Genomic DNA, 288,358 nt, shown 5'->3' with positions numbered 1-288,358 from the left:
AGACTACTATATTCAGTGCTTTTTTTCTAAAAATAGGTGCCAGAACTCTCATCTTGTTAATCTTTTATTTATATAACTTTATATATTTATTAAGGGACGCGGTGGCTCAGTGGGTTAGGACGCTGAGCTTGTCGATCAGAAGGTCGGCGCTGACTCCAGCCTCAGGGTGCAGCCGACCGCCACTCCACCCGCAGCCGCCCCAGCAGCACCGCCTGCCCCGCTGTGTAGAGCGGGCCCCATGGCTGCCACACTACCTGCTCTCGCACCGACTCTGGCCTCGGGGGGGAGCCCACTGCCGCCACCCTCCATGCTCCCATCTGCAGCCACCCTGGCAGCACCGCCTGCCCTGCCATTTAGAGTGGGCCCCATGGCTGCCACACTAGCTGCTCCGGTGCTGACTCTGGCCTTGGGGGGCAACCCACCGCCACCCCCCCCACACACCCCCAGCTGCCCCGCCAGCAACGCCGCCCATTCCACACAGCCCCGTGTAGAGCAGGCCCCGTGGCTCCCACAGCACCAGCTGCTCCAACCCCAGGGGACAGCCTACCACCAACACCCCCCACGCCCCTGCCCGCAGCAGTGCCACCACCCCTGCCTCCTGGTCCTCACTTACCTAGTTGAAATGGTGAAAGTTGGGGAGCAGGGAGGGGTGCAAATTTCTTGCCAACTTGCCTTTGCTGCAGACAACTTGCCTTTGTCTTTTGGCATGCTCAGCAGCAATTCCTATTGGCTTTTGAAAGCCAATAGAGGAAGTAGCGCAGCTTATGGAAAAGGGTTTTTTGTGTGCAAAAAAAGGTGCTGTAACGCTGTTCTGAGCATTCTATGAGAAAAAAAGGCCTGACTATATTACTCTAGAGAGGAAATACCTGCCTACTTTCACTGGATAATTAAAATATGGCAGAAGCTATAATTATACAATTGTAGGGTAAATCAAATTGTGGGGAAAATGCAGGAATAATTACTTGAAAAAGTACATACAATTAATCTTTTCTTTATGAATTGATAATTCATAACCCTGATTTTATATTAAGTGAGAAATTATTTAAATTACTTGAAATTAGTTTTAATAGCTAGCCTTTAGTTAACTCTATAGTTCAACAGTGTATATTTGTTGCAAGCCCTTAAATTTAATCAAAAAGTCCATTTCTAAAAAAAAGGGTAAGTGCACATGCACAGAGAAAGAAAGAAAGAGAGAAGCTGGGTTAACCTCTAAAATGTGATTATTTAGGAGCCATGGTGGCACAAGTGGTTAGAATGCCATATTGCAGGCTAATTCTGCCCAAAGCCAAGGGCTTGATCCTGACTGAATCAGCCTTCCATCTTTCTGAGCTTGGTAAAATGATGACCCAGATTGTTGGGGGCAATATGCTGACATTATAAACCACTAATTAAAAGCACTATGGATCAGTATATAAGTCTAGGTTGTGTCATTATTATTTACCGTTATATTATGAGAAAAAGCAACAATTTCTGTTTGGTCTAAGATCCTTTGCCTTAATATTGATCTAGTTTGATCTGGTTCTAAAATAAAAATGGCATCACTGGAAAAGTCATAGTAGCTCAGTTTCTATGAGAAGATTCCAAGATAGATTTGAAATTATCTGCTAAACTAGTAGGCCAGAGAAACGCAGTGTATGTATTATACTTAGATTTCAGTAAGGCATTTGACAAAGTAGACCACAACCTACTAATTGACAAACTGGGAAACCTGGAATAGACAACATCTCCACCAGATGGATCTGTAGCTGGCTGACAAACCACAGAACTACTCAACAGCACTACATACACATGGAGAGAAGTAAGCAGTGGGGTACCACAAGGTTCCGTCTTAGGTCCAGTACTCTTCGACATCTTTATAAATGACTTAGACAAGGAAATCAAATTTGCAGATGACACCATACTGTCAGAAATACCCAACACTCCAGAAGACAAACTCAGGATCCAAAAACATCTGGACAAACTTGAACAATGGGCCCAATCCAACAAAATGAGTTTCAACATGGAGAAAAGCAAAGTCCTACACTTAGGCAGTAAAAACCAAAGGCACAAAAACATATTGGGCAAATCCCAGCTTAAAAACAGGAACTGTGAGAGGGACCTTGGAGTCCTAGTGCAGGGTTTTTCAACCTGTGGTGCGGGTACCACCTGAGGTACATTGGCACCTAGCAGTTGGTACGTGATCATCCTAGAAAAGTGGTAGCAGGGGAGGGGAATGAGCTGAACCAGTGGCAGCACCGCACACAAGCCTGAGTGAGAGATGGCTGGAGCTGCAGGGCTGTCAGGGCTCAGCGGAAGTGCCAGGATCACCTGGAGCTCGGCGCTGATCCTGGCGCTTCTGCTGAGCCCAGAAGCACCAATCAGCTGGAATGTTGCAGCGTCTCCAGGTTCTTGTGATTTACATTCAGATGCTTGGCAACTGATTCATATTTATGACGGTCACAGTGTCCCAGGATCATGTGAAGTGACCAAAACCTGCTTCAGCCACCCAGTAGAAGGGGAGGGAATAAAAACCAAACACCACCCACCCACCCCCTGCTGCCAATCCTCAACAGAAATGGTCACAACAATGAAAATCTTGGACAGGAGGAAGAGTGCCACTGGGCAGGCAGGCAGGTGTCTTGTTCGGCCATGGCTTGGGGGGCACTTTTTCAGTGCCATTGTAACCTTGAACAGTCACTAAGCGAAATGTTGTAAGTCAAGGACTACCTGTACTTCATCACTTTTTTCCTTTTTTTTTGGTCATCAAGTTTTTGACACCTTGCTAGGCGACTGGTGGTACTCGGATGTTGCCATAATCCTAACAATAGTACAATGGGTGAAAAAGTTGAAAAGCCCTTTTCTAGTGGACAATCACCTGACTATGAGCCAGCAGTGTGCAGCAGCAACCAAAAAAGCTAATACAATCCTGGGTTGTATAAACAGAGGTATAGAATCAAGAACATGCAAAGTACTAATACCGCTTTACAAAGCCCTAGTAAGACCACACCTGGAATACTGCAGCCAATTTTGGTCACCTTATTACAAAAAAGATGTTGAGAGTTTGGAAAAAATTCAGAGAAGAGCAACTAGGATGATCAAAGGTCTGGAGGTTAAAACATACAAAGAACAGCTGCGGGACTTGGGTTTAGCTAGTCTAAAGAAAAGAAGAAATAGGGGAGACATGATAGCAGTGTTTCAGTATCTGAGGGGTGCCACAAGGTAGAGGGGGTCAGGTTGTTCAGCAGAAACAATGGTTGGAAACTGATCAAGGAGAGAAGCAACTGGGATCTAAGGAGAAACTTAGATGTGGACAGAGGGAACTATAGACCAATCAACTTGACATCAATATCAGGGAAAAATCTAGGAAAGGTCATCAAGCAGTGAGTTTGTAAGCACTTAGAAAAGAACAATAATTGTAAGATGCCAGCATGGATTTCCTAAAAACAAGTTGTGCCAGAAAAGTCTTATTTCTTTCTTTAACAATGTGACTAAACTAGTGGACCAAGTGAATACTGTGGGTATAATGTAGTATATCCACACAACATAATAAAACATTTGATAAAATAGATCATAGCTTCCTTCTGAAAATTTAAATAATGTGGTATGGATGGTGCCACTTCTAGATGAATTCCTAATTGGCTGAACAATCGTAGCTAAGTTGTGGTCCTCGCTGGGTTATGGAAAGAAGCATGCAATACTTCATAAATATCCTGAGCCCTGTACTCTTCATAAATGACTTAGATTAGGAAATTGCAGGATACTCATAACATTAAAGTTTTGCCATTTAGAGAAGAAAAATTCGATGTACATGCAGTTATAAGATTGTACTTGTGAAGGCTTGGACACTTTTTAGTTAACATTTTTATAAAATTGTTTGAAATTATTCAAATTATTATTATACATCAGTTAAGACAGTTTATGTGAATCTGATTGCAAGCCACTTCCTCACCCCAATATAGTTTTCCAAGTAGCATCATTGGTATTCTTAGTGTTTCATGGCTAAGTAACTACAGAATTTTCAGGTATTTGTCAACATACATCTTGGTGAAGTTGCTTCTAGACAACTAGAAGTAGTTTGACTTTAAATTTAACAGATGCTGATGCTTGTAGATATTGCCTCAAAGTAAAGAACCAAGAAATACCAAGACAAATATTTACTTTTGTAGTCTACTGGCTGGTTCCAGGGCTAAAATTACAAGAATCAGATTTATATTAAAATGGCTAATCATTTTTATTTCACTATGGTATGCACTCAAGTGTTCAATATGTACAATTACTTGCTATCCTTTTTAAAACATAAAAAATCAGGATGTTTATATTACATGTATAGATATTAGAGCTGCACAATGCTTTACATTTAATTCCAAAATGATAATTCAGAATAGCAACTGTGTGAAAGTCTTTACCAGTTTAAAATATGATTTAAAAGATTGCATACAGATGTTATTTCAGTGTTTGCACATGAAATCAGATCCAAAATATTATACGGTCCTAATTGATTGTATGATGTGGCGCGGCGTGGCGTGGTGTGGCGTGGTGTGGCGTAGCGTAGCATAGCATAGTATAGCACGTAAAATCAGAACACATGAGGCCACAGCTAAAGAAGCTCCTTATTGGACCTCCAGAATATCAAGCCTTAGGTCCCTTACAACTGGACTAATAAAGAAAGAAAGGGATAAAACCAGTGATTTGGCACTAGTAAGTTGCTTTAGTGATACTCTATTATTAGACAACATATATATATATATATATATATATATATATATATATACATATATATATATATATATATATATATATATATATATATATATATATATATATATATATATATACACATCTAATATTCATGATCTTACACTGAAATTATATATCCATATGCCTTTTTATTCTGTAGAACAGACATGTCAAACACAAGGCCCGGAGGCCGGATCCAGCCCGCGAAGTGGTTTCATGCGGCCCGCAAAGCCATCCTGGAAACAGTGAGGGAACGGCCCCCACTGCCTTGGCCCTGGCCCAGAGACCCTCCTTCTGCCAGAGACCCTCAGATCTGTCCCACTCCTGCCCAGCCCCCCATAGGCACCCTTGATGCGAATGATGTAGAGCTGTCTACACCCACCCAGTAGGCCATACGCACTCTAGCCACGCCCACCCAGTAGGCCATGCCCACCCTGGCCATGCCCACCCGGCCCCCTGAGGGCAACCGCAATGCTGATGCGGCCCTCAATGAAATTTGAGTTTGACACCCCTGCTGTAGAATATACATGTACCTTTAAAGTCAACAACATAGTCAGTTTTCAATTATTTTATTCTTTTAAATTTAGCCTAGCTTAACATTCCTGTTCACTGATCAACCTTAGTTTTCACTGGGTCAGTGACTTGATTATGTGTACAGTGTATATATTTCTCAGAAATCATCTACCTGAAGCAGGTAAAGATTCCCTCAAAGCTGAACTATACTTCTGAAGACTACATGTAGTTCTGTGGGCAACAATATTTGCCACTGTTTTCTTCAGGATTTGTTTTCAGCTTCCAATCTAAGTTTCAGCCACTGCAATTCCTGGGTTTTTTCATTCAAGTATTAATGGGTGTCTATCTAAATGTAGATATGTAGGATTACTGTACTGCATTTTCTAGACTCCAGCAGTATGTGGATCAAGAACTACCAGAAGTACAGGCAGGATTTCGAAGAGGCAGAGGAACTAGAGATCAAATTACCAACATTCACTGGATCATGGAGAAAGTTAGGGAGTTCTAGAAAAACAACTACTTCTGCTTCATTGACTATGCTAAATCCTTTGATTTTGTGGATCACAACAAATTGTGGCAAGTTTTTAAAGAGATGGGAGTACCAGACGATCTTATTTGTCTCTTAAGAAACCTATATGCAAGTCAAGAAGTGAGAACTGCACACAGAACCACTGATTGGTTCAAAATTGGGAAAGGAGTCCAGCACGGCTGTCGCCCTGCCTATTTAACTTATATGCGGAGCACATCATGAAAAAGGCAGGGCTAGATGAATCAAAAGTTGGAACTGAGATTGCTGGGAGAAATATCAACAACCTAAGATATGCAGATGATACCACTCTAATGGCAGAAAGTGAAGAGGAACTAAAGAGCCTCTTGATGTGGGTAAAGAAGGAGAGTCCACAAGTGGGCTTGAAACTCAACATTAAGAAAACCAAGATCATGGCATCCAGCCCTCTCAATTCCTGGCAAATAGATGGGGAAGAAATGAAGGGAGTGACACATTTTATTTTCCTGGGCTCCAAGATCATCGCAGATGGCAGTGGCGTAGCGTGGGTTGTCAGCACCCGGGGCAATTTGCACCCCCTAACCCGGTGACGTCATGGCACCGCCGAAAAGACGCGCCCCGCAGCGGCGTAGACTTTCCAAGAAGAGTCGCGCGCATGCGGGATGCTTCCGGGTCCCTCTCGAGGGCGGCTGGGCGGGGCTACGACCTGCAAGAGCCGCTGCATTCAAGCTCGCACGTGAGCCCCGCTAAATAAAGCCACGCATGCACACGAAGCTAGGCCAGCCGGCCGGCGGGTCCGTCTTAGCTCGGCCAAGCCTGCCGGGGCGCCTGCGGGGCGCTTGCGGTTGGCCTGAGCCTGGGCGGAGAGTTGGGTGCTTCTATTTATTTTATTCAGTTTATGTGGCCGCCCATCTCACCTGCCGGACTCGTTTTGCTTTGCAAGAAAGAGCAGCTCGAGAGCGGAGCCAAGCCAACTCTGTGCAGCCCTTGGGGCTCCCTGAGCAGCTCAGTGCGAGCGCGCCCCCCCCAGATGTTGCACCCGGTGCGGCCTGCCCCCCCTGCACCCCCCACGCTACGCCACTGGCAGATGGGGACTGCAGTCAAGAAATTAAAAGACGCTTGCTCCTGGGAAGGAAAGCTATGGCAAATCTAGACAGCATACTAAAAAGCAGAGACACCACCCTGCCAACAAGTGCGTATAGTCAAGGCCATGTTTTACCATTTGCAATGTATGGCTGTGAAAGTTGGACCATAAGCACCAAAGAATTGAGGCCTTTGAACTATGGTGCTGGAGAAGACTCCTGTGAGTCCCTTGGACTGCAAGGAGTTCAAACTTGTCAGTCCTAGAGGAAATCAACCCTGACTGCTCTTTAGAAGGCCAGATTCTGAAGTTGAAACTCAAATACTTTGGCCACCTAATGAAAAGGAAGGACTCACTGGAGAAAAGCCTAAAGCTGGGAAGGATTGAGGGCAATAGAAGAAGGGGACGACAGAGAATGAGGTGGCTGGATAGAGTCACTGAAGCAGTAGGCATGAGCTTAAATGGACTCCAGAAGATGGTAGAGGACAGGAAGGCCTAGAGGAACATTGTCCATGGGGTCGCAATGGGTCGGACACGACTTTGCAACTAACAACAAAATGTTTTTTTACAACATAATGGCAAAACAGATTCTGTGCAGTTGTTGAATAGAATAGAGCTGGAAAGAACCTTGGAGGTTTTCTAGTCCAGCCCCTTGCTCAAGCAGGACAACCTGTACCATTTCAGACAACTAGTCTCTTCTTTACTTATTGATTATTGATTAGCCATTGTGCCATATCAAAGTGCAAAGTTCTAGCAACAAATTGTTACTAAAATTTGATAAAGGCAATTTAAAATGGAATTTGATAAAATACAATTTAAAACAGAATTTGATAAAATACAACTTAAAATGGAATTAAAATAAAATACAATTTAAGATATAGATAAAATATGATAACATTGTATTTCGGAGTCGCCCTTGCACTCTACCCCAATCAGTCCCACACAGTGCTTTTTTTGTAAAAGAAAAAGGTGCCGGAACTCACACATGTCATACAACCCACCTTGCCTACCCTACAAGGTTCCATCCAAAAAAGGTGCCAGAACTCTGTTCTGAGCGTTCTATGAGGAAAAAAGCCCTGGTCCCACATATGCAGATCTCAACCTGATCATTTTGTTTAAGTACTGTGCTACATTAAATGTTATTTTCAAGTTCTGGCCGGACATAAGGTAAGTTGTTTTGATATGGGGATCCCAATGGGTCATTCGTTTGGTATATAGACCAAGATACCTGTCTCTCACCCTCTTATACAGGCTACAGTCAAATAGGATGTGAGCCAGGTCCTCTACCTCTGCCGCTCCGCAAATGCAGAGATGCTCATTGTACGGTATAGCATGAAATCTCCCATATCTGACCATTGTGTCAAGCTGTTCAAATATCGCACTCGTAAATATCTCCCTAAGATGGTTTGGGAGTTGTAACTTCAAATAACTGTCTACTTGAAAAGTACGTTTGTATTTACTCAGCCATTTCAAGTTACCCACCTTACTAAGGATAGCTATATCAGTTTGTGCTTCTAAACCCTTAATTCTTTGGGCAACTCTTTTTTTTTTTTAGATTGTTCTCCTGTTATACAATTTGTTAGTTTGGTGATCCAGGAGATTTGTGATTGTAGTTTTATTTGCTCTAGTAGGCATAATTTAAAAGGGACGCGGTGGCTCAGTGGGTTAGGATGCTGAGCTTGTCGATCGGAAGGTCGGCAGTTTGGCGGGTCGAATCCCGAGTGCCGCGTAACAGAGTGAGCGCCTGTTACTCGTCCCAGCTTCTGCCAACCTAGCAGTTCGAAAGCACGTAAAAATGCAAGTAGAAAAATAGGGACCACTACGGTGGGAAGGTAACAGCGTTCCGTGCGCCTTTGGCGTCTAGTCATGCCGGCCACATGACCACGGAGATGTCCTCGGACAAGCGCTGGCTCTTCGGCTTTGAAACGGAGATGAGCACCGGCCCCTAGAGTTGGAAACGACTAGCACGCATGTGCGGGGGAACCTTTACCTTTACCTTTTTAGGCATAATTTGGGGAGTCTATCAGGCTCCATTTCATTAACTTTGCACCAGTAGTTATAAGCTCTAATTTTAGATAATGCATGAATTGTATGAATTCCCAATTCAGCTTTAACTGCTGCAGCAGATGTTCTTGGATCTACACCCAAAATACATCTCAAATGCTGTGACTGTATTTGTTCTAGGACTGTGGTAGAGTAAAGACCCCAAATTTCTGCTCCATACAAGAGCACTGTGGTAACCTTAGCCTTATAAACCTTGATTAATGGGGCTTGGGACCCTGGGTAACTATGGTTCTTTAGTTTGAGCAATAAATTCAAACGGGCTTTTGCTCTAAATGTACTCTGTTGATGATGGCAGGCCCAAGATCTAGTCTTGGAAAAAGTTACGCCCAAATATACAAAGGTATTAACCTGCTCAATTGGTTCACCATCCAATTGCCACTTATGTCTCTGATGGTTTCTTCCAAACACCATTATTTTTTATTTAGATTTGCTAATGATTAGGGAGTTATCCTGGCAATAAGAGCTGAATCTTCTTAATAGCCTACATAATCCTACTTGTGAGTATGATAATAAAATCATATCATCAGCATAAAGCAAGCTGTTACAGTAAGTATTTAGGATCATCGGCATGTGTACCATGGTATCCTTCATTAACCCTGGCAAGTCATTGATGTATAAATTAAATAATAATAAGGTAAAGGTAAAGGTTCCCCCGCACATGCGTGCTAGTCATTTCCGACTCTAGGGGCCGGTGCTCATCTCCGTTTCAAAGCCGAAGAGACAGCGCTTGTCCGAGGACGTCTCCGTGGTCATGTGGCCGGCATGACTAGATGCCAAAGGCGCACGGAACGCTGTTACCTTCCCATCGGAGTGGTCCCTATTTTTCTACTTGCATTTTTACGTGCTTTCGAACTGCTAGGTTGGCAGAAGCTGGGACAAGTAACAGGCGCTCACTCTGTTACGCGGCACTCGGGATTCGACCCGCCAAACTGCTGACCTTCTGATCAACAGGCTCAGCGTCCTAACCCACTGAGCCACCGCGTCCCATTTTAAATAATAATAACCCTTGCCTTATCCCTTTGTGTAAATCCTGTTAGTCAGGGCCCCATTAAACCCATACCGCACCCTCAAACAGGTACTTGTATAAAGGGCTTTAATCAAAACCAGGAGTCTGGGTTCTATTTTAAGAGATGTCAATTTACTCCATAGTACGTCTCTATTTACCATATCAAATGCTGCTGTAAGGTCTATGAAAGCAGCAAACAGGGGTCTCCTCTTATAGGCATATTTGGTAATTAGATGGTTCAAGACAAAGCAGTTATCAATAGTAGATCTGTTTTGTCTAAAACCTGCTTGTTCTTCTGTGAGGATGTTGTTTTCCTCTACCCAGATTTCAATTCTGTTCAAAAGGTACCTAGCATATATTTTTGCTACAATGTCAATCAGGCTGATGGGCCTGTAATTACTAGGATCCTTTTTATTCTCTTTTTTATATATGGGGACAACTATTGCCATCTTCCACCCGTCTGGTATATGGCAGGTGTTATTTATGTGTGTAAAAAGACCTGCTAATACAGGGCCCCACCAGTTGGGAAATTTCTTAAATAATTCTGGTAAAAAATCCTCACCTGGGGCTTTATTGCTCTTTAAGCTTTTAATGATGGACTGTATCTCCTTTTCTGAGATTGGTGGCCAAGGGAGGGGGAGTTCTAGGGTTTACTAAATCACTGTTTAAAAATAATTTCTTTACCGGTTCGGTGGGGGCAAACAAGCACTGATAATAATTCTCCCAGTCCTCAGCAGAGATTGGTATGTCAAACGCAAATCTCCGTTCCTTCAGGATACCTGCTACAGAGTGCCAAAATAATACTGAATTATGACTTCTGGCAGCCAACTCAAGTTCTGACCAGATTGAAATGGCAAAACATTTTTTCTTTAATGTTACAGTTTTTTATATTCCCTTCTTGTGTGCAGCATCTTAGCTTGTATATGGGCAGTAGGATTCCTCTGGGCAAGCTTCATGGCTGCCTTCAATTTCTTTTTCTGTCGCTGGCAATCATGATCAAACCAGCGAGGTCTACCCACTTGGGCTCTTTTTGTAGTAGGTTTAACTGTTAGGTGTTTCTTCAGTATGTTACAAAGATTGGAGAATGCATTGAAGGCTGACATCCAGTCAGTAGTAGATGACTGTATTGTTCTAGCCCACTTAGTAGCATTCTCTGTTTTAAGGCATTCTAATATTGCCTTAGTATCAACTTTGGCCCAAATTAACCTTTTATTTTGGGTCACCTCTACCTTTTTGGTGAGCCATCTGTCAGCCATGTTATATGGTCTTAAATCTGAGCGGCCTCGCAATGTCACACTTACAGGCTGATGGTCGCTATTGTCGCTAAGGTGTACTGTGACCTCTGAGAAGAGGTCAGCCTTATCTCTAGACACACAAAAGAGATCCAGTACACTACTTGAATTGGCTGAGTTATTTGGATTTATATACCGCCCATTTCCTGAAGGACTCAGGGCAGTTTACAGGGCAATTAAAACAATACAATATACAAAGTTAAAATAGAATTAAATTAAATAGCCCCGAAAATTAAAAACTAAAAACCCAAACCCTCAGTCCAGGCTGGCAAGCTCAAATAGCCAGGTTTTTAGGTCCCGGCAAAACAAGTGAAGGTCGGGGGCCATCCAGAGTTCCACAGGAGAGCTGATTCCAAAGGGCAGGCACGCCCACCGAGAATGGGAGAAGAAAAAAAAAGGTTTGAATTAAATAATGCTAATTAATTGGACTTACTGCCTTTCTATTTTTGGCCCAAAATTCCTAAACTCACAGAAATGGACTATTCTACCTATTTGATTAAAAAAGTGGACAAAAAAGAAAAAAATAAATAAATAAAAAGACTAAAAATTGATAAAATGTACTCTGTCTGAAAAGGATTTTAAGTACTCTGGGGACATCTAGTGCCCAAGCCTGATACAGCAAGTGAATATTGTTGGCAAACAAACTTGTTTATTATACCTTGGAACTGATCTTAGCATTAAGATAAAAACCTGAAACAGCTGGAGATGAATTTAGCCTAGACCTGTGGAGGTGGACACTTTCTGACTTTTGTTTGAAAATTAGCCTCCACTAGGGACTATGTATAATTACTACAAAATGGAGACTGATCATCCACAAACCTCACTTGATTATAAGCTTATACTCGAAACAATCTGCAAAGTCACTGAGATGTCTATCTCCAGACTCAAAAGTTTAGGTGCCAACTCTAATTCACAAACTGAAACCCAGACTCCAACCAAATAATTCACAATTCAGGATATAACAAAATTGGAAGAAACCACTATTGAGACAGAGGAATATAAGCAACAACAAGGTACTGAAAAATTTAATATCCAAAAATTGGCTCCACTCAAAGAACCTACAATCGTAAACGTAAAAGGAACTATTACTAAGACAGACAACCCTACAGACCAACAACAAACTATGGAAAAAACTTAATACTCAACTTTTGACCTTTTCTAAAGGCTTACAATTCCAGAAATATACTACGCACAAGATAGCAATGTCAACATAGAGGACGCTGAAGACCAACAAAGACAGCCTGTGGAAACCCCGGACAGTCAACTACTAACTATAAAATTGGATAAGACTTTCTACTCAAAACAGATGAACCTAGATGGAAGAAGAATCCAGACCAAATTGCAGACAGAGATATTAGAGCAAATAAAGAGAGTGGAATCAACAGGGCAACAATATAATGGCCATAAATGGTTTAACTTTTGTGCATTATTGATGGTTGGATTGCTTCCTCTGGTGGAAATAATATGCATGAGAGTGAAGGAAGACCTATTTGGCAATCTAAAGGCTTTGGTCTGGAAACCTGATTGGCAAAAAAAAAGAAAGCTAGATTTAAAAAATGTGCCTAGAGAATCATTATAGGCCATTTTGTTAGTAATCTGTGACCTATTAGGATCTGAAATAGAAAATGTTTACAAGATAGAATTAGAATGTGGTTAAGTAGGATTTAGGATTAGGATTTAGGATTTATTAAATTTATATGCTGCCCTTCTCCCTAAGGACTCAGGGCGGCTCACAACAATAAAAATTAAGAGACATAAAATACAAAAAATTTAAAAAAATAAACAATGAATATAAGAAATACGGGACAATTTACACAATAAAAATCAAATTAAAAACCATGGTCAGTCCAGGCCCGCTTGTTGGAACAACGATGTCTTCAGGTCACGGCGAAAGGATCAAAGGTCAGGGGCCGTCCGCAGCTCCAGTGGCAGTTCATTGCAGAGGGTCAGCGCGCCCACAGAGAAGGCTCTCCCCCTGGGGGTCACCAGCCGGCATTGCCTGGCCGACAGCACCCTGAGGAGGCCAACTCTATGGGAGCGAACCGGGCGATGGGAGGTTGACATTGGCAGCAGGTGGTCTCGCAAGTACCCCAGGCCTAAGCCATGTAGGGCTTTAAAGATAATTACCAGCACCTTGAATCGCACCCGGAGGGCAACCAGAAGCCAATGCAGCTCGTGCAGGAGAGGTGTAACATGGGAGTATCGAGATACTCACATAAGCACCCATGCGGCCGCATTTTGCACCAGCTGAAGCCTCCGGGTGCACTTCAAGGGCAGCGCCATGTAGAGAGCATTGCAGTAATACAGGCGAGAAGTGACAAGGGCATGGGTGACCGTGCATAGGGCATCTCGGTCCAAAAAGGGGCACAACTGGCACACCAGGCGAACCTGTGCAAAGGCCCCCCTGGTCACAGCGGTTAGATGATCTTCCAGGTTAAGCCGTGAATCCAGGAGGACACCCAAGTTGTGGGCCCTTTCTGAGGGGGGCAAGAGCTCTCCCCCCATCAAAAGAGATGGAACATGTTGGACAATGCGAGATGCCGGTATGCACAGCCACCTGGTCTTGGAGGGGTTCAGCCTGAGCCTGTTCCTTCCCATACCCAGACCTGCATTGCCTCCAGATTTTTATATATAAATTTTATTGGTTTTTATAAGGGTGGGGAGGAAAATGGAGGGACAGGGTGTGGGGTCGCAATAGCGGGAAAGTTGGGAGAAGGTTTGGGGTTTCCCCCAATAACATTCAATATTTAGCAAATATCATATTGTCTGGGTAGAATATAGCAATAGAAGTAGTAAGAATAATGATTGATAACAATAATAGATATAGCAAATTATAATAAACAATGTTAAGTTTTCAATCTATGATATTTTTCTTAGTGACATAAGGTCAAAGATAAGTGTCACATTCCTTTCTCTCTAATTCGTTTATCTAGCCATTGATAAAATTTATTCTAAGTTCTATAATAGACTAAATGCTCTTTTTCTTTAATCTCTAAAGTTAATCTATCCATTTCTGCACAATCTAATATTTTCTTAATTAGCATTTCTTCAGTTGGAAAATTCTCATTTTTCCAATATTGGGCATACATAATTCTCGCTGTTTTTACTACATGTAATATTAAATACCCAGTCTCTTTATCATAATTGGGATCTATCATTCCTAACAGGAACAATTTTGGTTTAAATTCTATTTGTTTTTTAATCATCTTCTCCAACCATAAGTGTATCTTAAACCAAAACCTTTTAGCTTTAGAACATGTCCACCAGAGGGGATAATAGGTACCTGGTCTTTGGCTGCACTTCCAACAAACATTTGGAGTATTTTTAAACATTTTCGCTAGTCTAATTTTTTTCTTTAATTGACCATACTATTCTTAGAAACTTGTTAAATACGTTGCATTGAATGTTAAGGGAAATAGAGAAGGATGCTATAACAATGTAACCCGAACTATGTATTGAAAACTCTGTTATTCAATTGATGATTACCCAGGCACCATGATGCTTTCTAAATATATAATCTTTAAATTGGAAAACCAATAAAAACTTGTTTTTTTAAGAAAAAAAGAAGCGCCAATCAGCTGGAAAACAGTGCTGATACTGGCGTTTCCACTGAGTCCAGAAGAAGTGCCAATCAGCTGGAGCCTGGCATTGATCTTGGCACTTCTGCTGAGCCCTGACAGCCCTGCAGCTCCAGCTGTCTCTCGCTTAGGCTTGTGCGGTGCTGCCACTGGTTCAGCTCATTCCCCTCCCCCACTATTTCTCTAGGATCATTGCATACCACCTGCCAGGTGCCAATGTACCACAGGTGGTACGTGTACCACCAGTTGAAAAGCCCTGTTCTATACTGTGACTGAGCTGAGAGATGTTTAAAGATGAATGTTAATAAGCTCTTTGAATATGCCTTTTTATTTTGCCACTTGAAAAAATATTTGTCATCTGTCTGGGACAACTTGTTAATTTAATGTTTATTGTGTCATCTGCCTAAGATTTCTCTCCAAGCCAATCAGAGAAACAACTTCATGGGTTATTTTAGATTCTTCTATTAACAATGGATGTACAAGAATTAAATGAACCAGCAGCAACTGTAGGATAGAAACATGAAAAACCAGTGACATAATGGATAGATCCTAATTATAAAATATCATTTTATGGTTATGTTAGTAACATTATCTATAACTGATCACAAAGTTGCTTTCTTAAAAATTATTTGAATTAAAATTACTAACATAGTAATTGGCTGTACATAATTTGGTTTGTTCTTGACCTCTGTTTATTATAATAGTCTGAATGATAAGAGTTCACTTTCCCACAGGGATCAGGGATTGGTTAAGTGGGAATATCCCTTTGATATTGTGCTTGGTTGCCATTTTACATTTTAGCTTTGCATTTATATGTTGGTTTGTTTTTGTTGTCATTATATAATTATTATTGTAGGCCAGTCAGGTATGAATTAAATCATATCCCTGTTCAATATACAGTAGAGGTGACAAATAGATTTAAGGAATTAGATCTGATAGACAGAGTACCTGAAGAACTATGGACAGAGGTTCGCAACATTGTACAACAGGTAGCAACCAAAACCATCCCAAAGAAAAAGAAATGCAAGAAAGCAAAATGGCTGTCTGAGGAAGCTTTGCAAATAGCTGAGGAAAGGAGGGAAGCGAAAGGCAAGGGAGAAAAAGAAAGATACGCCCAATTAAATGCAGAATTCCAAAGAATAGCTAGAAGAGATAAGAATGCCTTCTTAAATGAACAATGCAAAGAAATAGAAGAAAACAATAGAATAGGGAGGACCAGAGATCTTTTCAAGAAAATTGGAGAGATGAAAGGAACGTTTCAAGCAAAAATGGGCATGATAAAGGACCAAAATGGCAGAGACCTAACAGAGGCAGAAGAGATTAAGGTGGCAAAATTACACAGAAGAACTATACAAGAATGAGCTTAACGTCCCTGATAATCACAATGAGGTGGTCACTGACCTCGAGCCAGACATCCTAGAATGTGAAATTAAGTGGGCCTTAGAAAAGCTGAGCAACAACAAAGCTAGTGGAGGTGACAGTATTCCAGCTGAGCTATTCAAAATCTTAAAAGACGATGCAGTAAAAGTGCTACACTCAATTTGCCAGCAAATTTGGAAAACTCAACAGTGGCCACAGGATTGGAAAAGATCAGTTTACATTCCAATTCCAAAGAAAGGCAGTGCCAAAGAATGTTCAAACTATCGCACCATTGCACTCATTTCTCATGCTAGTAAAGTTATGCTTAAAATTCTACAAGCTAGACTCCAGCAGTATGTGGATCGAGAACTACCAGAAGTACAGGCAGGATTTTGAAGAGGCAGAGGAACTACAGATCAAATCGCTAACATACGCTGGATCATGGAGAAAGCTAGAGAGTTCCAGAAAAACATCTACTTCTGCTTCATTGACTATGCTAAAGCCTTTGTGTGGATCATAACAAACTGTGGCAAGTCCTTAAAGAGATGGGCATACCAGACCATCTTATTTGTCTCTTGAGAAACCTATATGCGGGCCAAGAAGCAACAGTGAGAACTGGACACGGAACCACTGATTGGTTCAAAATTGGGAAAGGAGTCCGGCAAGGCTGTATACTGTCGCCTTGCCTATTTAACTTATATGCAGAGCACATCATGAGAAAGGCAGGGCTAGATGAATCAAAAGTTGGAATTAAGATTGCCGGAAGAAACATCAACAACCTAAGATATGCAGATGATACCACTCTAATGGCAGAAAGTGAACAGGAACTAAAGAGCCTCTTGTTGCGAGTGAAGAAGGAGAGTGCAAAACTTGGGTTGAAACTAAACATTAAGAAAACCAAGATCATGGCATCCGGCCCTCTCAATTCCTGGCAAATAGATGAGGAAGAAATGGAGGTAGTGACAGATTTTATTTTCCTGGGCTCCAAGATCACTGCAGATGGGGACTGTAGCCAAGAAATTAAAAGACGCTTGCTCCTCGGGAGGAAAGCCATGGCAAATCTAGACAGCACACTAAAAAGCAGAGACATCACCCTGTCAACAAAAGTGCGTATAGTCAAGGCTATGGTCTTCCCAGTTGCAATGTATGGCAGTGAAAGCTGGACCATAAGAAAGGCTGAGCGCCAAAGAATTGAGGCCTTTGAACTATGATGGTGGACAAGACTCCTGCAAGTTCCTTGGACTGTAAGGCAATCAAACCGGTCAGTCCTAGAGGAGATCAACCCTGACTGCTCTTTAGAAGGCCAGACACTGAAGTTGAAACTCAAATACTTTGGCCATCTAATGAGAAGGAAGCACTCACTGGAGAAGAGCCTAATGCTGGGAAAGGTTGAGGGCAACAGAAGAAGGGGACAACAGAGAATGAGGTGGCTGGATGGAGTCACTGAAGCAGTAGGTGTGAGCTTAAATGGACTCCAGAAGATGGTAGAGGACAGAAAGGCCTGGAGGAACATTGTCCATAGGGTCGCGATTGGTCGGACACGACTTCGCAACTAACAACAATGTTATACACCAGACTTATATTGTTTTGAGTTTGCAACTTTATAAACTTCAAAATTATCTGGATCTCTTTCAGTCAGTTTCAGGCCAGGATACAATACAGAGACAGCCTTGACCATCCTGCTAATGACCTTTGGCAGAGGCAGCATGGGAATGGTGTATCTATCCTAGCACCCCTTGATCTCTCACTGGCTTTTGATAGTGTTGACCACATTACCCATTCAATCTTAGTGTAATTATTCTCCATTTGGGATAACAATATTTAGAGATCTGTAGAATCTAGCCCCACTTGGTTCTGAGATCTCAGGTTGTCCATCTCTGAAATGGAGAGATAGATTACCCAATAAAGTTATATCACAGATACATCACAGATGTTATCAAGATAACCATCAAAGATTTGGTGTTTAACTATTAATTTATGTGAACACTGTATGAGCATTGTTCTATTTGATTCAGTAGGTAATTAGCAGTAATGCAATTTACAGTGAAAAAATAAATATCTGAAGTGGGATTTGTTAACAATTTTAACTTGTTCCTTATTTAAGAAAACAAACTTAGATTATTACTATTCTACCACTATAGTCAATACCATATAGATTGTACCACAAATACTGGTAAAATAATGTAAAACAGTATAGATAACTAAAGCCCACAAAACACAATAGTATTAGTCAAAAGTATTAGTCAAAGGTTGTGGGCTTTAGTTATCTACAATGTGTTTGGTCAGTATGGATAATTGATTTTGGATTATTTTTGTTCATTATTGATAAGTTATTGATTTGAATGGTACATAAATATGGCTAAAGACGTATGTTCTTACTGGTTCTTGTATTCACATCAAAGCAGTCATTTCCCCTAAATGCATTGAAAAGTATTCCTACGTATAATATTTTAATTAATATGAGGACATTTCTTCTGAACTCAATGGTAGCTGTGGGACCAGTTTTCTTTTCTTATTAGCAGATGCTACTACAATCAAGAGGAATTACTTTAAAAGTATAACATATGCAGTATGAACATTTTTAAGAATACTTGCATTTCAGATAAGTATGACAGGAAACAAATGTATTTTGTTCAGATGTAGAACTGTAAATTATTCTATAAATATATAAAACATTGGACAAAAATTACCAAACAGAAAAACCAATATGCTTGTTGCCTGCATAATCATAAGAGTAATATGAAAATGTATATGTGAACTATAACCAACACTATTAATGCCTGTCAATATATATGCCAATAAATATCTAGGTTTAAAAACATGAAGTATTTCTGCCTTCTAATCCAAATATTTCTGCAAGAGTTTTGGGTAATCTGATTTTTTAGAAAGTGTATTTATCTGTCCCATGTAGCCTTTTGTTGATATGCAAATAATACAGATATGCAAATAATAGATAAATCTAGGTTAAAGATTCATGTTGAGATGTGTCTGCAGTTTAAAAAAATCTTTTTAAATGTATTTTCACAAACTAAAAAATTTTTTTAATGTATTTTCACAAACTATAAAGTTGGATCAGGTTCCCTTCTCCCTGAACTAGTATATTATTACATTTTCTTTAAAATATATATACTTTTACTTTTCTGACAGGATTTACAAGCCTTTTCACCCTTCATCTTGTTTTGCTGTAACATATTCTAATAGATGTGGAATGTCACAAATACCTCAAAGAAATAGTCAAGTTGCATCTTCACAATAAGAACTCCTATGTATTCAGACAATTCTCTTTAAATCATGTTTTGATGTTTCCTTTAAAATGTCACCTCTAAGTTTAAGATTGCAGCACAGAGATTCAGGTTCAAATCATGGAAACCCACTAAGGAGCTTCAGTCCCTCTCAGCCAATCCAACTTCACAGCTTTGTTGTTGCAGGAGAGAATGATCATAAACAAACAATATTTATGCTTCTACAAATAAGCAGAAGAGAAATCCTGCCTTTCTTTTTCTAGCTATTCCAGTCTGTGATACTATTTCAGAGCAAAAATGAGCAATTGAGAAAAGAAGACAGGAAATGTCAAGATCATGTTTTGCATGCCAGTTTGTTGCATAGAACAAAATTTTTTATTTTTATTATTTTATTTTAATCCCATTTATATCCCGCCCTTCTCCGAAGACTCAGGGCGGCTTACAATTTAAGCACAAACCAATGTGCTTAGCAATAGCCTTCATTCTATGTATATGCCTGCTTATTAGGGCTTTCGCCCCCCCCAAAGCGGCATTATTACAAAGTCAGCTTATTGCCCCCAACAATCTGGGTCCTCATTTTACCTACCTCGGAAGGATGGAAGGCTGAGTCAACCTTGAGCCTGGTGGGATGCAAACCTGCACTAATTGCAGGCAGCTGGTGTTACTTAAGGAGGCATTAGCCCACTGCTCCACCAAGCCTCCTTAATAAATAATAATAAGCAAATATGCATAATCTGGTGGCAAGGCTGTGATGATGTGCCCTTGAAATAAAATCTTCTAATATGGAAAGAGACAGGCTTTATAGAGGGAAATGAGGGGGAAGGGGTTAGGAAGCCCCCTTTTTTGAAATAACACTAGATTATCTATCTCTGACCAATTTTCACAGCCCAAACCGGCTGGAGCTGATTATTATTCCAGGCACAGGTTCTTGCTGCTGCTGTAGCACCCACTGCAAAAATCTACCTGGCACCACCACCACCCTTGACGACTTTGAACGGCAAAGTTGACCTGCCGTCCTTCTATCCTCCCCCAGAAGATGCCCTGCCCGACCAGATTCTGCCTTACCCTAGTAGGTTACTTTTCAGACACACCCTTCCTCCGAGTGACATGCATTCCCTAAAAAGCTTGAGACACCATTATTCACCCTGGCTCACCCACCACCTCCGCTGGCCTTGGGCAGGGTTTCCACCTGCTGACTAAAGCGGCTCCTCAGACCTCCATTTATGCAGCGAATAACAAAAAAAGTATATATCCTACCTACGAGGTAGCAACTGCTGACAGAGGGATGCGCACAGCTGTGCTGTCAGCTGAAGACTTCCTGCCTCAACCGCAAGCACCTGGGAGTGTCCTGCCTGCACGCTTGTCCAGCCCGCCTTCTCCAGCCCAGAGCGTCCTCCCTACTGCCTTGACAGTTGCCGGAGGGGCTGTGGGCGGACCGAGCTGATCGGGGAAACAGGCCGAGGCTGGGAACTGAGGCAGTGCCGGTACCGATTGGACGAGGATGATGTCACTCTTGGACCCGGCAATCGGAGCGGCGGTGTTGGGTCAGAGTGGGACTTTGCGGGCTAAGAAACCGCTGCAACCTGCTTGGCAGTTGCAAAAAGCTATGGATGGGGGAGTCAGTGGGAAGTGGTGGGATTAAACCAGCCGGCACAACGGTGGATGCAGCCCCTTAGATCCCCTAGAGAGATCGCGTCGATGGCAAAGAGAGTCGCCCTACTCCATCACCACCCGCCCATCCCTTCTCTATTCGCGGTGACACATTATTGCAGATGCAAAAGCGACGCAGCAACTCCACCCGCCGCCTCAATGCTGGGGGAGGCAGCGGTTCGCACATGCTCAGTCGCACAGTGAAGCCCTAGCGAAGCATCTGCCTTGCACCGGCCATCGATCTAAGTGTTGTTCCTAAGGAATTAAGGCGTGTAGAAATTTAGGTCACCGCGCAGCGAGGAAAGGATAGCGACGGCAATAAATAATCGAGTCAGCTGCTGGCTCTCAGCGGACTAGTCGGGCAGGGGAGTCAGAAAAACAATGCCTTGAAGGGTTGCGCGTCGAATGTCAGGAATAGAAAAATAAAGGAGCAGTGGGAGACAAAAACTATAAAGAGTGAGAATTAAATATTCGACCTTGTATATTATTGTGCCATTACTTTAAAAGTGTTGAAAGAAAAATCTTCAGGTCCAGTCTAAACCAGGAATAAGAAAAAGGAGACTGCTTTAGGAAAGACGGTCGTATATTGAGTTGCCAGAAACTTCAGTGATACAGCATGTGTTTCTGAATTGGCTGACAAAATGGAGCTGGGAGTGGTGGGTTTTCATACCTTCTTGGGCTTTTGTGTTTGGAGTTGTTCCTGCTCCTGTGGCATGAACGTTGACCCAGGCCTGAGTATGCTCTTCTGGTACTGCATGGTGGTGGGTTAATCCTATTATGTCTTGAAGGTCATGTCCTGTTTCTTGGGTTGTGGCTGATGACTATGTTCTGTGTTGGATTTTTGGGTGAGGGGTGTTGTGTTGTGTTGTGGGTTTTGGAGAGTAGGAAGGACGCCAGGCCGATGAGTACAGCATAACAACTCTTTATTAGGTGGAAGTGACTGTACTGGGAAATAGGGGTTACCTGCACTCTTTATATACCTGGCCCAATTGGACTGAACCTCTGTTTCCCGTCGAAACAGATTCCCGCCAAAACAGTTATAGTTCAACGCATCCTGGTGGCGACTGTTATACAAATGCTTTAGGTGTTCCTTTAAACCTAATACATAACACCCTTTCCCCCTTTAAGGATTAAACACTCTATCCTCATGCAACAGATGTATATTCTCCTTCCCCATCCCATGCAATGGTTTGGAGGATTGACCCCTCCCTCAGGTTTATGACAGCCCCCTATTTTCCCAGAAATTACATTGACAACAGACGCGCCCAATAAGGACCTTGACATCCTGCTTCCCCTTATTTGCGCACATAGTCAGCGAGGTACGCGGGTGGCTTATGAGTCTGGGATGAACGTCTTAGGGGTTCTTCCCCCTTGTGGACTAACACTTTACTCAACATCCCCTGGAAGTCCAAGTTCACCTGAACTGGAGAGTCAGTAGGTAAGTTCTGGCTGACCGTTTCTGGTTGACCCCCCCCCCAGAGTCAGACCCTGTGGCAGGGTTAGCGCAGTGGTCCTGGGAGGGTTGTTGTCCTGGTTGATCAGGGTTCTTTTGGTGCAGTTCTGTGTCAACGTGGTCCTCCTCAGACTCAGTTGTTTGTTGGTGGTGCTGGTAGGGAGGATGTGAGCTAGCTTGTGTGCCAGCTTGAAAACTCAATGAGGGGTAATATTCCCTGTGGTTGCTTGGTGACTGTTCTGGAATTCTTTTCCTTACTTGGTCTATGTGCCGTCTGACCTGACGACCCCCTTCCACCCCTACTATGTAAGATAAGGGCCCGGTTTTGTCAACCACCACCCCCGGAATCCACAAGTGTCCTGGACCGTAGTTCCTGGCCCAAACCAAGCCACCAGGGTGTAGTTTTGGGGTTTGGGGTTGCACAGCCTCAGAAGCCACTCTGTCAGGGTGAAGTCTGTCCAATTTGGTGATGGGGCATCTGCCCCAACGGAGCTCTTCAGGACTCTTTCCTGTGGCTGTACATGGTGTGGAGTGTTGAGACAATAGGAAGTCTGCCAACCTGTGGTGCCAGTCACCGACGATGATGCGCCTGAGTGCGTCCTTGGTTGTTCTCACCATCCTTTCTGCTTGCCCATTAGTTGACGGGTGGAAGGGCACGGATGTGGCGTGTCTAATCAAGTTTGCTCTCATGAAGGCCTGAAATTCAGCAGCGGTAAATTGAGCCCCATTATCTGATACCAAAACGTCAGGCAGACCATGTGTGGCAAAAAGTCTCCTGAGCACTTGGATTGTTCTGGCCGTGGTCATATTTGGGACTGGCACTACCTCCAACCATTTTGAGTGGCTATCTACTACTATTAGGAAAAGCTGTCCTTTGAATGGACCAGCGTAGTCTATGTGGACCCTGGACCAGGGTGTATGTGTTGCTTCCCATTTGTGGACAGGAGCTTGGGGTATCTCAGATCTGGACCCTTGACAAATGTAGCATCCGTGTACCTGCTCTTCCACTGCCTTATCTAAACCTGGCCACCAAAGTTAGCTCCTTGTTAAAGCCTTCATGTGAACTATGCCAGGGTGCCCTTCATGTAAAGACTGCAGAACTATACCTCTCAGTATTATAATGGCATAATGATCCTACTACCCCACAACAGGCATCCTTTATGGGCAGACAATTCATGTCTCCTTAAAAAATAAGCCTGGAATTCGTGGCCTGGACTTCTATCCTGCCACCCTGTGAATACCCAAGACTGAACTTTGCTCAGGATTTTATCTGAGGCTGTCTCAGCTGCTATGTCCCTTGCATGTAGAGGGCATTCAGGTAGCTCTTGGAATGCTAGTATCTGTGCAGCAGGCACTGGATCTGGTTCTATGTTTGCTAGGGGTAGCCTACTTAACCCATCTGCATGGCCCATTTCTTTCCCTGGCTTATGAATCAGTTTAAAATTGTAAGCTGATAAGAATATGAACCACCTGAGCATCCTTGGGGGGTTTGTTTGTCAGTGGTGAATAAGTCTAATAGAGGCTTATGGTTGGTAAACACTGTGAATTCCCTACCGTACAAATAGTCGTGGAATTTTTTGACCCCAGCCACTATTGCCAGGGCTTCCTTGTCTATCAGTGCATAGTTCCTCTCTGCCCCTGACAAGGTTCTAGAGTAATATGCAATGGGCACCTGTTTACCATTTTCCTCCAGATGGCTTAGCACTGCTCCCACTCCATAGAGTGAAGCATCGCAAGCAATGCAGATACGCTTCATTTCAATGTAATGGGTGACTGTGGATTTGTTAGACAGTAGGGCCTTTAGGTCCTGGAAGCTTTTTTCATGGACATTGGTCCAATTCCATGCAGCTTTTTTTATCAAGAAGCCTATGCAATGGTTCAGCTATTGCTGCTTTGTGGGGTAGGAAAGAGTGGTAAAAGTTTAATAATCCCAGAAAGGCTTGCAGTTCAGCCTTGTTTTTGGGAGTGGGGGCCATCTTAATTGCCTTCACTTTGGATTCTGTGGGGTGAATCCCACTGGCATCGATTCTGAACCCCAAAAATTCTGTGGATGCAACCCCTATGCTGCATTTGTCTCTTTTTAGCTTGAGACCTGCAGAACGAAACCTATTTAAGACTACCCTAAGTCTGTCTGCCAGGACTTCCTCTGTGTCCCCTGCAATGAGGACATCTTCGAAATAAGGGCATACCCCTTGGATGCTCTTAAGTGTCCGTTCCATTACCTCCTGAAAAATCCCTGGTGCCACACTTACACCAAATTGCAGGCAGTTAACTTTGAAGGCTCCCCTATGAGTTACAATAGTTTGCGCTTCTGCTGTCTCCATGATAACTGGCAGCTGCTGATACGCCTGCGCGAGGTCTAGTTTAGCAAAGATGGCGCCACCTTGGAGGGAAGCAAGAACGTGGCTGACCGTGGGGACCGTGTAAGCGTGCTGATTAAAGCCCTTATTTAGGGTGCACTTATAATCCGTGCAGATGCGGATTTCCCCATTAGCTTTGAGGGGGGTGACTATTGGGGTCTCCCACTCCCCCCCTTCTACCGGCTGCAGGAGCCCCTGTTCAACTAATTTGTCTAGCTCTCTTTCGATTTTATGTTTGAGTGCAAAGGGGATTCTCCTGGGTTTAATTCTAATGGGTAAAACACTGGGGTTTAATTTAAATGAAATGGGGGGCCCTGTGTACCTTCCCAGCTTATTATTGAATACGTCTGCAAACTCTTTGCAGACAGACTCAATGTTGTTTCCCTGCGTTCTATGGATGCCTGCTATTACAATCCCCAATGCCTCAAACTAATCCAACCTGACTAAGCTAGTTCTACGGCCTTCGACTACGATGATATCCAAGTGCCCCTGAAACCTCTTGAACCGTACGGAAAGGGTGGCCTCCCCCTTAATCTTTACTTGGGCATTTTGGAAATCAGTTAAAATAATACTGGAGGGCCTCAATTTGACCCACTGCTTAGTCCAGCTGCAAACAAGTTTAAAAGTCTCGTAAGAAATAATCGAGACTGCAGAGCTGGAGTCTAGCTCCATTTTACAAGGAATGCCTTGTAAATGGACTTCCAGTTTTAATTTAGGTTTAAGTGGCTGGTGGGCCCCGGTTCGGCAGATGGCCCTCCGGCTTTCGAAAAACCCCATGCTGGTTGGGCTCTGGGCCCCGGTACCTTTCCACGAAGAGTTCTCTGGCTGTTGCTTGTGTAGGCCCTCTCGGAAATGGGTACGGCAGACCACCGTGATGTGGTCCAATTTCCCACAGGCCCGACACGTGGCCAACCGGAACTTGCAGTTCACCTGTGCGTGGTTGCCGCCACAGCCTCCACAATTCGGGAAGGGAACTGTCTTCTGGTTCTCCCTGCTTTCGTGTCGTCGATCTCATTGCTCAGGTTTTCTCCGAATTTGGTCGATGTCGGTTTCCTCTTCTTCTTCTGTATTCTTGTTGTACGTAGCGCCTTCATAGTGTATAGATCCCTCTGGGTTGCTGGGCAGGGGAGTCTGTACCGCTTGCACCGCGCCTCCGGCTGCCTCGTCGGCCAAGATCTCATCTTGAGCGTCTTGGAGAGTTATATCAGGCCTTGCGAAAAGCCGTTGTTGCAGTCGCTTGTCTCTTAGGCCACACACAAGCCTGTCTCATAGTCTCTCATCCAAGTTGGAAAACTTGCAGAGGCGGGCGGCCTGTCGCAAGGCTGCGATGAACTCAGACGCAGATTTGCCCAGCTGTTGTACCCTCTGGTCAAAACAGAACCACCAGGCCAACTTGGACATTTGGGGCTTGAAATGCCCGTTCAGCTTTTGAGTGAGGTCTTTGAATGAGCCAGTTTCGATCGGCGTTGGTGCAAATAGACTTTCGGCCAAATCGAATATGGCAGGCCCACTTATGCAAAGCAAGGTCGCTGCTTTTAGACCATCCTCAGTGATTTGGTTCACCCGGAGATAGTTCTCAACTTGCCCCAGGTGTGATGGCCACCGTTCGGGATGGCGGATGTCAAATTCTCAGGGCTGGCCGACTCATGCCATCTTCTTCTTCTTGCTCTTGGATCCAGCTGATATGATTCTGAGTATGTGGCCGCTAGCGTGGTGACTAGCTGTCCGTAGGGGGGGAGATGCCTCTTTCCTCCAGCGCGCGAAGCCGTCCCCTCGTGAATTCAACTCTTTAAGGTAGAGCAGAATCCCACCTTCGTCGCCACTGTTGTGTTGTGGGTTCTGGAGAGTAGGAAGGACGCCAGGCCAATGAGTACAGCATAACAGCTCTTTATTAGGTGGAAGTGACTGTACTGGGGAATAGGGGTTACCTGCACTCTTCATATACCTGGCCAGGTATGCCGCCACCCAATCGGATTGAACCTCTGTTTCCCACCGAAACTGATTCCCACCAAAACAGTTACAGTTCAACGCCTCCTGGTGGTGACTGTTATACAAGTGCTTTAGGTGTTCCTTTAAACCAGACATGTCAAACACAAGGCCCGGGGGCCGGATCCGGCCCGCGAAGTGGTTTCATGTGGCCCGTGAAGCCATCCTGGAAACAGTGAGGGAACGGCCCCCACTGCCTTGGCCCTGGCCCAGAGACCCTCCTTCTGCCAGAGACCCTCAGATCTGTCCCACTCCTGTCCGTGCCCCCATAGGCACCCTTGATGCGAACGATGTAGAGCTGGCCACGCCTACCCAGTGGGCCATACGCACTCTAGCCACACCCACCCAGTAGGCCACGCCCACCCTGGCCTTACCCACCCGGCCCCCTTAGGGCAACCACAATGCTGATGCGGCCCTCAATGAAATTGAGTTTGACACCCCTGCTTTAAACCTAATACATAACAAGGGGGTTGTTGGTTCTAATCCTATCACTGCTGTTGTTGGCTATCAAATCTTGCTCCAAAGGATTTCGAAAGATCCTGTCTTGAACGGGCTTCTTCAGGTAATATTTGCTCATGAATGGGGCCTCAGTCTTTCCAAATGGGATTATTTATTTATTTATTTATTTATTTTATTGCATTTATATACCGCCCTTTTCCTGAGGACTCAGGGCGGTTTACAGGGAGTTAAAAATCAACCGTACAAAAGTTAAAAACCAATTTAAAAAATATTAAATCAACCCTGTACTATTAAAAACCCCAATTAAAATGAATTTCTCCTCAGCCTGGGCCCGAGAGCTCAAAGAGCCAGGTCTTCAGGCCCCGGCGGAATGATCGGAGGTTGGGGGCAGTCCTCAGCTCCACCGGCAGCTGGTTCCAGAGGGCAGGCGCTCCCACTGAGAAGGCCCTATCCCTGGGTGTCACCCGCCGGCAATCTCTTACCGGCGGGACCCTGAGCAGACCCTCCCTGTGGGAGCGCACTGGGCGAAGGGCGTTTGATGCCGGCAGCAGGTGTTCCCTCAAATACCCCGGACCCAGGCCATGTAGGGCTTTATAGGTGATAACCAGCACCTTGAATTTCACCCGGAGGGCAACCGGAAGCCAATGCAGCTCGCGGAGTAGAAGTGTTACATGGGAGTATCGGGAGACCCCCATTACAACTCGCGCGGCCGCATTCTGCACCAGTTGAAGCCTCCGAGTGGTCTTCAAGGGCAGCCCCATGTAGAGAGCGTTACAGTAGTCCAAACGGGAGGTCACAAGCGCATGAGTAACTGTGAGTAGGGTGTCTCGGTCCAGATAGGGACGCAACTGGCGCACCCGGCGAACCTGTGCAAAAGCCCCCCTGGTCACGGCTCCTATGTGATCTTCAAAATTGAGCCGTGAATCCAGGAGGACGCCCAAGTTGCGAGCCCTATCAACGGGGGGTAACACCTCACCCCCCATCATTAGAGGTGGAATAACTTGGTTAACCCGAGATGCCGATATGCACAGCCACTCAGTCTTGGCGGGATTGAGACGAAGCCTGTTTCTCCCCATCCAGACCTGAACCGCCTCCAGGCACTGGGACATCACGGAGAGGGCATCACTGGGTTGGTTCGGGGTGGAAAGAAAAAGTTGGGTATCATCAGCGTACTGGTGATACCCCACCCCGAAGCCACGAATGATCTCGCCCAGCGGCTTCATATAGATGTTGAACAGGAGAGGCGAGAGAACCGACCCCTGAGGGACTCCACAAATGAGAGGCCTCGGGGCGGATCTCTGCCCTCCCGTCAACACCGACTGCGAGCGGCCCTGGAGGTAGGAGGAGAACCACCGTAGAACAGTGCCTCCCACTCCCAACCCCCTGAGACGCCGCAGTAGGATACCATGGTCGATGGTATCGAAAGCCGCTGAGAGATCTAATAGGACCAGGACAGAGGAACAACCCCTGTCCCTTGCCCTCCAGAGATCATTCACCAGCGCGACCAATGCCGTCTCTGTGCTGTGTCCGGGCCTGAAACCCGATTGGTATGGGTCCAGATAATCAGTTTCCTCCAGGAACAGAGGGAGCTGATGCGCCACCACACTCTCAACAACCTTCGCCAAAAAGCGAAGGTTGTAGACTGGACGATAGTTGTTTAAAGCAGCTGGGTCCAAAGCAGGCTTCTTGAGAAGGGGTCTCACCACCGCCTCCTTCAAGGCGGCAGGGAAGACACCCTCCTTCAAAGAAGCAGTTATTACTGCATGGAACCAGCCTCGTGTTCCCTCCCGAGCAGCATAAGCTAGCCAGGAGGGGCACGGATCCAACAAACAGGTGGTGGTGCTCAGTCTCCCCATGATCCTGTCCACATCATCAGGGGAAACAGGGTCGAACTCAGTCCAGATAACATGCTCAAGACCGCCTGATTCCTCCACATCAGACTCTGCCCAGTCAGAGTCCAGGCCGGTCCGGATCCGAGCGATTTTGTCCGCCAGATGATGACTAAACTCCTCGACTCGTCCCTGCAAGGGATCCTCTCTCACCTCCTGGTTAAGGAGGGAGCGAGTCACCCTAAACAGGGCGGCCGGGCAATTATCTGCGGACGCGATAAGGGCGGCAAAGTAGTTAGACTTCGCCGTCCTTATCGCCGCAAGATAAGACCTTATAAAGGTTCTTAACTGCAATCGGTCGGATTCGGATCGGCTGGACCTCCAACCGCTCTCTAGACCTCGTCTCCGACGCTTCATCTCCCGGAGCTCCACAGAGAACCATGGGGCCCAACGGGATCTGCGCCGGGTCAGAGGTCGCATGGGTACAACGCAGTCAAGTGCCCTGGTGGCAGCCGTTTCCCAGGCCTCCACCAGAGCATCGACTGGGCTGTGGGTAAGGGTGGTAGGTATAGGCCCAAGCGCCCTCTGGAACCGATCTGGGTCCATTAGGCGCCTGGGGCGGAACCACCTGGTCGGTTCCGCTGCCCAGCGGCGGGGGGTGGCATGACGGAAAACCAGCCTCAGGAGGTGGTGATCTGACCATGACAGAGGGGTGATGGACGGGGAACCCCCTCCCAAATCATCCAACCACTGTCCAGACAGGAACACCAGGTCGAGAGTATGATCCCCCACATGAGTCGGGCCCTCAATAACCTGGGTCAGGCCCATGGCTGTCATGGAGGCCATGAACTCCCGAGCTAACTCCGACGACCCTCCCAGTGACGGCAGTTTGAAGTCACCCAGGACTATAAGCCTGGGGAACTCCACCGCCAACCCTGAGAGGGTGTCGAGCAGCTCAGGCAGGGCTGTTGCCACACAGCTGGGCGCCAGGTATGTAAGCAACAAGCCCAACTGAACCCGAGGACCACATCTCAAGAGAAGGGATTCACTCCCGGCCATCTGGACAATGGTGGCCTCCCGGGGACACAAAGTCTCCCGAATAACCACTGCCACCCCACCACCCCTGCCCTGAGCCCGTGGCTGGTGCAGCACCCGGAAACCTGGCGGGCATAACTCGGTGAGAGGCACCCCTCCCTCCGAACCCAACCAAATTATCAAATCTGCCTTCATATAAAAATGATCTACTTAGTTTGGAGCTATTAAAAAAACTGGGCCTGCTTTTCTGCCTTTAAGATCTTTTGGAGAAATATAATATTCAGCCTTTTTAATATTTCCCAAAATATTTTCTTCTCTGGAGGGAGTGACTGACTTCCCACAAAAGAAAATCCACTGTCTGCATCAATTTTTCCCTACTATTACTTGCAATCTAGGTTTAAATATTTTGAGGCAAATTTCAACCGTATTTTAGTCTTATGGGTTATCTATCTCCCTTGTGTAGAAAGGAAGCAAATAAATTATGACAATTTCTTTTTAATAAAGAATAAAAAGACACAAAATTAAATGTATGCTACAATAAAACATAGTTGATATTTCAATGTAGTACTTCTTTAGTTTGTCTTTCTCTTCTACACTGTATAATTGTGCACCATCCTTGACTACAGTAGTGTATGTAGGTAGCATACAAAAAGCCAAAAATCGGTTTACATTCAGTACCTTCTTGTGTTTCAAGGTGACTGAGTGGAGTTTACTTGGAGTTTACCACATTACTTTCATGTGGTATTTTGCTTATTAAATAAAAATAGTAAACTAATTTTATTATAATTTTCTGAAACTTTGACTGCATGAGAGATACGTGAACGTCTGTGAGTCAATTTGTCCTGCTGGATTCAAACCAAAATATCATTAAAATATTTTATAATACATTTGCATGAATAAGATAAGGATCTAGCAAAAAGTTTTATATTGTTTGGAGATTATTGTAGCAAAATCCCTCAGACATTGTCACATAATCCACCCAGATAGATATTACCAGTTTACAGCATTTCATATACAGGTGAAACTCGAAAAATTAGAATATCGTGCAAAAGTTCATTTATTTCAGTAATGTAACTTAAAAGGGGAAACTAATATATGAGATAGATTCATTACATGCAAAGCAAGATAGTTCAAGCCGTGATTTGTCATAATTGGGATGATTATGGCGTACAGCTCATGAAAACCCCAAATCCACAATCTCAGAAAATTAGAATATTACATGCAATCAATAAAATGAGTGTACATAGAACAATATCGGACCTCTGAAAAGTATAAGCATGCATATGTACTCAGTACTTGGTTTGGGCCCCTTTTGCAGCAATTACTGCCTCAATGCGGCGTGGCATGGAAGCTATCAGCCTGTGGCACTGCTGAGGTATTATGGAAGACCAGGATGCTTCAATAGCGGCCTTCAGCTCTTCTGCATTGTTCGGTCTCATGTCTCTCATCTTTCTCTTGGCAAAGCCCCATAGATTCTCTATGGGGTTCAGGTCAGGTGAGTTTGCTGGCCAATCAAGCACAGTAATCCCACGGTCATTGAACCAGGTTTTGGTGCTTTTGGCAGTGTGGGCAGGTGCCAAGTCCTGCTGGAAAATGAAGTCAGAATCCCCATAAAGCTTGCCTGCGGAAGGAAGCATGAAGTACTCCAAAATCTCCTGGTAGACGGCTGTGTTGACCCTGGACTTAATGAAGCACAGTGGACCAACACCAGCAGATGACATGGCTCCCCAAATCAACACAGACTGTGGAAACTTCACACTGGACTTCAAGCATCTTGCAGTGTGTGCCTGTCCATTCTTCCTCCAGACTCTGGGTCCTTGGTTTCCAAATGAGATGCAAAAGTTGCTCTCATCAGAAAAGAGGACTTTGGACCACTGAGCAACAGACCAGGTCTGTTTTTCTTTAGCCCAGGTAAGACGCTTCTGACATTGTTTGTTGTTCAGGAGTGGCTCTGAGAAGAGGAATATGACATTTGAAGCCCATGTCCAGGATCCGTCTGTGTGTGGTGGCTCTTGATGCACTGACTGCAGCCTCAGTCCACTCCTTGTGAAAGTCCCCAACACTTTTGAATGGCCTTTTCCTGACAATCCTCTCCAGGCTGCGGTCATCCCTGCTGCTTGTGCACCTTTTTCTTCCACACTTTTCCCTTCCACATAACTTTCTATTAATGTGCTTTGATACAGCACTTTGGGAACATCCAAATTCTTTTGCAATTACCTTTTGAGGCTTTCCCTCCTTATGGAGGGTGTCAATGATGGTTTTCTGCACAACTGTCAGGTCAGCAGTCTTCCCCATGATTGTGATTCCTACTGAACCAGACTGAGAGACCATTTAAAGGCTCAGGAACCCTTTGCAGGTGTTATGGCTTAATTAGCTGATTAGAGTGGGACACTTTGAGCCTAGAATATTGCACCTTTTCACAATATTCTAATTTTCTGAGATTGTGGATTTGGGGTTTTCATGAGGTGTACGCCATAATCATCACAATTATGACAAATCATGTCTTGAACTATCTTGCTTTGCATGAAATGAGTCTATCTCATATATTAGTTTCCCCTTTTAAGTTGCATTACTGAAATAAATGAACTTTTGCACGATATACTAATTTTTCGAGTTTCACCTGTACTTCACAAATTTTCACAAACTTCACCTCACCCCCAATCTCATTGTTGAGCAACTCTTATGTTATTTTATTAATTATTATTTCCCATAAATTAACTTGTATTTTGTTGGACCATTGATGGTGTTGTGCACAAATTCAAAAATAAATTAAATCCACTAATTTGGTTGCAAACAAAATGAAATTTATTGCTAACAAAGAAAGCAGTGGTTTGCAAAGCGCGGTGGATCCGAGTCAAGACTCACACAGGAAGTTCCCAAGCAACGGACCACACGCGAGCCACGTTGAGCAGTCATTTTTATTCAACCTATCGCGACGCCCCATTTCCCTTCCCCTTTGGTCCCATTGGATAGGCCCGCAGAGGTCACAATCTATGAGAAACGCCTAACCAGAATACATTATCTCTGTCTTTGTCTGCTCAGGTTTCCTCAACAACTGTCATACTACCAATTGTTGTTGTTCTGGTAAAAATTCACAGTTTATTCTTTGGTTTTGGTGCGCTCATCCTGTTTATTTTTTAAAACATCCTTTTCCCTTGAGTTGTTTCCCTCAAATTCCCTCCCTTTCTTTTTATACCTTTTTAAAAATAAAAGAAACTTTGGGAGGTTGTTTCGTATTTCCTGTTCCCTTTCACATTCCACCATATTGGTCCCTTCAATCAGTTTTAAAATTTCTACTTTCTTAAAATTTAGGTTTTCATAGCCTAAAGTGTGATTCTTTGAGGATTTATCCAATTTTACTATTAGCACAGTTTCCTTTTTACCTGTTTGTGTGGATTCAGTAAGCAATTTCATACTCTCAATTGTACTTTCAATAATCATTCTGGTGATTGGAATTAGGGTAATAACATTAATCCTAGAAATCCTACTGTTAACATAAATAAAGCTTGTTTCCAATTCCTAAACATTCCTCCCAGGAATCCCTGGTCATCAAGTATTCCAATCCAGGTTTGGACTGGCACATGGGCTATTTTCCGCATTCTATACATAGAATGAAGGCTACTGCTAAGTTTGTAAGCCGCCCTGAGTCTTCAGAGAAGGGCGGGATATAAATGGAATTAAAATAAATAAATAAATAAATAAAATAAATCTCCTCAGTGGCCTTCCCTTCATTGTCTACTTACAGACAGCAGTTGGTTAAGTTAAATTTTCCACAAACCCCTCCTCCTTCTGCCAATAAATAATCCAATGCTAACCTATTTTGATAAATTTCAGTCCTCATCTAGGTATTTTGTTTAGCCAACTTATTCAGTGCTGTTGCTGTTTACATTAGTAACAATTTTCCAGAACCACTTGTAACCAAATAATGTGATTCAGCATATAAATTGGAGTCCTATATCCCTATGATCCATCCTTAGCCCAAGTAGCAGGTCCATACACCTGTATTATAAGCTCAGGTGGCCATTCATTATCCTTCCAATCCCCAATTTTCAATGATCACTTTTTCCTAGCTCCCTTATCCTCATATACTGCTATTCCAAGTTTTTCCCCTTGAGGAATGGGAAGTAGGAAAAAACTAGGTTTTATATTCCCCAATACACATGAACCACACCAATTGTTAGGTATGCTGGTATATGCAAATTTTCCACAGATCCAATAAAATCCTTGCAGAGTTGGCCATTCTTGAGATGCATTGTTCCATAACCCCTGTAAAACTATGTCATTAAAAGGATTTTGGTCAATACTATGCATAGTTCCCCAATACTTGAATTCCCATATCTGGCCTTTGCATACCATGGTTCCTACTTCTTCCTGGTTTTTGGAGCAATTTCTCTGGAAGCAGAAGTGACCAACAATGGATGTAGTTAAGGACCACTTTTTACTTTTCTTTGCTAATTTAGTAGCCCAAGTAGACGTAATGTTAACATCTTGGATGTCAATTTCTTTAGTTTCCCAAGGCCATTGTTCCCTCGTATTTATTCCACCACATACATAGCAATTCTTTACTCCCAGTGTAGTGGCTATTCTTTCCGAATGTGTGGACTATACTGAAGGCATATTTGGAGTCAGTATAAATGCTCCCTTTCTTATCTTTTAACAATTTTAGTGCCTTATTCAAAGCATAAAATTCATGAATTTGAGCGGACCAATTCTTAGGGAGTTTCCTGCTTGCAATAATTCTTTGGCATGTCCATTTATTATTGTATATCCATTTTTCTTTTCACCCATTTCCACTCTAGAAGAACCATCTATAAACAACGCTTCTCCTTCTATTAAGGGGAGCTCTTCCAGGTCAGGTCAGATTTTTGTTTGTAATTGTATCACTTCTGTGCAGTAATGTTCCAATCCTCCCATATCCATTCGATTTATTTATTTATTATTTTTAATCCCATTTATATCCCGCCCTTCTCCAAAGACTCAGGGCGGCTTACAATTTAAGCACAAACCAATGTGCTTAGCAATAGCCTTCATTCTATGTATATGCCTGCTTAGTAGGGCTTTCGCCCCCCCCCAAGCGGCATTATTACAAAGTCAGCTTATTGCCCCCAACAATCTGGGTCCTCATTTTACCTACCTCGGAAGGATGGAAGGCTGAGTCAACCTTGAGCCTGGTGGGATGCGAACCTGCACTAATTGCAGGCAGCTGGTGTTACTTAAGGAGGCATTAGCCCACTGCTCCACCAAGGCTCCTTTGGCTAAAAATTGGATGGGGTTTAAGTTATGGTGTGTGGTTAAAACCAAATCATCCTTTTTCATTAATATTCCTTCATATTTCAAAATGCGAGAATCCGTTAACCACTGACTGGCTTTTTGTTGTAGTATAGTTCATACTTGGTGTGGAGTACTGACCACTAATGCTCCTCCAAAAGTCAATTTCCGACTTTCCTGCACCAACAGGGCAGTGGCTGCTATGGCCTGTATGCAACTAGGCCATCCTCTAACTACTGGATCCATTATTTTTGAAAGGAAAGCTACGAGTTTCCTTTGTCCAGCACAATCTTGAGTCAATACTCCTTTGGCCACCCTGTCTTCTGTGTTCACAAATAGGTGAAATGGTTTATCCAAATTGGGAAGCCTCAAAATAGGTGCTTGCACTAAAGCCTGCTTGAGGTCTTCAATACTTTTCTTCCCTTCCTCATCCCATTGTATCTCCCATGGTTCATCATCAATTAATCTGATATACAAGGGTTTAGTTAAATTGGCATACTTATTTATCCATAATCGGCAATAGCCCACTAATCCCCAAAATTTTCTCAATTCGTTCTTATCTTTAGGTAGCTGCTGTTTAGCTATTCCTTCTATTCGTTCCACTGTTATTTTTCTGCTTCCTTCACTAATTAAATGTCCTAAATACTTTACTTCCTTTTCTACATATTGCAATTTCTTCTTAGATACTCTTAGTCCTTGTTCTAAGTTTATCTTTGGCCAGTGTTACTTCCTGTTGCTTCTCTCCAGACAACAGTAAATCATCCACATATTGAATCAAATAGATCCCTCTCGGGATTTCAAATTTTTCAAGCACTTGTTCCAATATTTGTCCGAATAAATTGGAAAATTCAGTAAATCCTTGAGGTAACACTGTCCATTGATATTGTTGTTTTCTGCCAGTAAATGGGTTTTCTCATTCAAAGGCAAAAAGGGGCCTTGACTCTTTATCCAGAGGACATGCCCCCAAAGCATCTTTTAGATCTATCACACTGAACCACTTATGTTTAGGTGGAATATGTCCCATTAATCTATATGGATTAGGGACAACTGGATGCTTAATCCTTACAATTCTATTCAAAAGCCTAAGATCTTGTACCATTCTGAAGGTTCCATCTGGTTTTCTTACTGGCAGAATGGGAGTGTTAAAGGGAGACATTGTTGGCTCTAAAAGTCTGTCTTCAATCAATTGGTCAATGACGGGTTGCAATCCTTTCCTCCCTTCCATTGAAATGGAGTATTGTTTTTGTTGCACTAGTTCTCCTGGTGTTTTAAGTTCTATTTTCAAAGGGGGAACTCTTAAGTCCTCCTCTGTTTCCTTCTCTTACCCATACTTTGGGTTGTATTCTCTTTCCATCCTCCTCTGTTAACACATTAATTTTAATCTCTTGTCCAAATGTTATGCTTAAGCCGAGAGCATTTAAGGCATCTCTTCCTAACAAATTCACACCTGACTCTGGTATATATAACACTTCTATTTCATTTTTAAAAGATATTTTATTAGTGTTTTTTCCCTTACATACATATGTTAGTTTTTCAACCAGCGTGTAGTCTGGGTTCAAAAGCGCTAATACATAGTCAAGTCCTAATCTTTGGTTCTTTCCTCTAGCCATTTGTAGAATGACTCCCAGGTTTGGTAGTATTCTGTTTCTTCTTTATCTTTCAATCTCATAGTTAATCTGTCCATCTCTGCACATTCTAATATTTTTAATTACTTCTTCCTCTGGTGGTATTCCTTCATTTTTCCAGTATTGCACGAAGGTTATTCTTGCTGTTGTTGTAATGTGTAGAACCAAATATAAACTTTGTTTATTAATCTTTTCTGGTATTATACCTAATAGAAAAAGTTCAGGATTAAATTCTATATGTTCTCCCAACATTTTTTCTAACCAAGCATGTATTTTTTTCCAATAAATCTTGGCTTTACCACATGTCCACCAGATATGATAATATGTGCCTGAATTATGTTTACATTTCCAACATCTACCTGACATATTTTTAAACATTTTTGCTAACCTTGCTGGTGGCAAGTGCCATCTATAAAACATTTTGTATAGATTTTCTTTATACAAAGTTGACATTGTCAATTTATAATTTCTCTCCCATACTTTTTGCCATTTTTCTAGTTCTATATTATAAACAAAGTTTTTCACCCACCTTGTCATTGTTTCTTTAGTTTGTTCACTTTCCATCTCCAAAATTAACAAAAATTATACATTTTCTTAATTAGTTTCTCATCAGAGGTTAACAATATCAAATACAGTTTGTTCTTTATAAAACCCATACAGTTTCACATCTTTTTCATATCTATTTTGCATTTGTAGCTGTGCTCACCATGACAGGTTCATACCCTGATTTTCCAGTTCTTGTCTCGATTTTAATGTCCCATCAGTATTTAGAATATCTCTATATGTCCAATTTTTTTAAAAAGTCTACCAAGTTTGGATGTGAGAAAGCTTCCATCGTTGATAGCCACCGTGGAATTTTTACATATATTTTAGTTTTATTTTTCCCCATACTGTTATCAAAGCATTTCTAATATAGTGATTTTGGAAATACTTATGAATTTTATTTTTCCCATACCACAAAAAAGCATGCCACCCCAATTGTAAATCGTGTCCCTCCAAATATAACACTCTTTTATTCTTTCACCCATGTTAATACAGATGCTTGATAGTACAAAGCCCACTCAGGTAGCCCAAAACCTCCATTTTCCTTAGCATCTTGCAATGTTTTCATCTTTATTCTAGCTTTCTTTCCTTGCCAAACAAACTTCAAAATTAATGAATTTAAATCTTGGAAGAATTTTTTCTCAAGTTTTATTGGAATTGTTTGAAATAAAAATAAAATCTTTGGCAATATATTCATTTTAACTGTAGCAATTCTTCCTAGTGTTGACGGTTGCAAGTTTTTCCACTTTTCCAAGTGTAATTTTATTTGTTTCAATAGCCTTATATAGTTGTTTTCTTTTATTGTTGAGCATTTGGCTGATAGGTATATACCCAAATATTTAACCTTTTTCACTATCTGTACCTCTATTGATTCTAATAATCTTTTTTTTGCTTATCTGTAAGATTCTTTACTATTATTTTAGTTTTTTCTTTATTTTTAATCCTGCTATTTCTCCATACTGTTCTATCTTTCCCCACAATTTAAGTATCATGTCCAGAGGTTCTTCCAAAATAAATACTAAATCATCAGCAAATGCTTGTAATTTATATGTTTCACCCTTTATCCCCAACCCTTTAATTTCTGTATCTTGTCTAATATTTCTATTTAAAACTTCCAAGGCGAAGATGAATAACAGAGGGGATAATGGGCATCTTTGCCTTGTGCCTCTTCTTATTTCAAAGCTCTCAGTGCAATCTCCATTCACAATCACTTTGGCTGTCTGTTTGTTATATATTGTTTTTATCATATTTATAAAATTCTGTCCAAAGTCCATTATTTGTAGTTGGTGAATCATAAATTCCTGCGAGAGATTATCAAATGTCTTTTGGGCATCTAAGAATATTAGTGTCATTTGTTTCCCTGGGTGTAGCTCATAATATTCTAATACGTCTATTATCACTCTTAGATTGTTTTTAATTTGTCTCTGGTAAAAAGCCATTTTGATATGAGTGTATAAATTTGACTAAGTATTTTTTCAGTCTCTCAGCCATTATTGAAGTAAAAATTTTATAATCCACATTGAGCAGTGAAATCGGTCTATAGTTCTTAATCTGAGTCAAATCGGAATCTTCTTTTGGTATTAGAGTAAGATTTGCTTCCATCCATGTAGATGGAAGTTTAGCTTCTAATAAAAGTCCATTGCAAACATCTTTCAGTGGTTCACTTAGTAGTGAACTTGGAGGTTCTTATATAGCTCCACCGGAAGCCCATCTGGACCTGGTGTTTTTCCATTTTTTTGTCTTTTTATGGCCTTTAATATTTCCATCATTGTAACCCTTTCATCTAACATAATTTTAAATGTCTCTGAGATCTTTGGAAGATTATTTTCTTCCAGATATTTTACAGTTTTCTCTCTTGAAGTTTCCTCCTTATCGTACAATTCCTTATAGTATTCTTTGATTATCTTTTTATTTCTTCACCTGAGTCCTTCGGGAGAAGGGCGGTATAAAAATTTAATTAAATAAATAAATAAATAAATAAATAAATATTATAAATGACCTTTCCCATCTAGTAAGTTATGTATCATTTTTTTCTTTCTGTTTTTTAAGTTTATAAACTAACCATCTTCCCGGTTTATTGGCATTTTCAAAAAAGTTCTGTTTTGCTCTCTTTATCTGTTCTGCCACTTTTTCTGAGTCCAACAGATTTAGTGTCAGGACCCACCCCAATCCACATCTTAGGAAAGAAAGAACTCTTGAACCAGAAATTGTCCAAAAGGAGTTTTTACTAAAACATGTTGGAGATGGAAATACTAGACAGGATCTGAAATTGTGTTATAGTCTGGTACTTTTTAAAGAGTCCCCGGTCTAACCCCCCCCCTTCAAGTCAACTGGTTTGTCCCGGATCAATTAAAATTCAGGTGTCAAATCCTTCCAGGGGAAAGAGGGAACTCTCATGTCTTTACAACAATTACTCCCTTCCTTTAGAGATTTAAATCGGAGATACAAACCAGATCTCTTCTCCCCCTTCCTTTGTTGTTTTAGTTCAAAGGTTCCCCCCTGGTCTTTGAAGACAGCCTCCTGGCAGTCTGAATAAACATCCTTGCGCCTATAACATCTTCTCTTCTCCTCCTTGGAAAAATGTCAGAATCCAGTGGGGTTGTAAGATTTTTAGAACATACATATAGGATTTTATGAATGGGATATAAATGGATTCTGACATTTAGTTTATGTTTTATTATGTTCGTTTCTCTTTTCAAAGTCTTTTTGGTGGATTTTTTTGCAGTTCTAATTCTAACTTTTCAAATTTTTCTTTTAATAATACATATTGCTATTTTCTCTGTTTATTTTTCCTTGCGATATATGTTATAGCTATGCCTCTAAAGTACGCTTTAGCTGTATCCCATACATTTTGTACTGTTGTATCTTCTTTTTTATTTTCTTTGAAGAAAAATTTAATTTCTTTTTTTGCTAACTCTATGAATTCTTTTTCTTTTAATATGGATTGATTTAAAGTCCATCTTGGTCTTTTTTGTATTCTTTTCCAGGTCACTTTCAGAGGGTTATGATCTGCCCATGTGCCTATTTCTATCTCAATATCCTGTATGTTCAATTCTCATGTCAGTAGTCATCCAGATCATATCAATCCTTAACCAAGATTTTTGGCTATTTGAATAAAAGGTGTATTGCAATTTCTGTGGATTAATCTCCCTCCAGATGTCTTGAATTCCAATTTCTTATGTAACCTTCTTCTTCCAATTTTTCCTGTTTTATTACTTTTATAATCAATTTTTCCATCTATTATTGATTGAAATCTCCTAGTAAGCAGATATTTGGGTACTCCATTTCTATTATTTTTCTAGGTAGGTTTTTATAAATTTTTTCTTGATTGTTGTTTGGTGCGTAAATTGCCACTAACAATGTTTGCTTTTGGTGCAGATATATTTCTACCGTTAAGATTCTTCCTTCTTTATCTGAATATACCAATTTAGAATCTATTGTCTCTTTAATATATACACTGACCCCTCTTTTTTTCTGATGCGCTGATGCATAGTAAAGTTTCCAAATTTTTGGATATTCCAATAATTTATGATGTTGATCTTTTATATGTGTTTATTGTAGACAAATTATATCTATATTCAATTTCTGTAACTTCCTAAAAACCTTATTTCTTTTGATTAGGGAATTTAGTCCATTTATATTTACTGAAAAGATTCCATTTTCTTTCTCCATTTCCATTTCCATTATTTATATTTAGGTCTAGTGGATCTAGTAGTCCTCTGTTCTCTGGCAAGTCCTTCATCTAAAATTGCTCTATTCCTTACTTCAAAATATTCTGTTTTCCAGACTGAATCCAATCGATATCTTGTATTGTTCCAGTTTATTAAAATGCCTTCCAGCATCAGCCATCTAAAATTTATACTATTGGCAATCAGCTTTGTAGTTAGGAAATGATAATGTCTTCGAGTATCTCTTACTCTCTTGGGTATCTGCTTTAAAACCACAGTTTCTTTATTTTTATATTGTATTGGCTCATCTCTAACTTTCCGTAGTACTTCATCTCTTGTTGTCTTCTTTATAAACTGTACATGTACTTCTCTTGGCAGTTTATTTCTTCTTGCATAGCTTGAGTTCATGCAGAATATTTCATCAACCTCTGATTGAATTTCTCCTCTATCTGCCTTTAAAGCCTCCTCCAAGATGTCAATAATCACCTCTGCTATATTTTCTTCTCTATCCTCAGGAATATTTTGAAATCTTAAATAGTGTTCTGCTTTTTCCATCTCTAAGATCGTAATTGCATTCTCTAATTTTTCATTTTCTTGTAATAACATTTCTATCTTTTTATCATTGTCCTCTGACTTTTCTTCAACTTTCTGTACTCTGTTGATTTTTAATTTTCATTTGATTTTGAGCTTCAAATTTTCCCTTTATATCCAGGATTTCTTCACTTTTCTCTTCACTTTTCTCTTTTCTCAAGTTTACTTTGTGTCTCTTGTGGGGGGTTTTTGTGCCTCTTCATGATTTCTCTGCATCATCTCTTGATTACTTTGCATCATCTCTTGATTTCTTTGCATCATCTCTTGAAGCAGTTTTAATGAAGTCTGTGTTTTGCTTTGAGCAATGCTTATTTTTTTCACATTGCAACATTGCTTCAATAGATCCCTGTGTTGTTGGACTAGATTGTTCTACTGACGGTGCAGAAGAGGGTTTTTTTCATAAGTCTGGTAATGTTTGATGAACTCATTTTACAGCTTACAGTCTAAGGCCAAAACAGTGTCTGTTTAAGTTTAGCTAAAATCAACAAAAGTAACTTTTAAAAGTCTTTTCCCTTGCAATCTCACAACAGGTCACTTTTGTTATTTGCAGCTGTCTCCTCCAAGGTCACTGTTGTAAAAGCATTTTTTCCATTTCTCACTATTTATTAGTACTGTTGTTTCTTCTTTCACCACTAGATGTCCTCCTCAGCTTATTTATCAATGTCCAATATTCTTAACGAAGAACACTTCCCCTTCTTTATAATTACTTGCCGCTTTTAGTCTTTCTGGGGGTCTTTACTTTTCAGCCCTTTTCCATTTATAATCCTCAAGGAGAAGGAAAGAAAATTCTGGCTCACCCAGCCTCGGCACACAGCTGAGAGTCAGCTGTTTTGCAGTGCTTCTCTTCCTGCTGGAGGCTCACCCAGCAGCCTTTCCTCCACTTTTTCAGAGGGGACTGCAGTCAGCTCCGATTGGTCACCACCTGATCTGAGCTCCTGAAGTGTCCCTCCTTCTTCGTTGCCCCTCCAGGGCAACTTTCTGACCCTTTAAGGGTCGCTAGGCGAAGAGAAACCAGACTGGAAAGCCGAGGCGCCGGCTTTTCCCAGTCGTCCCATCGGCTGCCAAACAAGAAGTCCCAACCTTTCTATTTCAATTCCCCACTCCTTATCTTTTGCTTCATTTGTAATGATTTTAATTTCCATAATTGAAAGCCTTCCCCTTTTACCCCTGACACTCTGATTGTTTGTTCACTTAGTTGCATTTGAGGGTTTAAGGTAGACACAGAGGTGTGCGCTGCTCCAGTATCAACTAAAAACACTATCTCTTCTCTATCAGGTCCCACTTCTAAATTTATCAAGGGCACATCGTGGGACCTTAAAGTAAATTGCCCCTGACACCCCTAAAATTGACTTTCATCTTCCTCCATTAATTTACACACTTGCTGATCCTTCTGCACTTGTGGACAATCTTTCTTAAAGTGTCCTTTCTGTCCACTCTCAAAACATGCTCGTTTTCTGAATCCCGTTCCAAAACTTCCTCTACCTCTTCCATTTAGATATCGATACTGTCCTCCTCTGTTTCCATTTCTTCCTCTCCCCCTGCCATATGGGACTCGAGGTGAGGGGTCCATCTGAGATCTTTCAGGTTGCTTCTTTAAGAGTTCATTTACTGTTGCAACCATCATTCTTCCTTTTTGTTTAGCAATTTCATTATCTCTCTGCACATATATTTTCTGCGCTTCTTTCAGTAAATAATCAATTGACCTCCCTGTCCAGTTATCCAATTTCTGTAACTTCTTTCGGATGTCTGGCCAAGATTTAGTAACAAATTGCACCCTAACTAGTGGCACATTTGCAGCTTCATCCGGATCCATTCTGGACCACTTCCGCAGGCCATCTTTAAGTCTTTGTAAAAAGGCAGCAGGGGATTCCTCTTTTTCTTGCTCTATTTGTAGTGCCTTTGATATATTCTGTGCCTTTGGCACAGCTTCCCTCATTCCCCGTATAATCTAGTTCTTAGATCTTCCATATTCTGTCTATCTACTGAATTACTATTATTCCAATTTGGTCTTATTAATGGAAATTTAGCTTCGCCATTTGGTGGTGGGTTATTCGCTCCCTGGGGATGTTTCCTGTCCCATATCTTCATTGCTGCCATACAAATGAGTTGTCTTTCTTCAGCAGAGAACAAGGTATTCAAAATGGCCATAATTTCATCCCACATGTAAATATTTGGCCCTAATAAATTCTCTAGCTGTTCTGCTGTTCCTAAGGGATCTTCTATCAGGTTTTCAGGTTCCGTCTTAAAGGCCCATACCTCAGACGCCTGAAGGGGTTTCTGTACAAAACTAATTATGGGCACCCCCTGAGCATCAATTCCATTGGGTACCTCCCTTAAGGGGAACAAAGTTGGGTCCTCCATTTCTTTGTCTTTAGCAAAGGGCAAATTTTCAATATCTTTTTTAAACTATTCTAATTCCTTTCTAAGATTTTTATACTTCTTAATTCTTCTTTTTAGTAATTGGAGGAGTTTCGGGTCTGGTCTCTGCCAAAGCGGGTGGACCTTGTGGGATGTTTTGAACTTCTGGAACAAGTCCAGGGTTATATAGAGGGGGGAAATATCGGTGTTGCCTATCTTCTTTGTCCTCTTCTTCTTCCTCTTGGTTCAAACAAACTGTGATATACACCAGATCTGCTGGTTCTACCTACTTATCAGGGGTCCAAATTAAGGCATAATGCAGTTCATTGTCTAAGGACTTGCATGATTTTTGTTTAACATATTCATACAAGTGTTGGCATGCAACATACACGGCCATTCTATTCTCTTGTCTTCCAAATAAATAAAACAACACAAATTTACCATATCTTCCTTGGTCAAATTCAACTTAACAATGATCTTATTATAGGGGGTTTTTCCCCAATTGGCCAGCAGGATTCCTAATGGACTTCCCGGATCAATGTTCAGTTTGGGGTTCTTTCTTATTTTCTTTACACATTTCTTCTTTTTTTCCTCCTGAATTACCCATACTGGTTTACCGTACTGTTCTCTTATCCTAACCACAATTCACTTCACCAAGCCGCTTTTTCTTTTTCTTTTTCCCCACCAATCTCCTCACAGAGGTATGGAAATCAGTCTGCACTCATTTCGCCTTGCAACCCTATGGTTCTTCAAGCACTCCTCTCACAGATCTCAGATTCACACAGTCCTACCCAGTCCTCCACCCAACTGCCTAGGCAGTTATTTCCTTTGGTTTACCCCAGATAACTCACCTAGGTTCGTGCACAAAGTTGCCCAGTCACTGAGGTCAGTAATTTGTCACTGATCCCTCCTTTCATCATTTTCTTAGCAACCTCTATCTCGCAAAGGTGGAATTGCTTGAAGACGCGTTGGAGCTGGAAAAAAGGTGCCATGTGGGGGTGGGGGGAGTGACAGGAGCAGGGCGCTCCATGCAAGGGGTGGAGTGGGGCCTGATGCTTCCCTTCCCCTGCCAGACATCTGCTGAAGCTGTGCACAACAGGGGTGCACTCGCGCACAGGAAGGCACATAGGGCTGCTGCCTCACTTTCCGTGCCGTGCTGAGACTGGGTGCATAGCCTCCTCACTGCTTCTTCCCCCGCAGACATCAGGAGTGTCCACCTCACCTACCGCTCATCCCGGAGCACATGCCGCCATCTCACGCTTTCCAGCCCATCACCAGCCAGCCAGGCACGCCGAGGTTGGGCCTCGGCAGATGGAAGCCTGAGGGGAGTGAGAGCCATGGCTGCCCGACTCGTCCACCTGAGGACTCATGTGGGAAGAGGCGTGCCCAGCTCGGTAAGCCACAGTCCATCCGCAGAAGGAGCAGAAGGACAGAGGAGGAGGGCTGGCCGGGAATGGGCGCAGAGCTGCCCATGGGAAGCTGCCCCAGCCTGGAGGGGGGGGAGAGGCCAAGGGAGCCCAAAGTGAGGCTGGCTGGCGATGGGCTGGAAAGCGCAGGACGGCGGCAGCTGCCCCGGGATGAGTGGTAGGTGGGGTGGGCACTCCCAATGTCCATGGGGGAAGAAGCCATGAGGGGGCTCCACACCCAGTCCCAGCATGCACGGAAAGCGAGGCAGCAGCCCTATGTGCGTCCCTGTGCGCGAGTGCACACACCCCCCCCGTGCCAGGCAAGTGTTTAGTAGCTATTCAAAGTTATGATGGCACTTAAAAAATGATTTATGACTGGTCTTCATACCTACCATTGTTGCAATGCCCAAATGGTTTTGTGATCAAAATTCAGGCCCATGTATTTATGATATTGGCAGTATCCTGGAATTATCCATTTGTGACTTTCCCAGCTGGCTTCTGACAAATGACAAGGAAAGTCAATGGGGGAAGTCAGATTCATTTAATGACTGTATGATTCACTTAATTTTGGTTATAAGATGAAGATTATCTGCACATTACTGGGTTGCATTGAATAATGTAAATATATTAGTCATATTTGTGTACTGGCCAAAATATGCCCAAACTCATTGTATGATCAATATTTGTAGGTCCATTTGGCAATGTTTACCTATCTTTTTCTTATTCTTATTTTTCATTTCTTGAGCTTTTCTTTTATACTGCACAATGTTGCTTATCCCAAAACGGAAATGTAATGGATATTTATGAAGTAGTTATGTATGTATGCACACATTTTATATGAGGGGTCGTTGGTGCTCTCTGAGCTTGCTTGTTTTCTTGCAGACATTTCATTACCCTAACTATTTTTTTATTTATTTATTTATAACATGTTTCATCATGTTAGTAAGTTTGCTCTGTTTATATTCTGGTGTCTTGCCTGTCTGTATGGGTGGGGGCAGTCTAAGATATTCTTTGGTTGGGCTGTTTACTACGGTAATGACTCTATGGCAGTTTCTTGATTGGGATATTGCTTACTAGATTGTTGGAATTAATCTATGCTGATCTGAGTGCTGATTACTGGTGGAGAAGTGCTGGAGTCTTTTTTCTCTTTTGCGCTGGTTGATTGTGTCTTTTGCATAATCTATAGATGTTGTTAATGTCTATGTGCCTATTGATGGCTGATTTGTCAGAGTGCCAGGCTTCTACAAATTCCCTGGCATTTTTGGATTTGGCCTGGTCTAGGATTATCACATTTTCCCAATTGAAATTATGGTTAAATTGTCTATATGTTGTGAAATTAATGAATTTTATCATGCCTTTCACATTCTTTATCTCTGACATATTTTAGATTGTTGAAAACATGCAGAATTTGAAGAACTCAGAAAATGACCCTGAGCTAATTAATAAACTTATACAATAAAACAGTAATTTTAAGAAATTAGCAAACTATCTTCTATAGACATTCTATAGTATTTGAAGTTAAATTGGTCTCTTAGAGTGATAAGCTGTTGCAGATGGGAAAATCTAAGTAATCACCCTGTCCTTTGAGATATGTCCCCTGTGATTAGACATAAGAGGAGTTTTTATTTTAATGGCCAATTACTTCTGTAGCCTTGTGCACATTAATATCCATATTGATATGAAAATGCTATTGTGGAGCACTTTTACAGCTTCTTGGCTCTAAATGTATGGAGAGAAGTGGGTATGAATGTTTATATATTGTACAATGAAATATCAATTATGCAAACACATGACTTGGGGAGAGAAAGTGGAAAATAGTGAATAAACATTTTTAGTAAAGGACTGTATCCCAGAAATAAAACAAAACAATACTTCTCTCTTCACTAGATTTAGATGAAAACTTCCAGGTAATTTTTTTCTGCAAAAATATATATCTGATGTGAATGGTGCAGGTTTACAGAAAGATTATTACTCTGTATATATTTTTCTCCTTTTTATGAGAGAGAGAGAAAAAGACATGCTCATTATTGTATCTTCATGCCTCTCTTATCATAATAATAGTTCATTGCCATGAGTAAAGATGGCTGGCAGAATAATTTACAGGACAGGTTTTATTTTTATTTTTTTGCCATCATCTGTGATATTGACTTTCTTTGCCCCACATACCTTGCACACATACTTATCCCAGCATCTTTTTCTCCCCCAAAATACGAAAGACTGTTAAATCTCCAGAAGACAAGTACATACAATGCAGTGCCTTCATGCAGGATATAATGATCTGCCATTTGCTGTGAATGTATCAACATTGTACACAAACACCATGTTGTTTCTGTTTCTGCAGAAATAATTGTAATGCTATATATAGATGATTATGGACATGCCATATCATACATATTTTAAGATGTACTTACTTGACAGCTAAGGGAAAAGGGAAAGATGCATTCTATGGGGACTAGGCTCTGTTTGTATGATAGACATGAATCGAGATGTCCAGGCTCAGCAGAAGACTGGAAGCAAATTTATATATCCTACAGGAAATGCATTCACAAACTTAAAATAGAAATGGAAAGTCATCCTCTCCTACAATAAAACAGAGACAGGAACTAGGAACAGCTTTATTTCTATAACACATCACTGCAAGAGAAAATTGATCCAGTCTTCTGTTCTTGCCTTGACCATGTTTTAAATATAGGCTGGTGATTGTTGTTATTGTTGTTGTTGTTGAACAATTAGCCATTCACATTACCTGAGACACATCCAAAGCAATCAGCCATCTGGAAGCTGAACTAACTGCAAACAAAATATTTGTTTTCAGTACTAGCCCATGGTGGCAAAATGAGTGTGACATATTGGTGGTAAATTATCCATTCAATTGTCATTTAAAAGATGTACTGTTTTCCAAAAACTGTGGATGCGCATTTTGAGCCTATATGGACTGCTTTCTTAACTGCTTTGCAGATTATTCCATGTATATCTGATTGCCATGTACATTATTTGTTATTAGTTTGGATGGATTTTGAATGTTCTTTGTTAGTGATCATTTTGTTTTTTAAAAATGCATACATTCTGATACACACAGACTGAGAGATAGAGTACAATATGCATACATACTTAAAATATGTCAGTTTTTTCCCCCCTTCCATTGGAGCTTTTGGTGCTTTAAGATGAAATACTGAAACTAGTAAAAAAGATAATCTTTACTTGCAGGAGTCACAATAATTTTGTATTTTTTATAGATTGTTATAATAAGCTGTCACCAGTCAGGTTGAAAAGCCAGTTTGGTGTTGTGTTTAATACATCAGGCTAGAAAGCTGGCACCAAATCCTCTGGATTTAGCCTTCGCTCTGCTCCCCATCCCTGTGCAAGATGAGGGAGGGGCTGTTGGGGGTGCCAAAATGCCAAAGATCCCCTTGCTGAGTCTTCCTCATACGCGAGCAGAACAGCCCTATGGTCCAGATGAACAACCTGGCCCATTGGTCCTGAAACCATTTCACCAAGTTCCACATTCCTTTCATGACCAGTGATCTGGTTGTGAAAGGCAAAGTTTTACATTTAGGCAGGAAAAATCAAAGGTATAAGTACAGATTAGACGAGACTTGGTGTCAGAATCCATTTATATTTCATTTCTAACTGTTTCTTCTGAGCTAAAACCAAATCTCATGTTCCCCTGGATTCTGTCATATTCCCAAGGAGGAGAGGGGATAGGCATGCGGGCTTTATTGCTTTCACTTCCTCCATTAAATGCAACCTTTTGGTTATTCGCCTTTGGGTCTGCTATCTATAACAATGTAACAAATTGCTTTCTATACTATGCATCTCTCTGAACTTTTTCTCCCTTACCGGGCAACTAGGAAAAGGGGTGGGGGAAGAGACACAAACCTCCGGGATCTGGTTTATTTCTCCAAAGGAGATGAGAAGAGCTGTGGAAAGATCATGCTGCAAATACAACTGGATTGATGTTATTTTTCCTTTCCCATGATGGACTTACCACCTGGAGAGTGGCCAGTCTGGAACTACCTGGATGAACTGTGGAGTAGGGTTTGCTTGGGGACACTTTGAAAATATCGATCTGCAAGGGAATCCCTCAGATCCTGTCTATTATGCCTGCTATCTCTTATTCTTAGTAAACGTTCCTGCTTGGAAGAAACTGTCTCCAAGAGTTCTGCTTTCTTAAGATGTGAGTTGAAGTAAGTCCTGACACCTGGCTTATAAACAGTAACTGTGAGAGAGACTTTTGAGTCCTAGTGGACGATCACTTTCAGACACTCAAGTGCAATTCTGGACTGATGGATCTTCTTTTGTGAGGAGTGGAAAATGGTTCACAGGGTTCACTGTTGTCACTGAGGAAGGCCCTCTCTACGTGCAGCAGTTGCCTTCAAACTGCCCAGTATTAGCATAATCTAGCACAGGTTTGTCTTCTATCAAAGTACAGGCCCAGGCTGCCCTACACCTGTCTCAGAAACACCACCACTCGCTGTTCCTGGAGAGTGGGTTCTGGTGAAAGAACTGTCACTTATAAGTACTAGTCCTAAGTGGTCCCAGCCCCATCAAGTTCTTCTGAGCACCCTAACTGCAGTGAAAGTGGAAGAAATCAAGGCATAGGTCCACGGATCTAGAATCAAGAAGTTCCATCACCCCCTCTCCTGTGGCAAGCACAGTAGCTGGACGGCCTAAAAGTGAAACTTTGAAGAATACCTGCCTCGCCTATTGAACTGTTTCTATCTGAGTTGGAGAATGCTTCAACGAACTGGACTATCCTGGAGGTCGCATTTGTGGTATCTGGATTATGTATTGCCACATTTTCATTCTGTTGCTGCTGTTTCCCTCATACCTTCTTTGGAAGGAGGGATGATTCAGACCATGGGTCCAACACTTGCCTTAATATGTTTGACCCTCAGGATGTTCCAAAACAGGTTCGCAGAATCAAGGGTGTAAACAATGTATCACAGTCACCAAGTATAAGGGACAGACCTGTTCCACTTGCAAAATGGGAGATAGGGTCACTTGTTATGATCCTATCAATATAGTAAAGCCCTACCAATAACTTCAAAATCTCGGCATATGGATGGACACACAGATAACACCTCTTGGAAAACAATGACACAAGACTTCTGGGTAGTGCCAGAGTCTGCTTTGATGCATGTAAAGTTATTGACTATAATCAAACTAAGTGGACTAAGTGTGGAGCGCTGGGATGGAGACAGGCCTATTTGTTTAATGCCAAATATGTCTGTACATCCTACCTTGGCTACAGTCTTACACTGTGTCTGACCTGGAGCATTGTAAAGTGGTATACAGGGGTAACCCAATCTGGCACAATTCCCAGCATGACACTGAATCTGCAACCCAGTGTGCTTCGAGATAACTAGACCAGTGGACTTCTCAGCATCATTTGGATTAGCTATTGATGGAACCAGAGAAGGCCCCTGGGCGCAAATATGGGTTGATACCATCATACCACTGTCCCAGAAACACTTTCAAGTTTTTCACTCTTTCTATGATGAATTGGAAACCACAATTGAGATTCCCTTGGTGACAAAGAATCTTTTTATCAATCTGGCTGAAAGAATTGCTTCATCTCTAAATGTAGCTAATTGTTATGTCTGTGGGGGGACTAAAATGGATGAACAATGGCCTTGGGAAGCACATGAAATAAATCTTACTGTCCTGGCCGGTCAAAATCTCACTTGGAAAGCCATAATAGACCCATTATGTGGACCCTGACTATGTCCATAGTGGGAAACCTTTGTTTTAAAAGAAAAGGTTTTGTTAAAGCCCTGGGGAGCTTAGGTGTGAACACCTCTTGCAGGCAAACACCTCGGCATCCTTTTGGTGGAGTACCACTAACTTGGCCCAACCCCAAAAACCCCTGGCAAACATTCCCCAACTGTCTATTTTATGGAATAATCTGACAGATGCCACTCTCACCTGGACTGCCCCAGGCAGGCTGCTCCCACAGAGAAGGCCCTCCCCCTGGGGGTCGCCAGCCGACATTGCCTAGCTGACGGTACCTTGAGGAGGCCTTCTCTGTGTGAGCGTACTGGGCGATGGGAATTTGTTCCCGGCAGCAGATGGTCCAGCAAGTATCCCGGGCCTAAGCCATGTAGGGCTTTAAAGGTAAGTACCAGCACCTTAAATGTCACCCAGAGGGCAACCGGTAGCCAATGCAGCTCACGCAGGAGGGGTGTAATATGGGAGTATCGGGGTGCTCCCATCACTACCCGTGCAGCTGCTTTCTGCATTCTGCATTATTTCTAATATAGCTGCATTCTGCAGCTAGAAATAATCACAAATGAGACAGCCTTGGCTTTAAATTTGCTTGCTAAAACCAATACCCAGTTATGTACAGGAGTGTATAAAACTGCCTGGCTTTGTCTCTGGAAAGGACCACTAGGAGAATAAAACCTAAATATAAGTAAAGAAGATAGAGAAAGAAAGTGGAATTCTCTGAATGAATATAAACGGATCAAACTCCCCATCAAAAAGGAAAAAAATCTTCACATGATTACGGAAATTAAAAATGGATATAATTTATCTCCAAGAAACACATATAAAAAACAACATCATAAACTTTTGGAATGCCCAAAAATTGGGAAACTTTATTTTACATCAGCACATCAAAACAAAAGAAGAGTAGCTTTATATATAAAAGAGACATTAGAATCCAAACAGGTTGTCAGAATCCATTTATATTTCATTTCTAACTATCTCCTCTGATCTAAAACCAAATCCCACCTTTCTCTGGATTCTGCCATACCCGCAATGGGGAGAGGGGATATGAATGTGGATTTTATTGCTTTCACTTCCTGTATTAACCACAATGTTTACCTTTTGTTTATTCACCTTTGTGTCTGCTATCCATTACAATGTAACAAATTGCCTCCTATACTATGCATCTCTCTGAATTTCTTCTCCTGTTCTGAACCAGCCAACTACCGGCCTTGTAATAAGGCAAACCCCTGTTCAAGCAGTAGAGACTGGAGAGCGTCTGAGGTTGCAAAGCGTCTGCCAAGTTTAATTCACAAGCAAAACAACAGAACAAGAAACACAGGAACTTGAATCCTCAAGCGGAAGGGTTGCTTTCAGCAACCAGCCCCTCCCCAAACACACTTTTTATTTAGAGTTCAGGGCGTGGTCTCCCTGTGCCTCCTCCCGAGGAGTCCCACAGCCTTTCTTTGTTTGTTCCTGCTCGACTGCCTCCTGCGTCGGGCGTCCTTGAACAGGGCCAGCTGTGGGTCATCATCCTCCGCACTATCGGGCTCACGCAGCTGAGAAGAGGGCCCCGGCTGAGGGCTCTGCGAAGCCTCCAAGCCATCATCAGCCGGTTCGTCTTCCACACCCTCTTCCTCCCCCTCATCTGAGTCATCCGATACATCTGAACCGGCTGCCGGACCCACCGGCTGGCCCTGAGTCATAACATCTCCCTTACCGGGCAGCTAGGAAAAGGGGAGGGGGGAAGAGATACAAACCTCCAGGATCTGGTTTATTTCTCCAAAGGAGGTGTGAAGAGCTGTGGAATGATCGTGCTGCAAACGGAACCAGATTGATGTTATCTTCCCTTTCCCATGATGGACTTAACACTTGGGGTTTGGCTGATCTGAACTGCCCGGATGAACTGTGGGGTGGGGTTTGCTTAGGGACACTTTAAAATATCGATCTGTAAGGGAATCCCTCAGATCCTGTCTTATGCCTGCTATCTTCTATTCTTAATAAAACTTCCTGCTTGGAAGAAACTGTTCCCCAGAGTCCTGCTTTCTTAAGATGTGGCCTTGAAGTAGGTCCTGACACTAGACAGGATCTGCATTAATAGTCAACCTGGAAGGAAGAAGCTTACCAGGGGACTTTGCAAGAAATACAATGTCTGACAATGAGGCAGGGAAGGAAGAAAACCCCGTGGAAAGGGAGCCTTCCCCCGACTGAGATCCCGCCAACTGTCGGATCCAAAACGTCATACTCCTCAGGAGAAGAAGTGATGGAGATGCATAACCACAAACCTCAGTGGTCGATGGGCGTTGGAAAAAAGTGAGTGGGAAAAGATATCAAGAAAGGTGACCCTAAGACGGGGCAGCCACCAACCCAAATGGAAGCAAGAGGTGGAGAAATCCCTGCATGTTAGCGGAGAGGAAGGAAGTTGTGCATCACACTCAGACTGGATCCTAGAGCAAGCTATTGACCTGATGAAAAGAACTCTCAGCTCTCTAGGGGAGGAGAAACCTGAGCCCCGTGGCCACACCAGCACCTGGAGCGCAGCTGGAGAGACACTGGGGGGGAATCAGAACCTGTCATCCCGGGTACGTCCGCTGAACCCACAGCTACCACTTCAGCAGCCCCAACTCCCTGCCAACCTGCAGATGGCAGTCAATATGGGAGACAATACCGCCAGTGGCAAAGGCACTGATCCATTCAAAGATTCCCACCGCTGGATGTGAAATTCAAGGGAAGAGCCGCCACACTTGGGGTTTTTCCTACACCAGGTCCTCAGCTACATGGAAGAATATGGATGGGACATTCCCTGCGGCAAAGCCTGCATCTGTATTGTGCAATCCACCCTGGATGGAACTGGCCGCAGACTGGGTGGTGAACCTGCATAATTCCAATGTCCCAGAGATCAACGACTTCAACCGTTTCATGTCCTCTCTGAGAAGGCAATTTGAGGACCCACTGGCTGATCGCAAAGCCCATGAGAGAATCAAAATGGTGAGGCAGGGCAGATGCCCGGTAGCCAAATATACACAAGAATTCTGGGCCCTTGCCAACAATTTTTATTGTTGTGAGCTGCCCTGAGTCCTTAGGGAGAAGGGCAGCATATAAATTTAATCAAATCAAATCAAATCAAAGCTGAACTGGCCGGAAGACATCCTCCTTAGCCATTTCAAAGATGGCCTAAACTACAACCTGTATGATGCTTTATTTATTTATTTATTTATTGATGGGATTTATATCCCGCCCTATCTCCCGAAGGACTCAGGGCGGCTAACAACAAAACATATAATAAGTACATAAATCAAGATAAAATGAAATTGAGAACATCAGTGCAATAAAAAATTAGAGAATTTAAAAAATGAATTAAAAATACTAAATATAAATTAATTAAAATGCCTGTCAGTCTAGGTCAGCCTGGTGGAACAGGTGTGTTTTGAGGCCGTGGCGAAAGGATTGGAGGTTTTGGGCCATCCGAAGCTCGGGGGGAGCTGATTCCATAGGGTTGGCGCTCCCACAGAGAAGGCCCTCCCCCTGGGGGTCGCCAGCCGACATTGCCTAGCTGACGGTACCCTGAGGAGGTCTTCTCTGTGTGAGTGTACTGGACGATGGGAATTTGTTCCCGGCAGCAGATGGTCCTGCAAATATCCCAGACCTAAGTACCAGCACCTTAAATCTCACCCGGAGGGCAACTGGTAGCCAATGCAGCTCACGCAGGAGGGGTGTAATATGGGAGTATCGGGGAGCTCCCAACACAACCCGTGCAGCTGCATTCTGCACCAGCTGAAGCCTCCGGGTGGTCTTCAAGGGCAGCCCCATGTAGAGAGCATTACAGTAATCAATACGGGAGGTAACGAGTGCGTGGGTGACTGTACGTAGGGCATCTCGGTCCAAAAAGGGGCGCAATTGGTATATAAGATGAATCTGTGCAAATGCCCCCCTAGCCACGGCTCCAATGTGATCTTCAAAACTGAGTCGTGAATCTAGGAGGACGCCCAGATTGCGTGCTCTATCAATGGGAGGTAACATCTCTCCTCCTATAGTCAGAGATGGAACCTCTTGGACTAAACGAGATGACGGTATGTACAGCCACTCAGTCTTAGCTGGGTTGAGTCGAAGCCTGTTTTCTCCCATCCAAATCTGTACCGCTTCCAGACAACGGGACATCACATCAAGGGCATCACTGGGTTGGTTCGGGGTGGAGATGAATAGCTGGGTATCATCAGCATATTGATGATATTTCACCCCGAAGCTACGGATGATCTCTCCCAGCGGCTTCATATAGATGTTGAACAGGAGGGGCGAGAGCACCGAACCCTGAGGCACTCCACAATTAAGAGGCCTAGGGCTTGACCTCTGCCCTCCTGCCAACACCATCTGCGAACGGTCCGAGAGGTAGGAGGAGAACCACCGCAGAACGGTGCCTCCCACTCCCAGCCCCTCAAGACGACGCAGTAAGATACCATGGTCGATGGTATCAAAAGCCGCTGATAGATCTAATAGGACCAGGACAGAGGAATAACCTCTATCTCGGGCCCGCCAGAGATCATTCACCAGCGCGACCAATGCTGTCTCCGTGCTGTGCCCTGGTCTGAAACCCGATTGGTACGGATTTAGATATTCAGCTTCCTCCAGGTTCAAAGGGAGCTGTCGTGCCACCACGCTCTCAACGACCTTCGCAGGACGGAAGTTGTTTAAAACAGCTGGGTCCAGTGCTGGTTTCTTGAGGAGGGGCCTTACCACCGCCTCTTTCAAGGCAGCAGGGAAGTACCCTTCACTCAGTGAGGCATTGATAACTGCTAGGAGCCAGCCTCGTGTAACCTCCCGAGATGCATAGACTAGCCAGGAGGGACACGGGTCCAACAAACATGTGGCGGCACTTAGTTTCCCCATGATCTTGTCCACTTCATCCGGAGTCACAGGATCGAACTCTTCCCAAATGTACTCGGCCAACTTCATCGTTTTCCTCTCGTTAGATACTGCCCAGTCAGAGTCCAGACCAGCCCGAATCTGAGCAATTTTGTCCACCAGATATTTACTAAATTCCTCAGCTCGTCTATGTAGGGGGTCCTCTCCCGTCTCTTGACTTAAAAGGGAGCAGACCACTCTAAATAGGGCGGCCGGGCGATTATCTGCGGACGCAATGAGGGTGGTGAAGTAGGCGCGCTTTGCCACCCTCATTGCCACAAGATAGGATCTAGAAAAGGATCTTAACTGTGTTCGGTCAGACTCAGACTGACTGGGTCTCCAAATGCTCTCTAGGCCCCTTCTCTGGCGCTTCATCTCCTGCAGGTCCTTGGAGAACCAAGGCCGCAAAGGGACAACGCGGTCGAGCGCCTCCGAAGCAGCCTGTTGCCAGGCATTAACTAAGGACTCGACCGGGTTGTGGGAGAGGGAGGTGGGAATCGGTCCAAGCGCCATCTGGAATTTATCTGGGTCCATCAGGCGCCTGGGGCGGAACCACCTGGTCGGTTCCGTCTCCTGACATCGGGGGGTGACGTGATGGAGGCCCAACCGCAGGAGGTAGTGGTCTGTCCATGAAAGGGGTTGTGATGTTGGAGTAACCCCACCCAGTTCATTTAGCCACTGCCCAGAGACAAAAATAAGATCCGGCATGTTTCTTCCCTCGTGAGTTGGGTCCTGAGTAATTTGAGTCAGGTCCATGGCCGTCATGGAGGCCATGAACTCTCGGGCCACTTCTGATGCACTGCCCAGGGAAGGTAGATTAAAGTCTCCCAGTACCATAAGTTTTGGAAATTCGACCGCCAATCCTGAGATGGCGTCAGGTAGCTTGGGTAGAACCGTTGCTGTGCAGCTTGGAGAGAGGTATACCAGAAGTAGGCCCAACTGACCACCAGGACCCCATCTTAAGAGGAGGGATTCACATCCGTCTATCTGAGGGGCAGTGGCCTCCCGTGGATGGAGGGTCTCTCTGATAACGACCGCCACGCCACCTCCCCTACCCTGAGCTCGAGGTTGATGTAGCACACGGAAACCTGGAGGGGATAAATCAGTCAGAGGGACCCCTCCCTCTGGGCCCAGCCAGGTTTCCGTGATGCATGCCAGGTCTGTGTCTTCCTCCTCGATCAAGTCATGGATGAGGGGAGCTTTATTCACAACAGACCTGGCATTAAAATAGATCAGCCTGAGCTCAGGAGTCAGTCCTCCCTCTTCCCCAGGGCAGCAGGCGAGAGCCAGAGGGTCAGAGCGCGCCACAGCAAGAAGATAGCGTGGGCGTGATCTCAGAATACTATATGGCCCTCTGCTCCTCCATCTGCTGCCATTCCCAATTACTGTGGGGATCGGTATCCCTGTCCCATCCCCCTGGTTTACAAGACTCTCTTCGGCCCTCATATTGCCGCGACCATTGGCCAACCTAGGCTGAGACAGGTCCGGTAGGATCTTCCCCTCATTCTGCTGGGCCTGACCCTCCCCCCTCCCTAACCCTTCAAAAAAATTTAAAAGAAAACCCAAGAGCCTCTTCTTGGCGCCATGCCACCTCTCGGGGTCCCAGGACCCGTCATTAAGGAACCGGCGGCATAGGTCTGATGGCCATCTCTGAGAGAGGAGGGAAGCTCTCAGGGCAAGTAGCTCACTTCTGGTGTAAGCCATTAGAGGTGGAAATAGGAGTAAAGGACGAGCTGGTTGGAACAACTGCATATCAAGACCACAGAGCTGAAGTAGTGGCTCCTGAGAACATGGTCACCCTCTCACAGTGATCAGGATCTCAGGGTGCCACCATCCAGCCCTGGGTAGGTCGCAGGAGGAGAGAGAGTCCGGTGAATGCTAGCATAGTCTGTTGGTGGATAATTTCGTAGCTCCGGAGATGAGCGGTGGTAGTTCATCTATCTCCATGCCTAAGATGTCATCGCGACCGAGGGGCTGTAGTCAGTCTCCGGTGGAAAAATGAAGGAGGGATTATATGGATTTAAAGTATGATCCCGAGAGGATAACTGCTATCTCGGGGGCCTTTCGGCACATCCCACCTCCAAATAAAGCTTCAGGTGGTCCCTGGTGAATTCCGCCCTCCAGACCAGATACAGGAGGGTTTTAAATGGCGCTCTAGCCTACAGACGGCCATCATCCCACAGACCTCCGTGGGGGGGGGAGCTCGATGATCTTATAGATGGGCAGATGGGGGGCAGCAGCCACCAATTCTGGAGCCTCGCCGTCCGGGCTACCTTTCTAGGCAGCCCCAGGTCGTTACAACTCCTCCGCAGGTGGCTGCAGGACCGGACCGTTTGTCTGTCGAAGGGAGATCGATCAGGTCGTTGAAGGTCCGTTGCAGGCTTCCACATGCCGCACATCCAAGCAGGCCGCTTAACAGCTGATTTGGAGGCCACCGCAAGATCCCACCGGCAGCTGCTGGCTAGTATATGCTCTCTGCCGGTCTGAACGAGCCAGAAAAGGCTGCAAACTGCGCGTTGCAGCCCGCCCATCATCGGCCGCTTTACAGGCTGCCGCGGGGTGCCGCCGGTTACTCGCATCCAAGCAGGCCGCTTAACAGCTGATTCGGAGGCCGCCGCAAGATCCCATCGGCAGCTGCCGGCTACTATGTGCTCTCTGCCGGTCTGAGCGAGCCAGAAAAGGCTGCAAACTGCATGTTGCAGCCCGACCATCATCGGCCGCTTTACAGGCTGCCGTGGGGTGCCGCCGGTTGCTGTCGGCCGTTGTAATTCGACCATCAGCCTGATCGAGCCGTTCCGCTTGGCCCCTTCGAGTCCGGGAGCCTTGCCTCTTTGCCGCAGAAGAAGCAGAGATCTCTGCTTCTTCTCCTTGCGGCAGAAGAAGCAGAGATCGATCTACTGAAGAGGCACCGCCGAGGAAAACCATGGGGCCGCTTGCTTCCTGAGCTGATGTGCGAGCCAGCAAAACCACCGGCCATGGCCAAGAAGTCAACAGGCTGTTTCAAATGTGGGAGAGAGGGGCATTGCACCATAGAATGCTGCTCAAAAGCCCCTCAGTGCAAACCAGATCCATCACCAGCCAGGAAATCAGGAAAGTTCTCAGCCAAACCAAAAGAACCCGCCATGAGGGCGATAGAGGCTGTGGAGTCCCCAACCCCTGCCAAACAAGGGGAGGGAACTCCGGCCTACATAGCAGGGGTGGTGGGCACCTCAGATGACAGCTCGGAGGATGAACCCCTGGTAAGTGGATCCATTCCACCCATCCTCAAGATAATAACTATATTAGCTCCTTCCATGCCCGAAGCTGTCAAAGTGAAGGCCTTAAGAGACTCTGGCTGCACCCTCATTAGCCCGATGTTAGTGGGGAACTTGGGCATTCTGGTGAGGAGACTAAAACAACCATTCTCATTTGGCCAGTTAGATGGGTCCATAGCAGGGGGGGGTGCAAGTTACCCTAGCCACTTTATCAGTCCACCTGTCCCTGGGGAACCATGAGGAAGATATAACGTTTGTAGTGGCCCCAGGCATTGAATGCCCAATGATCCTAGGGCTGGAATGGTTAAAGAAATGGAACCCCTGAGTAAATTGGAGGACAGCAGAGCTCAATTTCCCAGAGTGGGATTGTGCAAACTGAAAACCCCAAAGGCCCCAACCAACCCTAGGAGCAGAGAAAGCATCAGTGGGAGAAGAGAAGGGGTTACCAGAAATACCAGAAGAATACTGGGAGCTTGCTGAAGTCTTCAGCAAGGAACAGGCAGATGAGCTCCCTTCTCACTGACCCATGGATTGTGCTATAGAAATCAAACCCAGGGCAAAACTCCTGAAGCCCAGACTCCATGAGCACTAAAGAGAAGGAGGAGATGAAAAGATTCATAAATAAAAACTTAGAAAGGGGATTTATTGATCCTGCCAAACCCAAAGTGGCCACCCCGGTCTTCTTTAGGGAGAAGAAGAATGGCATTTTGCATGTGTGCATGGATTACCGCACCCTGAATGTAATTAGTGAAAGTAACCTGTATCTCCTACCCCTCATGAAGGACATGTTATCCCACCTATTGAAAGAAAGGATTTTTACTAAACTAGACCTAAGAGAAGCATACCACCATGTTAGGATCAAGGAAGGGGACAAATGAAAGACTGCATTTCATTGTCCAACGGGGATGCTACCAATTCAAAGTTTTGCCGTTCAGACTACAAGGGCCCCCCCACAGTATTTATGCAATTAATCAATAAAGTGCTAAGGGATCACCTATTTAAGGGGGTCTTGGTTTATTTAGATGAAATCCTTATCTTCACCTTCCAAAGAGGAGCATGTCAACCTAGTCAGAGCGATCTTAAAAACACTGCGGGCTGCCCACCTATATGCCAAGTTATCGAAATGCGAATTCCACCAGGAAAGAATAGACTACCTGGGGTATCGCATACACCACAGGACATCGAAATGGACCCCGAGAAAGTCAGGGCAGTACTAGAATGGGCACCACCTTGCACAAGGAGGCAGTTGCAAAGTTTCCTGAGTTTCGCAAACTTTTACCACCAATTCATCCTCTCATTTGCCCAAATAGCCCTCTCCCTCACGAACTTACTAAAAATGAAGGGAGAATCCTCAGTGCAACCTAGCCAGTCACTAAAATGGACAATGGAATGCCAAGCAACATTTGTGAGGTTAAACAGACTTTTTTCTGCCGAACCAGTACTGAGGCATCCAGACATAGATAAACCTTTCTTAATACAGGCACATGCAAGTGATGTAGCAGTGGGGGCTGTACTATTACAAGAAAACAACAAAGGTGTATTGCAACCGTGCACATACACATCCAAGAAACTCACCAAAATGGAACAGCGCTGGGCCGTGTGGGAAAAAGAGGCATACAGGGTGCACTGGTCATTACTTACGTGGTGCCATTTCCTTGAAGGAAATAAAATACCTTTTCAGGTACGGACGGACCATAAAAACCTGGAAGCCTTAAAAACATCCAAGCCTGCTGATCCCAACATTTTCATCAATTCCGTTTTATGCTCAAGCACTTGCCGGGGGGGCAGAGAATTTCCTGGCAGATGCACTGTCCCACATGCCCCAGTATAACAGCACGCGAGCCACTGATTCTAAACCACTCATGCCTGAAACACAACTGGCAGTGCCAGTAACCACCAGAGCCCAAGCTAAATTAAAGCCAGAGCTGGGTAGCCAAACCAGAATTGAATTCTGGAAAACTTTGGAAACAGATGACTGGTTCCAAAAGAATAGACACATGTGCACCATCAAGGACAGACTGTCATGGGTGGGAGAGAAGTTATATATGCCAACTACCCAGAGGGTCATTGTCATGCAACTATGCCATGATACAAAATCAGCAGGGCATTTTGGATTTGTAAAAATATTACATCTGATTAAAAGGCAATTTTGGTAGCCGTCCATGAAAAAGGACATAGAAAGTTACGTGGCCAGCTGCCCAACATGTGAAATGGCTAAGAGGTTGCAAGGGAAGTTGCCTGGACTGTTACAACCAGTGGCGAACCCCTCAGACCCCTGGAAAGAAATATCCATGGATTATATAGTGGAATTACCGGAAAGCAACGGAAACACTGTCAACTGGGGAGTTACGGATTTGTTTTCCAAACAAGTGCACTTTATCCCTTTTGATTCCCACCACAAAAACCTTAGTGAAACTATTTGTACAGCACATCTACAGACTTCATGGGGCACCCCAATGCATCATATCAGATAGGGGAGTGCATATTTACGTCAAAATTTTGGAAGGAATTTTTATCCCTCTTAGGAACCACTCAGGGACTGTCATCTAGTCATCATCCTCAACGTAACGGCCATGTTCTGTTCCAGCCTATGACCGGCCCTGTTTGTGTGTCAGGGACAACCCCTTTTTCCTTTTTACAGTCAATAGGCTGGAAAAACCCAACCAAAGTTATTTACAATTCAAACAAAAAAGCAACAGAATATTTCCTTCAATAAATGAATCAAAATATCAAACAAGAGTCAACAAACAAGAGTTAAACAGAAGTATCAAGAACAGACCAGGATTTCCTTAGAATGTCTCCAAATGGTTGCCTTCAGCAACCAGCCCCGCCCACACCTTCCCCTTTTATTATCAGTCCCAAGGCATGGCTTCTCACTGCCTTCTCCTCCTCTCACTGAATTGCCTCATTGATTTTCTCTGCTCTGTTGGATTGCCTTCTGCTTCTAGCATCTCTGAACAGATTCAGCTGTGACTCCTCTAAGTCCTACACCTCATACTTACACAGCTGAGCCTCATGAGGAACATGACTGGAGGGGCCAGGCTGAGAGTCCTGCAGTGCATCAGAGCCTCCCTCTAACACCAAAGGCTCTCCAAACCCCTCCTCCTCCTCCTCCTCCTCCTCAGATTCATCGGACTCAGCTGCTGGGAGCACAGGCTGACACTGAATCACAACAGGCCAATCAGAATGTTCTACAGTAAGTGAATACTTGAGCAATACCTAAGATGCTTTATTAATTTCCAGCAGACAAATTGGACAGACCTACTCCCCTTTGCAGTAGTTGCTTACAATAACACAGTCCACTCAAGCACAGGCTACATTCCCTTTCAAATAGCCACCAGTCAAAATTTCAATCCTATGCCAGTACTAATCTCAAATGAACTGGAAATCCCATCACTGAAAGAATGGATTGCACAATTACAAAACACCTGGACAATCATTAGGAAAGCCTTAGATGAAGCTAGGCAAGCATATAAAGCACAAGCAGACAAAAAGAGAGTCGAACCCACACCATTCAGTGTAGGAGAAATGGTATATTTATCTAAAAAATACCTAAAATCCCTACAGCCCTGTAAAAAACTTGGACCAAAATATATAGGACCTTTTCCAATTAAAAGAATCATAAACCCAGTAACAGTAGATTTAGAACTACCCAAAAATCTTAGGCAAATGCACCCAATTTTTTCAATGCAGTTTGCTGAAAAGAGAACAACAGTCACCCTTACAGCCAAAACTCCCCACCACCACCTCCAATCATGGTTGAAGGAGAACAACACTTTGAGATAAAAGAAATTCTAGATTCTAGGAAGTATCATGGAGCAACTCAATACCTAGTAGCATGGAAACACCTTCCCTCCTCAAAAAATGAGTGGGTCCATAAACGTCACGTCAGAGCACCGAAACTAATAAAGAAGTTTCATACAGAATATCCCAACAAGCCAAACTAACCTCTTTTTTTTCTTTCCTTTACAAGTGGATCTCTCCTATTTTTAAGGGGGGCAGGATGTCAGAATCCATTTATATTTCATTTCTAACTATCTCCTCTGATCTAAAACCAAATCCTACCTTTCCCTGGATTCTGCCATATCTCCAAGGGGGAGAGGGGATATGCATGCGGATTTTATTGCCTTCACTTCCTCTATTAACCACAATATGTTAATGTTTATTCGCCTTCGTGTCTGCTATCTATTACAATGTAACAAATTGCCTCCTATACTATGCATCTCTCTGAACTTCTTCTCCCTTACTGGGCAACTAGGAAAACGGGGCTGGGGGGGAAGAGATACAAACCTCCAGGATCTGGTTTATTTCTCCAAAATGAGATGTGAAGAGCTGTGGAATGATTGTGCTGCAAACGGAACTAGTTTGGTGTTATTTTCCCTTTCCCATGATAGACGAACTGTGGGGTGGGGTTTGCTTAGGGACATTGATCTGCAAGGGAATCCCTCAAATCCTGTCTTATGCCTGCTATCTCCTATTCTTAATAAAAGTTCCTGTTTGGAGGAAACTGTTCCCAAGAGTTCTGTTTTCTTAAGATGTGGCCTTGAATTACAAATATATCCACAAAAGAAAGCTATGAAAAGACAAATTAAGATAATAAAACACAAACTAAACCTAGCAGAGTCAGAGGAATTGGCTCAACAAATTAAAAGGACAAAACAAAACTTTTTTCGAAAATGCAAATAAGTCAGGAAGATAGTTGGTTTATAAACTGAAAAAAGAAAGAGAGAAGAAATTGATAAATAAATTGCAAGATAAGGGCAGTTTACAATTTCAAAATGACGCAATAAAAATAGTTAAAGAATTTTATGAAAAATTATATGATACAGATGAAATTTCTCAGAAAATAATAATACAATATCTGGAAAATGCTAATTTACCAAAAATTCCAGAGAACTTAAAAAATATACTAAATGATGGAAGCTATAAAAAAACAAACAATAAAACCCCAGGACCGGATGGGCTACCTTCAGAGGTCTACAAATATTTACAAGATACACTATGTCAAGTTTCCGATGGATGAGCTCTTCAAAGGACTCTGAGGCATTGTTTACCTTAAAAGTCTTTTATTAGAGCCCTATAACATCGGCAAAGCTTGCTACGGAAGCTGGAATCTGAATTCCCCTCTCCTTAGCACAATATATTAAACACAATTCTCCTCCTTTCATTACTGTCATTAACCACATTCTCCAATTAGTTTGAAGGGTCAGTTTTCCCTTCTGTTAGACAACCCGCCAAATTCTTATCTTCTCTTATTTCAAAACAGCCTTGAAAGACATTCTTCCTCCTCCCCCCCCAGCAACAACTGATTCTAGCTCTAAAGTAAAACACAAGTTTTAAATATGAAATAGCTGCTTCTTCATCTTTTGTCAAAGCAAGAACATTCAATGTTAGCAGCATTGACATCCGGCCCCCCTTACAAAAAGGATAGATCCTGTAATGTAAACAAAAAATTGGTCAGCCTTCACATCGCTAGATTTCACCCAAATGGCTTCAGACAATGGGTATCCCTTCCATTATACTAGGTACTGCAATTTTCCCTTAAAAATTCTAGAGTCAAGAATACGTTTCACTTCATAATGGGTCTAACCCGCCACTACGAGGGGCCCAGGTCCCTTCTTAGGGGGAGGTCTTAAAGTGGAGGCCCAAAAAGATTTCAGTAAGCTACAATGGAAAACCAGGTGAATTTTCCCCCAAAGTCTGGGGAGTTTCAATTCTACTCTGAACCAGGTTGATGATTCTCACAATGGGGAAAGGCCCCAAGAATTTCAGTCCTAATTTCTTGTTGGGTAGTTTAAGGCATAAGTATTTGGTTGACAAATAAACCTTTTCCCCAATTTGGAATGTCCTTTGGGGAACTCTCTTTTTATCAGCCTGCTTTTTGTAGGTCTCAAAAGTCTTTTTTAAGGCCATCTTTGTGTTTTTCCAAACTTCTTCCCAACCCCACACTCATTGATCAAGTGTCTGGGAAGCGAAGGGCAACTGAGGGTATTCCGGTTGAATTCTTTCCCTGTGGCTACCCGGAAAGGAGTGTAGCCAGTGCTGCTGTGTACTGAATTATTGTAAGCCACTTCTGTGAAAGGGAGGAGGTCGGTCCAGATTGTTTGTTGGTAAGAAACGTAGCATCTAAGATATTGTTCCACCATTTTGCTGGCAAATTCTGCGGCCCCATTAGTAGCCAGGTGAAAAGCTGTTGATAGGCCTTGAGATGATCCAATTAATTTAAGAAAATTCCTCCAAAATTTTGCTGTGAACTGCACCCCTCTGTCTGAAATTATTCACTTAGGGGCGCCATGTAGCCAGTAGATATGTTTTAGGAACAACTTAGTCAGGCATTGGGCCAATGGGAGTCCTTTGCAGGCAATAAAAGGAGCCTGCTTTGAAAACAGGCCTATCACAGTCCAGATGACAGTATTTCCTCAGGTAGGTCTACTATGAAATCCATAGCTATTTCTTCCCATGGTTGAGAAGGGTCTGCCACCGTTTGCAGTAACCCAGGGGTTTTCCCTGGGATTCTTTTTATGGTGGCACATACAGTACAGCTCCTGACATAGTTTTGTATGTCTAGTTTTAGTCCCGGCCACCAAAATTGCTGGTGAATGAGATGTAGAGATTTTAGATATCCAAAGTGTCCAGCCTGTTTGACATCATGGCTGTTTTTGAGAGCGTTAAGACGGAGAGCTTCAGGCAAGTACAATTTCCCCCCCTCGTAAGCCAGACCATCTCTGCATGTTAGGGATGTCTGATTGTCTTTGAACCATTGATTGGTGAGGAGTTCTTGTTTTATTTTCTTTACCCCGGGGTCATCAGGATTAGGGGTTCTGTGAGGCATGAGTTGGGCAGCAGTTTGTGCACTGGATATAATTGCCTTGTTAACTTCTTTGCGTTCACTTTTGTATTGGTGCAATCTCGATAGTGCATCAGCTAAGATGTTTTTTCTTCCTGGTATGTACTTTAGAGTAAAATTAAAATGGTTAAAATACTGTGCCCATCGCACTTGCTCTGGGGACAATTTGCAGGCAGTTTTTAGTGCCTTTAAATTTTTGTGATCTGTCCATACTTCAAAAGGCACCTTGGTCCCTTCTAAATAGTGTCACGAGTTTAATAGCCCCCACCTAACTGTGAAGGCCTCCTTCTCCCAGACTGTCCATCTTCTCTTGGTTTCAGTGAATTTCTTAGAGGTGTAGGCACAAGGTTGCAGGACCCCACTTTTATTCTTTTGCAGTAATACAGCTCCAACTGCCAAGTTGCTGGCGTCAGCTTGAATTACGAAGGGCTTCCCTGGGCAGGGGTGCTTTAGAATCGGTTCAGCAGGAAATAGTCTTTTTAAATTCTCAAAAGCTGTCTGACAACTCATAGTCCATGCTACTGGTTGGCCATGTCGTGGTTTTTCCCCTCCCTTACCTGTTTTGAGTAGTTGTGTAAGGGATAGAGCAATCTTGGCAAAAGAGGGAATAAATTGACGGTAGAAGTTGGCAAACTTTAGGAACCTCTGGAGATGTTTGCAAGTCTTTGGGGGCTGCCATTCAATTATAGCTTTCACTTTGGCTGGGTCCGTTTCAATGCCCTCATTGGAAATTCTAAAGCCAAGATAATCTAATTGGGTTTGGTGAAATTCACATTTCGACAATTTGACATAAAGTTTGGCATTCAATAGTTTCTTTAACACTTCTGTCACCAGTCTTATGTGGTCAGTCATATTCATACTGTATATCAGGATATCATCAAGATACACCAGAACCCCCTTGTATAAATTATCATGTAGGACCTCATTAATCAACTGCATAAATACAGCTGGGGCCCCCTGCAGTCCAAATGGCATGACTTTGAACTGGTAGCTTCCCAAGGGGCAGTTGAAGGCTGTTTTCCACTCATCCCCCTCCTTTATTCTCACCCGGTAATATGCTTCTTTCAGGTCCAATTTAGTGAAGACACTCCCCTTTGCCAGGTGGGTTAATAAGTCTTTCAGGAGGGGGAGAGGGTATTTATTTTCCACACTCACAGCATTAAGACCCTTATAGTCCGTGCAGAGATGAAGAGACCCATCTTTTTTTTTCTTTGAACAACACAGGGGCTCCCAAGGTAGACTTGGCCCATTCGATGAATCCCCTCACTAGGTTTGTATCCACATATTGCTGCATCTCCTCCATTTTAAGGGGGGACATAGCGTACATTCTTGGTTTGGCCCCAGGGAACAGTTCAATGGAACAATCATTGGGCTTGCGAGGGGGCATTCTTTCTTACTAAATGCCTCCACCACTGGGGATAAGTGGCTCACCTGGTGGCCGTAAGGCAGCCAAGTGCACTCACTCATTGGGTGGGCTAAAATCCCCTGTCTGTTGAATCAATGGGGGATGGGGCCCTATGGGTAGTCTCACAGTTCTCATTCCTTTTTCCCACCAGATAAATGACTTCCATTTGTCTAGCCAGGCTAGTCCTAGGATCACAGTCTCAGTCATTTTTGGAGCCAACAGGAAGTGAATAAAGTCCCAGTGCTCACCTATTTCTAGGCATAGGGGCTCCGTTAATTGTGTGACTAAAGTCCCTCAGCTTGCTCAAACCTCACAGTGTCATGGTTCCTATTAATGAGACAGTTCAAACAACATTCAGGCATTGTTTTTCTAAAAGTCTATAATAATGAGAATGAAGCATCGGCACTCATGGATGGATGCCAGAATCTGAATTCTCCTCCCCTAAATGCATCATTATCATGCACAATTCCCTCCCTTAATTACATGTCATTAATCACATTCTCCAATTAGCCCAAAACGCAAGATTCATGGTCTTATCTAATTTATACATCGGGTTAGCATACTCTTCCCTGCAACTTCTTTATATTCAGAGCAAGCAGTTTAAAGAAAAAGGCTGCCTCTTATATTGTCACAGCAAAAATACCCAATGTTTGCAGCATTGACATCCAGCCCCCCTTACAAGAAGGATAGATCCTGTAATGTAAACAAAAGCATATGTCAGGGATTATCTCTTGGTTTGTTGGGGTTTCTTTCATGAAACTTTTTGATGAGTCGGTCAACCTTCACATCGCTAGATTTCACCCAAATAGCTTCAGACAGCGAGTATCCCTTCCATTGTACTAGGTACTGCAATTTCCCTTTAAAGATTCTAGAGTCAAGAATGCTTTTCACTTCATAGTGTCTCTGACCCACTACTACGAGGGGCCCGAGTGCCTTCTTAGGGGGAGGTCTTAAGGTGGAGCCCCGAAAAGATTTCAATAGGCTGCAATGGAAGACAGGGTGAACTTTCCCTAGAAGCCTAGGGAGTTTTAATTCTATTGTGATGGGGTTGATGATCTTTACAATGGGGAAAGGCTCCAAGAATTTCGGTCTTAATTTCTTGCTGGGTACCTTGAGGTGTCAGTATTTAGTTGACAGGTAAACCTTTTCCCCAACTTGGAATGTTCTTTGGGGAGCCCTCTTTTTTATCAGCCTGTTTTTTATAAGTCTTGGAAGTCTTTTTTAATGCCGTTTTCATGTTTCTCCAAACTTCTTCCCACCCCCTCACCCATTGATCAAGTATCTGGGAAGCGAAGGGCACGTGAGGGTAGTCAGGCACTGGGCTGAACTCTTTTAACTGTGGCTCCTCTGAAAGGCATGTAACTGGTGCTGCTGTGAACAGAATTATTGTAAGCCACCTCAGCGAAAGGGAGGAGGTCAGTCCAGTTTGTCTGTTGGTAGGAAACATAGCATCTGAGGTATTGCTCCACCATTTTGTTAGTGGATTCTGCACATTGGTAGCTGGATGAAAAGCAGATGATAAGCCTTGAGATGATCCAATTAATTTAAGGAAATTCCTCCAAACTTTTGCTGTGAACTGCACTCCTCTATCTGAAATTATTCACTTAGGGGCACCATGCAGTCGGTAGATATATTTCAGGAACAGTTTAGTCAGTCATGCAGATGGCAGTCCTTTGCAGGCGATCAAATGAGCCTGCTTCGAAAACAGATCTATCACAGTCCAGATGACAGTATTTCCTCTACTTTCGGGTGGGTCTACAATAAGGTCCATGGCTATTTCTTCCCATGGTTGAGAAGGGTCTGCCACCAGTTGCAGTAGCCCAGGGGTTTTTCCTGGAATTCTTTTCATGGTGGCACATATGGTACAACTCCTGACATAGTTTTCTACATCTTGTTTTAGCCCCGGCCACCAAAATTGCTGGCGGATGAGGTGTAGAGTTTTTAAATATCCGAAGTGTCCAGCCTGTTTTACATCATGGCTGTTTTTGAGAGCATTGAGATGAAGGGCTTCAGGTAGATACAGTTTCCCCCCCCCCTTGTATGTATGCCAAACCATCCCTGTAAAGGAAAATAAATAAAGGTTATTCTTTTATAAATTGTATCAAATGTTACACCAAGATGTGAGGCTATCTGTTTCCTGCCCAGGCAAAATGATTCACAAATAATAATCAACAAAGTCTTTTTGAAATGTTAAAAAGCTTCAAAGAAGATAGGAACATCCCAAGGTGAAAATCACAAGTAAACAAGATAAGATAGTGACAGATGTAAGAAAGTTGTTAGAATAAGTCTTTTTGAAATGTTAAAAGCTTCAAAAGAAGATCTTTTAGAGATGTAAAATGACTTCAAAGACTGACTTAAGTTTCTTAGGGGTGGTATGTATTGTGAAAAAAAAGTATAAAATGCCTGGTTTGAAACTTGCTCAGGGCGCTGTTTGAATCCAATCCAATTTGGGAAGGGTCTAAGAGGCCGCTTTATTATTTTCAATTTTCTTTTCAATAAATCTTTGTTTTTGTTAACCAGACTTGTCTTCGAGTTGTGAATTTTAAAACTCACAATCTTGGCAAACAAACATGGGGTTTGAAAGAGCCTCTAGGGGGGAGCTGTTCTCAGTAAAGTCCAGGGGCGTGCCTGTTGATTTCAACTGCCTGGAGTTATTTAAGATCTAGCTTCCCATTGCAGGCTCCAACCCAGACTAAATTAACAACTCTGGTCTACAAAATCAAAGAATAGAAAAAAGGAAGAGAGTCAACAGCTGAGAACCAGGACCAGGTAACCCAGTGCACTGGCCCAGGTAAGAAACTTTTGCCCCGAAGGAGGGAAACATGCAATTGTACCTGGGTGGTCAGGAGACCGATTGTGGGAAGTTTCTACGATAACGGCTGTATGTGTGTTGGACTGTGTTCTGGGAACACTGGTGAGTCCAGAGTAAGTGCAGACCTGAAAGGTTGTGTTTCCTTAACTCCTGTGAGAGGGAAGGCCAGCCTGAAGGGAAGCGAACTGGTGTTGGAAATTTTGAGTGGCCATTAAATTGAGAACCTCAGGGAACCATAATCAGGGAAACTCTCAGAAAAGATGGGCAATTGTTGTAGTTGTTGTTGTAAACCTAAAGAAAAGAAAATTCAAAGAACTGAAAGCAAGTTTTTCTTCTGACTTTTTCTTTTAATCTGGCTCTTTGGACTATTCAATTCCCTTTGTCAGAGTAGCAGAGGAGGCTGCTACTTTCTCCCTCCCGCTTTACACCTGCAAAAGACCCCAGGTTCAATATTCCTTTTAGTCTTTCCCCACTGTCTTTTGAAGTTGGTGGGATAAATTGGAAGTAACCATAAATGTTTCCCCTTTTAATTAAAAGGGGAGGCCTGTTTTGGCCTCAAACTCCAAATTGATATGTGTGTTTTGTTTTGTTATATGTATATGGACATTTGGAACATTAAGCTTGGAATGGTGAGAAAAATAGGAGATGGTTAAAGGGCCCTATAGAAACCATGTTTGGTTGGAATCATCTCATGATTTTTCTCACTTCTTGCAGGACAAGCCATATGTCTAAATAAATGTTGTTTTACTAGTATCTGTGTATATATGTCTGTCTGTGTTGTTCTGTGTTATTTCTAAGACTTGAAAGAGGGTCAAAATCTTCTCTGATAACACCAAACAAAAAGGCCTTGTTTGTCTGGAGAAAGTATGAAATGAAATTTTTGTATGTGAAATTGTTTATGCAAGCAGTCAGAATGGAAGTGAATGAGTTAATTTGCTGATATGTAAATGTGTGTGTTAGCCCTCAAACACTACCCATCCCCACCCCATCCCAGGCTGTGAAAGGAACAGTAAATTGTAGATTTTATTGTTGTAAAAAGTAAATGGAAAAGCAATAGTAAGTGTTTGCATGAGAAGAGTTTCATGGAGGATGTGTGAGAGAATTTATGGAAAATGCATGTGAATGAGAGTAAACTATATTTTTTGTGTGGTGAGATTTTGTAAAATTTCTTTTACTTTTTTTCCTCCTGTCTCTTTCTCCCCCCCCCCCAGTGTTACTTTAAAGGTGTGAGAGAGAGAGACAGAAGGGGAGGGGCTGGTCATTTTAAAAAATTTTTCTGCTTAGAATTCTGGTCTGAGGAAGTGGGGTGGATGTGAAATTTAATGCCCACTCTTGCAGTTTCAGCTTGCAATATTTTTTTGGGAAAGAGGATACAGTAATTGTTGGATAATTTTTTTGGAAATCTTTGAGTTTTAGTTAGACCTATATATATATATATCATCACCCAAAAGAAATTATTCTGATCTTTTTGTGGAGTTATTTATTTATTTATTTATTTATTTATTTATTTATTTATTTATTTATTTATTATGTTTTTGTGTCTTGTGTGCAGGACACATTGATGGAAGGTGATATATGGGAGAATTGGGGGAATTGTGGTTCTGTCCTTGTTTGGAACAGGGAAGGAGTTGAGAAGATTTTTAGGATTGTGAATGGCTATGTTGTTTTGACTAACGATTTGTATGCAAAAGTGTTAGGAAAAGAGGCAGCCAGTGGCATTTTTGAAGTCTTGGTGTTAAGTGTGGGTAATTTTTAATCAGAAAACTGAAAGGAGGTATCCACTTGCTCATAGCAAAGTAGTTGGGAACACAAAAAGTAAAAGACAAAGAAATACATAATGAAGGTGTGATCGTAGATAGGAAGAAAAAATGTGAGTGGAAGCTGGAAGAATTTCCCTCCCTTAGCACTAAACGGTGGATTTTATGCCTTACTGAAAACTCTGAGGTTGTTAATAAGGGAAAAAGGAAAAATATACACTGACTCCAAATATGCTTATGGGGTCTTCAGTTCTTTTGGAGAAGAGAAATGTAGAGGATTGATTAATAGCTAAGGCATGGGTTGGCAACCCACGGCTCTGGAGCCGCATGCGGCTTTTTCAGCCGTCTCCTGTGGCTCCCAGTCCTCCGCCATGTGCAGTCTGAAAAAAAATAAAAGTTCAACCAATCAATTCAAATTTCTCACAAAAAAATCTTGCGAATTGATTGATTGAATTTCTTTGGTTTGTGGGACTGCCCACAAACCTCTTCTTCGGACTGCACGTGGTGGCAGCAGAAGAAGAGATGGAGGACTGCTGGAAAAAAGGTGTGTGGGTTGGTCAGATGGGGTGTCGGGGGGATGCGGAGGCTGACTGAATGCGCGCGTGAGGCAGAGGTGCTGCTCAGGGGCGGAGGGGAGGCTGGGCAGATTTCTCCCACTTGCCAGGCAAGTGGAGCCTGAACAAACACACACGCAAGGCAGAGGTGCTGCTTGGGGCTGGAGGGGAGGCCGAGAAGATTTGTCCCACTTGCCAGGCAATCGGAGGCTGAACAAATGTGAACACGAGGCAGAGGTGCTGCTCGGGGCCACAGGGGAGGCTGGGCAGATTTCCTCTGCTTGCCAGGCAAGCGGAAGCTGAGCAAATGCGCGCGCAAGGTAGAGGCGCTGCTCGGGGCCTGAGGGGAGGCTGGGCAAATTTCCCCAGCTTGCCAGGCAAGTGGAAGCTGAGCAAATGTGCGCGCGAGGTAGAGGTGCTACTCAGGGACGGAGGGGAGGCCGGGCAGATTTCCTCCACCTTGCCAGGCAAGTGGAGGCTGAAGAAACGCACACGTGAGGCAGAGGTGCTGCTCAGGGCTGGAGGGGAGGCAGGGCAGATTTCTCCCACTTGCCAGGCAAGCGGAGCCTGAACAAATGTGCACGCGAGGCAGAGGTGCTACTCAGGGACGGAGGGGAGGCCGGGCAGATTTCCTCCACCTTGCCAGGCAAGTGGAGGCTGAAGAAACGCACACGTGAGGCAGAGGTGCTGCTCAGGGCTGGAGGGGAGGCAGGGCAGATTTCTCCCACTTGCCAGGCAAGCGGAGCCTGAACAAATGTGCACGCGAGGCAGAGGTGCTACTCAGGGACGGAGGGGAGGCCGGGCAGATTTCCTCCACCTTGCCAGGCAAGTGGAGGCTGAAGAAACGCACACGTGAGGCAGAGGTGCTGCTCAGGGCTGGAGGGGAGGCAGGGCAGATTTCTCCCACTTGCCAGGCAAGCGGAGCCTGAACAAATGTGCACGCGAGGCAGAGGTGCTACTCAGGGACGGAGGGGAGGCCGGGCAGGTTTCCTCCACCTTGCCAGGCAAGCGGAAGCTGAAGAAATGCGCGTGTGAGGCAGAGGTACTGCTCAGGGCCGGAGGGGAGGCCGGGCAGATTTCTCGCATTTGCCAGGCAAGCGGAGCCTGAACAAATGCATGCGCAAGGCAGAAGTGCTGCTCGAGGTCGGAGAGGAGGCCAAGCAGATATCCTCTGCTTGCCAGGCATGTGGGGAGGCCGGGCAGATTGCCCCCACCCTGCCAGGCAAGCAGAGCCACGGCGTTATTCAGCAGGCACAAGCAGCCCTGATCCCAGCACAGCCCCTCCCCACACTTGTCCTCCTCCCCTGGGAATTTCAGCCAGGGATTTTCCCCACACACACACATATACACACACACACTTTCCCTGGCTTGCCCTGTATCTGGGGTTTCCTTCCTCGCGAGTAGACCCGCAAGATTTCCTGCTTGCAAAAGGGTGATCACTTCTGCCTCTCTTGCAAGCACTGCGATTGGGCAAGGAATGGAACCCCCCTGCCTTCTCCTTTTTTTCTGCAAAGGGGGGGAGGAGGAAGGAGGAGGCAGAGAAGCAGCAGGCGAGATTGCAGCCCAGCCCAGAGAAGGGGGTTGGAGAATGCATCTTTCTCCCTCCACCCCCAGAGGGAGAATCCCCCTTGCCTGCCCGTGCAAAGCTGCCAGCCATGCAACACACCTAGTCGCAGCGAGTCAAGCGGCAACCGTTTTTCTTTCTCTTTATTTTTTTCTTCCTTCCTTCCCATATTCTTCCTGCCTTCTTCCTTTCTTCTCTTCCTTCCTTCCCTCCCTCCTTTTCTCTCTCTCTCTCTCTCTTTCTAAGCAAACAATCTGGGCTCTGACTGGCTGCTCTGCACTTCCTCCTCCTCCTCCTCCTCCCCCACCAAGTAAACTGCATGCAAAAATCCCACAAAACCACCCCAATCCCGCAGCAAGCTGAGATAGGCAAGCCCGAGCAGCAGCCTCAGATTTGCCACAGCAAATCTTCCCATTGGCCTCCTGCTCCACTCCCTCAAATCAGTCTTTTCTGAGGGGAGGAGAAGCCAGCATGGCGGAGCCATCCATACCAGAGCTGGACGGGGGCAGGGCTGGTGCAATGAAGCCCTGTTCTGCGCATGCAGGCGCGCATTTTGCGGCTTCCATTTTTTTGTGTGTGAGGGAACTTGTTCCAAGTGGCTCTTTCACTGAATCAGGTTGCCGACCCCTGAGCTAAGGGAAACAATTGGCTCATGTAAAAGATCAAACTTTTATTCTAAGTTGTATGTTAGAAACAAGATTCAAGATGTAGATATAGATATTTACGAGAAGTTAATATCCCTGTTCTTACACAAGAGCAAAGGGATGAATCAATTGATAAATGATGAAGAAATTATTTTAGCAATTAAGCAATTAAAGGTGGGGAAAGCACCAGGAACAGATGGTTTGACTGCCGTCTATTATAAAGATTTACAGTCAGAAATGGTGGAACCTTTAAGAGAATTGTTTAGGACAATTCAACTGGGAGGAGAAGTGCCCCCATCGTGGAAAACAGCCTTTATATTGCTGATTCCGAAGGAAGATCAAGATACTACCCAAGCCAAAAACTATAGGCCAATATCGCTTTTAAACACTGATTACAAGATATTTGCAAAAGTTTTAGCAAATAGATTAATGAAGGTAATGCAGCAAATGATTCATAGTGACCAAACTGGATTTATAAGTGGTAGACAAATGAAGAACAATGTGAGACATATTGTAGACTTATTGGAATTTTTGGATAGAAATAACCAGGTTCCTGCAGCACTGATTTTTTTGGATGCTGAAAAAGCCTTTGATCAATTGGACTGACAATTTTTATTTAAGGTATTGGAGAAAATGGAGTTTGGGGAAAAAGTTTTACAATCTATTAGAGTAATATATCAGAAGCAAACAGCTCAAATAGTAGTTAATGGTAGTTTGACAGAAACATGTAATATTGAAAAGGGTACAAGACAGGGGTGTCCGTTGTCACCTTTGCTGTTTGTTTTAACATTGGAAATATTGACTAAAATACGAGATTCAAATAAAATTAAGGGAATTAAAATAAGAGATCAAGATTATAGATTGAGAGTGTTTGCGGATGACCTGGTTATTACAGTAAGTCAACCGACTTACTCAGTTGTAGAATTGATGGAGATAATGTCATATGGAAAAGTTTCTGGATTTAAGATAAACAGGCAAAAAACTAAAATATTGTCTAAAAATATGACTACAGAACAAAAGGTTGTTTTAGAAGAGTTAACGGGATTTGAAATAGTTAAAAAGATTAAATATTTGGGGGTATATCTTGCGGCTTCAAATGTAAAATTATACAAAAATAATTATGAATTGTTATGGTTAAAAATACAAAAAGAGTTAGATGGTTGGGAAAAACTACAGTTATCCTTATTGGGAAGAATTGCAGCAGTAAAAATGAATGTTTTGCCAAAATATTTATTTTTGTTTCAAATGATACCTATACTTAAAAAGGATTCAAATTTGGAGGAATGGCAAAAAGGTATTAATAAATTTGTTTGGGCAGGGAAAAAACCACGAGTTAAATTTAAGATAATGCAAGACATACGTGAAAGAGGTGGTCTTAAAATGCCTAATCTTAAATTATATTATGAGGCTGCTGCTTTATCATCAATTAGTGATTGTTTTAATTTAACACAAGGGAGATTATTAAATCTCGAGGGTTATGATTTGTTATTTGGTTGGCATGCATATTTATTGTATGATAAGAAGGTGGATAATGTTTTTAAGATACATATATTAAGGTATGCTCTGTTGCGAGTATGGAAAAAATATCGACATAAGTTAAATTATAAAATACCAATTTGGGCAATACCTAAACATGCAATAGAAAATATAAATGTTGGATTTAAACATGATGTGATTACATACAAAGAAATTTTAAGGATAGAAAGGAATGTATGGCAATTAAAGCCATATAATATTTTAAAAGAAGAAAAGATTGTACAAACTTGGTTTCAGTATGGGCAGTTGCAAGCAAGATGGAAAGAAGATCAGAAAGTTGGTATTTCAATAACTGATGGAAATTTGGTAAAACAAATGAGAGATCAAGGTCAAGCACATATAAGAATGATATATAATGCACTGATAGAAATTGACTCAGAAACGGAACTGGTCAAAGATTGTATGATAAAGTGGGCCCAGAACTTTCAGGAGGTTATAACAATGGATACTTGGGAAAAGATTTGGGTTAGAAACGTAAAATTTACACAGGCTCAAAATTTAAGAGAGAATTTTTATAAAATGTTTTATAGGTGGCATTTAGACCCTAAAAAACTAGCAAGTATGTATCCGAACTTCCAGCCTAAATGTTGGAGGTGTGGTTGTGAGGATGCAATGTATTATCATATATGGTGGACTTGTAAAAAAGTCAAAGCTTTTTGGATTAAAATTTGGTGGAACATGCAGAAGATATTTAAGAAAAAGATAAGGTTTTCTTTTATTTTAGCTTAACTTTGTAAAGTTTATACCCTGTATTCAGTTCTGGGAAGTCAGGGGGGAGGGGAGGGTAAGGGGGAGGGGAGGGGGAGGGAGTTTTTCTTTTTAAAAAATGTACTGTAAAACGTTTGAATTAAAAAAAAAGAAAAGCCAACGAAAGACCTTGAGTTGACTGAATCAGTTTAACAAACTCTCTCCAGAACTTTGCAGTAAACTGGACCCCCCTGTCAGAAATAATCCACTTTGGGGCTCCATGGAGCTGATATATGTGTTTCAAAAACATCTTGATTAGCTTCTGAGAAGTGGGAAGTCCTGTGCAACTGATGAAATATGCTTGTTTGGAAAATAGATCAATTACAGTCCATATTACAGTGTTTCCCTTGCTCTCAGACAACTCTACTATAACGTCCATGTCTATCTCTTCCCAAAGCTCCGCCACTTGTTGCAGCAATGCTGGGGGCTTCCCAGGATGTCTTTTCTTTGCAGTGCAGGTAACACAGCTCCTTACATAACTCTCAACATCTCTTTTCATCCCTGGCCACCAAAATGGCCTCCACACTAAATGCAACATTTTCAGGAACCCAAAATGACCTGCCTGCTTTGCACCATGACTCCGCTGAAGGGCTTGAAGTCTAAGGCCATCTGGGAGGTATAACTCAGAGCCTTTCCAGGCTAGTTCTCCCCTAAGGGTTCTAATAGATTTGTTGTCTTTGAAGTTCTTTCAGTAAGCGATGGTCAGGACCAGCAGGTGATCCTTGTGTTGTGATCTTGTTATTTGAGAAGCAGACTGTAGCAGGGGAATAATAGAGTTGATTACTTTCTCCCGGTGACTTTTAAACTAGGGCATTCTAGACAAGGTGCCAGCCAAAAAATTCTTACCCCCTGGGAAATACTTTAATGTGAAGTTAAAATGGCTGAAATATTGAGCCCACCAAACCTGTTTTGACGATAATTTGGGGGGTGGGGTGTTTCAGAGCTTCCAAATTTTTATGATCAGTCCATACTTCAAAAGGTATCTTCCCCCCCCTTTCCAAAAAATGATGCTAGGTTAGTAATGCCCATTGTACTGCAGAAGCCTCCTTCTCCCAAATGGCCCACTTCCTCTCCTTGTTGGTTAGCTTCTGGGAAGTGTAAGCGCAGGGTTGTAATTCCCTGCAGTATTTTTTTTTGTAAGAGACCAGCCATGTCACTTGCATCAGCTTGAATGATGAATTGCTTTTCAGGATCAGGGTGCTTGGGAACAGTTTCAGTTACAAAGTCTTTTTAGTTGTTGAATGCCGCTTGTCATTCTAGGGACCATGGCAATGGCTGACAAGGTCAGGGTTTCTCCCCCCACTCCCTGTTTTCAATAAGTTGGTTATTGGCATGGCTATCTTTGCGAAGAGAGGATAAATTGGTGGTAAAAGTTAGCAAACTCCAGAAAGCTTTTTGTTGTTTATGGTTGTGAGCGGGTTGCCATTCCAATACAGCTTTCACATTTGCAGGATCCATTTCTATCCCCTCATTTGAAATTCGGTACTCTAGACATTGCAAACTGCTTTACATACACAGTATATGTATCAAAGTTGCAAATATATTGTGATCTCAAATATTAGATGCACACTAATGCCGTACAATTTCTGTATTTCTAAATAAGGCATTAATCATTCTTGTGATAAAGCAGAAGCATCACACAGTAATAAATCTTAGCACATGACCCTAAAAACTGCAACAGGTACAGTAAATTTTTATTGTCCCAAATTTATAGGTATTTAATAGATGCTACCCAATGTGTAGTATATAGATTTAATAAAAGGGACGCGGTGGCTCAGTGGGTTAGGACGCTGAGCTTGTCGATCGGAAGGTCGGCAGTTTGGCGGGTCGAATCCCGAGTGCCGCGTAACAGAGTGAGCGCCTGTTACTCGTCCCAGCTTCTGCCAACCTAGCAGTTCGAAAGCACGTAAAAATGCAAGTAGAAAAATAGGGACCACTACGGTGGGAAGGTAACAGCGTTCCGTGCGCCTTTGGCGTCTAGTCATGCCGGCCACATGACCACGGAGATGTCCTCGGACAAGCGCTGGCTCTTCGGCTTTGAAACGGAGATTAGCACCGGCCCCTAGAGTCGGAAACGACTAGCACGCATGTGCGGGGGAAACTTTACCTTTACTTTAATAGATGCTTTAAAATACGAAGCACCTTATTTATTAGAGTACTTCTTACACAATACAACCAAAACATTTTTATTTATAACACCTAGTAGCATACAGCATCTACACTAAGTGTATGTACAAATTCAACAAAATATCTACATATAAAAGCTTACTTAAAATTAAACTTGATGCAAGTTATGAAAAACCAATTTATTGGCAAATGAAACTGAGCATTCCTTCAACCATAGGTTGTTATATAACATTTTATATTTGGAGGTAAACTTTTTCAATAATAATCTGTGTGTGTGTTTATGAAAGGGAATTTGCAATTAATAGATGGGGCCATTTAAATAAAATTAAACTTAGCATTTATTAAATAAGTTAACTGTTCTGTAGCATTCTATACCCTGTTTCATACTCTGCTAAAAGCTATATTCTGGTTTTCTGACTGAGAGATAAATGTGCTACTGTAAGGATGCTGTATTACCATATGATTTTGAGAATAGCTGTACCTATATTAGCAAAATATACAAATGCAGCATTTTTGTATAAATCACATAAGATTATGAAAATGCAAGTTGCATTTTATAGTTCATATTCATAAATAAAAACATCTCAATGAGTTTTAATACAAATACAAACTATTCCTAATCAAGCCAACATATCTGGGTATTTGAAAGTGATTGAATTAATTTGGCAATTAATCACACACTGTTAAGCCAACTGAGTTGGACAAAATACATTGGGAATATTCCTGCTAGTACTCTTTCTGCATTTGTTTGGTGTTTGCTTAAATGTTACCATATTTACCATGTTCAGAAAACTTCCTGGTAGATAATGCCAGCTATAGTACATAATGTAATGCACATTATTTGAAGGTACTGAATATATTTTGCCATGTCTATTTTTGGACTTTTTATAATTTTAATATTTTACATTCATAAGCGTACAATTTCAAAATTAATTAAAAGAAAACATAAAACCCAATGTGTAGTATATTTAAAAAAAAATAGAACACTGTGGTGCAGTAATACTTCGTAATTTAAAACCCTATAAAATAAGAGAAGCAAAAAGCAGGTATAATGACATTAAACTAGACATTGTCACTAATTTCACAACAATGTCCACAAAGACAGTGAAATTCTATATAATACTACTATAACACTCTGACAATGGGAATAGACTTGAGGGATTTAATTGAAGACTGTTTAACAAATTATAAAAAATCATTTTCACTGGCATAATTGATTTTTTAGAGATATATGCAAGACTTTGCATGCATTATATTGCATTTGCAGTATTAACTGATGTTCCTCATCTTAACATCTTTATAAACAAATGCTGTGTGAAATGCTTCAATTCTGATTTAGATTTACTTTTGTTATAAATTCTAACAATTTCATCTATATGAAATTATAAAAAATCACTTCTATGTTTAGAATATTTGTCTCTTTTCTTATCTGTAATTTGGGGAACAAATGTATGATGTACATGTTGATATGGAACACTTCTTTAATTAGACAAATGAATTCATTGCATTAACTGGGGAAGGAGCTTCAGAACTTTCGTTTCCTTCTGCAGGTTCTTTCTCTTTTTTACCACTATATTGTCCGATAAAGGAGCCATCCTCATTGAACTGGCCATTGACTCCTTCTCCATAATCAACTAAACTATCATCACTGTCTTCCTTTTTCACAGTCCTGTCTGAGGGTGACCTGCTTCCTTTTTTCAGAGGCTTGTGATCATCCACATCACTGAAAAAAATTAAGGAGCCATCTTTTAGAAACAAATACAGCAAACATACTTTCTATAGTTAACTAAGAAATAGATGATGCATCCTGATTTTGGCAACATTTAGTTATTACATGATAAACACAAATTAATAGAGTGCAATTGGCATGAATATACGGTACAATCATGGTTTAAACACAAGAAGCTTCCAGTAGCAGAAACCATTTTTCCCACCATACATGGGTTTCAGCTCCAAATTTTGAACCAGAATAAAAAAATGCAAGCATTAGATATGGCCTTACAGTCTTCAAATATAAAAGTTATGGTGTGCATTGAAATTAGTTTGTTAAATTTCTTAATTTTAAATTTCTACGTATGAATCAGAAATGAATTTGATTATATGAAAACATTGACTCCTTCATTAGGAAAATATAATGAATAGTATGTTCTGTTTGAAGTAATCTGTTATGTTACACATACCAGGTTTGAAATATTTAACCTTACCTTTTAAGAGACCTATATATTTCATTAAAAGGAGACAGAAGAAACAAATAAAAATAGCCTAAAAAGAAAAGCAGACTCTATATCCTGATAGTGATCAGTATTTAATTGAACCATTTAAATATTTCTACAGAATGAATAAATATTTTTATAAACAGCTGTTGCCACGTATAGATAAAGCACAGATGTTATCTAATGTCCCTGGGAAAAGTGCACAATTATATAAAATATATATTTTGCTGCTCTGCTGAAATGATAACAAATGCAAATACATAAACATTGCAGCTATGCAAAAATTGTTAACAATGTGTCATTCAGGCACACCTTACTCTAAAAAAAGTAATGCAAAAGAAATATGCTTGCTAACCTCTTTCTCTACTCAACTTGCCATAGAAACAGGAGCTTGGGAGGAAGGACCCAAGAAGAACCAAGATCACAAAAGCAGGTGTCTGACAGAGAAATGGACCGTTCTTATAACAAACCAAAGAAATGTGATTGGGCAACGTGAATGTCATAGTTCTGATAAATGAGACAATTCAAACAAATTGCAGGCATCTAAAAAGTCTTAGTAATGAAACGAAACATCGGCACTCATGGAGCGATGCCAGAATCTGAAACCTCCTCCCCCCAAACCCATCATAACACATACACAATCCCCACCCTTATTTACATGTCATAAATCACATTATCCAATTAGTTTTACATATGAGGTTTCACTTCCCATTCTGTACGCGGGCTTTTCTAATCTTCTCAAAATAGTCGTTAGAAAATTCCCTCCCTTCAAGATTCAAAGTAAAGCAGTTTAAACAAAAGGCTGTCTCTTATATTGTCAGTGCAAAAACATGTCAATGTCTGCAGCATTGACATCGAACACTTGGTGGGTGGGGGTTATGGAAAGCTGTTGTTAACTAATCAGATTTTCGCACAGGAAACTTAGAGTTGATTTTGCTTCTTCAGTAGAGATGTATATTCAATAAAGTTTACCTCAAAGTCATCGAGTTTCCTCAATGTTGAATTCGCTAGTTGGACGATTAACAGCTGCTTTGGTTACATTATTTTAACAAAGGTACAATTGTACACTACCTTAACAATGTAGGATTCTTTTATATAGAAATGGATTTCTTGCTATTTTATATACTGAGGTAGATATATTGGTGAATTTATTTTACAGTACGTCATGGATTTTTTTTCTATTTATGGTACTATAGAGGCACAGACTTCAACACTATTTGGTAATAAATCAATTCTAAGTGTATCAATTAATCCTTGTGAATATTTGAGTGGTTTTACCAAAATTTGATACCTTTATTTTCTTTCTATTTCTGTAAAAAAAATGCATGGGACTATCTTTTTTTTACCTGGTAGCATTCCTTGGTTGAAATATTTAGGGTTAATATATATAAAACACTTTTATAATAATCACGGTCAACCCAAGTAAGTATGAGTAGTATTCATTAATCTTTCTTTACTGTACATGCACATAATATTACAACTTTAACCCACTGTATCTATACTGGCAAATATAGTTCTCTGATACAATTCAGGTTCTTATTGTATTTAATTTTTTTCCCCTTTACCTCTGGATTCTTACAATCCTCCCCAACAGCATCTTTAAGTGATATGAAATTGATGACAGGTGTGTCACACAATTATATACAATGATTGTTACAAAAATGTAAGACTTGGCACTTATGTGATACTATCTTTGTGGATCTGTTATTTCCTCCCACTTAAATCTTCCATTAGGTTGATTATTTCTGATTTTTAGATCTTCTCTTTTCTAACTTCCAAAAGCACTTATTCTACATTTTCTAAAGCTTAAATTCATCTTTAGGACACTAGATTCAAAGACCACAAAGGAATCAGGAATAATAATATAATGTATTCACATTTTCCATCTCTTTTCCAGTTTAAATCATTCAAAAGGGTAACCAATCTTAACTCCCTGCTAATTCCTGGAAAAAGGAACCTTCATCTAGAATCTCCAAAATGTCAATCTCTCTCTCTTCTCCACAAGCTTGACTAAAGATGGAATATTGGAAAATAGCTGATATATATTTAAATCAGCCAAGTCCAGGTGTTAGTCCTTAAGCAAAGAATTCATCATTGTTTAAATGTAGTCAGAAATTCTTCCAGCAAAATAGGAGTGATGAACAGAATCCTTTGAGGTTCTAATAAGCCAATTTGGGAAAGGATCTTACAGACAAGTAATGATACCAATACAATGAAGAAACATATGTATTCTCTCAGGGCACAAATAACAAAACTGATTTAAATCAAAGTTAGTAGGAGATACAATGGACATGTAAGTTTACCGTTACCCAGTTTTGGCTTCAATCCTAGCAAACCTCTAAAAACTTGTATGAACAAATAACCCTGCAAACTGTTCATAGAAATAATGTGTAGCATTATTAATTCAGATTGTATTTTAGGTGTTATTAGAGAGTATAGGATTTTTTTATTTCAAAGACATTTGTTTTATAAATTTTTCTTCTATTCTTATTTCTTTTAGGCTTGTTTTACAAGTTAGCCATATTTATAATCTAAACAATAAAAAAACATGTACATGTTTAGTTGCATTGTTTCTGTGATTTCCTATAAGCTAATAATGATGCAGATTCTAACATCTATATAATCAAAAAACACACACAAAAACAAAACTGCAGATTTACACACATGTGCACCTGCACATAGGTGTGGACAGTAGTATGGGTTTACAGTTAACAGCACATGCAAAAATATCTTAGAAAAACAGGATTTCTAGTTTTTTGCACACTCTTTAAAAAACTAAATTAACATTGCAGAGGACTATAATACCGTATTTTCCAGCGTATAAGATGACTGGGCGTATAAGACGACCCCCTACATTTCCTGTTAAATTATAGGGTTTGGGCTATACTCGCACACCAAATAAAAATTAAAAAACATCAGATTTGATTTTAATATGGTAATTTTAATTCAAATGCTTATGACATGCAGGTGCTTAGTAGGAAAACTGTCACTTATAAACATAAGGCTGTTTGTCATCAAACATGTAAACATAAAACAGTGCAAGTGGATTAAACTATAATAATAATAATAATAATAATAATAATAATAATAATAATAATAATAATAATAATAATAAGAAGAAGAAGAAGAAGAAGAAGAAGAAGAAGAAGAAGAAGAAGAAGAAGAAGAAGAAGAAGAAGAAGAAGAAGAAGAAGAAGAAGAAGAAGAAGAAGAAGTTGGAGGGGACCTTGGAGGTCATCTAGTCCAACCCCCTGCTAAGGCAGGAAACCCTATACCATTTCAGACAAATGGCTGTCCAGTCTCTTCTTAAAAACTTCCAGTGTTGGAGCATTCACCACTTCTGGAGGCAGGTTGTTCCACTGGTTAATTGTTCTAACTGTCAGGAAGTTTCTCCTTAGTTCTAGGTTGCTTCTCTCCTTGACTAGTTTCCATCCATTGCTTCTTGTCCTGCTTTCAGGTGCTTTGGAGAATAGCTTGGCTCCCTCTGCTTTGTGGCAGCCCCTGAGATATTGGATCCCTGCTATCATGTCACCCCTCACCCTTCTCTTCGTTAAGCTACACATACCCAATTCCAGCAACCGTTCCCTATTTTCCTAATTCACTTTTTCACTTTTCCTAATCACTCTAAAGCTTTCCCTGCGCAGAGCCTTAAGTAACACCAGCTGCCTGCAATTAGTGCAGGTTCGCATCCCACCAGGCTCAAGGTTGACTCAGCTTTCCATCCTTCCGAGGTAGGTAAAATGAGGACCCAGATTGTTGGGGGCAATAAGCTGACTTTGTAATAATGCTGCTTGGGGGGGGGGTGAAAGCCCTAATAAACAGGCATATACACAGAATGAAGGCTATTGCTAAGCACATTGATTTGTGCTTTAAATTGTAAGCCACCCTGAGTCTTTGGAGAAGGGCAGGATATAAATGGGATTTTTTTAAAAAAAAGACCAAATGGGAGATCCGCTCCAGGTTTTCCAGCCAGCCTGCCCAGTTCCTGAGTCAAATGTGTCCTTAGAGCTAAGCAGCTGCTCTGGCTGCTGCCTTCCCCACCTGCCTTTCAAGTTGGGATATACTACAGCTGCTCTTCAACTTTAGAAGGAAAGACGCCCAGACCCCAGCCTGTAAAAAATCACAGACTGCAGCTTCTTCTCCAATTGGTCCCACTTTCCCTGCACAGATTAAATGGGAGATCCGCTCCAGGTTTTCCAGCCAGCCCTGTCCCTAAATTTTCAGCACCCGGCGTATAAGACGACCCCTGACTTTTGAGAAGATTTTCATGGGTTAAAAAGTAGTCTTATATGCCGGAAACTACGGTAAATGTTTAGGAAGATTACCCAGAGAAACCTCTCCAGCAGAAAGGGACACATTTAAGTGCTGTGATTGTAAAGATTTGTTAAGCTTTGATAAATTTACTATCCATTGACACTGAGAAACAGGGACTAGGAAAGAAAAGGGGCAAAACAGTACTTCAGTTAAAAAAAGCTATAGAATAGAATAGAATAGAATAGAATAGAATAGAATAGAATAGAATAGAATAGAATAGAATAGAATAGAATAGAATAGAATAGAATAGAATAGAATAGAGATCTTGGAGGTCTTCTAGTTCAGCCCCCCTTACCCCGCTAAAGCAGGAGAACCCATACCATCTCAGACAAGTGACTGTCCAGTTTCTTCTTAAAAACCTCCAATGGTGGAGCACCCACGATTTCTGAAGCCAAGCTATTCCTTTTATAGTTTCTATAATTATAGTTTCTATAATTCTATAATTTCAATAATTCCAAGTGAATGAAGAAAAAATGCAGCTATCTTAAAGAGACTCACCAGGATTAAAGAAGAATCTATGTACCACAAACTCAAGAAAAAATATCTGGGTTCTTATTTATTTATTTTATTTATTTTATTTTATTGGATTTATATACTGCCCTTTCCCAAAGGACTCAGGGCGGTTTACAGGGTATTTGAAACAAAAATCAATACAAAAGTTAAAAACAATTAAAAAGATTAAATCAAATCCCTAAAAAATAAAAACCCCAATTAAAATTCTCAGGGGGGGATTGTTAAAGATAAAATGTACTGTAAAACTTTTCAATAAAAAAAAATTCTCAGCCTAGGCCGGAAAGCTCAAAGAGCCAGGTCTTCAGGTCCCGGCGAAATGAACGAAGGTCGGGGGCAGTCCTAAGCTGCGCGGGCAGCTGGTTCCAGAGGGCAGGTGCACCCACAGAGAAGACCCTCCCCCTGGGTGTTATCCGCCAGCAATCTTTTACCGCCGGCACCCTGAGAAGACCCTCCCTGTGGGAGCGCACTGGACGAAGGGAACTTGATGCTGGCAGCAGGCGTTCCCTCAGATATCCCGGACCCAGGCCATTTAGGGCTTTATTTGTCATCACCAGCACCTTTAATCTCACCCGGAGGGCAATCGGAAGCCAATGCAGCTCGCGGAGTAGAGGTGTTACATGGGAGTATCGGGAAACCCCCATCACAACTTGCGCGGCCGCATTCTGCACCAGCTGAAGCCTTTGAGTGGTCCTCAAGGGCAGCCCCATGTAGAGAGCATTGCAGTAGTCTAAACGGGAGGTCATGAGCGCATGAGTGACTGTGCGTAGGGCATCTTGGTCCAGGTAGGGTCGCAACTGGCACACCAGGCGAACCTGGGCAAAAGCCCCCCTCGTCACGGCTCCTATATGGTCTTCAAAATTGAGCCGTGAATCGAGGAGGATGCCCAAGTTGCGAGCCCTATCAACGCGGGGTAACACCTCATCCCCCATCATTAAAGGTGGAATAGTCTGGTTAACCCAAGATGCCGATATGCACAGCCACTCAGTCTTGGCAGGATTGAGACGAAACCTGTTTCTCCCCATCCAGACCTGGACTGCCTCCAGGCAATGGGACATCACAGCGAGGGCATTGCTGGGTTGGTTCGGGGTGGAGAAAAAGAGTTGGGTATCATCAGCGTACTGATGATACCCCACCCCGAAACCACAAATGATCTCACCCAGCGGCTTCATATAGATGTTGAACAGGAGGGGCGAGAGAACCGACCCCTGAGGGACTCCACAAACGAGAGGCCTCGGGGTGGATCTCTGCCCTCCCGTCAACACCGACTGCGAGCAGCCCAGGAGATAGGAGGAGAACCACCGTAAAACAGTGCCTCCCACTCCCAACCCCCTGAGACACCGCAGTAGGATACCATGGTCGATGGTATCAAAAGCCGCTGAGAGATCTAATAGGACTAGGACAGAGGAAAAACCCTGTCCCGAGCCCGCCAGAGATCATTCACCAGTGCGACCAATGCCGTCTCCGTGCTGTGTCCGAGCCTGAAACCCGATTGGTACGGGTCCAGATAATCAGTTTCCTCCAGGAACAGAGGAAGCTGATGCGTCACCACACTCTCAACAACCTTCGCCAAAAAGCGAAGGTTGGAGACTGGATGATAGTTATTTAAAACAGCTGGGTCCAGGACAGGCTTTTTGAGGAGGGGTCTCACCACCGCCTCCTTCAAGGTGGTGGGGAAGACACCCTCCTTCAAAGAAGCAGTTATTACTGCCTGGAACCAACCTCGTGTCTCCTTCCGGGCAGCATAAACCAGCCAGGAAGGGCACGGGTCCAACAAACAGGTGGTGGAGCTCAGCCTCCCCATGATCCTGTCCACATCATCAGGGGAAACAGGATCGAACTCAGTCCAGATAACATGTTCAAGACCGTCCGATTCCTCCATGTCAGACTCCGCCCAGTCAGAGTCTAAGCCGGCCCGGATCTGAGCGATTTTGTCCGTCAGATGATGACTAAACTCCTCGGCCCATCCCTGTAAGGGATCCTCCCTCACCTCCTGGTGAAGAAGGGAGCGAGTCACCCTAAACAGGGCGGCCGGGCAATTATCTGCGGACACGATGAGGGCAGCGAAGTAATTAGCCTTCGCCGTCCTCATCGCCGCAAGATAAGACCTTATAAAGGCTCTTAGCTGCAATCGGTCAGATTCGGATCGGCTGGACCTCCAACCGCTCTCTAGACCCCGTCTCCGACGCTTCATCTCCCGGAGCTCCGCAGAAAACCATGGAGCCCAGCGGGATCTGTGCCGGGTCAGGGGTTGCAAGGCTACAACACAGTTGAGTGCCTTGGCGGCCGCCCTTTCCCAAGCATCCACCAAGGCATCGACTGGGCTGTGAGTGAGGGCGATGGGTATAGAACCAAGCGCCATCTGGAACCGTTCCGGGTCCATAAGGCGCCTGGGGTGGAACCACCTAGTCGGTTATGGCTGGTCCTTGAGTAGGAGACACTCAAGTAAGTAACCTCCCATTATTACAGTACAGCAAAGCCCAAATCTCTTGCTTATCTGTAGAAGACTGGTGAGAGTACAGGGAAGATGGGCTCAGGGGAAGGAGTACAGATAGTCCCCAAGGTACGAACCTAATAGAGCCTGCCCATTAGGCTCATAATCATCAAATGAATCAGACTCAATATCACAATATTTTAAAATCACTCATTAATTGAATAAAATGGGTCATTAAATGAACGAAGATTTGACTTATTATTTCCTCCAATTGCTGCCTGAACTGAGAGACTTTTTCCGCAGCTGCTGCAGGCTGTTTCCAACTGCATATCAGCTGTTTAAGATTTCAGGAACTACAGTATTGTAAATTGCCTCCCAAGCAGGCAGAGCAGGCTTTTTTTTAGAAAAAAAGAACAATTTGTTGTTAGACAGCTCAAGCTTCTTCAGAGTGGGGGTGGAGAACTCTCCAAATTGCAGTTGCCACTAAGTAAGTAGCTTTAGCTTTAAGCGTCTCCAGGCATGCATGCAAAGGGAGATGGGGGTGGAGTTTACAGAACTGTCAGCTTGCAACAGTAACTGAGATGGACGGGACCTTGAGGTCATCTAGTCTAACCCAATGCTCTCACAAGAGAGTATAGTATTGAACTGTATTTCTGATAAATGCCTATCCAGTCTCTTCCTAAAAGCCTCCACTGAGGGAACACCCACAACTTCTGGAGGCAATTTAAATTTAAAACCTTTTAAAAAAAACACTGCCCCTGATCAGCACAAGACTATCCAGGCAAAATCCAAAATGGGGTGGGGGGTGGGGAATTTCCTTCCAGTAAGGGGTCAGCAGAATCTCTGATGGGTCTGAAAGGAGTAGATTATTAATCAGAAATTTCTAATGAATCTAATGAATCTAAAGGTTGATAGAAGAAGCCACCTGAAAGTCATAAACTCTGACAAGTAAATTTCATACAAATAAGAAAAGCAGAAGTTGCTAGCTAACCTAAACTGCAAGCAGAGGAAATACAGAAATAACTATAGGAGCCGAGCTTTGTAACAGAAAATTAGATGGTGATAGATAGGATTTGCACAAAGGGGCTTCCTGGAACATGGGAGGGACAGTGGTTTTAGGCAGTCCGGATAGTTTATTGGATGATTAGGGAAGGGGCATTGAGTGTGATAGGGGAGGGGGGAATCTGCACTGGGGGTAGGATATAAAAAGGTGTCAAACAGCTCTTTAAGGTGTGGCTGAACTCCTGTGTGTATTTCAGTTCACCAAGTCTTTGCAAATGCTTCTTTTTAAATAAAAGTTTGTTACTGGAATTCCAACTGAGTTTGTTTTGGGATCTTGAGCCACATTCCAAACAATTTGGGAGCTCGTCCGGGATATCCAAACGATCCCCGGATCCCCAGGACTGGCCACCCCCAAGGGGACAGGTGTCACATCGATTTTGACAGTCTCCTGAAAGGTGACTGCCGCCGGCCCGGCACCTGTGAAGAACCGGACACTAAATAGTGGATTCCAGGAACAAAAGTAAGTCAGGTCAATTTTTTTGGGATGCCCCAAGGGTCCTAAGAGACTGGCAAGACATACACACCCTACAAGGTGTGAATGTCCCGAGGGTATGAAGGACTGGCAAGGCAAGGAGGTGGGTCAAGTACCAATTGCCAGGAAACTGCACAGACCCAGTTAAGAAAATCAGGGCATTTTCACAGTTACCTGAGGGGCTGTGTGGTAAGCTGGTGTGAATCTGAGACCTGTGAGAGTGTGATTGAGATGCCCCAAGGGCCATAAGGGCTGCCACGACAAAGTGAGAGCGGACTTCTGATATGAGTTTCCATACCTTCATGAGGAGATTGGCTGGAAAAGGAGGAAGTGTCTTGGTGAAGCGAATAGTGGTCTCACTAGGTTGGAGAGAACGAGACAGTAACCACTGATGGATAATAGACCTTCCAAGAAGCCACAGAAGGATCAAAGAGGGGACTCCCTAGGTCATGGAAAAGGAGATAATGTTTTCATCCCTCCTCACAGTCCCCTGGGAAAGTTCCTGGCTGGATGGAATCCTCCTCCTTATAGTAGAATGGTGAAAGATTTAGATAAAGACCTGATGATTCAATATTGTTATTTTATTTGAGGACAGAAACAAATAGATGAGGGAACTCAGTGGCCACAATTAGGTAGTTTTAATTATTTTATTTGCCAATCCTTGTATGAATATGTATTTGCTAAAAAGGAAAAGGGGATAAGGTGTCCCCTGGAAAGTCCCCTAGGGCAAGGTTGGCAGGATAAACTATATACTTGAGATAAAAGTAAAAGTATTATAATAAAGTATTGCTGTTTTAAATGCTAGCAATGGGATGGATTCATCTGGAAAATACACCTAGGATAAGAATAAAGATACCATGACTCAATATTGTTGTTTTGAGTGGCCAAGAATACAATAGAAGGAAATTTACTATCTGTACCAGGTTTCGCCACAAGATGTCAACAATAACATTTAACATGCAATGTAAAAGATTTTGTTTTTTTTCTTTTTCCAAACTAGTATAGAACTTTTGTAGAATTAGTCCACATTTTTTCTTTAATTCACAGTTTAAAGAGAGAATAGGATAGTGAGCCCCCAGCAACAAATAGAAGCTTTTTAATAAAAACAGCTGAAATTGTTTAAATTCTTTGCTGCATTAATTGGATTCCTTTAGTAACTTTGAGGCTTTAAGCTTTGTTCCAAAAGTAGATATTCGCCATTTTCTAAGATGTTTAAGGGAATAGGAAAGGTAAAAGCTCACCCAGGTCCTCCAGATTGCTTCATAGTGCTAGGTAGTATTTTTGGCTTTCGGTAGGGAGTGGCTTAGTGATCGGCCATCTTTATGGCCGGTCTCTTCTTCTTCAGGCCAAAGGAGATGATCCCGGATTCCAGCAGAGGGCTGCTGCCCTTCCGCGATCGTAGGGAAGTCCTCCTCTTGGTAGTCGCCCCTCCAGGGCGATTTTTGACCCTTTTCAGGGTCCTCCGAACAAGAAAGAAAAGGACAGCAGGAGACAGACTGTCCCTGCACGTCCGGAAGCGCTGTGCGCGCGAACCGGAAGCCTGACTAAACAAAATTTTAATGTACAGATAATACCACCAGAAATTATTTTAGCCTTTTTAATAAATGTTGTTATTGATGTTAAGCTCACCATGGAAAACATCATATATTGTTATGTATATACTAGGTTAATTATTTAAAGACTGAAGTGCAACATAACTAGATTCTAAATAATCTATTTTTCAAAACACACAACAGTCCAAACAGTAAAAGTAAAGTCCGAATTAAGAATATTTCATTCTTAATAATTGTTTAATTTAAAGTGGTTTAGTTGTAAGAGATGGTTATAGATTCAAAATAGTTTTCAAGAGTGTACAAAAGATACTATTTTTTCTAGCATCAGATAAATTAGACATATTACATTGAGAAAAATGTTTCTCATTTCTTTCCTGTTACCTTTATTGATTTCATTGCAGAGATGTTAACATAGGAAATAGATTATTTTGTTATCTAATTTTACCTTCCAAAAGACAGAAGCACATGAAAAATATGAGGTTCTTTCCTGTTGACTTTTTTGAATTAGCTGTTTTAGATTCTAAAAGTTTAGTTCCTAAAGAAGTAACCTTGTAAATAATTTTAATGTCCTCCTCTAGTGCAGGGTAGGCAATCTTGGCTCTTTTATGACTCAAGGACGTCAACTCCCAGAATTCCTGAGCCAGCATGGCTCAGCTTGGAAACCTCTCTCTTTCCCCTAAGCGTGGCTGGCTCAGGATTTCTGGGAGTTGAAGTCCACGAGTCATAAAAAACAGCCAAGATTGCCTACTCCTAAAGCCAATAGAGGGAGCTTTTTTTTTTTTTAAAAAAAAAAAGGTGCCGGAATGCCGTTCTGAGCGTTCTATAAGAAAAAAATCCCTGGATGTAAACCCTTTTATAACTGGGGTAACTATAGCTTAGGCTTGCTTGCCAGCTTGCAACTATAAACTGCAACCCATATATGCAAAGTGTATTGTTGAATTGTCTATGAATTTCTGAAAGGATAAAGAAAAGAGAGGGTGGATTGAAAGGAGTAGATTATTAATCAGAAATTTCTAATGAATCTAATAAATCTAAAGGTTGATAGAAGAAGCTGGTGATAGATAGGATGTGCACAAAGGGGCTTTCTGGAACATGGGAGGGACAGTGGTTTTAGGCGGTCCAGATATTTATTGGATGGTTAGGGAAGGGGCGTTGAGTGTGATAGGGAATCTGCTTTGGGGGTGGGATATAAAAATGTGTCAAACAGCTCTTTAAGGTGTGGCTGAACTCCTGTGTGTGTTTCAGTTCACCAAGCCTTTGCAAATGCTTCTTTTTAAATAAAACTTTGATGCTGGAATTCCAATTGAGTTTGTTTGTTTTGGGATCTTGAGCCATGTTCCAAACAGGTCTGTGCTAGTACCATAGAGCACTATAGAATAACAAAAAAGAATATTTTAAAATTCTAACTCTACTGTACAATAGTATAGTCTTCAAGCAGCATGTCAAGCCCTGCCGGCTTGCCATGTGTCTGGGCTCTGCCATCCTCGTCCTGGCTCCAAACGCCGTTCCCCACACCAGCACGGAGGACCGATTCCCCCCCACCGTCGCCACCGGCCAAGTGCGGCGTTCGACTCACTGAGGCTGCAGCAGCTCGCCGCCGGTCAGATGATGCCTGTGCCTGCGTCAGATGGCTGTGCGGCGCCTGAGCGGCTGGCACCAGGGCCACTGGCCGCGCCTACACCCAACTGGCGGGAGCGGCGCCAGGCACCTGCCGACCAGCTGACAGACATGCCTGCGCAGGTCGGCTGCACAGCGCCTGAGCGGCCGGTCCCAGAGCCGCCGGCTACGTCTACACCCAACTGGCGGGGGCGGCGCCGGGCGCCTGCCGACCATCTGATGGGCGCACCTGTGCAGGTCGGCTGCGCAGCGCCTGAGCGGCCAGTCCCAGAACCGCCGGCTGCGCCTGCGCCCGATCCCCGGGAATGGCGCCAGACGCCCACCGACCGGCCGATGGACACGCCTGCGCCGGACGGGGGTGTGACTTGTGAGCAGCCGGAACCGGTGCAAGGACGATAGGCAGCCAGATGGACTGGACTGCCGCAGACAGCTGCCGGATGGTTGGTGGCCATGCCTGCACCGCCTCTTTCTCTGGCCGGGCCTTCGGGCGGACCAGTGGGGGGGCCGTTTCGGGTGGTGGGGCAGGCCAGGCCAGTGGAGGAGGGGGAATGTGACTACAGTGACGGGACGGCTGAGGTGGCATAGGGAGGGGGCAGGACGGGGCTTACCTGGTGGACGGCCCTGCGGGCTCCAACAATGTGCGTGGTGGGTGGCCGGCGTGCAAGGTGATGGGTGGGGTCTTTATGGAGTGGCGGGCGGATGCCGGTTTGTTTTGGAGGGGTGGGGTTGGGGCGTGTCTTCATGATAAAAGAGCATTGGAGCAGGATGCTGCCAACGCTGACTTTATTGCGGTTTGCTTTGTGTTGGGAGAATAAAGTCACTCGTTCCTTGCCGTGTTTGTGTTTCATCGTTGAGGACGTCTGTGACACAGCAGATCTTCCACGCAGCTCCAGAAAAACAAAAACAAATGGTTGGTGCCAGCTGCAAAAATCACTGGATCTTGTTTGGCCATGTGACCAGGCACAAAAAACAAAACAAAACAAAAAATACCCCACTTCCGGCTTCTTGTAGGCCTGAACATGTCCAGGCAAGTCACAGAGTTAAAATGGCCATGGCAGCAGCCGAGACTGAATCCAACTCACATAGCTACAGAGACCTGTTTTTGATCACAATTTTGAATTTCTAATGTAAGTACTCTTTCTGAATAACCTCGTTTTCGTGAAATCTCGCTAAATAAATGCTTGTATCTGGGCGATTACCTATATATTCTCTTCTATAAAAGATTAGTGCTACACAGAAAAACATTCCTGCATTCCTTTCTGTGGAATTCTTGTAAGTGAATGTTTTACCACATTTTCAAGAGTTACATTGTCTTCATAATTAGTATAAATAGGGCAGTGAAATACCCTGACATCTTTGCAACTATCATTAACGCAATAAAAGAAATTTTAGCTGGACTTTTTGTCTTTTAATACTTGGTGCAACAACATTTTGATCTCATCATCAGAAATCTGTATTGTCACCATTTTTTCCTGTAGCATAGCATCAGGTTAATATAAAAAGAGGATCCCATGCACAAGGAACCCTTCTTTTTATATTGTGTTGTGTACAGATAGTCCTCAACTTACAACAGTTTGTTTAGTGACATTTCAAAGTTACAATGGCACTGAAAAAAATGACTTATGACCATTTTTCAGTTATGACCTTTGCAGCATCCCCATCATCATGTGATCAAAATTCAGATGCTTGGCAACTGGTTCATATTTATGATCGTTGCTGTCTCCCAAGGTCATGTGATCATCTTTTGTGACCTTCTGACAAGCAGTCAATGGGGAAGCCAGATTCATTTAACAGGGTTACTAAGTTATCAACTGCAGTAATTCACTTAACAACGGTGGCAAGAAAGGTTGTAAAATGGAGCAAAACTCACATAACAAATGTCTCACTTAACAACAGAAATTTTGGACTCAATTGTGGTTGTAAATCGAGGACTACCTGTATCTCCTGATCCCCAATAATGAAAAAATCACTGGTACTGCTTCAGCTTCTAGAAGATCAAGTTAAGATTAAGTCCATGTTAACTGGAAACCACCCCTTCATGGATTACTGCCTTGTCGTGGCGAAGGGGCTTGCATAACTCAATGGAGCTATGAGCTATACTGTGCAGGGCCACCCAAGACGGACAGGTCATAGCAGAGAGTTCTGACAAAACGTGATCCACTGGAGAAGGAAATGGCAACCCACTCCAGTATCTTTGCCATGAAAACTGCATGGACAGTACCAAAAGGAAAAAAGATATGATGCTGGAAGAAGATGGTAGAGGACAGGAAGGCCTGGAGGAATGTTGTCCATAGGGTCACGATGGGTCGGACATGACGTTGCAACTAACAACAACAACAACAACAACAACTGGAAAGCAAGTCCCAGTAAATTTGGAACAGTATTCTGACTAAGAACAAGACTAAATACAGTTAATACATACTTTAAAATACTTGGAATGAGTCTACTGAGCAAAATGGAACTTACTCAATTACCTATACCTAGTTAATTTAATATTTAAATTTACTAATTTATTTTATAATTGTTTTGTGAAAAAATTCTGAAATACTATGGAGTTTTAAAAATGGCACAGGCAAAAAGCAAAAGCTAAAACACATAACCAAATAAAAAATACTATTAAAATGCCTTATGAGAGAAGTGCATCCATTTTGCTTGAGTGATTAAATAATTTTTTCTACAAACTATTCCAAAGGAAAGATTAAATTAGTGCATTCAAAGTGCCACTTTGAAGGGTTAAAAGCTGTATCCTTAAAAGAACTGTATGTTAGAGCATTTAGCATTTAAAGAGTTAAACATTGTCTCTTTAAGAGATGGCCTCTGGGAAATGTAGCCTATTTGTTGGTCAGTCCTATATCATATCTAGTCAGTGGGAGGGACTTCAAAGTTTATTACAGGATATCCTGGCTACATGCCAGGATCAAGCATCGTGCACGTATCGATTGGGATCTGTAACCATGCTTAGCTGAGATGGGGAATTATTCCTTTTTACCTGTGAGAATGGACAGATATGAATATGACCAGATGTGTCTACTGCAAACGTAAGTCTCTGCTTAGAATTCCTGGACAATAAGTATTTGTTAAAAACCGTTTCGTGGAGTTTATGCTATCTGGATTGGGGCTATAACGCATCTCAGTCTATGTTTCCAGAATAAAATATTTTTTATCATTTATAGTAACACTTTATAACATTGGAGTTTTTGTTACATTTTGCTACATTTATTCTTGATTTATTCATTTTGGAGGCTTTTCTTAAACATAAATAATCTAGAAAATTAAAATGCCTGTTAAATATCCTTATTTCTTCTATAGTTAATGCATTCTGAAAGTTTTGAAACTAAGACCAATACTAAATAAACCCTTTAAAACATAGTGTACAGTATTTTAAATCCTTCTTTCCCTGCCACATGATTAAGAAGACATCAAAATAACAAGTAAAATATATATTTGAGCACATATATTGGTTTTTCTTGTAAGATGAGAAAATTATAATGTGAAATTCAATCAAGTATTTGCTCTTTGCTTTGCTTTGTTTTGATTAAACTAACATTATTGTTAAACAATTATCTCATATAGGAAATATGATATATTATGTCCCCTAGTTAAATTATTCTTATGTTTTCTTCATTTTTCAAACTTGAAAGTAATAGATGAGATATTTTATAGATAGTCCTCAACTTAAAATTGCAACTGGAACCAGATTTCTGGTCATAAATCATTACAATCCTAAATCAAGGATTGCCTTTATAGTGAATAGGAGGTTATGGAAAACATAAGTAAACTAAAACTAAAATAGTTTTAGTAACTAATGGATAATTTGCCCAGCGGTTTCATGTAGATGTTGAATAGGATTGGGGATAGAATCAAGCTCTGAGGCACTCTATACTATATAAGAGGAGGCTTGAGCCTGCTAGCAACACTGATTGGAGCTGGTAGGAAGATCCACCTTATTTTAAGTCCTCCAAGATCATCCACAAATGCAACCATTTGGTATGTGTCAAACTCATTAAGTAGATCAGACAAGGAATCAACTGCACAAGAAAGCTAAAGTTAATTGTGAGGGGCTGAATCTACCCATTTCATATTCACATGAATTAGGGAAATGTCTGAACCTCTTCTGCAGATTTTCTGCTTGTTGTACACTCAAGCTATGCTTTTCTGCTTGTCACCTACCTCCATCCTCTTTATTCTCTAGATTATTATAACCAGCCTGAAAAGAGTCTGGATCATTTGCTTTTTCCTAGTTACCCAAGAAGCTGTGCAGTATCACTTCTCAACAACTGTCCCCCAAAAGGAAAGATTGGAAACTGGATTAAAATTGTCCAGTACTATTGAACAAGGATGACTTCTTGAGGAGTGGATGGATCATAACTTTCTTCAAACAGGTGGAACTACCCTATCTTTCAAAGAAACTTTCTCCACTGTTTGAACCCAATTATTTTCCAACTTATGCTACTCCATGCTACTGTTACAAATAGCAGCATATATGCATTTATTTTATAATTTCACCATATTAAAAAGGAAATGTTTACTAATAGAATTTTTTTAAAAAAGCAAAACAACCTTGAAATCTCATGTTAAAATTGAAGATGAGAATTCCTTCCTTGATACTGTGAGCCACTGGTTGCAGTATTCACATATTGCGCTAAGCCATAATATTATTTTCCTGTTTGTGGCAGAATGTTATTGTGAACCTAGCCAATGATGATTTATTCAGCAAACTAGTGTTAAACAAATCAAGCTGGGTAAATATCTAGCGTGAAATCTTGGGCTACAATGGATCAAAATACATCATGTCATCAAATTCTACAACCCCTCCCCCCAAAAAAACTAGTAAATGCTATTTAGTTATTGAACTTGAAAAATAATACTTAAAAGTATCACCATGTGTTATATCTTAAGATTGCAATTTACAATTGGAAGGTACGTATCAGAGACAAACAATGTATGTTTGTGATCCAATATGGGGAAAGGGATATGATCAAGAAAAACAAATACTGAAACAGAGTATTTTGACATGGCATAGCAGCGAGATGTGGTAGTAAGGCAACATAGGTCTTGGCAGCTTACTTTTACTGCTGAGCCAGCTGACTATAGGTAGTCCATCTTTACCTTCCATTCATTCAGTAACCATTTTAAATTACACTAATCTGAAAAAATGGCCTTATGACCTGTGAACAAAGTTATAGCTGTTGTAGTACCTCCGTGGTCATGCAATCAAAAATTGGGTTCTTGGCAGCCTGCCTGCATTTATAACCTCAGGGGCATTGCAGCTCCCCAACCCTGCCCCAACTACACTTTTGGCTGCCTTGCAGTGGCAGCAGAACTAGACTGGACTGTCTCAGGGTGTTCAGCAATCCCAGTCAGCCAACTGCCACCGACCCAAGGCTCTACTTACAGTAGTGGCCAAAATTGTGGAAACCTTTTAGGAAAAGTGTGCAGTAGAAATGCCACCTTTGGTTAAGTTTCCATCAATTTTTCTTCTATTTTTTTATAACTGTAGCCTTGTTCACTTAATAATACTATTTTGCATCGCTTTCTGGACAACCAGTCAACTCTTTGCATCATTATTTTACAGTAGTGGCCAAAATTGTGGAAACCTTTTGGGAAAAGTGTATTTTTGAGGTTTGATGGCTAATAACACCAATTTTGGGGGGGAGTAGTATCATAAAATTATATATCAATGGAAAGATAATTTAATCAAGAATGTAATTCAACAAAGTTTGTTCAATTATCTGTACTGTATTCTATGAAAACTTATATAGCCAAATAACCAGAAAAAGGAAGCACAACTTGTTTAGGTTGATATTAAGTAGCTTTCCTTAATCTGATTGTAGCCAATGAGCATGAGTGTTATAGAGCCCATCAGGTGTCATCTTGTTTTGGCAATGAGCCAATTAGATCACAGTAGGATTCAGTTATTGATGTCATGTATTGAAGCTGAGAGGAGGACATTTGTCAGTGTGTTATGTGATCGCTATCAAGTTGGTTGGGGTTTTTTGTGTTCTTTCATTTAGTGAGCTTGTAAAACGTAATAAAATTAAATTAATGGTGCAAAGAGTTGACTGGTTGCCCAGAAAGTGATGTAAAATAGTGTTATTAAGTGAACAAGGCCAATTAGAAGAAAAATTGGTGGAAACTTAACCAAATGTGGCATTTCTACTGCACACTTTTCCCAAAAAGTTTCCACAGTTTTGGCCACTATTGTAATTTTATAACGTTTTACAACCTCAAAAATACACTTTTCCCAAAAGGTTTCCACAATTTTGGCCACTACTGTAAGACCTGCTTCCACTGACAAATGCTGCTTCAAGCCCAATACCATCCATAAACCCTTAATTTCCCCTACCACCCTGCACTCCATAGAATATGCTGGGGCCCAATTACCTTTGCTGGTTTGCTCTAGTTGCTGACAGTCATGTCCAGCTTGTATGAGGCAGCTACTAGCTCAGACGTTGCACCAGTACAGTTACTGTACTATAATTCCATATAGCTGCTATGAAAAACAACAAATGTTGTCCAACACAAATGCAATCTATCCATAACCCTAAGGTTTTTTTTCTTCTTTCTTTCCCGTTATTGTGGTTTTCATGTATTATGGGGAAATTGATATATTTTTATGTATTAAAGCTGGTCTATGATTGTAATGAAGTTTATATTACTAATCTCAGACTATCAATCAACCTATTTCTCCTCTGACCATTTAAAAAAGAGATGGAATTACAATTTTAGTAGTCTAAGGATGTCTGTCTTCCCCATTAGACCATTTAGACATTACTTTGGCAAAAACAAGGTCTGCTTCAATAAATATTGCATTTTTATTGCATGGGAAATGATTCTTAAGTAATGGGAAAAAGTTCAAAATACTGGAACTCTTGGGAAAAATTGTAAGAAAATAAAGAGGTTTTTTCCAGTCAAATTTAATTTTCCAATTTAATCTACAGTTCTGGGATTTCCTAGTGATAGGTCATCCAAATACTAAGAGGACTGACATTGCTTTAAGGAATCAGCCAGGGTCAGCCAGATGCTTAGTGTTTACAACTAATCAATATACAATATATACTATCAAATAATTATTAATTTAAAGCTGAAAAAATACACTGAATTATAAATAAAAGATAAACATTTCAATTGCATTGCAGGAAATGCAATACCAACATAATATAACTGTTTAATAATTCTGACCCCTTCATGGATTACTGCTTTGTCGTGGCGAAGGGGCCTGCGTAATTCAATGAAGCGATGAGCTATGCCGTGCAGGGCCACCCAAGACGGAAAGGTCATAGCAAGAGAGTTCTGACAAAACATGATCCACTGGAGAAGGAAATGGCAACCCACTCCAGTATCTTTGCCATGAAAACCCTATGGACAGTACCAAAAGGCAAAATGATATGACGCTGGAAGATGAGCCCCTCAGGTCGGAAGGCATCCAATATGCTACTGGGGAAGAGCAGAGGGCTAGTACTAGTAGCGCCAGAAAGAATAAAGCAACTGGGCCAAAGCCAAAGGGACGCTCAGCTGTGGATGTGTCTGGTGGTGAAAGGAAAGTCTGATGCTGTAAAGATTTTTTCTCCATAGGAACCTGGAATGTAAGATCCATGAATCAAGGAAAGCTGGACGTGATCAAACAAGAGATGACAAGACTGAACATCGACATCTTAGGAATCAGCGAACTAAAATGGACAGGAATAGGTGAATTTAATTCAGATGACCATCAGGTATACTACTGCGGGCAAGAATCCCTCAGAAGAAATGGAGTAGCCTTCATAGTCAATAAAAGAGCAGGAAAAGCAATACTGGGATACAATCCCCAAAATGACAGAATGATCTCAGTTCGAATCCAAGGCAAACCATTCAATATCACAGTAGTCCAAGTCTATGCCCCAACCACCAATGCTGAAGAGGATGAAATTGACCGGTTCTATGAAGCCCTACAGCACCTTAAAGAACTAACACCAAAAAATGATGTCCTGATCATCATGGGGGATTGGAATGCTAAAGTAGGAAGCCAAAAGATAACCGGAATAACAGGCAAGTTTGGCCTTGGGGTACAAAATGAAGCAGGGCACAGGCTGATAGAATTTTGTCAAGAGAATACGATGGTCATAGCAAACACTCTTTTCCAACAACCCAAGAGACGGCTCTACACATGGACATCACCAGACGGTCAACACAGAAATCAGATTGATTATATGCTCTGCAGCCAAAGATGGAGAAGCTCTATACAGTCAGTAAAAACAAGACCAGGAGCTGACTATGGCTCAGACCATGAGCTTCTCATTGCAAAGTTTAGGCTTAAACTGAAGAAAGTAGGGAAAAGCACTAGGCCACTCAGGTATGAATTAAATCATATCCCTGTTGAATATACAGTAGAGGTGACAAATAGATTTAAGGAATTAGACCTGATAGACAGAGTGCCTGAAGAACTATGGATGGAGGTTCGCAACATTGTACAACAGGTAGCAACCAAAACCATCCCAAAGAAAAAGAAATGCAAGAAAGCAAAATGGCTGTCTGAAGAAGCTTTGCAAATAGCTGAGGACAGGAGGGAAGCGAAAGGCAAGGGAGAAAAAGAAAGATACGCCCAATTGAATGTAGAATTCCAGAGAATAGCTAGAAGAGATAAGAATGCCTTCTTAAATGAACAGTGCAAAGAAATAGAAGAAAACAATAGAATAGGGAGGGCCAGAGATCTCTTCAAGAAAATTGGAGAGATGAAGGGAACGTTTAATGCAAAAATGGGCATGATAAAGGACCAAAATGGCAGGGACCTAACAGAGGCAGAAGAGATTAAGAAGAGGTGGCAAAATTACACAGAAGAACTATACAAGAATGAGCTTAACGTCCCTGATAATCACAATGAGGTGGTCACTGACCTCGAGCCAGACATCCTAGAATGTGAAGTTAAGTGGGCCTTAGAAAAGCTGAGCAACAACAAAGCTAGTGGAGGTGACAGTATTCCAGCTGAGCTATTCAAAATCTTAAAAGACGATGCAGTAAAAGTGCTACACTCAATTTGCCAGCAAATTTGGAAAACTCAACAGTGGCCACAGGATTGGAAAAGATCAGTTTACATTCCAATTCCAAAGAAAAGCAGTGCCAAAGAATGTTCAAACTATCGCACCATTGCACTCATTTATCATGCTAGTAAAGTTATGCTTAAAATTCTACAAGCTAGACTCCAGCAGTACAGTATGTGGATCGAGAACTACCAGAAGTACAGGCAGGATTTCAAAGAGGCAGAGGAACTAGAGATCAAATTGCCAACATACGCTGGATCATGGAGAAAGCTAGAGAGTTCCAGAAAAACATCTACTTCTGCTTCATTGACTATGCTAAAGCCTTTTATTGTGTGGCAAGTTCTTAAAGAGATGGGTGTACCAGACCATCTTATTTGTCTCTTGAGAAACCTATATGTGGGCCAAGAAGCAACAGTGAGAACTGGACATGGAACCACTGATTGGTTCAAAATTGGGAAACGAGTCCGGCAAGGCTGTATACTGTCGCCCTGCCTATTTAACTTATATGCAGAGCACATCATGAGAAAGGCAGGGCTAGATGAATCAAAAGTTGGAATTAAGATTGCCGGAAGAAATATCAACAACCTAAGATATGCAGATGATACCACTCTAATGGCAGAAAGTGAAGAGGAACTAAAGAGCCTCTTGTTGCGGGTGAAGAAGGAGAGTGCAAAACTTGGGTTGAAACTTAACATTAAAAAAACCAAGACCATGGCATCCAGCCCCCTCAATTCCTGGCAAATAGATGGGGAAGAAATGGAGGTAGTGACAGATTTTATTTTCCTGGGCTCCAAGATCACTGCAGATGGGGACTGTAGCCAAGAAATTAAAAGACACTTGCTCCTAGGGAGGAAAGCCATGGCAAATCTAGACAGCAGAGATATCACCCTGTCAACAGAAGTGCGTATAGTCAAGGCTATGGTCTTCCCAGTTGCAATGTATGGCAGTGAAAGTTGGACCATAAAAAAGGCTGAGCGCCAAAGAATTGAGGCCTTTGAACTGTGGTGCTGGAGAAGACTCCTGCGAGTCCCTTGGACTGCAAGGCGATCAAACCGGTCAGTCCTAGAGGAGATCAACCCTGACTGCTCTTTAGAAGGCCAGATCCTAAAGCTAAAACTCAAATACTTTGGCCACCTAATGAGAAGGAAGGACTCACTGGAGAAGAGCCTAATGCTGGGAAAGATTGAGGGCAAGAGAAGAAGGGGACGACAGAGAATGAGGTGGCTGGATGGAGTCACTGAAGCAGTAGGTGTGAGCTTAAATGGACTCCAGAAGATGGTAGAGGACAGGAAGGCCTGGAGGAACGTTGTCCATAGGGTCGCGATGTGTCGGACATGACTTTGCAGCTAACAACAACAAAATAATTCTGATTTAACTAAACTTGCTATTTTGAAAAGATCAAATGTTCTGCAAATTAAATTATATATTATTAATACTATAAGAAGCTTCCGTCAATGAATTTATGGGGAAGGCATGTATTTATATATTTTTTGTTTTTGATAGAATAGATTTGAAGACAGACAACACATTTAATCTAGACTGATGATTTTCATATATGTTGAGTTGCATGCATGATATAATGTTAACTTTTATTACTTTCAAACAAAATACATACTTATTCCAAGGCAAATATCAAGTATTTTTTTACTACAAACTATAAATTTAGTTCAGGACATTTAGATAACATTTATATATTTTTCTTTATAAATAGAAGAGATGCATGTATCAATTTCTGCCCGAAGTCACATTGAAAGCACATTTACCAAATATAATGAAGTAAAATGCTGAATCCAAATTTGTTTAAGTACTGGATTTTTAATATAATAATTTGGATCTGGATTTTATGATTATAATGTATATGCTCAAGATTTTTCAGTCATTTTCTGGTCTTTTATGGAGGGCTAAGGCCAGGATGAACATAATATATTTCTGCATAAACACATGAATAATTGCAGCAAGAATGATATAAAGATATGGTAAAAAATAAAGTGACCAGCTAAAAGTTAGCAAATGCAAAACTCTACTACTTCTATTCATTTGAATAAATTTGTATATTAATAGTAATACTCAAGTGTATTCCTATTATCTATGCTTTGTCATAATACCACTGCTATGCAAGCTGAATTATTTGCTAAAATTAAATAAATTATTAAATGTCTGATAATTTAACATATTGATTTATATATTTTGTATCTGGATTGAAAAGTCATTTAGTAAAACAGTCAGCATCTAAAATGTTCATATGGCATCATATCTGAAGATGGTGGATGATAAACTCTTAAGTTAAATGATTTGAATAGAAAGTCTTAAGAGTATTATCTTCAAATCCAAGATAGTATGATTAATAAGAAAAATAGTAATACCTGTATTCACCAAGAGTTCCATCATCTTCTTTCATAGGTTGTATTTCTGGATCGCCATGTGCATCTTCTTTTTCTTTCACTAAAATATGCAAAATTGGACCTTTAAAGATGCCATACATATATGTTAACAAACACTTAACACATATCTCCTTTGCTTCTCAGCTAACAAAGCGAGAAAGAGCCAGTGGCCTAAAGGTTAGAATAATTGCCTAATGTGCAATCGGCCCAGGTTCGAATCTCAGAAGGGTATGGCTGACTGATGAGAACAAATAAGTTTGAAATGATCATATCTGTCTCCCTTTAATTCTTTGTTAGCAATCACTGCATTGCTTAGTAATGAAATTACAACAGTTCAAGACTGTTGTTAAATCATAGTCCATGTGACTATGATTTCGGACTACCTACTGTCTTCTCCATTGCTTTTCTCAGAATCTCACACACTTAACTGTGATGGCCAGAACTCCAAGAAACTGTCCTAAGTCCCCCCCCCACTAACATTGAATAGTTGCTAAATGAATGGTTGTAACCTGAAGACTACCAGTAGTAAAGTCAAGCATACTTATTCCTTATATTTTGAATCTTAGCAGCAGTAGTAGAAATATTAAATTTAAATAAAAATGAACATTTTCTTTTTAAAAAATTAAATCAGAAGATCCAAAACTTACCTGGGTATTTTCCACCTTTATTTCTCTTTATGAAACAAATAATGAGCAAAATCAAGATGAGAAGAGCAACTGCACACATAAGACCAATGAACCATCCTTGAGTAGCAATGTCAACTTGCCGACTTGCCTTTGCTAAGAATGAAAAAGAGGCATTTATTCGTACCAGTTCTGCATTCTTATGAATTAATTTACATCACAATTATAAACAATATATTTTGGTCTTTTAAAAACATTTGATAATTTGGTAGTATTGTTGAATTGTAGATATTTGCATTTAAAATACTAAATGTGTAAAAATAAGTATCCTCTCCCCTTATACTTGCCCTATTTTTCTAATAAAAACATTTGTGGCAGTGGTTTGAGAATTGTCCTTTGACCCATAGTTGAATGTACAAATAATTTACCCTGGAAATTTTCTCAAACATTTTAAAGGAGCTTTCTTCATGCACTAAATAAGGAAATGTATGTAGTCAGTTTCCTTTCTGCTCAGAAATCTATGGTTTAGAGGCAATTTAATTCATTTAATAGAACCAGTTGCACTAAATTTACTTTCATGTAAAAGAGTACAATAGAATTTCTAATATAGTTATAATATTTATGAATTGTTCATATTTATGCATTTGGAAAAGGGATATCATATTTTTATAGAATACAAAGAGAACAAAATGTTTTTTTGAGAAAAAATGGTTTGTCTTTTAAAACGCTAACTTTAAATAGCATAATATGAACAAGGAATGTTTAATAGGTTAGAGCTATTTGAGCTTTTCCAAACATGCAGTTAAAAATACAATGTCAGGAATTAAAGGAAGACATATACATTTTACATTCAAATGCAGTATGTAATGCCATGCCAACTATGGAAAACAATACATGCTTAACATATACTGTACTAATATATAAGCTACAATAACAACTTACACAGCTTCCAGTTTTTTATTTCTGTATATTCTGATAAAGACGTATAGAGTTCTATAAGCCACTACTATTTAAATTGCATAACTATGTGTAATTGCACTACATATATAGACTGCTTCAAATCCATAGAGTATTCTCTCTGAAAAATACAAAAGCTGCTAATACAGGCGAGTCATATGAATTTATTCTACTGTACTTAAATCAAATCATTGCTAAAGTAAATGTTAAACAGAAATACTTTCAGAAGCCATAGAATGGCTTTTTCCTGTTAAGAGTTAAGGAAATAGCTGTTTGTTTAGATTCAGAATCAGAGTTGAATGTTGGTGAAAAGATTCTACTACCGAAGAGAGGTAGGACTGATTCCTATTGATTCTTTCCTATTAGTCAACCTCCTCTGCAACAGTTTATCTTCCTCTGGTATAATAATATGGTTTGACTAGAGAGGGAATGGCCCATAAAACACTCCTGTCACTTCCACTTTCCAATAATAAAACTTTGGGGGGAAAACCCTCAAATTTATGCAAATTTCAGAGAAAGAATGTGTTTGAGGAAGACGGGAAGATTCTTGAACTTCTATTTTATTGTCATGAAATACATCTACAAAATTCAAATGAAGATTTAAAAAAATGAGTGGGTTTAGCTAGATATCAGTCAGTTCCAATCAACAAGGAAAATGTGATATCCAAATTATTGTAATTTAAAGGAGCTTGGATTTTATATAATTTGATACATACAGAACTGACAGAATCTAAGGCTTTTGTATAGCTGAGATACTATTGAATCCTTCCAAGGCTTAGATTTTTGATGGGTTTAGGGAAAAATAAGTTTTTTAAAAATGTGCCAAGCCTATTCAAATATTTAGAGGAATACTGCCATGATAATTCCAATGTTGGCTTATTGATCCTTGTCACCCAGCCACTCTTTCAAATTTCCTCTCTATTTTCCATCCTGTAAGTTGGACATCTGTAACAGTGTTAACAGAGTACAAAGAGTTTGGGGAGCTGTACTGTCATGCAGAAAAAAATACCCAACCATATTAAATAGTATTTCAAGAATAAAAATGCTGTGAGGTAAAGAGGGTTCAGAAATTTTTATCTACAATGACATGTTTCAGCTTATAGAGTTATCTATAAGTTATAAGCCTTGGATCTAACCCATTACTTGAAATAATATTTAGATGTTGAATGCAAGGGTTTTTCTCATGCCAGGGTTTTTTTTTTTTGCAAACAGAAGAAACATTAATTGCAGAACAGCATGTCAGGACCCACCCCAAACCACGTCTTAGGAAGACAAAAACTCTTGGAGTCAGTTCTAGTCCAAAAGGAATCTTTACTAGGACATGCTCGGTTGTGGGAATACAAGACAGGACTTAGTATTGTTTTACAAATTGAAATTTTATAAAGGGTACCTGGTTCAACCCCCCTTCCCTCAACCCCATTTGGTCAGCCCCCATCCTTCTACTTCGTGTCATCCCTTTCGTGGGGGGAAAAAAGGAACTTTGAATCTTTATGGTTATTGCCTGCTTCCTCTCCAGAATTAAAAGAAAACACAAGCCAGATACCTTCTTCTCTAACCCTCCCTTTTGATCCCCCCAGTTCAAAAGGTTTCCTTGGTCTTTGAAATAACCTAAGGCAGGCTGAATCCATATATGCTCCTCCTTCCTCGGGAGATGGCAGAAGCCATATGGGGGGAGATAATGTTTTAAACATACATTTATGAATGTGATATAAATGGATTCTGACACAGCATCTTGCATTTCTCTTCACATATCAAACAACCAACATACATTGCTACGAGCACATGAAGCTACTGATCTAAAACATCATTTAAGTTAGGGGTGTTGGACCATTCCTGATACCGTAGTTTCCGGCATATAAGACTACTTTTTAACCCATGAAAATCTTCTCAAAAGTCAGGGGTCATCTTATACGCCGGGTGCTGAAAATTTAGGGACAGGGCTGGCTGGAAAACCTGGAGCGGATCTCCCATTTAGTCTGCGCAGGGAAAGCGGGACCAATTGGAGAAGAAGCTGAAGTCTGTGATTTTTTACAGGCTGGGGTCTGGGCGTCTTTTCTTCTAAAGTTGAAGACCAGCTGTAGTATATCCCAACTTGAAAGGCAGGTGGGGAAGCCAGCAGCCAGAGCAGTGGCTTAGCTCTAAGGACACATTTGACTCAGGAACTGGGCGGGCTGGCTGAAAAACCTGGAGCGGATCTCCCATTTGGTCTTTTTTTTTAAAATCCCATTTATATCCTGCCCTTCTCCGAAGACTCAGGGTGGCTTACAATTTAAAGCACAAATCAATGTGCTTAGCAATAGCCTTCATTCTGTGTATATGCCTGTTTATTAGGGCTTTCACCCCCCCCCCAAGCAGCATTATTACAAAGTCAGCTTATTGCCCCCAACAATCTGGGTCCTCATTTTACCAACCTCGGAAGGATGGAAAGCTGAGTCAACCTTGAGCCTGGTGGGATGCGAACCTGCACTAATTGCAGGCAGCTTGTGTTACTTAAGGCTCTGCGCAGGGAAAGCTTTAGAGTGAATTAGGAAAAGTGAAAAAGTGAATTAGGAAAATAGGGAATGGTTGCTGGAATCAGGGGCTGCCACAAAGAAGAGGGAGTCAAGCTATTCTCCAAAGCACCTGAAAGCAGGACAAGAAGTAACGGATGGAAACTAATGAAGGAGAGAAGCAACCTAGAACTAAGGAGAACCTTCCTGACAGTTAGAACAATTAACCAGTGGAACAACCTGCCTCCAGAAGTGGTGAATGCTCCAACACTGGAAGTTTTTAAGAAGAGACTGGACAGCCATTTGTCTGAAATGGTATAGGGTTTCCTGCCTTAGCAGGGGGTTGGACTAGATGACCTCCAAGGTCCCCTCCAACTACTACTTCTTCTTCTTCTTCTTCTTCTTCTTCTTCTTCTTCTTCTTCTTCTTCTTCTTCTTCTTCTTCTTCTTCTTCTTCTTCTTCCTTCTTCTTCTTTTTATTATATTATTATTATTACTACTACTACTACTATTATTATTATTATTATTATTATTATTATTATTATTATTATTATTATTATTATTATTATTATTATTATTATTATTTAATCCACTTGCACTGTTTTATGTTTACATGTTTGATGACAAACAGCCTTATGTTTATAAGTGACAGTTTTCCTACTAAGCACCTGCATGTCATAAGCATTTGAATTAAAATTACCATATTAAAATCAAATCTGATGTTTTTTAATTTTTATTTGGTGTGCGTTGGAAGAGGGGTAGTCTTATATGGCGAGTATAGCCCAAACCCTATAATTTAACAGGAAATGTAGGGGGTCGTCTTATACGCCCAGTCGTCTTATACGCCGGAAAATATGGTAATTTATTTTACAAAATTAAATTTAGAGATATAATTCCATTTATAAAAACCAGTGTCCACGCAGTATAATGCTATGAAATAGTGAGTGAATGAAAATATTTCAACACTATGGACTACAATACATTTCTTTTTTTTTTTTAATAATTTTTTATTAAACTTATTATTTAAAAACATTGGATACAGTACCAGCGGGCTGACAAACCTTTTTGTCTACAATGTTCAAATATATATATATACATGTATATATGTACATCAAATAAGCACTTAGATACACTTAAGTTACAAATCATTAAGATAACAAAATATTTAAGACAATAAGCTAGTCTGTAAACCCTATTAAAGACCTTTCTTTTTTATCCCACCAAAGATACAATTTGTTCCAAATTCTATAATATTCTGATTGTTCTTTATTTTTTAGTTCCAAAGTTAGTTTGTCCATTTCTGCCCAATCCCAAATTTTCCTAATAACTTCTTTCTCACCTGGGATCTCATTCTTTTTCCATTTTTGCGCAAATGACATTCTGGCTGCTGTGATAATATGGATCGTTAAATATAGCACATCTTTAGGGTATTTCTCTTTCGTAATACCCAACAAGAAAAATTCTGGGCTAAACTCAATATCTTGTTTCAATATTTCTTTCAGCCAGGTCCAAATCATTCTCCAAAATTTTTGTGTTTTACTGCAAGACCACCACGTATGGAAATATGTACCTATCTCTTCAGAACACTTCCAACACTTTGGAGATACTGTTATAAACATTTTTGCTAGACGGGCTGGGGGAAGATGCCATCGATAAAACATTTTAAATAAATTTTCTTTGTACGAAGAGGCCAGTGTTATCCTTTTATTTCTGTCCCAAATTATTTGCCAAGTGCCTAGATCAATGTTATGTCCTAAATTGTTAGCCCAGATCAACATGGGATCCTTCACTTGCTCTTCAAACAGTTTATATCCCAAAAGCAATTTATATAAATTCCTTATTTGTTTAGAGTCTGGTCCCAGTAATATTTTGTCCAATGCTGTTTCTGAGGTATATATCCCCCATTCATTTTTATCCTTCCTATATCTCGATTGGATTTGTAAATAAGCCCACCAATCGAGTTTTATACCTTGTAGTTCTAGTTCATTCCTAGTTTTCAATTCCCCCTCCTCATTCAGAATATCCTTGTATGAAATTATGTTACCCAAATCAAATAGATTTGGGTAAACGATCGCTTCAAGGGTGGATAGCCAGACCGGTACTTTAGTGTAGTTATGAGATCTGATTTTTTTCCAGGTATTAAATAACGCATGCCTAATCTGATGTCTTTGAAAATGTGAGAAAAGACCTTGTTTCTCCGTCCATAGGAAAGCATGCCAGCCATATTGCAAATCGTGACCCTCTAAAGTTAGTAGTCTTCTATTTCTCAAGAGTACCCATTCTCTAATCCAACTCAGAGCCGCTGCATGGTAATATAATTCCCAGTCTGGCAATCCAAAACCCCCATTTTCCTTCGTGTCCTGTAGATATTTCAATTTAATTCTTGGTTTTTTTCCCTGCCAGACGAAATTTAATGATAATTTATTCAAATTTCGAAAAAATTTAGAATCGAGTTGTATTGGGATATTCTGAAATAGGAACAGGATTTTAGGCAGAATATTCATTTTAATGACAGCAATTCTTCCCAATAATGAGAGGTTTAGATTTCCCCATCTTTCCAGATCCCCTTTTATTTGATTCACTACGTTATCATAATTATCTTTTTTGAGTGAGGTGCATCTAGCCGTAATGTTAATCCCTAGATATTTTATTTTCTTAACTATTTCTATACCCATAATTCCTGCCAAATTTTCTTTTTGTTTATTGGTCATATTTTTAACAACCATCTTGGTCTTATTTCTATTTATTCGCAGTCCAGCGACCTCACCATATTTAGATAGTTCTTCCAATAAATTTGGTCCCGTCTGACATGGATCCTCCATAATAAAGACCAGATCGTCCGCGAAAGCTTGAAGTTTAAAGGTTTCCTTTTTAATGGTTAATCCTTTTATCTTTGGGTCATTTCTTATAGTTCTCGTTAATACTTCAAGTGATAATATAAACAGCAGTGGTGATAAGGGGCAGCCTTGCCGTGTTCCCTTTTGAATTTGAAACTTCCTGGATGCTTCCCCATTAATAATTATTTTTGCTTCCTGGTTGTCATAAATTGCCCTAATTACATTTATAAATTTTTCACCCATGTTCATGAAGCTAAGTTGTTGGTGCAAGAAAGACCATTTAACATTATCAAATGCCTTTTGGGCGTCTAAAAAAAGTAATGCCATCTGTTGACCACTATGTAATTCATAGTACTCCAACGTATCTAATATTATTCTAATATTGTGCTTAGTGTGTCTCTTAGTGAGAAAACCATTCTGATCTGCGTGTATGAAATCGTTCAGAAATCGTTTCAATCGCTCCGCTATAATTGAAGTAAATATCTTATAGTCCGAATTAAGAAGTGATATGGGTCTATAATTTTGGATTAATGTATGGTCCGTATTATCTTTCGGGATAAGGGTTATGTTTGCCTCCGACCAAGATTTAGGCGTTCTTGCGCCTTCTAATACTGCATTAAATACCTCCACTAGGGGTTGCGCTAAGATATTTTGTAATTCTTTATAGATTTCTGATGGGAGACCGTCAGGGCCCGATGCTTTATTGTTCTTTTGTGCATTGATAGCTTTTATCACCTCAGATAGCCGAATTTCCTCGTTTAGCATATTTCTAGTATCTTCTGTGACTTTGGGTAGTTTGGCTTTTTGAAAATATTCCTCCATTTTCTCCACACTTGCCTGGCTATCTTCTTTGTATAGACGCTCATAGAATTCCTGGGCTATGATTTTTTTTTTCTTCCTGGTGGAATATTCTCCCTTCCTCATCTCGTAATTCACGAATCCAGTTTTTCCCCTTTTGTTTTCCCAATTTATATGCGAGCCAACGGACCGGTTTATTTGCATTTTCAAAGAAATTTTGTTTCGTGTTTCTCAGTTGTTGTGCTAATTTCTCTTTATCTAAAATGTTAAGCTTGTGTTTAATCAAATCCATAGATTGCTTAATATTCTCTTTTTGTGGGTCTTGTTGGAGTATAACTTCTAAGCTCTTATATTCCCCTTCTAATCTTTCCCGTTGTTGTCTTTTCCCCTTATTTTTGTATACCATGTATGCCCTCGCTACCCCTCTCATCATTGCCTTGGCCGTATCCCAATTGTTTTGTACTGAGGTGTCTATTTAATTTAATTTTAATTTAATAATATTTATATACCGCCCTTCTCCCTGAGGACTCAGGGCGGTTTACAGGGCAGAATAAAATACTGAATACAAACGTTAAAAAAAGATTAAATAATTGCCCATGTTAAAACAGTTGACATAGAATTCTAAAACACCAAGTTAAAAATTAAGACAATAGAAAACCCCACCAATCCCCATCAGGCTAGGCCGGCTTGTACAAACAGAAACGTCTTGAGATCGCGACGAAAGGAGCGAAGATCGGGCGCCATCCGGAGCTCTACCGGTAGCTGATTCCACAGCTCCGGAGCGCCCACAGAGAAGGATCTCCCCCTGGGGGCCACCAATCGACATTCTCTGATCGGTGGCACCCTGAGGAGGCCCTCTCTGTGGGAACGCACAGGACGCAGGGAGCTTGATGCCGGCAGCAGATGTTCCCTAAGGTACTCCGGCCCCATGCCATGGAGGGCTTTGAACACCGTTACCAGTACCTTGAATCTCACCCGGAAGACAACTGGCAACCAATGCAGCTCACGGAGCAGCGGTGTAACGTGGGAGTATCGGGAGACTCCCAATACAACTCTCGCGGCTGCATTCTGTACCAGTTGGAGCTTCCGGGTGGTCCTCAAGGGCAGCCCCATGTAGAGAGCGTTGCAGTAGTCCAGACGAGAGGACACGAGCGCATGAGTGACCGTGCACAAATCATCCCGGCTAAGATAGGGCCGCAACTGGCGCACCAGGCGAACCTGGGCGAAGGCCCCCCTAGTCACAGCTCCTACATGGTCTTCCAAGGTGAGCCGTGAATCTAGGAGGACTCCCAAGTTGCGAGCCCTATCTATGGCTTTATTTTCCTTAAAGAAAAAACTTAGTTCTCTCTCCATCTTAGATTTGAATTCGTCCTCTTTTAAGATTGCTCTTTGTAGCGTCCATCTAGGTATTTTTTTGGAGCCTTTCCAGTTAAGTTTAATAGGATTGTGGTCTGCCCAAGTACCTGTCGCTATATGCACCTCGTCTATTTCAGAACTAATTTCTTCCGTCATCCATACCATGTCTATTCTAGACCATGAGTTATGTCGATTGGAGTAATGTGTATATTGTCTAGCCTTACGATTTCTTTCCCTCCAGACATCTTGAATATTTAGATCGTTAGCCAAGTTGAGAAAAGATCTCGGTAGAATTCTTCTCTTCTTTTTCCTGAGCGTCTTACCCATATAATCCAAATTTATATCTAGGATAGCATTAAAGTCTCCTATTAAACAGATCTCCTCATAATCAATGCTACATATCTTATTGTGAAGTGTTTTAAAGAATTGTTCTTGATTATGGTTTGGGGCATATATCTCTACCATCATGACCTTCCTGTGGTTTATTACAACCTCGACTATCAGTATTCTACCCTCTTTATCGTTATAGATTTGTTTTGCTGTCAATTTTGGGTTTACATATAATGCCACTCCTCTCTTTTTCTTGTGTTGGTCTAAGGAAACGAATAGATTCCCTATTTTTGGTTGTACTAACAAATATTTTTGTTGTTCCTTTATATGGACTTCTTGTATTGCCATGATATCCAATTGTTGATGAATGAGCCTATTAAAAAATTTCCGCCTTTTCACTGGCGAGTTTAGTCCATTAATATTCACAGACATAATACTACACTCCCCTCCCTTCATCTCACTTGTTTCTAGTTTTTGTGGATCTTGTGATTCGGGGCTCTCTCTCTTCCTTATCTCTGGTCCCATGTTTCTCTGTTGGCTCTCCAGGTTTATTCCTTCTATCCTCTGTTGCTAAGACCTTCCCATCCATTGTCCCTCGTATCGTATCTCTTTCTCTTACCTCCCTTCCATCTTGATCTTCTAAATCCACTTCCTCTTGGTTATGGAAGTGGAGTTTGTAAAAATCTTCTGCCTTCTCTATCGTGTCCAGTCTATGCCTTCTGTCCTGCCACGTAACTAGGATACCCTCTGGGGTTAGCCATCTAAAGTTTACATTTTCCCTGATTAATTTAGATGTTAAGAATTGATAGCCACGTCTCAGGTCCCTCATCCTTTTAGGAATCTGTTTAAGAATGGTGATTGGTTGGCCCCGAAATTCTAATGGTTCCTCTCTAGATCTATGCAGAAGCTCATCCCGAATTGATTTCTTAACTAGCCTTACATGTACTTCTTTTGGGAGGTTGTGCCTTCTCGCATAATTAGTTTGGACCCTGTATGTTTCATCAATTTCCGCCAGCATTTCCTCCTTCCCTACACCGAGTGCCTTTGCCATCAATTCTGCCATCATGACCAACAAATCTTCCCCTCTTTTTTCTTGGACATTTTGGAAGCGTAGATAGTGAGCAGCCTTTTCTGCTTCCAGAAAAATAACTGTTGTTTCTAACTCCTTATTGGCCTGAAGAAGTGTTTCATTTAGATCATCTACTCTCTTTTCCTCTTTTTCCATTCTAGCTTCCATATCTTGAAGTCTTTGTTCATTTTTGACCAATTGTTGTTGAATCCCTTCGAATTTGTCATCTATCGCTTGAATTTTCCCCTTTAATTCACCAGTGTCATTTCTTATTTGGCCTATTTCTCTCTTCATCTCCTCATGGTTTTTGGCCATTACCTCGTGTAGGTTTTGCAACAGGGCATGTAGATCTTTAAAAGAATTTGAGTTAGATCTTTCCCTTTGTAGCATATCCTCTATAGACTTCTGATTGGAGGGACTTGAGGCCATCCCTTGTCCCTGTGTTGCCACCTTTTTGCCAGCGCTAGGCTTAGTTGCTCCCGAAATACTTGTCATGGTTCCCCGGTTGTAACACACGTTTTATCAATATATAGTACCCTGGGTCTTATATAAACCTCTTAATTCTATGACAAAAGGTATGTAAAACAGTTACCACCAGATACTTATTACCAACTAAGCAATTTATATAATAGAATTCTATAGTATATATGACTGAATAAATTCAAAGTCACGTTCTTTTTTCCCCCCCCCCCCCGTTTCCGGCGCAGAAGTTGACACCTTTTCCGTCTTCTTCTACTGTCAAAGACCAGTAGGTGTCCCACTAAATAAACCTCCAATTACTAAATTGCTAAATCAAATGGCCGCCCGTGACAAGTAGAGTACAATTTCAAAAGTTTCAAAAGTTCAGAAGTTCAAAATTTACCAGGAAAGCCCAGGATAAACCAAGCTGGTCACTTTTCACGTCCGACAATCCAGAGTTCAGTCTCTAACAGTCATATAGTCACTATAGTCCTCGAATTTCTTTTCCTTGCTGTTTTTGCCAAACGCCTCCCTCGAGACTTCTATCGCCGCTTATTCCCTCTCCGTGAGGCTCGCACTTCAAACCAGTACCTCTTTCTTAAGCGCTTCCTATTAGATATTCGGATATACTCTCCGTCAGCTCCGCTCCACTGTTGTCCCGCTGCTTACGTGCTAGCTCCGTCCCTCTGTCAGATCTTCATGTCGGCCATTACTGGCCTCCTTCTCCCCGGTTCGCTCGCATCAGACTTCTCTGGATTTCCAACACGAACCGCCGCTCATGAAGGTTCTCCGGGCTGCCTGCGACTTCGGATGCCCCTACAGGACCTCCTGAAGCTCCGAAAAGCCCCCGCGAACACTGGGTGAGAGGTTGTGCGTGGAGAGAACTCCGTTCACACAGCCGCCCGCTCTGACAGCTGGCTCCGCCCCCCCTCCGCCCAGTATAATGCTATGAAATAGTGAGTGAATGAAAATATTTCAACACTATGGACTACAATACATTTCTGTTAATTACATGTTTTTCAGCAGAGGTGGGCAACTTGCCAGATGATGAAGCTCTTAATTCAGTTTTCTATCAATTGTCCTAACCTGCAATTTAGGGACAGAGCAAAAGCCAGACAGAAAGAGGAAAGAGTCAAGTATCAAACAGAATAAAATTGAATGGGTGGATAATCTGACACCCTTTTGCCACTGGTTCCATCCATGGCTTGTGACTATTAACATACAGTCCTGCAGATTACTGCAGGACATACGATAAAAAAATATTGCTCCCTAATGCTTTTTGAGAGTATGTGACACTGAACAAATGCCATTCAAATATTTCTCATATGTTCTATATGAGTGTCTAAATATTATGTTGCAACATACAGTATGTAAAAAACTGACATACAATGACACAATAAAGACTTTGAACAAAATATTCAATACTATATACACTATTTACATTCAATGAACATTACATTTTGTAGAGGTTTTGGATACCCCACCATTAGAAAAAACTGCTAGTAGTGTTTAACTTATTCAAACTTGACTATTTTCAAACATTGCTGTATTTCATCATGAAGAAAAAGCATACTATATAGAAAAAAATATTAGAAAGCATCGTTGAAAAAGGAGACATGAGAACTATGTCTTTTCTCAAAATGAATGGCATGGATACCCATTGTGTGAACAAAAACGAGTTGATGTAGTTTTGAGTTACAAATTTTAAAGAGGCAAAAAAAGACATTAAAATATGTGAAGAAAATATGATACTATTTTGAAATGCCAGCACTTAATATATCACAATTCTGAATGGAAAGCAGAATTGCACATTGTGCCTCACCTGGACCTGTCTCAAACACAGTCTCTGAGCTCCTAAAACCAGAAAGACCCTCAGCACCAACTCGGACTTTATATGATGTTCCTGGTGTTAATCCTTTTAAGAGAAAGAAGCTCCGAGAACCATTAACATTTTCTTTTTTCAATTCTTCTTTGCCTATAAATTTTTTTAGGAACACAGCATTTGTATTCATTCATTCATGGTGAGATATCTTGGCACTATCACATAGTTCAGATACTGATCTTTAAAATATTTTTTCTTAAGACAGAGCATTGAGAGAACTACTGTATGTTCTAAATATTTTATTCTTCATGCTATTCTGCTCAAAATTGCACGAAGAAGCAATTGGATGGGATAATAATTTTAAAGCATCTTTTGTGTATTATAATAGATAACATTTTCTATTTATTTTGTTATACTTTACATCAATTATGCTTACCAAGAATGGAATCACAATTAAAAGGACAGATTCTCAATCAACTTTTATAAACTATAGGTTTGTCTAAGTTCTTCCTTTTCTTTATTAACCACAAAAATAAGCTTGCATCTTATTTGGAACTGCTAAAAAGCTGAAGTTTTATGCAAAGGTGTACCCACTAGGAACCATTTCCTCACATGGAAACTGGCAGATAAATAGTGATGCAGCAATTATATATAACTTCCTCAGAATATCACAAGTGAAGGAATACCAAACTACAGATACTCACAAGTATTTCAGCATGCCTTAGTTAAATGTAGTTTAAAATATACACTGCTTGTACACAGAATGTATTCCACAGTGAGCAGTTTTGCATGTTGCTAACCAAACCATACTAGGAAAATTCTATTCATACAGGTGAAACTCGAAAAATTAGAATATCGTGCAAAAGTTCATTTATTTCAGTAATGCAACTTAAAAGGGGAAACTAATATATGAGATAGACTCATTTCATGCAAAGCAAGATAGTTCAAGACGTGATTTGTCATAATTGTGATGATTATGGCGTACACCTCATGAAAACCCCAAATCCACAATCTCAGAAAATTAGAATATTGTGAAAAGGTGCAATATTCTAGGCTCAAAGTGTCCCACTCTAATCAGCTAATTAAGCCATAACACCTGCAAAGGGTTCCTGAGCCTTTAAATGGTCTCTCAGTCTGGTTCAGTAGGAATCACAATCATGGGGAAGACTGCTGACCTGACAGTTGTGCAGAAAACCATCATTGACACCCTCCATAAGGAGGGAAAGCCTCAAAAGGTAATTGCAAAAGAATTTGGATGTTCCCAAAGTGCTGTATCAAAGCACATTAATAGAAAGTTATGTGGAAGGGAAAAGTGTGGAAGAAAAAGGTGCACAAGCAGCAGGGATGACCGCAGCCTGGAGAGGATTGTCAGGAAAAGGCCATTCAAAAGTGTTGGGGACTTTCACAAGGAGTGGACTGAGGCTGCAGTCAGTGCATCAAGAGCCACCACACACAGACGGATCCTGGACATGGGCTTCAAATGTCATATTCCTCTTCTCAGAGCCACTCCTGAACAACAAACAATGTCAGAAGCGTCTTACCTGGGCTAAAGAAAAACAGACCTGGTCTGTTGCTCAGTGGTCCAAAGTCCTCAACTTTTGCATCTCATTTGGAAACCAAGGACCCAGAGTCTGGAGGAAGAATGGACAGGCACACACTGCAAGATGCTTGAAGTCCAGTGTGAAGTTTCCACAGTCTGTGTTGATTTGGGGAGCCATGTCATCTGCTGGTGTTGGTCCACTGTGCTTCATTAAGTCCAGGGTCAACACAGCTGTCTACCAGGAGATTTTGGAGTACTTCATGCTTCCTTCCGCAGACAAGCTTTATGGGGATTCTGACTTCATTTTCCAGCAGGACTTGGCACCTGCCCGCACTGCCAAAAGCACCAAAACCTGGTTCAATGACCGTGGGATTACTGTGCTTGATTGGCCAGCAAACTCACCTGACCTGAACCCCATAGAGAATCTATGGGGCATTGCCAAGAGAAAGATGAGAAACATGAGACCGAACAATGCTGAAGGCCGCTATTGAAGCATCCTGGTCTTCCATAATACCTCAGCAGTGCCACAGGTTGATAGCTTCCATGCCACGCCGCATTGAGGCAGTAATTGCTGCAAAAGGGGCCCAAACCAAGTACTGAGTACATATGCATGCTTATACTTTTCAGAGGTCCGATATTGTTCTATGTACACTCCTTGTTTTATTGATTGCATGTAATATTCTAATTTTCTGAGATTGTGGATTTGGGGTTTTCATGAGCTGTACGCCATAATCATCACAATTATGACAAATCACGGCTTGAACTATCTTGCTTTGCATGTAATGAGTCTATCTCATATATTAGTTTCCCCTTTTAAGTTACATTACTGAAATAAATGAACTTTTGCACAATATTCTAATTTTTCGAGTTTCACCTGTATGTTCCACGTATATTTATTTGAATCAAAAATACTAGTTTAAAAGGAGCAAACATTCCTTTCACAATCCAAAAGCTATGTATGTCATTCATGGGGCAAATAATCTGCTAATTTCCGAAGAGAAAGAAAGTCTGTTTTGTTGTTTCTTTACCATTAAAATGTCTTGTAGGGACACAGGGAAGCTGTGTCAAACAAGACTATTAAAATTTTAGTAAGTGCTTTTGGCAGAAATCCTAAGATAATACAAAAAGCCAATTTTCTATGTACTGAGCTAAACACAAGTTACTTCCACAAAATCTGACCCCTTAAATCTGTGCCCTAAAAACCAGAAATAATTTTAGAAAAGCAAATCAATACTGGATCCTTTTCTATTATTATAATACATTTAAAAGAATTCAATGAAATGTCTTCTTACTGCCTGCCACACCATATTCAACATAAATGTTCTCATGAACTGGACCCTCATATTCCCAACTGATATTGGCATATGTTTCAGCAGCTGCTATTGTAACGTTTTTTATCCTTGGATACACTGGCTGCACTGAATATACAAGAAAAAAAGAGCAAATTATTAAAGGCTGCATGTATTCAATGCTGTCTAACTTCATTTATCTGAGTTTCACAAAATAGAATGGGTAAAACAATTTATTGTGAATTCTTATGTTTAGAAATTCTGCTTAAACGTAATTAATACTTTTTATCTTATTTCAATTACCAAACATGGTTCTCTTGCAAACAGCATCAAGGAGACAAACTTTCTTTCAGCTCTAAAATGAGCTTATAGATCAGGGGTTCCCAACCAGGGGTGCGAGATGATATTTCAAGAGATGTGAAAACTTGGGTTTTCAAAATTATAGTATAAATGCATAATTTGTTGCCATTATTTCAAACTTTTGTAAGGGGTATAAGACTATATCAGAAGCATTCTAGGGGTGTGGGGTAAAGGTGTTATAGATGGAAGCCTCCAACATAATTTGAAATTATGTGTATGTATATTTGTGTGTGTGCATGCACATGTGCATATTTTATGAACATGTATGTGTACTTACTGGCTGACTCTGGAGTTATATGTGTACTTACGGGCTGACAATGGAATATTCAATGTCCAAAATTTACTTTTTTCCAGTGGACTAGGATGGACTAGCCTGTACAAAAGCTATGCAACCTTACAAATAATCAAATAATTTGACTGCCTGACATCATTGTGAAACTGATTGTGGTGCAAGGTTTGCCACCAACCATGTTGTGAAGTATGCAGATGATACAACAGTAGGAGGTAGAGGGTTTGGTGAACTAGTGTAATAAAAACACCCTTGTTTTAAATGTAGGAAAAACTAAAGAGATCATTATCAATTTCAAAAAAGGCAGGCACAGCCACATACCTATGTGTATTAATGATTCACCTCTGGAGGTGGTTAACAGCATCATGTTCCTGGGTGTGCAGCTTACAAGTAGGCTAGCTTGGTCACTCAACTGTGAGTCACTGCTGAAGCAGACATAGCAGTATTTGCATTTTTTGCATCACATGAGAAAAGTATAGCTTCCTTCCCCTGTCCTTACCACTTTCTATAGAGGGACAATCGAGAGCATCCTGTCATATTGCATTACTGTCTAGTTTGGAAGCATTATTGCTTCCGTCAGGAAGGCAGTGCATAGAGTGGTGAGGATGGCAGAAAAGATAATCGGTAGTTCACTTTCTTCTATCCAGGACATAGCATATAACCATTGCTCAAGCAGGATCCACAATATTGTCTGAGACACTGTCACTGTGTAAGAAATTTTATGAATTGGAATAGCCATAGCAACAAACCAGCCAATGAGAACTGTTTTTGATTAAGACACAGTATTGGCAGGGTAAGGCATGTGATCCAGCCTAGGTCTGGGCATGTTTTAGTCTTCTCTCTGTGTTGTTCCTTTTCTGATCTCCAAGTTAAGAGTTGTTGATGTTCCCCAGAGCTGAATGAAACTGTATGTATCATGTTTATATATATTTATAAAGTTTTTCTAAACTATGTCTCCTGCTCATTTTGAATGTGTGCTTATTTTTTGGACTTATTTTTGCGCTGGGTGAGCTGTAAACTCTAACAGACACTACTCATCCTCTTCATGACCTGTTTTCCTTGTTATCTTCTGGGAAGAGGCTTCGTGGTATCTGAAGCACAACATCTAGATTCAGTCACATAATATCAACCTTGTGAACTCTCAAGTTTCCTCTTTCCACTATGTATTGAATAGAATAGAGCTGGAAGGGACCTTGGAGGTCTTCTAGTCCAGTCCCCTGCTCAAGCAGGAGGACCTATACCATCTCAGACAGGTGATTGTCCAGCCTCTTTTTAAAAACTTCCAGCGATGGAGCACCCACGATTTCTGGAGGTAAGTTGTTCCACTGGTTGATTGTCCTCACTGTCAGGAAATTTCTTCTTAATTCCAGGTTGTTTCTCTCTTTGATCAACTTCCACACATTGTTTCTCATCCTTTCCTCTGGTTCTCTGGTGAACAACCTGACCCCCTCTTCTTTGTGGCAGCCCCTCAGATACTGGAACACTGCTATCTCCCCTACTTCTTTTCTTTAGACTAGCCAAACCCAAGTCCTCCAGCTATTCTTCATACATTTTGGTCTCCAGGCCTTTGATCATCTTAATTGCTCTTCTCTGAATTTTTTCCAGACTCTCAACATCTTTTTTGTGATATGATGACCAAAATTGGCTGCAGTATTCGAGGTATGGTCTTACTAGGGCTTTATAAAGTAGTACTAGTACTTCACGTGATCTTAATTCTATGCCTCTGTTTATACAACCCAGGATTGTATTAGCTTTTTTGGTTGCTGCTGCACACTGCTGGCTCATAGCTAAGTAATCATCCACCAGGACTCCACGTTCCCTCTCACAGTTACTGCCTCCAAGCCAGGTCTCACCCAATCTGTATTTGTTCCTTTGGTTTTTTCTGTCTAAGAGTAAGACTTTGCTTTTCTCCACATTGAAACTCATTTTGTTGCATAGGGCCCATTGTTCGAGTTTGTCAAGTTCTTTTTGGATCCTGAGTTTGTCTTCTGAGGTGTTGGCTACTCCTTCCAGTGTGGTGTCATTTGTGAATTTGATGAGTTCCCCTTCAATTCCATCATCTAAGTCATTTATGAAGATATTGAAGAGTACTGGGCCTAAGATGGAACCTTGTGGTACCCCACAAATGGACAGTGATATATAAAGGGAGGCTGATATGGCCATTTCACACTCATTTGTTCTCATCAGTCAGCCATACCCTTCATATATATATATATATATATATATATGTAGGTCTAGAGTCTCGGGTTTCTTCCCGCGTTCCTTTCATCTTCAGAAAGTTGTGGCGACGTTTCGACAAAATCCCATCCGTCATCATCAGGCCGGAGTATTCCTCCTGCTGCTTTCAGGAGCAATGCGTGGTCTGTCTGTTCCTTTCCTTCTAACTGCCGGTGGGGCTGTGTTCCGACTGGGTGGAGGCGTGGCTGCTTTCTGATTGGGTGGGGGTGTCTTCCGACTGGGTGGAGGCGTGGTTTTCTTCTGATTGAGTGGAGGCGTGGCTGTCTTCTGATTGGGTGGATGTGTGGTTGTCTTCCGATTGGTTGGAGGCGTGGCTGTCTTCTGATTGGGTGGGGTGTGTTCTGAATGGGTGGGGTTTTTTGTTGTGTCGTAATATCCTGAGTGTTGTGATTTGGTGTCTTGAGGAGTGGGCTGTGTAGTGGCCTCCAGAGCTTTGGCTTGGCTCCGAGTTCGAGGACCCGCCATGCATCTCTGGTATGGGTCAGTCAGGTTCGTGTGTGCGTTCTTCTGCTTGGGTGATAGCACTTTTGCTTGACTTGTTCTATCTTCTGTGTGGGAGAGTTTTTGTTCTGGGTGTGGATGAGTCTTGCTGGGGCTGGTGGCATTTGGGGTTGTTTGTTGGTTTTTTAAATCCTTATTTGCTGAAATTTGTTTGTCTATCAATGCTGGTTTCCAAATGGCATGTAGGCGGGAGGTGTCGTCTCGCTTGTTCATACTGTCTGGGTGTTTTTCTATTTCAATGGCTTCTCTGATTATTCTGCTATTGAGATGTTCTATTTTGGCGATTGTTTTTGTACCTTCAAAATTGATGTTGTGTCCCGTAGTGTTTATGTGTTGTACTAGTGAAGATGTGCGATCTTTCTTCTGTACTGAGTTCTTATGTTCTTCTACACGTACCTCTATTCTTCTGTTAGTCTGTCCGATGTATGTTGCTGGACAGGAGGCGCATGGGATTTGGTATATGCCCTGGTTTTCCAGTTCTATTTTGTCTTTGGGATTTCTCAGGATGGTTGATATCTTTCTGTCAGTGTTAAATGCGGTTTTGATGTTATGTTTGCGTAGTACTTTACTGATTTTGTCGGTTGTTCCTTTTATGTAGGGCAAGATGGCTCGTCCGTTGTTCTGTTCTTCTTCTTGGATGTTTTTCTGTTTCGGAGTCCGCTGCTGAATTATATTGGTGATTTTGTTTTTTTGGAAATTGTTTGCTGTCAATATGTCTGTCAGGGTGTGTAGTTCTGTTTGTATATGTGTTTCATCTGCAAGGCGTCTGGTTCTTGTTATTAGTGTTTTGGCTACTGAATTTATTTGTGCTGGGTGATGATGTGATTGCGCATTGAGGTAACGGTTGGTGTGTGTTTTCTTTCGGTAGACTGTGTGTCCTAGGGTTCCGTTTTGTTTTTTGTATATAAGTACATCCAGGAAAGGTAACTGGTTGTTTGTTTCAATCTCCATGGTGAATTTTATTTTGGGATGTAGGCTATTCAGGTGTGTTAGGAAGTTTTCTAGCTCCTTTCTTCCGTGGGGCCAGATCACGAAGGTGTCATCCACATATCTGAGCCACAGTTTTGGTTTGTTTGTAGTCTTTTCTAGAGCGTTAGTTTCAAATTCTTCCATGAAAAGGTTGGCGATAACTGGTGATAGAGGGGATCCCATTGGTGCGCCTTCTATTTGTTTGTATCTCTGGCCTCTGTGTATGAAGTATGTGTTTGATAAGCAGTGTTCTGCTAGTTCTATAATATGGTTAGGTGGTTGGTATTTGCTTCTTATTGTTGATAGAGCTTCTTGGACTGGCACCTGGGTGAATAGTGATACCACATCGAAGCTGACTAGCAAGTCTTTTTGGTCTATCTGTAGATTTTTCACTAATTCTATAAAGTGGTATGAGTTTTGGACATATGAAGCTGCCATTTCTGCTAGAGGTTGTAATTGTTTTGCTAGGTATTTAGCTAAGTTTTGTAGTGGTGAGCCTATAGAACTTACTATGGGTCTTAGTGGGATTCCATCTTTGTGTATTTTGGGGAGGCCATATAGTTTTGGGCATCTGGATGACTTCTCCCTAGGAATGATTGTTTGTTGGATTTCTTGGCTTATAGAAGTGCTATCACCCAAGCAGAAGAACGCACACACGAACCTGACTGACCCATACCAGAGATGCATGGCGGGTCCTCGAACTCGGAGCCAAGCCAAAGCTCTGGAGGCCACTACACAGCCCACTCCTCAAGACACCAAATCACAACACTCAGGATATTACGACACAACAAAAAACCCCACCCATTCAGAACACACCCCACCCAATCAGAAGACAGCCACGCCTCCAACCAATCGGAAGACAACCACACATCCACCCAATCAGAAGACAGACACGCCTCCACTCAATCAGAAGAAAACCACGCCTCCACCCAGTCGGAAGACACCCCCACCCAATCAGAAAGCAGCCACGCCTCCACCCAGTCGGAACACAGCCCCACCGGCAGTTAGAAGGAAAGGAACAGACAGACCACGCATTGCTCCTGAAAGCAGCAGGAGGAATACTCCGGCCTGATGATGACGGATGGGATTTCGTCGAAACGTCGCCACAACTTTCTGAAGATGAAAGGAACGCGGGAAGAAACCCGAGACTCTAGACCTACACATACAGACACCCGCGAGAATCTACGAAAACAAATATCATACCTCTACGGGGAGGACATCTACCAACTAACCAGGACTTACGAAAAGTTAGAAGTACGAAGAGCAAGAATACTAAGTGACATACCTTTCCTATGCCAATGTCGAGACCTAAATATAAGACCAAATTGTTTCAAATTGAAATTCCACATCAATACCACTTCAACCAAACGCATTCTAAGAAGAACAGAAATGGCATTACTAAGAAATGAACTCCACAATAAAAGATTTCAATTAGACCAAACAAACAAGGACCTACTAACATTACATCTCAAACTCAGCAACATTATTCACCCAATACTATGGGACAAAGTGAAACAACTGGCGGTTTGGAGAGCAGAAACAGAGACCATCTATAAAAACAACAGACATTCAAAGAAACTCAAACAATTAGAGAACTACAACAACCAAACAACCACACCACAACAACATCTAAAACAAGTAGTGCATAACATCTCCCACAGAAGACTAACAACAGCAGAAACAAACGTCCTAGCAAAAGGTTTCAACTTCGCTGTTGCACCAAAGAAAATTCCCACAGAAACCATCATATGTGGAGTGGAAACCAGCTTAACTAAACTCAATACAGACGAAGCAGACCAAGTCAGACATGAAGTCACCCACATCCTATGCACAAGCAAACCACCCAAAAGCAACCTAACAAAAGAAGAACAAGCAGCATTGCAAAACCTAAGAAAAGACAACAGCATAATCATACTACCAGCAGATAAAGGCAATGCTACAGTGGTAATGGACACATCAGACTATGAAGAGAAACTGTCCAACTTACTCAAAGAAACTACATACAAACCTATATATACAGATCCCACAACCTATCTAGAAAAGACCACCAAGAAAAAGATAAAATCAACTTCTATAAGCCAAGAAATCCAACAAACAATCATTCCTAGGGAGAAGTCATCCAGATGCCCAAAACTATATGGCCTCCCCAAAATACACAAAGATGGAATCCCACTAAGACCCATAGTAAGTTCTATAGGCTCACCACTACAAAACTTAGCTAAATACCTAGCAAAACAATTACAACCTCTAGCAGAAATGGCAGCTTCATATGTCCAAAACTCATACCACTTTATAGAATTAGTGAAAAATCTACAGATAGACCAAAAAGACTTGCTAGTCAGCTTCGATGTGGTATCACTATTCACCCAGGTGCCAGTCCAAGAAGCTCTATCAACAATAAGAAGCAAATACCAACCACCTAACCATATTATAGAACTAGCAGAACACTGCTTATCAAACACATACTTCATACACAGAGGCCAGAGATACAAACAAATAGAAGGCGCACCAATGGGATCCCCTCTATCACCAGTTATCGCCAACCTTTTCATGGAAGAATTTGAAACTAACGCTCTAGAAAAGACTACAAACAAACCAAAACTGTGGCTCAGATATGTGGATGACACCTTCGTGATCTGGCCCCACGGAAGAAAGGAGCTAGAAAACTTCCTAACACACCTGAATAGCCTACATCCCAAAATAAAATTCACCATGGAGATTGAAACAAACAACCAGTTACCTTTCCTGGATGTACTTATATACAAAAAACAAAACGGAACCCTAGGACACACAGTCTACCGAAAGAAAACACACACCAACCGTTACCTCAATGCGCAATCACATCATCACCCAGCACAAATAAATTCAGTAGCCAAAACACTAATAACAAGAACCAGACGCCTTGCAGATGAAACACATATACAAACAGAACTACACACCCTGACAGACATATTGACAGCAAACAATTTCCAAAAAAACAAAATCACCAATATAATTCAGCAGCGGACTCCGAAACAGAAAAACATCCAAGAAGAAGAACAGAACAACGGACGAGCCATCTTGCCCTACATAAAAGGAACAACCGACAAAATCAGTAAAGTACTACGCAAACATAACATCAAAACCGCATTTAACACTGACAGAAAGATATCAACCATCCTGAGAAATCCCAAAGACAAAATAGAACTGGAAAACCAGGGCATATACCAAATCCCATGCGCCTCCTGTCCAGCAACATACATCGGACAGACTAACAGAAGAATAGAGGTACGTGTAGAAGAACATAAGAACTCAGTACAGAAGAAAGATCGCACATCTTCACTAGTACAACACATAAACACTACGGGACACAACATCAATTTTGAAGGTACAAAAACAATCGCCAAAATAGAACATCTCAATAGCAGAATAATCAGAGAAGCCATTGAAATAGAAAAACACCCAGACAGTATGAACAAGCGAGACGACACCTCCCGCCTACATGCCATTTGGAAACCAGCATTGATAGACAAACAAATTTCAGCAAATAAGGATTTAAAAAACCAACAAACAACCCCAAATGCCACCAGCCCCAGCAAGACTCATCCACACCCAGAACAAAAACTCTCCCACACAGAAGATAGAACAAGTCAAGCAAAAGTGCTATCACCCAAGCAGAAGAACGCACACACGAACCTGACTGACCCATACCAGAGATGCATGGCGGGTCCTCGAACTCGGAGCCAAGCCAAAGCTCTGGAGGCCACTACACAGCCCACTCCTCAAGACACCAAATCACAACACTCAGGATATTACGACACAACAAAAAACCCCACCCATTCAGAACACACCCCACCCAATCAGAAGACAGCCACGCCTCCAACCAATCGGAAGACAACCACACATCCACCCAATCAGAAGACAGCCACGCCTCCACTCAATCAGAAGAAAACCACGCCTCCACCCAGTCGGAAGACACCCCCACCCAATCAGAAAGCAGCCACGCCTCCACCCAGTCGGAACACAGCCCCACCGGCAGTTAGAAGGAAAGGAACAGACAGACCACGCATTGCTCCTGAAAGCAGCAGGAGGAATACTCCGGCCTGATGATGACGGATGGGATTTTGTCGAAACGTCGCCACAACTTTCTGAAGATGAAAGGAACGCGGGAAGAAACCCGAGACTCTAGACCTACACATACAGACACCCGCGAGAATCTACGAAAACATATATATATATATATATATATATATATATATATATATATATATATATATATATATATATATATATATATATATATATAATGATTGTCACAGTTGCGACTACTGCCTGTGGATGGCCTGAGTTTGGGCTGATACAGGCAAAAAGATTTGGCCCGTATCTGGGCCAGCAAGGTGTTCAGAACACTCAAGATATATCTCCCCTGCCTCTTTCCTCCCCGATGCAGCTGACAAAGTGAGAAAGAGCCTGTGGCCTACAGGCTAAAACAACTGCCTGATGAGGCTGTTAGGCTGAAACAGCTTGTCACGAACAGGCCACACCAACATTCCACAATTTGACTGTTATAACTGTTATAACTGCTATATAAGTGTATATACTGACTCCCTTATCATTCAGCCCTTGCTCTGATGATGTCAACAGCTTGTTGACGAAAGCTCAGCAATAAAGAAGAATTTTCTCTTATATCATTTTTATTTTTACTGACTTCAAATGTCTACACCTGGGATTCCAGTTTTTAAATTTATTATATATGTATATGTATATGCATATGTATATGTGTTTTCTGAGGTTTTCGCGGGTGTTTGTATGTGGATCTTTGGTCATTCGGGTTTTTTCCCACGTAGAATTGAAGGTGTAAGAGCAACGTTTTGACAAAATCTCATCCGTCATCCTCAGGCTGGTGGCTTCAGCTTCCTTCTTCTGGGAGAAGCATGTGGTAGTAACTGTTTGTTCCTGTTTTTTAAACTGCCAGAGGGGGTGTGTTCTGTGGGTGGAGGTGTGCTCTAATTGGGTGGGAGGTTAGCTGTTTTCTGATTGGGTGGGGGTATGTTTTGAATGGGGGCTGTGTTCTGATTGGGTGGGGGTGTGTTTTGAGTGGATGGGCTGGTCTCAGCTGCCAGCCTTAGACCTGAACTGGTGAGTTGTGCTGCTTTTGTTCGGCTCCGTGTTTGTGGTGGTGCCATGTTTTTATAGTGGGTGTCAGTTTGCTTATTGTGTGGTTTGGAGGGGTTTAAAGTGGCTGATGTTGCAGCTGTGGTTAGGTTTCTGTTTTGTGGTTGTGTGTCGTTATCGTTGTGGGTTCGGATTTGCTTTTTGAATGGTTGTGTGGTGGTGATGTCATGTGATGTTATCATGAGTTTGGGTCTGGTATCATTCTTGGTGGTTGGGACTCGTCTGTCAATCAAGGCGGGTTTCCAAATGGCTGGTAGGCGAGAGGTATCATCTCGTTTGTTCATGCTGTGGGGGCGTTTTTCTATCTCGATGGCTTCTCTGATTATTCTGTTGTTAAAATGTTCAATTTTGGCTATAGTTCTGGTTTTTTTAAAATCAATTTCATGTCCCGTGGCTTTAAAGTGTTGGAACAGGGATGAAGTTTGTTCTCCCTTTCTGAGTGAGTTCCTGTGCTCTTCAATGCGTGCACTTATTCTTCTGTTGGTCTGTCCGATGTATGTGGTGGGGCAGGTGGTGCATGGGATTTCGGATACTCCTTGGTTTTCTAACCCAATTATGTCTTTGGGGTTTCTTAGGATGGTGGATATTTTTCTGTCTGTGTAGAATGCTGTTTTGATGTTGTGTTTTTGGAGGATCTTGCTGATTCTGTCTGTGGTCCCTTTTAAGTATGGGAGGAGGGCTTTGCCATTTTCTTGTTCTCTGTCTTGGGTTTTTGTGGGTGTCTCTCTTCGGATTAAATTGGTAATCATGTTTCTTTGGAATCCATTGGCTGTTAGTACATTAGTGAGAGTGTGTAGTTCGCTTTTTAGGTGTTGTTCGTCGGCTAGATGTTTTGTTCTGGAGATGAGTGTCTTGGCTACGGAGTTGATCTGTGCTGGGTTGTGGTGTGAGAGTGCGTTCAGATAGCGGTTTGTGTGTGTTTTTTTATGGTAGATAGTGTGTCCTAGGGAGCCGTTGGATTTCTTGTAGACTAAGACATCAAGGAAGGGAAGTTGATTGTTAGCTTCTGTTTCCATGGTGAATTGTATTTTGGGGGGTAGGCTATTGAGGTGTGTGAGGAAGTCATCCAGTTTTTCTTTGCCGTGTGGCCAGATTACGAAGGTGTCATCTACGTATCTGAGCCAGAGTTTGGGTTTGTGGTTGGATTTTTCTAGAGCGAGGGTTTCAAAGTGTTCCATGTAGAGGTTTGCGATGACAGGTGAAAGGGGTGATCCCATGGGTGCTCCTTCCATTTGTTTGTATCTTTGTCCATTGTAGATGAAGTATGTGTTTGATAGGCAGTGGTTGGTCAGATCTAGGATGTGTTTTGGGGTTTTTTATTTATTTAGGATAGCTGTCAAGGCTTCTTTGATTGGCACTTGGGTGAAGAGGGATATGACATCGAAGCTCACAAGTAGGTCACAGGGCTGTAAGTTTAGTTTACTTATGATCTCTATGAATTGGAATGAGTTTTGTACGTGTGAGGTGATGGAATTTGCGTAAGGCTGTAGTTGTTTGGCAAGAAATGTACATATGTACATTTATATATGTATGTATGTATGTATGTATGTATGTATATGTATATGTGTGTGTGTGTATGTGTATGTGTGTGTGTATATATATATATATTCGTAGATTTTCACGGGTATAGGTATGTAGGTCTTGGCGTATTCGGGTCTTTTCCCATGTAAGATTGAGTGTATCTTGGCGACGTTTCGATGAGGTCCCACTCATCATCTTCAGGCTGGTGTCTTTGGCTTCATGCTTGTGCGAGCAAAGCGTGATCGGAGCTGCCGTCTCTCTATAAATATTGGTGGGGTTGTGTGTGGTGCTGGCTTTGTTGCTGTAAGAGGGTTGGTTGGCTGTGTTGTTACATCCTGATTGGATGATGAGTTATTGTTTGCAGCTTAGTCGGTTGTTTTGTAACATCCTGTGTGGCTGAGGTGTTGGCTGTGTGCCCATTAGTCTTTTGTGTTGTAACACATCCTGAGCTCTAGTGTAGTGATATCCTGAGTTCTGTGCTGCAACATCCTGGGTGGTTGGCTGTGTTGTGACATCCCGAGCTTTCATATTGTAACCTCCTGAGTTCTGTGATGTAATGTCCTGAGCAGAAGACTGTGGTATAACATCCCAGGCTCTGGTTTGGCTCCGAGTTTGCGGTCTGGCTTTGTGTTCATGGCGTGTGTCAGTTTGTTTTGTGTGGGGGTTGGGAGGGGGTGCAGCAGCTGGAGATGCCGCCGTGGTTTGGCTTCTGGATGGTGGTTGCATTTTGTTTATGGGGTGGGTTTGGGTTTGAGTCTGGTGAGGATGATTGGTGGTGGCGTCCTGTGTTGTTGTGGGTCCGGTGTCAGTTTTTGTGGCTGGGACTCGTTTGTTGACTAGGGCTAGTTTCCAGATGTCTGGTAGGCGGGAGGTATCGTCACGTTTATTCATGTTGTGGGGGTGTTTCCCTATTTTGATGGCTTCCATAATTATTCTCTTATTGTAGTGTTCAGTTTTGGAGATTAATTTCGTTCTTTCAAAGTCAATTTCATGTCCTGTTGCTTTAAGGTGCTGGAAAAGGGAGGAAGTTTTTTCTTCTTTTCTGACAGAACACAAGAACGCAGTCAGAAAAGAAGAAAAAACTTCCTCCCTTCAGACACACAGGATGTTACAAAACAGCCAACTAAGCTGCAAACAATAACGCTATCATCCAATCAGGATGTAACAACACAGCCAACCAACCCTCTTACAGCAACAAAGCCAGCACCACAGACAATCCCACCAATATTTATAGAGAGACGGCAGCTCCGATCACGCTTTGCTCGCACAAGCACAAAGCCAAAGACACCAGCCTGAAGATGACGAGTGGGACCACGTTGAAACGTCGCCAAGACACTCTCAATCTTACATGGGAAAAGACCCGAATACGCCAAGATCTACGTACCTGTACCCATGAAAATCTACGAAAACAAATAGATAGATAGATAGATAGATAGATAGATAGATAGATAGATAGATAGATAGATAGATAGATGATAGATAGATAGATAGATGCATACATACATACATGCATACATACATACACATACATATTGTCTATATGTGTGTTATGTATATGTATGGGTGTAGGTATATATATGTATGTATATAGCATGTGTATATGTGTGGGGTAGATATATACTTTCTTCTGAAAGCAGGCAACAGAATTTCATTTTTTCCAGTGTGCTCACAGCAAAAAAAATGACAATAAAGGCTGTCTTAATCTTAAATTATGGAGATAAATTTTCAAACAATATTAATTATCTCATAAATATGGATATGAGCCTTGTTGGATTAAGTGACATATAAATTGTAGAGAACAAAAAAGTAGAATCCCATATTATAGTCTTATTCCATGCAGGAGCTACTGCTGTAGACACTGAAAACCGCAATATGAAGAACATTCTTATATCATTCTTATGAGAAATATAGGAAGGAAGGAAGGAAGGAAGGAAGGAAGGAAGGAAGGAAGGAAGGAAGGAAGGAAGGAAGGAAGGAAGGAAGGAAGGAAGGAAGGAAGGAAGGCATATTAACCAAGCAAAAGCTTAACTGCTTTAATAAGAGGACCATATTTGGTAGCTAATAAAAGTTAATTATTTAAGATCTGTACCATTCTGAACTGCTGGAGAATTAGTGACTGCAAGATTATCTGACATAGTGTATATGATATAAATAACCAAATTATTACCAAATATGACTAACACCTTGAATAAATCCGTAAGTATGCTTAGTGAGATACTGCCAGATAATTAAGCATAGATTGAACTGCATGTTTATTTATTCTAATATCCAATCAGATGTTTCTAAAACAATATTTCAAAATGGAAATTCTACATGTAATGAAAAAATGTAAAAACGTGCTTTTTTCTACTTTCATGCAATTTTCTACATTTCAATATTTCCTTTTAGAATGGTTCATTCCAGTTGTTTCTATGGAATGTTATTTTGATAAAATAAATAATAATACCCTTATAAAATGTTGAAGGTGCAGTATGCATGACAGATGAGATTTCAAAAGGGTTTTCTGAATATCCTTCATCCAACAAAGCAGCAAAAAAGAAAACAAAAGAGGGAAAATATTGATATGGTAAATATGTTTTAAACAACACTTTGCCATCTACTTTCTGCCCTTTAAGTAAACAGAACACATAAATACATAAATTTCCATAAAGTATGACAACAGAATAATAAATAACAAAATGAAAACAAGAATTCATTTTATAAACTTGTTAAAGACAACCTCTAGTTGGCTTCTAGCACTCCAAAGACTACTGCATGGAATCTTCTGCTTCTCCTAGACAAAGACTTCATAAGCGAATCCCTTAAAGACTTACTAGAAAAAGAATTTGAAGTATCTTAGGTATAAGTGATTACCAAATAACAATACAACAGTTGACTTACAACAATTTGTTTAGTGACTGTTCAAAGTTACAATGGCACTGAAAAAAGGGACTTGTTATCGTTTTTCACTTATGAAAGTTGCAGCATCTCCATAATCATGTGATCAAAATTCAGATGCTTGGCAACTGACTCATATTTATGATGGTTGCAGTGTCCTGGGATCATGTGAAGTGACCAAAACCTGCTGCAACCACCCAGCAGACGGGGGAAATAAAAACCAAACACTCCCCTGCTGCCAATCCTCAACAGAAATTCTCACAACAATGAAAACCTCGGACAGGAGGAAGAGCACCGCCGGGCGGGCAGGCAGGTGTCTTGCTCGGCTGTGGCTTGGGGGGAACTTTTTTCCATGCCATTGTAACTTCGAACAGTCGCTAAGAGAACTGTTGTAAGTCGAGGCATGCAAAATCAGCCAGATTCATTTAACAACTAATTTAATAACTGCAGGGATTCACTCAAAAACTGTGACAAGAAAGGTGGTAAAATGGGAAAAAAGTCACTTAGCAATGGAAGTTTGGGGCTCAATTGTAGACATACGTTGAGGACTACCTATGACGCTGGAAGATGAGCCCCTCAGGTCGGAAGGCGTCCAATATGCTACTGGGGAAGAGCAGAGGGCTAGTACTAGTAGCGCCAGAAAGAATGAAGCGACTGGGCCAAAGCCGAAAGGACGCTCAGCTGTGGATATGTCTGGTGGTGAAAGGAAAGTCCGATGCTGTAAAGATTCTTTCTCCATAGGAACCTGGAATGTAAGATCCATGAATCAAGGAAAGCTGGATGTGGTCAAACAAGAGATGACAAGACTAAACATTGACATCTTAGGTATCAGCGAACTAAAATGGACAGGAATGGGTGAATTTAATTCAGACGACCATCAGGTATACTACTGCGGGCAAGAATCCCTCAGAAGAAATGGAGTAGCCTTCATAGTCAATAAAAAAGTAGGAAAAGCAATACTGGGATACAACCCTCAAAATGACAGAATGATCTCAGTTCGAATCCAAGGCAAACCATTCAATATCACAGTAGTCCAAGTCTATGCCCCAACCACCAGTGCTGAAGAGGATGAAATTGACCGGTTCTATGAAGCCCTACAGCACCTTATAGAACTAACACCCAAAAATGATGTCCTTATCATCATGGGAGATTGGAATGCTAAAGTAGGAAGCCAAAAGATAACTGGAATAACAGGCAAGTTTGGCCTTGGAGTACAAAATGAAGCAGGGCACAGGCTGATAGAATTTTGTCAAGAGAATACGATGGTCATAGCAAACACTCTTTTCCAACAACCCAAGAGACGGCTTTACACATGGACATCACCAGACGGTCAACACAGAAATCAGATTGACTATATGCTCTGCAGCCAAAGATGGAGAAGCTCTATACAGTCAGTAAAAACAAGACCAGGAGCTGACTGTGGCTCAGACCATGAGCTTCTTGTTGCAAAGTTTAGGCTTAAATTAAAGAAAGTAGGGAAAAGCGCTAGGCCAGTCAGGTATGAATTAAATCATATCCCTGTTGAATATACAGTAGAGGTGACAAATAGATTTAAGGAATTAGATCTGATAGACAGAGTGCCTGAAGAATTATGGACAGAGGTTCGCAACATTGTACAACAGGTAGCAACCAAAACCATCCCAAAGAAAAAGAAATGCAAGAAAGCAAAATGGCTGTCTGAGGAAGCTTTGCAAATAGCTGAGGAAAGGAGGGAAGCGAAAGGCAAGGGAGAAAAAGAAAGATACGCCCAATTAAATGCAGAATTCCAAAGAATAGCTAGAAGAGATAAGAATGCCTTCTTAAATGAACAATGCAAAGAAATAGAAAAAAACAATAGAATAGGGAGGACCAGAGATCTTTTCAAGAAAATTGGAGAGATGAAGGGAACGTTTCATGCAAAAATGGGCATGATAAAGGACCAAAATGGCAGGGACCTAACAGAGGCAGAAGAGATTAAGAAGAGGTGGCAAAATTACACAGAAGAACTATACAAGAATGAGCTTAATGTCCCTGATAATCACAATGAGGTGGTCACTGAGCTCGAGCCAGACATCCTAGAATGTGAAGTGAAGTGGGCCTTAGAAAAGCTGAGCAACAACAAAGCTAGTGGAGGTGACAGTATTCCAGCTGAGCTATTCAAAATCTTAAAAGACGATGCAGTAAAAGTGCTTCACTCAATTTGCCAGCAAATTTGGAAAACTCAACAGTGGCCACAGGATTGGAAAAGATCAGTTTACATTCCAATTCCAAAGAAAGGCAGTGCCAAAGAATGTTCAAACTATCGCACCATTGCACTCATTTCTCATGCTAGTAAAGTTATGCTTAAAATTCTACAAGCTAGACTCCAGCAGTATGTGGATCGAGAACTACCAGAAGTACAGGCAGGATTTCGAAGAGGCAGAGGAACTAGAGATCAAATTGCTAACATACGCTGGATCATGGAGAAAGCTAGAGAGTTCCAGAAAAACATCTACTTCTGCTTCATTGACTATGCTAAAGCCTTTGATTGTGTGGATCATAACAAACTCTGGCAAGTCCTTAAAGAGATGGGCATACCAGACCATCTTATTTGTCTCTTGAGAAACCTATATGCAGGCCAAGAAGCAACAGTGAGAACTGGACACGGAACCACTGATTGGTTCAAAATTGGGAAAGGAGTCCGGCAAGGCTGTATACTGTCGCCTTGCCTATTTAACTTATATGCAGAGCACATCATGAGAAAGGCAGGGCTAGATGAATCAAAAGTTGGAATTAAGATTGCCGGAAGAAACATCAACAACCTAAGATATGCAGATGATACCACTCTAATGGCAGAAAGTGAAGAGGAACTAAAGAGCCTCTTGTTGCGAGTGAAGAAGGAGAGTGCAAAACTTGGGTTGAAACTAAACATTAAGAAAACCAAGATCATGGCATCTGGCCCTCTCAATTCCTGGCAAATAGATGGGGAAGAAATGGAGGTAGTGACAGATTTTATTTTCCTGGGCTCCAAGATCACTGCAGATGGGGACTGTAGCCAAGAAATAAAAAGACGCTTGCTCCTGGGGAGGAAAGCCATGGCAAATCTAGACAGCACACTAAAAAGCAGAGACATCACCCTGTCAACAAAAGTGCGTATAGTCAAGGCTATGGTCTTCCCAGTTGCAATGTATGGCAGTGAAAGCTGGACCATAAGAAAGGCTGAACGCCAAAGAATTGAAGCCTTTGAACTATGGTGCTGGAGAAGACTCCTGCGAGTCCCTTGGACTGCAAGGCGATCAAACCGGTCAGTCCTAGAGGAGATCAACCCTGACTGCTCTTTAGAAGGCCAGATCCTGAAGCTAAAACTCAAATACTTTGGCCATCTAATGAGAAGGAAGGACTCACTGGAGAAGAGCCTAATGCTGGGAAAGATTGAGGGCAATAGAAGAAGGGGACGACAGAGAATGAGGTGGCTGGATGGAGTCACTGAAGCAGTAGGCGTGAGCTTAAATGGACTCCAGAAGATGGTAGAGGACAGGAAGGCCTGGAGGAACATTGTCCATAGGGTCGCGATGGGTCGGACACGACTTCGCAACTAACAACAACAACAACTGAGACAGCTGAGGATGGCCCTATAAAAGCAAATACTTAGAATGTGAAAATGTATTTAGAAAGCATAATAACTTTCTCCCCAACTGTACCTATGTGACTGGGAAAATGTTGAAAATGTTCTCTTTTGTTCCTGAAAGCATAACTTTGAAATATAACTTAGGTTTAAGTTAAAATTGCTTTTTCAGTGATGAAATACAAAATATCTACAATGATAAAATTAAATTCTACTGAAAATGCTGTAAAAGTGGATGCATATAATTTAACTAATTCAATTCAACCATCTTGAATTGTTGATAAAAATTGGGAATAAAAAAACCTTAAAAAAAAGATTTTATTGGCGTGCCAGCTGCCCTGTTGTTAGGATCACGTTCTTACTTTCAATTATTAAACTATAATTCCAATGAAATAATTAATTCCAATGAAATAATTAATACTGGATAAAAAGGTAAAATGATATTGATATGGTTTAGAAAACATTTTCTTGCTACAAGGTAGCAGCATATTGCTTGACTGCTCCATAGAAATTTAGCATCCAGTTTTAAACTCTAAAGTGGAACAAGTCAGGTATATAGGAATATATGAGCAATGAAGCTAGAAAAATACCTTGGAAACCACTGAAAATAATAGAAATATACAAAGCAATTGGAACATTTTTATTGTTTCCTTTCTAGCAAACATTTTATTTATACACATATAAAATGAAATAATATTCAGCAAGGCATTACCATACTTTTTATTGGTACTTACATCTTAGTGAAATATTTTAACAAATAAACTTCAGTATATATCACATTCATTAATGAAACAGTAAGAAAAATTATATTAAATTACTGAGCAGCTTAGTTCTCTTTGGAACAGTAATGTGTTCTACAAGTAACAATCCTAAATCATTGTTTTATTGGTACAGTACGCCGAGGAGGTCAATAATAGACACAAGGATATGTGGTCCACTGATAAAGAGTGCTGCTGAAATAAAACTTCAAGCACCAGTGTTCAACAATATGAATTACAGGTCAACAACCCTGGAAGGCCATATATTTACTATCCTTTCCTTACATAAATAAGAAAACACTGCTTGTAGCAACTGCCCTCCTTGGTTAATCTGCAAGTTCCATAATCTTAGAAGCAGTGGGCTAATGCCTCCTTAAGTAACACCAGCTGCCTGCAATTAGCGCAGGTTCGCGTCCCACCAGGCTCAAGGTTGACTCAGCCTTCCATCCTTCCGAGGTAGGTAAAATGAGGACCCAGATTGTTGGGGGCAATAAGCTGACTTTGTAATAATGCCGCTTGGGGGGGGGGAAAGCCCTAATAAGCAGGCATATACATAGAATGAAGGCTATTGCTAAGCACATTGATTTGTGCTTAGATTGTAAGCCGCCCTGAGTCTTTGGAGAAGGGCGGGATATAAATGGGATTAAATTAAAAAATTTTAAAAAAATCCCAGCCTATCCAAGCAGTGTAACTAGAACAAAGGGAAACAAAACATTTATTCCAGTAAACTGAGATTGTTTTATAATAATAATAAGTTGGAAGAGACCTTGGAGGTCATCTAGTTCAACCCCTTGATCAGGCAGGAAACCCTATACCATTTCAGGCAAATGGCTGTCCAGTCTCTTCTTAAAAACTTCCAGTGTTGAAGCATTCACCACTTCTGGAGGCAGGTTGTTTCACTGGTTAATTGTTCTAACTGTCAGGAAATTTCTCCTTAGTTCTAGGTTGCTTCTCTCCTTGACTAGTTTCCATCCATTGCTTCTTGTCCTGCTCTCAGGTGCTCTGGAGAACAGCCTGGCTCCCTCTTCTTTGTGGCAGCCCCTGAGATATTGGAACACTGCTATCATGTCACCCCTCACCCTTCTCTTTGTTAAACTACACATACCCAATTCCAGCAACCGTTCCCTATATGTTTTAGCCTCCAGTCCCCCAATCATCTTTGTTGCTCTTCTCTGTACCCTTTCTAGAGTCTCGACATCTTTTTTACATCGTGGTGACCAAAATTGGATGCAGTATTCCAGGTGTGGCCTTACCAAGGCATTGTAAAGTGGTATTAGTACTTCACGTGATCTTGATTCTATCCCTCTGTTAATGCAGCATCAAGTTGTTTGCTGATTTGTTGTTTGATTATCTTTTCCAGAATCTTCCCAGGTATTGAGATCAGGCTGATAGGTCTGTAGTTTCCTGGAACTATTATTTTTTCCCCTTTTTTGAAGTTGGGAACTACATCAGCTCTCTTCCAGTCCTCTGGTAGTTCCCCAGTGCTCCAGGATCTTTGAAAAATGTAGTTCAGTGGTTCTGAGATCACATCTGCCAGTTCCTTGAGAACTTTGGGGTGTAATTCATCTGGTCGTGGTGATTTGAACTCATCTAGGCTGGACAGGTGCTCACTTACCATTTTCTTGCCTATCTTAACTTGCGTTTCTATTCTGGTTTTTATGGCACTGGTTTTGGTAGGTTGGACTGGTTTTTCCCTTTGTGTAAAGACAGATGCAAAAAACGAGTTCTGCTTTCTCCCTGTTGCTTGTCACCTTCTTGCCACTTTCCCCCACTATTGGACCAATAATTTCCTTAACCTTTTGCTTGTTTTTTATATGTTGAAAGAAGCTTTTTTTGTTATTTTTGACTTTGATCACAAGCCTTAGTTCATTATGAGCCTTAGCTTCCCTTGCTTCATCTTTGCAGGCACGGGCTATTTGCTGATATTCTGCCTTAGTTATGTGCCCCTCTTTCCACTTCTTATACTTGTCCTTTTTATCTTTCAATTTATCAGAGAGTTCTTTATGCAGCCATGCTGGTTTCTTTTGAGAGCTCTTAGTTTTCTTCTTTGTTGGTATTGCGCTAGACTGGCCCTTTATTATGTCACTTTTCAAAATTTCCCAAGCTTCTTGAATTGTTTTCCCCTTTAGGATTCTCATCCATGGAATTCTTCCCAAGGTCTCTCTAAGTTTATTGAAATTAGCTCTTTTAAAGTCCAAGACTCTAGTTTGACTGTGTTCTATTGCTTGTGCTTCCAGAATGTTGAATTCCAATATTGCATGATCACTTCCCCCCAAGGTTCCTGTGGCTTCGACACCTTCTATCATTTCATCTCTGTTAGTGAGAATTAAATCCAATATGGCTAATCCCCTAGTTCCCTTCTCTACTTTTTGGGAGAGAAAGTTGTCTGCTAGGTTTGTCAGGAATCTGTTTGATCTTCCACTTGGTGCAGAGTTTGTCTCCCAGTTGATATCAGGGTAATTAAAGTTCCCCATTACTATTGTGATGTGCTTCCTACATACCTTAGTTAGCTGACTAGCAAAAAGTTCATCTATTTCCTCTGCTTGGTTGGGCGGCCTATAGTATACACCTATGGCAATGTCATTTTTACCCCTTTTATATTGACCCAATGCATTCATGTTTACAGTTTTCATCACTGTTGTGCTCTATTTCTGTAGAGATAAAGTTATTTCTTATATAGAGAGCAACTCCACCTCCTCTTTTGTTTAGTCTGTTTCTTTTAAATAATTTAAATCCCTCTAGCTGTGTGTTCCATTTGTGGGTTTCGTCCCACCATGTTTCCGTAATGGCAACAATATCATATCCGCCCTCATTTACCTGAATTTCTAGTTCACCCTGCTTACTGTTCATACTCTGCGCATTTCGTGTATAGACATTTGAGTCCTTTATGACTGACCCTGTGTTTACTTGCTAGATAACTTGTGTGGTGCCTGAGTGCCCCTTAGATTGCCGGGGACAGTGATGTTCTGTATCAATTAACTCACCGTCCCCGTTGTTTAGTTTAATTTGTCCAGAAAAGCTGTGAATTTATTGCCAAGTAACTCAGTCCCTTTCTTGGATGGATGCAGACCATCTCTTTTGTACATTTTTTCATTGGACCAGCTACAGACATCGTGACTAATATAACCAAAGCCTTCTCCTTTACTCCACTCCTTTGGCCACATATTAAATTGTGCTATACACTGGCCTTTTCCATTTTGCTCCTTATACACTGGTAAGACCTCTGAAAAAGTGAGCCTACAGCCTATTCAGCATACTCAAAAGATAGGTGATATTACATATAGTGAGGGAAAAACTATTTGATCCCCTGCTGATTTTGTACATTTGCCCACTGATAAAGAAATGATCAGTCTATAATTTTAATGGTGGGTTTATTTTAACAGTGAGAGACAGAATAGCAACAAAAAATCCAGGAAAACGCATTTCAAAAAAGTTATAAATTGATTTGCATTTTAATGAGTGAAATAAGTATTTGACTCTTTGCAAAACATGACTTAGTAATTGGTGGCAAAATCCTTGTTAGCAATCACAGAGGTCAGACGTTTCTTGTAGTTGGCCACCAGGTTTGCACACATCTCAGGAGGGATTTTGTCCCATTCCTCTTTGCAGATCCTCTCCAAGTCATTAACATTTCAAGACTGATGTTTGGCAGCTCGAACATTCAGCTCCCTCCACAGTTTTTCTATGGGATTAAGGTCTGGAGACTGGCTAGGCCACTCCAGGACCTTAATGTACTTCTTGAGCCACTCCTTTGTTCCCTTGGCCATGTGTTTTGGGTCATTGCCATGCTAGAATACCCATCCATGATCCATTTTCAATGCCCTGGCTGAGGGAAGGAGGTTCTCATCCAAGATTTGATGGTACATCATCCCTTTGAAGTGGTGAATTTATCCTGTCCCCTTAGCAGAAAAACACCCCAAAAGCATGTTTCCACCTCCATGTTTGATGATGGGGATGGTGTTCTTGGGGTCATAGGCAGCATTCCTCCTCCTCCAAACACGGCAAGTTGAGTTGATGCCAAAGAGCTTGATTTTGGTCTCATCTGACCACAACACTTTTGCCCAATTCTCCTCAGAATCCTTCAGATGTTCATTGGAAAACTTCAGACAGGCACTGCAGGATTTCAGTCCTTCACAGTGTAGTGTGTTACCAATTGTTTTCTTGGTGGCTATGGTCCCAGCTGCCTTGAGATCATTGACAAGATCCTGCCGTGTAGTTCTGGGCTGATTCCTCACCATTCTCATGATCATTGAAACTCCACAAGGAGAGATATTGTATGGAGCCCCAGACTGAGGGAGATTGACAATTATTTTGTGTTTCTTCCATTTGTGAATAATTACACCAACTGTTGTTGTCTTCTCAATAAGCTGCTTGTAGCCCATTCCAGCCTTGTGTAGGTCTACAATCTTGTCCCTGGCATCCTTTGACAGCTCTTTGGTCTTGGCTATGGTACAGAGTTTGGAATCTGATTAATTGCTTCTGTGGACAGGTGTCTTTTATACAGGTAACAAGCTGAGATTACCTGCATAAAAGACACCTGAGAGCCAGAAATCTTACTGATTGATAGTGGATTAAATATTTATTTCACTCATTAAAATTCAAATCAGTTTATAACTTTTTTGAAATGTGTTTTTTTGGATTTTTTTTATTCTGTCCCTCACTGTTAAAATAAACCTACCATTAAAATTATAGACTGATCATTTCTTTGTCAGTGGGCAAATGTACAAAATCAGCAGGGGATCAAATATTTTTCCCCTCACTGTATCCTACACAATGTGAATACTACCTTTATAGCTAGTAGTGGTAGCAGGGTGACTATAAATAACTTAATACAAATGTACTTTTCAAGTGGACAGTTATTTGAAGTTACAACTCCCAAAACATCTTAGGGAGATATTTACGAGAGCGAGATTCGAACAGCTTGATACAATGGTCAGATATGGGAGATTTCATGCTATACCGTACAATGAGCGTCTCTGCATTTGCGGAGCGGCAGAGGTAGAGGACCTGGATGCTATTTGACTGTTGTCTGTATAAGAGGGTGAGAGACAGGTATCTTGGTCTATATACCAAACGAATGACCCATTGGGATCCCCATATCAAAATAACTTATCTTATGTCCGGTCAGAATTTGAAAATAACATTTAACATAGCACAGTTACGTTCCAGCAACAAACCGTCACCAAAACTTGATAAAAGCAATCCAAAATGGAATTAAAATAAAATACAATTTAAGATGAATAGTAATAAAATACAAATTTAAGATATAGATAAAATATGATAACATTATATTTCGGAGTCGCCCTTGCAATCTACCCCAATCAGTCCCACATATGCAGATCTTAACCGGATCATTTTGTATAAGAGGGTGAGAGACAGGTATCTTGGTCTATATACCAAACGAATGACCCATTGGGATCCCCATATCAAAATAACTTATCTTATGTCCGGTCAGAATTTGAAAATAACATTTAACGTAGCACAGTATTTTAATTCCATTTTAAATTGTATTTTATCAAATTCCATTTTGGATTGCTTTTATCAAGTTTTGGTGACGGTTTGTTGCTGGAACTTTGCACTTTGATATGGCCCAAGGGCTAATCAATAAAGTTGTTGTTGATTAAAAAAAATAACTTAAAATGTAAATGCATTTGCACTTTCAGTGTTTATGTAGCAATCAACAGCACAATTTGGTTTTATCAAGCTTATCAATTGAATTATTTTGGTAGATTTAACATTAGCATTAACTCCTCCCGTGCTATGTAGCATATCAGCCATTGCTGATCTCAAGGATGAGGAGGAGAGTTAGGGATTGGGCTAGCAAACCATCCTTGTAAAAATTATAACCACTACAGAAACATATATATCTCCATGATATATAATGGAGAAAAAGAATGAGGCAGCATATACTGCTCTAGTTGTTTGAACTAGTAAGTAAAAAACTTAGTTAAGGCAATAGATAGATCCTTCATAAATACTATTTCTTAGGACATTATTTATGGAACTCTACTATTTCCTCTTATCACCAACTCTTTTTTAAATATAGAATAAGAAATTAAACAACACATTGATTTACAATAGTTAGTTTAGAAAAAAAAGTATACATAGATTTATTTTAAACTACTAGTCTTTAACAGATTTATTTTTTTTCAACAAAGCATTTCTTAAGCACTGAGCATTCAGTCTTACAATTTATGGATATATAATTAGTGGAAATCAGGGCTTTTTTTCTCATAGAACGCTCAGAACGGAGTTCCGGCACCTTTTTTGGATGGAACCTTGTAGGGTAGGCAAGGCAGGTTGTATGACATGTGTGAGTTCCGGCACCTTTTTCTTTTACAAAAAAAGCACTGGTGGAAATGTTCTCTCAAACTGCAGGTAATGGGACTTCCATGAACAGAACATAAGTAAGATTTTACTGTACATAATAATAATAATATCCTAGCAAACAATGTGCAAACACTATGCCAGGTTAAGAAATATTACACTCAACTATCTATTTAATTTGGTCTTAATAGAATATCAAAGCCTCTTTTTTGCATTTGCTAATGTGATTAGGTTTTTAATCATGTATTTTCTGTTGCAAATGTGATATCAAAAATATTTTATTGAGGTCTTTTCATGGAATGCTTATCTGCTATTGTTCAGGATTTTAAAGACTGATTTTGGTTTTAATACCTATTGTGTGGTACATGATGAGTGAATATCTCAACTAATGTATTTGTATAGTTTATTTAATTTAAAATTCTTAAATTTATTAATAATTTATTCATTTAATCAATTTATTCATCCATTGGTTGTATACAATTGGCAGTTACATTACTAGGGTTTAACAAAATTCAGACAGATACCTCATGTTTATTGCCATGAGCTCTAAAGCACCATTCAGCCCTGGAATCAACAGTGCTACAGAATCCTAGAATACGTCATAATAAGTTGTTTGCTCTAGGCATTCAGAAATAGAAAACCACTTTCACCTAACATATATTTGTATGTATGTATCTATGTATGTATGTACGTATGTATGTATGTACGTACGTACGTACGTAGGTATGTATGTATGTATGTATTTATTTATTTATTTATTTATTTATTTATTTATTTATTTATTTAATTGGATTTGTATACCGCCCTATTCCCGTAGGACTCAGGGCGGTTTACAGGGCAGTTAAAACCAAGAATACAAAAAATTAAAAACAATTAAAACAATTAAATTAAATTCAAGCCCCAAGAGTAAATCTAAAACCCAGTTAAATTAACAACCCCACAGTCTGGACCAAACAGATCGAAGAGCCAAGTTTTCAGGTCCCGGCGAAATGAGCCAAGGTCGGGGGCAGTCCTAAGTTCTGTGGGTAGTTGGTTCCATAGGGCAGGCGCACCCACAGAGAACGCCCTTCCCCTGGGAATAACCCACCGGCATTCATTAACCAGCGGTACCCTGAGAAGGCCCTCCCTGTGGGTGCGCACAGGACGATGGGAAGATGATGCCGGCAGCAGGTGTTCCCTTAGATAGTCCGGACCCAAGCCATTTAGGGCTTTATAGGTCATTACCAGCACCTTGAATCTCACCCGGAGGGCAACCGGAAGCCAATGTAGCTCATGGAGAAGAGGTGTTACACGGGAGTATCGGGAAGCTCCCATCAAAACTCGCGCGGCTGAATTCTGCACCAGTTGAAGCCTTTGGGTGGTCCTCAAGGGCATTGCAGTAGTCTAACCGGGAGGTCACGAGCGCATGAGTGACTGTACGTAGAGCATCTTGGCACACCAGGCACACCAGGCGAATCTGGGCAAAAGCCCCCCTGGTCACGGCTCCTATATGATCTTCCAAACTGAGCCGTGAATCCAGGAGGACTCCCAAGTTGCGAGCCCTATCAACGGGGGGTAATACCTCATCCCCTATTGTTAATGATGGAGAAGGCTGGTCAGCCCGAGATGCCGGTATGAACAGCCACTCAGTCTTGTCAGGATTGAGACGAAGCCTGTTTCTCCCCATCCAAACCCGGACTGCATCCAGGCAACAGGACATCACGGTGAGGGCATCACTGGGTTGGGTCGGGGTGGAAAGAAAAAGTTGGGTATCATCAGCATACTGGTGATACCCCACCCTGAAACCACGAATGAGCTCACCCAGCGGCTTCATGTAGATGTTGAACAGGAGGGGAGAGGGAGGGGAGAGAGGACCAACCCCTGAGGGACAAACGAGAGATCTCGGGGTGGACCTCTGTCCTCCCGTCAACACCGACTGCGAGCGGCCCAGGAGGTAGGAGGAGAACCACCGTAAAACGGTGCCTCCCACTCCCAGCCCCCTGAGACGCCGCAGTAGGATACCATGGTCGATGGTATCAAAAGCTGCTGAAAGGTCTAATAGGACTAGGACAGAGGAACAACCCCTGTCCCGAGCCTGCCAGAGATCATTCACCAGTGCGACCAATGCCGTCTCTGTGCTATGCCCAGGTCTGAAACCCGATTGGTATGGGTCGAGATAATCAGTTTCCTCCAGGAACAGAGGAAGCTGATGCGCTACCACACTCTCAACAACCTTCGCCAAAAAGCGAAGGTTGGAGACAGGACGATAGTTATTCAAAATTGCCGAGTCCAGGGTGGGCTTCTTGAGGAGGGGCCTCACCACTGCCTCTTTCAAGGCAGAAGGGAAAACACCCTTGCTCAAAGAAGCAGTTATTACTGCCTGGAACCAGCCTCGTGTCTTCTCCCGGGCTGCATAAACCAGCCAGGAGGGGCACGGGTCCAATAAACCGGTGGTAGAGCTCAGCCTCCTCATGATCCTGTCCACCTCATCGGGGGTCATAGGATCGAACTCAGTCCAGATAACACTTTCAAGACCACTCGAATCCTCCCTGTCAGATTCTGTCCAGTCAGAGTCCAAGCCGGCCCGAATCTGAGCAATTTTATCCGCAAGATGACGACTGAACTCCTCGGCCTGTCCCTGCAAGGGATCCTCCCTCTCCTCCCGATGAAGGAGGGAGCGAGTAACCCGAAACAGGGCGGTTGGGCAATTATCTGCGGACGCGATGAGGGTAGCTAAGTAATTAGACTTCGCCGTCCTCATTGCAGCGAGATAAGACCTTGTAAAGGCTCTTAGTTGCAATTGGTCAGGCTCAGATTGGCTGGAACTCCAACAGCACTCTAGACTCCGTCTCTGATGTTTCATCTCCCGGAGCTCCGAAGAAAACCCTGGAGCCCACCGGGATCTGCGTCGGGTTAGGGGTCGCAAGGGGACAACACGGTCGAGCGCCTTAGTGGCAGCCCTTTCCCAGGCATCCACTAAGGCATCAGCCGAGCTGTCAGTGAGGGAGATAGGAACAGACCCAAGCGCCATCTGGAACCGATCAGGGTCCATTAGGCGCCTGGGGTGGAACCACCTGGTCGGTTCCGCAGCCCAGCAGCAGGGGGTGACATAGCGGAAGACCAGCCGTAGGAGATAATGATCAGACCATGACAGGGGGACAATAGTTGGTAAACCCCCTCCCAGATCATCCAACCATTGTCTAGATAAGAAAACCAGGTCGAGAGTGTGACCCCTCCCGTGAATCGGACCCTGAATTACTTGAGTCAGGTCCATGGCCGTCATGGAGGCCATGAACTCCCAAGCTAACTCTGACGATACTCCCAGAGAAGGCAGGTTGAAATCACCCAGAACAATGAGTCTGGGAAACTCCACCGTCAACCCTGAGAGGGTGTCGAGCAGCTCGGGCAGGGCTGTTGCCACACAGCTGGGCACCAGGTATGTTAGCAACAGGCCCAACTGAGCCCGAGGGCCACATATCAAGAGGAGGGACTCACTCCCGCCTATCTGTACAACGGTGGTCTCCCTCGGACATAAGGTCTCCCGAATAACCACCGCTACCCCACCGCCCCTGCCCTCAGCCCGCAGCTGGTGTAGTACACAGAAACCCGGAGGGCACAACTCAATCAGAGGGACACCGCCCTCTGGGCCCAACCAGGTCTCTGTGATGCATGCCAGATCCGCGTGTTCCTCCTCGATCAGATCACGGACGAGGGGAGCCTTGTTTGCAATGGATCTGGCATTAAAATACACAAGCCTGAGCCCAGGGTCCTGATCCCCATCAATCCCGGATAAAAGGGGGCCAACCGGAGGGTCAGAGCACGCCACCGCTCGAAGACAGTATTCTTTATATGGTAGGTCTAAGACAGGGGTCAACAACCTGACACAGTGAAAGAGCCACTCGGAACTAGTTCCCTCACAAAAGGAAAAACTGGGAGCCGCAAAAAAATGTGTGCACATGCGCATACATGAGCGCATGCGCAGAACAGGGTTTGACTGAAGAGTGGAGCCAAGGCGAGATATGCACCTACCCTGCATATTTGAATTGATTGGTTGAACTTTTTTAGTCCCACTTTTTTTTGGGGGGGGGACTGCACATGGCAGAGGACTGGGAGCCACAGGAGACGGCTGAAAGAGCCGCATGTGGCTCCGGAGCCGCGGGTTGCAAAACTGTGGTCTAAGATGATTAGAACATTTTCATATAAGTTTCCTATTTCTAAAATCAAATAGTATTTTTGAAAGCTGAATAAAAATACTAAAATATAATTTAACATAGTAACCCCAAACATATGCTACTATATTAATATCTGTGGGTTTTTTAGGTTAAACAGCTTTTCTAAATATAAAAATTAGGATATACTAATACTTTAAAGGTAGAAAAAGATCTGCAAAAATGTACAGATTATCCCCCAATATATATAGTTACATTCTTAGAAAATCTATGCAGTTACTTCAATTTGATCTTGAAGTCTTCCCTAAGGCATGGAAGCCAGCTGGGTGATCTTGGACAAGTCATTTTCTCAGTCCACCTCACCCCATCCCATGCCACCCTACTGAGATTTTATGGGAAAATCAGGAAGCAGGAACATTCTGTATACTAACTTGAGTTACACAAGTAAAGATGAGATTTATACGAATAAGTATTTTAAACTGATACTCCTTACACATATCCATCTTACCTCCATTCATAATTATTACTGCTTCTTCTGTTATTTGACTTCCGGATCCAACTGACGTTTGTGCATAAAAGTAGAACTTGTATCGAGTGCTGTAATTCAGGTTGCTTAAAATCAAGGTGGTCTCATTTGCAGGAATATTGATCTCTTCCAAGTGACCTAAGTCATGAGTACTATTAACTGTTACATAGAATACAAAATATAATTAATTTGGAAACCTCTTTTGTATTTAACTACTGAAGCCAAGCATTTACACAACATGCTGAATCCTGCTATTGACATGCTGAATTAGCATTATTCAGGTAGTATAAACTGTTTGAATGAATGTGTGATAAAGGCAGAATAATCCTGCTTCTAAAGTAGAACAAATTTTGTTTGTGAAGTAGATCTGTAGCTTCCTGCATGTATAGATTTCAAAGGCCTACAAAGTTGTAATTTTGAAAGTAATGTGTACAACTTACATGTTCGCTTAATTAGTTTCATAACATTTAGTTAAGAAGATGCCATTACATCTTAAGATACACAATGCAGGTCAGCAGCACCAAATATTAATGCTCACTAAGCAAACTTTGTGCTGTTTGCATCTTCTGCAACTTTTGTCCCCAAGGCATAATGCATACTTTTCTCTGAAGCAGAGAAAGGTCATTATATAGTTTTTATAAAAATTTCCATAAAAATTCCATAAAACTGTTCACTTCTAATTCTTAAAAATGGATTCCTATAGAAAAGTATTAACCAATCAATATAAAAATAGTCTTAATTATTTAGTAAAGATATACTTTGTGGATTCATTTTTTGTTAAAGTTTTACTTACTTGGTTGAAACTTTAATGTGTATCCCACTAGAACACCATTTGGATGAGAAGGTGGGCCCCATTCCAAAGTAAGAGAGTCCAGATTTTGATTAGTAATCTTCAAAAAAGAGGGTGCACTGGGAACTTTAAAACACAAACACACAAACACCACACACACACACATGCCCCACAATATAAAGTTAATTTGAATAAAGCTCAAATATTACATAAAATATTTTAAATGTTCCTTTAAAATTATCATCACATTTTATTTAATACAATACCAAGATCACATGTGGATTTTCTAAAATTTGGATGCAGTTTCTAGAACTCTTTGGAAAGTTACTCATCAGTGCTGAAATGTTACTGAATTCTACAGGTATGTGGTTATGCTGTCAAAATCAACTAATAATGCTTTATTCTCCTTATATGACTAACTTTACTGTTAATTTCTCTTCATATTTACTATTGATTTCTTTCTTTATATTTCCATTCCCAGATATTACATGTGAGACATGAATATACTCTTTGTCTAATACGCCTTAGAGCTATTCATATGCTACTGCAATACAACTTTAATAATGTAGCCCTTGCCTATAAAAACTTACATCACTTTCCTATAGATTAATTTTATCCATCTTTGCTCATGTTTCATTGTCTTCCAAATAAATATGTTAAAAAACAAAAACAAATTTATTAGTTTTAATAATCATTTAATAATAATGAAAATGGCCATGTAATACTTTACTCATAATGTGAAACATAAATAGCTGAGTTATTCAATTACATACCTCCTTCTGGAGTCTTAAATATTTCATCTGGGCTTGGTGGTCCTTCTCCTTTCCCATTAAACACTCTGACATTCAGTTTATAAGAACTAAAAGGCTCTAATCCCGGTACCATTCCATACGTTTTATTTCCACTGAAAGTCAACATCCTTTTTTCCACATGCCGCTTAATTTTTCCAGATAAATGTTTGACTTTCCAATAGTAAATCTAAATATATATGCATGGATATCTTAAAGTTTAATTTATGCTGTTCTGAGATTGCATTATATTATACAGCCCAAATGTATTTTGAGACAAGCAATTTAGCGTGCTACATCTACAATAATATTTTTAAAAATTAAGCATTTAAAATAATTTAGTTAAAGGAAATCCCTAGCCATCACTATCCAGTTGAGTGACCTTAAATTAACAGTGCAAAGCTATATAAAATCCTTAACATATTTAATATATTAGTATATTAGACTACTGTAGTATTTGAAGCAGATAAACCTCCTTCAAATCTGTACTCAGATATCAGCTGACTCTGATTAGATAGTTCTTAGCACAGTCTATTTCATAAGGTTGTGAATAATACATTAGAGAGAGAATATTATAGGACTCCTTAGGAAATAGCTAGTATAAATTAAATACATAAACATGATATAAGTTTTACCGATTTTGTATGCACATTCAACAAAGTCTAAATACTGGTATAACATAATATAGAATTTATGTTACATATGTTACAAGGAATGCTTAAGTGTAATAATAACAGTGGTTAGACTAAAAACTGTTTCTGACAAACATCAACTAATAGCCATCCTCATAAATTGTAAGCCGCCCTGAGTCTTCGGAGAAGGGCAGGATATAAATGGGATTAAAATAAATAAAAATAAAATAGACCGAGAAACACAAAATAGCAAAAGCAGTTACTCTGGTCTAGCATCTCAACAATTAAAATAAACAAATAAGGAAACCTCACACTCAAATACATCTGCAGATATTTTTATACTAAATGTTGTTTAAGAAATGTCTATGGTTAACTTACTTTGTATCCCTGAAGATGACCCCGGACAGACTTTAATGGAACTGGTTCCCACTGCACCTTCGCTAATGTACTGTTTACAATTTGTACCTGTAAATTGCCTGGAGCAATCATTGGCACTGACAAGGGACAAATGCAACAAATCCAAGATTAGAACCACTTGCATGTGTTTATAAGGTACTTTGGATTTCCTAAATGTAGAAAATTAATTCTGAATTCTATATTTGTACCAATATTATTACTACTCAGAAAAGTCAGCTAAAGCAAAAATTATAATAAAAACAGAATCAAAGAAAGAAACTTACAGTCTTCTCCAGAATGTCCAATTATTATTAAAGGGTCAGGTGCAGGTCCTAAGTCATTTAATGCTTGTACTTTTATCTCATATGGAACAAAGGTTGGTGTATCAGCTACAATATATTTCGATACATTTGCAACTGTAACAGATGTCCATTCATCTTCACCATCATTCTGTTGCCAACTGACTTTGTACTGAAGACCTGGACCATTGGACTGAAAATCCGTTAAAGGCTAAAATAAAAAATAACAAAGGTATTATTTTTAATTAGTCATAAGAGAATGAAGATAATATAAAGTTAATAGTTTTGTTCCAACGATTGCTAGAAAGTGGTGATTTAATCAGAAATTGCTTTCATATTCATGCATGGCATATAGTTTAAGAAATATTACTAATTTAACAACTCTTTACCTTGCTCTTCAGTTTAAAATAAATCTCAAGTGGTGCTCACAGGGGGCAACAGTAGGCAAAAAGTCCTCTGGCTTCAGTCTAAAAAAACATGCTATTAAAAGAAATGGCACTGGAAAGGACTATAAAGAGGGGAGGAGAAATGACAAAATAAAAAATCATTTCCTTCTATAATCTTGTACTTCATGGGTGGCCTAATGAAAATAAAAGAACCCTAACAGAACAATCTATTTCTGATATAATTGCATTGCGGAATGACAAGAAATCATAAACTGAAGAGCTATGGACTGCATATATTGCTCAAATATATACATATAAGTTGTAATTTACTCATGGGTGCTAACAATAAAGTTGGTCCTTTGTTTTAGCATTATCACTAGAAATTAGTATTTCAAGTCCTATATATGGTCCTAAATATATACTACATTGCTTTATAGCATATTATACAGCAGTGTCATCATATAATTCTGATGACAGTGTCATCAGATAATTAGTGCAGGTTCGCATCCCACCAGGCTCAAGGTTGACTCAGCCTTCCATCCTTCCGAGGTAGGTAAAATGAGGACCCAGATTGTTGGGGGCAATTAAGCTGACTTTGTAATAATGCCGCTTGGGGTGTGTGTGAAAGCCCTAATAAAGCAGGCATATACATAGAATGAAGGCTACTGCTAAGCTTGTAAGCCGCCCTGAGTCTTCGGAGAAGGGCGGGATATAAATGGAATTAAAATAAAAAATAAAAATAAAAAAAATAATTCAAGTACCACAATTTGAGTGATATTAATGGCATTTCAGTGGGATTTTTTATACAACAGCAAGTCAATCTTTAAAAATGTGTTGCTGTTTTTGTAAACTTTTTGCCATGCATTTGGGAAAAGTAAATACTAGTCATACTGCCTTCAGTATTTTATGTTTTCAAGAAGCTTACCTTCCAAGTGATCACCAAATTATTAGGTTCTGTTCCAATCCCTTGAACGTTAATAGGGTTGTCATCTGGCTCTAAAAATTTAAATTTTTTTATTTAAGTAAAATTTAGACTACAGTAGTTGAATGTTATTTATATATTAAGCAGATACAGGTGTTTATTTACTTGCAGGTTTTGTAAAGTACTTTTCAGAAGCTTCACTTGGCTGGCTCCTTCCAATTTCATTGACAGCTATTACACGAAATGAATAATTCACATATGGTGATAACTTTAACCTTACAGTTGTGAACACATTAGGGACTTCCATTTGGTAATTCCATATTCCTGGTTCATGCAAAGCATCTTCATATTCAATAATAAACCCTGTAAATAAAGTTAAAGTAAATTTTCCTTTATAAATCCTTATATTCTTCTCATTTGACTAGCCAAATACACATTTTTTGAGAAGAGAGTGTATTATTATACCAAGAGTGTTGTATATGCTTGAAAATGGAAGATTCTGAAGGTCAAATTTTACTTGAAAGCAATCAAACTTTGCAGGATTGGACCTTGACATGAATTATAATACAAATATGGCACAATATTTCTGAACAACATTAAGTGAAAAACTGGATCAAAGAAGTAACATCTCTTGTGTTTTGATACAGAAAAATAGAGGATACTGCTACTGAATAGATTTATATTAGTAAGTAGTAAAAATAAATAGGTTATTTACATTGCTATTTTGCACTGCAACTCAGTGCTTATGCAGAGGCACTTTTCAGAAGCCTATTTTAACAGTTATTTAAATGAAAACGATAAAACAAATGCTGTTTATTGCAAACAACAGAATGCTAAATGACATTCCAAATAAAAGAACAATCATACTTGTAATGGGGCTATTATTTTCATTGCCCGGTATCCAAGTGAGTTGAGCACTTCTTTCTAAATGATCCGTTAATTCCAAATCATAAGGTGGATCAGGATGATCTGAAAAGGGAAGTAAACAACTGTTACATTCTAGGAAAAATTCTGAACAAGCTTGTTTACAATATGATTGTGTGATCACTAGTATACATCTGCAATGAAAATGGTACAACTGACTTTGCTGGGAAACAATGCAGAACAAAGGCAGATTACATAAGTTCTAATAACAACATTTGTTTTGCATTACACAGTAACAATAAATGAAAACTTTTTTGTCATGGTTCACCAGCAGTTTATGAAATGTGGTAATGATTATAGCACTACTTTATGTAAAACAAACATTTATTTATACAAAAAGAAAATAAAAATACATTCAATAACTAAAAAAAACTGTTTCAGAATTACATCGTTATCAGACCAGATCCTCTATATTGGCATTTAATCTTATCTAGGCTCACATAGACTTGATGTTTTTAACTTACTGAGAAAAAGGTTTCTTTTTTTCTACCTCTTTCACAGTCAGAAATTGATTTTTGCTTAAAGTACGAAGGAGCCAGGGAAGTCCAATACAACACAAACATGATGTTTTCTCACAGAAGAAATAGGTTGAAGGCTGCATCAATGCTGCCAATGTGAGTCTGTGAGTCTTTAAGATCCAACAGAAAAGGGGAAATATGATTTACATTCTTTACTCTAACTGATTCTGATAATGACAACCTATCGTAGAATTCGTGGCCAGGAAAGGTAATAAGAGTTTTTAAAGTCATGCATTCCTTGTTAGATTTTTAAATATGTATAATATATATATGAATATAAATATGTACAAGGTAACAAACAAAATTGAAAAGAAAGATAGCAAACAAAATTGAAAATAAAATAAATGATAGATGTTCCAGTTACCAAAAATGTTATTTAAGTATAAAAGTGGTTGAATAAGAATGTCTTAGAAATTTAGAAGAAAGATGCTACCTTTCAAACACAGGAAACTAAAGATTCATTAATTAAATAATGCTTTAAATAGATTCCTTAAATTTAAATTCAGCCCCTGGTGTCTTTATAAAAATATCTACTCTAATAGTTACGGAGAATATATCAGCAACCCACTAGGTAAAAAATTGTTTTCTCATCATATCCCACAATCAAACTGACATATGGCACCTATAACAAAAATTACCTCAAACTCATTCTAAATTGGTAAGATCTTGCTCAAAAAGTATGTGTCCATGATTAAAATGCTTAATAAATTAATAATAATAATAGACCCTTGGTGGAGCAGTGGGCTAATGCCTCCTTAAGTAATACCAGCTGCCTGCAATTAGTGCAGGTTCGCATCCCACCAGGCTCAAGGTTGACTCAGCCTTCCATCCTTCCGAGGTAGGTAAAATGAGGACCCAGATTGTTGAGGGCAATTAAGCTGACTTTGTAATAATGCCGCTGGGGTGTGTGTGAAAGCCCTAATAAAGAGGCATATACATAGAATGAAGGCTACGGCTAAGCTTGTAAGCCGCCCTGAGTCTTCGGAGAAGGGCGGGATATAAATGGAATTAAAATAGAAAAATAAAATAAAATAAAATAATAAAATATTTGTTTCTTAATTAGGGGGAAATAGTTGCAACAAACAATATATTAAATAAATCTTAAATAATAAAGACGGCAATGAGGAGTCCAGGTTTGGCATAACTTAGAACATTTAATATAGCGCCATATGTAGACTTAATTTTGGCCAGCAATAAACTACTAACAGCCCATAAAAAGGTCTATATATATGATGAAGACTATGTCACTGAGAAATTAGAAAGTATTTTTAAAAATATTAAATTATGCTTAACAAATGATAAAAAGCAGTTGAATGTTTTAATAACTCATTCAGGCAATTATTTGAGAAATTTATACTAAAGACAAGTTTGATTTAATTATAATAATGAAACAGTTTAGCATTTCAGTCATAAATAAAAATAGTAACACAATTCTCATCAGATTTAACAATCAAAAATAATCAAAAATAAAAAGAGAAAGTTTCAATTTGAAAGAAGCAGAAAGTTTAGGAAGGTTTGGTATATAATGCAAGCAAGACTTATTAGTTTACCGTAAACAATAGGTGGAACTGTTGGAGGAGCTGGAAAAAAGGATATTAATATAAACTATAAAACTTGTGTTAGTGGTCAGAATAAAGCAACAGTGATCATATTTATTACTAACATGCTATTGTAATAAAATGTAATTATTTTATTTACAAAAATGTAAGTGCCTAATATGCATTGAATGAAAACAACAAAAGCCTCTTTTATCTGAGTCTGAACAGCCCTACAGACAATTGACAAAACTATAGATTCATCATATTGAAAGGGATCATTTAGGCCATGCAAGCCAATTGCTTGCACAATGCAGGAACTTTAAACATTCCAGACAGAAATTTGTCTAACATCCATCTAAACACTTGCAAAGAAGAAGAACCCACATCTTTGGGTCCCAGCATTGAAATTTCACTGTTAAGAGGTTTTATTCTGCCATTAGCATTACTGAAATTAGCTTTTTCTTACTATGTAAATTGAAATTTGTTCCAAAATAAGCGAGAACAAGTGTTTTTGTGTGTCACATAGCTGAGAAGTGCCACTTACTTACTGTCAACTTCTGAAACGAACCTGGCAGAAGCCATCTTTTTCATTCTAAGTTGCCACATACATGGGGAAAGAGGGGGGAAGTAGTATTGCCATTTGTAAGCTAGACAAAACACCAAGCAGTCCCATGGGAACCGAGGTCATTCCCACAAGTGCTGGAAGGAGACAATTTGAGAAGCTCACCAATTACTTTTTTTGGGCAGTGTGATTTATAACATCGTAGAGGGGAGGGAAGTGTTACTTTTATTTATTTTTGAATCTCTATGGAAATTTCAGGCTTGGTTTCACTTTTGACCATGCCAATATTATGTATCCAATAAACACGTGCTTTGAAGAAACTTCAAGCCTTGGAGTTCTGCTTTATATGGTCTCATTAGTTGGAACCTTAACACTTACCCTATCAGTTTTTCTCAAAACCAAAGATTCCAGTTTAGCCAATTTCTCTTTACAGGATAACCTCTAATAATTTTCATTGCCTGCTTTAATCCTTTTTCTATTTCTCTGACTCCTGCTTGGTATGCTGACCAGAACTCAAGAAATTACTTTAAATGGTGTAACTAAAATAAAATAAAATAAAGTAACTATTTTCTATAATTTGGAAATTAGGTTTTTGTTAATGATCCCTAATGCTGCATCTGTCTATATGTATATGTGAATATTTGCAGCCAAGATTTACTGATGACTTATATTGTTTACATTTGATTACTACATCAATATCATCATAAAACCATGAATTCCCCATCCTCTGCACATACATCTGATTTGTCTTACTTAAGTGAATAACCTTTTTCACTTCACTGCTAAATTTCATTCTGTAATTTTCAGCTTATTTCTCTAACCTCTGAAGACTTTTTAAAATTATTTCCACCCACCAGATTGCCTATCTCACTTAGTTTTATATCACTTGCAATTTGATAAGCATTGCCTTAACTTCAACTAGTTATTAATGAAAATATTGGCACATTTGGCAAATTCTGAATATTTTAATCTCCTTCAAGGTCATCCAACAACTAACAAAATATTGAACCATAACACGGATTTCTTTAGAGCATACTGTTTCTCTCATTTTAATAATAGCATGTGCACCTCCAAGCTTTCTTGAAATCTATCAGATAAGGCAATTAGGTCTTTGTGTGTTACTTCCCTGCTTATGAAAAACCATACTTTTCCATAAAACCTCAAGCTGCTATATAGGAGATCATTCTATAAAAATGCTTTCTAATTGGATATGGAGTCCTAAAGCAAAACTAATTTTAATGATGTCTACCTTACTAAATATAAATTCCAAGGAATTAAGATATTTTAAAATATTTTTCAATCAGATACAGGTTATCTCAAGGAAGCTAATTTATGAAATCACATTATAAACAAAGATACATGATAATGATAATTAGTTTGGTTGAATTTATTCTTACTTTTAGAATAGTCCAAAACTGTAATATCAGAATAGCTTAAAATCAGTTAACATTTTCATAAAAATATAACAGGTTTGCTTTTGCTTTAATTCTACATTAAGAGAAGTCTTACCCACAACAGTGAGTACAGCATTTGCAGAAACACTATCCAGTGTAGTATTAGCTAGGCAAGTATATTCTCCACCATCCTTATCAGTGACATTCATAATTGTCAAGTTGTATTTACCTACAATAAACCTGTAATTACAACACATTTAATTATTTCATTATTGCAAGCAGTTCTAAATATATAATTCATTAATTGCAGTAAATCACAATAGCATCTTAACGTAGATGTACTTGTAACTTGACAGCAGTTCAAGAAGGAATCCAAAGAAGAAACCAAATTAGATGACTAGAATCCGTTACAAAAAAGGAAAGAAGATATAGTGAAATTATGGGATCAGTTAGAACAATAGCAGAATAACCAATGTAGATACTTTTAATTTATTACAATGATTTGTTGGCCATTTAAGAACTTTCTGATCAGTTGTGATGAATTTCTCTTAGTATTAGAAGTTTAAATATTGCAAAATAAATTCACCAGATGTATATGTTGAAATATGCATTCCACAGACATTGCTCAAACCAAAACACTAAGAAATGATATGCATTATGGAAAAATAACAGAGGAATCTGCTGGGGTTGTGTGTCAAAGCAAGGAAATTAAAAGAGCAGTGTTACAATACAAGCTCCACCCCTTTTGTATGCGTGTCATCATATCACGCATATGTATGAAATAAGTGAAATTTGCATCCTAGTGGCATGATGCTGCTTTTATCATCTTCGTGAAAGCATCAGAACCTGTTATTGTTTTAGTAACATTAGTTTCATGTAATGTGTTAATCATTACACCATTCTGGTTTTCTTTTCTCTTTGCCGTTGAAATATAATCCCAGGAAAATATACTTGGTGAATATATCAAAATTAGCAGTATGATGAACTTCCGGGTGGCAAGGCTCCGTCGATGGCGGCCGTCCCGGCCGTCAGCCCCGTTGTTTTCTGTTGGAGCCGCTAAAACAGCGACAATCAGCTGTTTTGCGGCTCGGAAACCCTCTCCTTGGGAGAAGAGGGGAGGTGAGTGTTTAGGTAGGGGTAGAGCTCCCCTAGACCACCAGAGTTCAAATTCTGGGGCTTGAAGAGTGAGAGCCCCTCCGAAGCCTGAATTAGCTCCGGACTCGGGGACTCCTCTGCTCCAAGGTTTTGGAGCAGAGCAGGATGCTGCAACCATCCCTGCAATCAACAATTAACTTTGGATTACCTGGATGCAGGCAGAGCTGTGCAGGAGAATATTGAAACAGCAAGTATTTGAACTTTAACTCTGTTTACTTTGAAAGAAAAAGTTGTAAGTGGTGTGGAAAGTGAAAGTGCGCAACAGAAATTAACTGGGCGTTAAGATGGCTTCTAAACCAACTAAAGTTCCTAGAAGTGCTGGTGCCTCACCAGTTCAGCATTCTTCACTACAGGTTTTGATGCCTCCTCCTGTGGTACCTGCACCCACATTAACAATAAAAGATTTACAAGATGCTTTAAAAATACAATCCCAGCAAATAGCTGAGCTTATTGAGGAGAAGAATACTGAAATAAGAGCAGACATTTTAGCTGCATTTCAAGGGCTTGCAGTCTGTATTGAGCGTCTGGATGATCGCATGGAAGAGCTCAATCAAAATAATTTGAGATTAGATGCTAAAATTTTGGAAGCTGAAAATGTGATGGAAAAGATTGATGGCGATGTAGTCATGTTACAATATAGAGATATGGAGTTTGCTGTGAGGATTAGAGGAATGAAAGAAGACCCTAAAAAAAATCTGAAAGAGTTATTGGCACAAGCTCTCGAACCGGTTTTGGAGCGTCAAGCAGAAGATATTATGGGGGATATAGATAAAATATTTCGTGTTAATTCTTGGATTGCCAGACAAAGAAAACTACCTAGAGATGTGGTGGTTTACTTTACAAAGAGATCAATTAGAAATGTGATTATCCAAGCCTTTTACAACAATAGATTTAAAGTTGCTGAGCAAGAAGTTTTAATTCTGAAAGAGATTCCTCCAAGAATTCTAAGGAGAAGAAAAGAATTTGCTTTTTTGGCAGATGAATTAAAGAAATGGCAACTTCAGTTAAGATGGGAGATTCCAGTAGGCTTGGTGGTGACTTATGCTGGCACGAGATATCTTAATACAGTTTTGAAGGCACAAGATTTTTATTCTAACATATTGAAGGCAGGTTCTCCACCATCTTCAGAATTTAAAGGAAGGAAGGATGAAGGAGAACGTCAGCCTTGAGTGGAGAGTATACAAGGAGCTGAAGGAATTACTTTGCAGAAGGATAAAGAATCTCAGCAAATTTCAGAAGTGGAGCACTCCCAGATGCCATCAGAAGAGGTTAGAGAACAAAGAATGACATGGGCTGCAATTAGACGAATGAGACAAGAACAAGAACAACAGAAAGCTACAATCATATCTCAAGAACCTACTTACAGTGAAGCAGTGGGAGGAGCAAAACCGAAGAGAGTGCAGGTGGTTTTGCAAGAGGCGCTCCGAAAGCTTCAGGTCACAAAAGATGGCGACAAAGTTTCTAACCTGGAATGTTAATGGATTAAATTCCCCGCACAAGAGAAAGAAAGTATTTCAGTATTTGAAACAATTTAGAAATGATGTTATTTGTTTACAGGAAACGCACATTCGAGCAGCTGATCAAAAATATTTGATAAACTTTAGATTGGGTACACAGTTTAGTGCGTCTGCTCCAGATAAGAAAAATGGAGTAGTTATTTACGTTAAGAAGAATTTAACAACTAATTTAATTGAAACAGATAAACAAGGAAGATATGTTATAATTGAATTGTTAATAGAAGGCAAGAAAATACTTTTGGTTGGATTATATGCTCCTAATCAACAGCAAGGAGAATTTTATAAACTTTTACACAGCAAGATAATTCAATGGGATTATAAATCATGTATTTTGATGGGAGATTGGAATGGTGTCCTGGATGCACAAAAGGACAAAAAAGGTCTTTTCAGAAGTATACCAAATCATGCTAGATTGCCTAAATCTTTTTTTGAGATGAAAGATGACCTGGAATTGAGAGATGTTTGGAGAGAAAGAAATTTGCAAGAAAAAGATTTTACCTTTTTTCCGATAGGCATCAATCTTTTTCCAGGATTGATTTTGTATTAATTACTAATGATCTTTTTTCTAGGATTAAGAAGATTAAGATATGTCCAAGAACTCTATCAGATCATAGTCCAGTATGGTTGGAACTGGAAAAAGAGAGTGGAGACAGGCGGTCTTGGAGATTGAATGAAAATTTGTTTAGATATTAAGAAAATGTGGAAGAATGTAAAAAACAGATCAAAGAATTTTTTAATATAAATATGCATAAGGGTACTTCTATTGAAATAGTTTGGGATGCAAGCAAAGCTTATATGAGAGGAGTGTTAATATATTTGAATAATAAACATAGGCGTAAACTGGAATATAAGCAAAAAGAATTAGAGGAGGAAATTAAGAGGAAAGAGAAGGCTTTAATTTTGAATCCATCTGATGGGAAGATTAAAGAGGTAATTACTTTATTAAGAGGTCAGTTTGATATGTTGATGGCAGATCAAGTGGCAACCAATTTACGGTATGTTAAACATAATACCTTTTGTAATGCTAATAAGCCGGGTAAGGTGGTTAGCTTACTTGCTAAGGAAGAAACAAAGGTCACGTAATATAGATAGAATAGATTACAAGGGTAAAGAGGTGTTTCAGCAGAATCTTATTAAAAAGGCTTTTGTTGAATTTTATTCTAAGTTATACGTTAGGGATATAGGATTAGGATATAGATATAGATAGATATTTACAAGAAGTTAATATCCCTGTTCTTACACAAGAGCAAAGGGAAGGGATGAATCAACTGATAAATGATGAAGAAATTATTTAAGCAATTAAACAATTAAAGGTGGGGAAAGCACCAGGAACAGATGGCTTGACTGCCATTTACTATAAAGATTTACAGTTAGAAATGGTGGAAACTTTAAGAACCTTTAATTTAGAGCAATTCAATCTGGAGGAGAAGTGCCTCCATCATGGAAAACAGCCTTTATATTGCTGATTCCGAAGGAAGATCAAGATCATACCCAAACCAAAAATTATAGGCCAATATCGCTTTTAAATACTGATTATAAGATATTTGCAAAGATTTTAGCAAATAGATTAATGAAGGTAATGCAGCAAATGATTCATAGTGACCAAACAGGATTTATAAGTGGTAGACAAATGAAGAATAATGTGAGACATATTGTACATTTATTGGAATTTTTGGAAAGAAATAACCAGGTTTCTGCAGTGCTGATTTTTTTGGATGCTGAAAAAGCTTTTGATCAATTGGACTGGCAATTTTTATTTAATGTACTGGAGAAAATGGAGTTTGGCGATAATTTTTTACAACTCATTAGGGCAATATATCAGAAGCAAACAGCTCAAATAATAGTCAATGGTAGTTTGACAGAAACATGTAATATTGAAAAGGGTACAAGACAGGGGTGTCCGTTGTCACCTTTGTTGTTTGTTTTAACATTGGAAATATTATTGATTAAGATATGAGACTCAAATAAAATTAACGGAATTAAAATAAGAGATCAAGATTATAGATTGAGAGCGTTTGCAGATGACTTGGTTATTACATTAAGTCAACTGACTTACTCAGTTGTAGAATTGATGGAGATAATAATGTTATATGGAAAAGTTTCTGGATTTAAGATAAATACGCAAAAAACTAAAATATTGTCTAAAAATATGACCATAGAACAAAAGGTTGTTTTAGAAGTGCTAACGGGATTTGAAATAGTTAAAAAGATTAAATATTTGGGGGTATATCTTTCAGCTTCAAATGTAAAATTATACAAAAATAATTATGAATTGTTATGGTTAAGAATACAAAAAGAGTTAGATAGTTGGGAAAAAATTACAATTATCCTTATTGGGAAGAATTGCAGCAGTAAAAATGAATGTTTTGCCAAAATTTTTATTTTTGTTTCAAATGATACCTATACTTTAAAAAGATTCAAATTTGGAGGAATGGCAGAAAGCTATTAATAAATTTGTTTGGGCAGGGAAAAGACCAAGAGTTAAATTTAAGATAATGCAAGACGTACATGAAAGAGGTGGTCTTAAAATGCCCAATTTTAAATTATATTATGAGGCTGCTGCTTTATCATCAATTAGTGATTGGTTTAACACAAGGGAGATTATTGAATATTGAGGGTTATGATTTGTTATTTGGTTGGCATGCATATTTATTGTATGATAAGAAGGTGGAAAATGTTTTTAAGACACATATATTAAAGTATGCTCTGTTGTGAGTTTGGAAAAAATATCGACATAAGTTAAATTATAAAATACCAATTTGGGCAATGCCTAAACATGCAATAGAAAATATAAATGTGGGATTTAAACATGATGTGATTACATACAAAGACATTCTTAGGATAGAAAGGAATGTATGGCAATTAAAGCCATATAATATTTTAAAAGAAGGAAAGATAGTACAAACTTGGTTCCAGTATGGGCAGTTACAAGCAAGATGGAAAGAAGATCAGAAAGTTGGTATTTCGATAACTGATGGAAATTTGGTAAAACAAATTAGAGATCAAGGTCAAGCACATATAAGAAGGATATATAATGCACTGATAGAAATTGACTCAGAAATGGAACTTGTTAAAGATTGTATGATAAAGTGGGCCCAGAACTTTCAGGAGGTTATAACAATGGATACTTGGGAAAAGATATGGGTCAGAAATGTAAAATTTACACAGGCTCAAAATTTAAGAGAGAATTTTTATAAAATGTTTTATAGATGGCATTTAGATCCTAAAAAATTAGCAAGTATGTATCCGAACTGCCAGCCCAAATGTTGGAGGTGTGGTTGTGAGGATGCAACGTATTATCATATATGGTGGACTTGTAAAAAAGTTAAAGCTTTTTGGATTAAAGTTTGGTGGAATATCCAAAAGATATTTAAGAAAAAGATAAGGTTTTCTCCACAGTTGTTTTTGTTGGGTATTATTACAGATTTTACTATCATAGATACTAAATTGATGTTCAATTTAAGTTTTTTTCCAGTTATTTCTGTTGGGTATTATTACAGATTGTACTGTCATAGATACTAAATTGATGTTGAATTTAATTACGGCAGCAAGACTTTTAGTAGTGCAATATTGGAAGAAGGAGGAACTGCCTACTATAGAAGAGTGGACTTTGAAAGTTTCAAACCTGGCGGAAATGGCAAAGATTTCAGCATATCTGAAAGAACAATCGCAACAGAGATATATTGTGGAATGGAGAAGATGGATCGAATATATTCAGAATAAATATGGGACTAAAAAGTTTCATCTAGCATTTGAATAAGTATTAGTTTTACATGATGTATTATCAGTTATTCATTATTGGTTAGTAATTTAGTTATGTTTAAGGGGAGTTAACGCGCGATAGAATTTAATATGTTTTTTTAGTTAGGTAGCATATTTTAGCTTAAGTTTGTAAAGTTAATACCCTGTATTCAGCTCTGGGAAGTCGAGGGGGAGGGTTACGGAGGGCAAGGGGGAGGGGAGGGGGAGGGAGGGAGTTTATGTTATTAAAAAAATATATTTTAAAACTTTTCAATAAAAAAAAGATGCAGTATGATGTTACACAGAGGGTTTACCTATATTGAATCTTATTATAGCATACATGCCTGGTAGAGAGAAATCATAATTTGTGCATTGCAAAAAGCACTATCTTTAAAAAATAGTAATACTTTATCTGCAACAGGATATATTATTAAATTATATCTGGAGTATTAAATCCCTTTGTTTATGTTTTATTAACTTGCAAAGAATGGGGCTAGGGTTAGGAATACGTACCGTCCATCGTCAGGCAATTCATCATTTTCCTTCAACCATATAACTGTAGGTATTAATGTTGCATCATATTTAATTACACATTCAAAGAAAACTTGTTCCATCCTTTGTACAACTTTGTATTCAGGCTGCTTAATAATCATTGTGGGTTCTGAAACATAAAATAATTACTAAGATACTTAACAGTTACAAACTGTCAAACAGATTAGGAGGCCTTTATTTCAGAGCCATGGTTTCTTACCCTTGATTTCTAATTGAACACTATTCTGTGCTTTTCCTAGTTTATTTCTTGCTATGCAGGTATATGTGCCACTGCTGTCCTTCTGGGCTTTCAGAATTTCCAAGGTGCCATTATTGTGGAAAACGTACTGGTTGCCCTGGAGAATGCTACCTTTCACTCCTTGAAACCTATTTATTGGAAAGAGAGTATCCTATGCATTATTTGGAGGCAACATGCATCCCTAAACCCCAATAGAGATGTAACAATATTGGATAACCTATAGAAAGATGATTATATACATACTTAGTAGAAAAAAACAAAAGAACCAACTCACCCAAAATGTAAAATAAATGATTGGATTTAACATGCCTATTTTTTTAATATAATGTCCTCAATAAAGTTTGGGACTATAGCATGTCACATAAAGCTAACATTTTCATTCCTTTGACTTCATGCTCTGAAATTACTGTTGATCCCTGGGTGATTCTGTTGATGAGAGCACTTAGCAGGGGGAATTGCTTACCCCTATGATCCCAAACCTAACTGATTCCCCTCCTACAGGCAGTTATTTAAAAGAAAAGATAACGATTATTTATAGTCATGGATGTAATTAGTCATCAGATGTTTGCTAAGTAGTGTAAGACAAATTAATTATGTATAAAATTGGAAATTAAATGAATTAATCAAGGTTTCGTTCACATGAAATGGAAGACAAACAATTAAAGTATGCAAAAAGTACGTCTATTTAACTTTAAGATTTCCCACAATATACATTAGTTTAATGTGCATTAAGAATGAATGACTTTTCCCCCATTGTGAATGACTTACCATTCAGCTTCAGGCATAGGTGAACCAAAAAAAGCACAATCTAGCAATGCAGGCTTATTTTCAATGACTTGATAAAGTTTATTGTATGAAGTAAGGATTCTTGGTGGTTCAGCTGAAAATAAAAATATCTTTTTTAAATAGTGTAACTATTTTGAATGCATTTGTGTAGGAAAGTTTATAAATCTAGACATATACCTTACATTTATATAAGTTTTTATGTCTAGCATTGATGATGTTACCTACTTTGGGTAATGAAATTCCCCAATAATATGTAACAATAATGTTGCCATTATCATACCCTAAGTGAATTAAGTAGAACCCTCTGCTGTTACAGATATGTAACTTTGGAAAAAAATGTATTTTGTTCCAGTAAATGCAATATTTGAGATCTCAGTAATAAATTTATTATGATTTTTTATTTCCCAAGACAGTTCTCTGCCTTATATCTTATGTAATAAGACTAGTAACCTTGTAAGAACAAAATATTTAGGGGTTGTCTTTAAGTCAGACATTCTTAACCTGGGGACCATCTGTAATCCAGTTTGGCATAGCAGTTAGAGTAGCAGGCTTAAAATCAGAAGAATTTAAGTTCTTGTCCCACTTTAGGCTCAAATCCAGTTGGATGGCTTTGGGCCATATACTCTCAATTGTAGGAAGAAGGCAAGGGCAAACCACTTCCAAAAATGTTGCCAAGACAACTGCAGGGACTTGTGCAAGCAGTCACCAAGATCAATACTGATTTGAAGGCATACATATCTTAAAAAGTTGAGTAACCCAACTAATTTGGTTATGCAAGTTACGTAGCACTTAGCCAAATGATCCCCCAAATAAAGATGAATAGGATTGTATGTAAGAGCAATGGCTCAAGTGGTTAAATGATGCTTAGCTTCTCAGCTGGAAAGCTGAGAGCCTGTATTCGAGACCCAAGCACCATATAATGGGATGAGCTCCCATTACTTTTCCCAGCTTCTGCCCACCTAGCAGTTCAAAATCATGTGAGTAAATAAATAGGTACCACTTCAGTGGCAAGGTTAACATTGTTTTGTGCACTTTGGCATATAGACATGCTGGCCACATGAACACAGAAATGTCTGTGGACAACTCTGGCTCCCTCGACTGAAAAGCAGGAGGTGAGTACCATCCCCTAGAGTCGGATCCAACCAGACAGGGGAAACCTTTACCTTTATAGGATCTAGCCTACTAATTCCCCAAATAAAGATGAATAGGATTGTATGTAAGACTTTATTGGGGATGACATTTGATGTTAAGATATCAAATATTACATTCATTATACACTTTTTTATTCATTAACTATATTGGTTTATGTATTTTAAATATAATTAAATTTATATTAATATAATAATATAATTTAGGTGCTAGAAAGGCCCAATAAATATTAAAAGTTACCAATGAGTCAATATTGTAGTATGTACTGTCTACTGAGTAATAAAACACCATTATTATTGGATTTTTAATTTTTAAAAAAGCACCTAAAATATTACCTAAAATATTCACAAATGCATTTGCTAATAGATATCCATATTGATTAGAGGCATTACACTGGTACACAGCACTTGATCTTTCTTGCACATTAGTGAAAATAATTGTATCACCATCAATTTTTCTGCTGGGATCTTCAGGAGCAACTGTTAAAACACACAGAATAGATTAAATTATTCAATGCTGAAAAATTGTTCTTCAATTGTAAGAAAATAATTTGAAGAAAGATCAGAAATACTGTAAGAAATATAACAGTGCCATATATATAATTTATAATATAAGTTTGAACATTCGCATCACATATTTTATGACATTGCACTTCTATTACTTTATCATATATTATTATTTTTATATATTATTTTGCGAACATCATAGTTTTCTTCAGATGATTATTTATTAACTCTGGAAATACACACACACACACACACGTATTCCTTCACTCTGTTATGCACCAACCTTATTCTAACTCAGAATTACATTGTTTAATATTAGTAGTCCAAATCAGGTTATGATAATTAGATTTCAAGCCAGTGGATCATTTGTATCAGAAGAATATTCCTGCAAGCTAGCTTTAGATTTCATATATAGGCTCAGTATTTCTTAATATTATTTGACACGCACTTACATTGGGAGATGGAAATTAGACTAGAATTTTCTTCATGCAAAATATACACTACTCAGTTGTGGTTTCTCTTCTATTCTTTGATAGATCAAGGGTAGGCAGTTGTGTCACTAAATATTTCTATAATTCCCAGCAGGAGGGTCAGTAGTGAAAAAAGCTGGGAGCTATAGCAGATGTTTATAGGCTTACTTCTGGGTTATATGCAAATAGAATGGGATATTTTCCCCTCAAAAGATTAAAATACAGCAAATGCTCCTAATATAATCAGGAAGGCAATTTCATACTCTTCTTCCCAATTTATCTTTGTTACTCTCAATTCTGCTTCCCATCTTGCTTGGAACATCTTCAGACTGCTTAGAATTCTTTTTAGAGTGTACAATCAAGCATAAAAATAAGTGTAAAATTAATTGTACAAATAAATGTACAAAGCTATATACCAATTGAGCATCCCAGTGGATAAAAAGCATGAATCATCATTTTTAAAAATACAGTATTAAAAATCTTCTTAAAGTGCTTCTCCATTATATGAGTTTAGCAATGTAGGACTTTCTTATCTGTTTCCTCTAATTAATTGCTTCACATGCTATGCTGGCTCTCTCTTTGTGAGGTATAATTTCAAATGTTCTCTTCAAGAGTCCCTGAATCAATGTGCATAGCAAATTAATGGGAAAGAAAAAATAAACTTCAGAAAGTGTTGAATAGTACCCTGGTTTAAAAACATCAAGGAACTACTATTTCACACTGAAGCACTTGATATAAATGGTTTTATATTCCTTTCTTCAACTTCTTAACTAATGATCTGACTATTTTGCAGATTCAAAAGCTCTTATTTTATAAGACAAAATATCATTCATTTCTTCTTAAATAAATAAACAGTGAATTCATAATTTTCAATTTTAGACTTAATCAAGTTATTCTCTCTCTTTCTATGTAATCTTTAAAGAATAATGTACATTTTTCTACTTAAATTAAACTATACCATGGAAGCTCTACAAATGTGGGAAATGTTTTGCTGATTCTTAACAAAACTTTGACTACTTGTTCAAAATCTTATATTGACAAAACCACTATTATCAAGTAAGAATTTCACATAAAAGTGAAAACAGCCCATACTTTCAACTGGAATTCCATTTGCTAACCAGCTTATGCTGGGTTTAGGATTGCCATTAGTTCTACAAATCAAGGAACCATCTTCTCCAGGAGATAATACAAGGTTTGTAGGTTCTTTTATCCAATAAGGGGCAGCTGAGTTTAAAAGAAAGAAGCAAAAACATTCAGCAACTAGTTTTTGCAGTGGTAGCAAAAATTAGGTTACATAGATTAATATAATTAATGTCAAAACTCCAAATGTATACAGAACAAAAATGCATTTATTAAAATAAATTAAAATAAATTGTTTTGTAAAAAAAGTTTTAGCAACATTTTTTTCAAACTAATGTTATTAAAGGCAAAAACATTCATTAGCTACAGCTCACTTCATTCAATCATCTTCATCTGCTTGGTTGTGATTCTAAAAAGATGCATAAATCATCTTTTTATACTAAGAGCTATTTAAATTCAATAGTATATAAAATGTGTGGTAGAGACACATTTTTTTCCAATCCCTAAAAATCTTCTTATATCAGAGGCATAGTGAGTTGGGGAGCAAGAGCAGCTTGTGGCAGTGGATTGGCAGGCAGCCAAAAGGGCAGAGATGTGAGGCAGATGGGTGGAATTTAAGAGGAAGCAGACTTTACTTTACTAGACTCAAGACTGGAAGGGCCAAGCCACAAATGGCTTGGATTGGGGTGAATCCTTGCCTAACAACCAGAGGCATTACCATCATATTTTTTAAAAGATTTTTTAAAAACTTGTCTTTAATATTTTTATAAATAATTCAAGATGTTAGACATACCTAATAATCCTTCCTCCTCCTATTTTCTTCACAACAACCAAGTGACTTTCCCCTGAGAGAGAATAACTAGCTCAAAGACAGACAGACAGTTTATGTGCCTAAGGCGCAACTAGAACTCACCACCTCCTGATTTCTAGCCTGGCACTATAATAATGAGACCAAACCGCCTCTTTTTTTGTTATTAGATCCTATGTTATTCAGTTTGTCTAGCAAATTTCTGATCCTGCTCTTGAAGAATTACTGATAATCGTATTTAAGATATACCCAGAAATGCCAAATATGAGCAATTTTTAGGCCAGAAACAACATGCAATTGTGATGCTTCTATCATCCCTGGTGCTCTCTCCCTGCTGCACTGACATGTTGCAGTTTATTACAACTTTTACAAATCTTTTTATTTTCCTTTAACATTTCTTTCCTGTCACTGGTTCTATTATTTATTACTTCACCCACTATAATATCATGGAATTAAAATATAGACTTAGATGAAAGAAAAGTTTAACTGCAACCCTCAGAAACTGAAAAATTGATTACCAGAGTCCATCAGATTTAAATATATCCTCAGATTATGTTTTACATATTTGAAGGTCCTCCTTCTTCTCGTGTTTATTATGAATTATCAAGAAGAATTTTAAGACACTAAGAAAATTAAAAGTTGCTATAAAGTCCCAATTAATCATATGCAACTTGGCCACTTTTATTTTTATTAAAGGATGTATTGCTGATCTGGCATGAATGTGAATTCAGAAATGTTGTTTACAGAATATACATGTAAACTTTTAAATGCTAAACAAGACAACAGTAATTTTACCTTTGACATTGACTGTAATAACATGATAAGCAGAACCCAAACGATTTGTGGCCATACATTTGTATTTTCCTGAATCAGCTTGAGAAACATCTATAATTTTGAGGGTTTTATGAAAATTTTCAAAGAAAGTCCTGTTGACAGGAAGGTCACCACCCTCTTTGCTCCAGCGGATAAATGGCGTAGGTCTAACAGAAGAAAATATCATTAAGAACAATTGAGATTACAATGTTTAAATAAAGTACATTTTGGAGTTGTTTTAATAATTAAATTAATTTAATAATGGTTTTAAATCCAAACATAATCATTTATTCTAAGCTTTGTAAATAAATAATAAATACTTATTATACAGTATTTAAATTTTATTGGGTCTATTGACTGTACTATATGTTATCTTTTTTATTGAAAAGTTTTAGAATACATTTTAAAAACATAAACTCACTCCCTCCCCCTCCCCCCCACTATATGTTATCTTAATTGGACAGGGCTGAAAGGCAGTACTGTATTGCCACTTGCTATAATTTGGTCAACTATAATAAATGTAATAGTATGTAATAGTATGTGGGAAAGACCTTGGGAGGCTAAGCAAGGGGAATGATCAGATAAAAAACAGCATAGCCCACAGCTGTATAGTTGGTATCTACAGTTGTGTAATGGTATTATTACTCTTAATTTCCTTGATTAAATGACAACTCACAATCCTTCTGCAATACATTCCAGCATAAGAGTATTTCCTCTTAGTTCGATTTTGCTACTTGCATTTCCAGCAGGAGTTAGAAGAGATGGCTGTCTTTCTGAATAAAATCTGACTAAAAGAAAAAGACAAAAAATTATATATCATTTAAATGGAATCAAAATCTACACTAAACCTAATGCTTTGTACCCAACGTAATGCATGCATGAACATGCATTCAGTAGTTATATAAAAAGAGTTTTGCCTAGGTTTCTATGACTTGTTGGATTACCTAATCATTTTGGCAAGAGATAATTTTGACAGAGATAAGGGTTTTGCTTTGTATATCAAAACTGTGATCAAATTTGCAGTTTAAAAAATGACAGAAAATGCTTTTCCTATCATTTTTTTAAACTGCAAAATTTGATCACAGATTGCAAAAGCAACTTTTTCTTGGAGAACTTATTATCTAAGTCTAGTATATAAATTCTTAGAATAAATAAAACACAACAATGAAAATACTAGGCATTGAGTTATAATGATGGGTAAAACCTCCATGGAAAATCTTTGATTTTGAACTATATATTAATTGTAATTGTTATATAATTTAATTTAATTATCTTCCATGTATAATCAAACTCTTGCTCTCATTAATGGGATTCTGAATAGTTATAAGCAAAGAGGACATAGAGAAGGTCCTTAATCCAGCTTTAGTTTGTGGGGTAGAATATAGTCTGGATTCCAAGAAAGGAGAGGCTGCATTCCATAAGCAAAGAGGCATGAAATATTTGGTTGGGAGGAAGACATTAAGAAGGAGGTTCCTCCCTAGCAGTTCCCAGAGTATAACCATATTGAAGCAAATAGTTTCTTAGTTTGACATGATTTCTGCCTATATGTGAGGAACAATAAAGGAAACTACTCAGAAATAACTCCATGTGTATTTCTTAGTACCTAAGAGTCTTGGCAGTTCCATAACTTCTCTTAAGAAAACGCTAGAACTGTAATTTGATATAATTTTATTCTTTAGGGATTTCTAATATCTGCTCATACTAACTTGGGAATTACTTTAAATAATGGACTAAAGGTGTATCCAAGGAGAAAGATGTTATAAAAAATAGTATGTTCCAGAAATCCAGAGAGAGCAGGTTGCCCTGCCCTATTTTATGCGTATAAGCTTTATGCATTCAAACAAAATAAGTTACCTACTGTTTTAAGGGGAAAGGAAAATTATCAAGCACTGTATCTCACACTTACACAAAAGTTGCAAATCAGCCAGTACAAAAATATTCTAATTTAAATGCTCTTTTATGAAACAGTAGAAAACAAATAGTATTCTATGTCTGTTTGTATTCCTTAAATAGTCATGGGCAATGGCAACTGAAAAGGAAAAAAAATGTACTTGAAGGTAGGTAAAGTGGAGTAAAGGGAACCTATGATATCAGGAATACTCTAATATATATCTATATATCTGCATCTATACTATGGTCTAAGTCAGGGGTATATTATTATATTATATTACACTACATTACATTACATTACATTATATATTATATTATATTACATTACATTACAAACATAGCTTAGTGAGTATATTAAACAGCTGGTAATATAATAGACATATTACAAGCTGGGTTTTTTTGTATTAATTGCTTTTATTTTTAAAATAAGTGGATATTTATAGAAAGAATAATCATAATCATAATGAGAACCATAACCTTCTACCTTCATAAAGGACTGGAATAAATAAATAAAATGTCACATTAGAACATGAATAATTTTAAACATGTAGCATATATTCATCTTAATACAAATTATTAAGTAGTTAACAATATATTAAGGTATTAAACAGAACAATAGTTTTTCCTTGCTTTTTAACAAATTAATTATTTAGAAAAAGTGAGAATTATTGTGTAGTTCCAGGAATAATGAATCATCAGAAAATTTAAAAAAATGAAAAGATTGTTAGATTGATTCTTGGGTCAAAATGAAACATGTTCTTCATGCAAATATTCTGCTGTTATTTCCTAATTATCTAAATTTAATAATATTATGTAAATTATTTAACATATCTCCAGGTCTAATGAGATCTGTATTAATGTAGTATGAGCAGAAAGATTAAACAGCCATGAATTAATGTTAGTTAACTAAATTCTATATGAATGGAATAATGTTCATCTCTAAAACTCACCACCATAAAAATCAGAGTCACTCATATTAGCAGTTAATGTTTCATTCAATGAATCCACTGAAATAAATAGAATATCATGAAGAATGCAGCCAACAAAATTAAATGTGGGACTCAGAAATTAATCCTATTATCACTACATTAATGCTTTTAACCTCAAGCACAAAGGAATCTGGAACACAATCAGTGACCCTTCTTAGTGTCCAACATACATAGATATATTTTGATTTCTCATGTTCAAGATAGTCCTCTTCTGGCCAAGGAATATGTTTGATTCCTCCCGAGTAAGTTCCCCTATACTAGAAATTCCCAAATATTGAGGAAAACCCACCCATCTCATTCAAGAAAGTTTCTCAAAGTGGTAAGGGTTGCAATTGGCACAAATACGAAACAAAATTATTTAATCTTTCCAGGCTACAGAAGCTAGAAGTTGCCCTTTCTGACCTACAGTTTGCTTTCTTGATGTGATTATCACATGAAACTTCACTTGCAAGTAGTATCTGAATGGATATCATTCCTAAAACCTTACCAAACTATATTCAAATGAAACTTGAAATTTTGCTAAGCAGTTACTTAATCTTACTGATGTCAAAAGAATTAAAGTACTAAAACTATTTGAGAATAGCAGCATATACTGTTAAAAGTAGTCCTCGAGTTACGAATGTAATGGAGCCTGCCCATTCCACTTGCAACTCGAAAATTCATGGAATCTCATACTTGAACAAGATCACTCCCTGCTCATTAAGAAGCATGCATATCGTTAAGTGAACATGAGGTATCTCGGGTGGGGAAGGCCATGGAGGGCCTCCCCGACCCACTTACATACTTCATGCTTCCCCCTCCCTTTTCCAGGCAGAAGTGGCCTGGAAAAGGCCTCTGATGCCTGGATTGGGCCTCCGGAACGCCGCCAAAGCACTCCCCGGCTTCAGATCCAGGTGGCAGCAGCCTGGAAAAGGCCTTCGGTGCCCGGATCGAGCCTCTGGAGGCACACAGAAGTGTCCCCCAGCTTCGGTTCCATTCTCTGTTGCAGAGAACAGAGGCCTAAAGTAGCACGAGATCATACAAGATCAGTAGAGTGAGATCTTGCACCACTGATCTCGTGTGATTTTGCTTTACTTTAGGCCTCCATTCTCTGCGAACACACCGAAGGCCTGGAGCAGCCAAGAAAGCAAAGGACCTTGACCTTCACAGGGTGAGTATTGAAGGCCTGGTGCCTAGGGAGACCCGGGGCGAGGGTGGGGATGGAGGGAATAACCAGGGTGAATGTTGCAATGCTACTGGGGTCACTCGTAAGGGTGAATGATTGCCATGGTGTGGCAACATTCATAATTTTGGGATTTGCTTATAAGCACTAGGGGGCGCTTATCGCGTAACTTCGAACGTTCGCTAAGGGAACACTCACAACTCGAAGATTACCTGTATGGTGTTGTAATAAAGATATACTGCAAATTATTTTGACACCTCTCTAAATATTTCATTGCAATATGTTCTAAGAAGACATAATTTTGCAAGAAAATGTTTTCTACTACTCCAATATAAATTATGTTTTGGCTAAATATAATGTCTACAAAGAAATTTAGAAATTCATACCTACCTGGTTCAACTTTTAATGAAATAGGTTGCTTCTGTTGAATAGTTTGAGTGTGGTTAAATCTTGCATAACATATATAATCTTCACGGCTATCTTCTTGTATTATATTAGAAAAATAAAGATCTCCATTTAGGCTTTGTGAAACTCTATTATTTTGAGGCAGCTTTTGAAAAGCTATAAAAATAAGAAATGAAACAACTGTAGTGCCAGCTCACAGTATAGAATTATTTTAAGCATATATGTAAATTATCAACATTTTCTTCTGGCAAGCCACTTCTGTTTAACAGCCACAAGGAATCCAGTTCAACTTGAAGGGATTTTTATTTTTAAGAGAAGTTTTGCTTAATTGATATATTCTACATGGCAGTTTCAGAACTATGTTCCAGTTCATACTATGGTTTGTATAACTCATTCCATGCATGGGACACATACTTTATTAGTTTCAGGATATTTATTATATATTCAAAATTAAAAATATAATTACTATACCTAAAGTAGGACAGAATGTTAAAAGGAAGCAATACATTCTAATAAATAAAGAATATTAATTACAATAATATGACTACATTAGGCCATGTTCAACAACAGAAATTATAAAAAAGATATATAATTGTAGATAACCTATGAAAGCATTCTCCACTAATCATATTACAATCACTATTAACAATTAGACAAAAATAAAGATATGAAATGTATTTAAAATAGTATAAGCAAACATTTCTTAGAAATCTATTGTCTAAGCACCATTGCTAAGAAAAGAACCACTAAGATTTTAGTAATTGGACAGTCCAGTTTTACATATTTAAATAATCACTTGGAATTATAGCATAAACCATAGTCTGAAACAGTTCAAATGTATTAGGCATTTCTTGTCACACAAAAAGGAAAATACAAGATTGCTTTCTAATGTAACTCTACATATTAAAAATTGATAAACTCAAAATTAGCCTATTGATTTATTAAACATTTACAACCCTCTCCTTCAAACAGTCAATCAATTTGTAGCATCCAGTTTAATTCTATCCTTGTCTTGAATAAAGGCTCAGTGAGTGAATGTGAGGAACATTTGTAGTAATAATTCAGAATTTCTGTTGAAATACTGCAGCCAACACGTGCTAGGCTGCATTAACAGAGGGATAAAATCAAGAACATGTGAAGTGTTACCGTATTTTCCGGCGTATAAGATGACTTTTTAACCCATGAAAATCTTCTCAAAAGTTGGGGGGTCGTCAATCAAGTGCACCCGTTCTTGCAAAGCAATTTCAAGGCTCCTTACTCCAGTCCCCCCTCCAACGTGACTCTCCCTTCCCACCCCCAAGAGCCTCTAAGCCCCGTCCCCTCCCCCTTGCAAATGCCAGACCCCGGGAGTGGCAGGAAGCCCCTCCCCCTTGCCCAAGCATAAGCAGAGTGCGCCCTGCTACCCGCTATCTCTCCCAGCAGTCTGGACAGTGGTACTTGGCCTGGCGCCGCTCTCGCCCGCAGACCACGCAGCGGCCCTCGCCAGCCGGCCTCGGCATGGCCGCCCCAAGCCCGGCTCTCTTCTGGGCCCACCTGGCCGACCACCTCCTGGGCGGGGCTTGGCTCCACACGCGGCAGCTGCTCCGTCTGCAAATGCGGTCTCAAAGCCGGATTGTGCTCAGCCGTGCAGGCTGCCGAAAGGTGGTTGCGGTGGTAGTTGCGGCTTCTGGCGTGCCGTTTGCAGAGTCTGGCCTGGAAGAGCGCGTCGTGTGAACGCAGCTCTTGCGTTTATTCCAAAGGGTGGGTGGAAGGAAAAGCCCCTTTGGGCTTCAAAAGGGAGGCTTTGCACCATCTGCATCAGACGGGGCTGAATCGGGCTTGTGTCGGACACTTGGCAACTGGCATGTAAGTATTTTCCAGCGTATAAGACGAAAAATCTTGAAAATCGTCTCAAAAGTCGGGGGTCGTCTTATACGCCCAGTCGTCTTATACACCAGAAAATACGGTATTATCATTTTACAATGCCTTGGTAAGGCCACACTTGGAATACTACATCCAGTTTTGGTCACCATGATGTAAAAAGATGTTGAGACTTTAGAAAGAGTACAGAGAACAACAAAGATGATTAGGGGACTGGAAGCTAAAACATATAAGGAACGGTTGCTGGAATTGGATATGTCTAGTTTAATGAAGAGAAGGATGAGGGGCGACATGATAGCAGTGTTCCAATATCTCAGCAATGAATGGAAACTAACCAAAGAGAGAAGCAACCTAGAACTAAGGAGAAACCTCCTGACAGAACAATTAATCAGTGAAACAACCTGCCTCCAGAAGTTGTGAATGCTCTAACACTGGAAGTTTTTAAGAAGAGACTGGACAGCCATTTGTCTGAAATGGTATAGGGTTTCCTGTCTGAGCAGGGGGTTTGACTAGATGATCTCCAAGGTCCCTTCCATCATCATCACCATCATCATCATCATCATCATCATCATCATCATCATCATCATTATTATTATTATTATTATTATTATTATTATTATTATTATTATTATTATTATTATTATTATTATTTTCTGCTTATTATACTGGGAAATAGAGATAAAAATACCACATCATAATCATTATGCCAAATTTAAATTTTCACTATGACAGGAGCTGTCTCCTAAAAAAGTATTACAAATTTAACATAGACTTGTTAATTATATTAGTTAGAAAAACAATATGGAATATATTAAGATAGGAGACAGAAATCTGGGAAAATCACAATTACATCCATCACGAAAACAGTGGCTTTGTTTCCAGAATTAACCTTGTTAGTTACAAACAGAAACATTGTAACATTTCATTATGATATCAAAATGATATGTATTATTATCACACAAATGGTGCACATATATGATACCATGACATTTGAGGCCAAGTACATAATAGGGACGCGGTGGCTCAGTGGGTTAGGACGCTGAGCTTGTCGATCGGAAGGTCGGCAGTTTGGCGGGTCGAATCCCGAGTGCCGCGTAACAGAGTGAGCGCCTGTTACTCGTCCCAGCTTCTGCCAACCTAGCAGTTCGAAAGCACGTAAAAATGCAAGTAGAAAAATAGGGACCACTCCGGTGGGAAGGTAACAGCGTTCCGTGCGCCTTTGGCGTCTAGTCATGCCGGCCACATGACCACGGAGATGTCCTCGGACAAGCGCTGGCTCTTCGGCTTTGAAACGGAGATGAGCACCGGCCCCTAGAGTCGGAAACGACTAGCACGCATGTGCGGGGGAACCTTTACCTTTACCTTTACCTTTACATAAGTGATATATTAACATGAAATTATTGCATAAATGTCAGTATTTGTCTCCTCCATCTGAGAAATTGACCATTTAGGAAAGTTTAGAATTACCGTAAAATAATGCCTCCCAATCCCAGCCTTGACAGTACAATACGTAGACAGATGGATACCATGGTCAAAACATTACACTTAAATGTAGGACCAGGTGAGGGTTCTCACCACACCACTGTCCTGTCTCAGATCATCCATCATGACTGACATTTTTTCTGACCTATGGCCAGGCCTGAATCCTTGCTGAAAAGAATGCATATAATCTGCTTTATCCAGGATACTTTCCAACTGAAAGAACTGCAGTCTTGTCTGCCCTTCTTGGCAAAGGAAGATTGTATGGTAATTGTGGATGGCAATTTTGTATGACAGTCAAGGCCAGATAGCACATCTTTAATATAAAGTGCATCTGTCCATCCTTCAAGACAGGTGGCATTAGAACCTCTTCCAATAAAGGGTTTACAACCAGATCCAGCCGATATAACCTTACCCTCCACTTCCAAAAAAGCCACATTAGGGAGAACTCGTTTACCAATGGTAACAATTGTGCTTCCCAGCACCATATTCACTTCCTTAGAATACATTAGATTAAATGAATCCCAAATAATATTGCAAGATTTTATAGATCATCAGATTCTAACTACACAGAATTGAGATTTCAGTGAATTTCAGTGCTCAAAACAGTTAAAGCACTTATTCTCATCTGCTAACAAGAGGTGGATCAATCTAAAACAAGGTCATTGGGCAGTAATAGATGAAGCAATAAGGATACAGAAGTAGAAATATTTCTTGCCATATTTATGCCATAGTTCTGATTTATTTATAAGTATATAGCTGTATAGGTAGTCCTTGATTTATGACCATAACTAAGCCCAGAATTTCCTTTGCTAAGCAAGGTGGTTGTTAAGCGAATCACACTTGATTTTATGACTTTTTTACCATGGTTGTTAAGCAAACCAGTAAAGTTGTTAAATGAATCATGCAGTTGTTAATCTTGTTTCTCCCACTGACTATGCTTGTCAAAAGCTGACTAGGAAGGTTGCAGATAATGATCACATGTCCTTGGGACACTGCAACCATCATAAATATCTGCTGATTGCCAAGCATTCAAATTATTGATCAATGACCGTGGAGATGCTGCAACAGTAATAAGTAGGAAGGCCAGTTTTAAGTCACTTTTTCCAGTGCTGTTATAACTTTGAATGATTGCTAAATGAATTGTTGTCAGTTGGGGACTACTTGTATTATGTCAGATTCAGTTCTGATTTTGTTCCGCTGATGCTCTAAGCCAGGCATGTCAAATTCACGATGTCACATGACATCGCACGATGTATCTGATTTTTTCCCCATTGCCGGCAATGGGGAGGGTGCGGTTTTGTCGTGATGCATCCAGCCTGTGGGCCAGCAGTTTGACATGCCTGCTCTAAGCATACTTGACCCACCTAGTAACAGTGAGCAGAGAGAGCCTGCTTGGAAGCAATCCTATCTAGTGCTTTGGTCACCTTCCAAAGGTAAACCTAAGAATCCATTCAGAAATATATTGTGTAGTTAACATCAACCTAATTTATTCTCCTACCTGTGGAGATTAAAGGTGGCAACTAAGCTCTGAGAGTGATCTGACCACAGCTAAGGACTAACAAAAAAGGCCCAGAACAGGAATTCCTTGACTTACAACAGGTTGCTTAATGACCATTCAAAGTTACAATTCTCTGCTGAGGTTTTCATGGCTGCCCTCCATGGTCACATGACCCCATTTCAGGCACAGAACAACCAGTCTACAATTAGCGGTGTTTGCGGTGTCCCATGGACAGGTGACCATAATTTATAATGCTTTTTGCTCAAAACCTATATTGACTTCCTGTTTTTGGCAAAAAGATCCCATAGTGATCAATGGGTTGTCTTAACAAATGTGGATTCACTTAATGACCATGGTGATTTGCTTAATGACTACCACAAAAAAGTTGTAATATTGGGTCAGTCACAAAATGACCTGCTTTTATGACCAACATGATTAATGACTGTAATGAGCAGGCTTCATTATGGTAGTAAGTCAAGAACTACCTATATTTTCAGATTATCAAACAACTGCTCCAAGTTGGAAATTAAATCTAACACACAACATGTTAGGCAAAAGATTACCTGGTACAAAACTCTGGTTGGAATGAAAGCCATAACTTTCTAATTAGTTGAACCACAACGTTCTGTAGCAATCTAAATTTTGTCAAAATGATGAAACTTGAATGATTTCATGATAAAAGTGTTGCCACATACATATTTGTGTGCAACAGTATAGCACGTATAAAAAAGGCTAGAGTTTGCACTGCACAGCACTTTTGTTGCTTTTCCTATTGCACGACTTGAACTCATCCCCACAGCATGTATATATGTTTGTATTTAAAATATTTCTATGCTACTAAAATAAAAAAGACTCTTGGAGGCTTACATAGAACATTTATAGACTATATCATCCACTGTAAAGGATAAAACTGCAAAACAATAGAAGAATAAGGACCATACAATATAAATTTCAAATAAAAAAAATTATCAATGACAATATTCATGTCAGGGGAAAACAACTTGCTACCTTTTCTGGACATTCTGTTAAGCACAGACCACAATGGCAAACTAGAAAAGCAAGTCTACAGAAAAATCACCCATACTTATCAGCTGGTCCACTACCAAAGCAACAACCCAACCTTCCACAAGAGATACTGCATAAGGACTTTATTTAAACAAGCCCAAACATACTGCAGCAACATGAAACAGCAGAAAAAGGAAAGATATTAAACATATTCCAACAAAATGCAAATTTATCAAAAAGTCACTGACCACTCAGCCCAATACAACACAATCAAGACAAACCCTAAAACGAATTACACTGCCATACATCATGAATATCTCAGAAACCACTAACCGACTTTTACAACCACATGGAATCAGCATAGCACACAAGCAAATTAAAGCCCTTCAAAACATCATAAGCAGACCAAAAGATCCAACAATCCAAGAAGAAAAAACAGGAGTTATCTACAACATACAATGTAAGGACTGCAACAACCACTATGTAGGACAAACAGGCAGAAGACTGGCAGAACACATCCATGAACATCAACTAGCAGTCAGAAGACATGATGATAATTCTTTAATTTCACAACATATAGACAGATTTAACCACAGTTTCAATTGGGAAATTGTGACCATCCTAGACCAAGCCAAGTCCAAAAACACCAGGGAATTTCTAGAAGCTGGCACTCTGACAAATCAGCCATCAATAGACACATAGATATTAACAACATCTATAGACTATGCAAAAGGGACTATCACCCAACCCAAAAAAGAACAAAAAGACCCAAGCATCTTTCCACCAGCAATCAATATCCATATCAGCATAGATTAACTCCAAGGTTAACATCAGACCAACAATCAAGTAAACAATACCCTAATCAAGAAGCTGCCCAAAAGCCAACAGTAAACAGCCCAACTAAAGACCAGTCCACCAATAACGCAAGCCACCAGAATATAAACTGACATCAATCAGCTCTCCTTACTAGCACTGATGGTGCTCCCTAGTTTGGATAATGAAATGTCTGCAAGAAAACAAGCAAGCACAGAGAACATCAAGGACCCCTCATTTGTATGACTGGTACAGCTGACCACTTTTTAGTATTTAGTTTCGGTACTCCTGTGTATCATTTTAGTTGCCTTATCATAAATCCTGTCACCATATTTATTTCAGCTTATTTCTCCCCCCAAATTCTAAATACTTTTACAAGTAACAATCTTTTTTAGCACTTAACTATATTTACATCGGTGGATTTCATTCTGGTTTTTTTTTCATGCAAACCCTCTCATGCTTTTATATTTCCCGATCAATAAGTAAAAAAGTAAAAAGAAGCAATAACAACAACAAAAAAAAACAGCTTGTTTCTCCCTCCAAATTCTAGATGTTCTTACAAATAACAATCATTTCAACATTCAACTATATTTACATTAGTGAATTTAATTCTGTTTTTTCCATACAGACCCTCATATGCTTTTATATTTCTAAATAAAGAAAAAAAAGAAAAAAAAGAAAAACAGTAGAAAGGAGGCAAAGAAACAAAAAAGAAGAGAAGAGAGAGAGAGAGAGAAAAGACAATACTAGACTACAAAAAATAACATATGAAAATATCTATTTCTCCTAATTTAGTATATATTTATTCCCTCAATTTCTCATTCTTTTTAACCTTAGCTAAGAATATATTTAATCTATTTAAACTTTAAGCATTCCCTTCAATAGTTCTAATCATCTAGTCCACAGGTCTGCAACCCGCGGCTCCGGAGCCGCATGTGGCTCTTTCAGCTGTCTCCTGCGGCTCCCAGTCCTCTGCCATGTGCAGTCCAAAAAAAAAAAAGCGGGACTAAAAAAGTTCAACCAATAAATTCAAATATGCAGGGTAGGTGCATATCTTGCCTTGGCTCCACTCTTCAGTCAAACTCTATTCTGCGCATGCGCGCATGTACGCGCATGTGCACACATTTTTTGCGGCTCCCAGTTTTTCCTTTTGTGAGGGAACCGGTTCTGAGTGGCTCTTTCACTGTTTCAGGTTGCTGACCCCTGATCTAGTCCTTTAAACTCATTCAAAACACATTTTTTATATTTTACTTTTGTTTAAATCATTTCAACTTAGAAGAACAAAACAAAAAAAGAAAAGAAAAAAACAAAAACAAAACACAATTATATTAAGAGGAAGAAAGAAAAAAAAATCCCTCTAAAAGTAGTATATTTCAAAATTTTCCCATTTCTTAGCCACATTCAAACAAATGTCTCTTTTTGAAATATTCTTTCTGGTATATTCCGTTTCTTTCCTGGAATTTCATTTTAATCTTTTTTCTCTGGTCAATATCTTTCTTAATCAATATATTTTGCTGCATCATTTGTTTCCATAAAAGGAATTTTTTCTCATTCTTTTCATTATCTTCAAAGTTGTTTAGACATATTAAAATATTTCCCATTTGAATTAAATCATAATTTTTTTATTTTATATAATTCAATTTTCAAGTCTCTATGTCAGAGTTATATTTAATCATTTCTGCTATATTTTCCTGAGAAAGTTCTTGAACTAAATTAAGTTGAAAATAAGTTGATTCATGCTCTCAAAGTTCTTCTGCAATTTCTTGTAGTTTAAGTTCATTGTCCTTTGGAAATTTTTCAGCTTGTCATATGTTTCCTTTTGTAAAATGAGCGTTTTATAAGGTTCCTTCTTTAGATTTCTCTCTTCCAAATTTTGTTCAATCATCTCTACTGTATTTTCCTGAGAAATTTCTTGGAGTAAAATTAAGTTGGAAATAAGTTGATTCATATTCTCAAAGTTATTCTGAATTTCTATGTAGTTTAAAGTCATTGTCCTTTGGAATTGATGTCTTTCATCACATGTTTCTTTTTGTAAAGTATTCATTGCTTCAGCTGTGTTATTGTTTAAACAGGTGCATTTAAAAGCTTAAGAGATCAAAGGGAAAGAAAAAAGGAAAAAAATCCTCATCCACCAGCAGGTGTCAGCATTTGCTCATTTATCATGTCTTTCTAGTTGTTTTCTTTCTCTAAAGGGTAGATTCCACCGCCCATTTGAAGGGGAAGGAACGGAGTCCCCCTCCCCCTTTCCTTCTTCGGAGATCTGTTATTTTGGGGATTTTCTTCTTCAGGAAAGTAGGTAGGATAGAGAAAATCAATATTCTTACCCAGATTCAAACATGCTGTTTTCTATTCGCTTGATTTAATCGCTTATGGCTTCTGTTGTTTCAGCTATGACTGGACAGGGCATTGGCCAGCCTTTTCTTCCGTTGGTTTCTGGGAGGCTTCTTCTGGACTATTTGGAGAGACCACCATCTCTCCTAAGTCCCTGGGATTTCCTTCCTTCAGTCCACCACTTCAGGGTGGATTCTGGCCCCTTAGGGTCCCCAACAAAAAGAAATTTCAGCCGGAGGATCAAATTCTCCAACTGCTCCACTGAAAACAGGAACCGGAAACCTCTCTAGCTTTCTTCTTTTGCCAACCAGGATTCCATACCAATGCTTCATTCTTGTATATGTTACTTGGATTGACGGAGACCATCTAATTGCCAATTTTCTGAAAGATCTGGCCCATTTATAATCATTAGGTTGTCGCCCTGATAACCCAGATCCCTGTGTTTGTTCTGGTATAGTTGTCTTCAATACGATCTGGTCTTCTTCTTTCTCAGATTTGTTCTGGTTTGTATAGAAAGTCATTTCCAGTTTTTAAAGTTATTGTTTCATCATCTGGATTTTCAGTAAACTGTACTTGTTGATCTGTAAAGCCCTCTGTCTTGGTATTCACTTCTTCCACTCCTGTTGTTTTTTGAATTAGTAATTCTTTAGCTGCAATCAAGGTTTTGCTTGGTGGCTCTAGGCTGGCACCTTTGTCTTTCAGGTTAGCTTTGAGTATCTGAGTGTTTGCAAGAATACTTTCAAGTAAGGATTTTAACATAGCCAAGGTTTTTTGCTGATCCTCCTCAATTTCTAACATAGTTATAAACGATCTTTCTAGTGAAGGCTATTTATTAAACAAAAGTCAGTAAATGTTCACCTCCACCATTCCTAGAAACCAATTTCACTGCTCAGCTGCTCTCTCAGAGTTAAATCTCTCATAGATAATACCAAGGTCAGGTCTGGGCTGTGAGCAAGTCTCTTTGTCAGATGCAATAAACTGCTGTACCAAGCTTCACCACAAGATGTCCCCGATAGCATTTAGAGTGTTTTTCAGATCCTGGGCTAGGTTCTTATCCGATTTAGGTTCTTTTTTGTGAATAAAATAAAATTGCAGGTTCCAGTAAGAACAGGAACTTTTTGGGTCCCCAAATTCAAAAAATAAAAATAAAAATCCAATTTTATTAAGTTGATCTTTCCAATGCTTTGTTCCCCCTGGGTGATCAGACGCCACCATTTTAGAGGGTGGGAAAAAATCCCTTCCCTCTCTCCTCACAAGGGGAAAGATTTTCAAGAAGCTTTTAACAGGAAAAGTACTTAGGGTACAGAGAAGGTAAGATCTCACCCAATTCCTCCACATTGCTTTCAAGGTGCTTGTTAGTAAATTTGTCTTGGCTGTCAGCAGCTTGGTGATGGGCCATGTTAGTGGCCGATCTTTTCCCCATCAGTTTGAAGAGCTACCCCGGATCAAACAGGAGTGCTGCTGCACTTCTGCGATCACTCGGGGGTCCTCTTCATGCTCGTCACTCCTACAGGGTGACTTCTGACCCTCTTCAGGGTCCCCCGGCAGGAGAAAACCCCAACAGTGGAGTGATCGCCCCACACGTCCACCAATGCCGCAATTGCTAACCGGAAGCCTCCATCCTGGCCACTTTTTACAGAGGCACGATTGAAAGCATTTTAACAAACTGCATCACTGTCTGGTTTGGTGGCAGCAGTGCCTCAAATAGAAAGTCCATACAGAGAGAGGTAAGGACAGCCTTGAAGATCATAGGAAGCTCACTCCCTGGTATTCAGGATGCTGCTTATAAGCACTATATGCTTAGAATTCAAAGCATTGTTAGAGAGAGACCCCACACACCCACTTTATAGTCTGTTTCTGTTGCTCCTCTCTGATACGAGGTTTTGAAGTATTTCTAGCAGGACTACCCAATTGTGTAATAGTTTTGTTTCCTATGCCATCCGTCTGGTAAACTCTCACCATGCACATATATACATAACCTGAACTAGACTGTTGTTTCTCTGTCATATAAAATATGTGGGTATATGCATATTAATTTATTAATTTATTTTTGTCATGTATGCCGATTAGTATACATTCAAAATGACAATAGTTATTATTCTATTCTATTCTAATCCATGGGTCATCAGAAAAACTAAAAATGTAATTTTAATTTTATAGTTGCAAATAGGTTTCAAACGTAACTTACAATTGTCCATCCAAAATATTATAGGTGGTGGTAACCCTGCTGGTGGCCTGCAGGGAAGAATTGCAAATTGACCTTCAGTAATTCTTACTGGAACTATCTTTTCTTTAGTCCACAAAGGAGATCCTACATGGAACACAAAATACCATCATTTAATCTTAGAACGAAAAGAAATAACCAGGAAAGGAAAATACTGTTATATAGCATAAATGTCAGACAAAATTAAAAATGTTTTTAATTTTTAAATACAAGTTAACAAACAGAACGGTGTTCTTTCTTAGGTAGGAATTTGATTTTGCTGAGTGATATAACCTGTTACATAAAAGCAAGCATTTCAAACATAAAGGGAAAACTATTTGCAAGAACTGAAGAGAAATAAAAGTTTCATTAATATTAAACTTACGGGATGCTCTTATAACAATATTATTGGAAATTGCTGCTCCAAGCACATTCCTTGCTGTACACTGATAAACGCCTTCATATAATTCTGCTTTTCCTCCACTTTCTTCATTAATAATATTTATTAAAAGAGTCCCTGAGTGAGGCTTCATTCTTATTCGTGGATCTTTTTCTATATCAAAGTGAGTTCCATTACGTGTCCATGAAAAGCTATCAATAAAATAAAAACACTGAAAAAATCTTTATTAAAAAACCACTTGTTTTAAGAGAATGTAGAAGTTATAACAGTACAAAGCCAATATAAATAACAATAATAGTAGTATTTGCATAGCCAATTAATTGTCAGAAGCAAAGATAACAATTTTCTTAAAACACTTATCTCCAGGGCTTTTTTTGTCATAGAACGCTCAGAACGGAGTTCCGGCACCTTTTTTGGATGGAACCTTATAGGGTAGGCAAGGTGGGTTGTATGACATTTGTGAGTTCCGGCACCTTTTTCTTTTACAAAAAAAGCACTGCTTATCTCTAATCCTTTTTAATTTTCTTTTCATTTTCTCAGATAACAAAAAAGTCGATTATGGGCCACGCACAGACTTCCATATCTTGAAGGCTTATAAACTGGTTCACAATTATTTATATATCTGATTAAAGAGTAAAAATTCTTAAGAAATTTGTTATATCATTATTATTACAATAGTTTGCCTCTTCAGAAACTCTGTAATTCTTCTACTAAGATATCAATCCTTTTTTCTGGAATTCACATATTCTTTTCAGAATTATTTTGTATTCTCCTCTGACATTTGTAATTTATCTACTCTAATTAGGAAGTTCCCCTTCATGGATTACTGCCTTGTCGTGGCGAAGGGGCTTGTGTAATTCAATGAAGCTATGAGCTATGCCGTGCAGGGCCACCCAAGACGGAAAGGTCATAGCAGAGACTTCTGACAAAACGTGATCCACTGGAGAAGGAAATGGCAACCCACTCCAGTATCTTTGCCATGAAAACCCTATGGACAGTACCAAAAGGCAAAACGATATGACGCTGGAAGATGAGCCCCTCAGGTCGGAAGGCGTCCAATATGCTACTGGGGAAGAGCAGAGGGCTAGTACTAGTAGCGCCAGAAAGAATGAAGCGACTGGGCCAAAGCCGAAAGGACGCTCAGCTGTGGATATGTCTGGTGGTGAAAGGAAAGTCCGATGCTGTAAAGATTTTTTCTCCATAGGAACCTGGAATGTAAGATCCATGAATCAAGGCAAGCTGGACGTGGTCAAACAAGAGATGACAAGACTGAACATCGACATCTTAGGTATCAGCGAACTAAAATGGACAGGAATGGGTGAATTTAATTCAGATGACCATCAGGTATACTACTGCGGGCAAGAATCCCTCAGAAGAAATGGAGTAGCCTTCATAGTCAATAAAAGAGTAGGAAAAGCAATACTGGGATACAATCCTCAAAATGACAGAATGATCTCAGTTCGAATCCAAGGCAAACCATTCAATATCACAGTAGTCCAAGTCTATGCCCCAACCACTGGTGCTGAAGAGGATGAAATTGACCGGTTCTATGAAGCCCTACAGCACCTTATAGAACTAACACCAAAAAATGATGTCCTTATCATCATGGGGGATTGGAATGCTAAAGTAGGAAGCCAAAAGATAACCAGAATAACAGGCAAGTTTGGCCTTGGAGTACAAAATGAAGCAGGGCACAGGCTGATAGAATTTTGTCAAGAGAATACGATGGTCATAGCAAACACTCTTTTCCAACAACCCAAGAGACGGCTCTATACATGGACATCACCAGACGGTCAACATAGAAATCAGATTGACTATATGCTCTGCAGCCAAAGATGGAGAAGCTCTATACAGTCAGTAAAAACAAGACCAGGAGCTGACTGTGGCTCAGACCATGAGCTTCTTGTTGCAAAGTTTAGGCTTAAACTGAAGAAAGTAGGGAAAAGCACCAGGCCAGTCAGGTATGAATTAAATCATATCCCCGTTGAATATACAGTAGAGGTGACAAATAGATTTAAGGAATTAGATCTGATAGACAGAGTGCCTGAAGAACTATGGACAGAGGTTCGCAACATTGTACAAGAGGTAGCAACCAAAACCATCCCAAAGAAAAAGAAATGCAAGAAAGCAAAATGGCTGTCTGAGGAAGCTTTGCAAATAGCTGAGGAAAGGAGGGAAGCAAAAGGCAAGGGAGAAAAAGAAAGATATGCCCAATTGAATGCAGAATTCCAGAGAATAGCTAGAAGAGATAAGAATGCCTTCTTAAATGAACAGTGCAAAGAAATAGAAGAAAACAATAGAATAGGGAGGACCAGAGATCTTTTCAAGAAAATTGGAGAGATGAAGGGAACGTTCAATGCAAAAATGGGCATGATAAAGGACCAAAATGGCAGGGACCTAACAGAGGCAGAAGAGATTAAGAAGAGGTGGCAAAATTACACAGAAGAACTATACAAGAATGAGCTTAACGTCCCTGATAATCACAATGAGGTGGTCACTGACCTCGAGCCAGACATCCTAGAATGTGAAGTGAAGTGGGCCTTAGAAAAGCTGAGCAACAACAAAGCTAGTGGAGGTGACAGTATTCCAGCTGAGCTATTCAAAATCTTAAAAGACGATGCAGTAAAAGTGCTACACTCAATTTGCCAGCAAATTTGGAAAACTCAACAGTGGCCACAGGATTGGAAAAGATCAGTTTACATTCCAATTCCAAAGAAAGGCAGTGCCAAAGAATGTTCAAACTATCGCACCATTGCACTCATTTCTCATGCTAGTAAAGTTATGCTTAAAATCCTACAAGCTAGACTCCAGCAGTATGTGGATCGAGAACTACCAGAAGTACAGGCAGGATTTCGAAGAGGCAGAGGAACTAGAGATCAAATAGCCAACATACGCTGGATCATGGAGAAAGCTAGAGAGTTCCAGAAAAACATCTACTTCTGCTTCATTGACTATGCTAAAGCCTTTGATTGTGTGGATCATAACAAACTGTGGCAAGTTCTTAAAGAGATGGGAGTACCAGAACATCTTATTTGTCTCTTGAGAAACCTATATGCGGGCCAAGAAGCAACAGTGAGAACTGGACACGGAACCACTGATTGGTTCCAAATTGGGAAAGGAGTCCGGCAAGGCTGTATACTGTCGCCTTGCCTATTTAACTTATATGCAGAGCACATCATGAGAAAGGCAGGGCTAGATGAATCAAAAGTTGGAATTAAGATTGCTGGAAGAAATATCAACAACCTAAGATATGCAGATGATACCACTCTAATGGCAGAAAGTGAAGAGGAACTGAAGAGTCTCTTGTTGCGAGTGAAGAAGGAGAGTGCAAAAGTTGGGTTGAAACTAAACATTAAGAAAACCAAGATCATGGCATCCGGCCCTCTCAATTCCTGGCAAATAGATGGGGAAGAAATGGAAGTAGTGACAGATTTTATTTTCCTGGGCTCCAAGATCACTGCAGATGGGGACTGTAGTCAAGAAATTAAAAGACGCTTGCTCCTCGGGAGGAAAGCCATGGCAAATCTAGACAGCACACTAAAAAGCAGAGACATCACCCTGTCAACAAAAGTGCGTATAGTCAAGGCTATGGTCTTCCCAGTTGCAATGTATGGCAGTGAAAGTTGGACCATAAGAAAGGCTGAGCGCAAAAGAATTGAGGCCTTTGAACTCTGGTGCTGGAGAAGACTCCTGCGAGTCCCTTGGACTGCAAGGCGATCAAACCGGTCAGTCCTAGAGGAGATCAACCCTGACTGCTCTTTAGAAGGCCAGATCCTGAAGCTAAAACTCAAATACTTTGGCCACCTAATGAGGAGGAAGGACTCACTGGAGAAGAGCCTAATGCTGGGAAAGATTGAGGGCAATAGAAGAAGGGGACGACAGAGAATGAGGTGGCTGGATGGAGTCACTGAAGCAGTAGGCGTGAGCTTAAATGGACTCCAGAAGTTGGCAGAGGACAGGAAAGCCTGGAGGAACATTGTCCATAGGGTCGCGATGGGTCGGACACGACTTCGCAACTAACAACAACAAAAAATTAGGAAGTTATACTTTCTTAACTCCTTTGTTTTTAAAGTAAGCAGAATCACCCCTTATGGCCTGCTATTTATAAATTGTGAAAAGGAAAACCTTTGATTTTTTTTTTAGCATACTATATTTTTAGCAAAGTAAAATTAAAAATAATGAACATGCTGTGTAATTTTTTTACATATAAGACAGTATATGGTATGACCTGATTAACTGCTTTCTCCATATACAGCAGCCAAATTGTTAAGATGCACTTGGGAGGATGCTTATTTGCTCTAAATTATAACACAACTTAAGAAAGCATGTTCTCAATGCTTATATCCCAACTATGATTGAACAAATTTTAGATAAGTTAACAACACATTCAATCAGAGCAGGGTGATGTGTATAGTGGTACCACAAAATTTGATCAAGCTTAGTCCAACATACTGAATCCAATGACAGGTTCAATCATCCCCTCCCCTTCTGAATATGGAATATAAGAATTCAGCACAGATACAATATTCTATTAATGTATATAGTTAGACCACAAATACTTTGGCCACTTAGATCGTGGTATAAATCAGGAGCCTCTCAGCAATGGTTCTGGTTATGAAGGTTAATTATTTAACATTTGTGGCCTAGGCAAAGCAAAATGTAGGAAATACTTTTAAAGGAAATAATGTCAAAATGAAATAATTTCAGAGGCAAACTTCTGACATAACCATTTTAAAAACATCAGTTAAGTATTTATATGATTAATTTTGATCTGGAATCAAATTTATCTTTGTATCTGTAAATCATTGGGTCACCTTCATAAGACTTACTGTAGATATTAAGGCTGCAGTTATGGAATTGAAAGGAAACCTGATTATCCAAACCTGCTTTTTCCAGGCATACATAAGATTGCATTATAAAAAGATAATAAACTTATGTATACAAGATAATCAATCCAGTAATCACTTAAGGATAATGTTTTCCTTTGGCTGTATGCTATATTATAAAAAGCAATAAATGCATATAAATCTAGGACTTACGTAGGAGATGGTTTTCCTTTTGCTTCACACTGTATTACAATATTCTCTCTTGGGTCAATAATATAATCTTTTGGAGACTGCTGTGTTATTGTTGGAGGCTGGGACACTTTTTAGAGAAAGTGATCAAAGAGAAAATGGAAAAATACATTTTTATTCACTGGTTTTAAATTCCTCTTTCCCTTCAAGAGCTCAACAGAATACTTCCCTCCCCAGCTATCTTCACAAGAACAACCCTGTGATGTGAGTTGGCTGAGAGAAAATGACTTGGTCAAAGTTACCTAGGGAGCTAAAGATGGACTTGAAGCTGAATCCCCTCAATCCTAATCCTACAAATTAATCATCTCTCTAAAGTGGCTGAATAATAGTAAAGTTAATTGCAAAAATTTAATGTATTGAAATCATACTTAAACCCACAAGGGAATAAGCTCTTCTCAAAAGAACATTATCATTACAAGACTGTAGAACTGCATTCTAATTTACGTAAAACAATTTTTTCTACATACAAAATTTTAGGCAATTCAGCTAAGCTACCAATTTATACAAGGCACCATTCCAGCACACACAGTATTATAAACCATTGTTCTTATAAACAAAAACCACTACTTATTTCCCTTGTCAGGCAATAACTAATGCCTTTTGTATATTCTAAAATATCTATCCAGTAACTGAATTAACTATCCAGTAAGTCATGAAAAGAACTTTATTACACCCAGGGGCTTTGGCCTGATTGTTTTGTTACAGAGAACATCTGTGTATACAAAAAAACCCTGTCTACTTCTAGAAAATTCACTGAATTTTTCATCAGTGTTCCTAACACAAAGGGAATTCAGAGCATTATCGGATGCCAGGCTAGCATCTTTCCATGTTGACATTCCGGGTAAGGAATTTGACTCAATTTGTTATTAACTATCCAGTAAATATGAGTCTGGCAATCAATTCATGAGAATGAAAAGAACTGTAGTTTTATATAACAGCAAGTTTTTACATAGTCATATGTGAAATGAATTAATAATAACTAAACATATTAATATAGGGACGCGGTGGCTCAGTGGGTTAGGACGCTGAACTTGTCGATCAGAAGGTTGGCAATTTGGCGGGTCAAATCCTGAGTGCCGTGTAACAGAGTGAGTGCCTGTTACTCATCCCAGCTTCTGCCAACCTAGCAGTTTGAAAGCACGTAAAAATGCAAGTAGAAAAATAGGGACCACTATGGTGGGAAGGTAACAGCGTTCCGTGTGCCTTTGGCATCTAGTCATGCTGGCCAGATGACCACGGAGACGTCCTCGGACAAGTGCTGGCTCTTCGGCTTTGAAACAGAGATGAGCACCAGCCCCTAGAGTTGGAAACGACTAGCACGCATGTGCAGGGGAACCTTTTAAACATATTAATATAGAAAAGCTCTGATGTGAGATTGTAATTGTGAGATGAAAACTGACTTGCTTAAAGTGATTGTGCTTAGAATGCAAGGCTAATCTCTTTAAAGCACAGAAGAGTTCATTTCTGTTCCCATTGTCTCAATTCCAAATTCCAGTGATTCAGACAACTAGGACAGGATCTATGTCTAAATAGTGATGGTCAACTGGAAGGGCTAAATAGTTAAAAGAGTAAGTGCATGTTCACATAGCATGTTAGGGCACATTTTGCACTAATTCCTGTGAGAAAAGTATTTACTCTTTTTCTATGGATATTCTCAATCATCCAGGTCATGGCCCCAAAGGTGCTTTTTCAAAAAGTCTTGCACAAGATGACATAACAAATCTGATATTTAATGACAATTTCTATTACTATCTAAGTGACCTTTAGAGAAGGTAGTCAGTCAGTATTTTTTAATCCCTACAATTTCAGCTTGGGGAAAGAAGGATTGGAATCAATCTCAGATGGCACAGAAAGGCTACTGCACCCACCCACCCCAGTGCCTTTCTATGCCAATTTTACTCTATCCTCTATCTGCAGGGAGTAGAAACAGCAGTAGGTATGGCTGATGAGGCCCATTTTATAACCCAATTTCAGGGGTTGGAAGTAAATTAGTCAATGATTGCAAATGTCATATTTATGTAATATATCTAGCAAAAAGACGACAGTATCAACTGGAGTGGGCTACTAACATATGGATAATATCTTGCTCTCCTCAAGGAAAAGAACCAGATATTTCAAGCAAACAAACTCTTAAGCCTTTTCTTTTTCTGCAGAAACGGTATTTCTTCAGAGTATTTATCATATGATGTAGGCATCTTATTGCTTAAATACAGCTACGCGGTATGGGCTTTGGTATGCTGGTAAGATTCATATGTATGTCATATGCTTAATAAAAAAAACTTTAATGTGTTATATTTTAAGAAATACGTCTCTTTCTTATTTTATTTGTAATACGTCTATGGAGATTCTCAATTATTCAGGTCATGGTTGTCCCTAGGTTCTTTTCCAAAAGGCAACTGGTTTTTTCTTTGAAAATATTTTGCTTCTCACTCAGAATTGAAAATGTTTCTTGGATGAGAAGTGAAACATTTTCCAACAAAAAGAATAAGAAAATCCAGTTCATTTGTAATAAGTTATTTTACTTTAGGAAAGGAGGAAGGAAAAAAGTATTCTATTTTCTTTGGTTTAACACTTCAAAACAGATAATAATAGGCTTCTGGTTTGCAATCACGGCATCGGTGGACATACGGGGCCATCGCTCTCTCCGCTGTCCGGTTTTCTCCTGCTGGGGGACCCTGAAAAGGGTCGGAAGTCACCCTGGAGGGGCGACGAGCATGAAGAGTACCCCCAACTGATCACGGAAGGATGGCAGCCCTTCTGTTTGATCCGGGGCAGCTCTTCAAACTGACAGGGAAAAGATCGGCCATTAACATGGCCCATCACTAAGCCACTACCAGCCAAGGCCAAAATTACTACCAAGCACATCGAAGACACCACGGAGGAATTGGGTGAGATCCTACCTTCTTTGTATCACAAGTATTTTCCTGTAAAAGCTTCTTGAAACTCCTCCCCCCCCCCAAAATAGCGGCGTCTGACTACCTTGGGGAAATAAAGCCTTGAAAAGAACAACTAAATAATTGGATTTGCATTTTCTTCATATTTGGGGTCCCAAAAAGTTCCTACTTCTACCTGTTACCTTATCTACTTGTAAAAAAAGTTGAAAAAGAATTTAAATTGGATAAAAGCCTAGCTTGGATTTTGAAAAAGACTTTAAATGCTATTGGGGACATCTTGTGGCAAAGCTTAGCAAGTAAATACTTTTGGCTAAGAGACCTGCTTACAGCCCAGACCTGTCCTTGGTATTATCTAAAAGAGATAAAAAGCTGAAACAGCTGGGCGGTGGAGGTGAACACTTACTGACTCTTATTTAAAAAATAGCCTCCACTAAAGGACTATCTGTAACCATCCTAGAAATGGAGGTGTACCACCAACAAATTTCGGCTAATTATAAACTTATACTTGAAAAAATTCTTGAAGCTACAGAGATAATTAAATCCAGCTTAAATCTACAAAATGAAACCGTGACTCCAACTAAAGAACTTACAATTCAAAAAACAACAGAAGCGGAAGAAATTAATATCAAGACAGAGGATTTTAAAGAACAAGTACAATGTATTGAGAATTTTGACAGCCAAACCCTGACTGCAATTAAAGAACTTACATCCTAAAAAGCAATAGAAGCAGAAGAAAGTAATAGCAAGACGGAGGGTGTTAAAGATCAACAAGTAGAGCATATTGAAATCTAGACAACCAAACAACAACCACAACATTGGACATGACTTTCCAAATTGCAGTCAATTCTCTAAATCCTTTTTAAATAATGAACACTAAATGCATTCAATCCAACTTGCTTTTAAAAATGTTTTTGTTATTACCAGTAGTTTTAAAGACTATATAAGTTCCTAAATGGATAGGTACATATATTTAAAATATTAAAAATATTAAAAATAAATACTTAAACAGTATTTAAATTCATGCCAAAATTGTTCTTGAGTATAGTTTCTCCAAGCTATCATCTGTACAGAATATTAAAAATAGCAAACACAATAAAATGGTTTCAGCACTTAAAAATTGTATTAAGTCACACACAGATTTTTTTGTGCAGAACTTACATTTTTCAAGAAGTTTTGCTTTTTTCCATGTATCAGATTCAGCAAGTGAATTGTAAACATGAATTAAAGAAAATTATTTGTTAGTAAGATAGAAGTAATGAAATCTCAGAAAGAAAAGATACAGAGAAGAAATAGGCATCTATACTATAGAGCTTTTCTGACAACAGATACTAGTCACTTTATTAGCAAAGAATCAGCATAATTTCTCACATAGACTATTTGGAACCCTTGTTTAATGTTGCATTGTCAATTATGAATATTATTTGTAACTTATGTGGGATAATTAGCATTGATACATAATAATAATAATAATAATAATAATAATAATAATAATAATAATAATAATAATAATAATAATAATAATAATAATAATAATAATAATAATTTAATTTTTATACCGCCCTTCTCCCGAAGGACTCAGGGCGGTGTACAGGGCAATACAATAAAATACAATATATAAAAATTAAAAGAAATATTAAATACAGTAGCCCAATTAAATAAATTAATACAAAATGTTAAAATACCCCTAAACCCATCAGACCAGGCCGGCTTGTTCAAATAAATATGTTTTTAGGTCACGTCGGAAGGAGCGAAGGTCGGGAGCCATCCGGAGCTCCACCGGTAAACGGTTCCAAAGGTCTGGCGCGCCCACAGAGAACGCCCTCCCCCTGGGGGCCACCAGTCGACACTCTTTGACCGACGGCACCCTAAGGAGGTCCTCTCTGTGGGAGCGCACTGGACGAAGGGATGTTGATGCCGGCAGCAGATGCTCCCGTAAGTAACCCGGACCCATGCCATTTAGGGCTTTATAGGTCGTAACCAGCACCTTGAATCATACCCGGAGGACAACCGGAAGCCAATGCAGCTCACGGAGTAGAGGTGTTACATGGGAGTATCGGGAAGCCACCACCACCACTCACGTGGCTGCATTCTGCACCAGCTGGAGCCTCTGAGTAGTCCTCAAGGGCAGCCCCATGTAGAGAGCATTGCAGTAGTCCAAACGGGAGGTCACGAGTGCATGAGTGACTGTGCACAAGGCATCCCGGTCTAGATAGGGCCGCAACTGACGCACCAGGCGAACCTGAGCGAAGGCCTCCCTAGTCACAGCTCCTATATGATCATCCAAGGAGAGCTGTGAATCTAGGAGGACACCCAAGTTACGAGCCCTATCTATGGGGGGTGATATCTCACCCCCCATAATTAGTGATGGAATATTCTGAATTTCCCGAGACGCCGGCGCACACAGCCACTCAGTCTTGTCAGGGTTGAGTCGAAGCCTGTTCTTCCCCATCCAGACCCGGACCGCCTCCAGGCAACGGGACATCACAGAGAGGGTATCACTGGGGTGGTTTGGGGTAGAGATAAAAAGCTGGGTATCATCAGCATATTGATGATACCCAACCCCAAAACCACGAATGATCTCACCCAGCGGCTTCATATAGATGTTGAACAGGAGAGGCGAGAGGACCGACCCCTGAGGAACTCCACAAACAAGAGGCCTCGAGGCCAACCTCTGCCCTCTTGCCAACACCGACTGCAAACGTCCCAGGAGGTAGGAGGAGAACCACCGTAAAACGGTGCCTCCCACTCCCAACCCCCGAAGACCCCCAGTAAGATACCATGGTCGATGGTATCAAAAGCCGCTGAGAGGTCTAATAAGACTAGGACAGAGGAACAACCCCTGTCCCGAGCCCGCCAGAGATCATTCACCAGCGCGACCAATGCTGTCTCCATGCTGTACCCGGGCCTGAAGCCAAATGCCTTGGATGTTATGGAAATAGAATTAATGGATGGCATAGCCTGTCCACTGCAAACAAAAATCAATCAATATATAGAATTAAATGAAAGAATATGTAACAGAGATGGAATGCCATTTCATTACCATCTATTTGAATACAAAAATCCGACATTAATATTTGAGTGAGAACCATTAGTTCAAGTTACAATGGAAATTATAACTCTGTCTTTATGACATGGGCTTGAAAAACAAATTAGCCATTCTTGCCAAGGTGATAAAAATATAAACTTCAGCAGAGTATACATACCACTGTCTTCTGATAGCCTTTGTAATAAAACAGTGGATTCTAAATACTCTAAACAGTGAGTTATAAGTACTTTAGATAATTATGTGAACTGCATGTAAAACCAGAGTAGATTTTAATGGTTCTAGATGTCTGTTCTTCCTCTGGTTGGTGTATATTATTGTTTATTTTTAGAATATAGCCTTTTTAAAATCTCAGTAATTACTGCCTGTCAGGTCCCCAAATCCTTATTATTTTCCCTGCATATATGCTCTTGTTTTGGGGCCTGCCATTCTGCTGGGAGGAGGGGGGAATTTGCTTTTGCTAGGGATAACTTTCTCTTTCTACTTTTCCTCTCCCACCTCTATCCACTTGAGAAAGGAATGTGTCTTCCTTATCAGGGAGATGGTTGCAGAGAAACGAAACTGGAGAAGATCTTGAGATGCACGCCAACTGTGCCAATTACCCACACATTGTGCCACCTGTGGATTGGCTGGATTTCAAAAGGACACTATGACTCTGGTGGGGGGAGAAATATTGCTGGTTTAACTATACCATTTTAGTGAGATTTTCTTGCCTTGACTTCCTATTGTCACTAACCCCTAATAAAAGTTTCCTTTTGAGACAATGCCTGTTTCAAGAGTTCTGCTTTCTTGGGTGGTTAGCTGAGGTGGGTCCTTACACTGCCTTTCAAATATTTTCAATTGTACTCTGTTAAATATACTTTTCATTGCTAAGTCACTAATTAGGTTATGAGAGCTAAGATAATCAGAATACTAATTGTTGATTTTGGATATATTCTACATGCTGAAATGGCAATTAATGGAACATTGAGGTGAAAAGGAAAAACAAAATTTTATAATGAACAAGAACTTCCTGCAACTAAGGGGAGTAAAAAAGTGTCTTTGAATAGATACACACATATTCTTTGCAATGCTATATTGTTTATAGATTTGTTCTAAGTTATCAAGATATTTGTTTATAACAATCTGTTCAATCAATCTTTCCTTAGATTGTGAACTGTTAGTACTTACAATCAAGAGGTACATCCAATGCAGTAATGATTTGGCATAAAAAAAGAACCAAATGTATTCTTTTTCCAGAGATGCTGTGAATATCCATTCTTATTCAAAGATGGACCATGAAATTCACTCTAGAGTTACAAGCTCAACTTTCTGTTCTTTAAGATTTCTGGAATAAAGTTGTGCAATCTAGAAAAGAAGCAATGCCACACAGAAAAAGAGAAGTGAATGCTGTAATTATCTTGAGTTACAAATTAGTATGATTCTATATTATGGCTGTTTCATCAGTCATAAAAATCAACAAACATCAGAATATGGAATATAACATGTAAAATAATATGTAAAACATAGAGACTCTAAATACAATTCTAATACTGTATTTTACCTTTTATATAAAAGAGGTTTCAAACTGATTCTAAGCAGAAATTCTGATGGCAAATCAGAAATATATGAAGTCATTCTTTGATAACAATATAGCAAAACAGCAAGGAACCTTGTCAAAATTAATTTAATTTTCCTTCTTAGGTAGCTGGTGCTGTGTAGCTCAGAAAAAGAATACACATTCCTATATCTGAGACAGAACACTACATGAGGGATGGCTATGGTTCAGGGCAGCGGTGGGATTCATCCAGTTCACACCAGTTCAGGAGAACCGGTAGCTAAATTTACCTGAATTCGGAGAACTGGCTGGCTTCTGGAACTCCAGTCTAGGCCTCAGAGGCCTCCTAGGCCTAGAACAGCCCATTGGAAGTGCATGATGCCACTTCTGGAAATCTGTTCTCTGCATTGGAGGCCCAGGCCTACATCACATAGTAGAACCGGTTGTTCAGGTATTTGAATCCCACCACTGGTTCAGGGAATTGGTTCCCAGCTCCTTCCTCTTGTTGAGTGAATTTGAATCTCTTATAGGTTTTACTCTTACTAAGTGTCATTATTTCAGGCATCAACATTATCATATTCTGTTTCATTTATTCAGAGGACCAGTTTATAAATAATTTGGGTATAATATTTTGTCATTACATTAAAATCCTTAAAAATTATTTCTCTTCAAAAATCATATAAACTATAATGTATACTTCCTGTGATTTATGAACACATTATATTCTTCTTACTATTAATGTTCCTACATTAAGCAAACTATGGTGGCCCCATTAATATCCTAGCCCTAGCCCTGTAGAACAGGGTTTTTCAACCTTTTCACCCATTGTACCACTTTTAGGATATGGCAACATCCAAGTACCACTAGTCGCCTAGCAAGGTGTCAAAAACCTGATGACCAAAAAAAGGAAAAAAGTGATGAAGTACAGGTAGTCCTTGACTTACAACAGTTCGCTTAGTGACTGTTCGAAGTTACAATGGCACTGAAAAAGTGCCCCCCAAGCCACAGACGAGCAAGACGCCTGGCCACGCTCTTCCTCCTGTCCGAGGTTTTCATTGTTGTGAGCATTTCTGTTGAGGATTGGCAGTGGAGATGGGGTGGTGTTTGGTTTTCATTTCCCCCCCACTGGGTGGTTGCCTCAGGTTTTGGACACTTCACATGACCCTGGGATACTGTGACTGTCATAAATAAGAATCAGTAGCCAAGCATCTGAATGTAAATCACAAGACCCTGGAGATGCTGCAACATTCCAGCTGATTGGCGCTTCTTCAGGGCTCAACAGAAGCACCAGGATCAGCGCTGAGCTCCAGCTGGAGCCTGGCGCTGATCCTGGCACTTCCGCTGAGCCCTGACAGCCCTGAAGCGCCGATCCTGGCGCTTCCGCTGAGCCCTGACAGCGCTGCAGCTCCAGCCATGTCTTGCTCAGGCTTGTACGGTGCTGCGACCGGTTCAGCTCATTCCCCTCTCCACTACCACTTTTCTAGCATGGTTGCGTATCACCTGCCAGGTGCAAATGTACCACAGGTGGTACCTGTACCACTGGTTGAAAAGCCCTGCTGTAGAATATCTGGGTCTTCACTCCTTTCCTGCTTTTCCAGAAAATTGTTACATTCATATAGAGTATTTAAAATTGCAGGGGGAAAGAAAAAGATATATTACCATAAGTGGACAGAAAGCAGGATCTACATCAAGTAGATCCTGCTTTTTTTTTTGCCCAAGATGGCGGCGACCATGGGCGACATTCGCTGAGCTCTGCGGTGAGCCGACACAATGGGGGACCGGGAGGCTCACGAAAGCCCAGCCGAGGGACATATTCGGAGGGGGGGTGTAGGAACAACAGGCTAGCACCGTTTCGCGGTGTGGAGCCTTTCCCCCCCCAGAGAAGTAGCAGCGGCAGCGGCAGCGGCCGGGCAGCTTGTAACCTGCCCCCGATCAGCTGGTGCTCTGGATCAGCTGTCGGGCGCTGTGCTGGCTTGAATCGATCGCTTGCTTCCACTTACCTCGGGCGCTGGGGAGCTTCGTTAGACTGAAATGACTTCAGCAGCCTAGGATCCTGCTGCGGACCCCTGGATGGACTATCTGGCACCTGAACTCAATTGGAGGGCGGCATTTGCAGCCGCGTGGATCTCTCTACTCCTGTTACTCCTGGCCTTTTTGCTTATAAAATGGCCGCGGATTCCCGTTTCGGCGTGGAGGCTATGGGGGAGACTTTTCTGCCTCCTTCTTCTTTTCATAGGACGATGGAGATTTGGCTGCTTGAATCTGAGCACTTGACATTTATGACTGAGTTCCCTGCTGCCCTAGGAATGGATTTAGCATGTTTGGATGGCCTCTGCTTGCTACTTTCCAAGATGGATTGGAGGCTGGAACAGGATTTGGGACATTTTTTCTCCTGTTCCCGTGACCTCCCTATGATGTTCCGGAAGGAGTCTGTGACAGGCCGTGGTGAGAGGGCGGCCCTTGACTGGCTATCAATCCCCTGCTGGTGTGAGAGACTAGCAGGGGGGATTTTTGCTCCCCCACCAATGCTGCCCTTATCCATCCCAGGCTGGATCTCATGGCTAGGTGAGAGGACAGTCATGGGCTCTTGTCTGGACCGGCTCAGGTGAGAGCAGAGCCGGATTGGCGGATTGCTGGATGAAGACATGTTCCAGACTTAATGTTTTTACATCTTAACTAACATCTTATCATCTTAATAACATCTGACCCCATTTGTGAACAATGGCTCATACGGACAGTTCTATCTCATGGCTCGAGTACAATACTCTAGATCAGACTTGTACGCCCTCAGGGGGGGGTTTCCCTCCTGGATACGACCAGCCTCCCTTTCTAACATTTCCCTTGATGACGGGCCCAATTGTTGGGACCCCGAGAGGTGGCTGGGCTTAACTAGGGGCCTCTGGTGGAGACACATTAAGAGGCCCCTGATATATTTTTAGCTAGGTATTTTAAAGGGTTAGGGATGGGGAGGGACAGTAGGGTGGGGAGGGATTTTTTAATTGGTACCCAGTCTGGGCCTATGAAGGGTCCCGGCGAGATAGGGTTGGGGGCGGAGACTGCTGGTTCTGTGTGTGCTGGGGTGGGGCTGCAAATCCCCACGACGATGGGGAATGGTGGCAGGTGCTTGCACGGAGGGCCATATCAACATCTGGGATCGCACCCCCGCTGTCTTCGAGCGGTGGCGTGCTCCGACCCTCCGGTTAGCACCCTCTTGCCCGGGGGTGAGGGTGATCTGGTCCCTGAGCTTAGGCTGGTTTATTTTAATGCCAGATCCGTTGTTAATAAGGCTCCCCTCGTTCGTGACTTGATCGAGGAGGAATGCGCGGATCTGGCGTGCATTACGGAAACTTGGGTGGGCTCCGAGGGAGGGGTCCCTCTGACTGAATTATGTCCCCCAGGTTTCCGTGTGCTACACCGGCCACGGACTCAGGGCAGGGGTGGAGGGGTGGCGGTGGTTATCAGGGAGACTTTATGTCCGCGGAAGACCACCATTGTCCAGACTGGCGGGAGTGAGACCCTCCTCCTGAGATGTGGCCCTCAGGTTCAGATGGGCTTGTTGCTCACATACCTGGTGCCCAGCTGTGTAGCAACAGCCCTGCCCGAGCTGCTCGACACTCTCTCAGGGTTGGCGGTGGAGTTCCCCAGGCTTATGGTACTGGGTGACTTCAACCTGCCTTCACTGGGAGGGTCGTCTGAGTTGGCTCGGGAGTTCATGGCTTCCATGACAGCCATGGGCCTGACCCAAGTAATTCAGGGCCTGACTCATGCGGGTGTTCCTGTCCGGACAGTGGTTGGATAATCTAGGAGGGGGTTTACCGGTCATTGTTCCCCTGTCATGGTCTGACCATTATCTCCTGCGGCTGGTCTTCCCTTATGCTACCCCCCACTGCTGGGTGGCGGAACCGACCAGGTGGTTCCGCCCCAGGTGCCTAATGGACCCGGAACGGTTCCAGATGGCGCTTGGGTCTATACCCATCGCCCTCACCCACAGCCCAGTTGAAGCCTTGGTTGATGCCTTGGATAAGGCAGCCGCTGAGGCACTCGACTGTGTTGTACCCTTGCGACCCCTGACCCGGCGCAGATCCCGTTGGGCGCCATGGTTTTCTGTGGAGCTCCGGGAGATGAAGCATTGGAGACGGGGTCTAGAGAGCGGTTGGAGATCCACCCGATCCGAATCTGACCGATTGCAGTTAAGAACCTTTATAAGGTCTTATCTTGCGGCGATGAGGACAGCGAAGGCTAATTACTTCGCTGCCCTTATCGCGTCCGCAGATAATCGCCCGGCCGCCCTGTTTAGGGTGACTCGCTCCCTTATTATCCAGGAGGTGAGGGAGGATCCCTTGCAGGGGCGGGCTGAGGAGTTTAGCCATCATCTGATGGACAAAATCGCTCAGATCCGGGCCGGTTTGGACTCTGACTGGGCAGAGTCTGACGTGGAGGAATCGGACGGTCTTGAGCATGTTATCTGGACTGAGTCCGATCCTGTTTCCCCTGATGATGTGGACAGGATGATGAGGAGGCTGAGCTCCACCACCTGTTTGTTGGACCCGTGCCCCTCCTGGCTGGTTTATGTGGCTCGGGAGGAGACACGAGGCTGGTTCCAGGCAGTAATAACTGCTTCCTTGAAGGAGGGTGTCTTCCCCGCCTCCCTGAAGGAGGCGGTGGTGAGACCCCTCCTCAAGAAGCCTGCCCTGGACCCAGCTGTTTTAAATAACTATCGTCCGGTCTCCAACCTCCGCTTTCTGGAGAAGGTTGTTGAGAGTGTGGTGGCCCATCAGCTTCCTCTGTTCCTGGATGAAACTGATTATCTGGACCCATACCAATCGGGTTTCAGGCCTGGGCACAGCACGGAGACGGCATTGGTCGCGCTGGTGAATGATCTCTGGCAGGCTCGGGACAGGGGTTGTTCCTCTGTCCTAGTCCTATTAGATCTCTCAGCGGCTTTCGATACCATCGACCATGGTATCCTACTGCGGTGTCTCAGGGGGTTGGGAGTGGGAGGCACTGTTTTGTGGTGGTTCTCCTCCTATCTCCTGGGCCGCTCGCAGTCGGTGTTGATGGGAGGGCAGAGGTCCGCCCCGAGGCCTCTTGTTTGTGGAGTTCCTCAGGGGTCGGTTCTCTCACCCCTCCTGTTCAACATCTATATGAAGCCGCTGGGCGAGATCATTCGTGGTTTTGGGGTGGGGTATCATCAGTACGCTGATGATACCCAACTTTTTTTCTCCACCCCAAACCAACCCAGCGATGCCCTCGCCGTGATGTTCCGTTGCCTGGAAGCGGTCCGGGTCTGGATGGGGAGAAACAGGCTTCGTCTCAATCCTGCCAAGACTGAGTGGCTGTGCATACCAGCATCTCGGGTCAACCAGACTATTCCATCTCTAACGATGGGGGGTGAGGTGTTACCCCCCGTTGATAGGGCTCGCAACTTGGGCGTCCTCCTGGATTCGCAGCTCATTTTTGAAGACCATATAGGAGCCGTGACCAGGGGGGCTTTTGCCTAGGTTCGCCTGGTGCGCCAGTTGCGACCCTACCTGGACCGAGATGCCCTACGCACAGTCACTCATGCGCTCGTGACCTCCCGTTTAGACTACTGCAACGCTCTCTACATGGGGCTTCCCTTGAGGACCACCCGGAGGCTTCAGCTGGTGGAGAATGCGTCTCCTGATACTCCCATGTAACACCTCTACTCCGCGAGCTGCATTGGCTTCCAGTTGCCCTTCGGGTGAGATTCAAGGTGCTGGTGATGACCTATAAAGCCCTAAATGGTGAGGGTCCGGGATATTTGAGGGAACACCTGCTACCAGCATCAAGTTCCCTTCGTCCAGTGCGCTCCCACAGGGAGGGTCTCCTCAGGGTTCCGGCGGTTAAAGACTGCCGGCGGGTAACACCCAGGGGTAGGGCCTTCTCAGTGGGTGCTCCTGCCCTGTGGAACCAGCTGCCTGCGGAGCTTAGGACTGCCCCCAACCTCCGTTCATTCCGCCGGGACCTGAAGACCTGGCTCTTCGAGCTCTCTGGCCCAGGCTGAGAATTTTTTAATTTTAATTTTAACTGGGTTTTAATTTTCTCATGGTTCTATTTAATCTTTTTAAATTTGTTTTAACGTTTGTATTGACTCTCTTTTAAATGCCCTGTAAACCGCCCTGAGTGCTTCGGGAAAGGGCGGTATATAAATCTAAATAAATAAATAAAATAAAATAAATAAATAAGTATATTGAAACAGATCCTTTATCTGCCAGGCAACATTTCAATCCAATACATATTTGATTTTTTCTTCTTCTCAATTGTATCAGATACTGCGGGGAGAAATCTGCCTCCTTTGTAGGGTTGAGAGAAAGTGACTGACTCAAGGTCACCCAGCTAGCTTCATGCCCCAGGGAGGGCTAGAACTTAATGTCTTCTGATTTCTAGCTTGATGCTTTAACCACTACACAAAACTGGCTATTTGAAAATATATGGTACCACTAATATTTCTGAACAGCCACATATTGTCTCAGTAAGATCTGTTTTCAGTTTTGGATACATAAAATATTTATGCAAGTTGAATCTAGAACAAGAATTTGATAGGAAGTCAGTGTATTTAATTCAGAAAGCTGAATTCAGTAAAGGCTTCTTCTAATAGACAATTATAAAATCCCCATTGTAAATGCACCTAGAGAAGATTAATATTTTTAAAAATCTACAGAATTTCAGGCAGATTTGAAAGTAGAAGAAAAGTAGAAGTTAAATTGTAAAAAAATAAGTTCAAAAATAGGGAAAGAAGACAGATTTATGAAGTAGTTATCCGGAAAGGGGAAGCATGAATATCAATGGGATCCTTAGATCAGAGACTTTCTGAGGCAGGATTAGTGATTTGATGTTGTTCAGATGTCACTGAATGCTGACTGGAGACATGAGGATTATCATATAAGAGGCTGGTAGTGCAGCCTCACCTGCAAGAGATAGAACAGCTATGAAGAGCAAAAGAAATCTGAAGTACAGGTAGTCCTCAACTTACATTTCTCTTAGACACCATTTGAATTTACAAAGGCACTGAAAACAGTAAATTATGACCATTTTTCACACTTATAACCATTGCAGCATCCCCATGGTCTCGTGATTTACATTTGGATGTTTGACAACTGACTCACATTTATGATGGTTGAGTGTCCCGGCGTCATGTGATCATTTTTTGCATCCTTCTGACAAGCAGTCAATGGGGAAACTAGATTCACTTAACAACTGTGTTACTAATTTAACAATTGCAATGATTTGCTTAACAAATGTGGCAAGAAAAGTCATAAATTGGGGAAAAACTCTTAACAAATTTCCCACTTAACAACATAAAATTTAGGGCTGAATTGTGGTTGTAAGTTGAGAAATATTGTACTGGAGCTGACATTGCCCCTTCCATTCTAAGCCATTCTGCTATAAGAATAACTTGTTTTATTTTCAGTTTTTATTTACTGAATAAAAATATATATAATTATACATTATTTTTCTGTAAAGGCCACTAAACAACATACACAACAATATGCAAAACAATGGCATACAATATGCATAACTTGTGCAATTGACAAATATACAAAGCACCAACTAATTTATACAATTTTATTTATTGATTGGTCTATTATATTTCTATGTTGCTGCAGTGAAAGACACCATTCATGGCAGCACATCAAAAAAGTAATCCTATACAGTTTTTCAGTAACACCAAAGAGCTAATTGAACATGACTTTCAATTAGCTCTTTGGTGTTACTGAAAAACTGTATAGGATTACTTTTTTGTATACGCATCTAGGAAAGAAGTAATTTCATTTAATGTCAGGATTACATAGAGAGACCATTCAGTATTATATTGCATGTTCCAGGATTTACAGAGACTATTTAGAATGTTCTCTCTCTGAAAACTCTTCATTCTGGTTTCTCTGTGGGAATGTTACAGACAAATAGTTTTGTTTAATTTCTTTTTCCTTCCTGGTTATAAAACAACATAAATTTTACACTTTGTTACATATTAATTAGTTATTGCCATTTTCCAGACAATTGAATTTATGATACTTACCTAAGTTAAAAATAGTTTAAGATATACCACATCTTGCATTTCCAAGATAAAATGTGAATAAGAAAAAAATGAAATACCTTGAAATCTTATGTCGTATTAACATACTTAATTCTTAATTCCTTTTAATGGAATGGGTCTTTTCATACATTTTAATTTATTAAGCATTTATGTACTTTGTCTTTAAATGTACATTTATTTTAAATAGTTGTTTTGATAGAAGATAGATTTGAGTCCATATGCAATACTATGTATTCTAATGAATGTTCTAACAGAAAACTTCATGTTAGCATTACATAATACTGTGCTGAAATACAAAATATTTAAGTTGAATAGCAAATAATTCATCCCAAAATTATGAAAACTACACAAATGGCCATCATTTTGGAAACAAGCCAATATCATTATTTGAGTACTTATTCTTTTGTTACCTTGGCACTGACATTACACTATCCATTATTTCAGCAGGCTTTAGAAAATCCTGCTAGTCAACATTCTCATAGAACACTGAAGCTCTTCAATGTTATTAGACCACATACAAAACAAAATACTGAGCTAGTAAAAAGTAGGGTTATTAATGTCAGATGATATCATCAAGTCAAGTAGACATATGAATTTGCTGTTTTAGTCATTCTTTAATGGTACACATATTCTGGTAAATGTAAATAGCTTGTTAGCTAAAGTGTGTGCGTGCGCACACATGCACACGCACACACATACTAATTATATTTATCAGAATATGTGTCATATATATATGTATATATGTGTGTGTGTGTGTATACATACATACATACATACACACACACACATACACACACATTCCATTATAGCAGTGATGTAATGTCTGGAGATTCTGTTAAAGCCCAAGTGTGTTTGTGTGGAGAGAGAGGACATGGATGTCTCAAAGATGCTTTTTCAAGAGGCAACTGGACTTTTCTTGTTTTTCTTTGAAGACGTTTCACTTCTCATCCAAGAAGCTTCTTCAGTTCTAACTGGATGGTGGGGAATGGAAGGATTTATATTCCTTGCAGACAGCTGGTCATTTGCATTCTTTTAGAGAGTAATTGAGGCCACCTGGAGATTTATCTGTGTCATCAAGGTCACTCGAGTGGTACAAATGGGACTTTCTTTTTTGCAAATGTTGAGAGGATTGTGTTGTAGACCAGGCATGTCAAACTTGTGATGTCACATGATGTCACGCAATGTATCGTAACTTTTTCCCCATTGCCGGCAATGGGGTGGGCATGGTTTCAGCGTGATGCATCTGGCCCACAGGCCGGCAGTTTGACATGACTGTTGTAGACTGAAGATAGATGATCTTGTACTCTTCCCCCTCTGTTGAGAGAGGGCTGTTCAGTTTTGACATAGATGGCCTCTTTGACCCCTCTTTCAAACCAACAGTCCTCTCTGTCCAAAATATGAACTTTGCTGTCTTCAAAAGAATGGCCTTTGTCTTTTAAATGCAGATGGACTGCTGAATCTTGTTCTGATGGGTTTGTTCTATGTTGTTCCATGCGTTTATGAAGTGGTTGTTTTGTTCCCCAATGTTCAGATCTGCACATCTCACTGCATTGTAGTGCATATACCAACTTGCTTAATTTATGTCTGGGTGTTTTATCCTTGGAGTGGACAAGCTTCTGCCTTAGTGTATTGAAGACAGCAAAGTTCACATTTTGGACAGAGAGGACTGCTAGTTTAAAAGAGGGGTCAAAGAGGCCATCAATGTCCAAATTGAACAGCCCCCTCTCAATGGAACAATTCAACCAGAGTTCAGTTCTTTATTTGCTTACACATACCAGACAGAGTATTGCCAGATTAAACTCTTACTACTTCTAATCTATAGATATACCCTGGGAAATTCTAGGGAGCGGCTATCTTTACTTTCTTTCTCTGTCTTCTATCCAGTTCTGGCTGTGCTGCCTCATTTCCCTCCCCTTTCTGAAATGTATTTCTTTCCTGGGAAACTACTGTTCCATTATCCAGCTCCCCCCCATGGGCATTATCTCTCACAACCAATAACCAATTTGCAGAATGCCTTGATACTAACTACTGCAACATTGTAGCACAATTTGCCCCAACCTGCAGGAGCACAACAAATTATAGTTCAGCCAATGCTTTTGCATTCCCATGAAAACTTGCTGTAGAAGTTTGGAGAGGGTCAGGATCAATTCCAGACATTCACTGTTTCAACTAGTAGCACAAGTATTGTTCTCATCAGTTGTTGTTGTTGTTGTTGTTGTTAGCTGCGAAGTCGTGTCCGACCCATCGCGACCCTATGGACAACATTCCTCCAGGCCTTCCTGTCCTCTACCATCTTCTGGAGTCCATTTAAGCTCACGCCTACTGCTTCAGTGACTCCATCCAGCCACCTCATTCTCTGTCGTCCCCTTCTTCTATTGCCCTCGATCTTTCCCAGCATTAGGCTCTTCTCCAGTGAGTCCTTCCTTCTCATTAGGTGGCCAAAGTACTTGAGTTTTAGCTTCAGGATCTGGCCTTCTAAAGAGCAGTCAGGATTGATCTCCTCTAGGACTGACCGGTTTGATCGCCTTGCGGTCCAAGGGACTCGCAGGAGTCTTCTCCAGCACCACAGTTCAAAGGCCTCAATTCTTTGGCGCTCAGCCTTTCTTATGGTCCAACTTTCACTGCCATACGTTGCAACTGGGAAGACCATAGCCTTGACTATACGCACTTTTGTTGACAGGGTGATGTCTCTGCTTTTTAGTGTGCTGTCTAGATTTGCCATGGCTTTCCTCCCCTAGAATGTGAAGTGAAGTGGGGACTGCATTTCCTACATGAAAGAGATGGGCTGCACCTCACAAAAACAGGGAAAAATGTACTCAGAAAAACACTGCCACAACTCATTAGAAGGGCTTTAAACTAAAATTGAGGTGTAAGGGTGACCAATCATTAGAATCTCTAGAATACAAAACCAATCATAAATCCTGCTTCCATCGGCCCCAATTTCAGTTCCTCCTTTTCTCTGTCTTTGTTGGGAAGGGAAGGGCCTGGATTTTGCTTTTTTGCTTTTTTCTTCCCTCTGCCTCAAGTAAGAGTGACTTTTGGGGCTTTCTCCTCCCACCGACCCAGAGTGACCATCTGGCTTGATCTTCTTTACCAGAAGGTCTGGCCTCTTCCAGGTCCCTGGAGAGGCTTTCATCAGCTTTTAGGCAAAAGAGATCTTCGGACCATTTCTCTGCCTGGAACTCTTCCATGTAGAAATAGTTTACAACTCCCCTGGTAGGGCAGCAGCTTTTCTGGGTTGAATACTATCCAGATATGTATGGAATACCAAGATTTGGCTGACGTTTTTAATGAGCAGAGGGCAAATTAACTCCTCCCCTCACCGGCCCACAGACTGTGCAATTGAAATCATCCCAGGGGCGAAATTGCCAAAATCTAAAATGTACTTGTTGACTCCTAGGAAGTTGAACGAACTGGAAAAATTATCAAAAAGAACTTACAACGGGGGTTTACCAAGCCAGCTAGACCCTGGGTAGCAGCCCCTGTGTTATTCAGAGAGAAGAAAGATGGCTCTTTTTGGGGCTTCCGGTGGCGACGCGATGCCGAAGACAGCCGTTTTCGGGCTGCCCGCTCCGCAGCTGTGTTTTTCCATCGTAAACAGCGCCGATCAGCTGTTTAGATGGATTTGAAGCCCCCTCCTCGGGAGAAGAGGAGGGGGTGAGGCCCCAGGTAGGGGTTGAGCTCTCCGGGGCCGTCTGAGCTGAGAGTTTGGGCGGCTGAAGGATTGAGCCCCCCCGAAGCCTGGGTTGCTCCGAGCTGCGCAGCGCCCCTGCTCCGGGATTTATGGAGCAGAGCCAGGCGTTAGCAACCACCCCTGCCAAAAGGAAATACTTTTGATTATCAAGATGCAGGCAGAGCGGTACAGGAGGTCAAGGTGATGTGGACTCTTATCTTTACTCTCTAGCTCAATGGATTTTATAGCTTTAAAGTGAAAGTGTGCAATAAGTGAAAGTGGGGGAAGATGGCGGCTAAAACTTCTAAAGCTCTTCGGAGTGCGGGGTCTTCCCTGGTGCAACAGACCTCATTGCAAGCTTTGCTTCCTCCTGCACCTCCTCCGGCATTGACGCTTAAGGATTTACAAGACGCTCTTGGAAAGCATTCACAATTGATGTCTGACATGATGGATGAAAAGCTGAAAAGGTTGGAGGAGAAACTGGAGAAGAAGATGGAAGAGAAGTTTAGAGCAATGAGGGTGGACATGTTGTCTATGATTGAATCTGTAGCTGAATGTGTGCAACAGCTGGATGAAAAAGTGAAGGATCTCAGTCAAAAGAACTCTATATTAGAAGCAAAGGTATTAGAAAATGAAAATATAAGGGATAAAATGGACGGAGAATTGAGCCTTGCTCAGTATCATCAGATGCAGTATGCTATTAGAATCAGGGGTTTAAAGGAGAACTGTAAAGAAGATTTAAAGCAGCTGATTTCTGAGGCTCTGGAAGGGGTATTGGGCCAGCCAGCATCTGAAATTGAGGGAAATATGGACAAAATTTTTCGTGTAAATTCATGGATTGCAAGACAAAGGAAGTTACCCAGAGATGTGGTGGTCTATTTTACAAAGAGAGTAATTAGAGATGAAGTTATTCAAGCTGCTTATGATACTAAACTGGTAGTGGCTGAGCAAGAAGTCTTGGTTTTAAAAGAGATTCCTCCGAAGATTTTAAGGAGAAGGAAAGATTTTGCATTTTTAGTACAGGAACTTAAGAAATGTGATATTAAGTTTAGATGGGAGATTCCAGTTGGACTGGTGGTGACGCATGAAGGTAAAAGACATCGTCTGGTTACTGTGGCCCAGGCACGTGATTTTTATAGCAATGTGTTAAAAGCAACCCCCCTATCATTTTTGGAAGCTGTTAAGGGATACGGCGAGGGAAAGCTTCAAGATGTTGCAGACAGACAGATAGAGGACAATGGTGTTGGAGGGGATCAAGATACAGTTTCATTGGATGTTGCAGGAGGCCAGAGGAAGACGCGTGCCGCCCTAAGAAGAGCGAGACGAGAGCAAGAGCAAGACCAGCAGATAGTTATGGAATCTCCAAAGTGTATTTACAGTGAAGATGTGGGAGGGGCGCGGTCCAAAGAAGTTTTGGGGGTCATGACAGACGTGCTCCAAAAGTTTTGGGGCGTTAAGATTGCTGATTAAATTTTTAAATTAGTATCTTAATGGATTAAATTTATCATAGAGGAGAAAGTAAGTTTTTTTTTAAATATTTAACACAATTTAAGATGGATGTTATTTGCTTGTTAGAAAAGTATATTAGGGTTATGGACTAAAAGTATGTGTTGAACTAAGAATGGGTATGCAAGCTCCTAATTAACAACAAGTTGTCTTACAGACTGCTTAAACCTTTTTTTTTTTACTCTTTTTATTTGAACTCAAGGATGACTTGGAACTGCGAGACATTTGGTGCGATACATGCAAGAATTATTTTTGATTATGCTTTAGTTTGGTTGGAGATTATTAAGGCTAATAGATAAGCGCTTTTGGCGCGTAACTGAGAATTTGTTTATTTTTTTTTCTTTGAAATTAATATGAATAAGGACTGGGATTAAGAAAATCTATTCTGAGTAAAGCTCCTTTCTGTTTTTCTCTTTTTCTTTTTTACTTTATTTGTAATATTAATATTGTTTGTATTCATTTTACATGAGCTAGAGGGAGATAGAACTAATAGTTTATTGCTGATAACATAGGGGTGCTTATGTTTGTTTTTTGATTTTATACCCTGTATTTAGCTCTGGGAAGTCGGGGGGGAGGAGGGAATGGGGGGAAGGGATAGGGAGGGTTGGGTGGGGGTGGGGGAGGGGGGATTAAAGTCAAAATGTATTGTAAAACTTTTTAAATAAAAAAAAAGAAAGAAAGAAAGATGGCTCTTTTTGTCTCTGCGTGAACTATAGGAGCCTGAACGCTGTGTGTGTGGAAAACATGTATCCATTACCCTTAATGAAAGACATGTTAGTGCACCTATTGAAAGGAAATTTTTTCTCAAAACTGCACTTGAGAGAGGCTTATTATCGAATAAAAATAAGAAAGAGGATGAGTGGAAAACTTTCAATTGCCCATTGGGTTGCTTCCAATTTAAAGTCTGGGTTACAAGGAGCCCCTTCAGTATTCATACAACTAATCAACAAAGTCCTACGTGATCACTTGTATAAGGGGGTCCTAGTTTACCTGGACAATATCCTTATTTACACCGAAACAAAAGATGAAAACATTAAGCTAGTCAGAGCAGTACTTAAAAAAACTATGCTCTGCCAAACTGTATGCCAAACTATCAAAATGTGAAAGATCATATTCATTACCTGGTTTATCACATATAAAATGAAGGGATAAAGATGGACCCAGAGAAAGTGAGGACAGTCTTGGACTGGGCACCCCGCAAAACCAGGAAACAGCTCCAAAGTTTCCTAGGATTTGCAAATTTCTACAGACAATTCATCCCATCTTTTGCACAAATTGCCCTCTCAATTACAAACCTATTAAAGACCGGGGGGAGGGATAAGCCAAAGTCCAGTCAATCATTAAATGGACAGGAGAATGTCAAGCAGCTTTTGAGAAACTTAAGAGATTCTTTTCTATGGAGACAGTTTTGAAATACCCAGACCCAGAACAACCCTTTATAATTCAGGCTGTCCAGCGATGTGGCTGTGGGAGCAGTTTTATTCCAAAGAAATAAATATGGACAATTGCAACCTTGTGCTTACACCTCGAGAAAATTGTCAGAGACTGAACAGAGATGGCAGACTGGGAGAAAGAGACCTATGCTATATGTTGGGCTTTACTCACTTGGAGGCATTTCTTTGAGGGAAATAAAATACCATTTCAAGTATGGACTGATCATAAGAACCTTGAAGCCATGAAAACACCCAGAAAACTCTGCCCTAAACAAGCGAGGTGGTCCGAACATTTCCATCACTTCAATTTTACAATTCATTACCTCCCTGGGGGAAACAATTTTCTAGCTGGTGCCTTATCCAGGTTACAATATAACAGTAAGAAAGCAGAAGTGGCCAAACCATTTCTGCAACCTCATCAATTGGCAGCCCCTGTAACCACTAGAGCCCAATCAAAACCAGTGGTACCAGTTAGAAATACTTTATTACAGGAGTTTAAAGCTGCCTTAGAAACAGATGGTTTCATAACCATAATAACCTTTAAAGCCCTACATGGCTTAGGCCCGGGGTACCTGCGAGACCACCTGCTGCCATTGTCAACCTCCCATCGCCCGGTTCACTCCCACAGAGTCGGCCTCCTCAGGGTGCCGTCGGCCAGGCAATGCCAGCCGGCGACCCCCAGGGGGAGAGCCTTCTCTGTGGGCGTGCCAACCCTCTGGAATGAATTGCCCCCGGAGCTGCGGATGGCCCCTGACCTTCGGTCCTTCCGCCGTGACCTGAAGACCTGGTTGTTCCAACAAGCGGGCCTGGACTGACTAGTTTTTAATTAGGCTTTTTACCAGGTTAAATTGTCTCGTAATTTTGCATTTATTGTTTAATTCTCTTTTAAATTTTTTACTCTGTGTTTTTTAATTTTTATCGTTGTGAGCCGCCCTGAGTCCTCAGGGAGAAGGGCAGCATATAAATTTAATAAAATCAAACCTGTGTGCATTAAAACAGAGGTCCTCAACACTTTGGGCATCAGGGACTGGTTACATGAAGAGAGGTTTTTCCACGGACCGGAGGGGGCATAGTTTTGTGTGCTGCCTGCATTCCGCAGATGGGGCTTTGCTTGTTTGGGTGGACTGGTTGCTGGTATGCCGCGGCCCAGTAAAGGTCCACAGACTGGAGGTTGGGGACCCCTGCATAAAAAGATGGATTAGCATGGATTGGAGAGAAACTTTATGTCCCAGCAGCCTTGAGATTTAAAGTGATGCAAGCAGGACATGATTCAAAAACTGCTGGACATTTTATTTTTGTAAAAACCTTACATCTTATTAAGAGACAATTTTGGTGGCCTGCATTGAAAAAGGACATAGAAAGCTATGTGGCCAGCTTCCCCACATGTGCAGCCACTAAGAGATGACAAGGGAAATCCCCAGAACTGCTGCAGCCAGTAGCAAGTCTGTCAGCACCCTGAAGAGAGATTTCTATGGATTTCATTGTAGAATTGCCTGAAAATGCTGGAAACACTGTAATTTGGTTTGTAACAAACTTGTTCTCCAGACAAATTCACTTCATCCCATGCTCCAAGATTCCAACTGCAAAGACTTTAGCTAAACTAAAGCTGAACATATATCAGTTTCATGGAGCTCCGCAACATATAATTTCAGACCGAGGGGCTCAATTCACTTCTAAGTTCTGGAAGGCTTTTCTAGATTTAATGGGTTCTAGTCAGAGGCTATCAAATGGGGGTGGACAGAGAGGCTTAACTCAGTTCTAGAACAATACCTGAGATATTTTATTAATTACCAACAAGACAATTGGGCCAACTTGCTACCATTTGCTGAGGCTGCCTATAATAATGCTATACACTCTAGTACTGGTTTCACTCCATTTCAAGTAGCAAATGGTCAAACCTTTGTGGCCATGCCTGAACTCCCCATGAAAGAACCTGAGATTCCCTCCTTGCAGGAGTGGATTAAACAATTGCAAAACACCTGGCCAGTAGTCAGGAAGGCCCTGGATGAAGCCAGGGAGGCCTATAAAGCTCAAGCTGACAAACAGAGGATAGAGCAGAAACCGAATAAAGTTGGAGACCATGTATTTCTCTCTATGAAATATTTACAGTCTCTACAACCTTCAAAGAAATTGGGGCCTAAATTTATAGGACTTTTCCAGTTAAGAGCCTTATCAATCCTGTGACTGCTGAATTAGATTTGCCAAAGAATCTATGGAAAATCCACCCTGTTTTCCACTGCAGTTTGCTCAAATCAGGCCTCCTGCACCACTGGTGCCTACACCTATGATGGTTGAGGGAGAACATTTTGAAATCAAAGACATTTTAGACTCTCAAACACACCATGTACCTAGTCGCTTGGAAGAATCTCCTTTCTACCCAGAATGAGTGGATGTACAAGAGACGCATTAGGGCCCCTACACATTTAAAATGCTTTCATTCTAAATATCGTGACAAACCTGGTTGACTTTCTATATTGTTGTTGTTCCCCCTTCCCTTTGTTTTCTAGGTGGATTTCCCATTTTTGTAGGGGGCCTCTGTGTTTTCTCTTCCATATATATTCTAATTTTGGGGCCTGCCATTCTGTTGGGGGGAGGGGGAATGTGGGATAACTTTCACTTTCTACTTTCCCTCTCCTGCCTTTATCCTTGAGAAAGGACTGTGTCTTCCTATCAGGAAGATGGTTACAGAGAAACGAAATTTGGAGAAGACCTTGAGATGCGCACCAACTGTGCCAGTTACCCGCACATCATAGCACCTGTGGATGGGCTGAATTACAAATGGACATTATGACTTTGCTGTGAGGAGGAATATTGCTTGCTTTAACTATACTGTTTGCACGGGATTTTCCCCAGATCTCGCCTTGACCTTCCTACTGTCACTGACCCCTAATAAAAGTATCCTTTTGAGACAAGGCCTGTTTCAAGAGTTCTGTTTAGAAGTGGGTCCTTACATCACTCAACCAATCAGAAGAAATAGATGGACTCTTTGCCAACCACTTAACAAATGTATATAGAAAGCATACCACAGTAGTAATGGGAGACTTCAACTACCCAGATATCAGACTTCAACTACCCAGATTCCTAACCAACCTAGCCTACAACTTTGTCATCCAAAAGGTCGAGGAGGGAACTAGAAGTAAAGCTATACTGGACCTAATTCTTACTAAGAGAAAAGAAGATAGAGGGAGTTGAAGTTGCTGGAACATTGAGGGAAAGTGACCACATCATACTGGAATTCAATATATTGCAAACACAAGCAATAGAAAATAATTCAACCAATGTCTTAAACTTCAAAAGAGAACCTAGGAAAGGTTCCATGAATGAAAATCCTAAAGGGGGAAAACAACTCAAGAAGCATGGAAAACTCTGAAAAATGCTATCATAAAAGCCTAGTCCAGCACAATTCCACTGAAAAAGGAAAATAAAAAAGTCAAGAAGAAACCAGCATGGCTGCACAAAGATCTCTCAGACAAACTGAAAGACAAAAAGGACAAGTACAAAAATGGAAAGAGGGATACATAACTAAGGCTGATTATCAGCAGACAGCCAGAACATGCAAAGATGAAGTCAGGAAAGCAAAGGCTCAGAATGAACAAAGACTTGCAACAGAAATCAATGATAATAAAAAAAGTTAATTTCAACATATTAATAACAAGAAAAAATCAAGGAAACTGTAGGTTCACTAAAGAGAGAAGATGGCAGGGAACTAACAAGCAATAGGGAGAAAGCAGAACTGCTTAACTCATTCTTTGCATCAATCTTCACACAAAAAGAAATAATAGCACAACATACCCAAAAAAATTACTCCGAAAGACAAACTAGAAACAAAAATTAAAATAAAGAAGAAAATGGTAAGAAAACACCTATCTGACCTTGACAAATATAAATCACCGGGACCCGACAGATTACATCCCAGAGTTCTGAAGGAGCTGGCAGATGTTATCTCAGAACCATTGCATCATATCTTTCAAAAAATCCTAGAGCACCAGGGAAGTTTACCTGAGGATTGGAAAAGAGGTGATGTGGTTCCCATCTTCAAGAAAGGAAAAAAAGCAGACCCAGGAAACTACAGACCAATCAGTTTAACATCAATATCTGGGAAGATACTGGAAAAGATCATCAAAAAATATATCTGGGAACTAGAAGCAAACAAAGTTATAACTGGTAGCCAGCACGGGTTTGTTAAAAACAGATCATGCCAAACCAATCTTATTTCATTCTTTGATAAAGTGACCAAATTAGTAGACCAGTGAAATGCTGTGTACATAGTATACTTAGATTTCAGTAAGGCATTCAACAAAGTAGACCACGACTTCCGGTGGCTCCGCGGCGACGGAGACAGCCTTCCCGGGCTGCCCGCGGCTCAGCTGAGTTTTTTTCGCCCGAAACAGCGCCGATCAGCTGTTCGGGCGAATTTGAAGCCCCCTCCTCGGGAGAAGAGGAGGGGGTGAGGCCCCAGGTAGGGGTCGAGTTCTCCGGGGCCGCCTGAGCTTGCAGCTTGGGCGGCCGAAGGATCGAACTCCCCCGTAGCCTGGGTCGCTCCCAGCTGGCCAGCGCCTCTGCTCCTGACTTTATGGAGCAGAGCCAGGCGTCTGCGACCACCCCTGCCTGAAGGAAGGACTATGGAATAAAAAGAGCAGGCAGAGCGGTACAAGAGGAAAAGGTGAAGAGGATTATTTTATTCTACTCTCGAGCTTGATGGACTTTTTAAACTCTAAGTGAAAGTGTGTCACAATTGAAAGTAAAAGATGGCGGCTAAACCTCCCCCTAAAACTCTTCGGAGTGCTGGAACTTCCCCGGTGCAACAATCATCATTGCAGGCATTACATCCTCCTGATGTAGTGACATTGAAGGACTTACGAGATGCTCTGGATAAACTTTTGGAATCAATTAATCAATCAATGGGTGATAAATTTGCAAAGATGGAGGAGAAATTGGAGAAATTGGAGAAATTGGAGGAGAGAATAGAAGAGAGGATGGAACAGAAGTTCAGCGTGATGAAGGTAGACATTTTGTCTTCAGTGTATAAAGTGGCTGAATGTGTGGAAGATTTGGATGAAAAAGTCAAAGATTTGACTCAAAAGAATGCTATATTAGAAGCAAAAGTATTGGAGAATGAAGATTTAAGAGACAAAATGGATAGGGAATTGAGTCTTGCTCAATATTTCCAGATGCAGTTTGCCATTAGAATCAGAGGTTTAAAGGAGAATATTAAGGAAGATTTAAAGCAGTTGGTTTCTGAGGCTCTCGAAGTGGTATTGAATCAGCCAGCATCTGAAATAAAAGGAGGCATGGATAAAGTGTATCGTGTGAACTCATGGATTGCTAGACAGAGAAAGCTGCCTAGAGATGTGGTGGTTTATTTTGCAAAAAGGGAAATTAGAGATGAAGTTATACAAGCTGCCTATGATACTAAAGTCGTGATTGCTGATCAAGAAGTTTTGGTTCTAAAAGAAATTCCTCCAAAGATTTTAAGGAGAAGGAAGGATTTTACATTTCTGGTGCAAGAGCTCAAGCAACGAGATATAAGGTTCAGATGGGAGATTCCAGCTGGGTTGATGGTGATGTATGAAGGTAAAAGGTACCGTTTGGTTACTGTGATGCAAGCGCGTGATTTTTACAATAATGTTTTAAAAGCAACCCCATTAACACTTCTGGAAGCTGCAAAGGGATCTGAAGAAGGAGAATATCAAGAGACTGAAGATGGACAGATAGAAGAGAATGGTGCTGCAGGAGATCAAGTTATAACACTTTTGGATGATCCCAGAGAACAGAGGGTGACGCGTGCTGCTTTAAAACGATCAAAAAAGATAAAAGAACAAGATCAGCAGAAGTCTATGGAACTTTCACAACGTACTTACAGCCAAGTAGTGGGAGGTGGGAAAAGATTTGGATGAGGAATGTAAAATTTATATAAGTTTGAAATCTAAGAGAGAATTTTTACAAAATGTTTTATAGATGGTATTTAGATTTTAAAAAGCTAAGCATGTATCTGAATTATTAGCCTAAATGATGGAGGTGCGGTGATAAAGACGTAATATATTTTCATATTTTTATATATGGTAGACTTGCAAAAAGGTTAAGGTTTTTTGGATAAAAATCTGATGGAATATACTAAGTTGATGTTGAATTTAATTACGGCAGCAAGACTTTTGATAGGATAGTACTGGAAAGAGGAACTGCCGACCATAGAAGAGTGGATTTTAAAGGTTTCCGACTTGGTCGAAATGGTGAAGATTTCGGCCTATTTGAAAGATTACTCGCAGGAACGCTATATTATGGAAGGGAGAAAATGGCTTGAGTTTACTCAGAATAAGTATAGGGTTAAGAAGTTTTATATTTGAATAAGTCTTCTTTCTTTATTTTTTTTCTATATTAGTTTTTTTTATATATATATTTATATATATTTAATATTACTAAGGTTTGTTTTATCCTATATAAGCTAGAGAGTGATAGATTTTAGAGTTTATGGTTGTTAGTATATGGTTGTTTATGATTGTTTTTTTTATATATACCTTGTACTTAGCTCTGGGAAGTCGGGGGGGAGGGGGGGAGGGGGGAGAGGAAGGGGGGAGGGAGAAGGGGGGGAGGGGGGATTTTTTTTAAGGGAAAAATTGTATGTTAAAACTTTTTAATAAAAAAAAAACAAAGTAGACCACAATCTACTGTTTGGTAAGCTAGAAAAAAGTGGAAGACAACATCACAAGACGGATTGGTAGCTGGTTGACAAAACGTACTCAATGTGTAATCTTCAATGGTACTACATCCACATGGAGAGAAGTAAGCAGTGGGGTACCAGAAGGCTCTGTCTTAGGCCCAGTACTTTTCAATATCTTCATCAATGACTTAGATGAGGAAATAGAAGGGGAACTCATCAAATCTGCAGATAACTCTAAACTGGAAGGGATAGCCAACACCCCAGAAGACAAGGTAAGGATTCAAAAAGATCTTGACAAACTCGGCCCTATCCAACAAAATGAGTGTCATGGTACCTATAAATGAGACAGTTCAAATAAAATGCAAACATTGTTTATCTAAAAGTCTTAATAATGAAACGAAACATCGGCACTCATGGAGGGATGCCAAAATCTGAAATCTCCTCTCCTCAAACACATAACACACAAACAATCCCCGCCCATATCTACGCGTCATAAATCACATTATCCAATTAGTTTTACATATGAGGTTTCACTTCCAATTCTGTATGCGGACTTTTGCAATCTTATCACAACTTCCGGGTGATTTTCTCCCTTCCAAAAGAAGCAATTAAAGTAACAGGCTGTCTGTTATATTGTCAGTGCAAAAACATGTCGATGTTTGCAGCATTGACATCTGGCCCCCCTTACAAGAGAACAGATCCTGTAATGTAAACAAACACAAGTTAGGAGCTGGCTTTTGGTTTGTTGGGGTATCCCTTCCATTGTACTAGGTACTGCAATTTTCCCTTAAAATTCTAGAGTCAAGGATACGTTTCACTTCATGATGGGTCTGACCCACTACTATGAGGGGTCCAGGTGCTTTCTTAAGGGGAGGTCTTAACGTGGAGACTCAAAAAGGTTTCAGTAAGCTACAATGGAACACAGGGTGAATTTTCCCCAAAAGTCTGGGGAGTTTCAATTTTACTGTGACCGGGTTGATGATTTTCACAATGGGGAAAGGCCCCAAGAATTTCGGTCCCAATTTCTTGCTGGGTAATTTGAGATGTAAATATTTAGTTGACAGATAAACCTTCTCCCCCACTTGGAATGTTCTTTGGGAGCCCTCTTTTTATCAGCTTGCTTTTTATAAGTCTCAGAAGTCTTTTTTAATGCCGTTTTCATGTTTCTCCAAACCTCTTCCCACCCCCTCACCCATTGATCAAGTGTCTGGGAAGCAGAGGGTACCTGAGGATAGTCAGGCATTGGGCTGAACTCTTTTCCTGTGGTTTCTCTGAAAGGCATGTAGCCAGTGCTGCTATGAACAGAATTATTCATAGGCGAAGGGGAGGAGGTCAGTCCAGTTTGTCTGTTGGTAGGAAACATAGCATCTGAGGTATTACTCTATCATTTTGTTAGTGGATTCTGCAGCCCCATTGGTAGCTGGATGAAAAGCAGATGATAAGCCTTGAGATGATCCAATTAATTTAAGGAAATTCCTCCAAAGTTTCGCTGTGAACTGTACTACTCTATCTGAAGTTATTCGCTTAGGGGAGACATGCAGTCGGTAAAAATGTTTCAGGAACAATTTAGTCAATCATTGTGCAGATGGGAGTCCTTTACAGGCGATAAAGTGAGCCTGCTTTGAAAACAGATCTATGACAGTCCAGATGACATTATTTCCTCTACTGTTGGGTAGGTCTACAATAAAGTCCATAGCTATTTCTTCCCATGGTTGAGAAGGGTTGCTACCGACTGCAGTAGCCCAGGGGTTTCCCCTGGAATTCTTTTCATGGTGGCACATATGGTACAACTCTTGACATAGTTTTCCACATCTCGTTTTAGCCCCGGCCACCAAAATTGCTGGTGGATGAGGTGTAGAGTTTTTAAATATCTGAAGTGTTCAGCCTGTTTTACATCGTGGTTGTGTCTGAGAGCATTGAGACGGAGGGTTTCAGGTAGATACAGTTTCCCCCCCCCATGTATGCCAAACCATCCCTGCATGTTAGGGAGGTTTGATTATCTTTGAACCATTGATCGGTAAGGAGCTCTCGTTTTATCTTCTTCACTCCTGGGTCATCAGGATTAGGGGTTCTGCGAGGCGTGAGTTGTGCAGCAGGTTGTGAACTGGGGATAATTGCCTCGTAGGTCTCTTCGCATTCACTTTTGTACTGTAGCAGTTGGGAGAGTGCATCAGCTAGGAAGTTTTTTCTTCCCGGTATGTACTTTAAATAAAGTTAAAACGGTTAAGTACTGTGCCCATTGCACTTGCTTTGGGGACAATTTGCAGAGAGTTTTTAGTGCCTCTAAATTTTTGTGATCTGTCCATACTTCAAAAGGCACCTTGGTCCCTTCTAAATAGTGTCACCAGTTTAATAGCCCCCACCTAATTGCGAAGGCCTCCTTCTCCCAGACTGTACATCTCCTCTCGCCTTCCGTGAATTTCTTAGAGGTGTAGGCACAAGGCTGTAGGACTCCACTTTTATTCTTTTGTAGTAACACAGCTCTGACTGCCCCATCTTTGGCATCTGCTTGAATTACAAAGGGCTCCCCGGGGCAGGGGTGCTTTAGGACCGGTTCAGCCGCAAATAGTCTTTGTAAATTCTCAAAAGCTTTCTGACAACTCATAGTCCATGCTACTTATTGGCCAGGTCACGGTTTTCCCTCTCCCTTGCCCATTTTGAGTAGTTCTCTAAGGGGTAGAGCAATGTCGGCAAAAGAGGGAATGAATTGACAGTAGAAATTGGCAAACCCTAGGAAGCTTTGGAGCTGTTTGCGAGTCTTTGGGGGCTGCCATTCAATTACAGTTTTCACTTTGGCTGGGTCCATTTCGATGCCCTCACTGGAAATTCTATAGCTGAGATAATCTAATCGGGTTTGGTGAAATTCACATTTCGACAATTTGACATAAAGTTTGGCATTCAATAGCTTCTTTAACACCTCTCTGACCAGTCTTATGTGATCAGTCATATTCCTACTGTATATCAGAATGTCATCAAGATACACCAGAACCCCTTTGTATAAATGTTAATGTGGGACCTCATTAATCAACTGCATAAATACAGCTGGGGGCCCCTGCAGTCCAAATGGCATGACTTTGAATTGGTAGCTTCCCAAGGGGCAGTTGAAGGCCGTTTTCCACTCATCCCCCTCCTTTATTCTTACCCGGTAATATGTTTCTCTCAGATCTAACTTGGTGAAGACGCTCCCCTTCTCCAGGTGGGTTAGTAAGTCTTTCAGGAGGGGGAGGGGGTATTTATTTTCCACACTCATAGAGTTCAGGCCTTCATAGTCCACACAGAGAAGAAGAGACCCATCTTTTTTTTCTTTGAACAACACAGGGGCACCCACAGTAGACTTGGCCCGTTCGATGAATCACCTTGCTAGGTTTGTATCCACATACCGCTGCCTCTCCTCCATTTCAAGGAGTACAATCTTGGTTGGGGGAGTTTGGCCCCTGGTAACAGTTCAATGGAACAATCATTGGGATGGTGAGGAGGCAAGGTATTGCATTCTTTCTCACTAAACACCTCTGTTAGGTCCTGGTACTTGCTGGGGATGTGTGGCTCGCCAGGTGGCCATAAGGCACCATGTACCTTCATTGGGTGGGCTAAAATCCCCTGTAATTCATTGGGTGGGCTAAAATCCCCTGTAACATTCATTGGGTGGGCTAAAATCCCCTGTAACATCTGTTGAATCAATGGGGTGATGGGCCCTATGGGTAATCTCACAGTTCACATTCCTTTTTCCCACCAAATAAATGGCTTCCATTTGTCCAGCCAGGCTAGTCCTAGGATCACAGTCTCAGACATCTTTGGAGCTACCAGGAAGCGAATAAACTCCCAGTGCTCACCTATTTCCAGGCATAAGGGCTCCATTAATTGCGTGACTAAAGTCTCTCCCATTAGGGAGCCATCGGCTTGCTCAAACCTCACAGGTTTGGAGAGCGGCTTAGCCCGTATGCCTAGTCTCAAGGCACATGATGTTGTCATTCAGGGTCAGCCTGTGGGTTCGGCAGTTGGGTCAGACGAATCAGAGGAGGAGGGGGATGTTGAAGACCTTGCTGAGGGGGTTGAAGATCTTGCTGATGATAGCCCTAAGGCAGGCCCCTCCCACTTGGTCACCATGGAGACCCAGCTGTGTGAACCTGACAGTGTGGATGAAGATGACCCACAGCTGGCCCTGTTCAAGGATGCCCGACGCAGGAGGCAGTCAAGTAGGAGTAAACAGAGGAAGGCTGTGGGGCTTCTCGGAAGGAGGCAGAGAGAGGCCACGCCCTGAATTCTTTATAAAGGGAATGTTTGGGGAGGGCTGGTTTGCTGAAAGCAACCGCTCAGATAGTGTTTCAAAGCTCCTGAATCTTGGTTGGTGTCTTGTTTGTTTTTTGTAGTAATAAATTTGGCAGACGTCATTCCAGCCTCTTGCCGTTTATAAAGGGGTTGCCTTTTCTGCAGGGCCGGTAGCAGGCTGGTACAGAACAGTTTCTTTCAGCCTCCCACCCCTTACTAATATTATGGAGCAGCTACGTGCTGAGAATGCCCAGCTCACCCAGCAACTCACTTTGCTGGCAGCTCAGGTGGCTCAACTGCAAGCTCAGGTTCATGCTGCACCCCCACCATCACCCCCACCCAGGAGAAAATGCCAAGTTGCAATGCCGGATAAATGTACAGGCACTCCAGAACTGTTTCCTGCTTTCCTGGGACAATGCCAGCTCTTTATCAGCGTGAGAGCAGCTGATTTCCCCACTGACCGGGATAAGGTGGCGTTTGTGTTAAGCCTTCTTTCAGGTGATGCAGCTCGTTGGGGCACGCCTCTGCTGGCTCAACCTAGCCCATTGTTGGACAACTTTGTGGGGTTTTGTGATCATATGCGTCTGATGTATGAGGACCCTATTAAGACGCAGACTGCTACTCGACGCCTGAAAGCTCTGAGGCAGGGTCAACGCCCCCTACAGGGCTATATCAGCGATTTTCGGCTGCTTAGCCAGGATTCCGCCTGGAATGAGGCTGCGCTTGTGGATGCCTTCCAGGATGGATTGTCGGAGGAGATGTTGGATGAGCTGGCCCGTGTGGATATTCCCTCAGACCTGAATGGGCTGATCCATCTCTGCCTGCGGATCGATGCTCGGTTGCAGCAGCGAAGGAGTCGCCGTGCCACCCCACACACCCCTGCAGCCCCTGTTGTGCGTGAGCCCCCAGTTCAAAGGGAGGAGCCAATGGAGCTGGGTGCCGCCAGGTCTCGTCTATCGGTGACTGAAATGAACAGACGACGATCGGGGGGGTTGTTTTTACTGTGGGGACCCTGGGCATTTGGCTGCTTTTTGCCCAAAGAAGCGACAGCGGGCATCAGTGACCGAGCCTGCCCCGAGAAAGTCCCCTACTTTTCTGTCGGGAAACGCCCCGAGCCCGATCTAGATGGTGTGATAGATCGGGCGTCCCACAACAACACTGAGCGACGTCTTTCCGATGCTGCCTGTGGACCTCCACGGCATTTGATTTTGGAGGCACGTCTGATCCTTCCTGGCAAGCCAGAGGGGATTCCAGTCCATGCCTTAATTGACTCTGGGGCCACCACAAATTTTATGGACTCAGCATTTGTGGCCAAATGGGCTGTTCCCCAGTGCCCGGTGGATCCGCCCATGTTAGTGGAGACTATCGATGGTCGAGTGCTCCTGTCTGGGCCTATTGCGGCCGCCACGCAACCATTATGTATGGCCATCAGTTCCCATGTGGAGGCCATCCAGTTCTATATCACCTCACGTCTGCATTTCCCCGTGGTCCTGGGACTGGCGTGGCTTCGGGCGCATGACCCACAGATCTATTGGTCACAGAACCTGGTCACCTTCCCAAGCTTGCAGTGTGTGGACCACTCCCGCCATATCTGTGCCGGCCAGGTGGAGGGTTCCCCAGGGGTTTCCTTGCCTCCTGAACTGTCCGACTTTGCTGATGTGTTCAGTGAGACAGAGGCGGATCAATTACCCCCGCACAGGCCCTATGACTGCCCCATTGATTTAGTCCCTGATGTGCCTCTCCCAGTGGGGCGTTTGTACTCCATGTCGGACCCCGAGTTGGCTGCATTGCGGGACTTTCTGGAGAAGAATTTGGCTCGCGGTTTCATCCGGCCCTCATCCTCGCCAGTGTCTGCACCCGTGCTCTTCGTCCAGAAGAAGTCGGGCGAATTACGGCTTTGCTGCGATTATAGGAAACTTAACGCCATCATGGTGCGCAATCGTTACCCGCTGCCCCTCATCCCCGAACTCTTGGACCGACTCCGGGAGGCTAAGATCTTCACGAAACTGGACCTGCATGGAGCTTACAACCTCGTCAGGGTTCGGCCGGGTGATGAGTGGAAGACGGCGTTTGGTACTCGCTATGGACATTTTGAGTACACGGTGATGCCGTTTGGCCTGAACAATGCCCCCGCCGTGTTTCAGCATTTCATGAATGACATTTTCCGGGATTTGTTGGATCAGTTTGTCGTGATCTACTTGGATGACATCCTGATCTACTCCCCGTCGCGTGAGGTGCACCATCAGCATCTCCATCAGGTCCTGCAGCGACTCCGAGAACATCGGCTGTTTGCCAAGTTGGAAAAGTGCCAGTTCTACCGGGTGACCATCGATTTCCTGGGTCACCGCATTTTTCCTGAGGGCATCGCCATGGAGCCGAGTAAGGTTGAGTCTTTGCAGAGTTGGCAACCCCCGCGTCGCGTGAAGGATGTTCAGCGACTTCTTGGGTTCGCCAACTATTACCGAACTTTCATCCCTGGGTTTGCTGCCTTGACAGCCCCCCTCACCCGGCTCCTGCAGAAGAAGACTCGGTTCCAGTGGAATGCTCCAGAACAACAGGCTTTCCAGATTTTGAAGGAAGCCTTCATGAAGGAGCCCATCTTGAAGCATCCTGACCCACAACGGCCGTTTGTCGTGGAGGCGGACGCCTCCGACATTGCCATTGGGGTGGTGTTACTCCAGGCAACGACGCCCAGCGGTACCCTCTTCCCTTGTGCACGAAAAGTGAACCCTTCGGAGCACAATTATACAATCTGGGAGAAGGAGCTGCTGGCCATCAAAGCGGAATTCGAGGCCTAGAGGCATCATCTGGAGGGAGCGCGGCATCAAATCGAGGTCTGGACGGACCATAAGAATTTGGAAAGCCTGCAGACCGCTCGGAATTTGAACCAACGCCAGATCCGGTGGTCTCTTTTCTTTGCGAGGTTTGACTTCCGGGTTCGGTACATACCTAACGGGCACAATCAAAGAGCGGATGCTCTGTCCAGGAAGCCCGAATATTCCCGAGTGGAAGACAAGCTTCTGCCCAGGACAGTGATCCCCGTCGAGTCTTTTGCTGCGGTGCGGGAACCGGTTGATATACGGGCTCGGATCTGGGAGGCACAGCAGGAGGTGTGGGTGGCTCAGTGGAAGGAGGAGGTGGGGCCAGATTCTCCTTGGACGGTCACGGATGTACTCTTGTATTATCGTGACCGGCTCTACGTTCCAGGAGGGCCACTCAGGGGACTCATCCTCAGCCAGTGTCACGATAACCCGGCAGCGGGGCATTTTGGCCTGTTCAAGACCCTGAACCTGGTCTCCCGTACCTTCTGGTGGCCCCGAGTCCGACACGACGTCCAGTCCTATGTTACCTCCTGCATCCCATGCAGGCAGGCCAAGTCAGCGACAGGGGCCCCGCCTTGATTACTGCAGCCTTTGCCAACACCCAAAAGACCCTGGGGGGCTGTGTCCATGGACTTTCTGATGGATTTACCCCATCCTCTGGTTTTACGACAGTGTATGTGGTGGTGGACATGCTGACCAAGATGGCGCACTTCATCCCCTGTCGCGGCTTACCGTCAGCCCGCGCCACTAGTCGTATGTTCATTCAGCAGGTGTTTCGGCTGCACGGCCTCCCTGATAGAGTCGTCTCTGATAGGGGGGCCCAGTTTACAGCCCGCTTCTGGCAGGAGTTGATGCATGCGTTGGATATCAAGGAGTTGATGCATGCGTTGGATATCAAGATTTGCCTCTCGTCCGCGCAAACTGACAGGGGAACCGAGAAGGTCATTGGTATCCTGGAACAATATCTGCGCTGCTACGTCAATCTGCAGCAAAACAATTGGGTGGACTATCTGGCCATAGCTGAGTTTGCATTTAACAATTCGCAGCACACCTCCACACAGATGACACCGTTCTTGGCCAATGTGGGATATCACCCCCGGTTTTTCCCCCTTTCTCCCGTGGACTCACCGGAGCCGGCAGCAAACGACTTCATGGCAGAGTTACAGGCGATCCATCGATTGGTGCGACGTCAGTTAGAGAAGGCCAAGGCCGATTACAAAAGATTTGCTGATCGGTCAAGACGGGATACGCCTCCACTATCGGTGGGAGATCGGGTCTGGTTGTCCACCAGGAACCTACCGTCAACACGGCCGGTGAGAAAGTTAGATCACCGATATTTAGGACCGTTCCCAGTCGAGGCTGTCATCAATCCGGTCGCCTATCGCTTAACTCTGCCACGTTCCCTGCGCGTGCACCCAGTCTTTCATCGGTCTCTGTTGGTCCCCGAGCAACCGGCCTGTCCACTCCGCCGAGCGGAACCTCCCCCATCAGGACCTCGTGATGGAGGCAGTACCCCCGAGTACGAGGTCGCCAGCATCAGGGATTCCCGTTGGCTGAAAGGTCGTTTCCAGTACCTGATTGAATGGAAAGGTTACGGACCAGAGGACTTCACCTGGGAAGACGCGACCACCGTTCATGCCCCTGCGTTGGTGACCGCTTTTCATGAACAATTTCCATCCCGACCGCATCCGGATCGGCAGACCCAGGGGAAGGGCCCTGCGGTGCGGGATAGTGTTGTGATTCAGGGTCAGCCTGTGGGTTCGGCAGTTGGGTCAGACAAATCAGAGGAGGAGGGGGGTGTTGAAGACCTTGCTGAGGGGGTTGAAGATCTTGCTGATGATAGCCCTCAGGCAGGCCCCTCCCACTTGGTCACCATGGAGACCCAGCTGTGTGAGCCTGACAGTGTGGATGAAGATGACCCACAGCTGGCCCTGTTCAAGGACGCCCGATGCAGGAGGCAGTCAAGTAGGAGTAAACAGAGGAAGGCTGTGGGGCTTCTCGGAAGTAGGCAGAGAGAGGCCACGCCCTGAACTCTTTATAAAGGGAATGTTTGGGGAGGGCTGGTTTGCTGAAAGCAACCGCTCAGATAGTGTTTCAAAGCTCCTGAATCTTGGTTGGTGTCTTGTTTGGTTTTTGTAGTAATAAATTTGGCAGACGTCATTCCAGCCTCTTGCCGTTTATAAAGGGGTTGCCTTTTCTGCAGGGCCGGTAGCAGGCTGGTACAGAACACATGACAGGCTAATGATGCATCGGGAGCAGCCAGGATCGACTAGCACTTTTAGGTCTACTTGTGCCCCTGACTTAGGGATTATGAGTTTAGCAGGCAATAAAAAAGGTAGGATACGTCGACTCACCATCGGGTTGTTCTCCCCTTTGTCGTCGCTGTTGAAAGAGGGTGGTACTGGGGTGGATCCAGTCTGAGTTCCGGCATCCTCCCGTGTGGGGAATGTGACCTGGACAACAGGTTCCTGTGTCATCCAGTTGGATCTCTCCCTATAGCCGCTGTGCAGGTTTCTTTCTCAATGCTCGTCCTGGTCTGTTCTGCTGTTGGGGGAAGGGGACTGGGCATTTCGCTGCTCGATGTCCCTGCTGTCCGCATCAGAAACACTTAATTGCCGGGTCTACAGGTGGCTTGGGTCTTTCAGCCCTCACAGTAGTTGAAGATCTTCATGGGGGTGAGTGCCATTCAGGTTGTTCTGACCTTGGCTCGGGTTCAGGTAGGAGAGGCTTCTTATAGCGGGCAAGCTGAACATCTAATTTCACTGCTGCCTGGTACCATTCATGCATTTGGTCAGGCACAGCTCGGTAGATACATGCCAGAGAAAGGTAGTCATCTAACCCTTCTCTAAAAAGATGAATTATGGATTGCTCAGGTCATCTCTCTATCCGACCAGCCAGCTTTCGAAACTCCCACATATACTCCAGGGCAGGCTGGCCAGCTTGTTTTATCTTGTGGATTTGCTCTTCCGCTTTGAGGGCAATGGATGGGTCCTCAAATCTTTCCCTCAGCCCTAGGAGGAAAAGGAGGGGGTCCTCCAAGTTAGGGGCTTGCTTGTTATATAAATTGTTCAACCATCCGGATGCTTCTCCATTTAGGCTGGACACAATCACATTGACCATAGCACCTGGGTCTGGGTAGATGGGCCCAGCTATTCAAATGAGAGCGTATGTGGTTGAGGAAGAAAATCAGTTTCTCTGGGTCCCCATCAAAGGTTGCTCTGAAGGATGGGTTCATCATTGGTTGCTGGGGTCCCCATTGCTGCTGGTCCCACCCTGGTTGTTGATTCACCAGCTGCCAGGGCCCCCACTGCTGGTTTTGTGTCTCCAGTTGCTGCTGGCCCCACTCTGGTGGCTGATTTAATGGCTGCCAGGGCCCCCTCTGCTGCTGGCTCCACTGGTCCTGCTGTATGCTCAGGGGTTGCACGTTTGGGTCTTGCTGCTGCCATCCTTGCTGTTGTCCTCCCACCAGCTCCTGATCTCCAGCTTCTGCAGGGGACTCCTGGGTCTGACAGGCAGTCTGATCTGCAGGCAGGATTTTCCACTCACCCAGATTCTCAGCAGTAGATGAGTTGGCTTCTCTCAACCATTCTGCTTTTTGGGGCTCCGACAATGCAATCTCAAGGCGTGTGCAGTCTCCACTGGAGTGATTCCAGCCTGATGAGCCATCTGACCTCTGCTAACTGGTTGGATCTTGCCCCCAAATGGGAGCTTTGCAAAAATTCATCTTCCCACAACATTCTGTTTGTTTATTTATTTATTTATTTATTTATTTATTTATTTATTTATTTATTTATTTATTTATTTATTTATTATTGGGACTTATATGCCGCCCTATCTCCCGAAGGACTCAGGGCGGCTAACAACAATAGCATACAATAAATACAGAAGTTAAGATAAAATTAAAATTAAAGGCCCCTGTACAATAAATTAAAATTAAAATAAATTAAAAATTAGAGTTAAAAAATTAAAAACATAATTAAAATCCATGTCAGTCCAGGTCAGCCAGGTGGAAAAGGAGTGTTTTGAGGCCACGGCGAAAGGACTGGAGATCTGGGGCCATCCGAAGCTCAGGGGGGAGCTGGCTCCATAGGGCTGGCGCTCCCACAGAGAAGGCCCTGCCCCTGGGGGTCGCCAGCCGACATTGTCTATCTGACGGTACCCTGAGGAGGCCTTCTCTGTGTGAGCGTACTGGGCGATGGGAATTCGTTCCCGGCAGCAGATGATCCTGCAAGTATCCCGGCCCTAACCATGTAGGGCTTTAAAGGTAAGTACCAGCACCTTAAATCTCACCCGGAGGGCAACCGGTAACCAATGCAGCTCACGCAGGAGGGGTGTAATATGGGAGTATTAGGGTGCTCCCATCACTACCCGTGCAGCCGCACTCTGGACCGGCTCAGGTGAGAGCAGAGCCGGACTGGCAGACTGCTGGATGAAGACACGTTCCGGACTTAATGTTTTTACATCTGAACTAACATCATCTTAATAACATCTGACCCCATTTGTGAACAATGGCTCATATGGACAGTTCTATCTCATGGCTCGAGTACAATATGCTAGATCGGACTTGTACGCCCTCAGGGGGGTTTCTCCCTCCTGGATACGACCAGCCTCCCTAACATTCCCCTTGATGACGGGCCCAATTGCTGGGACCCCGAGAGGTGGCTGGGCTTAACTAGGGGCCTCGAGTTGAGACGTGCTAAGTGGCCCCTGATAAAATTTTTAGCCGGTTATTTTAAAAGGTTAGGGAGGGGGAGGGGTAGGAGGGTGGAGAGGAAATCTTTAACCGGCACTCAGTCTGGGCCTGTTAGGGGTCCTGACGGGACGGGGTTGGGGGAGGTGGCTGCTGGTTCTATGAATGTTGGGGTGGGGCTTCAAATCCCCACGACGATAGGGAATGGCAGCAGGTGGTTGCACGGAGGGCCATATCAACACCCGGGATCGCGCCCCCGCTATCTTCAAGCGGTGGCGCGCTCCGACCCTCCGGTTAGCACCCTCTTACCCGGGGATGAGGGTGATCAGGTCCCTGAGCTCAGGCTGGTCTATTTTAATGCCAGATCCGTCGTTAACAAAGCTCCCCTCATTCATGATTTGATCGAGGAGGAATGTGCGGATCTGGTGTGCATTACGGAAACTTGGTTGGGCTCGGAGGGAGGGGTGCCTCTTACCGAGTTATGCCCTCCAGGTTTCCGGGTGCTGCACCAGCCACGGTCTCAGGGCAGGGGTGGCGGGGTGGCAGTGGTTGTTCGGGAGACTCTGTGCCCGCAGGAAGCCACCATTGTCCAGATGGCCGGGAGTGAATCCCTCCTCCTGAGATGTGGTCCTCGGGCTCAGTTGGGCTTGTTGTTCACATACCTGGCACCCGGCTGTGTGGCAACAGCCCTGCCCGAGCTGCTCGACACTCTCTCAGGGCTGGCGGTGGAGTTCCCCAGGCTTATAGTCCTGGGTGACTTCAACCTGCCGTCACTGGGAGGGTCGTCTGAATTAGCTCGGGAGTTCATGGCCTCCATGACGGCCATGGGCCTGACCCAAGTTATTGAGGGCCCGACTCATGTGGGGGATCATACTGTCGACCTGGTGTTCCTATCTGGACAGTGGTTGGATGATCTGGGAGGGGGTTCACCAACCATCACCCCCCTGTCATGGTCAGATCATTACCTCCTGCGGCTGGTTTTCCGTTATGCCACCCCCCGCTGCTGGGCTGCAGAACCGACCAGGTGGTTCCGCCCCAGGCGCCTAATGGACCCGGAACGGTTCCAGAGGGCGCTTGGGCCTATACCCATCACCCTTACCCACAGCCCAGTCGATGCTCTGGTGGATGCCTGGGAAAGGGCCGCCGCCGGGGCACTTGACTGCGTTGTACCCTTGCGACCTCTGACCCGGTGCAGATCCCACTGGGCTCCATGGTTCTCTGTGGAGCTCCGGGAGATGAAGCGTCGGAGACGAGGTCTAGAGAGCGGTTGGAGGTCCAGCCGATCCGAATCTGACCGATTGCAGTTAAGAACCTTTATAAGGTCTTATCTTGCGGCGATAAGGACGGCGAAGTCTAACTACTTTGCTGCCCTTATCGCGTCTGCAGATAATCGCCCGGCCGCCCTGTTTAGGGGTAACTCGCTCCCTCCTTAATCAGGAGGTGAGGGAGGATCCCTTGCAGGGACGAGCCGAGGAGTTTAGTCATCATCTGGCGGACAAAATCGCTCAGATCCGGACCGGTCTGGACTCTGACTGGGCAGAGTCTGATGTGGAGGAATCAGACGGTCTTGAGCATGTTATCTGGACTGAGTTCGACCCTGTTTCCCCTGATGATGTGGACAGGATCATGGGGAGGCTGAGCACCACCACCTGTTTGTTGGATCCGTGCCCCTCCTGGCTAGCTTATGCGGCCCGGGAGGGGACACGAGGCTGGTTCCATGCAGTAATAACTGCTTCTTTGAAGGAGGGTGTCTTCCCCGCCTCCCTGAAGGAGGCGGTGGTGAGACCCCTCCTCAAGAAGCCTGACTTGGACCCGGCTGTTTTAAATAACTATCGTCCAGTCTCCAACCTTCGCTTTTTGGCAAAGGTTGTTGAGAGTGTGGTGGCGCATCAGCTTCCTCTGTTCCTGGAGGAAACTGATTATCTGGACCCGTACCAATCGGGTTTCAGACCCGGATACAGCACAGAGACGGCATTGGTCGCGCTGGTGAATGATCTCTGGAGGGCTAGGGACAGGGGTTGCTCCTCTGTCCTGGTCCTATTAGATCTCTCAGCGGCTTTTGATACCATCGACCATGGTATCCTGCTGCGACATCTCAGGGGGTTGGGAGTGGGAGGCACCGTTTTACAGTGGTTCTCCTCCTATCTCCTGGGCCGCTCGCAGTCGGTGTTGACGGGAGGGCAGAGATCCGCCCCGAGGCCTCTCATTTGTGGAGTTCCTCAGGGGTCGGTTCTCTCGCCCCTCCTGTTCAACATCTATATGAAGCCGCTGGGTGAGATCATTCGTGGTTTCGGGGTGGGGTATCATCAGTACGCTGATGATACCCAACTTTTTCTTTCCACCCCGAACCAACCCAGCTATGCCCTCGCCGTGATGTCCCGGTGCCTGGAGGCGGTCCAGGTCTGGATGGGGAGAAACAGGCTTCGTCTCAATCCCGCCAAGACTGAGTGGCTGTGCATATCGGCATCTCAGGTCAACCAGACTATTCCATCTCTAACGATGGGGGGTGAGGTGTTACCCCCCATTGATAGGGCTCGCAACTTGGGCGTCCTCCTGGATTCACGATTCAATTTTGAAGACCATATAGGAGCCGTGACCAGGGGGGCTTTTGCCCAGGTTCGCCTGGTGCACCAGTTGCGACCCTATCTGGACTGAGATGCCCTACACACAGTCACCCATGCGCTCGTGACCTCCCGTTTGGACTATTGCAACGCTCTCTACATGGGGCTGCCCTTGAGGACCACTCGGAGGCTTCAACTGGTGCAGAATGCGGCCGCGCGAGTTGTGATGGGGGTCTCCCGATACTCCCACGTAACACCTCTACTCCGCGAGCTGCATTGGCTTCCGGTTGCCCTCCGGGTGAAATTCAAGGTGCTGGTGATGACCTATAAAGCCCTACATGGCTTGGGTCCGGGATATCTGAGGGAACACCTGCTGCCGGTATCAAGTTCCCTTCGTCCAGTGCGCTCCCACAGGGAGGGTCTTCTCAGGGTGCCACCGGTAAGAGATTGCCGGCGGGTAACACCCAGGGATAGGGCCTTCTCAGTGGGAGCGCCTGCCCTTTTAGAACCAGCTGCCAGTGGAGCTGAGGACTGCCCCCGACCTCCGTTCATTCCGCCGGGGCCTGAAGACCTGGCTCTTCGAGCTCTCTGGCCCAGGCTGAGGATTAATTTATTTTAATTGGGGTTTTATTTATACAGGGATAAATTTAATCTTTTTTAAACTTGGTTTTTAACTTTTGTATTTTTGGTTTTTAATTACCCTGTAAACCGCCCTGAGTCCTCCGGGAAAGGGCGGTATATAAATGTAATAAAATAAATAAATAGATAAATAAATAAATAAGTTTCTATCCAACAGCCTATTCTCTGTTTCCATGATAAAGATTCTTCTCTGAATCTTTGCCAACTTCTCTCAAGGCCATATACAACAGCAGGTTGTTTGAAAGATTGGAGGTTCTGGCATGATGTCATGGTTCCGATAAATGAAACAGTTCAAATAAAATGCAAACATTGTTTATCTAAAAGTCTTAATAATGAAATGAAACTTCAGCATTCATGGAGGGATGCCAGAATCTGAAATCTCCTCCCCTCAAACCCATCATAACACACACACAATCCCCGCCCTTATCTACACATCATAAATCACATTATCCAATTAGTTTTACATATGCGGTTTCACTTCCCATTCTGTATGAGGGCTTTTGCAAACTTATCACAACTTCTGGGTGATTTCCTCCCTCCCAAATGAAGCAATTAAAGTAACAGGCTGTCTCTTACATTGTCAGTGCAAAAACATGTCAATGTTTGCAGCACTCACAATGAGTTTTAATGTGGAGAAAAGCAAAGTTTTACATTTAGGCAGGAAAAATCAAAGATATAAGTACAGATTAGGTGAGATCTGGGTCAAAAACAGTAATTGAGAGAGGGACCTTGGAGTCACAGTGGACAATCACTTCACTATGAACCATCAATGTGCAACAGCAGCCAAAAAAGCTAATACAATCCTGGGTTGTATAAACAGAGGTATAGAACTAAGATCACACAAAGTATTAGTACTGCTTTATAAAACCCTAGTGAGACCAGACCTGGAATACTGGAGGTGTTACCATACTACAAAAAAGATGTTGAGACCTTGGAAAAAGTTCAGAAAAGAGCAACTAAGATGATCAAAGCCGTGGAGACTAAAACATATGAAGAACAGCTGCAGGACTTGGGTTTGGCTACTCTAAAGAGAAGAAGAAATAGGGGTGACATGATAGCAATATTCTAGTATTAGAGAGTCTGCCACAAAGAAGAAGGGGTCAAATTATTCTCCAAAGCACCAGAAGGCAGGACAAGAAATAATGGTTGGAAACTGATCAAAGAGAGAAGCAACCTGGAATTAAGGATTCCTAAGTGCGGACAATTAACCAGTGGAACAGCTTGCCTTCAAAAACTGTGGGTGCTCCAAAACTGGAAGTGTTTAAGAAGAGACTGGACAGTCACTTGTCTGAGATGGCATAGGTTCTCCTGCTTGAGTTGGGGCTGGACTAGAAGACCTCCAAGGTCCCTTCGACCTCTATTCTATTCTATTCTATTCTATTCTATTTATGAAATCTTTATGGCAGGCAGACCAGTGGAGTGTCCCACTGACTGCACTAAAGTGACTTTTGTGCTGAGTTTGCTAAAGGAAGCAGAGGCCAAGTGGGCAATACATTTCATTGAGAGGAACAAACTGATAGTAGACAACTGTCAGAACTTCATGTGTAAATTCAAAGGATGCTTTTGGGAACCCATAAAGAAAATCACTGCTAGATGAGAGATTGGGAAGCTGGCAATGTAGGGAGGACTATCTTAGCATGAATTGTCTAGTTCAGAAAAGGATTGGGTGAGGACCTAAGAGATAAGCTGGTGAGGCATGGCACCACCAAACACCCAAAAGAGCTGTACCAATGTTGTGTAATAATAGATGCCCCTGGAAGAGTTAAGGCAGGAAGAAAAGGGTAAGGGAAAAGAACCTACAGCCTATTTTCCCCCATATCATCTCACCCAATGGTCTTTTCAGACCATTGCCGTGTTTCCCAAAGGTAATCCCCACCCCAGAAAGTAAGCCCCAGCTTGATTTTTGGGGTGGGCCTAATATAAGCCCCCCTGAAAGTAAGCCGTACTTTGGGGGCATGGGCAGGGGTAGTGTTGTGATTCAGGGTCAGCCTGTGGGTTCGGCAGTTGGGTCAGACGATTCAGAGGAGGAGGAGGAGGAGGAGGGGTTTGGAGAGCCTGCAGAGGACAGTTCTGAGGCTTCGCAGAGCTCTCAGCCAGGCCCCTCCCATCTGGTTACTACGCAGACCCAGCTGTGTGAGCCTGACAGCATGGATGAAGATGACCCACAGCTGGCCCTGTTCAAGGACGCCCGACGCAGGAGGCAGTCAATCAGGAGTAAACAGAGGAAGGCAATGGGGCACCTCAGAAGGAGGCAGAGAGAAGCCACGCCTTGAACTGTTTAAAAGGGGAATGTGTGGGAGGGCTGGTTTGCTGAAGGCAACCATTTGAATAGCTCCTGTTTTAGTGGTTCGTGTTTTGTTTTGCTCAGTTTGCTCTGTTTTGGATCTGTTTTGTGTCAATAAATTTGGCGGGCTTACTTCCAGCCTTTTGCCTTTTGTAAAGGGGTTGTCCCTGCCTTTTCTGCAGGGCCGGTAGTAGGCTGGAACAGAACAGGTAGAGGGGTGAAGCTGCCCCACACACCTGCTTACCTTACTGGTAGGACCGCCGCAGACAGGCCTCCCACATGCCGTCTGGCTCATCATACTAGGAGGTTGCACATTGCTTTGATTGCACAGCGCATGGGGCAGCTTTACCCCCCTACCCCTTAGAGTGGCAATGGTGCAATGTGCCACATGGCATCCAGCTGCAAGTGGCTGCTGAAGAAGTAAAGCAGTAGTCTGACAGGTGTCAGGGTGTGGGAGGCCTGGCTGTGGTGATCCTTAAGTAAGACACCCCTCAAAAATAAGATTCAGTGCCTCTTTTGGAGGCAAAAATATATATAAGACCGGGACTTATTTGGGGGGAAACAGTATATATCAGCAACTCCATGTAAGAAAGATGGTGGGACTAAGAATACAGACAATCTAAATTTTCAATTTCAAACATGAGTCTGCATTTATAACCCCAATAGGTTAAAAAAAGTTGGAGACCAAGGATAAAAATTGATACCGATAGTACCACAGACACCAGACACTTCCAGTAATTAGCATGACAGACAATTGTTTAGACGTTCATATTTTAAAGTGTAATATTGGAGCAGATCTACCTAGTGTTAAGGGTGGCTTGGAATCAATGGCAATAGCAATAACATATTTATTTCTTTGCGCTGAGTATGCAATCCAAATTACTTTAAATAGAGGATGCCTCATTCTTTTGAAGTGCAGTAACATTAGCTATATTAAAAAATGGCCCAGAATAGAAGCTAAATAAAGGCTTTTAAGAGCTTGCTTCAGAATTGAGAACAAGAAGCAATGACGTGTTAGTGTGAAGTGCCTGCTCCCAAAGGGAACCTCAAGCTTGCAAGTGGTGATGGCATGTAATTTTGACAATAAATGTAAAGACTCGACCTGAAAGCCCTTGCCTGAATAAAAGAGACATAGAGTGTTGCAGGGAGACTATTCACACAATGAGTGCATTTTTGAAAGAGTGATCTTGAAATAATAGGCTTAAAAGAATTGTTCAACAGTACCCACAAAAAGATTACTGTAGTGACATTAAAAGACATTCAGGTATTTCATGCTATTCTCAGTGTGGGACTAGGAAGTATAGTGTGTGTCCCACTAGAAACTCATCTTTTGAATATTTAGGAATAACATTTTCATGAGGCAGATTTGAATGTTCAATGCACGGAAACATAAAGAACAATGAATTTTGTAACTGACTTAATTTTACAGGACTGCATAAATAAAGATTTAATATAAAAATACAACTTTTGAAAACAACAACTCAGCTGAGCTGGTAATTCATGAGATGAGGATAATATTACCACAAATCAATATTCAAGACTTTTCTTTTCTTGCCACTTCAGCTCTTTTAGAAGTAAGATGTCTATTTGAACTATACTGACAAAGCAAATGGCTTCCTTTCCAACTCAAGAGACAATCTTCTAGTCATCACATTTGATGAAAAGCGTAATCTGTTTTGGAATGTATAAAACTTAAGTTCACTCATTATTTTAGTGAATAAAATACTTTCTTTCTCTTCTATTATTGTCATTATAGTCTTTTATAAATTCTTAGTTATGAAAGAAGAAGTAACAAGAAATTCAGACCGCTTGTCCAAGTTTACTATATATCAAGAAATGAAAATATAGATCTATCCAGATATGTGGCCTTGCTTTATAAATTGCTTGTATATATGTATGTATATGAGTGTGTATATGTGTACATGTGTGTGTGAACATTTACAGATCAAATTCCCTCCTACACGTAAGTTCACAACAAGAATCTTTGCTCACAAATACAGAATTTGTGGATGTGGGAGGTTATCCCACAACCATCTTCAAATATTCCTTGAACATTTGGAGGAGATATTTGAATCTCCTGTAATTTCTGTATATTTTAACAGCTCTAAAGGCCAGTAAGGTAAGATGTCAGAACCCACTTCAGCCCACATCTTAAGAAAGAAGGACTCTTGGAAACAAGATTTTCCAAGCAGGAACTTATACTAAGAAATAGGAGATAGCAGGCATAATAGACAGGATCTGAGGAATCCCCTCACAGATCAATATTTTTAAAGTGTCCCCAAGCAAACCCCACCCCACAGTTCATTTGGTCAGTTCCGGATCATCCAAGCTCCAGGTGGTAAGCCCATCGTGGGAGAGGAGAGATAACAGTCCATTTGCAGCAGGATCATTTCCACCCCCCTCACACTTCATTCGGAGAAACAAACCAGATTCCGGAGTTTCATTCCTCCCTTTTCCACCCCCTTTCCTAGTTGCCCATAAGATAAGAGGGAATGCCTAGTGAGAAAGCAATTGATTATATTGTGATGGATAGCAGGCAGGTGGAATAAACAAAGGTTACATTTAGGGGAGGAAGTAAAAACCATAAAGCTCCATGCCTGTTGCCTCTCCCCCTTGGGAATAGCAAAAGGGGAAGATGAGATTTGGGGTTAGCTCAGAGGAGATAGCTAGAAATGAAATATAAATGGATTCTGACATCCTGCCCCCTTTAAAAATAGGAGAGATCCACCTGTAGAGGAAACAAAAATATAGATGCTAGCCTGGTTTGTTGGGATATTCTGTATGAAACCTCTTTAGCAACTTAGGTGCCCTGATGTGACTCTCCCCCCCACACACAAAAATTTTATTATATAAAATATTTAGAAATTTTGGACATGGTGTTATCAGTCTAACATACCTTCTTGTCTCACATCATTTTTGTGTTATATATATGTCATAAATAACACCTGCCATATACCAGACGGGTGGAAGATGGCAATAGTTGTCCCCATATATAAAAAAGGGAATAAAAAGGATCCTAGTAACTACAGGCCCATCAGCCTGATTGACATTGTAGCAAAAATATATGCTAGGTACCTTTTGAACAGAACTGAAATCTGGGTAGAGGAAAACAACATCCTCACAGAAGAACAAGCAGGTTTTAGACAAAACAAATCTACAATTGATAACTGCTTTGTCTTGAACCATCTAATTGCCAAATATTCCTATAAGAGGAGACCCGTTTGCTGCTTTCATAGACCTTACAGCAGCATTTGATATGGTAAATAGAGAAGTACTATGGAGTAAACTGACATCCCTTAAAATAGAACCCAGACTCCTGGTTTTGATTAAAGCCCTTTACACAAGTACCTGTTTGAGGGTGCGGTATGGGGTTAATGGGGCCCTGACTAACAGGATTTACACAAATAAAGGGAAAAGGCAAGGGTGTATCCTGGCCCCATTATTATTTAATTTATACATCAATGACTTGCCTGGGTTAATGAAGGATACCATGGTACACATGCCGATGATCCTAAATACTTACTATTACAGCTTGTTTTATGCTGATGATATGATTTTATTATCATACTCACAAGTAGGATTACGTAGGCTATTAAGAAGATTCAACTCTTATTGCCAGGATAACTCCCTAATCATTAGCAAATAAAAAATAATGGTGTTTGGAAGAAACCATCAGAGACGTAAGTGGCAATTAGATGGTGAACCAATTGAACAAGTTAACACCTTTGTATATTTGGGTGTAACTTTTTCCAAGACTGGATCTTGGGCCTGCCATCATCAACGGAGTACATTTAGAGCAAAAGCCTGTTTGAATTTACTGCTCAAACTAAAGAACCATAGTTACCCAGGCTCCCTAGCCCCATTAATCAAGGTTTATAAGGCTAATGTTACCACAATGCTCTTGTATGGAGCAGAAATTTGGGGTCTTTTCTCAACCACAGTCCTAGAACAAACACAGTCCCAGCATTTGAGATATATTTTGGGTGTAGATCCAAGAACATCTGCTGCAGCAGTTAGAGCTGAATTGGGAATTCATACAATTCATGCATTATCTAAAATTAGAGCTTATAACTACTGGTGCAAAGTTAATGAAATGGAGACTGATAGACTCCCCAAGTTATGCCTACTAGAGCAAATAAAACTACAATCACAAATCTCCTGGATCACCAAACTAACAAATTTTGTAAGAAGCTGTGGCCTTCCCATCTCTTGCGTAACAGGAGAACAATCCAAAAAAAGAGTTGCCCAAAGAATTAAGGATATAGAAGCACAAACTGATATAGCTATCCTTGGTAAGGTGGGTAACTTGAAATGGCTGAGTAAATACAAACATACCTTTCAAGTAGACAGTTATTTGAAGTCACAACTCCCAAAACACCTCAGGGAGATACTGTATTTACGTGAGTGAGATTCGAACAGCTTGACACAATGGTCAGATATGGGAGATTTCATGCTATACCCTATAATGAACGTCTCTGCATTTGCGGAGCAGCAGAAGTAGAAGACCTGGCTCACATCCTATTTGACTGTGAGGGTGAGAGACAGGTATCTTGCTCTATATACCAAACGAATGACCCATATCAAAACAACTTACCTTATGTCCGGCCAGAACTTGAAAATAACATTTAACATAGCACAGTACTTAAACAAAATGGTCCAGTTGAGATCTGCATATGTGGGGCTGATTGGGGTAGATTGCAAGGGCAACTCCGAAATATAATTTTATCATATTTTATCTATTATATGTAATGTGCAAATTATTGCACATTATTACAATTTTATTTTAGATTGTATTTTATTACCATTTCATTTTAAATTGTATTTTATCAAATTCCATTTTGGGTTGCTTTTGTTAAATTTTGGTGGCAATTTGTGCTGGAACTTTGCACTTTGATATGGCCCAAGGGCTAATCAATAAAGTTGTTGTTGTTGTTGTGTTATATACATGTGACGTTTATGGACCCACTTGTTTTCTGAGAAGGGAAGGTGTTTCCAAGCTACTAGGTATTGAATTCCTCCATGGTACTTTCTAGAATCTAGGATTTCTTTTACCTCAAAGTGATGTTCTCCTTCAACCATGACAGGAGGTGGGGGGGGGTTGGCCATAAGGGTGACTGTTGTTCCCTTTTTAGCAAACTGCAGTGAAAGATTGGGTGTATTTGCCTACGATTTTGGGGTAGTTCTAATTCTACTGTTCCTGGGTTTATGATTCTTTTAATTGGAAATAGTCCTATATATTTTGGTTCATGTTTTCTACAGGTTATTTGATGTTTGGGAGCCTTGCCGCCCGGCCGTCTCACCGCCCCCTCTAGTGCCGCCCCGTCATCATTTTCAGCGCTCATACGGCTCCACTGAAGCCTCGGAGGGTCCTGTTACCCATCCGGGCTAGGGAACAACAGCCCCATGTAGGGCCCCATGCCAAACTCGCTCCGCTCGATCTCCGCAATCAGCTGCGAGCGGCCATCTTTCAGGAGGCGTGGCAAAAAAATTGCACTCCCCTATCAGATATGATGCATTGGGGTGCTCCATGAAGTCTGTAAATATGCTGCACAAATAGTTTCACTAAGGTTTTTGTGGTGAGAATCTTTTGGCAAGGGATAAAGTGCACTGTTTGGAAAACAAATCCGTAACCCCCCCCCCGATGACAGTGTTCCTGTTGCTTTCTGTTATTCCACTATAAAATCCATGGCTATCTCTTTCCAAGGGGCTGAGGGTTTCGCCATTGGTTGTAACAGTCCGGGTGACTTCTCCTGCAGCCTCTTAGCCATTGCGCACATTTGGCAGCTGGCCATGTAGCTTTCTATGTGCTTTTTCAGGGATGGCCACCAAAATTGCCTTTTAATTAAATGTAAAGTTTTTACAAACCCAAAATGTCCTGCTGATTTTGTATCATGGCACAACTGCATGAAATTGATCCTCTGGGTGGCAGGTATATATAACTTCTCCCCCACCCAGGGTAGTCCGTCTTTGTGCACGGATCTATTTTTCTGGGACCATTCATCTGTTTCCAAAGACTTTCGGAATTTGATTCCGGTTTGGCTTTCCAGCTGCGGATTCATTTTATCTTGGGCCCTGGTGGTTACTGGCAATGCCAGTTGTTGTTCAAGCATGAGTGGTTTAGAGTCAGTGGCCCGTGTGCTGTTATATTGGGGCACGCGAGGCAGTACATCCACCCAGAAATTCTTTCCCCCCGGTTAAGTGTTTTAAGATTGAAATGGAATTGGTGAAAGTGCTGAGACCAGCAGGCTTCCTTAGGAGTGATTTTTCTGAGTGTTTTTAGCGCTTCCAAATTTTTGTGGTCTGTCCAGACCTGGAAGGGGATTTTATTTCCTTCAAGGAAATGACACCATGTACTGTAAGTAATGACCACCTCACAGCATACACCTCATTTTCCCACACAGCCCAACGTTGTTCTGTCTCCGTGAGTTTCCTGGATGTATATGCACATGGTTGCAGTGTCCCCCTCATCATTCCCCTATAATAATATAGCTCCCACCACATCGCTTGCATCTGCCTGTATTATGAAATGTTTATCAGGGTCCGGGTCTCTCAGTACAGGTTCGGCAGAAAAAAGTCTCTTTAGCCTCTTGAATGCTGCTTGATATTCCATTGTCCATTTCAGGAGCTGGCTGGGTTTCACTGCCCCCCTCCATTTTCCACATGTTCATGAGGGGCAGGGCTATTTGGGTGAACGAAGGGATGAATTGGCGGTAGAAGTTTGCAAAACCCAGGAAACTTTGCAATTGCTTCCTTGTGAGGGACCCACCTCCTCCTTTCGCTGAGCTACCCAAACATCCTGCTGCTGGGCCTCCTGAATCTGAGCCCGTACATCTATCAGCTCTCACACCACAGCAAAAGATCCAATGGGGAGCACTGTCCCGAGCAGAAGCTTGTCTTCTGCTCAGAAATATTTGGGCTTCCTGGACAGAGCATTCGCTCTTTGGTTGTGACTGCTGGCTACACAGAAATTGAACTTTGCAAAAAAGAGGCCACCAAATTTGACGTTGGTTCAATTCTGAGTGGTCTGCAGGCTTTCCAAATTCCTATGGTCCTTCCAGACCTCGATTTGATGCCATGCCCCTTCTAGATGATGCCTTCAAGCCTCAAATGCCACTTTGATGGCCAGTAGCTCCTTCTCCCAGATGGTCTAGTTGCGCTCTGCAGGATTCAGTTTCCATGAGTAGTACACGCAAGGGAAGAGGACACTGACAGACGTCATCACCTGGAGTAACACCGCTCCAATGGCAATGTTGGGGGCATCCACCTTCATGACAAACGGCCATTGCGTGTCAGGATGCTTCAAGATGGGCTTCTTCATGAAGGCTTCTTTTAAAGCCTGGAAAGCCCGTTGTTCTGGAGTGTTCCACTGAAACTGAGTCTTCTGCAGGAGCTAAGTGAGGGGGGCTGTCATGGAAATAAAACCGGGGATGAAAGCCCGATAGTAGTTGGTGAACCCAAGGAGTTGTTGGACATCTTTAACACAATGTGGGGGTTGACAACTCCGCAGAGACTGGGCTCCATGGCGATGCCCTCAGGAGAAATGCAATGACCCAGGAAATTGATGGTCATCTGGTAGAACTGGCACTTCTCCAGTTTGGCATTCAACCGCTGATCTTGGAGCTGCTGCAAGACCTGACAAAGATGCTGATGGTGCGCCTCTCGCGACGAGGAGTAGATCAGGATGTCATCCAAGTAAATCATGACAAACTGATCTAACAAGTCCCAGAAGATGTCACTCATAAAATCCTGAAACACTGCAGGGGCATTGGTCAGCCCAAACAGCATCACTGTGTACTCAAAGTGCCTGTACCAAATACCAAATTCCGTCTTCCACTCATCACCCGACCGCACCCTGATGAGGTTCTAGGCTCCTCTCAAGTTCAACTTCGTAAAGATCTTTGCCTCCTGGAGCTGGTCCAGGAGTTCGGGGATGAGGGGCAGCGGGTATTGATTGTGCACTGTGATGGCATTTAATTTCCTGTAATCACTGCAAAGCCTCAATTTGCCAGACTTCTTTTTGACAAAGAGCACAGGTGCAGACACTGGCGAGGACAAGGGCCAAATAAAACCCCGAGCCAAATTCTTGTCCAGAAAGTCCCGCAATGCAGGCAACTCGGGGTCTGACATGGAATACAAATGCCCCACTGGGAGAAGTGCATCAGGGACTAAATTGATGGGGCAGTCATAGGGCCTGTGGGGAGGCAATTGATCTGTGTCAGTCTTCCTGAACACATCAGCGTAATTCACCAGTTCAGAGGGCAAGGAGACCCCTTGGGGACCCTCTACCTGGCCGGCACAGACTTGACAGGTGTAGTCCATGCACTGTAAGCTTGGAAAGGTGACCAGGTTCTGGGACCAATAAATCTGTGGGTCATGCATCCGGAGCCATGCCAGTCCCAAGACCACAGGGAAATGCAGGTCAGAGGTCATATAGAACTGAATAGCCTCTTCATGCGAATTGATGGCCATACATAATGGTTGCATGGAGGCCTTAATTGGCCCAGACAGGAGCACTCAACCATCTATAGTCTCCACTATCATCAGTTCCACCGGGCACTTGGGAACAGCCCATTTGACCATAAAGTTTGTGGTGGCCCCAGAGTCAATCGAAGCATGAACTGGAATCCCCTTCGGTATCCTGGGGAGGATCAGGTATGTCTTCAGTATCAGATGACGTGGAGGTCCGTGGGCAGCATCTGAAGGACGTTGCTTGGTGTTGTGGGATGCCTGACCTAAAATGCTTTTTAGATTGGGCTTGGAGCATTTCCCAACAGAGGAGTAGGTGGCTTTCTTGGGGCAGGCTTGGTCACTGATGCCCTTCATCGTTTCTTGGGGCAGAAGGCGGCCAAATGCCCAGGGTCCTCACAATAAAAACACAACCCCCACGAATGCCCTCTGTTCATTTCTGCCACCGATAGGCGAGGTCTGGCAGCACTTAACTCCATAGGCTTCTCCCGCTGGACCAGAGTCTCATGCACAACGGGGGCTGCACTGGTTTCTGGGGTGGCACGGCGACTCCTATGGTGCTGCAGCTGAGCGTCAATCCGCAGACAGAGATGGATCAACCCATTGAGGTCCAGTGGAATATCAACACGGGCCAGCTCATCCAATATCTCCTCCGACAAGCCATCCTGGAAAGCATCCATGAGTGCAGCCTCATTCCAGGCTGAATCCTGGCTAAGCAGCCAAAAATCACTGATATAGCCCTGTAGAGGGCGTCAGCACTGCCTCAGAGCTTTCAGGCATCAGGTAGCAGTCTGCATCTTAATGGGGTCCTCATACATCAGACGCATGTAATCACAAAACTCCACAAAGTTGTCCAATAATGGACTAGGTTGGGCTAGCAGGGGTGTGCCACAACAAACTGCAGCACCAGAGAGAAGGCTTATCATAAATCCCACTTTATCCTTGTCAGTGGAGAAATCAGCCACTCTCAGGCTGATAAATAGCTAGCATCGCAACTGGGCATTTTGTCCTGGGTTGTGGAGCAGCAGGGACATGTGCTTGCAGCTGAGCCACTTGAGCTGATAACAAAGCCAGCTGCTGGAAGAGCTGGACATTCTCGGCATATAACTGCTCCATAATAGTAGGGGGTGGGAGGCTGAAGACAAACTGTTCTGTCCCAGTCTACGCACATCTTTGTTACTTCACAAAGACAAACCCGTCTTTTAACAAGTAGGCTGGGAAACCAACCCCTTTTGAGTTACAGACCTGATAACTGTCCCAAAAGCAACAGAACACATTCAAAAGCAAAACAGCATGAGTCAAACAGGAAATAGTTCACAGGCAAAGCAAACAAAACATGATCCCTTGAAACTGCTGTCCTTTGCAAACAGTTGCCTTCAGCAACCAGCACTGCCCATATCTTCCCTTTTTATTATGCAGCCCCAAGGTGTGGCTTCTCAATGCCTTCTCCTCCTCCCCTGGAGCTGCCCCATTGCCTCCCTCTGTCCTGCTCTTGTAACCTATCGGCGTTTGCGAGCATCTATAATGTCTTCCAGCTGTGCGTCCTCAAAGTCTGACTCAGCTTCACAGCACATCTGAGTCTCATCCTGAGCACAAGTGGAGGGGCCAGGTTCTTCATCAGATTGTAAGTCCTGGATGTCATCAGAGCCTTCCTCTGATGGCTCCCCATGCCCCTCCTCCTCCTCCTCTGATTCCTCAGACTCAGCTGCCGGGATCACAGGCTGGCACGGAACCACAACAGTGGCCTCATTGCAGCAGTTTTGGGTGCGATGCGTGAGATGGCAAATGGTTGTGGCCAGAGGCAAACTGCCATGGCACACCGAAACCGGCCATTTGCTACCTCCTGACCAGTGCCGTTGCCATGAGGCCGCAGAAAGCCAAATTGGTCTTCATGAATATATACCTGTAAAATCTTCTTTAGTCTTTCTGCCAAAATTGCAGCAAAGAATTTATAGTCATTGTTCAGTAGTGAAATTGGTCTGTAATTCTTTGTCTTTGTAGGAACTTGACCCTCCTTCAGTAATAACAACATTGGCTTCCTTCCATGTTTGGGGTATCCTTCCCTCCTGAAGTATATCATTCATTATGTCTTTTAGGGGCTGTAGAAGTTCCTTCTTAAAGCACTTATAGTATTGACTTGTAAGGCCATCTAGTTCTGGAGCTTTACCGGGTTTCATTTTTTTAATAGCTTCTTATATTTCAAAGACTGTTAATAAGTCATTTATAGGTTGCCTCTTGGATTGTGATAACTTAGGTAACCTTTGTTTTAAAAGATATTCATCTATTTTAGACCTATCTAACCTGTTTTTTTATACAGGTTAGAATAAAAATTATGGAAAGTGTTTTTGACAAGCTCATTATCAGTTATTACCTTATCCCCTTCACAAATGTTCTCAATCATTCGCTTTTCCCTTTCCTTAATTTATATGCCAATCATCTCCCTGGTTTATTTGCAAATTCAAAATATCTTTGTTTCACATACTTCATTTTTGTTTCTATTTCTTGATCTGTTAACATAGACAGTTGTTGCTGTAACAATTTAATTTGATGTGAAATTTTTACATCCGTGTCTTTTGCAACTCAATTTCTTTCTGTCTAATCTCATCTAATATTTTTTGCATGTTTTCCAGGGATTTCTTCTCTATAGACCATTATATTGTATAAAATAACCCCTCATAACAGCCCTGCTTGCATCCCACACAGTTGTTAAAGCTGTTTCCCTACCTAAATTATTATGAAAATACTTTTAATTTCTTTTCTCTTTAAAGTCTTTCTTTCACAATCACCTCCTTTTGCAAAATAACTTCATTTAGTCTCCATCTATAATTCAACCTCTTTCCTCTAAGTACCAAAAGCACTGGATTTAGGTAAAACATCAACTTTTAAAATTTTATTTGTAAGATTTTTAGAAATCCAAATCATGCCAATCCTGGAAAAGGATTTATGTCTTTCTGAAAAAAAAGTATATTCTCTAGTCAAACCATTTTTATATCTCCATGAGTCTATTAATACTAAGTTAACCATCATGTTAAATAAAATCTCTGTCAGTTTACCTTGGGAGGGTTTAATCCTCTTAGATGATGATCTATCTAAAGCTGGTAAGGTCACTCTGTTCCAGTCCCCCAACATGAACCAATTTAGATATGAAAATGTTATTAATTGGGCCATAAGGTATTTGAAAAATTTGCATTTATCATCATTTGGCCTATACAGGCCTACTACTACTGATTTTATTCCACTGAACTCAATTTCCACTACTACAAATCTACCATAGTCATTTATTAAAAGCAGCTTAGGTTTAAGTTGGGGTTTTATATATAGAACAACTCCATTAGTTTTCTTTAAGCCAGCAGAAACAAATTCCTCCCCTAGTCGTTTGTTTATTTATTAAATATTTCTTATCCTGTTTCTTAATATGTGGTTGGAGGCAAATTATATCAACATTGTTTCCTTAAATAATTGATTTGTTTTATGTTTGGATGGGGCATTTGCCCTATTAATATTCCAGATGATAGCCTTAATCTCCATCTTTGCGCAAAGTAACAAATTCCTATAACACTATCTCCATAGTACCCTCTTGGCATTGTTCTGCCACAGATTTCTTTTCTCCATCCAGTTCCTCAGCTGACTCTAAGATTAGTTTATATCTGATCAGGCTTTTTCTATGGAGTTCAATCTGAATCTTTGCTCCTGATAAGTAAATATCACTCCTTCAAGTTTGTCCCAATGAAAGGGGATCTTTCTCTTCTTTAAGATATCGGTAAGAAAAGCATAGGGTTTCCTTTTTCTCAAAATTCTCAACGGGATTTCCTCCAGCACAATAATATCCACATTTTCCATTTTCAGTTTCAATTTAAAATGGCAATCCAAAACAAGATCTCTTGTTGTTCTTCTTACAAAGTGAACTAACATATCCCTTGGTAGTCTTCTCATAGTAGCAAATCTGGAGTTTATTCTGAACACATTATCTATCTCTAGATTCATTTTTTTTCTTCCCAATTGACAAGAAAGTTTATTGAGTAATAAGTGTCCCTTAATGTCCAAATAAATGGCTGGTTCTTCCACAGTGGAACATGCATGGTTGCCCCACCCCAACCAGGATTACTTCTTCATCAAAAAAAAAGTCTGAGAGCATCCAGCTATTCTGGGGAGCAAGAGCATTGATTTCCAGAGCTTCCCCTTTCTAGGGAAGTTTCTTCTGGTTTAGAAACCATTCTAAGCCTAAAACTGTGGAGAATCTGCAGGAGCTCTAATGAGATCCTGCTGGCAGGGAGCCTTTCTTCCTGCAGAAGTCAAAAGTAGCATGTTTAGAGTATGCAAGAAAACTATATTTAACTGTTGCCTAACTTGAAATTATAGCAAATTATTTTAGGAGTAGATAATATATCAAGCATCTTTATGTTTGAAACTGAAACCAAATCAGAAGTGATCAACAAAGATGACTACATAATTTTAGTAACAATATTCTAAAATTCAACATTTCTTTTGAAAAGTGAAAGAACAGATACATCTTACTGAGCTTTAGTTTTCCTAATCATACAGTAATTTAAAATAAAAAAGCTTCATGGCTTGTATGAGCAGAGATGCCTGACAGTATTTTCTTTAGATATCTATAGTGTGTAAGAAATTTTACCAAGAAATCATGTTTACCATCAGAGTAGCCAGTGGCAGAGAAAATTGTTAGTTTGACTTTTCCCTTTTTATATCACAAGTTATACTATTTGATAGAAGTATTCCTGTTCAATCTGGTTAGTTCTAAAACACCAATGAGAATTCTGCTATCCTTACATATTTGCAGTCTAAAAAAGTGGTTCCCTGTTCCATCTGCCAAGTTATTTACACATTCTGTGTAAATCTCTTCCATTTGAATTAAAAATGCTTCACTATGTACTAAGATTTCAACTGCTCTATTGTTATAAATGCATGCTCTGTCATTTTGTGCATTTGTTTGTATTAAGAACAGCATAAAACTCTCATAGTATTGCATTTTGAATCAAATATCTTTGTTGTATATTACTGTTATTTTTTTCTGAATATATAGCAGTGATCCAATACACTGTCTTTTTAAATTGAGGTTTTAGTGAAAAAAGCAAAAAGGATTTTATTTCTTGTATATACGGATACTTCATTTCTTAAATCAGATAAAACAGCATGTCTTTCCAGATGTACAATATTTTTAAACAAACTTGCAACAGAATAAAATGGTTACTTGCCTAAAATCTTTATACATATAAAGACACACACACACACACACACACACACACACACACACACACACACACGAGATAGGAACAACAGTCCAAATTGCAATATTTCCTCATCTCTTCATTTTCAGTTATAGTCAAAAACAGAACAGCATGCCAACATTTTGAATTAAAAAACCACAGAAAACTTACAAATAAATTTTGTGATCATACATTATTGCTGTTAAGGTTTATTAAAATAGAAGGTTCATATAAGCAAATCTAAAAAATAGTAAAAGTATTGCAGTCCATTGATTTATTTTTATATTTTTGCAAATGCTGTATCAGCAGACTTACCAAGGTTGATGAACTGGAAGAAAACCAACACACAATAACAAGCAGAATATTGGACTATTAATGAGTTGCATCTGATGTCTTCAAAAGAATTCATATCCACATATTTAAAAGAATTACTGTGCTTTTCCTCTGTTTCTCGTATTTTAACATAAAATTAAAAGATGGGATGAATTTTTTTTCACTCTAATTGTGCTGAGAAATTTTTGTGCTTCTGAATCCAATTGCTGCTAGTCCGCATTAGGAAGTTGTACAAACAATTTAAACGGTCAACTGCATCCTCTCTGAACCTCCCAAGTTTAACTATGTGTTCAACAAGAATTCTATAGCAATAAAATGATGATGAAATGTTTTCCTGTATTTAAAAGCAAGAAAATTGCTTAGTTGTCTCCAAAAGCTAGTTCTATTTGATTTTAAACAATAGTAACCATTTGTTACAAAAAGTGTTATCTATATAATTATGAAATGAATAAATATGAAAAACGTTCCCCTCTGGGGTTTTTTACTCCTACTTAAAAAAAACTTTACAGAACTGTTTTATTTTGACCTAGCTAATTATTGTAGTATTTGACAATTATCTGCGAACTTGGTTCTGGTCAAAAATATGATGGGAACTCTAGAAATAATCTGTTTAGAGACAAAGGAGTCTTTCAGCACAGGAAAAGGAAAATGCTTTGAAGTCAGAATGAGTAAGAAAAAATGATCACATTTAAATACAAAGTTGATGCACCAGATTTATAACTTTTGCTTTTTTTTCTTTTCAAGCCATTGCCTTGACACATTTGGTCAAGAACAATGATGCCTTTCAAACTTTCTTCCATGGAAAAATATGACGTCTATAAAAATATATCTTTGTTGTCTGAGAACACAATGTGAATTCTAGAAAAATCAACTCAAAAAAATGTTTCCATCACCATTTGGTATGCTCAAATTGTTCCTTTCAAGCCCACTTCATTTCCCTGAAGGCCAGTTTGTATTCTGAATCTTCACAAAAGCTTTTTCACTATGTTACCCTATAACAATATACTTCAAAGTATATTGTTTGGAAAGCTAACAATAAGCGCAGGCAGATGATCTCTTACACAAGAAATACCCATAATCTGCTTTGTTAATTATGGCTATTGAAGATATTAGGAAAGTTAAGTTTCAGTTAATAAATAATGGTAACATCAAACTTACTTCATTTGACAATTATTTATAGGTTCAGTTTGGGGTGGGGTTTTTTTGCCTTTGTACTAAAAATAATAGGACCTTTTTTAAAAAAAATAGCACCTGTCAATATGATGGTGAATTGTATATGTATTTTTAAGTAAGTATGAGGTGGATTTACTATTAGTTTGATTAAACTATAAAAACCTAAATGCCTCAGTATTATTAGGCTCACTGGATAGAATTAAATGTGTGCCTAATTCTTCTGAAGTTAATAGTTGTTTAATTTTTATAAATACTGTAACATTACTTGCTCCAATTGACACATTATCTCTTCTTTGAATCTAGATTGCCTATGTCTAGTAATTAATTTTATCTTTTTTACATTTGATAATATCTCAGTATATAAATAAACTCAACTGCATGATTAAAAATCAACTTTTTATAGAAAATGTCTAAATGTTTGCTTGGAACAATGATACTTCTCCCATTCTTTAAACATGAATAGGAGGAGTCCAGAACTGATTTTGTAGTTTGATTGACCAAATCAATTTCTGCACACTGCTTGATTACAATAGTACCCCCATTAAAGACTAAATACTTTTGAAATCCTTTCCTTTTCACCTCTACTTATGAACTAATATTTTTCAAACAGAAGCTACTCAATAGGACACTCACAATTTTCAAAAAAAGATGGTGGGTGTCTCAAAATCTATACCAAACTGATTTGATTTCTAGATTTATTAGTATCTATATTAGGATTGTGCTGCCAGTCTTTTTTATACTTTATAATTTAAGTTATTTGAATTAATTGCATTTACACGTGAAGATTTGTTATGCACTTTTAAAAGAAATCGATTTAACTATTATATTTAGTTAAATATAGTTAGTTAGTTAGGTACCATTTGTTTCTTAAAAAGTGCATTGGGTTGGAACCCAACATATAACAGTTTTTTCAATTTGTTAAAAAGTAATTCACTACATTGATCAATTAAGATTTGAATAGCATCAATTAACAAGAGTTTTAAATACTTGGCTATTGGCTACACAACCAAAGATCATATTAAACTTGGATTTTTATGTATCAGATTATTTCCCAGCAGCTTTATTCAATCGAGGACCACTGAGAATGAATAAAACTTTGCATTCAGTAGAAACAGTTACAAAAACCACAGACCCATATTAGGAAAAAAAATGCTAAGGCCCCAGTTTCTATCCAGAATAGCGTTCTTAGCATGGTCTAAAATAGCAGCAGATTTGCATCCTCATCCTGTTAGAAGCCCACCAATTGCTTTTATTGGGCAGCGTGATTTATAGCATTGTAGAGGGGAGGGAAGTGTTACTTTGAATCTGTAGGGAAATTTCAGAGTGGGTTTCACTTTTGACCGTGCCAATAATATGTACCCAATAAACATGTGCTTTGAGGAAACTTCAAGCCTCAGAGTTCTGCTTTATGTGGTCTCATTAGTTGGAACCTTGACTATTTTTTCATGGAAACACAGTATTAAAAAAAACTTAATTCAGTTAAAAGCACTCTGAAAACATCATCCCATAACCACAAACATACACCAATTATCAAACCTGATTAGAAGATATGACACAACCAATTTAAGTTTTGGTGAACTTATTTAGGGAAGTGTCTTTCGCTCATGCTGAAAGTTTTGTCAAAAATTCTTCCCATTCTTGATGAATCTTTCCTCTTGGTTTAATTTTAGCATTAAATACATAAGGGAACAGGTTGCCTTTAAATATTTAGCTCCTGCTAAATATTTAAGAAATACCTTAAATCTGAAAACAAATTGACAGGTTTAATATGTGATTGCATTCCCCATTCAGCAATCTAACAGTAATATTTACAATAACTATAGCCTAGATTCAGCAATTTGCAATAATCCAATATGGGAGAATATTTCTTATACAGTAGTGGCCACAAGTGTGGAAACGTTTTGGGAAAAGTGTACATTTGAGGTTTGATGGCTAATAACACCACTTTGTTTTGGAGTAGTACCATAAAATATCAATGGAAAGATAATTTAATCAAGAATCTAATGCAACAAAGTTTGTTCAGTTATCTGTATTCTATGAAAAGCTATAGCCAAATAATCAGAAAAAGGATGTACAATTTGCTTAGGTTGGTATCAGGTAGCTGTCCTTCATCTGATTGTAGCTAATGAGCATGAGTGTTTAGAGAGGTGTCATCTTGTTTTGGCAATGAGCCAATCAGATCACAGTAGGATTCAGTTATTGATGTATTGAACCTGAGAGGAGGACATTTGTCAGTGAGTTATGTGATCACTATCAAGTTGGTTGGGTTTGTGTTCTTTCATTTAGTGAGCTTGTAAAACGTAATAAAATTAAAGTAATGGTGAAAAGAGTTGACTGGTCACCCAGAAAGTGATGTAAAAATAGTATTATTAAGTGAGCAAGGCTACAGTGATAAAGAAATTAGAAGAAAAATTGGTGGAAACTTAACCAAAGCTGGCATTTCTAAGATTTTTGAAGAGGTATAAGAAGACTCAGTCACTACAAAACCACACTGGTAAAGGCAGGAAAAGGTGCACAACAGCAAGTGATGATAGAAGAATTAAGAGACTGTGCCTACGTGACAGAAGAAAATCATTTGGGTGTATAGAAGATTGAATGGCGCAATGCAATGTGAAGTTGAGTGCAAGGACTGTTTGGCGCAAACTGCAGAAATTTGGCCTAAAATCTAGAATTCCACGAAAAAAGCCACTTTTATCTCTCAAACAAAGGTTGAAAAGACTAACCTGGGCTAAAACCCATGTTGCCTGGACAGAGGAACAGTGGGACAGTGTTATTTGGAGTGATGAGACCAAGATCTCCCTGTTTGGTAGTGATGGCATAAAATATGTAAGGAGAAGAATCAGAGAAGATTTGCATCCTGATTGCATTACATGTACCGTGAAACACCCAGTCAGTGCTATGATGTGGAGTTGTATGACATCAAAAGGTGTGGGCAGAATTTGTGTGATTAATGGGAATATAAATGGTCAAAAATACATTAATGAAATACTTGAGCCCAAACTGAAGCCTTCCACACATGATCTTTTCCAAGACAATGAAGCATTTATATTTCAACAGGATTCAGCTCCATGTCATGTTGCTGTTGTGTGAAAAAAGTCAAGATATTCCACTGCTGGAATGGCCTGGGAATAGCCCAGACCTTAACCCAATTGAAAATCTATGGAGCCGACTACAGAAACTTGTTAGTCAGAAGTGACCCAGCAATAAAACCCAGTTAATAGAAGCAATCATTCAATCTTGGTTTCACATTATAACAGCTGCAGAACTCAATGGGAAGACGTTGTAAAGCATAATTCATGCTAAAAGTTTTCCAACTAAGTATTAACTGACATGGTAATAATTTTTGTATATCTTGTTTTTTCTATGGTGATAATTTTTGTGTATCTCATTTTTTCTATGTGTTTCACTTTTCTTCTTTATAAATGCTATTCTAATAGCAAATCCTTCATAAATGTTATTCATTACATTCTTGATTAAATTATCTTTCCATTGTTATATAATTTTATGGTAATACTCCCCTCAAAAGTGGTGTTATTAGCCATCAAACCTCAAATGTACACTTTTCCCAAAAGATTTCCACAATTTTGACCACTACTGTATAGTGTTTTTAACATCTGTCATTCTGACTATATAGCAGCTATCAACAATGACAAATACTGAAGATCAACAAGTTTTAACATGCAAAAAAAGTGCCTAAAATTATAATTCTGGCTATTTCTCTTGTTTCAAATATATTTTCAGACATAATGGAAAATACACAATTGTCAAAGTAGCATGCTTTCAATTTTCTTTAAAACAATGTTCTTTGGATTTATGTTCAGTAGTTGGAGTTGAATAATAAATTACAGCCTAGTACAGAAGGACAACTACAGGTAGTCCTCAACTTACAACATGTCAGGATCTCCATTTTCGGCCTGGTGCCTTGCCACACCTGTGTATTAAATGGTGGGAAATTGGGAGGGGGAAGTGATAATAGAAGAAGACTAGATCACCAAACCAGCTTGTACCAGGATCTTCAAGGCCGTTTTCTCTGAGAATGGAATGTTACTGGTTTCACATCTCAAGAGTTTCTCAAAACATCTTACCGGCATCACATTGGCTGGCTGGGGGACTCTCATGAGGGGGAGGGATTGGGAGTTGTATTTTGCACAGGACCCCCAGATTCCACCTGACTTTGCTGCAACCACTTTCTTTCAGTAAAAATTGATTTGCTTCAATTAAATGGAGTTACGAGTCCTACTTTCCTAAGAGAGCAAACAGAGACAAGTCTGACATTAAGTGAAATCTGCAATTTTGGTCAACCTGGAGAGGATTTCACCTCTACGGTGGGGACTGTCCATATGATATTGACTCAAGGGAAGGAAGAAATTGAAATCTGGGGAGAAGCATCCACAAGACCACTTCCAAGAGGATTGGATCTGTCCAAGTGGCAAGGAGAAGACAACCCACTGAGACCCCAAGGGGTCGGGAAAAAAGAGAAGTGGGAAGAGAAACCCCAAGGGTTTCACCCACGGAGGAGGAGGCACCTGCCACAAGGAAAGTGAGCTGAGCTGGAAGGGCTGGAGGAAGAAAGCAATTAAGAGTGGATGATGGAACAAGCCATAAAGTTCATGCGGAGGGCTTTTGAGAACTTCAAAGCACAGAAAACCCTGGCTCAGATGAGGCAACCATCCCCCACTGTAGCTGGCGACAGAATATCTATCCCCACTGGGACGGCTGGCATCTCAGCCAGCCCAATGATGGCAGTCACCATCCCCCCAGCACTGACGGTGGCTGCCCAGCAGGGAGCACCTGCAGGACCAGCCCAGGAAGAAAGAGAGCCTGCAGGTTACCCACCCTGGGTGTGAAGTTTAACAGAGAGGCCCAGAAACTGGGATTCTTCCTGGCACAGGTCTTGGACCTACATGGTGGAGTATGGCCCAGAAATATCCACTGAGCCAAGGTAAGATGTGTTACCACAGCTACCAAGTGGATGGTGACCCTCCATTATGACAATGCCCTGGACCTGAGAAATCTCAACTGCTTCATGGCTGCCCTCCGCAAGTGGTTCAAAGACCCCTGGCCAATTGCAAGGCTAGGGACCATCAAAACCATTCTGCAAGAGAGGAGAGGCTGAGTATACCTAAGAATTTCACAAGCTGGCATGCCAGTTAACTGACTGGCCACAAATCCTCATCAGCTGCTTTAAGGATGGGCTGAGTGACGAAATCTATAACACCTATATCTCCAAGGGTATATCTCCCACTCTCCATGGATGGTACATCCTAGCAGAGGAAGTAGGGTATGTTTTTGAGGAACACAGGTCAGGTATCTTCAGTATGCTGTTGACACCCAGTTGAAAATCTCAACCCTGAATCAACCAAGTAATATTGCTGAGGTCTTATCCCAGTTCCTGGTGACTGTTGGGGACTGGCTGGAGAGGAACAGACTTCACTATGATAAGACTGAGTGCTGTTCCTGATTTCTCCAGTGCAGTAGTTTTTAATTTGTACATTGCTCAGTCATTATGAGTTGGGCATTCTTATACAATTGATTTAAAAATAAATAATTCTGTGCCAGCTATATTGCATTTTCTCAGCTTCAATTTATTTTTCCACACTCACCATTTCCATTAATTGGTTTAGTTCACAATTTACTTATGGACAAGAAAAAGGGTTGTTGTTGGTTTTATTTTTAAATACCTTGTAACTAAGCTACATACCTTGCATGTTTTCTATTACTATATATTAGAACCATTTGTAACATTTAAAGTACAGGTAGTCCTTGACTTACAACAGTTTATTTAGTGACTATTCAAAGTTACAATGGCACTGAAAAAATGACTTATGACCATTTTTCACACTTATGACCTTTGCAGTGTTCCCTTGATCACATGATTTACATTTGGATGCTTGACAACTGATTCATATGACAGTTGCAGTGTTCCAAGATCATGTAATTATTATTATTATTATTAATTTTATTTGTATACCGCCCTTCTCCCGAAGGACTCAGGGCGGTGAACAGGGCAATACATATTAAAAAAACAAGATACAAAAATTAAAAACGATTAAACAAAATGCCCACGAATAAGTTAAAACACACTAAAAAGTAGGTTAAAACAGATTAGTAAAACCCAACCCCATCCCATCAGGCCAAGCCAGCTTGTTCGAAAAGGTAGGTTTTGAGATCGCGCCGGAAGGAGCGGAGCTCGACCGGAAGATGGTTCCATAAATCCGGCGCGCCCACAGAGAACGCCCTCCCCCTGGGGGCGACCAGTCGACATTCTTTGACCGGTGGCACCCTGAGGAGGCCCTCTCTGTGGGAGCGTACTGGGCGGAGGGAAGTTGACGCCGGCCGCAGGTGCTCCCCAAGGTATTCCAGACCCATGCCATGTAGGGCTTTGTAGGTCATTACCAACACCTTCAATCTCACCCGGAAGACAACTGGAAGCCAATGCAGCTCGCGGAGCAGAGGTGTAACATGGGAGTGTCGGGAAACTCCCAACACAACTCTCGCGGCTGCATTCTGTACCAGCTGGAGCCTCCGAGTGGTCTTCAAGGGTAGCCCCATGTAGAGAGCGTTGCAGTAGTTCAGACGAGAGGTCATCCCGGTCATCCCGGTCTAGATAGGGCTGCAACTGGCGCACCAGGCGAACCTGGGCGAAGGCCCCCCTAGTCACAGCTACTATATGGTCTTCTAGAGAAAGCTGTGAATCTAGGAGGACTCCCAAGTTGCGAGCCCTATCTACGGGGGGTAATAACTCACCCCCCATAGAGAGAGAATATCCTGAATATCCCGAGATGCCGGTATGTACAGCCATTCGATCTTGTCAGGGTTGAGTCGAAGCCTGTTCCACCCCATCCAGACCCGAACCGCCTCCAGGCAGCGGGACATCACGTCGAGGGCATCACTGGGGTGGTTTGGGGTCGAAATGAAAAGCTGGGTATCATCAGCATACTGATGATACCCAACTCCAAAACCACGAATGATCTCACCCAGCGGTTTCATGTAGATGTTTAACAGGAGAGGCGAGAGGACCGACCCCTGAGGGACTCCACAAGCGAGAGGCCTCGAGGTCAACCTCTGCCCCCCTGCCAACACCGACTGTGAGCGTCCCAGGAGATAGGAGGAGAACCACTGAAGGACCGTGCCTCCCACTCCCAATCCCCTGAGACGCTGCAGCAAGATACCATGGTCGATGGTATCAAAAGCCGCTGAGAGATCTAATAGGACCAGGACAGAGGAGCAACCCCTGTCCCTAGCCCTCCAGAGATCATTCACCAGAGCGACCAATGCCGTCTCCGTGCAGTACCCGGGCCTGAAGCCCGATTGGTACGGGTCTAGATAATCCGCTTCATCCAGAACCAGAGGAAGCTGATGCGCCACCACACTCTCAACAACCTTCGCAAGAAAGCGAAGGTTGGAGATCGGACAAAAGTTATTTAACATAGCTGGGTCCAAGGCAGGCTTCCTGAGGAGAGGTCTCACCACCGCCTCCTTCAAGGTGGCGGGGAAACTACCCTCACTCAAAGAGGCAGATATAACCGCCTGGAACCAGCCTCGTGTCCCCTCCCGGGCTGCATAAGCCAGCCAGGAAGGGCACGGGTCCAATAAACATGTGGTGGAGCTCAGCCTCCCCATAATCCTGTCCACTTCCTCCGGAGTCACAGGATCGAACTCCTCCCAGATAACATTGACAAGACCACCCGTGTCCTGATCGTCAGACTCTGCCCAGTCGGAGTCCAAACCGAGCGATTTTGTCCAACAGATGTTGACTAAACTCCTCAGCATGCCCCTGCAAGGGTTCCTCACTCACCTCCTGATTAAGGAGGGAGCGGGTCACCCTAAACAGGGCGGCCGGGCGATTATCTGCGGACGCGATAAGGGTAGCGAAGTAATTAGACCTTGCCACCCTTATCACTGTGAGATAAGACCTAATATGGGTTCTTAGTCGCAATCGGTCGGATTCAGATCGGCTGGACCTCCAACCGCTCTCTAGGCCCCGTCTCCGACGCTTCATCTCCCGGAGCTCCGCAGAGAACCATGGAGCCCACTGGGATCTGCGCCGGGTCAGGGGCCGCAAGGGTACAACTCAGTCAAGTGCCTCCATGGCCGTCCTTTCCCAGGCTTCCACTAAGGCATCTGCCAAGCTGTGAGCAGACGAGGCAGGTGGGGACCCCAGCACTGCCTGGAACCTCTCAGGGTCCATTAAGTGCCTGGGGTGGAACCATCTAGTTGGCTCAACACACCCACGGTGGGGAGTGGCAAAACGGAAGACCAGCCGCAGGAGATGCTGATCGGTCCATGACAGGGGCATAACAATTGGGGAGCCCCCACCAAGATCATCTAACCACCGTCCAGATAGAAAAACCAAATCCAGGGTGTGACCTCCCACATGAGTCGGTCCATGAATTACTTGCATCAGGTCCATGGCCATCATGGAAGCCATGAACTCCCGAGCTAACTCAGATGATCCTCCCAGGGATGGTAGATTGAAGTCACCCAAAACCATGAGTTTGGGGAACTCAATCACCAGCCCCGAGAGGATATCGAAAAGCTCAGGCAGGGCTGCTGCTGCACGACTAGGCGAAAGGTACACCAGCAGCAAGCCCAACTGCGCCCTAGGACCACACCTCAGTAAGAGAGATTCACACCCGACTATCTGAAGAATGGTGGCCTCCTGCGGACATAAGGTCTCCCTCATAACCACAGCCATTCCCCCACCCCTACCCTGAGTCCGAGGCCGGTGTAGCACCCGGAAGCCTGGTGGGCAAAGATCAACCAGGGGGATACCACCCTCTGGGCCCAACCAGGTCTCCGTGATGCAAGCCTGGTCCACATGCTCACCCTCGACCAGATCCCGGACGAGAGGAGCCTTATTAACGACTGACAATCATGTTTTAGTAAAAGTTCCTGCTTGGACAATCCTGTCTCCAAGAGTTCTTCTTTCCTAACACGTGGATTGGGGTGGGTCCTGACATTAGACAGGATCTGCAGTAAGAGTCAACCTGGAAGGAAAAACCTTACCGGGGGACTTTGCAAAAAATACAATGTCTAAGGATGAAGCAAGGGAGGAGGAAAGCCCCATGGAAAGGGAGTTTTCCCCCCAAACGAAACCCCAACAACGGTCGGAAGCTGAAGCATCATATTCCTCCGGGGAAGACGTGGTGGAGACGCACGACTGCAAAGTGCGGTGGTCAATGGGCGTTGGAAGGAAAAGCGAGTGGGAAAAGGCATCGAGGAAAGTGACCCTGAGGCGGGGCGGTCACCAACCCGAATGGAGGCAAGAGATGGAGAGCTCCCTGCATGTCAGTGAAGAGGAGCAGATCCTAGAGAAAGCTATTAACCTGATGAAGAAAACCCTTAGCTCACTAAGAGAGGAGAAAGCAGCAGCGCCTGGGGCCACAACTGGAGAGACAGTGGGGGGGATCCGGAACCTGCAACACCGGGGCCGTCCACTGGAACAGGAGCTGCTACCTCAGTAACACCCCCCGCCCAAAACCACAGACGGGGATCAGGATGAGAGGCAATACCGCCCGCTGTGCAGACAACGATCCATTCAAAGACTACCACCCCTGAAAGCAAAATTCAGGGGGGAGCCAACACGCTTGAGGTTTTTCCTAACCCAAGTCCTCAGCTATACGAAAGAATATGGACGGGACATCCCCAGTGACAAAGCCCGCATCCGTATAGTGCAATCCGCCCTGGACAGACTGGCTGCAGACTGGATGGTGAACCTGCATGACTTCAACACCCCAGAGCTCAATGACTTCAACCGATTCATGTCATCCTTGAGGAGGCGGTTCGAGGATCCTTTTAAGGCCCGGGAGAGAATCAAAACGGTGAGGCAGGGCAGACGGCTGGTGGCTGAATATATCCAAGAATTCCGAGCCATTGCCAGCAAGCTGAACTAGCTGGAAGACATCCTCCTCAGCCATTTCAAAGACGGGCTAAACTACAACCTGTATGACCCACACCATTTTGAAGACTGGTATGTCCTGGCAGAAGAGGCGGAGATAGACCTACTAAAGAGACACCATCGGGGGAAGCTATGGGGCCGCCCGCCACCCAAGCAAACATGCGAGGGGAAAAAAAACATTGTCCGTGGCTAAGAAATCAACAGGCTGTTTCAAATGCAGGAGAGAGGGTCACCGCGCCGCAGAATGCCGCTTAAAAGCCCCTCAGTGTAAATCAGAGGCATCACCCTCCAAGAGACTAAGGAAGTCCCAAGGCAACCCAAAAGAATCTTCCATGAAGGGGACAGAGGCTGTAGAGTCCACAACCCCTGACAAGAACTGGGATTGGATTCTGGCCTACACCACAGGGGCGGTGGACACCTTAGAAGACAGCTCGGAGGGAGAACCATTGGTAAGTGGATCCATTCCACCCATCCTTAAGACAGTGACTATATTAGCTTCCTCTATGCCTGAAGCTGTCAAAGTAAAAGCCCTAATAGACTCTGGTTGCACCCGCTGCCTCATCAGCCCGACGCTGGTGGGGAATTTGAGCATCCCAGTGAGGAGACTGAAACAACCAATATCCTTTAGCCAATTAGATGGGTCAATAGCAGGGGGGGCAGCTACCCTAGCCACTTTACCAATTCACCTGTCCCTGGGGACTCATGAGAAAGACATAACGTTTGTAGTGGCCCCAGGCATGGAATGCCCAATGATTTTAGGACTGGAATGGCTGTAGAAATGGAACCCCGGGATAAATTGGAGGACAGCAGAACTCAACTTCCAAGAGCTTAAAACCCCAAAGTATCCCCAACCCAAAGAGAGGAGTCAGCATCAGTGGGGGAAGAGAAGGGGTTACCAGAGATACCGGAGGAGTACAGGGACCTTGCTGAAGTTTTCAGTGAGGAATGGGCAGATGAGCTTCCCCCCCCACCGCCCCACAGACTGCGCTATAGAATTCAAACCCAGGGCAAAACTCCCAAAGCCCAAGATGTATGCCATGAGCCCAAAGGAAATGGCAGAGATGGAAAGATTCATAAAGAAAACTTAGAAAGAGGATTAATTGAGCCTGCCAAACCCAAAGTGGCCACCCCGGTCCTGTTCAGGGAGAAGGAGGGCGGTTCTTTTCGCTTGTGCGTGGACTATAGGTCCCTTAACGCAATTAGTGAAGTAATCTGTATCCCCTACCCCTTATGAAGGATATGCTATCCCACCTATCGAAAGGAAGGATTTTTACCAAACTAGACCTGAGAGAAGCATATTACCACATTAGGATTAAGGAAGGAGATGAATGGAAGACTGCGTTCAATTGCCCAATGGGTTGTTACCAGTTCAAAGTACTGCCATTTGAACTGCAAGGGGCCCCCGCAGTTTTTATGCAATTAATTAATGAAGTGCTAAGAGAGCACGTATATAAGTGGGTCCTGGTTTACCTAGATGACATCCTTATCTTCACTGAGACCAAAGAGGAACATATTAACCTAGTCAGAGCAGTCCTGAAAAAGTTGCGGGCCGCCCACCTATATGCTTAACTATCAAAATGTGAATTTCACCAGGAAAGAATAGACTATCTGGGGTATCACATATCTGCAGAGGGCATTGAAATGGACCCTGGGAAAGTCAGGGCAGTATTAGAATGGGCACCCCCAGCACACATGGAAGCAATTGCAAAGTTTCCTGGGATTTGCAAATTTCTACCACCAATTCATCCCTTCATTTGCCCAAATAGCCCTGCTCCTCACAAAGATGTTGAAAACGAAGGGGGGGGGTCCCCAGTGAAACCAGCCAACCTCTGAAGTGGACAATGGAATGTCAAGCAGCATTTGAGAGGATAAAGAGACTTTTTTTTTGATGAACCTGTCCTGAGACACCCAGATCCCGATAAACCTTTTGTAATACAGGCAGATGCTAGCGATGTGGCGGTGGGAGCCGTATTATTACAGGAAAATGACGAGGGGGCATTGCAACCATGTGCATATACATCCAGGAAACCTACGGAGACAGAACAACGTTGGCCCGTGTGGGAAAAGGAAGCTTATTCTGTGAGATGGTCATTACTTACATGGTGCCAGTTCCTGGAAGGAAATAAAATCCCATTCCAGGTCTGCACAGACCACAAAAATTTGGAAGCACTAAAAACACCCAGGAAACTCACTCCTAAGCAAGCCCGCTGGTCCCAACATTTTCACCGATTCAATTTCATTCTCAAACACTTACGGGGGGGGGGGAATTTCCTGGCAGATGCATTATCTCACATGCCCCAATATAACAGCACACGGGCCACTGACTCTAACGCACTTGTGCCTGAACAACAACTGGCAGCACCAGTCACCACCAGGGCCCAAGCTAAAATGAAGCCAAAGGTGGATAGCCTAACTGGAATAGAATTTGGAAAGCGATGATGGTTCCAGAAAAATAGACATGTGTGCACAATTAAAGATGGACTACCCTGGGTGGGTGAGAAGTTTAAGTTTAAGTTTATTGAATTTTTATACCGCCCTTCTCCCGAAGGACTCAGGGCGGTGAACAGGGCATATAAATAGAAATACAAAAGTTAAAAAAGGATTAAATTATTGCCCGAATTAAAACAATCAAAATATAAAAAACATTAAAAACCCTAAAATGCCCCCATCAGGCCAGCCCAGCTTGTTCGAATAGATGGGTCTTTAACCCACGCCGGAAGGAGCGAAGATCCGGTGCCATCCGGAGCTCAACCGGCAGTTGGTTCCATAAAGCCGGGGCGCCCACAGAGAAGGCCCTCCCCCTGGGGGCCACCAGCCGGCATTCTCTGACAGGAGGCCCTCTCTGTGGGAACGCACAGGGCGGAGGGGAGTCGACGCCGGCAGCAGGTGGTCCCCGAGGTATTCCGGACCCATGCCATGTAAGGACTTAAAAACCATCACCAAGACCTTGAACCTCACCCAGAAGACAACTGGTAACCAATGCAGCTCGCGGAGCAAAGGTGTAACATGGGAGTACCGGGAAACTCCCAAGACAACTCTCGCGGCCGCATTCTGTACCAGTTGGAGCCTCCGAGTGGTCTTCAAGGGAAGCCCCATGTAAAGAGCATTGCAGTAGTCCAGACGAGAGGTCACGAGCGCATGAGTGACCGTACACAGGGCATCCTGGTCCAGATAGGGCCGCAACTGACGCACCAGGCGAACCTGAGCGAAAGCCCCCCTAGTCACGGCTACTATGTGATCTTCTAGAGTAAGCCATGAATCTAGGAGGACTCCCAAGTTGCGAGCCCTATCCACGGGGGGGTAAAAACTCACCCCCCATAGAAAGAGATGGAACATTTTGAATGTCCCGGGATGCCGGAATGTACAGCCACTCAGTCTTGTCAGGGTTGAGCTGAAGTCTGTTCCTCCCCATCCAGACCCGAACCGCCTCCAGGCAACGGGACATCACAGCAAGGGCATCACTGGGGTGGTTTGGGGTCAAAATGAAAAGTTGGGTATCATCGGCATATTGATGATACCCAACTCCAAAACCACGAATGATCTCACCCATTTCATGTAGATGTTGAACAGGAGAGGCGAGAGGACCGACCCCTGAGGAACTCCACAAACGAGAGACCTAGGGGTCGACCTCTGCCCCCCTGCCAACACCGACTGTGAGCGTCCCAGGAGATAGGAGGAGAACCACCGAAGAACTGTGCCTCCCACTCCCAATCCCCTGAGACGCCGCAGCAGGATACCATGGTCGATGGTATCGAAAGCCTAGAGGTCTAATAGGACTAGGACAGAGGAATATCCCCTGTCCCGGGCCCTCCAGAGATCATTCACCAGAGCGACCAATGCCGTCTCCGTGCTGTACCCGGGCCTGAAACCCGATTGGTACGGGTCTAGATAATCCGCTTCATCCAGGACCAGAGGGAGCTGATGCGCCACCACACTCTCAACAACCTTCGCAAGAAAGCGAAGGTTGGAGACTGGACGAAAGTTGTTTAACACAGCTGGGTCCAAGGCAGGCTTCTTGAGGAGAGGTCTCACCACCACCTCCTTCAAGACAGTGGGGAAATTACCCTCACTCAAAGAAGCAGATATAACTGCCTGGAACCAGCCTCGTGTCCTCTCCCTAGCTGCATAAGCTAGCCAAGAAGGGCACGGGTCCAATAAACATGTGGTGGAGCTCAACCTCCCCATAATCCACTTCCTCAGGGGTCACAGAATCAAACTCCTCCCAGATAACATTGACAGGACCACCCGTGTCCTGATCGTCGGACTCTGCCCAGCTGGAGTCCAAACCAGTCCGAATCCGAGCGATTTTATCCGACAGATGTTGACCAAACTCCTCGGCACGACCCTGCAAGGGATCCTCCCTCACCTCCTGATTAAGGAGGGAGCGAGTCACCCTAAACAGGGCGGCCGGGCGATTATCTGCGGACGCGATGAGGGCAGAGAAGTAATTAGACCTCGCCGCCCTCATCGCTGCGAGATAAGACCTAATATAGGTTCTTAGTCGCAACCGGTCGGATTCGGATCGGCTGGACCTCCAACAGCTCTCTAGGCCCCGTTTCCAACACTTCATCTCCCGGAGCTCCGCGGAGAACCATGGAGCTCGTTGGGATCTGCACCGGGTCAGGGGCCACAAGGGTACAACTCGGTCAAGTGCCTCAGTGGCTGCCCTTTCCCAGGCTTCCACTAAGGCATCCGCCGAGTTGTGAGCAACAGAGGCAGGTGGGGATCCCAGCGCTGCCTGGAACCCATCAGGGTCCATTAAGCGCCTGGGGCGGTACCATCTAGTTGGTTCTGCATCCCCATGGCGGGGGGGTGGCAAGACGGAAGACCAGCCGCAGGAGGTAATGATCGGTCCATGACAGGGGCATAATAAATGGAGAGCCCCCACCAAGATCATCAAACCACCGTCCAGATAAAAAAAACCAGGTCAAGGGTGTGGCCTCCCTCATGTGTTGGTTCAGAAATTACCTGCGTCAGGTCCATGGCCGTCATGGAAGCCATGAACTCCCGAGCTAACTCAGATGACCCTCCCAGGGATGGTAGATTGAAGTCACCCAAAACTATGAGTTTGGGGAACTCAATCACCAACCCAGAGAGGACATCGAGTAGCTCAGGCAGGGCTGCCGCTGTGCGACTAGGCGAAACGTACACCAGCAGCAAGCCCAACTGCGCCCCCGGACCAAACCTCAAAAAGAGAGACTCACACCCGACTATCTGAGGAACGGTGGTCTCCCGCGGACATAAGGTCTCCCTAATAGCTACCGCCACTCCCCCGCCCCTACCTTGAGCCCGAGGCCGGTGTAGCACTCGGAAACCTGGTGGGCAAAGATCAACCAAAGGGACCCCACCCTCTGGACCCAACCAGGTCTCGGTGATACAAGCCAGGTCCGCATGCTCACCCTCAACCAAATCCCGCACAAGGGGAGCCTTATTAATCACGGACCTGGCATTCAGATATACCAGATGGAGCTCAGGAGGCTGCACATCCTCGCTCCCGGAACCTCGGGGAAGAAACAGAGGGTCGGAGCGCCTCACCGCTTGTAAATAGCGGAGACGGCTCTCCCGGTAACGATACGGCCCTCTGTCCATGCGCCTGCTGCCATACCCCAATGTCGTGGGAATCGGTAGTCACATGACCTGCTCCCGAGCCCCGGATGTAACCACACCCCGCTCTCTCCCTACGCAGTCAGACCCCGGCCTGGCCTGAACCACGGTTGTATGACCACCCCCCATAGTCAAACAGCCACTACCCCCCACCCCTCTCTCACGACGGGTCGCGAATCTGCTCCCGGGGATGGTCCAAAATATACACCCTGGGTGGGGCATGACCCATAGAGCTCCCACCTCTATGGGGCTGCCGATGTAAAACAAGCCACTCTCCCACTGTGGCTTGTGCCCAGGTCCATCCCAGTCCAAAGGGGAGAAAGGAGGCAGATGGAAAGTTAATAAGTTATACATACCTGCCACCCAGAGGATCAATTTCATGCAATTGTGCCATGATACAAAATCAGCAGGACATTTTGGGTTTGTAAAAAACCTTACACATAACTAAAAGGCAATTTTGGTGGCCATCCATGAAAAAGGACATAGAAAGCTATATGGGCAGCTGTCAAATTTGCACAATGGCTAAGAGGCTGCAAGGGAAATCGCCAGGACTGTTACAACCAGTGGCGAACCCCTCAGCCCCATGGAAAGAAACAGCCATGGATTTTATAGTGGAATTACCAGAAAGCAATGGGAACACTGTAGTCTGGATGGTCACAGATCTGTTTTCTAAACAGGTACATTTCATACCTTGCCAAAAGATCCCCACCGCAAAAGCCTTAGCAAAACTTTTTGTGCAGCATATTTACAGATTGCATGGGGCACCACAACGCATCATATCTGATAGGGGGGTGCAATTTACATCGGCATTTTTGAAATAATTTTTATCCCTTTTAGGAACCACCGAAGGACTGACATCTAGTCATCATCCTCAATCGAACAATCAATGTGAAAAATCTAAGTCAGTACTTGAGCAATATTTAAGATGCTTTACTAATTTCCAGCAAACAAACTGGACGGACGTACTGCCTTTTGCAGAAGTGGCATATAATAATGCAGTCCACTCCAGCACAGGTTACACTCCTTTTCAAGTAGCTATCGGTCAAAGTTTGAACCCCATGCCAGAAATAACCCCAAACGAACTGGTAATTCCCAAACTGAAGGAATGGATTGCTCAATTACAAAACATCTGACCAATTTTATAAAAATTCTCTCTTAAATTTTGGGCCTGTGTAAATTTCACATTTCTAACTCAGATCTTTTCCCAAGTATCCATTGTTATAACTTCTTGAAAATTCTGAGCCAACTTTATCATACAGTCTTTAACAAGTTCCGTTTCTGAATCAGTTTCTATCAATGCATTATATATCCTTTTTATATGTGCTTGACCTTGATCTCTGATTTGCTTTACCAAGTTTTCATCAGTCATCGAAAAACCAGTTTTCTGATCCTCTTTCCATCTAGCCTGTAATTGTCCATACTGAAACCAAGTTTGTACAATCTTTTCTTCTTTTAAAATATTATATGGCTTTAATTGCCATACATTCCTTTCTAGACTTAAAATTTCCTTATATGTAGTCTCATCATGTTTAAATCCCACATTTATATTTTCTATTGCATGTTTAGGTATTGCCCAAATGGGTATCTTGTAGTTTAACTTATGTCTATACTTTTTCCAAACTCGCAACAGAGCATACCTTATAATATGTATCTTAAACACATTATCCACCTTCTTATCATACAATAAATATGCATGCCAACCAAATAACAAGTCATGACCCTCAAGATTCAATAATCTCCCTTGTGTTAAATTAAACCAGCCACTTATCGATGACAAAGCAGCAGCCTCATAATATAATTTAAAATTAGGCATTTTAAGACCACCTCTTTCACGAGTATCTTGCATTATCTTAAATTTAACTCGTGGCTTTTCCCCTGCCCAAACAAATTTATTAATTCCTTTTTGCCATTCCTCCAAATTTAAGTCCTTTTTAAGTATAGGTATCATTTGAAATAAAAATAAAAATCTTGGCAAAACATTCATTTTCACTGCTGCAATTCTTCCCAATAAAGATAATTGTAATTTTTTCCAACTATCTAATTCTTTTTGTATTTTTCCCCATAACATTTCATAATTATTTTTATATAACTTCACATTTGAGGCTGACAGATATATCCCCAAATATTTAATCTTTTTAACTATTTCAAATCCCGTTAGTTCTTCTAAAACAGCCTTTTGTGATGCTGTCATATTTTTAGACAATATTTTAGTTTTTTGTACATTGATCTTAAATCCAGAAACTTTCCCATATTGCATTATTATCTCCATCAATTCTACAACTGAATAATCCGGCTGGGTTACTGTAACAACCAGATCATCTGCAAACGCCCTCAATCTATAGTCCTGATCTCTTATTTGAACTCCCCTAATTTTTCCCGAATCACGTATTTTAATCAGTAATATTTCCAATGTTAGAACAAATAATAGAGGTGACAACGGGCACCCCTGCCTTGTGCCCTTTTTAATATTACATGGTTCAGTCAAGCTATTGTTAACTATTATACGGGCTGTTTGCTTTTGATATATTTCCCTAATTGGTTGTAAAAATTTTTCCCCAATTCCATTTTCTCTAATACTTTCATCAAAAATTGCCAATCCAATTGATCAAAGGCTTTTTCAGCATCCAAAAAAATCAGCGCTGCAGGGATCTGGTTGTTTCTTTCCAAAAATTCCAATAAATCTACAATATGTCTCACATTATTCTTCCACAGTTTCAGCATCCATCATTTTAGCATCTAATCTGATATTATTTTGACTAAGTTCTTCCACTCTTTCGTCCAAACACTCAATGCAAACAGCCATGCCTTGAAATGCAAGTAAGATGTCTGCCCTCATTTCTGTTAGCTTCTCATCCATAAGATCTGCAAGCTTCTCATCCATAAGTTCAACTAATTGTTGAGATTGCTTTTTCATAGCCTCTTGCAAAACATCCTGCAAATCTTTTACTGTCAAAGCTGGTGTAGGTGCAGGGGGAGGGGGCATTAAAGCCTGTAACGAAGATTGCTGCACCGGGGAAGCCCCCGCACTTCTAGGAACTTTAGATGATTTGGCAGCCATTTTCACCCACTCAATTCTGTTGCGCACTTTCACTTTTTAAAAATCTCCACAAAATCCACTGAGTTAAAGATCATATACTTGCTCTGACATGATTCTCCTGTACAGCTCTGCCTGCATCCAAGTAATCCAAAGTTCACTCTCGCTGGCAGGGATGGTTGCTGCGTCCTGCTCTGCTCCAAAGCCCTGGAGCAGAGGCGTCCTGAGGTCCGGAGCAAACTCAGGCTTTGGGGGGGCTCAATCCTTCAACCACTAGAGTTTCAACTCTGGCGGTCTGGGAGAGCTCTACCCCTGCCTGGGCACTCACCCCCTCCTCTTCTCCAGAGCAGGCTTCCGAGCCGCCAAAACAGCTGATCGTCGCTGTTTTCGGTGATTCTACGGAGCGACGGGGCTGACAGCCTAAATGGCTGCCGGCAACGGAGCCTTGCCACCCGGAAGCCCTCAGGGAGAATGTATCTCAAGATTATTTGTAAAAAGAGAAAATAAGAATTTGGTGGGTTGTTAAACAGGAGAGAAAGTTTGCATTTTAAACTAATTGGAGAATGTGATTAATGACATTAAATTAAGGGAGGGAATTGTGTTTGATAAGATGTGTTCAGGGGAGGAGAATTCAGATCTTGGCTTCTAATGCCGCTTGGGGTGGGGCGGGGCGAAAGCCCTAATAAGCAGGCATATACATAGAATGAAGGCTATTGCTAAGCACATTTGATTTGTGCTTAGATTGTAAGCCGCCCTGAGTCTTCAGAGAAGGGCGGGATATAAATGGGATTAAAAAAAATAAAATAAAAATAATATGTAAGTGCTGAAGCTATGCAAGTATAATAAAAGATTCTTTAAGGTAAACAATGCCTTGAAGTTCTTTGAAGTGCTACATTTGTTGGAACCATGACAAGCACAGGCTTACGATGAACAAAGACTTGCAACAAAAGTCAAACATAATAAAAAAGATTTCTTTCAACATATAACTAACAAGAAAAAAGTCAATGAAACAGTTGATCCACTAAAGAGAGAAAATGGGAAGGAAGTAACAGGCAGCAGAGAGAAAGCAGAGCTGCTTAATTAATTCTTTGCATCAGTCTTCACACAAAAAGAAACTATAGCCCAACCTACCAAAAACATAACTATAAAAGACAGAGTAGAAATGAAAATTTAAATAAGCAAGAAAATGGTAAGAGAACATGTGTCTGAAATTGATGAGTATAAATCACTGGGACCTGATGGATTACATCCCAGAGTTCTGAAGGAGGTGGTAGATGTCTGAGAACCATTGTATCATATCTTTAAAAAATCTTGGAGAGCACTAGGGAACTACCAGAGGATTGGAAAAGAGCTGATGTGGTTTCCATCTTCAAAAAAGGGGGAAAAACAGACCCAGGAAACTACAGACCAATCAGCCTAACATCAATACCTGGGAAGATGCTGGAAAAATAATAATAAAAACAGCTCTGTGAACATCTAGAAACAAATAAAGTTATAACTAGCACATGTTTGTTAAAAACATATCAGGCCAAACCAATCTTATTTCAGTCTTTTACAAAGTGACTAAATTAGTAGAACAGCAAAATGTTGTGGATGTGGTTGCTGTGATTCAGGGTCAGCCTGTGGGTTCAGCAGTTGGGTCGGACGATTCAGAGGAGGAGGAGGGGGTGTTGGAGAGCCTGCAGAGGACAGCCCTGAGGCTTCGCAGAGCCCTCAGCCAGGCCCCTTTCATCTGGTCACTATGCAGACCCAGCTGTGTGAGCCTGACAGCGTGAAGATGACCCACAGCTGGCCCTGTTCAAGGACGCCCGACGCAGGAGGCAGTCAATCAGGAGTAAACAGAGGAAGGCAATGGGGCACCTCGGAAGGAGGCAGAGAGAAGCCACGCCTTGAACTGTTTAAAAGGGGAATGTGTGGGAGGGCTGGTTTGCTGAAGGCAACCGTTTGAATAGCTCCTGTTTCATGGTTCGTGTTTTGGTTTTGCTCTGTTTGCTCTGTTTTGTGTCAATAAATTTGGCAGGCTTAGTTCCAGCCTCTTGCCTTTTTGTAAAGGGGTTGTCCCTGCCTTTTCTGCAGGGCCGGTAGTAGGCTGGTACAGAACAGTGGTATACTTGGAGTTCAGCAAGACATTTGACAAAGTAGACCACAACCTATTTCTTGGTAAGCTAGAAAAAATGTGGGATAGACAGCATCACCACTAGGTGAATTTGTAACTGGCTGACAAACCGTATTCAACAAGTAGTCCTTAATAGTACTACATCTACATGGAGGGAAGTAAGCAATGGGTACCACAAAGTTCTGTCTTAGGCCCTTCCAGGTCTGAACAGACCACAAAAATTTGGAAGCACTAAAAACACCCAGGAAATTCACTCCTAAGCAAGCCTGCTGGTCCCAACATTTTCACCAATTCAATTTCACTCTCAAAAATTTACTGAGGGGGAAGAATTTCCTGGCAGATGCATTATCTTGCATGCCCCAATATAACAGCACACGGGCCACTGACTCTAAACCACTTATGCCTGAACAACAACTGGCAGCACCAGTCACCACCAAGTTAAAATGAAGCCGAGGGTGGATAGCCAAACTGGAATAGAATTCCAAAAGTCTTTGGAAAGTGATGAATGGTTCCAGAAAAATAGACATGTGTGCACAATTAAAGATGGACTACCCCGGGTGGGTGAGAAGTTATACATACCTGCCACCCAGAGGATCAATTTCATGCAACTGTGCCATGATACAAAATCAGCAGGACATTTTGGGTTTGTAAAAACCTTACACTTAACTAAAAGGCAATTTTGGTGGCCATCCATGAAAAAGGACATAGAAAGCTATGTGGGCAGCTGTCAAATTTGCACAATGGCTAAGAGGCTGCAAGGGAAATTGCCAGGACTGTTACAACCGGTGGCGAACCCCTTAGCCCCATGGAAAGAAATAGCCATGGATTTTATAGTGGAATTACCAGAAAGCAACGGGAACACTGTAGTCTGGACAGTCACAGATCTGTTTTCTAAACAGGTGCACTTCATCCCTTGCCAAAAGATCCCCACCGTAAAAGCCTTAGCAAAACTTTTTGTGCAGCATATTTACAGATTGCATGGGGCACCACAACGCATCATATCTGATAGGGGGTGCAATTTACGTCAGCATTTTGGAAGGAATTTCTGTCCCTCTTAGGAAACAGATGGATGGATCGGCTGAACTGTTGAACTCAGTACTTGAGCAATATTTAAGATGCTTTATTAATTTCCAGCAACCAAACTGGACGGACCTACTGCCTTTCGCAGAAGTGGCATATAATAATGCAGTACATTCCAGCACAGGTTACACTCCTTTTCAAGTAGCTACCGGTCAATCTTTTATATTCACACCTACAGCCAGGTGAGGCATTTTCTGTATTACTTTAAAGCTTGCATGACTCAGGCTTCTGTGCAACAAATGTGCACACCCATTATGCTTTGATTCATTTGAAAAGATTGTTTGCACACTGCCACCAGTTTCCTTGTGGTTCAAAACATAAAATTGTTCAGTTTCAAACCTTGTACACACATCCTGTTATAATGAACTTACATGTACCCTTTACAAAAATTACCTCATATCCTTCGTTGTCTAAGCAAGACACACTCAGCAAATTGGATCTAAATCTAAGGTTTGACAAAACCTTATCAAACAATTTACCAATACATGGTACATATACATCTTCCTTGCCCTTGTACAGAAGAATGATTACTATCTGCCAGGGTTACACATTCCTGGAAAAAGTTTTGTGTTATTTATAACAGTGCTTTTCAACCTTTTCGGAGATTGTACCACTTTTACGATATGGCAATATTTGAATACCACCAGTCACCTATCAGGTGGGCGTGGCTTACTCGATGCCACTCACTGGACACAGCTGACTCGAGACAGCTGGGTTGGAGCAGAAAAAGCACACCAGCTAACTCGATATGGGGACAACTCGGTGCCCCACAAACTATTTGCCTCCCCAAACTGTTAGCAACCAAGCACATGTGTGTGCGCACACACACACTGCATTCCAAGTTTGGGGACTAGCTAGCTCAGATATGGATACAAGTTTCCAAGCTTGGAATGGTGTGTGTGTGCATAGGACACTAAATCTCAAACATCATTGGTGTTTCTCTGTCCGGTGGCCCCTCCCAGCAAAGCCGGAGGTGGAGGATAATGCTGCTGTGTGTGGAAGCATGGAGAACTTTTGTAGGAAGCAGTTTCCTCTGAGTCCAACTTCTGTCTTGACAGATCTCTGGAGAGCAGGGGAGCAGTGCTCCCAGGTCCTGCACAAGAGTGGCTGGTCCTTCTCAAAAGGGAATTACCATTTCCAATCGTGTGTGTTAAGGCTGCTGGCTTGTTGGGGCAGCCTTCCCTCACACAGCTCCCCTACCACCCCCTCCTCCTATCCAGAGATCTGCAAGGGAGACAGAGATTTGGAGGGCAAGGCACAGCCTTCTACCTCTCCAAGCCTTCCTCAATTAATCATATATTATATATAAATTAAAACACAGCCAAAAAGAAAACAGTTAAATCGCCAATTACAGCTCTTCACATATTTTCTGGAAAAACCCATCTTTATTGATGTTAGGAAGGGCAAACCTTATTAAGGAACTCTTAACAGGAAGGGAATTGAAGACTCCAAAACTTCTCATTCTTTTTAATTTGCCTTCCCTTTAAACTTTTAGTTCTCGTTATATTATTATGTATTTAAGAAGAAGATCAAAGGCCTCCATAACACAAGATACTTACCTTAAAATCAGAACCCAGAAAAATTTAGTTAATCCACAATACCGCCCTATGAAGAATGAAGATAATCTTTGGACCCTGAGAGCATGCAGGTGTCAAGTCAGAATATTAGCGGCATACCTGGTAGCAACTGGTAGAGCATAAGTCCATGTGCTTCCCTTTCCTGTCTCACAGCTCAATCCATACATCCTTTAATTTTCAGACACATCTTTTTCTCATAGCTCCTTAAAAAACCCACAAGGTATACTATAATTAGCAGGAAAAATAAATCTAGCAGTTCTGAATTCTTTCCCCAAAGGGGAAAGTTCACATCCTGCAGCTTGCTAGCAAAATCATCTAAGAACATATTTATTGCTGCTAAAGGCAAGAATAAATAAATAATGAATTTTGCAGCTCTCTCATTACTATATCCTCTTACCTCCAGAATGTGGCCTGAGATTGCACAAGGGACTAGGCTAAAATACAGTTGCCAGGTGTTCGGTACAGACCTTGCCAATGTGATTTTAATAGCTCAGGAAGAGATATGAAAACCCAAGGAAGACTTTGTAATCAATAAAACATGGTGGACTATGCTTGTTTTGCCCTATTTTGATTCTCATGCCCAGCAGCAGCCCATCGATTTTAGAACTGCATGGCCACAAAGACAGAGGCCTTCAGCCTCCCAATCCCTGCTTATAAAGGGATTTGCATTTCAGTGAGAGTCAGGCCATACGTCCCCAGAAGGCAGCCCAGCCACCGCGTCCCTCCAGTTTCTTCTCCTCAGCCCCTGGGCCCAGGTGCAGTTGCTGCTCCTCGCCATAGCTGGGGCTGGACTTGCAAGCCTCCTGCTCCCCACCCCCTTGCATCTACCTCCTTTGGAGCCTTCCTGATCCCAATGGGCCTGCTGGCATATGTCCGCCCACTTTGTCCAGCAAAGCAGGGATCACTCAGCGCTCCAACTCGCTGCCACACTGGCAAGCCCACTGGGATCAGGAAGGCTCTGAAGGAGGTAGCTGCAGGGAGGTTGAAGCAGGAGGCTTTCCAGAAAGTGCTGCCATGCCTACAAATGTGGCACTGTCCCTCCACTTTCCAACCCCCGAAATTCCAGACTAAAGTTGGGCAGCCTCTGAAGGCCCAACAAGCTGTAAATCTGATGTAACCTTGGCTGCTTCCCCTTTCCTTGGCAAGGCAAGGCTGGAACACTCGGCATTTAGTTAAGGCTGCCGGCATGGTAGCAGGCGGGAGCGCTGGATGAGCACCGCTTTGCAGGACAAAGTGGATGGATGTACTTGTAAGTCCAGCCCCAGCTATGGCAAGGAACAGCGACTGCGTCTGAGCCCAGGAGCCAAGAAGGAACCGGAGGGGCACGGTGGCTGGGCTGCCTTCTGGCCCGCTGAATTCAAGTTTTTCTTTTGATTGCAGGCTGGGGTGGGCTGGGCGCTAGGTGGTGGGGTCCAGCCCCTCACTATCTCCAGGGTGGCCCTGGGCCAAATGTAAACACCCTGCAAGCTTGTCTATTTTATATCCTCTCCCCCCTCCGCCTTCTTTTGTCTTCAGTGTATTGCAACTGATTCCTTTCCCCAGGCTGCATGCTGCTTCCAGAAGCGTCAATCAGCTGGAGCCCAGCATAGATCCTGGGCACTCAACAGAGCCCCAGCAACATCGTGGTTCAAACTCTCTCTCCCACAGGCCTGTGTTGCATTGCTGCTGCTTCAGCTCATCCCTACGTTACACTTTTACACTTTTTTTACATCATTTTTTTTACAGTGGTTTTCAACCTGTCATATGCGTACCAACTGCCAGGTGCCGACATACTACCAGTGGTATGCGTACCATGGGTTGAAAAATCCTTATTTATAATATGCTCACTTGCCCCTCTATTCAACAACCAAATGTCTTTAGTGTCTGTTGTTTGCCTTTACCACACAAATCAGTGTCTTCTTTCTTCTGTCTCTGTGCTTTCTCTTTCTTGCTTGAATCTTTTAATCTTTTTGTTGGGCAATTTCTATGAATTTGCTGAGTAGATGCACATGCTAAGAAGCGTTTTACAATACAGACTTTCTCTCCCACTTTGCTATCACTCTGGAATACAGTTCTTTTCTGACTGAGCTGCAAATTACTATTGCCTCTTTGTAGTCTTTTCTGTTCTTTTTCCAAAAGTCTCCCAGTCAGATAACTCACGGTTAAATCACACTTGTTCATGGACTCAAGGCTTGTTACTAACACCTCTCAAGCATCATTAAGGGATCTCAATACAACATACATTTTGTCTACTTCTGAAAACACAATTCCTCACTCTTCTAACTCAAGGAAGGTTTTCTTCATAAACTGGAGGTGATCTGACACATTTTGTAGACTGTAGGCTTGCTCTATAAAGTTTTCTGGTGAAAGTTACTTTGCTGTTTGCAGTGTCCCTTGTATAAATTCCCCTTAAGGCCAGTCACCATTCTCTAGCTTACTTTACGATCTTCCAAGGACAAAATTATGCTAGCTAGTGCTTTTTCATGTTGTCTTTGTCCCTCCTTATTGAGATCTGCTGGAGGATTGCTTACAACTGTCCACAAATCCTCCCTCTATAGAAACATCTCCATCCTTAGGCTCTATGAGAAATAATTCATCTCATTAAGACAAGCCATAGGAAATCCTATGATAGCTTCATGCTGTCCTTACAGGCCAATAGTCCTCAACCTCCCTCAGGCTCACAAAGAAACTTTTACCTCAGAGAAATACTACTGGTGCTTCAGGGTGCTTCTGGGCCGATAACCTGTCAGGGAATTGCACAGCCAGTGTCCAAATGGAGTCAGAGATGCTGACGAACCAGTTTTACATAAATAAATATATTTACAGTAAATAATAGGGGCAAACAGGAGCATAGTCAGCCATTCTCCAGCCACTGAAAGGGACAATGGAATGCCAAGCGGCATTCGGGAGGTTAAAGAGACATTTTTCCGCCAAACCCATACTGAGGCACCCGGACCCAGATAGACCCTTTGTAATACAGGCAATCGCAAGAAAACGATGATGGGGCACTGCAACCATGTGTGTATACGTCCAGAAAACTCACTGAGATGGAACAACGCTGGGCTGTGTGGGAAAAGGAAGCTTACGTTGTGAGGTGGTCATTACTTACATGGCGCCATTTCCTTGAAGGAAATAAAATCCCCTTTCAGGTCTGGACAGATCACAAAAACCTAGAAGCACTAAAAACACCCAGAAAACTCACTCCAAAGCAAGCCTGCTGGTCCCAGCACTTTCACCAATTCTGCTTTATGCTCAAACACTTGGCGGGGGGAAAAGAACTTCCTGGCAGATGCATTGTCTCACATGTCACAATATAACAGCACGCAAGCCACTGATTCTAAACCACTCATGCCCAAACCACAACTGGCAGCGCCAGTAACTACCAGGGCCCAAGCTAAAATAAAGCCGCATCTGTGTAGCCAAACCAGAATCAAATTCTGGAAAACTTTAGAAACAGATGAATGGTTCCAGAAAAATAGACACATGTGCACGATCAAGGACGGGCTGCCATGGTTGGGGGAGAAGTTATATATACCAGCCACCCAGAGGGTCATTTTCACGCAGCTGGGCCATGATACAAAATCAGCAGGGCATTTTAGATTTGTAAAAACTTTACATTGGCAGTTTTGGTGGCCATCCATGAAAAAGGACATAGAAAGTTATGTGGGCAGCTACCTAACTTACGCAACTGCCAAGAGGTTGAAAGGGAAATCGTCCGGCCTGCTACAACCAGTGGCGAATCCCTCAGCCCCATGGAAGGAAATATCCATGGATTTTATAGTGGAATTACCAGAAAGCAACGGAAACACTGTTATTTGGGTGGTTACGGAACTGTTCTCAAAACAAGTGCATTTTATCCCTTGCCAAAAGATCCCACTGCAAAAACCTTAGCAAAACTATTCATGCAGCACATCTACAAGTTGCATGAGGCACCCCAATGCATCATATCAGATAGGGGAGTGCAATTTACATCAGAATTCTGGAAATAATTTTTGTCCCTCTTAGGTACCACTCAGGGACTGTCATCTAGTCATCATCCTCAGTGTAATGGCCAGATGGAACATTCGAACTCTGTACTGCAGCAATACTTAAGATGCTTTATTAATTTCCAGTAAACGAACTGGACAGACCTACTTCCTTTTGCAGAATTTGCTTACAATAACACAGTCCACTCTAACACAGGCTACACTCTTTTTCAAGTAGCCACCTGTCAAAGTTTCAACCCTATGCCAGAACTAACCCCAAACGAACCGGCAATCTCATCGCTGAAAGAATGGATAGCACAATTACAAAATACCTGGCCAATGGTTAGGAAAGCCCTGGACAAAGCTAGACAAGCATTCAAAGCACAAGCAGATAAAAAGAAATTCGAACCTAAACCATTCAGTGTAAGAGAAATGGTATTTTTGTCTACAAAATACCTAAAATCCCTACAGCCCTTTAAAAAACTTGGACCAAGTTTCCAATTAAAAGAATCATAAACCCAGTAACAGTAGAATTAGAACTACTCAAAAATCTTAGGCAAATGCACCAATTTTTTCACTGCAGTTTGCTGAAAAGAGAACAACAGTCTCCCTTACAGCCAAAACCTCCCCCTCCACCACCTCCAATCCTGGTTGAAGGAGAACAACACTTTGAGATAAAAGAAATCTTAGATTCTAGGAAGTATCATGAGGCAGCTCAATACTAGTAGCCTGGAAACACCTTCCCTCCTCACAAAACAAGTGGGTTCTCAAATGTCACATCAGAGCACCCAAGCTACTAAAAAAGTTTCATACAGAATATCCCAACAAGCCCAATTAATCTCTATACCTGTTTTGTTTTCTCTACAGGTGGATCTCTCCTATTTTTAAGGGGGGCAAGATGTCAGAACCCATTCCTATTTCATTCTTCATTCCTATTTCATTCCTATTTCATTTTTCCTGGGTTCTGCCATTCTCCCAAGGGGGAGGGGGGATGTCCCTGCAGGACTATTACTTTCACTTCCTCTATTCACTACAATGTAATCCTTTACTTTGTTTTTTTAATTGAAAAATTTTTCAATACATTTTATCTTTAATAACCCCTCCCCCCCACCCCCTACCCAACCCTTCCTAGCCCTCCCCCCTCCCCTTCCCCCCTCCTCATCCCCGACTTCCCAGAGCTAAATACAAGGTATAAAAGTAAAAAAACAATCATAAACAACCATATGCTAACAACAATAAGCTATTAAGTCTATCGCACTCTAGCTCATATAAAATGATTACAAGCAATACTATTATCACATCAAAACTTATGCAAATGCTAAATGAAACTTTTTGGTCCCATATTTGTTCTGGATGTAATCAATCCACTTTTTCCACTCCGTAATATAACGTTGTTGCGAATGGTCTTTCAAATAAGCCGATATCTTTGCCATTTCGGCCAGGTCAGAAACTTTTAAAGTCTATTCTTCTATCGTCGGCAGTTCCTCCTTCTTCCAATATTGACCTACTAAAAGTCTTGCTGCAGTAATTAAGTTCAGCATCAATTTAGTGTCCACAACAGTAGTGTCCGTAATTATGCCCAATAAAAACAACTGCAGACAAAACTTTATCCTTTGCTTAAATATCTTCTGCATATTCCACCAGATTTTAATCCAAAAAGCTTTAATCTTTTTACAGGTCCACCAGACATGAAAATACGTTGCATCTTCGCCACCACATCTCCAACATTTAGGTTGATAGTTCGGATACATATTTGCAAGCTTTTTAGGATCTAAATGCCACCTATAAAACATTTTATAAAAGTTCTCTCTTAAATTTTGAGCTTGCGTAAATTTTACGTTCCTCACCCAGATCTTTTCCCAAGTATCCATTGTAATAACTTCTTGAAAATTCTGAGCCCACTTTATCATACAATCTTTAACAAGTTCTGTTTCTGAGTCAATTTCTATCAATGCAAGATATATCCGTTTGATATGTGCTGGACCCTGATTTCTAATTTGCTTTACCAGATTTTCATCAGTCATTGAAAAACCAATTTTCTGATCTTCTTTCCACCTGGCCCGTAATTGCCCATATTGAAACCAGGTTTGAACAATCTTCTCTTCTCGTAGAAAATTATACGGCTTCAAACACCATACGTTCCTCTCCAAACTTAAGATTTCCTTATATGTAGTCACATCATGTTTGAACCCAACATTTATATTTTCTATTGCGTGTTTCGGTATTGCCCATAAAGGTATCTTGTAATTTAGCTTATGTCTATACTTTTTCCAAACTCTCAACAAAGCATGTCTTAAAATATGCACCTTAAACACATTATCTACCTTCTTATCATACAATAAATATGCATGCCAGCCAAATAACAAGTCGTGGCCTTCAAGATTTAATAATCTCCCTTGTGTTAAATTAATCCAGTCACTTATCGCTGACAACGCAGCAGCTTCGTAATATAATTTAAGATTGGGCATTTTAAGACCACCTCTTTCACGCGTATCCTGCATAATCTTAAATTTAACTCGTGGCCTTTTCCCTGCCCATACAAATTTATTGATACCCTTTTGCCATTCCTCCAAATTTGAGTCCTTTTTAAAAATAGGTATCATTTGAAATAAGAATAAAAATTTTGGCAAAACATTCATTTTCACTGCTGCAATTCTTCCCAATAAAGACAATTGTAATTTTTTCCAGCTCTCCAATTCTTTTTGAATTTTTCCCCATAACTTTTCATAATTATTTTTATATAACTTTGCATTTGAGGGTGACAAATACACCCCCAAATATTTAACCCTTTTAACAATCTCAAATCCAGTTAACCCTTCTAAAAGGGCCTTTTGCAATACTGTCATATTTTTAGCCAATATTTTAGTTTTTTGTATATTAACCTTGAATCCAGAAACCTTCCCATATTGCATTATTATCTCCATCAGGTCCACAACAGAATTTTCTGGCTGAGTCACGGTAACAACCAGATCGTCTGCAAACACCCTCAATCTATAATCCTGATCTCTTATTTGAATTCCCTTACTTTTTTCTGAATTCCGTATTTTAATCAACAATATCTCCAGTTAAAACAAATAATAAAGGTGATAACGGACACCCTTGCCTTGTGCCCTTTTCAATATGACATACTTCAGTCAAACTATTATTTACTATTATTTGGGCTGTTTGTTTTTGATATAATGCCCTAATTGGTTGTAGGAATTTATCCCCAAAATTCATTTTATCTAATACTTTCATCAAAAATTGCCAATCCAGTTGATCAAAGGTTTTTTCGGCGTCTAGAAAGATCAGCGCCGCAGGGATCTGGTTGTTCCTTTCCAAAAATTCCAACAAGTCTACTATATGCCTCACATTATTTTTCATTTGTCTGCCACTAATAAACCCAGTTTGATCACCATGAATTATCTGTTGCAATACCCTCATCAATCTGTTAGCTAAAACCTTAGCAAAAACTTGTAGTCCGTATTCAAAAGTGATATTGGTCTGTAATTTCTTACTTGAATGACATCCTGATCTTCCTTGGGAATCAAAGAAATAAAAGCAGTTCTCCAAGACGGAGGCACCCCTCCTCCCCTTTGAATTGTCTGAAACAATTCCCTTAATGTCTTTATCATCTCCAATTGTAAGTTTTTATAATACACCGCGGTCAGTCCATCCGTGCCTGGCGCTTTATCCACCTTCAATTGTTTAATTGCTAAAAGAATTTCTTCCTCTGTTATCAATTGATTAATCTCTTCCTTTTGTTCTTGTGTAAGGACCGGGATATTAGCATTCCTCAAATACGCATCAATATCTGCTTCATTAATCTTGTCTTTAGCGTATAATTTAGAATAAAAGTCCACAAAAGCTTCCTTAATACGATCCTGTTGATACACAACCTTACCCTTATATTCTATTTTATCTATATTAGAAGTCCTTTGCTTCTTACTTTACATGTAAGCTAACCATCTACCTGGTTTATTGGCATTACAAAAAGTATTATGCCTAGCAAACTGTAAGTTAGTTGCCACCTGATCAGCCATCAGCTTGTCAAATTGTCCTCTTAACAAATTAATAACCTCTTTGATCTTCACATCCGATGGATTCAAAATTAGGGCCTTTTCTTTTTCCCTAATTTCATTCTCTAGTTCTTTCCTCCTAAATTCCAAATTACGTCTATATTTGTTGTTCATGTATATTAACACCCCTCTCATATAAGCTTTGCTAGCATCCCAAACCATGTCCATAGAGGTACCCTTATTCATGTTAGTTTCAAAAAAGACCTTCATCTGTTTTTTAGATTTTTCCACGTTTCCATGATTTCTAAACAGGTTCTCATTTAGACGCCAGGAGCGCCTATCTCTATTGTCCTTATCAATCTCTAACCAGACTGGGCTATGATCAGACATAGTTCTTGGACAAATCTTTATCTTCTTGATCCTGGGAAAAAAATCATTAGTCGTTAATATAAAGTCAATCCTAGAAAAGGATTGATGTCTATCAGAAAAAAAAGTATAATCCTTTTCTTGTGAGTGTCTTTCTCTCCAAATGTCTCGCAACTCCAAATCATCCTTCATCTCAAAAAAAGATTTAGGCAATCTAGCGTGGCTTGGAGTACGCCTAAAAGAACTACACTTGTCCAGTTGTACATCCAAGACACCATTCCAATCTCCCATAAAAATAAAAGATTTATAATCCAACTGAGTGATCTTGCTGTGTAATGAGCTATAAAAATCAGCTTGTTGTTGATTAGGAGCATACAGTCCAACCAAAAGCGTTTTTTTGCCTTCTAGCAACAAATCTATTATAACATATCTTCCTTGTTTGTCTGCTTCTATTAACTCCGCTGTCATAGTATTCTTGACATAGATAACCACTCCATTCTTCTTATTCATTGCAGAAGCAATAAATTGTGTACCCAATCTAGAGTTCAATAAGTACTTTTGGTCCATAGCCCTAATATGTGTTTCTTGCAAGCAAATAACATCAGTCTTAAATTGTTTTAAATATTGAAAATTTTTCTTCCTCTTCTGTGGAGAGTTTAAGCCATTAACATTCCAAGTTAAAAACTTAATCGCCATCCTTAGCGACCTGAAGCTTCTGGCGCACGTCTTCCAGAAGTCCCTTAACTTCCTTAGGCCACGCCCCTCCCACAGCTTCGCTATAGGTACGCTTTGGGGGTTCCATGACTTTCTGCTGGTCCTGTTCTTGCTCTCGTCTCACTCGTCTCAAAGCAGCACGCGTCATCCTCTGGTCTCTGGCATCTTCCGATGAAACTGTAATTTCATCCAGTCCTGTAGCTTTCTCATCTGCCTGCTTTGTTCCGTCAGCGTCTTGAGGCTTTCCCTCGCCATTCTTCTTTGTAGATTACAAAAGTGGTAAAGGGGTTGCTTTTAAAACATTGCTATAAAAATCACGTGCCTGCATCACTGTGATAAGACGATGTCTCGTACCTTCATGCATCACCACCATACCCACTGGTATCTCCCATCTAAACTTGATATCACGTCTCCTAAGTTCCTGTGCCAGAAAAGCAAACTCTTTCCTTCTCCTTAAAATTGTTGGAGGGCTCTCTTTTAGAACCAAGACTTCTTGTTCAGCAACCACAAGCTTAGTATTATAAGAAACTTGGATGACTTCATTCCTAATTGCTCTCTTTGTAAAGTAAACAACCACATCTCTAGGTAACTTCCTTTGCCTTGCAATCCATGAATTCACACGAAAGATTTTGTCTATGTTTCCATCAATTTCAGCTGCTGACTGTCCCAGTACCCCTTCCAGAGCTTCAGAGACTACTTGCTTCAAATCTTCTTTAGGATTCCCTTTTAAGCCTCTGATCCTGATAGCAAACTCCATCTCATGGTACTGGACGAAGGTCAAGTCGCTGTCAATTTTATCCACCACATTTTCAGTCTCTAACATTTTTGCTTCTAATCTGGAATTATTTTGGCTAAGATCTTCCACTCTTTCGTCCAAACGTTCAATACATAGAGCCATACCTTGAAGTGCAGGCAAGATGTCTGCCCTCATTTCTGCAAACTTCTCCTCCAGCTTTTCATCCATAACTTCAGATAACTTTTCTGGCAACTTGTCATCCAGCTTTTCATCTATAATATCTGCCATTTGTTGTGAGTGCTTCTCCAAAGCATCCTGCAAGTCTTTAACTGTCAATGCTGGAGCAGGTGCAGGAGGCAATAAAGCTTGCAACGAAGACTGTTGCACCAGGGAAGCCCCCGCACTCCTGAGAACTTTGGAAGATTTAGCCGCCATCTTCCCCCACTTTTACTTGCTATGCACTTTCACTTTCAGAGTCTATAAAATCCATTGAGCTAAAGAACAAAAATCCACTTTCACCTTGATCTCCTGTATCGCGTCTTCGCACTCCAGAATCCTTTCTGCTGGCAGGGGTGGTTGCTAACACTTTGTTCTGCTCCCAAAAGCACGGAGCAGAAATGCTGCGCAGCCCGGAGCAAACCCAGGCTTCGGGGGGGGGGCTCAATCCTTCAGCCGCCCGAGCTAAAAGCTCAGGTGGCCCCGGAGAGCTCAACCCCTACCTGGGTACTCACCCCCTCCTCTTCTCCCGAGGAGGGGGCTTCCGAACTGCCAAAACAGCTGATCGGCGCTGTTTTCAGTGGTTCTACAAAGCCGCGGAGCAAACAGCCTAGAAATGGCTGTCTTCAGCGTCGCGTCACCACCGGAAGTCCATCCTTTACTTTGTTTATTGGGTCTGTATCCTCGACCAGTCCCACTGAAATGTAACAACTTGTTTCCTGCAATCTCTCTCTCTCTGAACTCTATCTTTTTAAACTGTCAGAAGAACAAAGAAGGGAATAAGAAATGTAACCTCAGTGCCTGGTTTATGTCTACATTCTCAGAGGATGCTGTGAAGAAGCTGCCGACCCTCGCTGCGTGAGCTGGAGACAGGCCAGTTCCCACAATGGACCTAAAA

At 41.5% G+C, this 288,358-nt stretch overlaps 1 protein-coding gene across 1 annotated transcript; it reads right to left on the bottom strand.

The window, feature by feature from the left end:
- Positions 1 to 79,457: 79,457 nt before the first annotated feature.
- NRCAM (neuronal cell adhesion molecule) lies at positions 79,458 to 253,188 on the bottom strand. The gene is made up of 27 exons (XM_081331619.1): positions 252,984 to 253,188; positions 200,020 to 200,196; positions 196,965 to 196,982; positions 192,877 to 192,982; positions 187,823 to 188,028; positions 187,423 to 187,545; positions 176,231 to 176,401; positions 172,476 to 172,587; positions 171,782 to 171,966; positions 170,191 to 170,322; positions 168,458 to 168,601; positions 166,956 to 167,067; positions 166,149 to 166,315; positions 165,911 to 166,058; positions 159,100 to 159,224; positions 154,916 to 155,017; positions 154,214 to 154,411; positions 154,052 to 154,122; positions 152,726 to 152,951; positions 152,424 to 152,539; positions 151,399 to 151,603; positions 150,629 to 150,751; positions 149,818 to 149,994; positions 117,756 to 117,908; positions 105,663 to 105,794; positions 104,998 to 105,076; positions 79,458 to 81,165 (listed from the first exon to the last, which is right to left on the bottom strand). The coding sequence occupies exons 2-27, from the start codon at positions 200,105 to 200,107 to the stop codon at positions 80,928 to 80,930; spliced, it is 3,657 nt and encodes a 1,218-aa protein (XP_081187745.1). The 5' UTR covers positions 200,108 to 200,196; positions 252,984 to 253,188; the 3' UTR covers positions 79,458 to 80,927.
- Positions 253,189 to 288,358: the final 35,170 nt, after the last annotated feature.

This window comes from Vipera berus, assembly GCF_964194415.1.
Source record: "Vipera berus genome assembly, chromosome: 6".
NCBI classification, from domain to species: Eukaryota; Metazoa; Chordata; class Lepidosauria; order Squamata; family Viperidae; genus Vipera; species Vipera berus.
The sequence above is the reverse complement of the archived record's forward strand: the minus strand, read 5'-3'. Positions and strand labels throughout refer to the sequence as shown.

What these genes read in the sequence shown, in the direction of transcription:
- NRCAM (XM_081331619.1), bottom strand. Translation starts at nt 200,107, where the DNA reads ATGGATATTCACAGCATCTCTGGAAAAAGAATACATTTGGTTCTTTTT. An exon ending in CCTATGCCTGAAGCTGAATG is followed by an intron (nt 166,316 to 166,955) that starts GTAAGTCATTCA and finishes TCCAATAAATAG; the next exon opens with GTTTCAAGGAGTGAAAGGTA. An exon ending in TGCTGTACTCACTGTTGTGG is followed by an intron (nt 155,018 to 159,099) that starts GTAAGACTTCTC and finishes TTCCCTTTTCAG; the next exon opens with ATCATCCTGATCCACCTTAT.